At 41.1% G+C, this 266,272-nt stretch overlaps 2 protein-coding genes and 2 pseudogenes across 2 annotated transcripts; 1 reads left to right on the top strand and 3 right to left on the bottom strand.

The window, feature by feature from the left end:
- The first annotated feature begins 16,827 nt into the window (after positions 1-16,827).
- Colec12 (collectin sub-family member 12) lies at positions 16,828-198,057 on the top strand. The gene is given in 10 exon segments (NM_001025721.1): positions 16,828-16,921; positions 29,624-29,674; positions 163,717-163,839; positions 170,071-170,169; positions 172,257-173,303; positions 178,845-179,333; positions 180,120-180,256; positions 181,334-181,443; positions 195,306-195,451; positions 197,465-198,057. Coding segments are annotated over 10 exon segments (2,229 nt in total). The 5' UTR covers positions 16,828-16,914; the 3' UTR covers positions 197,485-198,057.
- Rbms2-ps1 (RNA binding motif, single stranded interacting protein 2, pseudogene 1) lies at positions 74,251-75,339 on the bottom strand (annotated as a pseudogene).
- A 46,978-nt stretch (positions 198,058-245,035) lies between the features above and the next one.
- On the bottom strand, positions 245,036-246,105 carry Sec13-ps2 (SEC13 homolog, nuclear pore and COPII coat complex component, pseudogene 2; annotated as a pseudogene).
- A 4,675-nt stretch (positions 246,106-250,780) lies between these two features.
- LOC147999640 (uncharacterized) lies at positions 250,781-255,145 on the bottom strand. Its single transcript, XM_087593652.1, has 4 exons — positions 254,685-255,145; positions 253,934-254,026; positions 252,851-253,111; positions 250,781-251,720 (listed from the first exon to the last, which is right to left on the bottom strand). The coding sequence occupies exons 1-4, from the start codon at positions 255,025-255,027 to the stop codon at positions 251,710-251,712; spliced, it is 708 nt and encodes a 235-aa protein (XP_087449778.1). The 5' UTR covers positions 255,028-255,145; the 3' UTR covers positions 250,781-251,709.
- Positions 255,146-266,272: the final 11,127 nt, after the last annotated feature.

The following is a 266,272-nucleotide window of genomic DNA, read 5'->3' on the forward strand; positions in this document are numbered from 1 at the left end:
TTCTCAATCATCATCTGGAAAGAAAACATTCTGAGCAACATCATTAAAAACAGCTCTGATAAAGCACGGTCACTACTACGTATCATAAAGCAGGTACAAGCTATTTTACATCCACAGAGGTATGATACAGTACTGTCCTACATCTATAATACTAGAGGATACAATTTAAAAGGCATTATTTGAGACTTGATTCTACTTTTCCAGCAGAGGGCCCAAAGGATGGTGTGACACAGCTTTGTAAAGAAACATACTCTAGACAGGATTTCCTTTCACTAGTGGCACAGTTCTAAGGATTCATTCTCTCCATGAATGTCAGCTAAAACCGTTATTAAAAAAATGAAAAATCCCTAGAACAAAACCGTATAACCACCAGATTCACATGAAGATGATCTAGTGGAGACAAGCTGGACCTCACCTTACCAACAAGCTATCAAATCTGTTATGTTTAAACAGTGAGACCTCCAAGGAAGGAGATGCCAAGTAGTGCTTCAAAGCTTCGGACCACAATCAAACACAGCGTCCTTTTCAACAGAAGCAGAAGCTCATCTGAATATGCTCATGGATGCTGACATCAACATTTAATCATCTCCTCACTCATCCAGGAAGAGGGGGAGATCAGTTACTACTGTACTTTATTGTGTTCAACCAAATCACCATGTTACAAAAATAGCAAGCTGCCATAATAAAAAATAAGGCTCCTCTATCCAGCACCAGATAGCATCATTTTACTTTCAAGCCTAGAAATTGCACACTTGTATATAAACCAATCGAAGATGAGGATTGAGAGTTCATCTTGGTGGATTTTTCCTTTGATGAATATGAAGTGTCCTTCCTTATCTTTTTTGATGACTTTTAATTGAAAATTGATTTTATTTGATATTAGAATGGCTACTCCAGCTTGCTTCTTCTGACCATTTGCTTGGAAAGTTGTTTTCCAGCCTTTCACTCTGAGGTAGTGTCTGTCTTTGTCTCTGAGGTGTGTTTCCTGTAGGCAGCAGAATGCAGGGTCCTCATTGCGTATCCAGTTTGTTAATCTGTGTCTTTTTATTGGGGAGTTGAGGCCATTGATGTTGAGAGATATTAAGAAATAGTGATTATTGCTTCCTGTTATATTCATATTTGGATGTGAGGTTATGTTTGTGTGCTTTCATTCTCTTTGTTTTGTTGCCAAGACGATTAGTTTCTTGCTTCTTCTAGGGTATAGCTTGCCTCCTTATGTTGGGCTTTACCCTTTATTATCCTTTGTAGTGCTGGATTTGTAGAAAGATATTGTGTAAATTTGGTTTTGGCACATGTCCACATACACAGATGTCTCTCACACACAATAATACATAAAAAGTTTTTTAAGTACTTAAAACAAGAAAATTGTGGGCCAGATGTGATGGTGCACACTTTTAAATCCAGCACCTGGAAGGCAGAAAGCATATGCATGTCTAAGAGGTAGAAGCCTGCCTGGTCTACATAGATCCAGGCCAAGAGTTTCATAATAGAGAGAAACTTTGTCTCAAAACAACCAAACCAAAAATCAAACAGAAAAACAACAACAACAAAAACAGAAAGAAGATAAGGGAAGGAAGAAAGAGAAAACTTTAAGCTTAAAGTACAATGGATTGTTTCAATAGATATTATAAATAAAGTGGAAAGAATTACTTGATCTTGACCTCAAATTTTTAAAAATATGACATTATGTTACTTATGAACTCCAGTGAAAATACCCCATTATTTATAAGAAGTATGTAGTAAAGTAAAATCCCACCAATCTTCCAACAATAACTGCCAATAGATAACTCCGCATCAGAATGAAACCACTCTGTGGCCTCGACAGTCCTGAGAGACTTATTTGAGATTTGAGATAATTTTGACCAAAGCTTAGTAAAAGTTTACCTTTTCACTACAGTTAATCAATTAATAGTATGAGCTATATCCATGAAGTTACTGTTTAAATTACTTTGAAGAATAAATTATCTTCTAATGTCCAGAGCACATCATACTTAAAAACAATTTATATATGAATCAAAAATACCTTAATTTTAAAAATTCTTGAGAACAGCAACCAGGAGTGGGCTATGGGATCATGGGCTTCTGACCATTCTGAAGAAGATGAAACAGAAAGAGTGAGAGCTGTGGCTGTTCATGCTTGGCTTGGAAAATGCTGGCAAAACAACCATCCTCAAGAAGTTCAGTGAAGAAGATGTGGACACCATCTCCTCAACACTGGGCTTCAGCATCAAGACCCTGGAGCATGAAGGTTTCAAGTTGAATATCCGGGATATGGGTGGCCAGAAGTCTGCACTCCCACTGGAGGAACTACTTTGAGAGCACCGATGGCCTCATGTGGGTGGTAGACAGCACTTAAATTTCTGATTCTCTTTTGGAAAACCACCACCACCACCACCACCACCACCACCACCACCACCACCACCACCACCTGTTCTACCTTTGATCCTTTTGCTTCTACCTCTGGGTTTTGAGGATCTATGTGGGTGTGTGTATCACAGGAGAATATATCTGGTTTATGTAGTGCTAAGGATCTAACCCATGGCTATTTTCAGAATGTTTAGCAACAAGCACTACCAACTAGACTATATCCTTACACAGCCTTGCTTTTGTTTATTTTGTGGTTGTTGTTGTTGTTGTTGTTGTTGTTGTTGTTGTTGAGACAGGACCTGTAACCAAGGCTGACTGACCTTAAACTCATAGCAATCTTCCAATTTTATTTTTTTTTCAACTGAAACCCAGGGTCCTCATAGGCCAGGTAGTTCTACCACTGATCAACAGTTGCCAGTACTGATTAACAGTTTTCAAAAAATGAAAAGTGTTGAAGAGATGGCTCGGTGTAACGTCAGTATAAATGCCCACTGAGCATCTGTTGTTCTTGCAGAGGACCTAGGTTTGATTTCTAGCACCCACATGGTGGCTTACAACCATCCACAACTCCAGTTCTAGGGGATTTGTCACCTTCTTCTGACCTCTAAGGGCACCAGGAATGCATACAGGGCACAGACATACATGCAAGCAAAGCACTCATACAGACATAAAGTAAAAATAAATCAATTTTAAAAAAATAAAATAAATTTAAAAAGGAAAAGCAAACATCTATGGCTGTATTGAATATTACAGTCCATTTCTCAGCTTTCCAAACAATATAGCATAATAACTATTTACATACCTTTTACATTAGGTGTTTATAAGAGAGGATTTAAAGTATAACAGAGAATGTTTGTAGGTTAAATCAAATATCAAGGAGTTCTCTATAAAGGGCATTAATCATCTGATCCAATCATTTCTGTCCAATCATCTGATATGTGTTAGGGGAGGTTCTGAAACTTAGGTCTTGTTCCCCTATTGATTTGTCAGTAAAGAAAGCTGGAGGCCAATTCCGGTTGGAAGGTACAGGTGAGATTTCTGGATCCCAGGAGAAAAAGGAATTGAAAGGAAGAGGGGTATAGGGGGTGGCTTTCTGCCATGCTTTGGAGGAAGAAGAACATAGCAATTATGTGAGGTCTTGGGGAGAGCTAGGGCTGGCAGCCTCTGCTACAGGTGGTGACCAAAGGATGTTTGGCAGGAGCTAGGTGGGACTAGCCACTATGTTTTGGGCAGGTGAAGAGACAGAGATAACACATTGATTAGGGCATAATTATTCAGGTGGGAGATATCTGCACTCAGCAATTGTGCCAAGAAGGCAAATTATAAAGGTATTAACTATGTGTGTGTTTGATCCATTGATTCAAGGGTCTCAGGAGGGGGCTGGTGGAGCAGTCAACTCCCAGAGCTTAAGGCAGATAGAAAGGGAAGCTGGGAGGGGTTGGTAACACAGTCCTTCCCAAGAAAAGGCTGTAGTATTTTAACACTACACACAACAGATATGAAATAACAGGTTGGGTGCATAAGAAAGAGCCTAGTAAAATTAATTTAAATTTTGAATGATAGAATATCTTAAGGAGTCAGTTTTACTTTAAAATCAAGCAACAACAAAAATAGAGCTGCTAGAGAACTTTGAGAATTTTTTTTTTTTTTCTGAGTGAGGAGTGCTTCATTCTCACTGCATGACAGATAAGGTGACACCCAGGACCTTGGTAGCAGCAGATAGTCCCTCCCAGTCCAGTCTTTCCTTTTGGCATGGCAGCTGCAGGCCACTTTGGGAGACAGGGTGATAGCTGTCCCCTGAGGGAGCAACAGTGGGCAGCAGTAGCAGTAGCAGGTCACTGTGGGTGGGGTGGGGAGTGTTAGTCTGGCTAGCTGATGTCTAGTGAGGACAGGGACCTGGACAGTGAGCTGGGACACTGAAGAAGCTCAGTCAGCAGTAAAGACACGACGGGGAAAAGTCATCGAGGAACCAGTCGATGCCAGGGAGCAGGTCCTCCCCTGTGACAGCATTGCAATCCTGGATGTGCCAGTGGTGGCTGCAAATGGAGTCCAGCTCGAGGTCCTCCTGAATAGTGTTACAGGACAGTGCTCCAGGCAGCTCTTGCTCATTAGCAGAGATGAGTTTGGGGTCACCTCAGTCTGGAGTACCTGAGATCATATCTTAGGGGAAAAAAGAAGAAACGAAAAATTTTGATTCTAGGTAGGTGAATTCTTCCGAGGTAGCATCCTCAGATACAAAGGACAACTGACTACATAGTCCAAAATATGTCTAGATTTCCAAGGAACATATTTTCTGTGTGTTTATTCTATATTCATACGGTGCTTATCTGGTTTTCATGTTGGAGTTTTTGATCTACAAAAGGTCTTGAAAGGTCACTCAAAAGTGGAGTTGCAGGTGGGAATACTTATGCCTTGAGAGGCCTGCCCTAAAGGGGAGAGATACTTCAGAGGGCAGGGCCTAGAGACAAATTCCACTGAATACCAGATTGTGACTTTGTTTTAGTTGACCTGCTTCATCTCCACAGGACAAATGAATAACAAAACCCAATGGAAATGGAAATCAAACATCCATATTAGTGCAAAAGACATACATTAAAAGCAAAGCCAAACTCTCTAAGACTGGTGTGTGTCTGTCATTAGTCTGCAGTGACTGAGTATGATACAACTGAGGCCTCACAGGAAAACAATAATGAATATTTTGAGGTTAGAACAACCTTTCTTACTATCTACCCTGTGAATCCCCTGTCATAGGACAAAATTGTGGCCAAAGATAGCAAAGGTGAAGCCTACATTTGCAACCTAATAACCTTAAGGTTCTATGTCTATTTTTACTGGTTCATGCCTTCCCAATGAACTTAAGAAAAAGCTCTCACACCAGTCCTAAAAGCTGGAAGTTGTCCAGCAGTGGGCTATAAAAGTTATGAGTTTGCCATGAAAAGTACTGAATTTGTAGGAATGAAGTAATATACTGGAATGATAAATTTGGCAGACTTTAAAACAGAGGAGGGGTTGGGATATAGTTTAGGTGCTAGAAAGTTGCCTAGCTTATATGCACAAAACCCTGGGTCTGAACTCCAGAAAATACATAAATCTATTAGTCACAGCAGTGCACACTTGCCGTGCCAGCTTTCTTTCTCAAATTTGTTTTAAAACCAAAAAATTGAAGTGTTAATTGATCCAGAAATAAAAGAGAAGAGAAAAGAAAAAAATTATCAGCTTCCAAAGACCCAGAAATAATCTCTTTCTTTATCCAAAAAGTCTTTTTACAAAGTTCCCAAGCATAATCACATCTCAAAGTTTGAAGACAGCACCTGGTATCCATGTCAACCCTTTTAGTACCTTTGCAAGAGCTGTCACATTTTAGTGAGTTTGCTTAACTATACATTGGCCATAACTATACATTATGACAATTTTCATCTTTGAAACATATGAAAGAGAATGCCAAATGACTTGCATGGACAAATTTCAGAAAGTAATATTCAATCCAGAAAACTTTGTATTCCTGACATCCCCAAAGGTTTGATCTTTAGATAGGAAAACATTTTCTAGTTAAGATCAAAATAGACCATCTAAGTGAGTCACAATGAAATCTCTCAAGGTACATTCCATACATTTGGCTTTCTTGGTAATGCAGAATCTGGCATTTTTCTCTGGTGCTTAACCCTCCTTCCTGTTGCATAGTTTTTCATTGAATGCTAATTTCTAGAAGCTATTATCAGGAAGATAAAGGCAGGGACCTGGGTGTGGTAGGTAGCATTTATCTGTAATCTCAAATAGAGGTCAACAAGAGATGCTAGGAGGTCAAGGCTACCTTGGGCTACATAGTAAAAACCAGGACAGCCAGGGTTACATAGGAATATCTTGTCTTCATAAATCAAGACTAAACATAAATTTTTTTTTAAAAAAATGAAAGGACAGGATCCTTCCAGACACCAAACTTCTCAACAGAGATTATGAAAGCTAGAAGATCCTGGGCAGATGTCCCAAGAAAGAAGCTGTAGCAGCTATTCTAATGTCAAATAAAAATCAACTTTCAATGAAAAGTTATCAAAAAAGGTAAGGTAAGACACTTCATACTCATCAAAAGAACAATCTGGAATATGAACTCTCAATTCTGAACATCTATGTTCCAAATGTAAGGGCACCCACATTCATAAAATAAACTTTACTAAAGCTCAAAGCATACATTGCACCACACACAATAATAGTGGGAGATTTCAACATCCCACTCTCATCAATGGACAGATCATGGAAACAGAAACTAAACAGAGACACAGTGAAACTAACAGAAATTATTACACAAATGGATTTAGCATATATCATAGAACATTTCATCCTAAAGCAAAAGAATATAACTTCTTCTCAGCACCTCATGGTACCTTCTCCAATATTGACCATATAATCAGTCACAAAACAGGCCTCAACAGATACAAGAAGATTGAAATAATCCCATGCATCCTATCAGATCACCACAGACTAAAACTGGTCTTCAATAACAACAAAAATGACAGAAAGTCCACATATTGGTCAAGGAAGAAATAAAGAAAGAAATTAAGGACTTTTTAGAATTTAATGAGAATGAAGGCACAACATACCCAAACTTATGGGACACAATGAAAGCAGTGCTAGGAGGAAAACTCATAGCTCTGAGTGCCTTCAAAAAGAAACTGGAGAGAGCATACACTAGCAGCTTCCCAGCATGCCTAAAAGCTCTAGAACAAAAAAAAGAAGCAAATTCCCCCAAGAGGAGGGCAGGAAATAATCAAACTCAGAGCTGAAATCAACCAAGTAGAAACAGAAAGAACTATAACAAGAGTCAACAAAACCAGGAGCAGGCTCTTTGAGAAAATCAACAAGATAAACCCTTAGCCAGCCTAACCAGAGGGCACAGAGAGTGTATCCAAATTAGCAAAATCAGAAATGAAAAGGGATACATAACAACAGAATCTGAGGAAATTCAAAAAATTATCACATCCTACTACAAAAGCCTATACTCAACAAAACTAGAAATCTGAATGAAATGGATAATTTTCTAGACAGATATCAGGTGCCATCAGGATCAGATAAACAATTTAAACAGTCCCATAGCCACTAAAGAAATGGAAGCAGTCATTACAAGTCTCAACCAAAAAGAGCCCAGGACCAGGCGGGTTTACTGCAGAATTCTACCAGAGCTTCATAGAAGACCTAATAGCTACTCCACAAAATAGACCCAAACTATTCCACAAAATAGAAACAGAAGGAACACTACTTAATTTGTTTTTGAAACCACAATTATACCTAAACCACATAAAGGCCCTGCAAAGAAAGAGAACTTCAGATCAATTTCCCTTATGAATAATGATGCAAAAATGCTCAACAAAATTCTCAGAAACAAAAACCAAAAACACATCAAAATGATCATCTATCATGATCAAGTAGGCTTTATCACAGAGATGCAGGGATGGTTCAATATGTGGACATCCATCAATATAATCCACTATATAAATAAACTCAAAGAAAAAATACATTATCATCTCATTAGATGTTGAGAATGCACTTGACAAAATTCAACACCTCTTCATGATAAAAGTCTTGGAAAGATCAGGAATTCACAGCCCATATCTAAACATAGTAAAAGCAATATACAGCAAACAAGTAACAAACATTGAACTAAATGGAGAGAAACTTGCAGCAATCCCACTAAAATCAGGGACTAGACAAGGCTGCCTCTACCTATTCAATATTGTACTTGTAGTCCTAGCCAAAGCTATTAGACAACAAAAAGAGGTTAAAGGGATACAATATGGAAAAGAAGTCAAAATATCATTATTTGCAGATGACAGGATGGTATACTTAAGTGAAGCAAAAAATTCCAGCAGAGAACTCCTAAACGTGATAAATAACTTCAGCAAAGTAGCTTGATATAAAACTAACTCAAACAAATCAGTACCCTTCCTCTACTCAAAGGATAAACAGGTTGAGAAAGTAATCAGGGAAAGGATACCCTCCCCTATAGTCACAAATAATATAAAATACCTTGGATCTTGATATATCACTAACCAAGCAAGTGAAAGATCTGTATAACAAGAACTTCAAGTCTCTGAAGAAAGAAATCGAGGAAAATCTCAGAAGATGGAAAGATTGCCCATGCTCATAGATTAGCAGGATTAATATAGTAAAAATGGCCATCTTGCTGGAAGCAATGCAATACCCATCAAAATTCAAATTCAATCTTTTGTAGAGTTAGAAAGAGGAACTTGCAAATTCATTTGAAATAACAAAAAACCCAGGATAGCAAAAGCTATTCTCAACAATAAAAGAACTTCTGGGGGAATCACCATCCCTGACCTCAAGCTGTATTACAGAGCAATAATGATAAAAATTTCATTGTATTGGTACAGAGACAGGCAGGTAGATCAATAGAATATAATTGAAGACCCAGAAATGAACCCACTCAATTATGCTCACTTGATGTTTGACAAAGAAGCTAAAACCATCCAGTGGGGGGCGGGGGGACAGCATTTTCAACAAGTGGCGCTGGTGCAACTGGTGGTCAGCATGCAGAAAAAAGCAAATCGACCCATTCTTATCTCCTTGTACAAAGCTCAAGTCCAAAGGGATCAAGGACCTCCACACAAAACCAGATACTCTGAAACGCATAAAAGAGAAAATGGGGAAGAGTCTCAAACACATAGGTACAGAGTAAATTTCCTGAACACAACACCAATGGCTTATGTTCTAAGATCAAGAATCAACAAATGGGACCTCATAAAATTACAAAACTTCTGTAAGGCAAATGACACTGTCAATAGGATAAAATGGCAATCAACAGATTGGGAAAGTATCTTTACCCTACATCTGATACAGGGCTAATATCCAATATGCACAAAGAACTCAAGAAGTTAGATGTCAGAGAATCAAATAACCCTATTAAAAAGTGGAGTACAGAGCTAAACAAAGAATTCTCAATTGAGGAATATGAAATGGCTAAGAAGCAACTAAAGAAATGTTCAACATCCTTAATCATCAGGGAAATGCAAATCAAAACAACCCTGAGATTCCATCTCATATACCTCAGAATGGCTAAGATTAAAAACTCAGGTGACAGCAGATGTTGGCAAGGATGTGGAGAAAGAGAAACACTCTTCCATTGTTGGTGGAATTGCAAGCTGGTTCAACTGCTCTGGAAATCAGTCAGGAGGTTCCTCAGAAAATTGGACATTGTACTACTTGAGGACCCAGCTACACCCTTCTGGGCATCCCAAATGATGCTCCAACATACAACAAGGATACATGCTCCACTATGTTCACAGCAGCCTTATTTATAATAGCCAGAAGCTGTAAAGAACCCAGGTGCCCTTCAACAGAGGAATGGATATAGAAAATATGGTATATCTACACAATAGAGTATTACTCAGCTATCAAAAACAATGACTTCATGAAATTTATAACAAATGGATGGAACTAGAAAATATCATCCTGTGTGGGGTAACACAATCACAAAAAGCATGCATGGTGTGGCTCCTGCTTGGGCACCAGTGGGAGGAGAAGCCCTTGGTCCAGCCCAGGCTGAACCCCCCCACCCCCAGTGTAAGGGAAAGTCAGGGTGGGGAGGTGGGAAGCAGGGGTGGTTGGGAGGGGGAACACCCATATAGAAGAAGGAGGTGGGGAATGAGATAGGGGGTTTATGAACTGGAAACCGGGGAAGGGGATAACATTTGAAATGTAAATAAAAAATATTAAAAAAAACTGTTAAAAAAAGAAAAGGAAATATCATCCTTAGTCAGGTAACCCAAACACAACAAAAACACATAAGGTATGCATTCACTGATAAGTAGATATTAGCCCAAAAGCTTGGAATACCCAAGATACAATTCACGGTCCATATGAAGCTCAAGAAGAAGGCAGACCAAAATGTGGATGCATCAGTCCTTCTTAGAAGGGGGAACAGAATACTCATGGGAGGGAATACAGGGACTTAGAGTGAAGCAGAGACTAAAGGAAAGACCATCCAAAGACTGCCCCACCTGGGGATCTATCCCATGTGCAGCCACCAAACCCAGTCACTATTGCCTTAGGCCAAGAAGTGCTTGCTGACAGGAGCCTGATATGGATGTCTCCTGAGAGAATCTGCCAGAGCCTTACTGATTCAGATGAGGATGCTTGCAGCCAACCATCGGACTTAGCATGGGGACTCCAATGGAGGAGTTAGAGAAAGAACTGAAGGAGCTGAACAGGTTTGCAACCCCATAGGAAGAACAACAATAACAACTAATCAACACCCTGTGCCCCATAGCTCCCAAGAACTAAACCAGCAACTAAAGAGTAAGTACAGTGGGAGGAAAGAGGGACCCATGGCTCCACCTGCAAAGGTAGCAGAGGATGGTATTGTTTGGTATCAATAGGAGGAGAAGTTCTTGGTCCTGTGAAAGCTAGGTTCCCAGTGTAGGGAAATAAGGCAGTGAGGTGGGAGTGGGTGGTGGGGAGGGGCAGCATCCTCATAGAAGCAGGGGGAGGGGAGGTGGGAGAGAAGGGAACCAGTAAAGGGGATAACATTTGAAATGCAAATACATAAACTATCCAATAAAAAAAAAAGACAGAGGCTGGCCCTTAGAAAAATCTTGTAATGCTTCAAAACTACAGTGAGCATGGGGCATATCTGGGGAGTGACACAAAGCACAGCACATGATTTTCCTGAGAAGTTAGAGACTGAATGTAAGACATGGGCATCTGAATTTCATTTCCTGAGTACTGGGCTTCAAGCACAGGACTTTGGGCACACAAGATCCTTCACCGCTGAGCCATATTCCTGGCTTTACAAGGCCAGACTGAGGGAGGTTTCGTGAGCCCATTTCTCAGCCCAGCAATCTCAAGAGAAAGCAACCACTTCTTATATGTGTTTCCCCATCCTCGTGTGTGTGTGAGTGTGTGTGTGTGTGTGTGTGTGTGTGTGTGTGTGTGTGTGTGTGTGTATTATGTATATGTGCACCTGTATATTGGTGTCCTTGCCTGTGTGTGTGCTTGTGCAAGTCACAGCTGAACATCAAATATTCTTTATCTTTCTTCACCTATTTTTTAAGATAAGGTGACCTGCTGAACTTAAACCTTGTTATTTCAGGTAACCATGTTAGCTTACAGGCGATTCCACTAGGCTCCTTTCAGGGACCTAGCAATAGCTTACATCATCACGTGCCACCACCATGTGTAGGCTACCTATAAAAGGACTGCCAGTTACCCCAGCTATCTCTCTCTGTTCCCATGTTTTCTCTCTTTCTTTTTTCCAGCATTTTCTCTCTTCCCCTTTCTGTCTTTTCTCAGTGCCTGCCCCTCCTTCTCTGCCCTCATGGCTCTCCACCAGCACCATCCCCCCATCTGTCTGTCTGTCTGCATGTCTACTGTCTGCTTCTACCCCCTTTCCAGGTCCTCAATCTTCTCTTTCCCCCAGTAAGCCCCCTTTATACCAGATCTCTTACATGGTATAATTTATACCTTGGCATAGACCCACCATATTTCATAACAGACTTGCTGGTCAGTGAGTCTCCCCTAAGATCTACCTGTTTCTACTCTACCCCATTGATGGTTTGAATATGCTTGGCCCAGGGAGTGGCACTATTAGAATGTGTAGCCTTGTTGGAATAGGTGTGTCATTGTGGACATGGATGTGGGCTTTAATACCCTCATCCTAGCTGCCTGGAAGCCAGTATTCTGCTAGCAGTCTTCAGATGAAGATGTAGAACTCTCAGCTCCTCCTGCACCATGCCTGCCTGGATGCTGCCATGATCCTGTAAGCCAGCTCAATTAAATGTTGTCCTTATAAGAGTTGCCTTGGTCATGGTGTCTGTTCACAGCAGTAAAACCCTAATTAAGACAACAAAGCATCTTCCTCACCTGACCTTTATGTGGGTAATGGGGATCTGAACCCAGGTCCTCTTTCTTCTGCAGCAATCATTTCACCCACTTGAACCATCTTACAAGCCCCTCTCGTGTTCCTTTGAATCTTAGCCATCCTGTAAGACCTAGTCCCAAGGATGCTTTCCACTTTGCCTCAGATGATGGATGTTATTTAACATTCTGTTAAAAAACAAAACAAAACAGGTAAACCATTACTCACTTTACATTATTCTCCAGCACTCAGCACTCTATTTTTGCCTCTCTCAGCACAGCAACCACCTTCTATATGAGTCTTGTCCTATGGATTCTTTCTAGAATGTCCTATCTAATCTTCAAGATTTCTAGATGTTGCTACTCTATCTAGCCCAACTTGGGCTTTCTACAGCATGTAACTATGTACCTTGAGTATATTAGTAGTAATCATATAGGCTATGTTTGCTGAACAAAGGGGTCCTTTAAAAAATTTTAAGCACAGATAAACGTACTAACATGATGGAGAAAAAAGGCTGTTCTGGGAGGTGGAATGCTAGGCTCAAAACACCATATATGGGAATGTGTGGGGAGACCTAAACAGCTTGGCTGAAGTAGTGGGAGAAATAAGGAAAGAAGAGAAATGAGTGGTGAACGGAAGGTGATGGGAACCATAACAGTTGCTGGACTGCCAGCTGGAAAGGAAGTGCAGACTGTCAGAGTTGGAGAGATGGCTGTGATCCCTGCAGCATTCTCTCCTCCAGCATTCTATTCTGCTCCCTGGGCCTGGGCTCTTAGCTTCTCTCCTACAGATATTCCACCAGCGGGCTCCTCTTCATCAGGATCTGCAGGCTCAGCCCCACAGTAAGTGGGGAGATGCAATATTTAGTTTTCTGGCTTTTTATCTGCCCTTTGTGGAGCCTGGGTCCAGGTGGGCATAAGGAGACCATTTGTAGGGTTATTGCTGCAATGCACATGTGCTGTGGTGGTCTTTGTGGGTGGTAGAAGGGCTAAGAAGGAGAGAAGTAAAGGTTGAGAAGACTGTATTTAAGCACAGGCTCTTGCTATACAGGCTAATCTCATATTCACTCCTGGAGCCTGGGCTGCCTTGAACTTTAAAACTTTCTGCTGAGATTATAGGTGTGAACCATCACCCACAGGAACTTGAGATTCACTTTCAAGGCAGAAGCAGAGTCATGTGGAGATTTAAAGCCTGAATAAAATGGAGGAATCAAGGATGACTGGGCTTTTTCAGCTGTAAAAAAGGAAACAGCAGCAAAGGGTAGGGTGAGAGCTAATGATTGCAGAGATTGTCTGCTTTTTCTGGAGAGGAAGCTTGTGAATATCTATCCTAGAGACCCTGCTGCCCACCCTCTCTGAGGACTTCACTCCACCTTCAGCTGCTTGTTCCAGTCCTTTCCAACCGCACTGTTCTTTTCCACCCTTTCCCTTCTCTTCCTGAGTGACAACTCCATTCTCAACTTCTCCTTGCTCTAGAACTCTTGACAAGAGAAATCTTGGTCAGCTGACATCCTGTGGCAGGGATGGGGGATGGGGAGTGGAGGGGTTGTTTGCAATTTTTTAGTCTTTGTGATCAAAGAAGAAACAATGGGGAAGAAATTAGATTCAGAGATCTTTTCCCCTTCCTCTCTCCCCTCTATCTTTTTTTTCCCTCTGCTATCTAGTGTTAGGGGTTTTAAAGGGTGGAGAAGGAAAGAAGAAAGAAGAACCCACCAAGTAGCAAAAACAAGTTACAACATCCTCTCGATGCTTTTCAAAATGTGGGTAGACATCATATTGGGCTATATATTACTGAAGTTTTTGTTTATATTTCTCTAAGAATTAGTGATGGTGAGCATTCTTTCTGGTGTCAGTTTTGTGTGGGGATGGGTGTATATGTGCCAAGGCACTCATGCGGAAGTCCGGAAACAACTTGCAGGCGTTCGTCCTAGTCTTTCCACCCTGTCTTTGAGGCAAGAGTCTCTTGTTGTTTGTGTGGCTGTTTATGTCAGGATAGTTGGCTGAGAAGCTTCCAGCAATTGTTTTCCATAGGAATGCTGGGATCACAGATTTTCACTATGGCATCCAGCTTTTACATGGGGTTTGGGTAAAACTCAGATTTTCAGGCACTGTTAGCAAATGCTTTTACCTGCTGTGCCACATACCCAACTCTCGAATACCCAACTCTGCCTACCTTCTATGGAGGCATCCATTCTTCTCACTCTCTTTCCTAGTATGAAGTATTGTGAAGTATTGAACACAGTGCTCACACATGCTGGGGGTAAGCCTAGTAGCTTACATCTGCAACCTCCCAGTTTCACATCTTTAACAATGTGTGTGTGTGTGTGTGTGTGTGTGTGTGTGTGTGTGTGTGTGTGTGTGTGTGTGTGATATTATGTGCCTGTAGTGCCTAAAGAAGGACTTGGATACCCTGGAACTGGAGTTTCAGGGAGTTGTAAGCCTACTCTAGGTTCTCTGCAACACCAGCCAGGTCTCTTAACGACTGGATCTCCCCATCTCCCCAACCTCCTTTCTTATTAGGAAACGAGTCTCATTCTGTACTCAGGTTGGTCTTGAACTTATAGTAACCTCCTCCCTCAGTTCCCTAATTTCTCTCTCTCTCTCTCTCTCTCTCTCTCTCTCTCTCTCTCTCTCTCTCTCTCTAGCTTTTAGTTTGAGATAGTATTTTACTATATTGGACAGACTGAACTTGAACTTTCGAATTTGCAGTCCTCCTGCCTTTGACCCAGCTTCTGAAGTAAATGGGATTGCAGGCCTGTGCCACTGGGCCTAGCAAGAAGTCTTTGTTTTGTTCACTTTTGTCTTCTTTAAAGATTTAGTTCATTTTTAATTATTCTTGTTTCTTTATGTGGGTATGTTCATTAATGTATTCATGTTTCTTTATGTGCGTATGTACACTGGAGTGTGGTTATCTACTAAAGCCAGAAGAGCTGAATCTTGTGGAGCTCAATAGTGGTGCTGTGAACAAAATTCTGGTCCTCTGCGAAAGCATCATTTGCTCTTAACCACTGAGCCATCTAAAAGTTCTTCATATATTCTGGATATTAATCCCTTCAAATATGTGGGTGACACATATTTTTTTTGGGGGGAAGGGGGGTCTCAGACATCCTTAAACTGTTTTTATAGCTGAGATAGATGACCACGAAGTCCTGAGACTCCTGCCTCCACCTCTGTGAGTGCTGGTGTTTCGATGAGCAAATACTCTACTGACTAAGTTACATCATCTGGTCACCTCTGAACTATTAGAAACATCCTTTGGGGCACACAAGTTAACTTTTAAGTACAATTTACCAAATTTTCTCTTGTGTTATGAAGTAGCAAGGAAAATAATATTATATCTGGTGGTTACTACAACCTGAGGAACTGCATTAAAGGATCACAGTATTAGGAAAGTTTGGAATAACTCTCTTCTAGATCCTCTCCAGCCCTGAAGTAGAAAAGGGTGGTGAGATGTGGAGTGGCTGCAAGAATAGCCTTCAAAGTACATGAGCATTTCTCTTTGCTAGAAATGTCTAGGTTTTTCCCTTATGTTAAATAAAAGATTTTAGAATGAAGAGTGAGTATGAGTTGTTTTTCTTTTCTTTTTTCTTTTCTTTCTTTCTTTCTTTTTTCTTTTTTTCTTTTTTGCATGTATTTCATTTCTGGGTATTGCCTTTTGCTAGAGCAAGGTCGCCCCTATTTATAATGAACTAGCTGGTTGCTACCAGGTCTAAACAATCTAAATACCTTCAGTCCCTACCTGGTAGTGTTTTGGAGTTTTTTAGTAAGCTAGTGAATGGCTGAGGAGAGTTCCCCTATCTTCCCACACACCAGTTTTTATTGTTAGGCAATAAAGCAGCCCCGACTTTCCTTAATAAATAGACTCCTAAGATGGCATGATTGGTGACTGTTAAAGGAACTTAGGAAGTCTCTTATCAAGGCCTCCTTTCGTGGTGTTAAAACAAAAGTCAACCTGATGGGGGTTGGGACGTGGTGGAACAAATTTTCCAGGAGTTGATGTTTTTGGAAAAATTAAAGCAAGCAAACGAACAAACAACAAAAAGCCATCTCTGGAATATCCTAAAGTTTTAAGGTTGTAATCTTGTCTGCGTTCTGTAGGGACTGTGTCTGTCTGGTGGTGATCCAGGGTTCTTAGAGCGCTCTGCCATGCTTTTCAGCCAACACCAACTTTCACAGGCGATTACCAACTTGAACGTCCTCTATGCCCCCAGAGTTATTTGACAAAAGGATGGCTTTACTGTGGCCTCACTGCTCCCCAACTTTCTGCCCAACACTCTACAGATGGCCTGCGTTCTAGAAACAACCCTAGCAAGCAGCGCCTTCCGCGCACGCTGGGGGTGAAGCGCAGGCTTCCCAGGAGAGGAGTTCCACGTATTTCTCTAGAATGCAGATCAGGATGGAGGAAGAGGGACCCACGAGGGTGCGGGGCAGCCGCGGAGGGAGGGGAGAGCGGCCGAGGGCGGAGCGAAGGTTGCGGAGGGGCGTGGGCGCGGCTGGCCAGGCGGCCGGGGGGAGGGGCGCAAGGGGGAGCGGCGCCTCCCGCCCGGGGTGAGCAGCGCTCGGCGGCTCCGCGGCGGCAGAGTCCGGAGCGGGGTGCTAGGGTTGGAACTCAGAAGGCTGCCATGGGCGTGCAGTGAGTAACACTGGTGCGACTTCTCCGGGCGGAGCGTGTCCTCGGTCACCATGAAAGGTAAGGCGGCTGCCGGTTTGGGGACTCATGGAAGGTCGGCGGAGGTGCAGCTCGGGCGCCCACGTCGCGGGCGGACTCGAGGGTCGCTGCGCCGCACAGCCAGAGCCCTGGAGTCTGGAGTTTGGAAGTGCTCAGGCGCTCTTCTTTTCATCGGTCTCCTCAGTCCTTTAGAAATACCAAGTCGTTGTTTAAGGATTTCAGTTTCCAACTTTGTAATTGAAAAAATATGCGGAGGAGAGTTAGGCATCATCATTCTTCCGAGTGGGTTGGTCGCTCTTGCCACTCTCCCGGGTCCTCTGCCCTCGCCCGATGACCCTTCTGTGGTCCCAGACGTCACACTGCCACAGGCCGACTGTTTTCCCGGGACTCGGGATGTCCTCGATGCGCGCGCGGCACATCTGGCAACGATTAGGTGCCCGCGGAGTTCAGCTGGCTAGGAAAGTGCGTTTGGCAACTCTCTCCATCGGATCCACTGACTGGAAAATAACTGCTCCCCGTTCCGCGTCCTTTCCCTGCGCCCGCCCAGGGCATAGTTGTCCCCACGTGTGCCCAGGGGGTGCCACAAATCTTGCTGATATTGGTCCCCTGGGTAGTGTCCTCCGCAGCCGGGTTTATTGAAGTGTCAGATTTTATCTTGCTTTTTAAAAGAATCTGGAGACAACGGCCGGGGTTGGGGGTAGGCGCAAACTTCAGTGCAGTGGAAACACGCGGATTTGTCAGCAGAACCTTGATTTATGTGGGAGATAAATAATTACAGTCGGACCATGGTGGTGATGGTGGGGCGGGGGGGAGGTCATTAAAGAATAGGCGGGAGTAGTGTTTACGCAAGGTTTGGGGCTGGGGAAAAACGTTTCATTCCCAGCGCGGTCCTGGGCTGAATGCGAAATGACTTCCGAGTTTCCAGCCGCTCCAGACTAGGCGATGCGATCACTAAGACTGAGGGGGGCGCCCTGGGAGTCCCAGAAACTTGGAAAGTAACTTCGCTGGTGAAGGATCGTGCTGAACTACGTGGAGATCCCGGTCCTGTGGAAGCAATCGCCTTCCAAAGGCGCTGCTGTGTCTACACTGGAGGGAACTCCGGGAACACGACTGTAAGCCAGGTGCTAAGAGGCTTGTCCCAAGGAAAGGATACTCAGATAGAGCAGGCCACGTCTTTCTGATTTTTAAAACGCTGTGACGTGCTTTCTCGCTCTGTCCCTTATTTACAACTTAGAAAACATGCTTGTTTCTTAGCTAGGGTTTCCCTAACTCCCAAAGCGGGATTTGAAATTAGGCCCTCTCCCACTAAACTACATCCGTCACTTCTCTCTGCCTTTTAGTTTAAAATAGAAAGATAGGGCTTCACTAAGTCATTCAAGTTGATCTAGAGCCTGCAAGCGCAGGCTGTGAACCTGAGAACCACCTGACTCAGCCTCCCGAGTAGCTGGAGCTTATGACTTATTGCCAGTGGTTAAGTCTAGCAGTTTCTCAATTCTTGGCAAGACAATTCCGCCCCCAACCCCACCTCAGGCGTCCCTGGGCTCCCATCAATTCCAGCTCTGGAATGCAAAACCCAACTATAGGTTTTAGACGCGTTTTGGGTGAGACTGGGTAGCAAAATAGAAATTAATGATTTATCTTTTGTGCGCTGAGCCCATTAACCCTCATCATTTTCACCCTCTGTCAGGGAGACTGGATCCAGGAACTGGTGAATCTATATGTAGGCAAACTGAAGGCCTGTTTTGTTTTATTTAATTAGTTAATTAGAGAGGTTTTACTCTATAACCTAAGCTGGCTCCTAATCCTTTTAGCTCAACCTCTCTAGTGTTAAGATAACAGGTGTGTCACAAAACCCCCCTTGAAGACCTCATTTAATTAATAGCAACAGGGTCTCATGTAGGGTAGCCCAGGCTGCTGAACCTTTCAATCTGCCTAGCTTCACCTCCTGAATTCTGGGATTACTACAGGTGCTGTGTCTGAAACACTAAGTCCAGCTAAAATTTGACGTTTTACTTACTGTGTTGTTTTTAAGCAGTGCTGCCCAGTGTAATTATTCTGATAACTAGCCATAGGTAGTAATTAACCCAACAACAGGATCCCTGGGAAACTGATTATGCCATATGGTTCTTAATTCATTTAACTTCAATGGAATTTGACTTTTCTACTCTGGAGGTTCAGGCAGGAGAATTGGTAGGAATTGCAATGAATACTTTGCTGGTCAGGACTACACTTTTGTTTTTCATTTTAAAATTTCCTAAGTGAGGAGTGTAATATGATTATTAAATGTGGTCAGTCTTCTGTAGTCACTGCCTCTACAACTGAAGACTCAACTGAGGGTTGAAAATAATTGGAAAAAAAATGTTTGTGTTGAACAGATACAGACTTATCTTTTTTATTCCCTAAATGGCAGTGTAGCAACTATATATGCAATATTGATTTAGTATTAGACATTGTTAAGTCATTTAAAGCTGGTTTAAAGCATATGGAGGAAGTTATAGAAAGTACTATACCTAGCTTGTTTGCTTGTTTGTCCTCCCACATTCTAAATATGTTCTCTGTCATTGAGCCACAGTCATAGCCGGGAACCATTTTGTATGAGGAACATGAACACCCTGTAATTTGATGCTGTTTGGGGTTTGATTATTTGGAAACAATGCTGGCTGCTGAAGAAATCATCTTTAGCATTCTTTAATTAAACAAATTCTGGTGACTGTCAAAATCAGAACGTCTCTTGATGAAGCAATCATTTTTAGGATATTCAGTTTTCTAATTCTGATGCTTAAACCTTGATCATAGCCTCTTCAGTAACTGCATTCTGTACTGTCCTGTCTGCTATGACTCAACTCCTATCTGTTGCGTTTAGTAAACATCTGTCTCTGCTCTTTTGCTTTCATTCCAGTTGTCTCAAGTGTCAAAAATAAAGAAACCATTCTATATTTCCAGAAGAAAATCTCTTATTCCATGTTCAGCCAATCTCCCAAACTGAATAAAATACAGGGTTTTTGTTTTTGTTTTAAGTTTGTTTCTAATTTCATTTTCAATAATCTCATGATTCCATAAATCTCATGATTTTGGTCACATTCTTCAAGGAAGGATTCTGACTACTTTGGAGTTAGATGTGTCTTTACTAAATCATATTCCTGGTTCTGAATGTTGAGAATATTGAAGTTTCAAAGCCAGCACCACATGAGATTACAGAGGTCATGATTCTCATCTGTCCCAAAGAAGTTGTATAGTCAGTCGAGTATTCAGGGGCTGGGGTGTAGCCTACCAGCAGAACCCTTGCTTAGAATGCCCTTTTAATCTCCTGCAAACAGACTTGGTATGTGATGGTTCCCAAGGTAGAAGTAGAAGGATTGGAGGTTCTGTCCACCCTGTGCTATGCAGGCAGTTTGAGGCCAGCTTGGGCTATTGAAAGCTTTTCACCAAAAGAGTAAAAAAACAGAAAGCAGCACAGTTTAGCTGCTGACTTCTGCATATAAACATTTGTGAGACACTGCTTGGCAATAATACTTTACCTGTGCACTGCTCATTGGTCTATTTCTGCCACTATCAGTTTTCTTCCACATTCAGTCAGCTTGCTTTCTTATTGAATCTCAAAGATTCTTGTGCTGAGTGGGATGAGCAAACCAGCCTATAAAGGTAAATTTCTTGTAATACAAGGCCTATGGACCCTGTTTTCTGCAGGAAAGTAGAAATGCAGTGAGACCTTTGCTAGTTGGGTATCCAAGCTGCCCTTCTTTTGCAGAGCTAATTTACAACATAATTATGCTTTTTGACTTTTCATTAATTTAGGGATACTTTGCATTCTTAAGCCAGGCTTTAATTATTGTTAAGTATAGATGTTCCCTGTGGTCTACCATACAATTTCCCATGATTTCCATGTTTTCCTTTGCCTCAGGCCCCCAGCACTTTGCCATGGTGGCTCATCACCAAGACGGTGTGGCAGGAAAAGCAGGCAAATGGTAACTCTCCAGCTGGGCTACAACCAGGTGTCTAATTTTCTAATAAATGCCTATTCGCATTATAATATTATTTCTAAACTTCTGATGCCAGAGTACTTACACAGCCTTTAAAGAATTAGTTTTCAGGTGGGAAAACAGATCTTCAAGTTTAGTGACAGAAAAAGTGTATTTGGCCTTGGGTAAACCTGGCACTGCAGATCATCCCTCTTGGAGGCAAATCTGACACAAGACTTGGAGGAAGGGGTAAGGTCCCTGGAAGCTCAGAGTGGTGACAAACCAGCTTTCCTGACAGGCATTGTGTGCATCACAAGGTACAGGCTATCTTAGCTTTCAGAGACTTGGCTGTGGCTACAATGTCCGAGGACAGGGAACAGTTAGATTGGAAAATAAATGCTAAGATATTTCTGGTGTACCAAGTAATATCTCCCAGTTGTCTGTCTGCTCCCCTCCCTCCCTCCTTTCCTCCCTCCCTCCCTCCCTTCCTCCCTCCCTCCTTCCTTTCCTCCCTCCCTTCTTCCCTTCCTTCCTGCCTTCCTTCCTTCCTTCCTTCCTTCTATCCTTCTTTCTTTTGGTTGGTTTTTTGGGGACAGGGTTTCTCTGTGTAGCATTAACTATCCTGGAACTTGCTCTGTAGACCAGACTGGGCTTGAGCCCAAGTGCTCAAAAGGACAAAGGCATGTGACACCACCACCTGGCTTTTATTTTTCCTGTTAGTAATATCTATTGTTTCTTGGGCTCCAACCATGGCATCCATTGTTACTGATTGCAGGTTAATAACTATTCTCATTATTATTTGCAGACAGGCTTGGAGAGATTGCCCTTTCAGTTCAAGGGCCCCAAGTGGTCAGTGGGAATCAGTATTCAAGCTTACAGTCTGAATGCAATCAGCAGTTTTCAAGATATGTTGGTCAGTTCTTTGTTTGTACTTTATGGATCTCAAGCATTGAACTCAGGTTGACAGGCTCGGTGGCCTTTACCCACTGAGCTATCTCAATGGCCCCTGAAAGGACAGATTTTAAAAGATGCTCAGGAGCAGTAGACATTCTGTTTAGAAATGGTTTCATTGGTTACTGCTGACCAAACAGTTTCTAATCACACCATCAACACAACACTTTCAGTAAAGCATGGTTTCATTTCTACTTAAACAGGTGTCATTTGAAGAGCCAAAACCAATACAGTATATTGAAAAAATTCTGATTGCTTAAGGGACATTTTTAATTACATAGCAATGAAAGCCAAAGTAAGCAGAAATTTGTAATTCCATGTTTAAGATCTCAAGGGTACTGGGGACTCTTAACCCCAGAATTTATCATAAAAATATTTAATCACTACTCTTAAAAATAGAATTGTGGTATTCAACATGGAGAGAGGTTTTAATTAAGCACACTTATTAGACTTGGTATTTTAAAATGGCTCCTATGTTTCCTAAATGGCTTGATTGTAATTAACTCAGTGTCTCAAGAAACAATGTTCATCTCAGAGTCTGGCCCTTTGGCATGCTGTGTAAAAAATAGTTAGCATTTGGCTCTTTTGCAGTATGAACATTTCTTTGACCTTTTCTTAGGATGGTGCTGTTAGGAAACTGGCTGATGTTAATAAGCGATTTATTATTTGAAGGTTAAGACAACCAACTTGAAAGTAGATGATCCATGCTTTAAAAGGTTACCAACTCATGAAATATAATTACATTAAGCAGGCCAAATAATTGAACCTGGCAGTTTCTGCAGGGCCACAAGAGTGTGGACTAAGAAATAAGAGTGCCTGGTGAACACAAGAAAAGATATTTAACCATCTAGGGCCTTGGATTCTTTGTGAAATGAGAGCAGTAATTGCTGTCTATCCAAAAGAGTGTTTTTGAGGATGAAGCACATCAGTTGTTTAGAATAAAGTCTAGTGTTCAGAACTCACTATTACAGTCACTGTGATAGAAGACTGTTTATTGTAATTTTCAGAGAGTAATTCCTGGTTATGAAACCTTTATATTAACTTAATCAAGTGATACAGTTAGGACCTTGAAGGCAAGTCCTCAAAGTAATTTTTAAATTATGGATGTGTTGAAAGTGCCCTAGGGCAGGAGTGAGCTGTCTGTGGGAATCTGTGTTAATACTGTGCCTTGTTCAGATAGATGCTGTAGCTTTTTCCACTATCATTTTGTGATGGTATCAGAATCAGACCTACTCAAAATACAGAGTCACACAGGGAACTTGTCATTGGAGTAATGGTACAATTTTCCTCTTGATAAAATAGTGGTAGAAAATATATTAAATTTGCCCAAGAACGGGGGCTGGGGATTTAGCTCAGTGGTAGAGCGCTTACCTAGGAAGCGCAGGGCCCTGGGTTCGGTCCCCAGCTCCGGAAAAAAAAGAACCCCCCCAAAAAAAAATTGCCCAAGAACAAAAATTTCCCATGGGTCTGATAATAATGACAGAATATATTTTTTAAAAGTTTAAACAAGCTTTCTTTTCTCTCTCTTTCTCTCTTTCTCTCTTTCTTTCTCTCTTTCGTTCATTCTTCCTTCCTTCCTTCCTTCCTTTCTTCCTTCCTTCCTTCCTTCCTTTCTTTCTTTCTTTCTTTCTTTTCTTTCCATGTGAGCATGCATGTGTACGTGCATGCATATAACACACAGGGCACACATGTCAAAAATCAGAGGGTGAAATGTAGGATTCAGTTCTCTCCTTCTACAATATGTGCAGAACTTAGTGAACCCAACAGTTGAACCTGACAATTTTAGGACTCAGGTTGTAATGCTCAGTGACAGGTGTCTTTATCCACTTAGTAGTTCCATCGTTCTGATGTCAGAATGTTTTTAATGGCATGTGTCTTAAATTCAGTGTCCAATTTTTTTCTGTTTCAGGTTTTTTGGTTTGATTTGGTTTTAGTTTTTTGAGAAGGTTTCTCTGTGTATCTCTGGCTATCCTGGAACTAGCTCTGTATACCAGCCTGACCTGGAATTCACAGAGATTTGCTTGCCACTGTCTCCTGAATGCAGGGATTAAATGTACCACCACCCAACTCTAGTGTCCAATTTTATTCCATCTGTCCTTGTTACTTTTATACTGCTGTATCAAAGCACCATGACCAAGGCAAGTGATGAAAGAAAGCTTTTACTTGAGGGGCAAAGTCTAGTAGATCATCTCTGGGTTCAAGGCCAGCCTAGTCTACAGACTGAGTTCCAAGACAGCCAGAACTACACAGAGACCGACTACCTGACTGAGTCAGCTACCCTGACTGAGAGGATGAGGAGTGGGAGGAGAAAGCAAGCAAAAAGTATTATATTGGGCTTATGGTTTCAGAGGGCTACAGTGCATGACCATCATGACCAAGCAAAAGCGTGGTAACAGGAACAGCTGAGAGCTGAGAGCTCCCATTTTGATTCACAAGTAGGAGGCAGAGAGAACACCAGGAATGGTAATAGGCTTTTGAAACCTCCCCAAGAGATACACCTCCTCCAATAAAGTCAAACCTCCTAATCCTTTCAAAACAGTTCAATAGCTAGAGACCAACTATTTAAATATATGAAGTTATGGGGGCCATTTTCATTCAAACTACCATACCTTCCCCAAATTGCTTCTGTTGGGTATTTTGTTACAGCAATAAAGATATGACCTCCAAGAAATCATAATCTCATCATGTATCAAAATAGATATAACTATGTCTAATAAGTTTGTAACCATACGACGTGTCTGTTTCATTAGCAGTGTCAATTATCCATTAAGATATCGTATTTCTATTTATTATTTATAATTGGGCTACCAAATCCTAACTGGTTTCCAATTTTTTTGTTTTTACTGGTGGTACTTGGGATCATGCTGAGGAGCCTGAACTTGCTAGGCAAATGGTCTGCCATTGAGCTACACTGCTAGCTCCAATTGGGTTGTTTTGGGGTTGTTCGTTTTTTGGGGGGTTTTGTTTTTTCGTTTTGTTTTCTTTTTTTGCCTGAACAAATATTCATATGTATTTTCAATGCAAGTCAATGTAGAAAAGTCATATAACATGAATGAAGCTTATCCCCAAAGAATTTGCAGGCAGGTGGGCAAGATTAAGACAGTGCATAAGCAACTACAATTATGTGTAGCAGGTGGAGCATGCCCTAGGTGAGGATTTGGTAATCAGGTTAGGGACGGGGATTTGGAGGAGAGATTTGAACTGATTGATAAAATACATTTAATTTACCCAAGAACAAAAGTTTCTCATGGGTCCAATGATGATGACAGAATGTATTTTTTTAAAAAACGTAAGCAAACTTTCTTTGTTCCCTTCCTTCCTTCCTTTCCTTCTTTCTATGTGAGTGTGCATCCATACATAGGTATAATACACAGGCTATGGTATGCATGTCAAAGTCTGAGGACAACTTTCCCCATGGCAGGGGACCTGAAAGGAAAAAAAAGCTGGGCATGGTAGCACACTTTTAATGCCAGCAGCTCTCTGTTAATTCAAGGCCATCTTGGTCTATCTATTGAGTTCCAGGATAGCTAGGATGACTTAGAAAGACCTTGCCTCAAAAAAAGAAGAGAAAGCACACTGTTGAGGGTCAGCTTCCATCTCTTGGTGTCTCCTGGCTAGTAACTGCTGAGTGACCATGCTTTCCCAACATGGCCGATGGTATCCTCAAACTATGACTCAAATAGACCCTTATGTAAACCTTTGACGAGAAAAGTGGCTAATACAATGTCATTGAGGAAAATATCTTCGAAGAAACACAGAAGATGAAATTGGGCTACTGTGATATCAAGTGTGATATTCTAGTCATAAGCAGATCAAATCCAAAGTTCTCCCAGGTCCTGGTGGTATGAGCATCTATCCCAACTACTAGGCTAAGGGAGGAGGATCACAAGTTCAAGGCCACCCTAGGCAACTTAGTGAAAGGGGGTCTGCCATCCCACTTGTAAAGTGCTTATCAAGCACATATATGCTCATAAGAGGAATTATGAGCACTTCCCCCCAAAAGTTTCACCAACCTTGGTAATTATTTCGAATATTGCTTTAAAGTAACTTAAAATAATATAAACTTTAATTTCAAAACAATAATAAATACTTTGGGCAAGAAGTACTCTTTACAAATAATTTTTGGGGAATTTCATGCATGAGCATTTATATAATTTCCATCTGCCCTCTCCCCTCTCCAACTTCTCCTACTTCCTCCTACTCTTTCTCAAATTCATAGCACTTTTTAAAATTATTGTTACACACAAACACACCATACACAATACTCCATTTAGTGTTGTTCATATTTCCATATGTGTTTAGGGCTGGCCACTGGGATTCAATAACTCATCCCTGGGGAAAATTGATTTTCCATTCTCAATAGCCATTGATTGCCTATAGCTCTTTAACTAGAGGTGAGGCCTTGTGAAATTTTTTCACATCTACATTGGCATGTCAGCTGATGGAGTCATTGTTCAGGTCTTGTTTAAGCAGCCATATTGATGAGATTTCATGGGTTCCACTTTCCTGTTGCATCTAGAAGAAACTGTCTCACAGCAGGCATCTTGGTCCCCTCCTCTTGTATTATGTTCCTAGATCTTTAGATGTAGAGCTGTACTATAAGGTAATAACTAGGGTTGGGCATCCCAGAGTCACTTATTTTCTGCATTTTGACCAATCATGGATCGCTATAATCGTCCCCATCACCACAAAAAGAAGCTTCTTCAAGGGAGCTGCAATTATAGTAGGTATAAGGAATATACATAGAACAGTTAGAAATTATATTGGTTTAGGAAAATGGTAGTAGTAAATTCTCTCCTTCAGGGTCTTTGAAATTTTCATTCAGGTGTATTTGGTTATATTTATAGGACGAAGTATGAATTTCCTCCTATTGAAAGGACACTGAGTGGCTATTGGTTACCCACAAAAGTGCCACTATTGCACCATTGCAGATATCTTGCTGGACCAGTCTTTGTTGTTGTTTGTAGGCTGAACAGGGGCTGGGGCAACTGATTGCTTTTCTCTCTTGGTTGCTTATATAGCACTGTCAGATGCCATAGAAATCAGGAATCTCTAGAGGAACAGAACTTCTAGAATGAATTTTCACTCATACACACACACACACACACACACACACACACACACACACACACATTATACACAGGCATATATGAGACTTATTAGAATAGCTTACAGGCTGTGGTCCAGCTAGTCCAACAATAGCTGTCTATCAATGAAAGGTTCAAAACTCGAGTAGTTCAGCCCATGAGGCTGAATGTTTCAGCTGGTCTTCAATATATGTCAGATTTCCAAAGAAGTTGGCTCTACCGGTGTAGAAATGGACTTTCCAGCAAGAGCTAGAATAAGCAGGCAAAGAGAATTAGCTTCCTTCTTTATGTCCATAATATATAAACTACAGAAGGTATGATCCATATTAAAGGTATATCTTCCCATCTCAAAAGATCCATATTAAAAGTGGGTCTTACACATCAAATAATTTAAGAGAAACAAAATTCCTCATAGGTATACCCAGCTGCTTGTGTTTTAGTTAATTCCAGGTGTAGTCACTTGACAACCAAGAATAGCCATCATGGATACTATGTGAGCTAGTCCTCAGAGAAGAGGCTTCCAGGTTAGTTCTAGCTTTGTGTCTGAAGTGTGAAGTATCTTCAGCAATAGGGTCTTATCTTCAAATTCTTGGACACAGCCAAAGTCAGGAACAGTAGCCTATATCATTTGGGGAGTCTCCTGAACTCATTTGACCAACATGCAATAAGATACTTGGGAGCTAGTAGTCTATGGCCCCTGAGGAAGAGTATCATCCCCCATATAGTATGACTCCATGTATATATGTATGGGTGGGTGGATGTAGATACTCATATACATACATAGTACACATATACATATGATCACATACAGGCAAATGCATATATGTATTTTTAAACACATCCATGTATTTCAAACACGTATATGTATTTCTAAGCAGAGGATATATAGCTCAGAGGTAGAGTGCTTGTTCTAGGCTGAATCTTCAGTCCTGGGGAAAAGACAGAAGGAAAATCTCCTGAAATAATAATATAGCTTTTCAGCTTGTTTTGGGGGCTGAGAATCAAATCCAAGGCCTTATACATACTAAGCCTGTATTCTATTGCTGAGCCACACTCTCATCCCATATACCTTTGATTATTGCCAACTATCTCTTTTGTTGGTGGGCTTTTTAGTTGTGGATGGTTGGTTGGTTAGTTGGTTGGTTAGTTGGTTGGTTGGTTTTTGGAGGCAGGGTCTCCTGTCACTAAGAGTGGATATTAGAGATATGATATTATCACTATCTTTTATTTTCTCACTTTTTGCCCCTGAAAGGAGCAGCATTGCTTTCTCACAGCTCATAGTATGTAACTATGATGTGTGCCTGCTACTCAGGGCCAATTGCAGACAGTCTAGAACCTCTGAAACCCTAGACCTCTGCAGCTTGGAACTCTTACATAGACCAGGCTGGCCTTGAATTTACAGGGCTTTTCCTCCTTTGCTTTCTGAATATTGGGTATAAGTATATGTTACTCTCCTCTTCCTTCTCCTCCTCCTTTTTATCCTTCTTTATGTGTTTTAAGTTATGTGTTTGTATGTCCATGTGTGGGTTCGTGGTCATGAATGCAGTTCCTAGAGAGTCCAAAAGAAGGCATAAGATCCCCCATGCTGGAGTTACAGTCAGTTGTGACTCTTCTACTGTGAGTGCTGGAAAACAAATGCTTAGCTGAAAGGAGGATTCCACAGTCAACTTTTAAAAACACAGAGGGAGACAAAGTGAAACAGTCCTCTGTGTCCCACCTTTAGGCTTTCGGATCTACCAGGAGTCATTTTCCAAACTCCTTTCCCTCACAAAGAAAACATGGAAAACGACTGGTTTAAGACATTTCTGTACAAAGACTTGACTTAATAATTCTTATCAGAAGTTATTACGGAACTTTATGGGAATCTTCTCATCTTATAGAATTCTTTTGATGATCAGAGTTGGATGCAATAAACAAATGTTGGAAGAATGGTGAGTCTTTCCTCTAGTACCTCACTGCATCCTCTAGCCCCTCACTGCTCCTTCAGCTCCTTACCACATCCTTCAGTCCCTCCCTGTGTCCTTTAGTCCCTCAACGATTCCTTCAGCTCCTCACTATTTCCTTCACAGTTCTGGGTGTTAAATTCAGATCTTCATGCTTGTAGGGCAAACACTTGGCCAACTGAGCTATCTCTTCAGCCTTGGAAACTGTACTCTAATTTTAACTTTGGGTTTTTCCCTAAGCTAACGAAATGCAGTACAGCCCATTGGGCAATGCTGGGCAGCAGCAGAAGCCCTATCATCACAAGGAAAATAATCAATATAGTGTACTGTAAGCTACTCATAGGTGCTGGGAATTAAACTCGGTCTTTCATATGAATACTAAGTGCTCTTAACTGCTGAACTATTTCTTAGCTGCCTACTATATTTTTGAGCTATGATTTTGGATTGCTTTCTTCTGACTATATCTAAAATAGGATATATTAAACCTATAATATGTTTAACACATGATAAGCTTATTAGGATATATCCCTATTTGTACTAAATAGAGGAATGTGTATGTGATCAGGGCCTTTGGTAATGGCATGGCCTGACACTATCTTTATAGTCCCTCCTCTCTCTAGACCCTTCTCTGGTAGAAACACAACAAGCAGCACATAGACCCTGGGTGAGGCATCTTGTCATGTCTGAGTTTAGGTGACTTGATGGCTCTTGGTAGGAAGAGCTGCCCCCATTCCGTGTTCCTGTGACCCTGCCAGGGCTAACACTGTGTGTTTTCTTCTGCAGACGACTTTGCAGAGGAAGAGGAGGTGCAGTCCTTCGGTTACAAGAGGTTTGGTGAGTCCTGACAAAGTTTGGTTCCTTCCCCTCACTCAGTCTAGGATGCAGTAACAGACTTTTACTGTGGTAACATAATGAGACTGACGCAAGTGAACATTTGGGACTTTAAAGTCCAATTGTAGTTCAAAATTGAGCTCCTATGTGACAGGTGGATGATTGTACAACTTTGAGGGTTTGTGTGGAACAAGACCCCATCCAAGCAAAGGGAAGTGATGTGATGTTTATGTGGCTGCTGAATACAGATTACAGATAGCTCAGCTGCCAAATACATTGGGAATAGGAAATCTGTGACCAGGAGGAGCAGAATACTAAGAAAGTCCCTCTGCTGGTATTCACAAACCAGCTTTTCCTGTGTCTTGTCTATTCCTAGGCCTTCCACTCATAAATTAGTATTAGATGCATGAGAGGGAAACTTCTTCCAGGAACCCAACTGAATAAGAGCACTATGGGAGTCTAGGTAATGCCCCCCCTAAAGGTATCAGCATCTGTATCCCTGGAAACTGCGGTTACATAGCAAAACAGATAAGCCATGATTAAACTGAAGAGTTTGGGATGAAAAGGTTAGGGCTGGAGAGATGGCTTAGCGGTTGAGAGCACTGACTGCTCTTCCAGAGGTCCTGAGTTCAATTCCCAGCAACCACATGGTGGCTCACAACCATCTGTAAAGAGATCTGATGCCCTCTTTTGGTGTGTCTGAAGACAAGTACAGTAGTACTTATATATAATAAATGAATAAATCTTAAAAAAAAAAAGAAAAGGTTATTCTGGGTTACCCACTGGACCCTTAATTGCCACAAAGTATCCTTACAAAAAGGAGGCACAGGGATACTTGATACCAGACAGGTGTTTCCAACTGACTGATGCAAAAGTCAAGGAATTCTGGTATGCTTAAGAAGATAAGGGTGGATTCTTCCTCTAGAGCTTCCAGAGGGAGAACAGTCTATATGACCTCTTTATTTGAGCCAACTGAAACTGTCTTCAGACTTTAAGAGGAGAAAAGTGTCATGTTCGAGCTTCCCTGTTTGTAGGAACCTGTTGTAGCAGTCACAGAGAATTAGTACTTACTCTCTGTCTTCCCATTACTGTACTTTCAATCTCTGCTCTTGTATAATAAATAGAATGCAAGGTCAGAACATATTTAGTTAGTGCCAAATATCCATGCATAAGAAACAATTTTTATTTATTTCTTTATTAATCTTTATTAACTTCAGTATTTCTTATTTACATTTCGATTGTTATTCCCCTTCCCGGTTTCCAGGCCAACATCCCCCTAACCCCTCCCCCTCCCCTTCTATCTTGGCTTCCCCCTCCCCATCCTCCCCCCATTACTACCCTCCCCCCAACAATCATGTTCACTGGAGGTTCAGTCTTGGCAGGGGCCAAGAGCTTCCCCTTCCACTGGTGCTCTTACTAGGCTATTCATTGCTACCTATGAGGTTGGAGCCCAGGGTCAGTCCATGTATAATCTTTGGGTACTGGCTTAGTCCCTGGAAAAAATGCTATCTTTTTCCCATTGGATGGTTTTGGCTCCTTTGTCAAAAATCAAGTGACCATAGGTGTGTGGGTTCATTTCTGGATCTTCAATTCTATTCCACTGGTCTATCTGTCTGTCTCTGTACCAATACCATGCAGTTTTTATCACTATTGCTCTGTAATACTGCTTGAGTTCAGGGATAGTGATTCCTCCTGAAGTCCTTTTATTGTTGAGGATAGTTTTAGCTATCCTGGGTTTTTTGTTAATCCAGATGAATTTGCAAATTGTTCTGTCTAACTCTCTGAAGAATTGGATTGGTATTTTGATGGGGATTGCATTGAATCTGCAGGTCGCTTTTGGTAAAATGGCCATTTTTACTATGTTAATCCTGCCAATCCATGAGCATGGGAGATCTTTCCATCTTCTGAGGTCTTCTTCAATTTCTTTCTTCAGAGGCTTGAAGTTCTTATCATACAGATCTTTTACTTGCTTGGTTAAAGTCACACCGAGGTATTTTATATTATTTGGGACTATTATGAAGGGTGTCGTTTCCCTAATTTCTTTCTCGGCTTGTTTCTCTTTTGTATAGAGGAAGGCAACTGATTTATTTGAGTTAATTTTATACCCAGCCACTTTGCTGAAGTTGTTTATCAGCTTTAGTAGTTCTCTGGTGGAACTTTTGGGATCACTTAAATATACTATCATGTCATCTGCAAATAGTGATATTTTGACCTCTTCTTTTCCGATCTGTATCCCTTTGATCTCCTTTTGTTGTCTGATTGCTCTGGCTAGAACTTCAAGAACTATATTGAATAAGTAGGGAGAGAGTGGGCAGCCTTGTCTAGTCCCTGATTTTAGTGGGATTGCTTCAAGTTTCTCTCCATTTAGTTTAATGTTAGCAACTGGTTTGCTGTATATGGCTTTTACTATGTTTAGGTATGGGCCTTGAATTCCTATTCTTTCCAGGACTTTTATCATGAAGGGGTGTTGAATTTTGTCAAATGCTTTCTCAGCATCTAATGAAATGATCATGTGGTTCTGTTCTTTCAGTTTGTTTATATAATGGATCACGTTGATGGTTTTCCGTATATTAAACAATCCCTGCATGCCTGGGATGAAGCCTACTTGATCATGGTGGATGATTGTTTTGATGTGCTCTTGAATTCGGTTTGCCAGAATTTTATTGAGTATTTTTGCGTCGATATTCATAAGGGAAATTGGTCTGAAGTTCTCTTTCTTTGTTGTGTCTTTGTGTGGTTTAGGTATAAGAGTAATTGTGGCTTCATAGAAGGAATTCGGTAGGGCTCCATCTGTTTCAATTTTGTGGAATAGTTTGGATAATATTGGTATGAGGTCTTCTATGAAGGTTTGATAGAATTCTGCACTAAACCCATCTGGACCTGGGCTCTTTTTGGTTGGGAGACCTTTAATGACTGCTTCTATTTCCTTAGGAGTTATGGGGTTGTTTAACTGGTTTATTTGTTCCTGATTTAACTTCGATACCTGGTATCTGTCTAGGAAATTGTCCATTTCCTGAAGATTTTCAAATTTTGTTGAATATAGGTTTTTATAGTAAGATCTGATGATTTTTTGAATTTCCTCTGAATCTGTAGTTATGTCTCCCTTTTCATTTCTGATTTTGTTAATTTGGACGCACTCTCTGTGTCCTCTCGTTAGTCTGGCTAAGGGTTTATCTATCTTGTTGATTTTCTCAAAGAACCAACTTTTGGTTCTGTTGATTCTTTCTATGGTCCTTTTTGTTTCTACTTGGTTGATTTCAGCTCTGAGTTTGATTATTTCCTGCCTTCTACTCCTCCTGGGTGTATTTGCTTCTTTTTGTTCTAGAGCTTTTAGGTGTGCTGTCAAGCTGCCAATGTATGCTCTCTCCTGTTTCTTTCTGCAGGCACTCAGAGCTATGAGTTTTCCTCTTAGCACAGCTTTCATTGTGTCCCATAAGTTTGGGTATGTTTTACCTTCATTTTCATTAAATTCTAAGAAGTCTTTAATTCCTTTCTTTATTTCTTTTTTGACCAGGTTATCATTGAGTAGAGCACTGTTTAACTTCCATGTATATGTGGGCGTTCTTCCCTATTGTTATTGAAGACCAACTTTAGCCCGTGGTGGTCTGATAGGACACATGGGATTATTTCTATCTTTCTGTATCTGTTGAGGCCTGTTTTATGACCAATTCTATGGTCAGTTTTTGAGAAAGTACCATGAAATGGTGAGAAGAAGGTTATATCCTTTTGTTTTAGGATAGAATGAAGAAACAATTTTTACGAACTCTTGGCTTCTAGTTTCTTTGGGGAGGGCTGACACAGGTCACTCCATCTTGTTGGTATCATACATGGTTTTGCCATGGAGGATAGACTGCCTTCAAACTTATAATTCTCATGCTTCTGTATCCCAAGTGCTGAGTTTACACACAAATGCTACTATGCCCAGCTTGACTTAGTTTAGATTTGCCAGAACCTCAAGGGAAGAAATCTATGGTGTGTATAGTAACCTGTTCCAGCAGCCACAGGAAACTCTTACCCCTCCACTTACCCAGCGATGGTACTTGATCTCCAGTGTGACCCAGCTTTTCAGGTTCTCCAGTGTGACTGAGAATCATCAGTAAAGCATTGCTGCTCCACCCACACAGTCCACGAGGATGAGGAAACAGCTTGTTTTTCTGCCTTGGTCATAAGAAATAAAGAAGGATGAGTAGGGTGGCGGGGGTTATAAAGAAATTCTAAATCTACTTCCTATTCCTTGAAACATCCTGACTGAACCTTGATTAAAGTTAACAGCCCCCAGCTGCTCTGGCTCCAGAATTGTTGTAGAATTTTTTTTCCATCTGAAGCCAACATATTTCTGTGTTTCTTTCAGAGAAAAGAATGGGGCTTTAATATTCCCATATTAGCAGTCATACAAGGGGTAGCAGAGCAGCCTGGACCCTGACCCTCCCCACCTCCTCCAACCAGCAACAGGTTTCTGGCCCATACCATGTGTTCTTCTGATTTCCCTTAGGGTGAGTCATTAAGAAGGATGGTTAGAAGAACTGAAGAGGGAACCAAGAATTGCAAAAGAACACAAAACACATGTCCTAGAAAATATTGGAAAATAAATATTGGGATGAGTGTATGTTTTGCAATCAGTAGATATGTGAAGAACTAAAAGAGGTTTTGAGAAGGTCTCTTGTAGTCCAGGCTGGCCTCAAACTTGCTATATAGCATAATGCATACATACTTGAGGCACTCCCCAAGTGCTGGGATTACAGGTATGTGCCAGCCTGCCTGGCTGGGAAAACATTTCTTTAAAAAGAGTGACCAAGTTTGGTGTAGTTGCAAGTGCCTACAATTCTAAAAATCCTAACGGTGAGGCAGGAGGATCACAAGTTCACCTTTGTGAGACCTTGACTCTGAGTATAAAATCTTAAAAGTTATAGGGATACCTTTTAAAGGTGCTTGAGCCCTACCAGCTTGCAGTACGAAGACCTGGGTTCATTCCCTAGTACTACAGAATAAAAATATTAAGCATACAAAAATTAAGGTTACAGTATAAAAAAGATGACACAGAAAACATTCAGTTAATTTTATGACCACATTACTAGTTAGGAGGGTGAGGGAACTGGTGCAAAAATAAAAATTAGCACATTTTGAAAAGAATTTTAGTTTATGGGGTTAAATTACACACTGGAATTGCCAAGTGGTGACTCAGAGTCTCCTCATGTAATGAACTGAGAAATGTCCAGAGAACATAAACAGAAAGGAGGAAGAGAGTGAATGGTACCAGACAGTATAGACAGAAAATTGGGCACAAGTTGAGCTGAGAAACCTTGAGGTTCCTGGGCCTGGCATGGTGGCACATATCCCAACACTTGGAAGATGGAAACAGGAGGACCAGGAGTTCAAGGTCATCCTCAGCTCCATACTGAATTGCAGAAGACCCTATCTCAAAACAAACAAGCAAGCCAACCAACAAAAGGAAAAGAAAGATAATCCCGCTGACAAGTTTTGGGGTTGTGTTTCTAAGAAAAGTGAAGCCCTCCACAAGGTGGGAGTAGAAATCTACCTTTAATTCCACAGGTGTAGAAGGTGAGATGTGGGTACATTGAGTCCTTAGTCAAGTGAATGAACTGGATCTGAGGTTAGGAAAGTCTGAGTTTTCTATCATGCTAGTGTCTGGGGTAAGATCTTACATTAGTTTAAGGGATGTCTCATCTTCTGTGCCTGGGAAGGACATCCTACAGCTTAGGAACCCTAACATGCGTCTAGCATTCCCTATCCAGGCCTCCCACTGGGAAGGCCTGAGCATTTTTACAGGTTCTAGAACTCGGACCAAATTCTTAGAAAGGTAAATAGGTTATCTTTGTAGTCCCTGAATGCAACAGAGCCAAAGAGCCTATTTCCTTAGGTGTCTGTAGGATTAGTTTCTTTACAGTCAGTTGATGGAGTATAAAAGATGGAAAGTGTGTGTCTACATATGGAGCAACCTGATGGACCTTTTCCATGGTGACACTCATTGAGGGAAAATACTTGTTGATGCTTGTGAGCTTCAACATCCTACCCTTGTCCCATAAGCTGTTGACACCATTGAGGTAAAGTAAGTGTACTACGTAGGGTTTGGTGCAGAGGGGTCCTGGTACAAAGGTGCTGGGTTGGCACTGTGCTATATTCCAATTTTGTGAGGTTTGGGACTATTAGCACTCTTGGCATTTTTGTACACCACTTCAGAATATCCAAGTGTGAAGCCGTATTCTTAAGGAGTTGGGAGTGGTATGTCTTTGCCTCCAAATATGGCTGTTGGGTTGGCTTTCTTTTTTGCAAAAAGAAATTGGATACCATGAAGGCGTATATTATTGTCTTATTCTAGAGATGTCTTATTTATACAAATACAATAAAAATAATTTGAATGACATACAGATGTGCCAGGGGTTAATTATTCTCAGATAATTACCAAGTGAGCTTTTTAAAAGTTATTCATTCATAGTTACTCAGAAACATTTACTGTACAATGTCAAGGTTATTAATATCAAAATATTGGTAATTTTCCAGATTCAGCACAGATCACAGTAAGGAAGAAAATGTTTTATCTTTGATAATCTAGAATATATTGTATCAACTCTTTGTTCATTTAGAGACTCATTATTACATTATTACATCTCAACTAGGTCTATTTTCATTTAGACTGCATGTCAAAATTGTTCTATTCTGAAAGTTCTGAAAGATGTCTAAAAATGACAACAGAATGAAGCCTGACAACTTTGCCACTATTTGTTACACAACAAAAGCCTCAACAAGAAAAAACAACATTCTCAGGTTTTAATCAGGCTTGTGGGTCAGCATCTCTTGGCTCACTCTGCAGAGCTAATTTGTGTAACTATGGTTATAGCTTGACAAAAGGCCTTTTCTGAGCCATGAGACAGGCCCGTGTGTGTGTGTGTGTGTGTGTGTGTGTGTGTGTGTGTGTGTGTGTGTGTGTGTGTGTGTTTGTGTGTATGAGTAGAGTCTCACTTTGTAGCCCAAGCTGACCTCAAGTTTGTGGATCTTTCTGTGTTAGTCTGTTGTTTGATGGGATTACAGAAATACATTGTTACAGAAGTCCTCTCTGTTTTTATTTTCTATGCATAATGTGTACTCTATTGATACTTTTTATTTACTTTACCAGTCTCTACTCTCTTTCTTTTGTTTGTTTTGTTTTTCTAGTCAGAGTATTTTGTTATAGCCTTGGCTATCTTAGAACTAGCTCTATAGACGAGACTGGTCTTGAACTCAGAGATTGGTCTGCCTCCCAATCTACTATCTATTTAAAAAAAAAAAAAAAAGTCAAGCTTCCCCTCAGAAAGAGCTAGAGATACAGCTCAGTGGCAGAGAACTTGACTAATCATTGTTTGCTATGTCCTAGGGTTCAGTTTCTAGCACCACCAAATAGTGATTACAGAAACAAAATAAACCTCTCCATAGCTCCGGAATCTCTTATTATCCCACTTAGTATGTCTTAGATGCTCTCTGCCCCCCACAACCCACTTAGCATCTATCTGTGTTGGGAGATCAGTAGACCAACTTGGTCTCATTAATTGCTTGCAGTTGTTTTTGGAGGGTGGCCTGGTTTAGTAATCCTTGCCCACATTGGAATGATGAAGGGGCAAGAGCTACATGGTTCAGCTTTTGAAGAGTAATGTTGCGTGCAGCTTTTGCTACCCTGCTAATTCTAAGCTCCAGCCCCAGAGAGTATTGGATCTGTGAATAAACAAACAATCAAACAAACAAACCAAAAACAAACAAAAAACCCAGACATACACATTGCTCAATTTCAGCCTGCCTTCTTGGCGCCTCCAGTCTACCCTAGCTGTGAGCCCTTCCCATTAGTCTTAGCTAATCACCTCTCAATCCTAGCTTCAGTTGCTCAGCCACCTTCAGTTCCAGCTCAACAACGCAAGTCTCACATGGCTGGTTGGCTTTCTTCCCTCCAAAGCATGTCGAAAACTCCTTTCCTCTTGCTCCTGCATCTGCTAACTTGCCTGCTGGGACTCCCACTTATTCCATCCAGCTCATTGGCCGCTAGCATCTTTATTGATGGATCGAGAACCAATTGGGGAACAGGACCTTAGCATCAGAACCAACCTCTACAGAGCAAGGGCAAACTTAAGGGTTATAGTCTGTAATGGTGAGCAGCTGGAAATATTTGCTGTTTGTGTTTAAAAAACTAAACTTGGACAAAATTGCTTGTGGGGAGTGGCTTGGGATTAATGACTATGAGAAATATCTAAAAAAAATCACAAACTGAAATAATAGCAGAATTAAAATGAAAGGTAGCTTACTATGAAGAACAAGAGGGTTGGTGAAAAATGAGTGAAAATAGTCCAAAGGAACCACTGAAAAATACTCAGGAGTTACAGGCTCATAGTCTAGAGGAGGGATTCAACTGAAGGCAGCACGAAGAATGTCATTGAATCATTTTATCTGCCCACCACTTCACGGGTATCTTACAATTATGGTTTCAAATAGGCCTGGCTTTTCCTTCCCATTGAAAAATAATTATGTGCCAGGTGGTGGTGGCATACACCTTTAATCCCAGCACTCAGGAGGCAGAGACAGGCAGATCTCAGTGAGTTCAAGGCCATGCTGGTTATCTACAGAGCTAGTTCCAGGACAGCCAGGGCCACACAGAGAAACCCATCCCAAAAAGCAAAGAAACAAAATTTAAAAGAAAAAATTATGGGTCGAACTATTATTAATACTATTAATTTTATTTTAAGAGCTGAGGTCCTTGCTATATTGCCCAGACTAACTTTTGAACTCCTGGGATTTGAACTTCCAGACTCAGGCTTTAAGTGTAGCCAGGACTATAGTTGTATGTCATCCATCACACACCTCTCAGCAAGATCCTTTAACAGGTTACCTCACACAATACATAGCAGTCGAAGCTGCCTGAGAAGTAGGTGCTCCCCTCCTTTGAGGCCATCCTCTAAAGGGATAAACTTCAACTTTGAGCTACTTTTAGATAAAAGGCTTACAGAAAGAAAGTATCTGGTTTGTTTCATCTCTTTATCTGGGAATAGAGTCTTGCTATGGGCCTCAAACTTGTGATCCTCTTATCCCAGACTCCACAGTGCTGGAATTAGAAGTGTGTGTCTTCTACCACATCTGGCTTCAGATACTGAGAAAGCATAAAGCAGGGGTTGGAAACATGGCTCAACAGTTAAGAGTACTTGTTCCTCTTGCAGAGGATCAGGGTTTGGATCCTAGCACCCAAATAGTTGCTCTCAACCGGGGATCAATCATCCTCTTCTGGCCTTTCTGGGCATTGCATGCATATGGTACACAGACATGCAAAACCCTGTTACAAAAAAGAAAATAAACAACTCTTTAAAACTAAGTATAGAGGACCACTTAGACCTCTGGAAGATCACCACAAATATATGCTGTAGAGAAATATTAATTGTGAGCCCTTGGTAAATTTCCACTTTCACTGCAGAAAACCCATGGTCCCTCTCTTCCTCTGTGTGTGCACACATGTGTATGGATATCTCTGTATGTGTCTGGGTGTCTCGGTGTGTGTCCTGGAGTGTGTGTATGTGAATATTGGGGTGTCTGTGTATATATGCGTCTGGAAGGAGGGTATGTGTGTCCGTGTGTCTCGATATGTGTGTCTAGGAGGGGTTTATGTATGTCTGTGCATATGTCTGAGTATGTGTCTGGGGATTGAATCTAAGCCATCTCTTGTACTAAGCCCTGCTTGCCATCAGCCACACTCCCAATCCAATGCAGAGAGCTCTTCCAGATTTTGCCAAGAGGACTCTGAGCTGTTTTTGTAAAGTTGCTCAAAATGAACACTTGGGTGTCTCCTCCTTGGCTGTTTGTGCTGATTTTCCTCATCTGGGATTCTTCCTAGAAGCTTGGATTCATTTTTGAATTTGTAAAGGGTGTTATGTGTCATGCGCTCCCTTGCCCTACCCCACCCCCCCTCCTTGGGAAGACTGACACCTGGAATATTTAGCTGAGCAGTAATGGGAATGTCAGGAATCCAGGAATGTCCTCATTTCCTGTGGGGAGCATCTAATTGAGCCCAGCATGGGGCTGTCCTTTAAGCTGCACCTTTCACAAACATCTCTGAGTAGAGACAGCACAGGAAAAAAGGCTAAGCCTGTGGGAGACAAGGGCAGGGTAACAGGGTTTGACTTGGTGCCCTTTGAAGGGCTGCTTTGAAATGTTCAAAGCCTTTTGCAACACTTAGTGGGAGGGGTTATTGATTCATATTCCTGATTTTATAAGAATTTGGTGTTAGATGGCATGCGGAGAGGTGGACACCAAATAGGTTCTCAGGCAAAGGGGATGGCTCATCTGGCCCATTTTGCTCCCTAGCAGGCAGGTGGGGTTCCTAAAACTAAACGGGAGTTTCCTGCCTGTTGTCTTTTTTCAGATAATTTAGGGGAGATTTCATATGTTTTGTACCATTAATGGAATTCGCAGCCTCATTTGCCAACAGTATTTCCCCCACACCCCCCTCCCACACACCCTGCAGAGGATTCATTGGTAGGGCTAACTCCCTGCCTAGCCTTTTCTTTTACAAGTAAATGCTAGTCAATGCTTTTCCATGTGAAAGACATGTTAAGACATAGATTTTCTTTTTCTTATCTCTGTCTTTTTAAAAAAAATGTTTTTATATTAAAGAGAGGGTTATATAGCCTTTCTTGAATATCTTTTGTGTGCTTGGCAATTTCAACTTTTTCATTCATTTAGTTTTCTCCAGTATTATCCAAGAGAGAGTTACCCAGGGGTTTATAAATGAGGAACTGAAGCTCATGGGTTAAGTGATTCTGAGGGGCCCAGGTTGTAGCTCAGTGCTGAAGCATGGGAACTTAGCAGGAGAGAGGGCTCAGGCTCAATTTCTAGTACAAAGAGTCCCAAATGAAGAGGGAACATCTGACTTCAGAACCCCGTGTCCCTTCATAGAGCACCCCAAGATTCTGGGAGTGACTTACTAATGATATGCGCAGGCGGACTCTGCCACCCTTTACACCTAGCTTTACAAGTGGCAGTGTCTGTCATTGTATGTGGAGAAACGGGTCCTGAGATTTCCAACCATTTTCAGGCCTCACACCCCACGCCCTATTTATGTTCACTGATGAATCCCAGGGAAGTGTGGAAGAAGAGAAGGAATAATTGTTTCCCAACAATTAAGTTGAAGTCAAACATGCTTGTTTTTATTTTGGGAAGTATTAGAGGGAAAATTGTTTTTCTACCAAGAAAGCATGAAGATATTAGGTTGTTTCCAGCAACTGATTGTGGAGTGTAGAGTGGGGAAAAGTTATTCAGTAGGTAGTGACTCTAAGCAAATGGAAACAGACGAGCCCTGGAACTTTCTTTAAGGATTTGAACTGATTGTTTGCAGGTCTCCTAAGGAGAGAACTGCCTTAGGCTGTAGACCATATAGCCTTCAGTGAAGTTATAAACTAGAGTGACTCTCTTTCTCTGTCACTTTGCCTCTGGTGTCTTGGGGGTCACGAGGCCAGACTTACCTGCAAGTCATCATCATCTGCTCTCAGCCTGACTTTGTTCATCTGTGAAATAGAAAGAACATGAGTACCTTATGCGGCCAATATGACGGTGAGAAAACCTAGTCATGATACATGTGACAGATCTGCAGTAAACTGTGGCTGTACATAAAGCTGTTACTGCTCTGCCTGCCGCTTTAATCCCTGCTTCACATATTTTCTTTTTTTTTTTCCTTCCATCAAAACCTCATTGTTGTAACTCTGCATTCTCTACCCTGCACTATGACTATGGCTTGTTCATAGAGTATTAAAGATGTTTGTTTCACAGCAGGGTCTTTTTAATTTAATTTAATTTTTTTTTAACTTAAAGACTTGGTGGAGACATAAAATACTGTGAAACTGATCTCTTGTCCTGAGTCATCACTGCAGTGCTTTTGAAGGAAAGGAGTGTACTAACATATCTGAGCAGCTTCCGTGGAACCTTGAAATAGCATCTTGGCTAAGACTTAACACAGAAGATGAAGCCCAACTGCCTGCAGTTTCTAGCTTACCAGGAAGCAGCAGGCTAGCCTTGGATGAGTTAGCCCATCTGTGGTGATGCTTAGAGCAGTGTTTTGTGTTAGAAAGAGCTATGGCAATGGTCATAAGGTCACTGCAGCAGTTCTGGTGGATGAGGAGAAATCACTGTCTTTGTGCCACCTTGTGGAGAGCAGAGGAGTTCTCCTGGAAAAGACTGAGAATGCATAGAACAGTGAAACAGCTAAGGGGAAATGTAATGGCTTTCTTGTGCTTAGCTTGACTCTTAGTGACTAATTGTCGTGGAGGGATTAAAGTCCTCTGGCCACTATTAGTTATAACTGTAACATATAATACGATCATCATATTTAGAATTTAATACCACACCATGCAATGATCATTATAGAACAATTTCATTAAAAGTAGGTACTTTATAATTTTTTATACTTGTAAAATTATCTTGCTTTTGAGACTGGGTTTCATGTAGTGTAAGGTAGCCCAGGCTAGCTTCTAGCTCAAGGTAGCTGAAAATGGCCCTGAATTCCTGATTCTCCTGCCTCTATCTCCTTAGTACTGAGGTCACAGAGGTGTACCACCACACCCAGCAAAAAAAATCTTGTTTTATATAGTACACTTAAAAATTCACTTTATTCACAAAATAATTATAAATTGACTTGGAAATTGTAATTTTTCTAGAAATGTTGCTAAAAGGGGTAAACTCTCAAAACAGAAGTGTTGTATTATTATTTAAACTCTCAGAACACAAGTGCTGTATTAGTATGTAAACTCTCAGAACACAAGTGCTGTATTAGTAAGAATAGAAAGCTTAAAACAAGGACCAGGTGATGGAGGAGTAAATCAATCAGTGTTATTTTGTTTTCAGGAACTTAATATTGTCTGCTCTTTTAAGCAGATTTTTAAAGGAGTGTGTGTGTGTGTGTGTGTGTGTGTGTGTGTATGTGTGTGTGTGTGTGTGTGTGTGTGTGTGTGTGTGTTTTGTAAAGAGGAACTAAAAAAGAAATGTATCAGTGGCTACAGTTCTTGCCACATGGACTATTGTGAAATGCCCTCCTATTCTGCGCCATCACTTTCTGCTCCTGCCAACACTTCATTTCTATTTTCATTTTTATCCTTTTATAGTTTTGCATGCTGGCATTTGGCCCTAGTTGGTACAAACTTCTCTTTTTCAGTTGAATAGTTATTTTTCATGAGTCACTTTTGGTGGGAAGATCAATTCTTTCATGTGCTGTAGTGGGTAAAAGATTGTGGACTTGCCAGGAAAGTGAGAAAGATTCAGAAATCTGTAAAAGTTCTGACAGAAGCTCTGGCTACTTTGGTGCATGCAGAGGTTGGGGATGTTTTATAGTCTCTAATATTTGAGACAATTGTTCTAAGTTGTCCTCTTTGTTCAAAACATGTTATATTTGTATTGGCTTTTACTTCTTCAAGTACAGAAGCTAGGATCTGGTCCCTGTGCACATTAGTAAGTATGTCCTCTGCCTCTGAGCCCAGATGCCCATTGCTGTTATTTTACATTTTCAATCTAACTAGTGATGGAAGTGAGGGATCACCACATTCTTCCTCAATGTTAAAAACATCTGTGTATCTTATTTTGTGCTTTTTACTCTCTTTTACTTAGCTGTTTTGTCTTTGTGAGCATTGGTATGTGTTTGCATGTCTATAGTATGCAGTTGCATATGTGTTAGTGGGTGAATGTGTGTGCGCTTGGCTATTAGAAAACCTCTATCTTACTATTTTTTTTTTCTTTTTTCTTTTTTTCGGAGCTGGGTACCGAACCCAGGGCCTTGCGCTTGCTAGGCAAGCACTCTGCCACTGAGCTAAATTCCCAACCCCCTATCTTACTATTTTTAATATCTTTTATTTAACTTTGTGTATGTGTCTGAGTACAGATATGTGCACATACATGCAGGAACCTGTGAAGGCCAGAGGCTTCTGATGCTCATGGAGTTAGGATTACAGCCAGATGTGAGATGCCCAGCATGGGTGCCTGAAGAACGGTCTTCTGTTAGAGTACTGTGTGGTTTTAACCACTGAGCCATTCCTCCAGTTTCTCCCTCCTTCCCGTTGTTTTTCAAGTCTTTCTCTGGCTTGGGGTTCATTGAGTGGGCTAGGCTTGGTGGCCAGAGAGCCCCAGGGATCTGTTTTGTTTGTCTCACTTATAATGGGACTCCACACATCTGTCACTATGCCTGGCTTTTTTAGGGGTTCTGGAAATTGAACTCAGGTCCTCTGTTTTTGTGGCATACATTTTACAAACTGAGCCATCTTTTCAGCTGCCAATATCTCTCATTTGGTACTTTACCCATCTGATAAGGAATAGATGGGATGATTATTATACCTGTGTTTAATAAACAAGTTATTTTGTTAAATTGCTTTTGCAAGGGAAGCATAAACAGAATTCTTGTATATATTCCCCGAGTACTTTCCATTTGCCATGAGTCAGGGTGCAAAATACAAAAAACAAAGTTCTGACCCTTTAACTGTTCAACACTTAGAGTCTCCCCTACCTACCTGGAGAGATGAATCTGTAATTAAGAGTTCTGGCTGTTCTTCCAGAAGACCCAGGTTCAATTCCCAGCACCCACTTGGTAGTTCACACCTATCTATGACTCCAGTTCCATGGAATCCAATGTCTTCTGACTTCTAAGGGTGCCAGGTAGCATGTACTATACAAACATACGCCCAAGCAAAATACTCATACATAAAAATAAAAACATAAATAAAAGAATTCCCCTTGCCTCTATTTCTCAGTAAACAAAAGTTAGAAGAAGGAGGAAGAGGAGAGTGAAGGAGGAAGAGGAAGAGGAAGAAGATTCTCATAGAAACAAAACCTTCTCTTTCTTTCTTTTAGAGACAGGGTCTCACTAAGTGGCACTAGCCAGGCTGGAGCTTTCCGTCAATTCTGCCTTCCTTTGCCTCCCTGGTGCTGTTGTTAAAGGCATGCTCCTCAGGGACAAAGCTTTTTGTTTTAATGTATATCCTCAGCTGAATGCTCTGTGCCTGTAATCCTAGTATCTAGGAAGCAGAGATGGGAGGATTGTGAATTTCCATGTTAGCCTGGGCTGCATAGTGAGTTTCTGTCTTGTCTTAGTCAGGGTTTCTATTTCTGCACAAAACATCATGACCAAGAAGCAAGTTGGGGAAGAAAGGGTTTATTCAGCTCACACTTCCACATTGCTGTTCATCACCAAAGGAAGTCAGGACTAGAACTCACACAGGGCAGGAAACAGGAGCTGATGCAGAAGCCATGGAGGGATATTACTTGCTGGCTTGCTTCTCCTGCCTTGCTCAGCTTGCTTTCTTATGGAACCTAGGATCACCAGACCAAGGATGGCACCACCCACAATGTACTGGGCCCTCCCTCCTTGATCACTAGTTGAGAAAATGTCTCATGGAGGCATTTCCTCAACTGAGGCTAGTTTCTCTGTGACAATTCCAGCTTGTGTCAAGTTGACACACAAAACCAGCCAATACATCTCAAAAAATAAAACAAGGAAAATAGCTGCAACAATGGGTCGCCAAAGTATTCCCCAGTTGAAATCTAATTTTGTGGAGAGATGTGGGCTTCCATTTCATGTTGGAAGTGATAGAAAACAGGAATCGGAGTTTCATATACACATCCCAGATGTGGGGCAGGGGCAGGTGAATCTCTGTGAATTTGAGGCCAGTCTGGTCTACATAGTGCATTCCAGGACAACCAGGGCTATTTTGAGAAACCCTACCTAAAAATAGATAGATAGTTTAGATAGGTAGATGATAGATGGATGGACAGATGGACGGACAGACTGACTGACTGACTGACTGACTGACTGACTGACCAACCCACCCTTAAGAAACCAACTTAGAGAAAACCCTGGAGATATGCGTCAGTTAATAAGAGTGCTTGCCTACTGGGCACCAAAGACCTGAGTCCTATTCATTGCACAGCATAAGCTTAGGGTTTATGAAATAAGAATATGACCATACACAGGATGAAGAACTAAACACACAGTTTTTCTGCAGGCTTTTTAAAGTCTCTTTCTCTTTCCTCTCTTGATCAATAAAGAGCATCTATGGAATCCCTTTTAAGGACCAGGTATTGAGCTAAATCCTTCATTAGCATTAATTAATTATCAACAACGCCCCTGCTATTTGGACCTATAAGTATAAAAACTGGATTATCATTTGCATAAGTTTTTGGCCTGATGTCAGATTGTGTTATGTACCTGTGTACCTAGTTCTCATGAGGGATCCTAGACTGAATTTCTAACGCATAAGACCATTCATTTTAATGAACTGGTAAGTGATAAAGGCACTTATTTGACAGCTAGCCTGGTGATCTGAGTTTTATCCCCAGGACCTAACATGGTAGAAAGAGGAAGAATTCAAAAGCTGGGTACTGATCTGCACATGGATGCCATGTCATGCCCTCCTCACAAACACAAAGAAAGGTTTAATTTTTTAAATTAAAAATTAATCACTTTTGAGAGGGACTGAAGTGAGGAATTTGGGCACACCAAGCACACTCTACTGCTGGGCTACACAGGCAGCTTCCATAGCAGCAGGGTCAACATAACTACCGTGGTTTGATTGACAATTCAGATTCTGAAGTGAAGAGGTAGAGAGAACGCAAGAAAGAGGAAGGACAGTCTCAGGGAGGAGGCGTTAATAGTTAGGCCAGAGGGAGAAAGATTGAAACTATGGGAGCAGCATCAGTAACCAATAAGTACACTGGGCCTCATATCTGTGAGTTCTGGACCCCAGTTCAAACAGTATGGATAGAAAAATGTTGGGAAGAAATAACATCTGTTCTGATCTCATCCAGATGTTCTCCTAAACTGTATGAGCACTCATCATATTAGGTATCACAGATGATCCTAGGGATAGTTCATACTGTGAGAAAGGGTTGTAACGTAAAGCTTTCCAGTTTTATTTGAGTGACTTGAGCATCTGTAGACTTTGCATCTTCAAGGTGCCATTGAGCATATCTCCTAACCCACTCCCCAACCTGCCTTCAAGGGGAAATAGACAGGGGTCTGTACATGGAAGGGAAACACACACACACCATTCTTCTGGCCAACATTATATGATAACATGGAATGTTGCATTTATTAGGGATCAGTTGTATACAAGGTGCTGTGCAGAGTTCAGAAGAGTAAATAGTGAATTCTGAAAAATAATCCAACCAAGTTCAGAGAACCCAGGTTGCTCACATGAAACAAGTTGTCAGTAGAGTTCTGGAGTGAAGATGAATTCAGACAAGAGAAAATCAGAAAAGGAAAAGGAGAGGCTACAGTAGCCCAGCTGTTGGTTAAGCCCACTACGGAGGCAGGAGGTTGCTTGGGCAGCATGCAGGGGTGGAGTCAAAGACTCTAGATAGGGGCCAGTGTGGGAACCCAGAATATGGATGAAAAGATTTTGATTCCATTACATCCAATAAGATATCAGATCTCTGAAAAGATTTTTAGGGAATGGTCTGTGGCAGCAGATGTGGGAGTAGCAATCAATGGGTAGAAATGGGAGCTGTTGGGCAGAGAGCACTGTGAATGAGTGAGTGAGCTGATGATGGGCACAAAGACAGGACTGAAAGGAGAGAGATGAAAGCAGTCAGTATAGGTATAGGTAGGAGGAGATTGAGAGGGAGTTGCATTCCCTTGCTTTGCTTTGCCTTCTACTATCAAACAAGGATACAAGGATTCAAGATCCAAATCGTCATCTGTCACATGGCCAGCCTCATGGTACCAGAAGCCTGAGCATATAAAATATGTAGAGGCTCAGCCTGCCCCACATGTGGCCCACACATATACAGCCACCCAATTAGATAAGATGGATGAAGCAAAGAAGTGCAGGCTGACAGGAACCGGATGTAGATCTCTCCTAAGAGACACAGCCAGAATACAGCAAATACAGAGGCGAATGCCAGCAGCAATCCACTGACCTGAGAACGGGACCCCCATTGAAGGAATCAGAGAAAGGTCTGGAAGAGCTTGAAGGGACTTAAGACCCCATATGTACAACAATGCCAAGCAACCAGAGCTTCCAGGGACTAAGCCACTACCTAAAGACTATACATGGACTGACCCTGGGCTCTAACCTCATAGGTAGCAATGAATAGCCTAGTAAGGGCACCAGTGGAAGGGGAAGCCCTTGGCCCTGCCAAGACTGAACCCCCAGTGAACGTGATTGTTGGGGGGAGGGTGATAATAGGGGGAGGATGGGGAGGGGAACAGACATATAGAAGGGGAGGGGGAGGGGCTAGGGGATGTTGGCCAGGAAACCAGGAAGGGGAATAACAATCGAAATGTAAATAAGAAATACTCAAGTTAATAAAGATAAAAAAACAAAAAAGGAAAAATAGCTGGGCATAAAGGTATTAATCCAGTGATTAAGGCAGATTCATCATTGATGGAATTTAAACTCAGAATAATTAAGAAAAACATTAACGATGAATTATAGGTATATTTCTCTAATGTATATATGCTATTTGCAGCACAATCCAAGTTTTACTAAAGAGAAATGAGAAGTGTTTAAGTAAAAAAAAATATGTAGAGGCTCAGATGAGACTGTGAGTCTTTGTCATTTTAGAACCTTGCCATTCAGTGTCTTCCTTCTGGTCTATTCAGATTTATGCAGCCACTGCCATAAGCAATTCAGAGTATTTTTATGACTCTAGCATACTTCCAGCCCCAATTTCCCTTCAGTTCCTTTAATCTTCATTCTTTGGAACCACTGAACTGATTTCTTACTGAATAAATCTGCCTATCTGGGCATTCCATAGACCTGCAAGCACAGAATTTGTTGTTTTTGTGTCCAGTTAACTTCACTTAGTTCATTATCTTTAAGGTTTATTAGTATGACAACTTCATTCTTTTTTTCATTACTAAATAATATTCTACTGTGTGGTTATACCATGTTTCACTAATTATCATCTGAGAACCATGTGGATTTTGTTCCTCTTGACTGTTATGAATAATACAGACATTTGCATATATGTTTTTTGTGAACACGTTTTCATATCTCTTAGGGTGGAGTTTCTGTGTTGTGTAATTGTATTTACACTTGGGGAAATTCTAAAATATTTCTGATAGGACACAATACTTTGTTTTTAAATTATGTGACCCCTTCTCTTTATGCCAAAAGGGGCAGGAATGGGTCTAGCTCATTGTTTTGTTACACTACATAAATAATGTAAGTTAACTAAAACAGAACTACAATGGGCGCTTATATCTGGTGTGTGTGTGTGTGTGTGTGTGTGTGTGTGTGTGTGTGTGTGTGTGTGTAGATATCCACAAAAGCCAAAAGAGGCTATTTGGAGCCGTTGGAGTTAGGAGTTATAAGCAGTTGTGAGCCGCCCAACATAGGAATTGAACTCTGGTCCTCCAGAAAAGTAGTAAGTGCCTGTAACTACTTGAGCCATCTCTCTAACCCCAACACCTCTATTTGAACTACTGGAAGAGGGGAAAAAAATCAGTTAATGTAAATATCTTTGGTCAACCTCAAGATAACTGTTAGGGTTTTTGTTAGTTTTGTTTTGTTGTTTGTTTGTTATCATTGAAGAAAGGCCGAGGATCTCTTTGCTCCCTGAGTGAGAATCAAAGTAATGCTAGTACTTGGGGGGTCTAGAGAGATGGTTTAGCAGTTGGTAGGTTAAGATCATTATCTGCTCTTCTAGAGATCATGAGTTCAACTCCTAGCACCTAATATGGTGGCTCACCACTGCCTATAATGGGATCTGATGCCCTCTTCTGGTGTACAGACACATATGCAGACAAAGTACTGTGTGTATATAAAATAAAAAATAAAAGTTATTTTTGGTGGGGAACCTAACCTTAAAAAAAAAAAAGAAAGAAATGCTAATTGGCCTCAGAGTGGTGTCTTGGTGTACTCTGAACCCTTCATGAAGTCCACTCATTACCTGGGGTCCTAGCCAGGGTCTCTTTTGCTGTGAAAAACACAATGACTGTAAACAACTTAGGGAGGAAAGGGTTTATCCTACAGTAACTTTCTATCACCATCATCATAAAGGGAAGCCAGGACAGGAACTCAAGGCAGGAACCAGGAGGCAGGAACTGATGCTGAGGTCATGAGAGGATGCTGCTTACTAGCTTACTCCTTGTGCCTTGCAGTCTGCTTTCTTATAGCAACCAGTACAAGGGTGGCACTGCCACAGTGAGCAGATTCTTCCCACATCAATTAGGAAAATGTACCACAGTTTGCCTACAAGCCAGTCTTACAATGTCGTTTTCTCAATTTGGTTCCTTCTCCCAAAATTACTCTAGCTTTTGTCAAGAAGACATAAAACTAGCTAGTATACATGCCAAGCAGGATAAGAAGTTTTTCCAAATAGAAATATGCCTATCAAGATGCCAAGGCAAGGCCCTGTGATGGTTGAATACAGTGTTCATGGGTTTTCTTCCCCTAGTACCCTATATTTCTATTACTGTGAAGCTGTCTGAGGTTCTATCCCCTCTCTGTGGCACAATTCAGGAAGTGACAATGGACCCCACAGAATGTGAGCGGGAGCATGTATGGGCAAGTACTGAGATTGCAGGGGCCTTGTTCTGCATGCCATTATTCAGCCAGTGTGTGAAGACTGCTTGATTCCAGGTGGGTTTGACGGTGGCTAGATTACCATGCTTACTGTGGAGGGTCTGTATTTGGGCTGTGATTGGCAGTGGTCCATTGTAGGACCATGTTATGAATCGCTGTATTTAATCCTAAGTAGCCTAATAGGATTTCACTCAGAAAGTCTGCTTCATTCAAAACACAGGAGATCCATTCTTTGGCAACATTCATTCCTGTCTTAGTTAGGGTCTTATTACTGTGAACAGACACCATGACCAATGTAAGTTTTATAAAGGACATTTAATTGGGGCTGGCTTACAGGTTCAGAGGTTCAGTCCATTATCATCAAGGCGGGAGCATGACAGCATCTAGGCAGGCATGGTGCAGGAAGAGCTGAGTTCTACATCTTCACTTGAAAGAAGTCAGGAACAGACTGAGCATCCCCAGGCAAGGTCTCCAAGCCCACCCCCACAGTGACACACCTCCTCCAACAAGGCCACACCTTCTAATAGTGCCACTCCCTGGACCAAGCATATGCAAACCACCACATCCCCAAGTAACATAGTTTAGCTTGACTCTCAATCTTATGATGGATACATTCCTGAATACTGTTTAGTTGGGAAGACAACCTCTTCCTCTTGGCTGGGTCTTCATCACTGATGCATAAATTGAAACCTGGGGTTGGACATAAGGGTGATTCTCAAGGTGAAATGGAGGCCACGAAACCCTAAGCATATAGTAAATGAAGGTCTCTCTTGTGGCTTTTCCAAGTGACCACAACAGAAGAAACCAAAAGTAGAAATGAGGCAGTCAAGATTTTTACTCATGGGTGAGGGCAAAGGGACTTCATGTACATGTAAACGACATCTCCTGTGAAAAGCATCTTCCTGACCCAGTCCTAATTGCAGAGTCTTTCCCTTTTCTATTTGGGTTCTTAAGAATTTAGCAAGCTCACTGGTATTTTATGTCATTTGCTCATTTTAAAGGGGGAGCATGGAAGCCCCCCTGCAGAATCCCTAGAGGTCATTGTGTACTAGAAATGAAAGTGTGTTACTGAATTCTCCAGGCTGACCCCAGGACACCATTAGGAGCAATGGTGCACCTTTAAGAAGATGGAATTTCTGTTTCTTCCTCTACTCTACTCAGACCTTCAGAGTTAGACACATGGGAAAGGCAGGAAATCCTATCTACCCTTGACTCTCTATCCATAATAGAAGCTTCTGCAAGATATAAATGGATTAGATAATAGCATTCTAGCATGCAGAGGATTTATTTGCTGTCTTATATGTGCTGAGGTTTGACATAAACTAGGCCTTAATGGAGTTTTGAGAAAAATGGCCCTGTGTAGTCTCAGAGTCTGTCTCTCTCTCTCTCTCTCTCTCTCTCTCTCTCTCTCTCGTATAGTAAAAGACTTGAGGATGGGTGTTTATACAGAAAAGAGATTAATGTTATATATAGTTCTGTAAATCTGAGGTTGCTAGCTTTCTTGCTTGTAGAGTCTAGAGGTGGCATAGGGTTTCTATTATACAGGCAGAACATGCATGCATAAGCCTACCCCTTCTGGTCTTTTTTAAATTTCCAAGTTTCAATTCTACCCTGACCTGCTCTTGCCCCCTGCCACGAGATTAACTACCTCTAATTAGTTCCTAGGACACTAATCATCAGTCAGAGTCTGTTTCTATATAGGAATTTTAAGAGAGATACTTTGACCATATATAAACATCTTGCAAATTGCATTTCACCTGTACTTTCCAGGCATACCACCCCTTCCCTCCTTCAAGCTCTCCTAGTGAGGAAAAATGTCTGGTTTGACATCTAAATCTATCCTGAGAGTGTGCCAGGTTCTGTGCATGCTAATTCTCATAAGTGGGCATTTGTGCACGTGGAGGATTTGCAATGGGGCAGTATTTAACTTCAAAGGATAAAGGACAAATGCCTTGTCACCTTTATAGCAGGTTGACTGACCTACTATACTGTTGGCTATACTGAAAGCCTGTTGGCACCCTTCAGAAGGTTTTTGTTTGTTTGGTTTTGATATATAGGGTCTTACATAGTACAAGCAGGCTTCAATCTTGCTGTGGAGCTCAATCTGGGATCACAGGCTTATGCCACTGTTCAACAGCTTGGTAGTGTTCACACACTAAGACATGAAGAGGATTTTCTACCCATACAGAAGAGCTACTCTGTCTGAATCAGTCAGAATACCTCCTGAGAGTGTAGGAAGTCACCAGGTATAGTGGTGAACTGAGATTACTTCATCTTGGGGTGTAATTACAGGGACAAAAATTGTGAAACAAAGGGGGTCATACAGATGAAAGGCTTTCAGTGGGTAGACCTGCCCAGCAAAGGTAAACCCTGTCTGTATGTCATCATTGGCTCTTAGGGCCTGCAGTAGTGCTAATTCACCCCAGTGAAAGCCCGTCTCGGGAAAGTGTGTATACTGCTAGGAATAGTGGGATTCCATGCCTGTGGGAGGAGAAGAAAAGACTTGCCCACCATTCCTGGCAGTCATCTCCTCTGCCTCCTAGCCCACCCAAGCTCATTGGAGAAAAAATTTTCACAATTACCAGTAGCAGAAGACAATATCATAGCTTGATTAACAGGAGACATGGAATATCCAAAATTAGTTGTTCAGGGTAAACTGAAAAATTGGTGATAAAATTCTTGGTTAGATCTTCCCAGAACATTCTTAAATTAAAATTACTCAATTGATACAGAAAATAGTAAAATTACTGCAGATGGGGACAAAAACAGATCATCAACAAGCCTAATGGATTTCTCTTTCCAAGGTTTGGGCTTGAGTTATTCTAAAACTTAGGGCCTTCCATGTGCCTGATTTTTCTATGGCAGGGCCTACTGATCCCTCAGCCACAAAGAAAACATGATGCCTCTAGCAAACCACAGCTTTATGTAGAGCTAGACATATTTATATAACTCAGTCAGAAGAATTTAAAAACATACATCTCCAATTTTGTGAATTTACCATAACCAGAGAAAAAAGATCCATGTCCTGCCAATGAGATATGCCATCCCCTATATCAGGAACAGTCAAGGATGCAGTCTTTATTAGCAGTGATGTTCAGCAGTGCTCACTAAAGAAGGCTTGGTCCCGTTCTTCGTCAAAGAGAATACTTTGGCTATCATGAAGTAGGAGCCAGCTGAGCATCTCCTTAGTGGCGAGTCTAAGACATGCCATTCATACCTCATTTTTAAGTTAGCAAGAATGGGGCTTGGTAGACATGTTTCTAGCCCTTTCCTTATAAGATAGGGAACTCTTTAAAAAATTTTTTGTATTTCTCCCAAATCGTGATCATGTGTGTGTGTGTGTGCGCGTGCGCTCGAGTGCACGAGAGAGAGAGAGAGAGAGAGAGAGAGGGAGAGAGGGAGAGAGAGAGAGAGAGAGAGTCAGAGTCTATACATATAAATACATGTGCACAGGAGACCCTTCTGGAGGCCAGAAGAGGGCAACATATTACTTAATTCTTTGGAGCTAGAGTGAGAGGTAGTTAAACTAATGTGGGTGCTAGGAACTGAACTCAGATCTCTTCAAGTATAGCATTTGCTCTCAACCACCCAGCCATCTCTTCTGCCCTCTCTATCCCTTTTCTTATAGAGGACTCTAATTTACACAATTGTGGTTCATTTTCTACATAAGTTCGCCTTGCTTAGATACTGTACTCTTCTTTATCTGCCCCAAAATGTGACAGAGACATTCTTCAAGGCAGGGTTACAAACATCTGCAGCCTTGGAATCAGCGAGTTCCCCAGGGAGGGTGTTACATCTAGAGTCTGCTGATCTGTTTCCTGTCTTTGTTATGGTTTCTTCACCGTAACTGGATATCCTTCCGCACTCCAAGCTGGTACTGTGTGCAGCTGTGTCAGCAGGCCAAGGACTGCTGGCTTTGGAGGCCACATTCCCATTTGCACAGCCAGCTTCCAGAACTCCAGTATGCCTATTCCTTTACAGGGTAAGCTGCTCCCTGTCTGCAATTTGTAGGCCTCTCCATGTCATTCACAAGGCTCTGTGTAATCTAATTAAGATGAATTAAGAGGGAGAGTGGTTACCTGGCTTTACAGGGCTCTGCCAAGACAAAATCTCACAGGAATGCAAACAAATCACCATCCTATCAAATGGCTATGAAAACACTTCAAGAAAGCAGCAAAATCTCTAAGACTTTGAAGCTGGAAAGCCCTTGATCAGGGCAGGGAATGTGGGTATGTGGCAGTGCCTGACTAGTTCTGTCCTACCACTTGTATAGTATTTTTGCTCTGAGGACAGATAGCTCATTGCCCTCCAGACAGCTTTTGATCCACATGTGCTATCTCCCCAGATGCAGAGCAGCAAGGAGACCCTGTTGCCTGAGATCCACAACTTAGCACACTGCTCTTTTGGAGTAGAAAATGCACTTTTTAGAAATTTTGCAAATGACATTGACTATTCACAGAAAGTACAGCATCAGCTGCCAGTGGGTTTCCAGTAAGTTTTTAGAGTTTTGGATTTGTGAACTTCTTGCATAGAGGTGTTGAGGAGGCTTTATAGAGGGTAAAGATTAAACTGTTGATAACTCTGAAGTCACTCTGTTGACCTGGCACAGAAGAGAGAGACTGCCAAATGTGTGCTTCTCTTGAGGATGGTACAGTGCTTTTCTTTCCCTACATCAAGCGGTTAGTCTGTATAGCCCTGATTTATGACCTCAGGTCCTTCTTATGGCTGGTCCCAACTCCTTGGTGCTTTCTGGCACCCAGCCCTTTAAGAGATTTGGATTCTGTATGAAGGTAGAAGAACTGAGAAGTGTGCAGAATGGAAAATAACAGCATGTTGTATCGTTTAGACTCCTAAGGACAGCATAGTGCCAAAAACAGTTTCCAGTCTTCATTGAGAACTCCAGCTTGGTGGGGAAGTGCATGCCTGTGAACCTAGCACTTGGGAGGTGGAAGATAGAGGAATGGGAGTTCAAGGCTAGTTCGGACTGTAAGACCTTATCAAAAAACAACAAAAAACAAAACAAAAACAAAAAAATAAACAAAAACAGAGAGAGGAGGATCTCAAAGCAGGCACTGCTACAGTGCCCAGTCAGACTTTAATGCTGTCATTTATACCTCTCTGAGAAATGAGATTGTTTTCTCAATTTAGTTCCTAAGTTCAGTGCAGAAATGTAGTAAAATGTTCCACATAATGAACTGCAAGGCAGTTCTAAGCCAGCCAGGCTCCAGCCACATGCTGTGTAGTACCAATATATGGTCTGATTTCACATTCTGCCTGAACTGTGCCTGATATGCTTAAGTGTTACACCAAAGTACACTGTACTGCCTCATGGAACTTTCTCCAAAATTGACCGTATATACAAGTTTCAACAGATACAAGAAAATTCAAATAATCAGATCACCTCAGATTAAAGATGGATTTCAACAACAGAAACAACAAAAAGCCTACAAATTCATGGAAACTAAACAACCCTCTACAGGATGAAAACTGGGTCAAAGTAGAAATAAGAAAGAAATTAAAGACTTCCTGTTCCTAGAGTTCAGTGAATACACAGCATACCCAAACTAATGGAACACAATGAAAGCGCTGCTGAGAGAAGTTCATAGCACTAGATGCTTTCATAAAGAAATTGTAGAGAGATCTCATACTAGGAACTTAGCAGCACACCTAAAAGCTCTAGAACAAAAAGAAGCAAACACACCCAAGAGGAGTAGACATTAAGAAGTAATCAAACTCAGGGCTAAAATCAATAAATTAGAAACAAAACGAAAAATTCAAAGAATCAAGGAAAAGAAAAGAATTGTTTTTTTTTCTAGAAAATCAGTAACATGGAAAACTTTTATACAAACTAAAAGACAAAGAGAAAATATCCAAATTAACAAAATCAGAAATGAAAAGGGGATATAGCAACAAACACCTAGGAACTCCAAAGAGTCATTAGGTCACACTTCAAAAACCTGTATTCCACAAAATTGAAAAATCTACACTAAATGGGCAATGTTCTTGGTAGTACCACTTACCAAAGTTAAATCAAGATCAGATTAACAATTTGAGCAGACCAATAATTCTCAAGGAAATAGAAGCAGTCACTAAAAGTCTTCTAACAACAACAACAAAAAAAAGGCCCAGGGACAGACCGTTTTAGCACAGAATTCTACCAGACTTTCAAAGAAGAGCTAATAGCAAAAATTATCCTATAAAACAAAAACAGAAGGAACCTTGCCAAATTTATTTTATTAGGCCAGTCACTCTGATACCCAAGCCATACAAAGATTCAAGAAATAAATAGAATTATAGACTATTTCCCTCATCAACATTGATACAAACATGCTCAATAAAATACAAACTGAATCAAAGAAAAAATAAAAAAGGTCATTCGTCATCAAGTAGGCTCCATCTCAGAGATACAGTAATGGTTCAACTTATGAAAATCTGTCAATGTAATCCACTATGTAAATAAAAAAAATGATATGAACATCTTATGAGATGATAAAAAACACCTTTGATAGAAGGCTGACCCCATTTCACAGCTCTTGGTACCCAGATCCCACCAAGAGAGAGCTGGTCTCCAAGGAGTGATGTCACAACTGAGAGAACAGGTAGAACTACCACTTCTGCTCTGAGGTACCCACATAGAGCCCTCAAGACTCAGGAACCAAGGAGCAGTCTGGGACAGTATCCCTTGCGTTTCTGTCTGCACCCTGGAGTTGACCCTGTGCCACAGCTCTCTATGCCCAGAAGCCTCTAAGAGAGAACTGGACTCCCAGATATGCTGACACAAAGACTTATAGGAGGGTCAAGCCACTGTTAGAGACAGCAAGACCAGCTAACACCAGAGATAACCAGATGGTGAGAGGCAAGTGCAAAAACATAAGCAACAGAAACCAAGACTACTTGGCATCTTCACAACCTAGTTCTCCCACCACATCAAGTCCTGGATACCCCCAACACACTGGAAAAGCAAGATTTGGATTTAAAAATCACATCTCATGATGATACTAGAGGATGTTAAGAAGGACATAAATAACTCCCTTAAAGAAATACAGGACAATACAGGTAAATAGGTAAAAGCCCTTAAAGAGGAAACACAAAAATCCCTTAAAGAATTACAGGAAAACACAACCAAATAAGTGAAGGAATTGAACAAAACTATCCAGGATCTAAAAAATGGGAATAGAAACAATAAAGGAATCACAAAGGGAGATAGAAAACTGAGGAAAGAGATCAGGAGATATAGATGCAAGCATCACCAACAGAATACAAGACATAGAAGAGAGAATTTCAGGTACAGAAGATACCACAGAAAACATTGACACAACAGTCAAAGAAAATGCAAAATGCAAAAGAATCCTAACACAAAACATCCAGGAAATCCACAACACAATGAGAAGATCAAATCTAAGGAAAATGGATATAGAAGATAGCAAAGAGCCAGTAAATATCTTCAACAAAATTATAAAAGCAAACTTCCCTAACCTAAAAAAAGCAATGCCCATAATCATACGAGAAGCCTACAGAACTCCAAATAGATTGGACCAGAAGAGAAATTCCTCATGTCACATAATAGTCACAACACCAAATGTACAAAACAAACAATATTAAAAGCATTAAGGGAAAAGGGTCAAGTAACACATAAAGGCAGACCTATCAGAATTATACCAGACTATCAAAAGAGACTATGAAACTAGAAAATCCTGGGCAGATGTCATACAGACCCTAAGAGAACACAAAGGCCAGCCAAGGGTACTATACCCAGCAAAGCTCTCGTTTACCATAGATGGGGAAACCAAGTTATTCCATGAAAAAAATTCACACAATATATTTCCATAAATCCAGTGCTACAAAGGAAAGAGATGGAAAACTCCAACACAAGGAAAAAACCTTCACCATAGAAAAAGCCAGAAAGTAATCTTCTTTCAACTAACCCAAAAGAAGATAGCCGCAGAAACATAATTCCAGCTCTAACAGCAAAAATAATAGGAAACAATAATCATTGGTCCATAATCTCTCATAACATCAATGGATTCAATCCCCCAATAAAAAGACATAGACTAACCGGACCCAGCATTTTACTGCATACAGGAAAAATACCTCAGTGACATTGATAGACACTTCCTCAGAGTAAAAGGCTGGGAACTAATTTTCCAAGCGAATGGTCTCAAGAAAAAAGCTGGAGTAGCCATTCTAATATTAAATAAAATCGACTTTCAACCAAAAGTTATCAAAAAAGACAAGGAAGGATACTTCATACTTGTCAAAGGAAAAATCCACCAACATAAACTCTCAATTCTGAATATCTATGCTCCAAATGCAAGGGTACCCATATTCATAAAATAAACTTTACTAAAGCTCAAAGCACACATTGCACCACACACAATAATAGTGGGTGACTTCAATAACCCACTCTCATCAGTGTACAGATCATGGAAACAGAAACTAAACAGAGACACAGAGAAACTAACAGAAGTTATGAACCAAGTGGATTTAACATACATGTATAGAACATTTCATACTAAAACAAAAGAATATACCTTCCTTGTAGCACCTCATGGTACCTTCTCCAAGTTGTTAAAACAGGGCTCAACAGATATAAGAAGACAGAAATAATCCCATGCATCCTATCAAATCACCAGGGACTAAGACTGGTCTTCAATAACAACAAAAATGACAGAAAGCCCACATATACATGGAAGCTGAACAGCACTCTACTCACTCATAACTTGGTCAAAGAAGAAATAAAGAAAGATTTAAAGACTTTTTTAGAATTTAATGACAGTGAAGGCACAGCATATCCAAACTTCTGGGACACAATGAAAGCAGTGCTAAGAGGAAAACTCATAGCTCTGAGTGCCTCCAAAATGAAACAGGAGAGAGCATACACTAACAGCTTGACAGCACACCTGAAAGCTCTAGAACAAAAAGAAGCAAATTCATCCAAGAGGAGTAGAGGGCAGGAAGTAATCAAACCCAGGGCTGAAATCAACCAAGTAGAAACAAAAAGGAACTATACAAAGAATCAACAAACAAAGAGCTGATTCTTTGAGAAAACCAACAGGATAGATAGGCCTATACTCAACAAAACTGGAAAATCTGGATGAAATGGACCGTTTTCTAGACAGCTAGCTGGTACCCAAGTTAAATCAGGGTCATATAAACCATCTAAACAGTCCCATAATTCCTAAAGAAATGGAAGCAGTCATTAAAAGTCTCCCAACCAAAGAAAGCTCAGGACTAGATGGGTTTAGTGCAGAATTTTGACACCTTCATAGAAGACCTAATACCAATGCTCTCCAAACTATTGCACAAAATAGAAACTGAAGGAATACTACCCAATTTGTTCGATGAAGCCATAATTATGCTTATACCTAAACCACACAAAGAAAAAGAACTTCAGATCAATTTCCTCTATGAAATTGATGCAAAAATATTCACTAAGATTCTGGCAAACCAAATCCAAGCACATATCAAAACGATCATCCATCATGATCAAGTAGGCTTCATCCTAGGGATGCAGGGATGGCTCAATATATAGAAATCCATCAGCATATCACCCTATATAAACAAACTCAAAGGATAAAACCACATGATTATTAGATGCTGAGAAAGCATTTGACAAAATTTAATACCACTTCATACTAAAAGTATTGGAGAGATCAGGAATTCAAGGCCCATACCTAAACACAGTAAAAGTCATATACAGCAAACTAGTACCTAACACTAAACTAAATGGACAGAAACTTGAAGTAATCCCACTAAAATCAGGGACTAGACAAGGCTGACCACTCTCTTTCTACTTATTCAGTATAGTACTCAAAGTCCTAACCAAAGCAATCAGACAACAAAAGGAGATCAAATTGGGAAGTAAGAAGTCAAAATATCACTATTTGCAGATGATATGATAGTAAATTTAAGTGAACCCAAAAGTTCCACCAGAGAACTACTAAGCCTGATAAACAACTTCAGCAAAGTGGCTGGGTATAAAATTAACTCAAACAAATCAGTAGCCTTCCTCTACTCAAAGGATAAACAGGTGGAGAAAGAAATTATGGAAATGACACCCTTCACAATAGTCATAGATAACATAAAAAACCTCGGTGTGATTCTAACCAAACAAGTGAAAGATCTGTATGACAAGAACTTCAAGCCTCTGAAGAAAGGAATTGAAAATCTCAGAAGATGGAAAGATCACCCATGCTTATGGATTAGCAGGATTAATATAGTAAAAATGGCCATCTTGCCAAAAACATTTTACAGATTCAATGCAATCCCCGTCAAAATTTCGAGTCAATTCTTAACAGAATTAGAAAGAGCAATTTTCAAATTCATTTGGAATCACAAAAAAACTCAGGATGGCTAAAACTACTCAACAATAAAAGAACTTCTAAGGGAGTCACCATTCCTGACCTCAAGCTAGATTACCAAGTAATTGTGATAAATACTGTATGGTATTGGTACAGAGACAGGCAGGTAGATCAGTGGAATAGAATTGAAGACCCAGAAATGAACCCACACACCTATGGTCACTTGATCTTTGACAAAGGAGCTAAAACCATCCAGTGGGGAAAAAAAGACAGAATTTTCAACAAATGTTGCTGGTACAACTGGAGGTCAGCATGTAGAAGAATACAAATCAACCCATTCGTATTTCCTTGTACACAACTCAAGTCCAAGTGGATCAAAGACCTCCACATAAAAAATACACTGAAACTTATAGAAGAGCCTGGAACATATGGGCACAGGGGAAAATTTCCTGAACAGAACACTAGTGGCTTATGCTCTAAGATCAAGAGTTGACAAATGGGACCTCATAAAATTGCAAAGCTTCTGTAAGGCAAAGGACACTGTCAATAGGACAAAACTACAACCAACAGACTGGGAAGAGATCTTTACCAATCTACATCTGGTAGAGGGCTAATATCAAATATATACAAAGAACTCAAGACGTTATGCTCCAGAGAATCTAATAACCCTTTAAAAAATGGGGTACAGAGCCAAACAAAGAATTCTCAGCTGAGAAATATTGAATGAAGCACCTATAGAAATGTTCAACATCCTTGGTTATCAGGGAAAAGCGAATCAAAACAACTCTGAAATTCTACCTCACACCAGTCAGAATGACTAAGATCAAAAACTCAGGTGACAGCAGATGCTGGCGAGGATGTGGAGAAAGAGGAACACTCCTCCATTGTTGGTATGATTGCAAGCTGGTACAACCACTCTGGAAATCAGTCTGGCTGTTCCTCTGAAAATTGGACATAGTACTACTTGAGGACCCAGCTTTACCACTCCTGGGCATATACCTGAAAGATGGTCCAACATATAATAAGGACACGTGCTCCACTATGTTCATAGCAGCCTTATTTATAACTATTTATGACTATTATAAAAATAGTCAGAAGCTGGAAGGAACCCAGATGCCCATCAACAGAGAAATGGATACAGAAAATATGTTTTTTACACAATTTACTCCATTTACACAACGGAGTACTAAGCAATTAAAAACAATGACTTCATGAGATTCATAGGCAAATGGATGAAACCAGAAAATATTATCCTGAGTGAGGTAACCCAGTCATAAAAGAACACACTGATAAGCGGACATTAGCCCAAAAGCTTTAAATATCCAAGATACAATTCACAAACCACATGAAGCTCAAGAAGAAGGAAGACAAAAGTGTGGATGCTTCAGACCTTCTTAGAAGAGGGAACAAAAGTACTCATGGGAGGAAATATAGAGATAATATGTGGAGCAGAGACTGAAGGAAAGGCAATCCAGAGACTGCCCCACCTGGGGGATCCACCCCACGTACAGATTCCAAACCCAGACAATATTGTGGCTGCCCCAAAGTAAATGTCAACAGGGCCCTGATATACCTGTCTCCTGAGAGGCTCTTCCAGAGATTTACCAATACAGAGACGGATGTTTGCAGCCAACCATTGAACTGAGAACAGGGTCCCTAATGGAAGAGTTAGAGAAAGGACTGACATACCTGAAGGGGTTTGCAACCTCATAAGATGAACAGTATCAACCAACCCGACTCCCCAGATCTCTCAGGCATTCCATCACCATCCCATGAGTACAGAGATGGATCTTTTGCTTTATCAACATATGTAGCAGAGAATGTTCTTTTTGGGCATCAATGGGAGGAGAGGCCCTTTGTCCTGTCAAGGCTCAATACCCCAGTGTACTGCAATGTCAGGGTGGGGAGCTGGGAGGGAGTGGGTGTGTCAGTGAGAGAGTACTCTCATAGAAGCAGAGGTAGGGGAATTGGATAGTGGGTTTCTGGAGGGGTAACCAGGAAAGGGAATAACATTTAAAATGTAAATAAAAATAGCCTATAAAAACAAATAAAATAAAAAGGAAAAATATCCTTTGACAAAATCCAACACCCCTTTATGATGAATGTCTTAGATCAGAGATATAATGGACATTCATAAACATCATAAGGCAATGTATAACAAGCCTATACCGACATCAAATTAAGTGGAGAGAAACTCAAAGTAATTCCAGTAAAATCAGGGACATGACAAGGCTACCCTGTCTTTCTGTATCTATTCAATATAGTACTTGAAGTTCTAACTAGAGCAATAAAACAACTGAAGGAGATCAAGGGACTACGAATTGTCAAGGAAGAAGTCAAAGTATCATTATTTGAGGATGATATAATATACATAAGTGATCCCCAAAATTCTATCAGGGAACTCCTACAGTTGATAAACACCTTCAGTGAAATGCCTGCATACAAGAATAGGAATCTTGTATCCTATTCTTTTTAAAGTTAAAAAAATCAATAGCCTTCCTATATACAAATTACTAAGAAAAATCAGAGAAACAATATACCTCACAGTAGCCACAAATTATCTAAAATATCTTGAGGTAACTAACCAAGCTAGTCAAAGACCTGTATGTCAGTAAACTTCAAGTCTTTGAATACAGGAAATTGAATAAGATATCAGAAGATAGAAAGATCTTTCATAGTCATGGATTTGTAGTATTAGCATAGTAAAAATGCCTATCCTACCAAAGACAATCTACAGATTGAACACAATCCACACCAAAAGTTCCACACAATTCTTTACACACCTTGAAAGAACAATACCCAATTTCATATGAGAGAGGGGGGAGATAGCTAAAACAATCCTATAAAATAAAAGAACTTCCAGAGGTAGCATCATCCCTAATTTCAAGCACTATTGTACTACAGAGCTGTAGTAATGAAAGCTATATGACATTGGCTTAAAAACCAACAGGTTGATCAATGAAATTGAATCAAAATCCAGCTGTTAATCTATACATCTATGGACACCTGATTTTTGACAAAGAAGCCAGAGATATTCAGTAATAAAAAGAAAGCATCTTCAACAAATGGTGCTTGTTTAACTGGATGTCTGCATGGAGAAAAATGCAAATGGATCCAAATGTGTCACCCTACATAAAACTCAATCCAAATGTACCAAAGACCTCAACATAAAGCCAGATACTCTGAACCTGACAGAAGAGAAAGAGGGGAATAGTCTTACACACATTGGCACAGGAGACAATTTCCTGAACAGAACAATAGTGCAGGTACTAAGATCTACAGACAATTAATGGAACCCTCATGAAACCAAAAGGCTTCTATAAGGCAAAAGATACCATCAGTAGAACAAAACAGCCGTCTACAGAATGGGAATCTGACAGAGATCTAATATGCAAAATATATAAAGAATACAAGAAACACACACAAAACAAATAATCCAATTTAAAAACCAAAACAAAACAAACCAGGATACAGACTTAAACAGAATCTTCAACAGAGGAATCTCAAAAGGCTGAGAAATGTTCAATATCCTTAGCCATCTGGGTGATGCAAAGCAAAATGACTCTGAGATCCATCTTATACCTGTCAGTATGTGTAAGACCAAAAACATTAAGTGACTGCCCATGCTGAAGAGGATGTGGAGCAAGGAGAACATTCTTCCATTGCTACTGGGAGTGCAACTTGTACAGCCACTATTGAAATCAGGTGGTTCCTTAGAAAAGTGGGAATCTATCTACCTCAAGACCCAGCTATACCACTGTTGAGCACATACCTGAAGGACATCCTTTTTACAAGAACACTTGCTCAACTATGTTCACAGCAGCTTTATTCATAATAACCAGAAACTGAAAACAACATAGATGTCCCTGACCTGAAGAATGACTAAAGAAAATGTGGCACATATACATAATGGAGTATTACTCAGCTGTTAAAAAAAATAACATCATGAAATTTGCAGGCAAATGGGTTAACTAGGAAAAAAAATCATCCAGAATGAGGCAGCCTAGACTCAGAAAGAGAAATGCAGTATGTAATCACTTACAAGTGGATATTAACTGTGATGTAGAGGACATCCATGCTGAAGTCCACAGACCCCGAGAAGTTAAGTAACAAGAACAACCTAAGGGGGAACTTATGAATTTCCCTGGGAAGAAATAGAATAGATATCAAGGGTGGACTGGGATCAGGTAGACAGGAATAGGAGCAGAGGGATCAGGTCAGGGGAAGATGGAGGGAGAGAACACTGGGAAAGACAAAGAAAATTGTGAGTTTCCGGGGGCGAGGGATAAACCTAATGCAGTGGAAACTCCCAGGAATTTATGAGGGTGACCCTAGCAAAGACTTCTAGTAATGGGGGAAACAGAGCCTGAACTGGCCATCTTCTGTAATCAGGCAAGGCTTCCTCCAGTAGAGGGCTTGGGACACCATCTCAGCCACAAAGCCTTTGACCTACAATTTATCCTGCCTGCAAGATGTGGTGAGGTAAAGATACCACAGAACTTGTGGGAGTGGCCAACCAATGATTGGTCCAGCTTGAGACCCAAGCCAGGAGAGGAAGCCCCAACCCTGATATTGCCTGAAGGGCCAGGAACCAGAAGCTGGATTGCCCAGAGACCTAGGATAGAACCAAACATGTGCTGGGGGCCTTGGCATGAGACCCTATCTTAAGCAAACAAACAATAACAAAAGGAGCTGAGGACATGGGTCAGTCAGAAACGCACTTACTACATAAATATAAGGACCAGAATTCAGTCCCCCAGCACACACATAGAAAGCAGAGTGCTATAATGCATGCCTATAACCCAGTAAGTGCTACACAATCAGAAATAGGAAAACCCCTCCCTGGAACCTGCTGTCCAGCTCATTTATATGAACCAAAGGGCTCCAGAATCTGTGTAAAACTATTCCCGAGAAAACTGAGGCAAAGAGCAATACAGACAGATAGCTGATGTTGACTATATCTTTTACATATATATCATTTTATACACATCACACATACATGCATGCACACATGATAGTGATGACAATAGCCATTTGTTAGTGCAAGTTTAGACATTTTGTGCTATGCGATCTGTCATCTCAATTTTTACTATAGTCTTACAAAAGATGCTCTAATAGGGGAAGTGTTCACTTGATTGATGAAGAAACTGAGGTATAAAGACCTCGATAAATTGTCTACAGGCCAATAGGGAGCAGAAAATAGAAACCAAGTCTGTCTGATTTTACAACATAAGATCTTATCTACTCCAAATCATAAACATTAAACAGAACAGTAATAATTCAAAGTTCCTTCTAACATTTCATAAGTAACCACTGATGCTAACAGTTTACTCAACACCTATTCTGCTTAATGCTTGATCATGCAAACTCAGGACATTAAAGAGACTTTGACTTTTTTTTTCTCAAGCAATTTATAATCTAGGTTGGAGATAATATCATTTTTAAAGGAGATGAGAATAAGTTAATATATAGTGAATAATTGGGTGTAGTAAAAAATTATAAATTCTTAGGTGAGAAAAAGTCAATGTGGGTCACAGGATCAAGATGATACCTTCCCTCTATGATGTAATTGTTCCTTAACTAAAAGTATATAAAACAAAGTAACTCTTAGGTTGTACCTTGTACCCAAAAGGCACATTTGATGCTAATATTGTAACGTTTGTTTTTGGAAGTCTCCTCAAAAATCTACTCCATGTGGCATAGTTTTGCTTTTTTTTTTTATGTGTTAATTTTGATTCTCAAGTTGAGTAGGTCTAGAATCACCTAAGAGACACAGCTCTGGGCATGTCAGTGGTGGAAAGATGCAGCACACAAACTGCTATGCCCCCTTCACTACTATGGACTGAATTCCCTCAAGTTGTGAGCAAATATATTCTCCTTTAAGTTGCTTTTTGGTAGGTATTTTGTCACAGCAGGAAAAAAAAGTGTGCTTAATGTATATAAAATAATTCAATTCTGTGAACATTGACTACCTTCTATGTGATAAGTATTGTTTAAGATTCCAAGATGAATGAGACGTAGTCTATGCTCTTGGAGCTCAGGTGAAGGTAGGAAGGCACATGAGAAGGATAAGATGGGCAGGTGTGTGAAAGACCAGTTAACAGTCAATGGCAATAGCCCAGACTATAAGGATCTGTATTCTTTGGAGAGATGGGGAAATGCTGCTATAGCTAGGAGGAAGAGGGGAAATAAGCAGAATGGGAGCACAGTGCAGATAAAAGCTAGGTACTAGACCTACCAAGGCCTGGACCAGTGGGAGCAGAGCTTTCTCCTCACTTGTAGAAGAGAAGGAAAACAGCATGCTTTTAAAAGGCGGTAAGTGCTTTGTGCTTATTAAATTTAGAATTATGGTGTTGGACTAACTGCTCTTCTGGAGGTCCTGAGTTCAATTCCCAGCAACCACATGGTGGCTCACAACCATCTGTAATAGGATCTGATTCCCTCTTCTGGTGTTTCGGAAGAAAGCAACAGTGTACTCACATACATAAAATAAATAAATATTAAATAAGAAAAGAAAGAAATTTAGAGTTATAACTGAATTATTTCTCCTAAGAGTTGTTAGAGTTCTAACCACTAGTACCAATGGATATGGTGACATCATTTGGAGCAGAAGGGGAAGTAGGTGTGTAGCTTTATTCGTGTGGAAGTCAGGGAATAATCTTATCTGTCATTTCATAGGTGCCATCCATCTTTTTCTAAAAGGTCTCTTACTGGCTTGGAAATCAACTAGTAGATTAGACCACATTGCCATTGCTGGGTTCTGCCTCCCTACAATGGATTGTAAGCCTGGCTTTTTGTTTGGGGTCAGACTTAGGTCCTCATGTTTGCAAAGGAAGTACTTTATTGACTGTCCTGTCACTCCAAATATGGAAAGAGAATCTTTACAGGTGATGAGATTGGAATGAAGTCATGGGCATGATCATGGATTCATATTGTAATCATACACATGTAGGAAGATCAAAGCAAAGAACTGGGTGAGGTAAGAGAAACCACTGTGCCAAAGATTGCCACAAACCACCACGGTTCGCAGGCTCAGAAGTTCTCAATCCTGCCATTACCTTTACCTTTTCAGTTATAGCTACCATGACTGCTGAGGGGTGGTAGCTTTCTGTTGTTTGTGGTGCTTTCACACTGCTAAGGATGTGAGTGTTACATTATACTCTTTTATTATGGCTTTTGTTACAAATTCACCATAAGCTCAGTAGTATATACACAGTTGTGGAAGCCAGAAGTACAGCCTCGGTTTCATTGGGCCAAATTTGAGAGTCAGCAGGGCTGATCCTTCCGGAAGCCTCAAGAAGAATCCATGCATTGCCTCTTTGAGCACCTGGTATCTGCTAGCATCCTCGGCTTCTGGCTTCTCACTGCACTAGCTGCCCCTGGAGACCTACTATCCTTCCTTCTGTGTTTGCCAGATGCCCCCCTCTCCTCTTCTCTCATAAGAACACTAGTTTGTCTGCGTAGGGCCCACCAGATAACCCAGGATGATCCTCCATTTCACAATCCTTAGTTTTTTGATGTTTGCAGAGACACTGTCTCCAAAAACATTCCCAGTTTCAGGGGTTAGAGCTAATATCTCTTCTAGATTGTTACCCACCTATCTCAGATGTTTTGACACGTAAATTGGGCTGGCCAGTGGTCAGTAAGATGATTCTCCGGTTAGTAGGAACAGAAAACAGAGTGTGAGAGTGAAAACTGAGGGGAGAATATGACTATCTTTTGGGAATAGGCAAGAGAGAAGATGGAGTCGACAGCCACCTGAAAGAGGCAGATGCAGGAAGACAGTTGAAATGACTGAAAAGACATTCTTATGCCAGTTTTCTGATACTATAACAAAATCCCTAGGGCTAGGAAGCTTTATAAGAAAAGTTCATTTTGACTCACAATTATCCAGGCACAGAGACAAGGGGCTGCATCTGATGATGGTCTTCTTGTCAGGGCCTAAATTAGCCCAGGGTATCACTTGGCTACAAGCAGAACATCTGTACTGTGTGTGTCATCTGGTCCTTTCCCTAGGAAGTTGCCAGTATTTAATCTTGGCAGCTCTACCAATATGGCCTTGTTTAACCCTAATCACCCCAGTAAGCCTCCACTCTAAACACCCCAGCCCTTACTACCTCATTGTGGGCTTTGAACTCCCAGGGGAGCTTTGGCTAGGGACAAACCATATTAAAACCATTTGGTGCACCTCTACATGAAGGAAGAGAATCAGGAGAGAGTGTCATCAAAAAGCCAAGAGAGGAGTTTTAAAAAAGAAAGTCATTCTTTTAAAGGAACATGTTCTATTTAGTCTTCTGACAGTTTCATACATGTATGCAATATATATACAATGTTTCTTTTTTGTTTTGTGCTTTAATCTATTTACTTTTATTTTATGTGTATTGGTGTTTTGCCTACATGTATAAGATTGTCATATGAGAATGTCAGACCTCAGAGTTACAGACAGTTGAGTTGCCATGTGGGTACTAGGCTTTGAACTTGGGTCCTGTGGAAGAGTAGTTGTGCCCTTAACCTCTGAGCCATCTCTCGAGCCCCATATCCAATGTTTCTTGATCCTTTACCTAGGGTCACCAACAGTTTCCCTTCCACCATCACATTCTTTCTTTTTTTATTATTATTTTTGTAACCTCCTGAGTCTGGTTGCCTGCTGGAATGTTAATTGATCTTGTTGGCTTTAGGGCAGTGTGCTCATACTGTCTTATCTTAAGGGGCCTCTTTTGCACACAGTTCACCCATGTAAGTCATGTTACAGTTGTGTGCCACCATCATAGCAATTAAGGTACCAGACCTGTGCATCTCTTTGCTCCCACCTCCCTGGCTTTCAGTTGGAAAATTCGAAATTCCATTTATTCCATAATATGTTGTCGAAGTGGTTAGAGAAGATTGCTACACACATACACACACACACACACACACACACACACACATATATATATATATATATATATATATATATATATATATAGAGAGAGAGAGAGAGAGAGAGAGAGAGAAATAAAACACAGGAGAAAAAGCAGTCTTTTAAAAAGAGACACAGAAACTCTGACCCTGACTAACTTGAGAGAAGGACAAACTTTGTGGCTGCTATTATTTGGGAATTGGAAAGCATCAGAATTGCAGTCTCAGGACCTTTGCACTTCTCCACAGGCACTTTGGATACATATTTTCATGCCACTGTTCCCAGAATCTGACCCCCTCAGCAATCAAATCAAATCACACTTAATGTTTACTTTGATGGTTGACTGCTTTTGAAAAAGGCTTTAAAAAAAGACAACAACAAAAAGAAACAGTCTGACCTGTACAAAACTGACCATTGTATCTTTTCTTTTCATGCAATTACATTCTTGGTGCATTTTCCAAAGTAGAAAAAAAAATCCCATAGCTTTATATTTAGTAGAATAAGAGAAGACAGGACCTTTAGCTTAGTTTTACCTTTACATATGCTGTGTATTTCTAAAGAGATCCAAACACCAAAGCAGGTTCTCCATGTGATAATGTCAAGTGTATATGAAGGAGAAAGGGGCATTTTACATTCCATTTTTTTTTTTACAGTGGCTCGCTAAGAGCAGTCTAGGTTCTCAGCACACAGGGGCATAAACTGCTGTTTTTCTTGCAGCATCTCTGGTGGATCTGTTTTCTTGGTCTGGCAAAGAAGTCAGATTCTATTCAAGACACCCATATGGGTGGCCTCTGCTCAGCATTTCCAGAAGGCCAGCTCATACTGTTTTCTCTCCAGCCCCTGAGGACCACAATGGTGGGGGTAGTGGTGGTAGAAGGGATGCCTAATTGGCTCTGATGAGCTCATACCCACAGCAATGTCACTTCAACACAAGCAATTCTTTGATGGTACAACCGTTGACTTTTAGTTACATATAGAAAAGGGAAATTGTATACTTGTTGATAACAAAGGCCAGGGAAAGCGCGGGTGATTATGCCATCTGTACAGCATGATCTTTCATTGGAGGAGATTCAACTAATGAAATAGTTACAGAGTAAGTCACAATGGATTTAAAAAGTAATTCAGTAAGTGACTGTCTCATTTAATGGCCTTATAGAGTGAAATCTCTAATTGCTCAAACCAAAAGGAGCCCATCGGCAGAGAGGAAAAGCAGTATAAATTGCCAGGAACAATCATTAAGATGTTACTAAACACCCAAAGTCATGTAAGTCAGCTTTCCAGTAGTTTAACAAAATAAACTACAACAACCACCTTACAAAGAAGAAAGGTTCATTGTGGGTTACAGTTCCATAGATTTCACCTCATGGTCAGTTGGCCCTGCTGTCCAGGGCCTGTGGTGAGACAATGGTGGAGCTCTGTACTCACCTCATGCTAGTCTAAGGGCAGAGAGATGTAGGGAAAGGGGAGAAAGGAGAATGTGGAGTGGAGGGAGGAGTGGGAGAGAGAAAGGGAGGAAGTAAGAGGGGAGATGGGGAGAGAAACAGTGATTCCCCACCCCACCCCCACAGACTGCCTCCTTAAGTTTCCACCACTTTGGTTAGTGCTGTTGGCTGGGGATAAAACTTTTACTGCATAGACCTTTGGAGATACTGCAGATCTAAATTATAGTCCAGGTAAACTATCAAGAGTCAAGTACATATGGTTGTCAAAAGCTTATTGATAGATCTGTGTGCCTTAGGACACCTAATTCCAAGGATAAATGGGAAAATGGGCCAATAAGGGAGAAGTCAGATGGGAAATGTGGAGGAAACATACCATTCTGTTTGTTTTCAGTAATGTGCAGCATGTAACTGATTGGCTGACACAAAGTACCTCATCTCCTCTAATGAGACAGAACCATGTGGGAGTTTCAAAGTATTTCATACAAATAGTGATAGAACTTACAGAGAATTGGAGTTGCTGTAGAGAACATCAGAATCTTCTTATTTATTTTTGTTTACTTCAGTCACACAAGAGAGAAATAACAACTTATATTCATATAAAAATGTGCACATTATTCATTCATAATAGCCCAAAGTATCAACCTAAATATATCCACCAGCTATAATGTATAAGTGATAAACTCAATGTGTTATAGCCATATGGTGGAATTCTCCTTGGGGAGGGGGGGGAGAGATATGCTGGCACATGCTGTAGTATGATCAAGCCTTAAAGATATTATGCCAGCCCAGTGGTGGAATATTTGCCTGCAATGGGAAAGACCCCAGAATCAATCCTCAGTGTCAGAAAAGACAAAGTATTAGGCTAAATTAAAAAAAAGAAACCAGACACAAAAGACCACATGTCATGTGGTTCCATTTCTATGAAGTGCCTTGGGCAGGCAGATCTCTAGAAAGTAGATTTGTGGTCTTCTTGTAGGTAAGAGTGTTCAAAATTGATGATGGTATTACCTGTACTACTCTGAATATAACTAAACTATTGATTTTATATTGGTAGTAATTGATTGTATGGTGTGTGGATTAGATATGAATTAAACCATTAAGTCAAAAGAAGATAAAATTTAGGTTTACTACATGACTTTCATAATTCTGAATAATTGGGCTAAAAATGAATGATCTTAAATTATAATGTAGATGGCATCCTCAGTAGATGGCTTCTGGGAGAGCAGTGCACCCCCCTGGGGGTGGGGAGCACTCTGAGACCTACAGTGCACAGAATCTGCTGACATGTATGTTGTGCCACATTAGGAGAACAAGTGCATGTTACTACACTCTATGGCATACACTTTGTTCTGCCCCGGTCAGGTTTGATCATTTTATTCTGTGTCTGCTGGAGAGTGCTACATGCCATGCAGGAAAGCCATGTTCAGGGAGTAAGTAATGAGCTGTGAATGTTGTAGGCCCTGAAATTAGATTTGCACTTCACTTAAAAATAATACAGAAAAAACTTTGCTCAATAAACAGAAGTAGCTTAAGCTGACACAATAAATGCAAAATTTAAAAGAAAAAAACAACACAAAGTTCACTCCATTCCCCCTCAGAAAAGCGATTTATACACATGACTCCTTTGGCCTGTCATACACCCTAAGAAGGACAAGCATGAGCTTCCCCCCACACTGTGACTTGTTACATATCCTTCATATCACAGGTGTGTAGGGAAACTCATGCAGAAGGGAACAGTTAAAGTCAGCCATGTTTAAAGGTCCCTCCTGACTTTTGAATGGCCAGGGAGCTGTGAGAATTGCCTTTTTTCTATCCATAACCCTGTTGTCCTTCTACAAGAAGGAAAATGATTTCCGGTGTTCTGGTTCCCTGAGGAATGGGTCCAAACACACCAGGGCTGGGCTGGACACTGCATAGAGAGCTTAGTCCATTCTCAAGCATGCACAGTACACATTACAGTTCTTGCTGTCATTCCTTCAAATGGTGTGCAGTTGGCATGTACATACAACCAAGGGTGAGTCCGCTAAGATGGCTCCTGCTGAACTAAGTGATTCAGTAGAGTACCATTGAGTACAGCCACGTGCAGCTGGAATGAGAGGCTCTGAGAACCAGGCAGAAAAGATCCTCCAGGAGGCAGGATGGGCAGAATTCAAAGGCACTGCTGGTCAATGACATGAACATAACAGGTTCCATGTCCTGGACTGGGCTGCGCTGGGCTGAGCTGGGCTGGGCCAGGTAGGGGTTTAGTCTACACCAGATAACTGCCAGGGAGTAAGGAAGGGGTGGAGAAGTGAGGTCAGGTTCTGTATTGTCAGGTTTCAGGACCATCCTTGGTCTGTATCAACTAGTTGCCAAGCTCATGTGATAATCCCCAGGCTTGGCAATGAAGGATGATGGATAAGACCGCAGCCTCTTGGGACAAAACAACCTCCAGGTAAAGTGGAGGGCATAACTTCCTCAGCAGGGGCAGGGGCTATGAGACCTGGGGCAGGATGAAGACCCTCTAGGAGTCAGAATAGGTGTCCCAGAATGCTGAAGCTGGATGATACTTCTCAGTGGCACTTGCCACCAGATTTGGTTGAAGGTGGCTTCCAAAGGCTGCATGGTTGTCATGTCTCCTGAAGTCAAAATATAGTCTCTCCTAGGACAGGAGGGCAGAGGGGAAGCCACCTTCACTGCCCACACTTCTCTACCTGTGTGCTGCTCTCCCTTTCCCCCAATTCCACATGGAATTTAAATCAAATTCATAAAGTTGAAAATTGTAAAAAGGCAAAGTAGGCAGACTCAGCTAAATGGAAATGAGAAAAAGAACAATGTGGACAAGAAATTAAAAAAAAAAACTAGGCATGTTGGTGCACTCAGAGTGGGAAGGATCTCTGTGAGTTCAAAGCCAGCCTGGACTGCACTGAGACCCTGCCTTAAACTGTGTGTGTGTGTGTGTGTGTGTGTGTGTGTGTGTGTGTGTGTGTGTGTGTGTGTGTGTGTGTGTGTTGGGGGTAGGGGGGTGCTGAGAGCTTTGCGAAACAAAAATTTTAAGCCTGCATATTTAAAACACATTGAAAATAGTCCATAACTAAACTTGGCAGGCAGGGCTCCTTCATTGACTTTCCTTCCAGCACTGCTATTATGTCTTCTTTTTTAAAGAAATCATTTTAAAGCCTCCCTAGGCAATCCCAACATACCCAAACCTCTTGAAAATGAGAAGCAGCTCAACTGGTGTCTTTGGAGTAGGAGAAAGGTTCACTGCAATTAAATACAAAGCAAGAAACTTCTTTTGCAAAAGAAAAAAGTCTTTTTGATCTTGAATGTAGCACATCTGAAAAACAACATGGTTCCTCAGATTCCATCAGCAATGGGAAAACAGCCCAAGAAGAAGTGCATAGGCTTCTTTCCCCAGGTCGGGACCTCATTACTTGCTGAACTGGAAAGGATAGAACCCATGGTCTGAAGGGGACTCCACTGCCAGTTGACTCTACTGACTATTGCTCTCCTCAACAGAAATACTTGAAGAAGGGACAGCTGGGTACTGGGTACATGTAAGCCCCTTGCATAGCAGCAGCTGCTGGCATGAATGTGCCCAGACTGTTGAGTGACAGGTGACCCAGTTGCTGGGTAGGAGGTCCCATCATGGAGGCAGGCTGGAGAGAGAGGGGATAGTCCATCCCTGGTGTCAGAACTGAGCCCTAATAGGAAGACACAGGAGATGGGAGATATGGGGCTAGCACAGACGGAGCAAGCACCCTACCAATTCTAAAGAGCTGTGGTGGGGTCATAGGTCAAGGCCATACCACCCATGACTCCGTTCCTTGGCCAGGCCCATCCATTTTGCACAAACTTTCCTTGGTTCTGTCCTCTCTTTGGCCCAGCATCAGCAAATTTGCAAAGCAAGAGGCAGAAGGTGCTGCTACTCCAGGGGCCGTCTTTAATATACTTTCCATTAAAGTGGGTGATGATGGCTTCACACTTCTCTGTGGACTCCATCCTTGCAAAGCCGACCCCTCTTCTGGCCCCAGTGGTGTCTCGAAGGATTCCAGTGGCGATAACCTGGCCAAAGGGCTTCAGCATCCCCTTGCTCATCCATTGACAGTGGGAGGTTTGAGATGTATAAATTTGCAGGGTCTTGTTCCTGTTGCTTTGCCATTTGTGCCTGCATACCACTGGCTTTCAGTGCAGTTACAGCCTTATGTGCTGATGATGGACTGTCAAAGTCCACAAAGCCATAGCCTTTGCACTTGTTTGTGGTCTTGTCCAGGATGGCCTTAGTGGAGACAATCTTGCCATATGGCTGACAGAGCTTGACAAGGTCCTGGTCAGTAATGCTTGGCTGTAGTCCTCGGATATACAGGTTGGTTTTGCTCATCTGGTCGTTCCCGCTGCTCCTGCTGCTGTTAGGGGCACCGTTCCTAGGACTCGGAGGTGTCATTTGCTGAGCCACATATAGCTCCTTGTTATAACTAAAAGTCAAAATGCTAGGCCTAGAAGTCACTGATAGCAGCATCTTTTTCTTTACTGGGAGAGAGAAAGGAGGGAGTGAAGGAAAGGGAGGCCATTTGACTTTTCAAGACAGGATTTCTCTGTGTAACACTATCATGGGATTCACTCTGTAGAACAGGTTTGTCCTGAACTCAGACTTGCCTGCCTCTGCTTCCCAATTAAAGTATTAAGACTAGGATTAAAGCCATGTGCCACTATGCCCAGCTCCAAATTTGTTTTTTACATTGGAGGAAAATAGTTTTGTTTTCCAGTCTTTGTCTTTCCCTGCCCCCTTCCCTGTATCCTGTAACTCCCTCAAACATTTTGCTTTAGAAAAAGTTAGGGCATATTCTTAGAAATCATCTCTGGAAATGTCACAATTAATTTCACAAATACTTCTTAAAAGATTTTATTTTTATCTATGTATATGTGTCTATAAAATTACAGGCAGCACCAACATGCATGCTGGGAATTAAACTCTGGTCTCAAGAGCAGAAAGCATTCTTTTTTTTTTTTTTTGTTCTTTTTTTTTTCTGAGCTGGGGACCGAACCCAGGGCCTTGCGCTTCCTAGGTAAGCGCTCTACCCCTGAGCTAAATCCCCAGCCCCGCAGGAAGCATTCTTAACTGCTGAGCCATCTCTCTAGCCCCTCATGAAGACTTCTTGTATTTTCCATTGTCATTGTCATTTAGACTTGAAAACTTTATGTGTATAGCTTCATTGATTACAAAGATGGCACATTAGTTTTAGGTTTAACTTCAACTTCATCAACATTTTCATCTCTCTGTAATTGGGCCAGCCTCTCTCTATGGATTGCAGTCTGTGAGCCAGTGATCTCCAAAGTATAGTATAATGTGTTTATCATCATCTCAGAGACACTTGGGTCTCAATGCTGTATACTGCACTGAGCAACACAGTGTTTGTGTACAGCTTATAAAAATTAATACCTACATTCTGAAGAATGTCTAGTCATTAGTTTGGTTCTGGAAAGAATGTTTGATCAAAGTTTGTAGAGCACTTTCCTTTGTTTCTTGGGCTTCTCTTTCCCACCATAGCCTTTGTTTCTACAGCAGCCACTATGTGGACCACTGGTCCTCCCTCCCTTTACCCTGTACCATGAGACAGAGGGAATGCAGGCATGCAACTGAAACCAAGAGTACCTCAGATCTCTTGAGCAAAAACACATATTTCCCTAAAACCAAAGTACAACTACACATTCAGAGCCCTCTTTTAACCATAATATAAATAAGAGACCCAAGAGAGTATTTAAATAGCAACAACAAAAAGTCAGAGTGGTTTCACTTTACTAACTAAAAGATGGGGGCACGAGTTTGCTTTCTCTCATATTAGACCTTTGGAGTTTTTGTTGTGTTTTATTTTTATTTTTTCCCAGCTGTCAACAAATGAGTATGTCCATCTTTCCAAATTTGAAGACTTTAAACAACTGAACTCCAATAATGAAAGTCAGTTAAATAATCAAGCATACACTGTTTTCACAGTCAGGTAAATCTCTACTTCAAAGACTTTCGATGTAGAGGGAAGAGACCAAGCACAGTGGTCATGTTGTATATACATGTACACATGCAGATATGAGCCAACTTTGTCTTGCTAGGAAAAGGTGTGTACTATCAATCTCTAGACTAAATAATCCCCTTGCGGGATGTGTTCCTTTGAGGTCTATCTCTTCAGGATTGTACAAAGAAGTAGTTCTGGGTTACAATCCTTTTGAGGGCTAAACTATCCCTTCACAGGGGTCACATGTTAGATATACTGCATATCAGATATTTACAGTTCACAATAGTGGAAAAATTACAATTATGAAGTAGCAACAAAAATAATTTTATGGTTGGGGTCACCACAACATGAGGAACTGTATTAAAGGGCCACAGAATTAGGAAGGTTGAGAACCCCTGTAGAGAAACATCTCATAAATAAGTACCAGTCCATGAGTTTGGAGAAAGCAGAAGTCACTCTGGGCTGGAGTGCCGCAAATTTCACAAGCAAAATGAAACTTGAACTCTAATAGGATCAAGTTGTATGCAGAGAGGAAAAGACAGAAATACACAAGCTTAATAGCTCAGCTTCCCTTGCTGAGGGGCAACTATTCAAGTGCATGATAAACATGGGTTTGCCTATTCGCTTCCCCAGCAGCTTCGTTAGGCCAGGTTTAAGTATTTGTTCAAGTAGGCAGACTATCTGCTTTGTTTAGTCTCTAATGTTGGGATAGCTAGAAGGGTCACTGGAGATGTAAAAGATTGGTCATTGATCCATCCTGTCACCCAACATAGGCAAAGCATCTCTAATATAAAAACCTGAAATGCAAGAGTCTTCAAAAATTGGAAAATTCTTGAACACTGACATGATATCACACATTAAAGACTCCATAGATGACCTCAAATGAGGGGTTACTATCAAACCATGGTGACCCCTAAGCTCCCATGTAACATTGCTTTTTAGGCTCTGTGTATAAGTGCATCTGAAGCATGAATAAACTGTTTGAACATAGATCCCATCCTTAAGATAACTTAAGTATCTGTAAGTATTCTAAAATTCTAAAAATAAATCTATCCCAAACACTCATCCCAAGCATGTTAGATTTGGAGTTTTCAAACTGTGTAGCCTTTGTCTGAGGAGCACTGGAGCTATTGCACTATGAAAGCAAGAAAGGAAGGCTAGAAACAGATGTCCTTGTGACACAGCCCTCCTGCCTTATGTGAAGGGAGCTGGTCAGACCTGGGAGGCTGCACAGGCCCCATCAGAAAATGGGATGAAAGTCACCATGCAAACTGACTGAAAATGAGGGAAAGAGGACAGAGAAAACTCTAGAAATGTTTGCTTTGGAACACTTTATTGGAGACAACAATGGTACATTTTGAAAACCAGAAGTCACAGAAAGAAGCATGCATTGGGCAAATGATGGACATTGAAATTGAAGTCTTGAATTGATGACCTGTCTCATAAGCAAATATTGAAAAGATGAAAAAAAAAAGCCACAGTAGACAATTGAAGAAAGAAATTGTGAACCTTTCACTCCTTTGTAACGTTCTCTGGCATTTTATAGGGACTCATTTCCTTACTATAAAGGAATATAATACTACATTCTGACTCAGAAATCTGTCTAAAGTAGAATTCTTCTCAGTCCTCAGTAATGGTCATCATTTTGAGACAGTATCTTTCTATTTAGCCCAGGCACTGTCCTCCTGCCTCCTTCTCTTAAGTACTTTGGTAACGAGTATGTCTGGCAGAATTGCTAGTATATGTTTCTACACGTGCATGTGTACATGCTTGCATGTGTACATGCTCCACATTTTCTATTCTTTGCACATTCACCCATCTGATGAGTATCAAGAGCTGAAGATAATGGATGAGTTGGTATACCTAATTGGTAATAACATGAAGGAAACAAAGAAAAGCTTAAAGCATTCACAGTTTTTTAGGAAACACATGAGGACCTCCATATTTAACCCAGGCTGGCCTCAAACTCATGGTCCTGCTGTGCCAGCCTCCTGAGGTCTGGGATACAGGTTCTCCACCCCTGTTGGTAACACATGGCAGGGAAGACAGTACCACTGTGGAAGTTTAGGCAGAGAATTCTGCACTGTTCTGTGAATGTGATAGCTCACCAACAGGAAAGGAGAGGCAGAATCTCTTCTGGAAGAGGCAGAAAATAGCAGCCACTTCCTGCTCAGAGTTAACCCTTCCCAACTCCTTTATGATTCCCTGTACTTGCAGCCTTATAGTCCCACCATTAAGGGCCTCATCACCTAACTTCAGGATGGCTTATGTTCAGATCGTGGCTTCAAAATTATGCAATGAACATAAGTAGAATGGGGTCCTCGGGAATTCTGGAGTGAGGATCTGGGATCCTCTTGTAGCTCCTTGGTCTTCATTTTATGAAATAAGCTAAATACATCTGTGAGGCATTGAATGTAAAATACAAATGTTCACTTCGGATTTGGATATTTAAAAGTCATAAATAATTGGCAGAAATACAGACTGTATTAAAATTTGGAATGAGTTGTAGTTCCATGATATAGTAGCACTTACGTTTGAGTTGTGCTCCAAACTCAGAAGAGGAGAATTCAGAAAAGTGAATTATTAATTCATATATCAGCCTGAGCATTAATGGCGTGAGTTTGTGCTGGCAGTCTTACAACATCTGAAATCACTCAGGGCTGTTCTTTAAATAGCCAATAGTCTTATCTCTACAATCAAATTTTTTTTAAATTTTTTAAATGTGGATTTTTACATGACAACCTAGCACATGTATCATCTGACCCCTTTTATAATTTTTTTTAAAAAAAATCTCAGAATGTGACATGTAATTCAGAGGAGAATTGTAATTGATGATATACATGTAACATGTGTGTATATACTGTAACTTTTAAGGTGCATTTCTTCAGAAATAAGTGTACTATGTGTTGACCAGTCAGAGCTTTAAGCTCTGTTTCTTGAGTCTATTTTATTCGTTGAATAATGAGAGAACATTTCCATCCTTGATCTTGGAGCTCACAGAATCTATTAAGTAAACTGATAGATACACTATGAACTTTGAACTTTAAAAGTGTATGCTGCTGCTGTTACCATTACTTCTCCAAAGTCTATTCTTTTAACTCAAATGCTTCTGCATGGAGTTGATTCAGGCCACACCAGAATACAACTGTTTACTACTGGGTTCACTTCCTCTCCTTTTTAATCTACTTGGAATAGTAGACATAGTAAAGGGAGTTACCTCAACCAGCTTTCTACAGAGCAGATAACTATACTCACCTCATTTTCATCACCCCCACAGTAAAAATCAGCCTTCAAGTGAAGAGAGAAAAGAGAGTACAGGAACAGACTTGAACAAAACAAACTAGATTAAGTCAAGAGTTGTGGGACAGATCAAACTGGGCAGAAGGCTTTCAGAGAATTGGAGATGATGTGCAGGTGGTCACCCTGAAGCTATTTTATCTTGGGTCATCTGTGATCTCTTCTAGCTGTGAACATGTCTGCTGTGGTTCAGATGGAAGGTCTTTATGCTTCATAGTTCATACAGTGAATGCAGGACTGGAACTCAAATCTGGTCTTTTTGCTGTCTTAGCATCAACATTTAATGGAGCTGTTTCCTAAAATAGAGAGTTCTAGAAGAGAGACCCTGATGTGGGCCAAGATATAACTGCTCTGTCCCATGGTTTCTCCTCAGTATCTATCGCCCCTCTCCCTCCTTTAGCTATCACTTCCTCCTGAGTTTTTCTTTTTGTCAGTTGCCTCTCCCCTTAAACTCTAGCATTTTGTTTTGAGTTTTATCCCAAATAATGAACTAGGAATGTGTAAAAGCCATAGATCTGGTACTGTTTTTCTTTTTTATGGCAAAGTCAACTAATTGACAGATACCTATTGCATTTGTGTTACATATTTCAGTTGGTGACTGCCATGTAAGACACTCAAAAGAAGTAGAAAGAATAAGCCTTCATCTCAACACACTTCACCTGGATATGGATGAGTGGAGAACATATGCCCTATCATCACAGAGCAACACAGTTCCTTTCATGGCTGTCTAAAGGAAGATAGCATGTAATCTTGGATATTCTTAAGAGTGACTTTTGGTTCAAATGACTCCTGGGAAGGCTGGGCATACAGCCTACAAATACCAATTCAACAGAGATACAATATCTAGACAAAATCTGTATTTATGGATTTGGTTTTCAGAAAGCTACTCTTTTCCTTTATTACCTATTAAATTATCAGATAACTACCTAAGAAGACCCCCTATCTAGTCCCCAGAAAGAGGAGACTGTATTTGGGCATATGTTTTCAAGATTTTAAAGTGCATCTGTTGATTGGAAGTATACATATTATAATCCTTCCCTCATATATATATATATAGTAAACAGTAACGTTCCAATCAAAATAATTTGCTGACAACTTCTAATATTAAACATATAATAATTCTAATACCAATAATCACCCAAACTGCTGTTTACCTGGAATGACTTAAATTTAGGCAATTTCCCAATTTGTAGATATGAATAATCCAGTTTAAAATACCTTTCTCATTGTAGAAGTTTATTCTGTCAGTAATTTGGCCCTTCCTGTTGCCTCTGATGTTCCTTAGGACAGGACTTTGAACTGTCTACATACTACACTCCAAACAATGTTCTGGAGTCAGCCTAACAATCGCAGCTTTGTGCCTACACCCTAAGTGTACTTATCAAAGTACACTTCTTGCAGTTTCCCCAAAATTTCATAATCTCCCACATCAGGGTATCCTGTTCTGCTAGTCCCAAATCTGCTTTATTTTCCCTACAGTTCAACAGATAACATGGGTGACACAGAACAGAATTTTAACCACTAAGCAGGGCTCTTTAATGGAGCCAAATAACTTGACCAAAAAGTAGTGTTATGATCAAGAGTTGATAACCATGATGTTACTTGTTTCTAGTTGTCATATCATGTATATAAGTTACAGATTCTGACTTAAAGTCTGTGCAGAGACAACACAGACATGGAAAAGGGAAGGGATGGGGTGAATAGTTATTAAGAATATCTGCTGCCAGAAACTCATTATGGACATTTGCTTCATACAAGAGTCTAGATGTTGTTCTAAATTTTTGTCATGTGTTTTCAGGACATTCTTTAGGCTGACCCATCAAAAAGAGTATTCATTATCTTTCAACACTTTTTGTGTCTGGACAAGGTGTAAATTCAATATAATGTTGGGATCCAGATGTTGAAGGTACTGAGATTTTCTTTAGAAGTGGACAAAATTTGGAATGCTTCCCTTACTTATCTCTTGATATTCAGAAAAAGTCAATGTATAAAAAGTCTCGTGTGTGTGTACCTCAGTGGGACAAACACACACACACACACACACACACACACACACACACACAGAGAGAGAGAGAGAGAGAGAGAGAGAGAGAGAGAGAGAGAGAGAGAGAATTTTGTTTCTCATCTTTTTCTAAGTTCAACAGAATTTTATTTTAGTGGCCTTAACAGAACATGCATTATAAGCAAGAGAGTAGACTTTTATAAAATTTATATCTTTATGCATGTGTGTGTACCCATTGAGGCTAGAAGGACACATTGGATCTCTTAGAGCTAGAATCACAAATGTTTGTGAACTGCCCAGTATGAGTTGCTATCACCTGAATCCTCCTCTGACAGAGCAATAAACACTCCTAAACCTCTCCAGCTTCAAATGGGCTTGCTGATAAAACTCAGAATCTAGAGCTCAGTCAGTAAATTGCTTGCCTCAAAAATACAATAACTTGTTTAATCTCTAGAAGCCTTATAGAAACACACACACACACACACACACACACACACACACACACACACACACACACACACACGATGCTTGATAGCCCTCTTTTGTAATTGAAGATCTGTGGGGATGGAAACAGGAGAATCCCTAGGATTTGCTGGATAAATAATCAGATAAACAATATAGCCTAATCTGGAAGTTATAGGCCAATGAGAGATCTTGTCTCAAATGAATAGATGTTTAGGACTGGGCAGATGGCTTAGTGTTTAAGAACAGTGGCTACTCTTTCAGAGGTTCTGAGTTCAATTCCCAGCAACCACATGGCAGCTTACAACCATCTATAATGAGATTCGATGTCCTATTCTGATATGTTCCTCTGCTGGTGTACAGATATATACATGCAGACAAAGCACCCATACACATAAAACATAGAAACAAATCTTTTTTTAAAGAGTAGATGATCTTGTCTAGAGGATGACTAAGTTAAGCTCTAGCCTCTATGTATATATGTTCACACATACATGCACACATATGCACCTGCATACATATTAAATTAACACCCATGTACATAAGAGATCCAACAAGAGAAGTGAAGAGAATTGTAACATCAAAAATAAATACAAAATAAACACCCCAGTGCTGCTAGTCAAAATTGGAGAAGTTAAGACAGCAGATGAGGGTGAGAGGCTTGGCATCCAAGAGGAGTAAATGGTAAGAGTATTGGTTGGCCTGGAGTGGGGTCAGGTAGGTGACTCATGGAGTTGGCAAGCGAATATGTGAATAGTGACAGGGAAATAACAGGGGGGAAAATACCTTACACAGTCATTGGGTTGAAGTTGATATAGTGTAAGATCAGGGTAACTGGTGTGTGTTTAGTTGGTGAGAATGAGCTTCAAATATATGCTTTCAGTGTCTGTTGTGATGGCATTATGGTCATGAAAATAAATGGAAATGGATATTGTCTTAGTTAGGGTTTCTATTGCTATGAAGAGACAGAATGACCACAGCAAGTTTTATAAAAGAAAGCATTTGATTGTGCTGGCTTACAGTTCAGATGCATTGTCATCATGGGAGAAAGCATAGCTGAATGCAAGCAAATATGGTGCTTGCGAATTAGTTCTATATCTAGAGCTGAAGGCAGCAGGGAGAGCAAGTGGGCCTGGCTTGAACATCTGAAATCTCAAATCCCACCCCCAGTGACACACTTCCTCCAACAAGGCCACACCTACTCCAACAAGACCATACCTAACAGTGCCACTCCCTATGGGCCTATGGGGACCATTTTCATTCAAACCACCACAGGTATATAGAAGGATTTGGCATCAACTATTATGTCATACCAGGCAGGGACTGCAACAGGCAAAGCTGATAGGGATATTAATGAAGGTCTCTCTTGAGGAAGTGGCCTAAAGAGAAAGAATGGTCTAGATGTGGCTGCTAAGAAGGTATATGCAGGTGCAGTAAACATGGACTCTAGGCTGAGTCCTAAGTCATAGTTAATTATGAAAACAAATCATTAGCCCTTGTTGTGGAGTTGTCATAAAAAAGGTGTGAGCTGCATTCATCTTTGGGATAATTATCAGTCAATATTAAAAAGCCTTGTAATTTTAGACAATATGTAGCGGTGTTTGCTTTTTGTGTCTTCAAATGATTCCTTGAAACACTTATGAACCATTGGCTGATTCTCTTACCATCTCTTGTTATCAATAGAAAGTCTACATTTTAACAATCCCTTTTCCCTTTTCTCAGTGATAGTGACTTTGAGGAGGCATTTTAGTAGTGATATATTATTAGCAACAGGAAGATTGGGCTTACATATTTAATTTTTAGTTGATTCATTTAAAAAATTCTCTTTATTCTTTTACATCATTGCTGTCATTCCCTCTCCCCTTGCAATTCCTCCTATGTCCACCCAAGCCCTTAAAATTCATGAATTTTACCTCTTACTTTTAAATTTTTGTTACATATGTCTGTCTCTTTGCTTGTCTATCAATTCGTCTATATCATTAGTTATCATCTATCTATCATCTATCTACTCTCACAGGTATATGCAAATTCAGCCTACTAAATCCATTTATCATTGCTCATATACATATTTGTTTAGAGCTGACCTCTGGGTATTAGTTATCCTAACTGGGTGTCGTCATAGCTTGTCCTTGAAAATCAACTCTTTGTCTCTCAGCAGCCATTTTGCCTGAAGTTCTTTATTTGGGGAAGACCCCTGTAAGATTTGCTCCCTCAACATCCATCCATACTGTCATGTCAAATGGTGGCATTATTGTGCAGGTCTTGTATATACTTTTGAGTCCTCAAGGCTATAGCTTTCCCGTCATATATGAAAGAGACTTATTATCTCACAGCATGTATCATGATCCTCTGGCTCTTATAGTCTTCTACCTCCTTCTATGACATTCCCTGAGCCTTAGGTTACTGCAAGTTGTAAATCATATGGAAAAGTCTTTAACCTGGTGATTTATGGCCCCACTGCTAGTCCTGAAGTTCATCTTCACTACTAACCCACATGTCCTGATAGCTCCAGAGAGGCATGGGAATGTTACTGACTAGAGGGGCCATATGTCCCTAGTTAAACCTGTATAGACTGTATTTCACTCTCTATAACCTTTCTTAGCAAAGCTGTCTTCCTGGTGTCAACTGCTTGTCTTAAAGAAGGAGGTTCAAGAATTCCTAAGAATTGGGAAGGAAAAATCTTTAGATCACATACTCCTTTTGAAGTTCAATTATGGACTTCATCACTGAGACAGGATAAGGAGAGTTTGGCTGATTCTAGAATACAACTTTGAGTATACAAAAAGGAGAGGGGAGTGGGAAGAAGGAGAATATGAATGGGAGAATGAGAGAGGGAGAATGAATGAGGACATAAACTCTAGGTAGAGAGAGCTTGTATTGTGGTTGGAAAGAAGGCAGCCCTGCATCAGACACAGTGCTTCTCCAGTTCCCACCAAGGCCTACATCAAGGAACAGAATATCTGCCACAGTTGAAGATTTTGGGCTATGGGAACAGTAGCACTTTCTGGATTGCACTGTACTCTACACATTTAAAGCTCTGCAAAAGTCTTTGGAGACGTTGAAAAACAAGGGCAGGTCTCTCTCTTCAGGTAAACAAGGGTAAACCTGAGTAAACAAGGGTAGGTCTCTTTTCACCTGAGAGATACTGACCATGCCTCTCTTGAGGCAAAGGCTTACTCAGACTCAAAAAAAGAAATCCATACTTTGACTATTTTTTATGCGTAGAAATATCAGGTAGTGGAGCGGAATGAGATGGCTGGAGCTTGGCTGCCTACCCATCTTCTCACACCTGTGAGGTGATTCCAGCATACCTTGCTCATATGTGATATAATATTTCCTACACAGCCCTCTGGTTGTTGGTGGGCCTATTGCCACTGAATCTCAGTTTTTGTTCGTCCCCTGTGCCCTTGGCACAGACCTGATAGTTCAGCAGTAATTTTCTGATTGAGCATATTGAGGAGTTACTCCTTGGCTGGTCAACAGAAATCTCAATGCCCAAGACATTAGGAGAAACCCCAGTCACAACAGTTTAGTAGGCCAACCCTGGGGCCTGACTCCCATCAAACTGTTCATTTTTAAATAGGGAAGCTTGAGCCCAAATTTTAGTGTTCATAGTGAGACTATTTTCAGCTTTCTCAGATACAACATCTGTAAATAATCAATCAGAAGCCTTTTATAAAACAATGTAAGAAAAACCTCAAATCCATTCTAAGGCTGCAACATTTAAACAAGATTTTTAACCCATAGGGTCGCCAAAATCAATATGGAGCTTCCTGCACATAAAAGCCCAGAATTTCATAGCAGTGTGGGGACAAGAGCTATGATCAAATTTTCCCCTTCCTAAATTATATACTGCTTAGTATTAATGTAAACAGAAGGCTGGATGGAGATGGCTGTGGCTGACGTAAGTTCCCACTACAAACCCTTGGTGTCTGTGGTAGTAGGGGTTGGGAGAGCTGTCAGGCTGGCTGGGCTGTATATTGCAAAAAGGTCACTTGTAGGTCATTCCACCATTTAAGTCTTCCATGAGATTTAGCATGGGACTTTTCATTGTGCATAGGAAACTAATCAGGGACATTAGATAATAAGTTTTCATGAGATGATGGTGTTCTGCATGTTGGCTTAGTGATAGCTAGTAATACCATTCCAAAGTCCCTTACTTTTTCATCCCTGTTGGATGGAGGGGGAGGTAGTCTTCTGTAAGAGATGGTGTTAAACTTGACTTTGAATAAACTCTCAATGCAGCTACTCACAAGTTTCTGGGTTCTACCCATGTACATGTACATACCACTGACAGAAACCAACAGCAACAACAACGAAGCCTTTTCATCTCTCTCAGCTGCATAATTTCTCCCAAGGAAGAGAGTCTGTATATGTTCAGAAGACTCTGCAATACTCTGTCTACCCTGAACCAGTAAGTTGTAAATAAGTGGCAAAGAAATGGCCAAAAGCCAGCTTTCCCATTAGACCCACCCTGGCCAAGGTGAAGCAGCCATGAGTTCAGTCCCCTAAGATCTCATCTGCAGGCTTCTCAAATTACTGGGGATCTGTATTAAGAAGAGTAACTTCTAAAGTTCTCCTGGTAAGACACTCAGGTGGTGAAGGGTAGTGCCTAAACAACAATCATGACACTGAGCTGTTTTTAACTGGAATTTATTTTTGAGGGTATTTTGTAAAAGAGAAAGAGAATGGAGGTGGGATGGCTCAGTGGTGACACTCTTGCTGTGCAAGGGTAAAGATTGGAGTTTTAGTCCCTAGAAAGGCTTGCAAATGCCAGGCGAGTGTGATGGCTCCTATACTTTTAGTTTCAGATTGTGGAGTTCCCATTTCCAGAGCAAAGTAGCTAAAGAAAACAGAACAAAACAAAAAACCTAGCCATGTTGGCAGGCTCTGGGTTTGAGAGATTCTGCCCTGATGAAGAATGTGGGCAGAGCTATTAGAGAATTGAGTTTCCACATGTATTTATTTGCACACATGTAAACACTCACAAACATGTACCACACACATGCAAAAACATGCATGCACACATACACATGCATACCATACACATGGAGAAAGAAAAGGAAGATGGAGATGGACACACGTGTCAGTTTTAATCGTATATATTTGGGATTTGGAGGGGAAGGCACATCATCATGGTTGTATTTATAGGTAGTTCTGTGTCTGCCATGTGTTCTAGGCTCTATAAATACTGTTTCAGCAACTAAGCAACAAGAGTAATTACAGGGCAAAACTTTCAGGCTAGTTGGCTGTAGAGCCAGTAGTGTTGTCTTTCTGCAAATTCCAAAAAATGTATATGGATTAAACTCTCTGCATGAGAATTTAAAAGGAATATTTAACCTAATTTTCAGTAATTTGTACCTTTTGTCTTATGGGTGAACGAAAATGAGAATATGACCACTCCTAGGTATGACTAAAGACAAGGGTTTTTATTGTAGATATGAAGGAGAGAGCAGCCAGAGGCATTTGGAAGGATTCAGATGAATATGGCTGGCAGAACAGTCCAGGCCATGAGGAGGGAGGAAGAGAAGAGGGAGGGGCAGGAGAGAGAGAAAGAGAGAAGCAAGAGCAGAACCAAGAGAGGACCAAAGGCCAAGAAAGAATCAGGAGGACAGAAAGAGATCCACCAGAGCACGGAGCCTAAATGACTAGGTTATCACAGGGAAAAGAAAAGCTGGGGAAAGGAAGGGAAGCTTATGGTTTGAAGAGGTTTGGGGTAGGGGTCAGGGGTGAGTAGTGAAGTGCTGAGAAGAACACAGGTACTTGTGAGAGAGTCTGGTGGCCAGAAATCTCTTTGATAGGCTAATAGGCACTTCACTCAGCCATTTGTCCCAGGTTTCCTTGGGACCTAGCAATTGGGTCCTAAAAATGTGCACGCCTTACCCAACATTTCCATGTATAGAATATAATAAAGAGAGTCTTTATGTGCACAGATATATTTTGAATAGCTATAGAAAATAGACTTATTTTTGAGACAGGGTCTCAATATGCAGCTCCATCTGGCCAGGAATTCGAAGAGATCAGCCTGCCTTGGCTTCCCAAATGCTAGGTTTAAAGTCATATACTGTGACACTCAGTAAGAATATAGATTTTTAACAGCAGTTATTTACCAAGAAGAGAATAAAATTGGAAAAAAAAGAGTTTTTGGGTTTTGTTGTTGCTGTTTTGGTTTGGTTTGGTTTTTTTTTTTTTTTTTTTTTTTTGTACTTTCATCACTTCCCACTGTTTGGATTCCTCATAAAGAACACGCAGTTAGTTGGACATGCTGGTGCACACCTTTAATCACAGCACTCAGCTGAGACAGGCAGATCTCTGCAAGTTTCAGGCCAGCCAGCTCTACATAGTGAGTTCTAGTACAGCCAAGGCTGTTTACAGAGAAACTCTGTCTCAAAAAAACCCAAAAAGATTAAAAAGAATAAAAAAGAATATGCAATTGTTTATCTCTGGTTCTTGGCACACGGCCTGGCAACTAATAAAACATTCAGTGATAAATTAAGTGACTGTGCTCATAGAGGATGCGGAAAATTAAATCACACACGTAACTTTGGGAGGGTTAAGAGATAGATGAGGAGGAGGAAAATGAACTGAGGGCTTACTTAGGAAAGAGAGTAGGAACTGAGTCTGGGGCTGGAAGAGAGCCTCAGAAGTCAAGGAAGAGATCTGGGCTGCAGCTGTTAAGTTGAATGTTTTAAATTAAAAAAACAATCCGGTGTCAGAGAGATGACTCTATGGTAATGGCTGACAAACCTGATTGCTCAGTTAGTATAGTGAGTGCTTCCAAGCCTACCCCTCTGAAAGCTCAATCCCCAGGACCCCCACATGATGAAAGGAGATAATTAACTGTACATACATACTATGCCACACAATGAATTATCAATTAAAAACATAATGAAAAATTTTGATGACAAGAACCTGTTCCAAGGTGCTAGGAACATGGCTGAATCAGTAAAGTGCTTCTCACCCACATCCCTACCACTTTAACCATGAGAACATGAGTTTGAATCTCTAAGACCCATGTAAAAATAAGTTGCAGAGACAGGACATGCATCTATAATCTTATCACTGGAAGTGAAGACAGGGAGATCCCTGAGCTCATTGCCAGCCAGCTTAGTCAAATTGACGAGCCCAGGATCAGAGAGGCCTTGTCTTAAAATATACGGTAGAAAGTGATGGAGGGAGACAGCAGCACCAGTCTTTGGCTTCTGCACATGCCCATCATGCTCATATACCCACATGCACATGTGCACACACTGACACCAATGCATGCCTCCTGTCCTATGCACAAAACAAAACAACACCTGCCCTAAATTATCTACCAAGGTGTTGTTGACAAAGAACATATTCCAAGCAATAGTCATCTCTATCCCTATGGATTTATCTGTAGTCTGAACAAAGGCCAACAACCTGACACAAAGGCCACTGACATGTTGACCTGTTCCCCTGGTAGGGCTAGACTAACCCATGTGTATCAGAAAGGTCTTGTGGGGCTGAAAAGATCTTGGTGGTTAAAAGCATTAACTGTTCTTCCAGAGGACCCAGGTTTGAGTCTCAACACCTACAAAGATCTGCGTGTACTTCTAGCCACAAGAGATCTGACATTCTCTTCTGGCCTCCAAGGGCACTAAATACATATAGTGCATAGACATACAAACAGGCAAAACGCCCACACATATAAAAATAAGTAATTAAAAAATAATAACAGTTAAAAAGAGGAAAGAAAGAAAGAAAGGAAAAGAAAAGAAAGAAAAGTCTTGAGTTCACAAGTCAAATACAGGGAGCTGAAGGTTTGAAGAGTCGATGACAGTGCAGAGACTGTATCACCTATAGTTTACCTAGGATAGCCAGCTCACTCTGTCCTATAGGTCACCTGCTGGAGTGCTGAGAACTCTTAGCCTCCACCCAGTTGACAAAACCCAAACACGGAACTCTCCTGGCTCCTCATATTAGCAAGGAGTTGGAGATATTTAGAGATGCTTCAACGGCAGCCTGAAGTTGATTTGTAGAGTGGTAGACATGTTTATTTTTTTAATTTTATTTTTCTTGGATATTTTATGTATTTACATTTCAAATGTTATCCCCTTACCCCCATCTCCAATACCCCATCCCCTGTCCCCCGCTTCTATGAGGATGCTCCCAATCCCACCGACCCACTCCAACCTCAACACCCTGGTGTTACCCTTCATTGGGGAAACCAGTTTTCACGGGATCAAGGGCTTTTCCTCCTACTGATGCTGGACAATGCCAACCTCTGCTACATATACAGCTGGAGCCAAGGGTCCCTCCATGTGTATTCATTTGTTGGTGATTTACTCCCTGAGAGCTCAGGTTGGTTGATACTGTTGTTCTTCCGATGGGGTTGAAAACACCTTCAGCTCCATCAGTCTTTTCTTAACTCCTCCATTGGAGTCCCCTTGTTCCGTTTTCTTCTATAATTTTGTTGAAGATATTTACTGGCCCTTTAAGTTGGGAATCTACGTTCCATTCTATACCTATTATTCTTAGATTTGGTCATTTTCATTTTGTCCTGGGTTTCCTGGATCTTTTAGGTTAGGAGCTTTTTGCTTTTTGCTTCTTGCATCTTATTTGACTATTGTATCAATGTTTTCTACGGTACCTTCTGGCCCTAAGATTCTCTCTTCAATGTCTTGTGTTCTGTTGGTGATGCTTGCAACTATGACTCCTGATCCCTTTCCTAGGTTTTCTATCTCCAGGGTTGTCTCCCTTTGTGATTTCTTTATTATGTCTATTTACATTTTTAGATCCTGGATGGTTTTGTTCAATTCCTTTACCACCTGTTTGGTTGTGTTTTCCTGTAATTCTTTAAGGGATTGTTGTGTTTCCTCTTTAAGGGCTTCTACTTGTTTACTTGTGGTGTCCTGTATTTCTTTCAGGGAGTTATTTATGTCCTTCTTAAAGTCCTCTATCATCATCATGATATGTGATTTTAAATCCAAATCTTGCTTTTCCGGTGTGGTGGGGGTAACAGCTTTTTTGCTGTGTTGGAGGAACTGGGTTGTGAAGATGCCAAGTAGTCTTGGTTTCTGCTGCTTAGGTTCCTGTGCTTGCCTCTCGCCATCTGGTTATCTCTGATGTTAGCTGATCTTGCTGTCTCTGACTGGAACTTGTCCCTCCTATAGGCCTGTGAACCTGTGATCTTAGGAGGGAGAGTACTCCTGGCAGAACAGCTTTCTACCTGCAGGTTTTGTGTCTGAGGGCTGTGGAACAGCCCCAGCTCTGGGTGCAGAAGGAAACCAGAAGAGTCCTTTTTTTAGGCCACTCTCCAGCTCCTGCACTCTGTATATTCGTGGTCTGTCTCTCCTTGGATAGTCAATGGGGAGAAAGTGGGGTCCCACCTGTGGGCTGTCCACTTAGAAAGAAGAATGCTCCTTGCAGACCAGCTCTCTGTGGGCAGGTTTTGTGTCTGAGGGCTTTGGAATAGCCCCAGCTGTGGTCGCAGATGGAGACTGGGAGGGGGTAGACATGTTTAGATGAGACTTAAGTCAGCAGCCAGACTTTGGAGTCACTTCAGCCTCTGATCAAATGAAGAACTTGCTACTCAGCTTCAATCTGGGTGGCAGAGTTCTTTGAAACGTGTCCACGAGGAGCAGATGCAGTATGTCACTGCCTTCCTAAATTAAAGGCATGGAGGCAGCTATGTAATTCTACTAATTACACATCCCTCTTTCTCCTGGGCTGCTTTCCTTCACATTCTCTTCTGTCTCATCAACTACAAGACTGTGCTGAAAGCAAGCTGTAGAGGAAGATCTAGAAAGGGCCCCCTGGCCTCAAAGAAAGAAGTACCTTGTTTAAAGGTTCAAAAGTTTCATTATCTAATTTCTGACAGTTGTAGGAAATAATAAAGCATTTCAGGAGAGCAGTGAATACCTTTGTTATGTTTCCCGTCTGCCTTCTACTAAGATAGGCTATTAATAAAATAGCCTTGTTTTTTATTACTAGACAGAAAGATTCCAGTTCACCTTGTTTTGCATTAAAGTCTATGCTCACGACCTTATTGTGCAGTTTTCATAATTCAGCTATAGAGACTACTTCATTTCCACAATACACAGTCTTACACAACTCAGTTGTGGTTTTCACAGAAAGGCAGAGATGCAGGACAGGGCAAGCAGTGGTGAATTAGCTAGTCTGAGTGATTGCTACAAATGCCAAGTGTGGGTCTGGTGTGTAGTTGCCTGGTACCTGACAGTTGTATGAGAAAAGGCAGAGAGATTATTGCTTCCTGGGTCACAGGGGCCAGATGGAGAAGGTCTGGCTCTTTGGTGTTTAGTTTGCATATCAAAGGCATCCTGCCAAGGGTGACCTTTGCTATCTTTAAGAATTAGTTATCCCTAGAGAAAAGGGTTAAAAATGGCAAAACATGCATAAGATAAGAATTGTATGCTGTGCAAATGAGCAGGGGCTGCTCCTCTTTTCTGTGTCACTTCTGAGGGAGTAGCCATTTGCTAGATTATACAATCTGTAGAGAATTATCTAATGCATTTCACTTCTGGAGGCAATGCCAGTGAACTACTGCTACTTTGCTGTCTGCTCTCTGGTTACAAAGTTCCAACCCCCACTCCTCACCCACCTCCAACCTAAACCCATCCCCCATCCCCAGGGACAGCTTCTTACTCTCTGTCTTAGGTGGCTTGGAAGCCATAACATAGCCTGGCTGTGAAACTCCAGGCAGTCTGCTTCTGCACCATGCCTTGCCCCCTTTTCCTTAAAGACTTTCATTGGACTTTTGGGGATGAACTTTTTATAGTAGGGTTTTGGATTTTTCCTCTCCATTCTGTGATTGATGTTTACCCTACATGTATTCTGTTGATTTATATAACATAGTGAGGCTTTTTTCCTTTGACCTTGGCAGTACTGGGGAATGCTATATAGTCTGGTCTTCTTGGCTTATATAATTACAAGGTCTTCTCACGCCTTACATCTCTTTTGTTCTACATGCTGTGTGAGATAGTTATAACACTGTTTTTCCAGTGAGAAAATAGGTACAGAGAAGAAGTTAAGTAAACCAAAGTCCTGCGTCTGACAGAGACCTGGGACCACATCAGAACTTTAACTCTGAATTCTGTCATTTTTTACTCTGATCTCCACCACTCAGTACCCTGGTGCCATCATGGCTTTCAAAGGCTTTGAATAGCACAAACAAGGTGCACTACAAGACCATCCTCCTCTGGGACAAAAATGGCATACCTCATTCAGAGCTGTTAGAGAAAACTGAAAGGATACATCATTGGAGGGATTTCTCTCCAGGGAGCTCTAACACTGCTAGGTTTTCTCCTGAAACCTGAAGAATCAGTTGCTACAACAATGACCAGTGTTTCTTGGTTCTGGCTGATAGCAGCAGTTGTTGTGTTTTATTAAAAAAACAAAGAAAGATTTGAGCTAAGATCTGTTTGATAGAGATAATCGAGGTATAGTGAGGTAGAAGGGAATGCCTATGTGGGCTGAGGCATCCTTTCCCCCTGAGGTATCAGCCATATAGTATGGAAATAGTATGGAATAGAGTTTATTTAGGGCATGGGGAGGGGAGTTTAGGAGGGAGGAGAGGCGGGGGGGGGGCTGGCCAGAAACAAGTAGAGAGAGAGGGCATAGGGGCAGTGAGTAAGAGGGTAAGAGAGTGAGGAAGGGGCAAGCAGCCCCTTTAGAGTGCCTCAGGCATATCTGGCTGTCACCAGGTAGCTGTGGGGTGGAGCCTAGAAAAAAATTCTAACAGAAGACCCTGTGCTGCCCACCCCCACTCAGCATCTCTGCTTTATCTATTTCCCACTCAAGTCATTAAGTAACCTAGTGATGTGCTAGAATAGGAGTGACTCCTGGTATGCTGCACAGGTGTGGTCCATGAGGTCAGAAACCTTTTCATGGAGTATCAGTATAACTTTTAAATAACGCCCGACTCAAGCTAGCAGGCATTATTTTCTCATTTGGTCTTTACTGTTTTCATTTTGCTTTTGTATGGTGAAATAATCCCTACAATGAAGCACTTAGGGGAGGAAAGGCAACTGTAGGAGTTTTTCATTTCTCTGAGTAAAGAAAATAGGAACAAGAGAACCGAGAGAGGGGGGGAGGGGGGGGGCGGGAGGGAGGGAGGGAGGGAGGGAGAGAGAGAGAGAGAGAGAGAGAGAGAGAGAGAGAGAGAGAGAGAGAGAGAATGAGTTCTTTAGTTCTGGCATGCTTCTCTGCACAGCCTTTTTGTAAGCTAGACTCTGCCTGGAATGCCTTCCTTTTCTTCTCTTTTTCTACCTTCTTTTGCTAAACTTGTCTTGTACTGTTTAGAGTGTAAAGCCCATGGATTATTGATTAACGTTTAAACGTTAAAGTACACAATCCTATTAGACCTCAGTCTTCTCTAGAGTTAGGCCAATGCTTTATGTCCAGGAATCCACAGAACCACAGAAAGCTGTCAGATTCTCAATGTGGACAAAAACTCCAAGTTACATCCCTGTACCTAACAAGAAATTTCTCAGTGAGAAAAGGGCTGCTGGTGGCATTTCTAGAGAACCATGGATTTCTTTTAAGATATGGGAACAAGACATTTAATTAAAATGTAAAGGCAGGTAGAGATTCCTCCATGCCCCCATATATATGTGATTTGATATGTATGTGTATGTCAGTGAGGGGGGGGGTTGTGCAACTGCTCAAGTGGCAGTCAGAGAACAAGTGTCAGGAGCTGGTTCTCACCTGCTGCCACCTTGTTCAGGCAGGGTCTTTCTTGTTTCTGCTTCTCTCTGTGTTCCTTAGGCTAGCTGGCCTGAGAGTTTCCAGGTGAATCTTCTGCCTCTCCACAGGAATGCTGGAGTTACAGATACACACCAGTGCATTCCAAGGGTCAGATTGTCAGGCTCTCATGGTGTTTGACCAGCTGGGCTCATGTAGCCAGCCTGAGAACCCCTGACTTACAGACAGTGATCCATTATGTCTCTGGTCACCTCTGTCTTGCTTCATATGCTTTTCTTTCAGTCTTTATATCCCATAATCTCATAAAACCCCCTTCTGTTTAATGTTTGAATCTAGCATCCACTTCAGGTGACTCATAAACACCCGCAAACTCTACAACTCTATTTCCAAGAAAAGTCAACAACTCTGGCCCTTGTGGGCACCTGCACATAGACAGTCACACACACACACACACACACACACACACACACACACACACACACACACACAAATATACATAATCAAAAATACTGTAAATAAAAAAACACCTAATGTTGCAAAGAGAGTACTTTGATTTTCAGAGGCTGAACTATAAACTAGTCTAACTTGAAGGAAACCTTTGTTTATCCAGTCCCCAGGATTGTGCACATGATAGAGCCACAGTGATGAGAAATGTGTGAAGAAGCTTTCTTTACTCTTCACTTAGGAACAATTCCATGTGATGCATTTTACAGGTCTAGCTACTATGGCACAGTGATCTCAGTGACAACAGAAGATGGAAACCAGCAAACACAAGCTCTTTCCTAGGTTTCCTACATCAGACACTACTGCTGGTTCTTCATATTGTTGGGGAGTCTGTTCTCCCAGGACTAGGGGTGAGGTGACAATTGATTTCTGCAAAGCTGTGCCAGACATGAATTCCTAGCTTGTGGGTGATAAAGACTTCACTCAGCACTCCTGGCTGCTCTTCACCATTTTCAGTTTACTTTTACATTTCGATAAGATAATGCCCAAGGGGGATTTTTGGAGGTTGACATGTGTAATATGTCAGGTTTGAACTCTATCTGTTTTGTGCACCTTTGGATTTAAGAAAAGAAAATGGAAAATGGGAGATAAAGGGAAAGATTTAAAAGTCATCTTTCTACCCCATAAATATTCTACCTGCATCTATGCTTGATAATTCATGAGGGTGAAAATGTAGGTTGGCCAGGTGCCAGGACTATTGAGGATTATTTCTTGTTACTTTTCTCCAGTGTATTTGAAGCCCAACATATTCAATGGCAGAGAATCAAGTAGTTGAAAGAAGATAGTTGTGAATTACAATGTAATTAGGTTCATGTGCTACTGTGATGGGCAACTGAATAAACTTCTGTGACTACACAGTTATCCACAAAAGCAGGAGAGCTATATATTCCATGTCTCTTAAACCCTAAAGAGCCACCCCATCCCCCAATCCTTACCCCTACCCCCTTCCCCCTACCACCCCAAAAAAATACCATAAGGATTTCTAGAGGTCTAAATGCAAAGTCTTTGGATTATCAAGAGAAATCAACAGTCAAGGCCGGCCTCAGACTTATGGTGTAGCCCAAGCTGGCCTCCAGTTTGTGATCCTTCTGTTGCAACCTCTAGAGCGCTGGAATTACAGATGTGTATCACCACACCCAGCCAGTGTTATGTATTTAGAAGACCATTGAGACAACTTTGCAAATCAATAGGCATTTATTATAAAAGATAGACATGTTAAAAAGTGACAAATCAAACAAACAAAATGTAAGCTTGCCTCTGGAGCTGAAGAGGAGACTCAATGAGTCAAAAACATTTGTTGTTCTCACAGAGGACTTGGGTTCTATCCCTAGCGTGCTCATGGCAACTCACAACCATCTGTTATTCTAGTTCCAGGGAATTTGATATGTCCAAACCCCAAGGACATCAGGTACATATATGGTACACAGACAAAACACTCATACACATAAATTTGGAGTTGTTCCTAAGTAAACAGTAAAGCTTCCTCACACATTTCTCATCACTGTGGCTCTATAATGTGTACAATCCTGGGAACTCGATAGGTTTCCTTCAAGTTAGGCTAGTTTACAGTTCAACCTCCAAAGTACTCTCTTAATTTACGGTATTTTTGATTATGTATATATGTGTGTGTGTGTGTGTGACTGTCTATGTACAGGTGCCTGCAGAGGCCAAAGATGTTGACTCTCCCCGGAGTTGGAGTTGCAGGTGTCTGAGCCACCTGACATGGGTCCTAGGAGCCAAACTTGGGTCCTCTGGAAGCAGCTGATAACTGCTGAGCCAGCTCGCTAGCCCCTGTTACATATAGAGAAGTAATGGAATATTCCGTATCACTCCAAAAGTAACTCTTAAAATCCCTGCTAGGTATACAGCCAGCCCTTTAGCTAAAATTATCTCATTATGGCTATCTCATGCTGGTATCATGGAGCCCTATAGCCTTACTCAGCAGTTGTAAAGAAACAGCACCTGATGGCTATGGCCTGCACCCTGCAAATCTAGGAACCAACCAGTTTGGGGGCAGCAGTATCCCACCTTGGACATACCTATTTTTATTTTATGTATATGAGTGTTTTGCTTGCATGTTTGTCTGCATACTACATGTATGCAGGGTTAGCCTAGGCTGAAAAGGGGCATCAGATCCCCTGGAACTGGAGTTAAAAATGGTTGTTAGCTGCTAGGTGGGTACTGGGAACTGAACTCAGATTGACTGGACCAGGAACCAAGCAACCTAATATTAATAATGTATTTTTCTCATTTCATATTGAGCAGCTGTGGTAGTTGTCTTTTGAGAAATCTATTAATTTCATTTAGGATTTCAAAACTCTTTATATAAAATTATTCTTACTGTTTACTTTCTCCCTCCCTGCCCTCCTTCCTGTACTGCTGGGTATAGAACTCAGTCCTCACAAATTAAAGGCCATCACTCTGCCCCTGAAACAGCCCCTCTAACTTGTACTAATTTTTTATGTAAGTTGGTGTCTATTGGATATGTAGTGATACTTTGTTCCTGATATTAGTAACTTGAATTTTTTAAAAGAAAAGTAAGTGTGTGTGTGTGTGTGTGTGAGAGAGAGAGAGAGAGAGAGAGAGAGAGAGAGAGAGAGAGATATCAGTGCTCACTTTGACCCTGCTAAGGCAGGATCTTTCGTTTCTGTCACTGTGTAGAACACTGGCCCATGAGGTTCCAGCTTACTGTCCTGTATGGTATTTTCTATTATTTGGAACCATTGTTAAGGGTGTCATTTCCCTAATTTCTTTCTCAGCATTTTTATCCTGTAAGTAGAGGAAGGCCACTGGTTTGTTTGAGTTAATTTTATGCCCAGCCACTTTGCTGACATTGTTTTTCAGGCTTAGTAGTTCTCTGGTGGAATTAAGTATACTATCATATTATGTGCAAATAGCGATATTATGACTTCTTATCCCTTTGACCTCCTTTTGTTGTCTGGCTACTCTGGCTAGGACTTCGAGTACTATATTGAATAAGTAGAGAAAGAGTGGGCAGCCTTGTCTGCTCCCTGATTTTAGTGGGACTGCTTCAAGTTTCTCTCCGTTTAGTTTAATGTTAGCTACTGGTTTGCTATATATTGCTTTTACTATGTTTAGGTATGGGCCTTGAATTCCTGATCTTCCCAGGACTTTTATCATGAAGGGGTGTTGAATTTTGTCAAATGCTTTCTCAGCATCTAATGAAATGATTATGTTGTTTATTTCTTTGAATTCATTTATATAGTGGATTACGTTGATAGATTTCTGTATACTGAACAATCCCTGTATCCTCGGGATGAAGCCTACTTGATCATGATAGATGATCGTTTTGATCTCTTCTTGGATTCAGTTTGCAAGAATTTTATTGAGTATTTTTGTATCGATATTCATAAGGGAAATTGGTCTGAAGTTCTCTTTCTTTGTTGGGCCTTTGTGTGGTTTTGGTATAAGAGTAATTGTGGCTTCATAGAAGGAATTTGTTAGTGCTCTGTCTGTTTCTATTTTGTGGAATAGTTTGGACAGTATTGGTATGATGTCTTCTATGAAGTTGTGATAGAATTCTGCACTGAACCCATCTGGTCCTGGGCTCTTTTTGGTTGGGAGACTTTTAATGATTGCTTCTATTTCTTTAGGAGTTATGCGGTTGTTTAGATGGTTTATCTGTTCCTGATTTAACTTTGGTACCTGGTATCTGTCTAGGAAATTGTCCATTTCCTGCAGATTTTCAAGTTTTGTTGAATATAGGCTTTTGTAGTAAGATCTGATGATTCTTTGAATTTCCTCAGACTCTGTTGTTATGTCTCCCTTTTCATTTCTGATTTTCTTAATTTGGATACACTCCATGTGCCCTCTGGTTAGTCTGGTTAAGGGTTTATCTGTCTTATTGATTTTCTCAAAGAACCAGCTCCTAGTTTGTTGATTCTTTGTATGGTCCTTTTTGTTTCTACTCAGTTGATTTCAACCCCTGAGTTTGATTATTTCCTGCCTTCTACCCTTCTACTCCTCTTGGGAGCATTTACTTTTTTTGTTTTTTGTTTTTTTTTTTGTTGTTGTAGAGCTTTTAGTTGTGCTGTCAAGGTGCTAGGTATGCTCTCTCCTATTTCTTTATTTCTTTTTGCAGGCACTCAGAGCTTTGAGTTTTCCTCTTAGCACTGCTTTCATTGTGTCCCATACATTTGTATATACTATGCCTTCATTGTTACTGAATTCTAAAAAGTTTTTTTTAATTTCTTCTTTGACCAAGTTATTATTGAGTAGAGCATTGTTCAACTTCCATGTATATGTGAGTTTTCTGTCGTTTTTGTTGTTATTGAGGACCAGCCTTAGTCCATGGTGATCTGATAGGATGCATGGGATTATTTCTATCTTCCTGTATCTGTTAAGGCCTGTTTTGTGACAGATTATGTGGCCAATTTTGGAGAAGGTACCATGAGGTGCTGACAAGAAGTTATATTCTTTTGTTTTAGGATGAAATGTTCTATAAACATCTGTTAAATTCATTTGGTTCATAACTTCTGTTAGTTTCTCTATGTCTCTGTTTAATTTCTGTTTCCATGATCTGTCCATTGATGAGAGTGGGATGTTGAAATCTCCTACTATTATTGTATGAGATGCAATGTGTGCTTTGAGCTTTAATAAGGTATCTTTTATGAATGTAGGTGCCCTTGTATTTGGAGCACAGATCTTTAGGATTGAGAGTTCATCTTAGTGGATTTTTCCTTTGATGAATATGAAGTGTCCTTCCTTACCTTTTTTATTGACTTTTGGTTGAAAGTCAGTTTTATTTCATATTAGAATGGCAACTCCAGCTTGTTTCTTCGGGCCATTTGCTTGGAAAGTTGTTTTCCAGCCATTTACTCTGAGGTAGTGTCTCTCTTTGTCTCTTTGGTGTGTTTCCTGCATCCAGTGAAATGCGGGGTCCTCTTTACATATCCAGTCTGTTAGTCTGTGTCTTTCGTCAGGTAAAACATGATATGATGTGTGCTTATGTGTATTCATGTAGGAATAACTGCATAGTTAGTAAGGTAAAACGTGATAGGATATATGCTTATGTGTATACATGCAGGTATAACCACATAGTCACTAAGGAGTCTTAGTAGGAAACTAATCAATATATATGTACCAAATGTCAAACACTCTACAATACTAACATATTAGTACTAACATATAACTAGTATTGCTGTGTATGCTGTGCTCATGGTATAGTTGACTAATTCTATAAATGAATAAATACATATAAAATTCTGAGCTGAGTCATTGGTGTACTTTATAAAAAGTATTTCTTTTAGAGCCTGAAGTATTTCATATACATTAGGCAGTTAATTTTCTCTTAGTTGTGAAAACCATTGATCATTTGAGACAAATAAGCTGATGATAAATGTATAATCATTCTTTTCCCCTTTCCTAGTACTGATAGGTTTCAAACTCACAGCCAGGCACCCAACTCTACTTCTCAAGTGCTGGGACTGGAGGCATGAGCTGCCACCCTCAGCCACAATCATTTCTACATTTTTAATTTTGACACCTGTTTCCATGTGAAGTATCTTGTGCAATACAATTATTTGCTCAAAGGCTTTCTACATATTAGTGAGTTTAGACCTATTTCCTTCCACTAAAATTTGACTTAAAAAGTAGTCTTACATCTCTTTTTTTCTTCTCTTCCCCCACCCCTATCCATTTTTTCTTTTCTCAATATTTGGCAACACTTGAATTTCTTGGGCTATATAAGGTTTAAGACAACTATGAATTAACTCAAGCTTAATCTTTCCAAGTTTAAAATATGACATCTGTGTGTGTGTGTGTGTGTGTGTGTGTGTGTGTGTGTGTGTATTTAGAACCATAGCAGCATAGCCCTTTTCATTATAAACTAGCAACCACAAAGAATGCTAAAGGAAATGCAAAAGACAGTATATAAGTTGCTGAAATGTTAGGTAGAATTCAAAGTGTGCTAAATGTTTCTGGAATTCCGATTTTACCCATGCCTGGCTGCTGAGTTAGAGAGAAAGGCAGACATTGCCAGTGTCTTATCAGGAACTTATAAGGAAGTATTATGATAAAGCTGAAACTGAGCTTAAAACCAAGTCCTCCCCAGATACTTCCTCACATCTTGTCAGAGGTCAAAAAACATTGATTTAATGGCTGGCATCTACACAACAGTCATTAAAACTTCATTTCTGGTCTCATTTCCATCTGAATTTCTTCTGTTCATGAGGCACAGTCTTCATTTATCCAGGTCTTTGCTATGTTCCTTAAGTCCAGAGTTTTGCAGTTCTGACTGAATATGAGAGTAACCCAGAGCCTTCAAAAAATACAGAGGGTACTGTCAGGTCTCAGCCCTAAAGATTTGATTATAGTCGTTAGGTAGGGCTTGAGTAGCTATTTTTAGAGTTCTCATGTGATCCTGAAATGTAGCCAGGCTTGACAACCTGAAATCACTGATCCCCTGAATCTCTTACATTGCTTCCCAGATGTTTAATTTTGTGTCAACTTGCCTGGGTTATGGGATACCCAGATAATTTAGTCAAACATTATTCAGGGATTTTGATAAAGCATTTCTATATGAGATCTGAGTTTGAGGTAGCAGAGATAGCAAAGCAGACTGCCTTCCCTATTATGGACGAGCCTCTTGCAATTCGTTGAAGACATTCTCTGCTTGCTGAATAAGAAGGACTCTACGTGGATCTTCCCCCACCCCAAGCCCCCTTCTCCAGACTCACACTGAGCACTGGCTCTTCTTCAGTCTTGAGTCCATTGGCTTTCCGGCTGGAACTCAAACCAGCGACTATCCCAGTCTTCAGCTTATCAAGTGGATATCTCAGGACTCTGTAACTACAAGAGCCAACCCCAATAGTGAGTCATTTTCTGTAGATGTATATTCTATTGATTCTCTTTTATCACAGATCCCTGACCAATATACATCCAGGACATCTTTGCTGTTCTTGAGAGTTTTCATACATTATATCCTCAAGTATATCATCAAATAAAGATCCTTTAAAACAGAGTTTGGATGGGCATCTCACTCGTGCTCCCTAAGAGAGAAGGTATAGCTCAGCCTCAAGAAGTTCAAGTCCCCACCCATGCTTCCCTTCGTAGTTTGAGTTTGACTGGGACAATATGTGTGAAATCAAAGGACATATTATCTTACTAACAAGTCACAGCCTTACTGCAATCCCATCCCATGAGTATCAGCACAACTGGTGCTCACTTACCGTGTCTAGTCATCCCTCACAGTGCCTGGAGTTTATTCAGTATGCAAGCCAGAAACGTTGGGGTCTGGGGTCCAGTAATGAGTAAGGAGATAATTATATAAGACACAAGAGAAAGACCAAACGGATTGGGAGGGGTATGTGTGCAAGTACATTACTGTTTACAGTTTAGAAGCAAACATGCAACAAGAAAGGTGACAAAGTCAATGGTTAGAAGCCTCGTGGATGTTTCCAGAAGAGAACAGGACAAACTGAGGTGAGAAGGAGCTGGGGAGGCCAATGTACACTGCGTATTTATAACTCAGTCTATGGCTGCCAGCCTGTGATCATAATAGGGCATCCTAGTTGGCAAGCCGTGCACTAAAATGACTAATTTTTCTTTCAGCATAGGTCTGATTTTTGTCCCATTAAAAATGTATGTGTAGCTCCATTTTTTTCTTTCGAATATTTACATGGTAATACAGGCAAAAAAATACTTTGTGAAAATAGCCTTGCTTTTTGACCTCCTGAAGTAGTTTGCCCTAAATTGCTACCGTGTTGATAATATCTTAATCAAATGCAACAGCCCTTTGGAACTTTGTACTGCTGATCTCCACTGCTCTGCTGTCTTGTATGTAGACACAGGAACGATGACTTTGCATCACCATTTTATCTGTGCTTCATCTTTATAAAAGTGGTTTCTCCTAAACAAAGAAAGCCACAGGACCTGGTTCAGTTGAAGAGAATAAACAGATTTCAAGGGATCAAAAGCCATTCTGGAAGTTCATGGAGAAATCCTTTCATCATTAGATCATACTCACATGTTGACTGTGTCTTGGTCGAAGATGAAGGTATTAGGGATGCTGTTTCATGCTTCATTTTCTGATGATTTTAGTGATCTTAATTTTGCCTTAAAAATTAAACAACCCAGGAATACAAAAGAAAGATGTCATGTCTTGGATGTTGTCCAGTTCCCAAGCAGCCAAAGAAAACCTCTCCCAACCTCTTTCCTAATACCCCTGGTACAGAGAACAAACAGGCAGCCCCCATCCATAGTTACTTGGCCACAGGAGCTGCAGAGGGTGCCTAATGACCTGACAAACTTGGCTGTGGATACAGTTTTGACTTTTCACAGTCAATACTATAAATAATTTTGGGGAAGGATAATTTTTCTTTTACTTTTTCCCAAATTAAATCATTTCCCCACTTTGACTAGGTAATGGACTCATAACTTTAATACTATTTTAATAATGTTCAGCTCCATTTATTTATTAATTTTCATGTGGAAATCCACACAACTATGGTTTTAAAATTTTCTGTTCCTAGATTCTGCAGAAAAAGGGTATGGAAGGTAAGCAAGCCATGCTTAATGTGGATTCATCAGTGTCATCCATCAAGATGAGCTTTTCAGCATATATTCCCTTTAAAGTACTTTTTATAGCGTACTTAAGGGGTAAATCTAAAGTGCTTCTGGCAGACTTTTCTATAATACTGAGCACTGGATAATAGGAAGGAAATAAAAAGTCTTTGATTAATTAATTTTATATCCTAAATCCTAAGGAGGTTGTAGTATGCCCCTGAAGACAGATAAAATGAAAAAGAGTCTATGATATTCTGAGGTAAAAATTAGCAGATCCTAGCTGGACAGTGGTGGTACATGCCTTTAATCCCAGTACTCAGAAGACTGAGGCAGGCAGATATCTGTGATTTTGATGCCAGCCTGGTCTACAGAGCAAATAGCAGAACACCAAGGCTACACAGAGAAACCACATCCTAATGTCCTAAAATATAAATACATACATACATACATACATACATACATACATACATACATACATACCAGATCCTGATGAGGAGATACTCAGAGGGCAAAGTCTACCTGTGGCTTTTGTCTTCAGTGATGTAATTAGATTCCACTAATGACATGCGTAGGTGACAGTGGTATTTTGTGGAGATATGGCTAAACGTTTGGGAAAAATAGACTGTCATTAATTAGCCTGAACTTGTTTTCACTAGAAATAATGAATGCATTCTAACAAAATAAGAACAGACAGTTCACTCTTCAGGAAGCTGGACCATTTGTTTCCAGATGTTGCTTTCCCCAAACCAAGAGAAGAAGAGGTTAGGCTACTTCTTTTTTTTTTTTTAAAGGAAAACCAAAATATACACTCAAATTATTATTTCTTACAACAGAAAAACCAAACCTCAAAAATAGTAAATGTTACCACCAGCAGTAATAAATAATGGCAGACATGCCCATCTTAAAAACAGGCGTATTTTAACATTGCATAACCCATGTGCTCAGGCTCTACAGCTGTGTTCTCAGGCCCCTCTAAAGACACATTCCAGCTGTCATGAGCATGCATCACAGATTCAAGCCAACTTTGCAGGGTTCCAGCACCACAAGCAACACTTTGGTAAAACACCAGGTGTTCATGAGAACTCTCTATGTCCCCCAGGTTCAAAAGATGCACCTGAAATTGTGCATTGGCTTAGAAACTACCTGGGGTGAAACAACCCTTCAGAAAACCTAATTATTTAAATGTGAAAATGCCATTTAATGTTGAAATGGTTTTCCTGAAGCATAGTGAAATCATACATGAACTATAACAGCCTTTCCACGCCAGAGGAGTAATAGCTCATTTCCCCTATATACCTGGGGCCCTCTTGCCTTTTAGTTTTATTACATGTTTAAGTATATGTTGTTGGTTATTCATAGTGCATGAACTTCTGACAGCCTAAAGGGCCCATTCACACTGTGCACTGCTGGCCATGCCACTGGCAACAATTGGGCTAACTTGCTTCATTTTTTAGAATTCACTAGTGCTTTGTTACACAGTCCCAGAGGTTATCCATGTCAGAATTAACTAGTCCCTCACTCTTCTAGATACCTATTAATCCCTGGTATCCTGCTTCATATGTCCCTTGCTGACTGCCACACTGAGTGGCACTGGGGATAGATGGAGAACAATTGATTGTTTATATACTACATATTCTGAATGCCTCCAGTCACCACCCACACCCTAGCTCTATTCTCTGGCTCAGGATAACCTGAACCCTGAGCCAAATACTAGGGCTGCTGTAGGTTGGGCTTTTACCAAGCACTGTACAAGCAGAACAAATAGATTTCCCAAGTGTTCCATCATAGTCTTCATCCTACATCTGTCCCAAGACCCACTCTTTGCTGATGGTCAAGGGGGGAGCATGAACCTATTTTCCCTAAGCATTCAACATTGACTCAGTTTACAGCCCTGCTATGTTAACAGCAGGTAACACCACAAAGTACATTCATCCCTCCAAATACTTATATTTTAGCTCAAATTAAAAATCTTGCAAACAACCTCCTAAGGAGAGTTGGATAGAGAAAGCTTCAAGAAATGGTGGAGACTATGTGTGTTCTATTTTCCAGTGTCTAAGACTTCAAAGGAGGTCAATAAATATTTGCTAAATGGGTAAGTTAGTGAATGACATGATGTGGAGAAGTAGAGTATAGCCTCATTAGATTGGTTTAACAAGCAAAAATGCCCGTTAGCTGGAACAGCATGTGTAGTGGGACTGCTTATTGGGGGTGTAAAGACTAGATTATCTGGTCTTCATGCAACAGGCCTGCCCTCCAGCTTCAGAAGCGACTGTGCTTTTTCTGGATAGTGCTTTAGGCTTGGGATTTTCCGTGTTATCTTCTGGTTGGTTTTGCTTTTTAAACAGTGCTGTTAGTTGCTGACAGAGTAGCCTGGTGTGCTTGGGTGGCCCAAAAATGCTTTGGGCCTATGCTACTGTGTGAGATGGGTCGCAAGATCAGAGGAATTTGCATGTGTTTACATTAGGATTTGTGTCTAAATTATGACATATAGACCAGCTTTTAATTATTTCTTTCTTTTTACTGCTGCTCAAGCCCATGCATTTTTATAGTCTGGAGAATATAAACATCTCCAGTAAGCTAAGTCCCCACACTGACCTTTCTCTTGCTTTTGAAAACTATTTTAAGTTCAGAATAGTGGTGACACTCACCTTTAATTCCAGCTCAGGAGGCAGAGAAAAGTGGACCTCTGTGAGTTCAAAGCCATCCTGTTCTACACAAAAAATAGACCAGCCAGGGCTACATAGTGAGATTCCCATGACTCTACTGCCAGCAAAATAGTTCCAAAGTAGAAAAGATATGAATATATACTTGACCATGACACTATTGTTTCCTGAAAGCCCTCAAACATACTCTATTACCATTTGTTGTTTGAATGAACAAATCTTCACTCTTTCACTTCCAACTTCTAAAGTTGCAGGGCATGAAATATACTATCTGGTTAAATGAACTGACCTGATGTATTTGACCATAACCTAAGGGGAAAAAAGGGTATGTGGCTTTTAAAGACCTCTATGAAGTCAGTATAGTGGCATATGCCAATATATGGAAGGTGGAGGCAGGAGGATCATAGTTTGAGGACAGTTTACCCTACTTAGTGAGTAGCAGGCCAACCTGGGCCACATGATAAGATCTTGTTTTACCTCACCCTAACCCTCGGGGGGAGGGAACAAAAACAAAATAAAAAACAAACAAATGAGAAGAAGAGGAGGAGGAGGAAGAAGAAGAAGAAGCTATTGATTAAACATGACCCTAAGTAGTGCACCCTAGAAAGTCACAGACAAAATGGCAGAAAAGGTAGTCTACTATCCCTTCCAAACTCTGTACCAGCTATTATGACAAACATTTTAATTTGTTGAACAGTTGGCAAAATAAAAATAATATAACCTTCGAAACACTTAAAAATTATAGTTGAAAAGAAGGATGAAATTTTACATCTAAAATTAGTTAATAATATTTACTCAAAAGTGTATTTTGTACAGTGGCATCAACTATACAGCTAATTTATAAGATGATAAAGATTTGGGGATATGCAGTCAGCCCTCCATAAAACTTTCATATTTTCACTTAAAAGAGGCACATTGTTGCTTGCTGCTCTAGTTTATCTGAATTGCCAGCTGTTCTTATTTGTTTACTTTCTATTGCCCAGATAAACAGTCATGTGGAGAACCCCTTACAGCTTACAGTCCATCATGAAGGGAAGTCGTCAGAGCAGGAGCTCAAGGAGATCAAAATTTAAACAGAAACATGGAGGAATCAGCTTACTCATTCACTCCCAGTGCTTTCTTCTCATTGCTTTCCTTTTTTTAAAGATTTATTTATTTTATGTATATGAGTACACTGTAGCTGTGTTCAGACACACTAGAAGAGGGCATTGGTTCCCATTACAGATGGTTGTGAGCCACCGTGTGGTTGCTGAGAATGGATCTCAGAACCTCTGAAAGAGCAGTCAGTGCCATCTCTCCAGTCCCTCACATTGCTTTCTTATACAACTCAGTACCACCTCCCTGGGGCACTGCTCACCCTACACCAATTATGAATCAAGAAAATGCTCTTCAGACTTGTCTACAGGCCAATCTTGTGGACGTATATTGTTAATTGAGATTCCCTCTTCCCATATGACTTGAACTTCTGTCAAGTTGACAAAAATAAATAAATAAATAAATAAATAAATGACACACCACTAGCCTCTATCCTTGTACTTTGAAGCCATTCTAAACATCAAGGACAGTGTTCCCACAATACAACAGATGACCTAGTAGCTAGGTGTCTACTAAATGGAGGGTGGGAGGCAGCATGTACAGTGTGGATACAGAGAACAAAGGGGTAACCAGGTCTTAGGCACAATTGAGTAGACGATGCAATGTCTCACTGCTTAAAATAGGACGTAATTTGAAATAATTTATTTCTGCAATTTCCATGTCATAATTTTAGACTGAAAGAAACTGAAATTGCAGAATAGGCAATCTTGACCTAGGGGTCACCTGTGTTACTAGTGTGGCAGAAGAATTCATGTGGTGTAAGTCAATCATCTATTCTCTGTCACCCAACATTCTGAGAACACAAAGACATAAATTGGGATTTGATCCAAACCTTTAGCCTTAATCACCTAAGTGTGGCCTTGTCCAGTGAAGGCAAACTTCAGTATTTCTATCCCTCTGAAAGGTTACAGAAAAGAAAGAACCTGTGAGTTCTGGCCACAATGGATACTTTCATTTGTGCATTCGATTTGCCCTGTGTAAAGGCTCTGTGATGGGCTGATATGTCAGCCCATACACTCACAGTCATCTACCTTGACTGGCCTTGGCACTATGAACTTGCCATGAATTGAGGTGGTATAGAGTCAAAGCAAACAAAATAGAATGCTACGATTTATGACTTTTCTCCTCCCAACCTGGAACATAGCTATTTAGGCCTTAATAAACCCAGTTTGCACCCTTAAAGCAACCATCTGGATCAGTAAGTCATGTAGACCTGTTGCAGTTAAACCTGGTTCTTGCTCCCAGAAATAAGACTCAGACTCAAAATATATTTACAAGTATATTGGCCATATAGCTAAACTCTATTCTGACTAGATTATAACTAAAATAGCCCAAGTTATTTTAACCTACATTTTGCCACATGGCTGTTACCTGTGCTCAGGCACCATGCGTTTGTCTCATCAGTTCTTTCCAGCAAACCTCCTGCCTTTTCTCTCTCTCTCTCTCTCTCTCTCTCTCTCTCTCTCTCTCTCTCTCTCTCTCTCTCTCTCTCAGAATTCTTTCTCTTCCCGGATGTCCCACCTATTTCTACAACATAAGCCCATGTTGGCAGAAGTCATATTGGATTATGGAGAGAAGCCCAGAAAGAGAAAAGAAAATATCAAATCAAACCCATACCTGAGTTCACAGGGATTGGTATTGTAACCAATTGAGTTGGTTGAGTTGTTACCCAGGTGCCATTTGTTTCCCAAGGGCAGTAAATTGAGGTTCTTACCCCACACTTGTTGCCTTCCACCTCCCAAACACATGGGCTTGGGGCTTCTCACTCTCCCAGACCTAGGTGAGGAGAAGATTGGTTGTGATTTGAGTGGGAAGTGACAAGAGACATCATTGGAAGCTCAAGGAGATGCTTTCTCCTTTTACAAAACTGATATAAAAGTAATCCAACCCAGTTTAACTGCCACAAACCCTCCTCAGCAGCTCTCTGCAGTCATACCATGAGCTCTAGGGGCACAGGGGGCCTGTAAATTGCATAGTAATGGCTGGTTCCTCAGTGGGAATAAACATGTGCTTTGAGTTTTCTAAGTGAGTCAGACTCAGTGCTGCAAGATAAATGCTGATAGCAAGCAGATGTGACATGTGCTTTTCAAGAGTGACAGGTGGGGCATGAGTCAGGGACAACTGGAGGATTGGCATCTTTCTCATGCTTTGAGGAGATGGGCTGACACTTAATGGGGACTTCTGCTTTAACAAGAAACACTGGGTAGCTGGTGAGTCCCTCCCCCCTCTTCTTTCTTTCCATAAGTGGAATCTACATTTTAAGCCTTAAATGTAAACGTGTTCTGGCTCCAATTTGTCGGCCAACTCTAATCGCCTTGAAACTTTATATAAACTCTAGGTGAGTAATTTCTCCAAGTACTGTACCCTTTTGGAATGCATGTGCCATGAACTCAGATTAAACTTTTAACCTCACATTTTTCTGGGAAAGATTATTATCTATGTTTTTTATTGTTTAAAAAGCAACCATAAACCCAAGAACATTAAGTGCTCTTCAGTGGCTGAGCCTGGTACACTGTCTCCTTTTGTTGTGCGTGTTTGGGGACCATGTATATATTTGACTTCCTAAAAAATAAATAATAACAATAATAATAAATAATGATAATAATAATGAATGCTCAGTCCCAGTGTTTCTGAACTAAAACCATGGGGCACTGACACTCTTGACTTCCTTATGACGTTTCCATCTAGTGAACTATTGGGAGGGCCTTGTGCCTTCCCCAGTCAACTACAAAATTATGAGTGTCTCCCATCCAAGTACTAATCACCCATAGACAAGAAAATATGAATGTCTATTTGCTGATGTACACCACATACCCATTGCTAAGTGATGTGTACATTTGTGTGTGTGTGTGTGTGTGTGTGAGAGAGAGAGAGAGAGAGAGAGAGAGAGAGAGAGAGAGAGAGAGAGAGAGTGTATGCACACACACATGCAACTTCCTCAGCAGAACCTGAGCTCTGGCTCCAGAATTGCTTCTGCCTCGTTCTAGGCTTTCACTCCACCTTCTTCCTCTAAGCACAGGAAAAAGAGGAGTTAGGATCTCCTATCACATTGGGCAGAGCAAATATCAGATGCTAAGCTTTAAGTTGAAGGTTCTCTTTGCAAGCCTGATGCTTCTTTCCCTGTACTCATCACTCACCTGCTTGGACCTTTGTGAAATTAATTAGGTTTTTAGTATGAGGCATGTTTATTTGTTTTGCTGTTTATTTGTTTAAATCTGAATTCATAGCACCAACTTGGAAGCAAGTAGACTGGCTTATTCTTCCAGAAGTTTTCCATTATTTGTAGTATATTTTGTTTGATTATAACCAAGATTCATTTGGCATGGCACTGAGGGAAGAAAGATGGCCAGGGACCATACATTAGTCCTGCTGCCAACTCTCTGTATGGCCTTTGGCAAGTCAAGGTATCTGCCCATGCCATAGCTCATCCATTTGGAAGTGGGAAGAGCTGGATTTTGTCTCCCTCCTAAAACAGTGACAGTCCCATTAATTTTGCTGTGACATTTCTAGGGAAAAAAAATAACACCAAAACAAGAAACACAAATGATCAAAATCTAGTACAAAGAGCTCCGCTGGCTGTGTGAGCATCCTCTGCAGTTGTCCTTGTCTGTTTTTATACAATGCTCTGCAGATGCTTTTTTTCATGTTCTGTTATATCATCCAGCAGAAGATTCATATTCGTTCTCTATTTCTCTCTCTCTCTCTCTCTCTCTCTCTCTCTCTCTCTCTCTCTCTCTCTACATGTGCATGTGCATGTGCGTGTGTGTACTTATGTACATGCATGTATAGAAGTCAGGGATCAACTTCAGGTCCTCATTCCTCAGAAACTGTCTAGCTTGGGTTATTGTTGTTTGTTATTGTTGCCATTGCTTTCTTTTCAGATTTTGAAGTTCTTGAAACATTCTGCCAATGCCTTTTCCAACTATCTGGGCCAAAAGCATCTGATTTTCTTCATTTACTTGTTTTAATTCTTCATAGTATTTGTTAAAACGTACACATCTGTGATAGTGCTGTAATTTTGAACATCTGTGCAAATGGATGCATATCAGAGAAGAAGGACCAACCTTAGTTAGCATCAGGCACATCAGGCTTCTGCAGGAGTCCAGTAGGACAGGAGAACCCTGGTATTATGGAAAGAACCAGCCAGAAAATAAGACTGGCCCCTTTGCCCTGGACAATGGCTGAGGCCAAAACACAGTTCATATTAACAAAAGAAGAATACTAGGTTTGGCCACATCTGCACAGTTGTAGACAACATATACTTGGGAGCAAGATCCATACCCTGCAATAGTTAAATGGAGCACTGAAGCAAAGACAAGAACTACAGGGAACTAAGGAGAGAACAAATGGTCAGGGAAGACAATGGCAATGCCAGAGGCAGTACAGTAGCACCAGGAATGGAAATGGGTGGGAACAGGAACCTCCCCTCAAGAAGGAAGCTACTCCATTCTAGTAGTTACCCTTTTGTTTTCATCCCAGACCAAGCATTGTTTCATCTCATCAAGAAAAAGCCTGTAATTAAGTTAGGATGGAACTAGCCATCTATATACATAGCATCAGCCACTTCTCAGAATCCCAGAAAAGAGGCTGGTTAGGAATTCCACTTCCATGACATTCTTGTAGAATCATTTCTCATTGACAGCATATGAGAACCCTCTGTAAAATAAACTTGGAAAGCCTGAAGCTCTTACTGTTCACAATTTTAGGGAAAGGTTCTGGGCAGCTAGCTCTTTGAGCACCCGTGAGGCTGCAAACTTGCCATCTCACACACCAGCAGCCACAGATGTTCTGTGAGCTGGCTATTTCTGACGTCTGAGGACTAGTGCCTTGCCAGGGCCATGTACAGCAGCAGTAACAGTTGATCTACTATGACAAACTGCTTGGAAGGGCTCTGACTCCATTCATCTCTGCCAGAGGTTTGGAGGACGCGTATGTCCTTGGCAGCCTGTGCTGACCTGGGGCCTGCATTTTGCTTTTAAAGACAGAGTCTCTCATTGGGACCTGGGACATAACATTTAGGCTAATCTGGCTAGCCAGTGAGCCCCAAGGATCTGCCTGTCTCTGTCTCCTCTCCATGAGCTACAGTTTTTAGATGAGTCCTGAGAATTGAACTCAGGTCCTCAGTAGCAGTTCAATGACTGAGCCATTTTCCCACTCCTAATTTTAGACTCTTCCTAGCACTGGAAGAACAAGGGAGTCTGTAGTAGAATCATTTCCACCCTTAGGGTCTGGAAAATCAATAAACTAATTGGCATCTACTGTTATTTTCCCTTTGAATACCTTCCATGTCCTCAGGACCAGGTTACACCATCCCTTTCTGAGCTCTTCTCTCCTTTGCCCTGTAAAATCAACAAAATGTGTTTCTATTTCTTTGATTATCATCCTGGTCTTAGCCTCTTTGGTGAGCAAACAGCTGGAATTTGGCCAAGTGTACAAACCATAAGGAAAATGGTTTGTTTGTTTGTTTGTTCATTTACATGCCCTGCGATTCCTGTCTCTCAAAAACAGAAGGTTGGAATCAGGAAGGAGTGATTTTGACCCTGGTTTAGCCAGCCACTACACCTGCATCCTGTACCTTCAGTAGCCCTTGTCACAAAGCCTGTGTGATACTGGCATACATTTAGCTATCAAGGTTAGCTGAAGATGAAATTCTAGGGGTCCCTCATGTTGGTGCTGGTACAGGATTATCGACTTGTTAATGTAAAGACAGTTATCGGGTACTTACCATGGACCTGGAACTAAGGATTTAAAAAGTAAGTATTACTGGTGTTTCCCAGAAGGAGTTTATTATCTAGCAAAGAACATAGGCATTCATGTAGTCTATAGGATGTAGGAATGCATGTAATCTACAGAACAGGACACAGGAGTGCCTAGTCTATAAACTGGGACATGGGCATGGATATAGTCTATATAATATGGGACACAGGTGTGCATATAATGTACAGGACACAGGTGTGCATATAGTCTATAAACTGGGACACAGGCATGGATATAGTCTATGTAATATGGGACACAGGTGTGCATATAGTCTATAAACTGGGACACAGGCATGGATATAGTCTATGTAATATGGGACACAGGTGTGCATATAGTCTATAAACTGGGACACAGGCATGGATATAGTCTATATAATATGGAACACAGGTGTGCATATAATCTACAGAACATGACACAGGTATACATATAATCTATAGAAGAGGATGGGTATACACGTTGTCTATAGAGTAGACACAGGTACATGTTATCTATAGAATAGGATACAGGTGTGCATATAATCTATAGAAGAGGGGACAGGCAGGTATTTAATCTATAAACCTGGTCACAAGTGTACATGTAACATATAGACTGGCACATAGGCATGCATATAGTCTATAGACTAGGACACAGGAGTGCATGTAGTCTATAGATGATAATACAAGTATGCATACAGTCCCTATAACAGGACACAAGCATGCATGTCATCTATAAACTAGCTTGCACATAGTCTAGAGACTAGGACAGGGGTGTGCATGTAGTCTAGATATTTAGACTGGGTCACAGGTGGGTATGTAGTCTATATACACTAGCATACAGGCATGCATGTAGTCTATATAATAGAACCCAGTCACACATATAGACTATAGCATATAGAAAGTTACGTTACAATAGTAGTACAGATGCAAAGTGAGACATAGACTCAGGCACTGAATTATGTCAGAATTTTCCTTGGTTAAGAGGCAGGTAACCAATTTTCCAAGGAAAGAACATTTCATGTACACACACAGAACAATGTAAAAGTATATGATAGACCCTTTGATCTAGTTTAGGGATTGTGGGGGTCACTATGATGTAGTCACAGATACATGAAAGACAGTGGCAGAGACAGGGCTGGAAAAGCATACTGAGAGCCCTCTGCAAGATCAACAATTAAATAAAAATGCTCAAGCCCACGCAGCTCAGCCCACACCTGCCACTTGGAGCTGATGTGGCCTGATGTGGGGATACAATTGAAGCATGGAGAGGAATAGATGTCCTTCCCATCTTTTAGGCAATCATCCGGGAGTACTGCTCCTCACAACAGGACTCTTAAAATGTATTAGCAAGAACTGAATGGGAGTCCTCATTTCATTGGAAGAGATCTCAGGAACAAAGGCGTTTGAACCTTGGGTTATGTAACAGAGTATGTTTTCCAAAGATGTTTAATCTTGAAAGGGAAGTAATTGATCAAGTTGAGCTAACAGAGCAACCCCTGGGCTGAGTGTACACTGGCCTGGCATCAGGGCCCTGATGTCACTGAAAACTGACCTGCCAGACTGCATCTTGCTGTGAACTGTAGGATGATGCTGGGCACACAAAAACCCTCTAACTGTTTTTAATAATTCAACATTTATTTATTTTTTGGCTTGTTTTAATTTATTTATTTACTCACTTTACATACCCAATTGTAGCCAAATACCCGCAAGCTTTCTAATTTTTAAAAGAAAAGCAGTGGGCCGATTATACTTTGAAATTTGATCTTTTTGTTAATGAGGCAAAGAATTGCGTGAGTATGAACCTAAGTGCATATGTGTGTGTGTGTGTGTGTGTGTGTGTGTGTCTGTGTGTATAGTGTTTTGCCCTGTTTTGATTCAAAATCTATAGCAGTCACGAAAAAGATGAGTACATTTAGTCAGGTACAAATGACAGATCCTACACATCATATCTTATTATACCATATACAGTTTATAAACTACACTCTGGTCATTCCCATCTGGTGTGTGTGTGTGTGTGTGTGTGTGTGTGTGTGTGTGTGTGTGTGTGTAGTGTTTTGCCCTGTTTTGATTCAAAATCTATAGCAGTCACGAAAAAGATGAGTACATTTAGTCAGGTACAAATGACAGATCCTACACATCATATCTTATTATACCATATACAGTTTATAAACTACACTGTGGTCATTCCCATCTGGTGTGTGTGTGTGTGTGTGTGTGTGTGTGTGTGTGTGTGTGTGTGTGTGTGTGTGTGTGGTGTGTAAGAGAGAGAAAGAGAGAGAGAGAGAGAGAGAGAGAGAGAGAGAGGGAGGGAGGGGGGAGGGAAGGAAGAGGGGGCAGGAGACAGACATGCACTTGGTCATGGGGTGTAGTTTTACTTTGAGGTCAGAGGACAACTTTTGAGTGTTAGTTCCTTCTACTGTGGATTCTAGGAATTGAACTCTGGTAAGCAGTCTTCAGCAAGCATTTTTATCCTCTGAGCTTTCACTGGTACATCAGTATAACATGCAGATGAAAAACTATAGCTTTATTTAGTTGTCGTGGATATTGAAAAACTAGGATTGTCACATTCTGATTGTAATACAGCCCAATACAGAGACAGTGATTTTTAAAAATCTTTACAGACAAGCTTGAAGGGGCTCGAGACCCCATATGAACAACAATGCCAAGCAACCAGAGCTTCCAGGGACTAAGCCACTACCTAAAGACTATACATGGACTGAACCTGGACTCTGACCTCATAGGTAGCATTGAATATCCTAGTAAGATCACCAGTGTAAGGGGAAGCCCTGGGTCCTGCTAAGACTGAACCCCCAGTGAACGGATTGTTGGTGGGAGGGCGGCAATGGGGGGAGGATGGGGAGGGGAACACCCATAAAGAAGGGGAGGGGGAGGGGTTAGGGGGATGTTGGCCCATAAACCGGGAAAGGGAATAACACTTGAAATGTAAATAAGAAATACTCAAGTTAATAAAATATATATATATATATATATATATATATATATAAATCTTTACAGACATGCTTAGCAGCTGCCAGATTGTTGAAAAATTCTAGCATTGTAGGTAAGGAAAGCTTTCTGTGGTTGACTTAGATGGAAACATCTGCACCAGAGGCAGGAATACTCCAATGGTACACTGCTGTGGAGAAGTTGAGTACTTTCTGGTTCCTAGACCCCATGAAAGGCACCACGAGTATTCTGACCAGAGATGGCCCTTGGCTTTATTCTTTCCACCTTCTATTTGCCAAATACAGTAAGTTGACTTTCCTATATGTGTATGTATGTGGTCTCCTGATGACACAAGGCTAGCTTACTGGCATTGTAGAAATGATCCTATCTGTATACAGAGTTGCAGAATACACCCCACAAAGGACTTACTTGTTACAGACAAGAGTTGAATCCTATATGTTGAGACAGAAAATAGCCCTGGCCATCTCCTACCTACGTTTTCATTAAACTTGGAAAGATCTAAAACCTGCATCTCCCTACTTTCCTGGTGGGGAATTGGGGGGGGGCGTGCAAAGATAGGGGTTAAACACAGGCATCGTTGCCTCTGATTTACAATGCGTTGAATTATAAATGTCCCCAAAGACAGGATACTTCTTCCAGTCAACAAGCACATGTCACTAGGGAGCCCTCCCCATACTCCAGTATGGTACAACCAACCCATAATTTATATCTGGGAAAGGGATTCAAAGTCCCTATCCATACAGTAGGCACATGAAGCAAGGAAACATTGTGGGTTGGAGAGGTGGCTTCTTGCTCTTCTAGAGGATCTTCATTCAGTTCTCAGCACCCACATGGCAGCTCACAACCATCTGCAACTCCAGTTCTAGGGGATCCAGTGTCCTCTTCTGGTCTCCACAAATACCAGGCACACATGTGGCACACATAAATACATGCAAGCAAGAACTCTTACACATAAATAAATCTAATAAAAACAGAATACATGTTATAGCTTCACTGAAGAAGTGGTCCCAGCTACTTGGGAAGTCGAGGCAGGAAGATGGTAGTGTGTAGTGGGTGAGAACCTGTCTTTAAGATAAAACAAGCAGAGCTATTTCCACTGGACACACAGCTGCCCACAGCCCTGCATGGGTATTTCCTGACAGACAGCCATTTGTTGCCTTTGGAATGTTGCCCACTGGTGTGCCCCAGTGTCCTCTCTGACCTGCAACTATATCTATGAGAACGGCACTAGAAAACAGGGCAGTCAAAAAAGGAGTTATTTCTACTATTACTAGTTTGCTCAATGATCATTGTACATTGCCCCAAAGATTAGTTTCCACTTGGAAAGAAACTAATTTAGGTTCAGCACTGTCCCACTTTCATTAGGAGGAGAGGCCCAGGCCATGCTGCAGTGAAGCATGGGGCAGAAGGTCGTAGGAGTCCTCTAGTAAGGACGTGACGTCCCGAGAAATACTTGGGATTTCTGAAAATTGGCATAATTTCTGACATGTGATTTTTTAATACTAATTTTTTTAAAACCACACAAAGATCATTTAGGCCCTGGATTGGTACAGAAATGATAACAAACTCCAGTTATTTGAAAGCTGCACAAGAGGTTTCAAGATTGATATTTGTAGAGCAGATCTGGGAATATTCATGGACCTTCCTTTTTTTAATTTTTAAAATTAATTTATTATTACATATTTGTATTTAATTGCAAATGTTATTCCCTTTCCTGGTTTCTCATCCATAAGCCCCCTATCCCATCCCTTCTTTCCCTTCTTCTATGAGGGTGTTCCCCATCCCCATCAACCACCCCTTCCCGCCCTGAAATTCTCCTACACTAGGGGGTCCATCCTTGGCAGGACCAAAAGTTTCTCCTCCCATTGGTGCCCAACAAGGCCATCCTCTGCTCCATATGCAGCTGGAGACATAGGTCTGTCCATGTATATTCTTTGGGGAGTGGCTTAGTCCATGGGAGCTTTGGTTAGTTGGCATTGTTGTTCTTATGGGGTTGCAAGCCCCTTCAGCTCCTTCAAATCCTTCTCTAACTTCTCTAATGAGGACCCCATTCTCAGTTCAGTGGTTTGCTGCTAGCATTTGCCTCTGTATTTGTCATGCTCTATCTGAGCCTTTCAGGTCACAGCTATATCAGGCTCCTGTCAGAATGCGCTCCTTGGCTTCATCATATTGTCAAGGTTTGGTGGCTATATATATGTATGGGCGGGATCCCCAGGTGAAGCAGGCTCTGATTGATATTCCTTCAGTTGCTGCTCCAAACACTGTCTCCATATCTCCTCCTACGGATATTTTTACTCTTCCCTTTAAGGAGTGGAAGTATCTGCACTTTGGTCTTCCTTTTTCTGGAGCTTCGTGTGGTCTCTGAATTGTATCTTGGATAATTCAAGCTTTTGTGCTAATATCCACTTATCAGTTAGTGCATACCATGTGTTTTTTTTATGCTTGGGTTACCTCATTCTCCAGTTGAACCAGCACCATTTCCTGAAAATGATATCTTTTTTCCATTGTATGGTTTGGCTCCTTTGTCAAAAATCAAGTAACCGTACGTGTGTGGGTTCATTTCTGGGTCTTCAATTCTATTCCATTGGTCTATCTGTCTGTCTCTGTACCAATACCATGCAGTTTTTATCACTATTGCTCTGTTATACTGCTTGAGTTCAGGGATAGTGATTCCCCCAGAAGTCCTTTTATTGTTGAGGATAGCTTTAGCTATCCTGGGTTTTTTGTTATTCCAGATGAATTTGCAAATTGTTCTGTCTAACTCTCTGAAGAATTGGATTGGTATTTTGATGGGGATTGCAATGATTCTATAGATCGCTTTTGATAAAATGGCCATTTTTACTATATTAATCCTGCCAATCCATGAGCATGGGAGATCTTTCCATCTTCTGAGGTCTTCTTCAATTTCTTTCTTCAGAGGCTTGAAGTTCTTATCATACAAATATTTTACTTGCTTGGTTAAATTCACACCGAGGTATTTTATATTATTTGGGACTATTATGAAGGGTGTCGTTTCCCTAATTTCTTTCTCTGCTTGATTCTCTTTTGTGTAGAGGAAGGCTACTGATTTATTTGAGTTAATTTTATACCCAGTCACTTTGCTGAAGGGGTTTATCAGGTTTAGTAGTTCTCTGGTGGAACTCTTGGGATCACTTAAATATACTATCATATCATCTGCAAATAGTGATATTTTGACTTCTTCTTTTCCAATCTGTATCCCTTTGATCTCCTTTTGTTGTCTGATTGCTCTGGCTAGAACTTCAAGAACTATATTGAATAAGTAGGGAGAGAGTGGCCAGCCTTGTCTAGTCCCTGATTTTAGTGGGATTGCTTCAAGTTTCTCTCCATTTAGTTTAAAGTTAGCTACTGGTTTGCTGTATATGGCTTTTACTATGTTTAGGTTTGGGCCTTGAATTCCTATTCTTTCCAGGACTTTTATCATGAAAGGGTGTTGAATTTTGTAAAATGCTTTCTCAGCATCTAATGAAAACATCTTGCGGCTTTGCTCTTTCAGTTTGTTTATATAATGGATTACATTGATGGTTTTCCAAATATTAAACCATCCCTGCATGCCTGGGACGAAGCCTACTTGATCATGGTGGATGATTGTCTTGATGTGCTCTTGGATTCCATTTGCCAGAATTTTATTGAATATATTTGCATCGATATTCATAAGGGAAAATGGTCTGAAGTTCTCTTTCTTTGTTGGGTCTTTGTGTGGTTAGGTATAAGAGTAATTGTGGCTTCATAGAAGGAATTCAGTAGCACTCCGAATATTTCAATTTTGTGGAATAGTGTCGATAGTATTGGTATGAGGTCTTCTATGAAGGTCTGATAGAATTCTGCACTGAACCTGTCTGGACCTGGGCTCTTTTTGGTTGGGAGACCTTTAATGACTGCTTCTATTTCTTTAGGAGTCATGGGGTTGTTGAAATGGTTTATCTGTTCCTGATTTACCCTTGGTACCTGGTATCTGTCTAGGAAATTGTCCATTTCCTGCACATTTTCAAGTTTTGTTGAATATAGGCTTTTGTAGTAGGATCTCATGATTTTTTGAATTTCCTCTGATTCCGTAGTTATGTCTCCCTTTTTCATTTCTGATTTTGTTAATTTGGACGCACTCTCTGTGTCCTCTCATTATTACTCTGGCTAAGGGTTTATCTATCTTGTTGATTTTCTCAAAGAACCAACTTTTGGTTCTGTTGATTCTTTCTATGGTCCTTTTTGTTTCTACTTGGTTGATTTCAGCTCTGAGTTTGATTATTTCCTGCCTTCTACTCCTTCTGGGTGTATTTGCTTCTTTTTGTTCTAGAGCTTTTAGGTGTGCTGTCAAGCTTCTGATATATGTTCTCTCCTGTTTCTTTCTGCAGGCACTCAGAGTTATGAGCTTTCCTCTTAGCACAGCTTTCATTGTCTCCCATAAGTTTGGGTATGTTGTACCTTCATTTTCATTAAATTCTAAGAAGTCTTTAATTTCTTTCTTTATTTCTTCCTTTACCAGGTTATCATTGAGTAGATCATTGTTCAACTTCCATGTATATGTGGGTGTTCTTCCCTTATTGTTATTGAAGACCAGCTTTAGCCCGTGGTGGTCTGACAGGACGCATGGGATTATTTCTATCTTTATGTATCTGTTGAGGCCTGTTTTATGACCAATTATATGGTCAATATTGGAGAAAGTACCATGAGATGGTGAGAAGAAGGTATATCCTTTTGTTTTAGGATAGAATGTCCTATAAATATCTGTTAAGTCCATTTGGTTCATGACTTCTCTTAGTCTGTCTATGTCTCTGTTTAATTTCTGTTTCCATGATCTGTCCATTGATGAGAGTGGGGTGTTGAAATCTCCTACTATTATTGTGTGATGTGCAATGTGTGCTTTGAGCTTTAGTAAGGTTTCTTTTATGTATGTAGGTGCCCTTGTATTTGGAGCATAGATATTTAGGATTGAGAGTTCATCTTGGTGGATTTTTCCTTTAGTGAATATGAAGTGTCCTTCCTTATCTTTTTTGATGACTTTTACTTGAAAATCAAATTTATTTGATATTAGAATGGCTACTCCAGCTTGCTTCTTCTGACCATTTGCTTGGAAAGTTGTTTTCCAGCCTTTTACGCTGAGGTAGTGTCTGTCTTTGTCTCTGAGGTGTGTTTCCTGTAGGCAGCAGAATGCAGGGTCCTCATTGCGTATCCAGTTTGTTAATCTATGTCTTTTTATTGGGGAGTTGAAACCATTGATGTTGAGAGATATTAAGGAATAGTGATTATTGTTTCCTGTTATATTCATATTTGGATATGAGATTATGTTTGTGGGCTTTTCTTCTCTTTGTTTTGTTGCCAAGATGATTAGTTTCTTGCTTTTTCTAGGGTGTAGCTTGCTTCCTTATGTTGGGCTTTACCATTTATTATCCTTTGTAGGGCTGGATTTGGAGAAAGATATTGTGTAAATTTGGTTTTGTCATGGAATGTTTTGGTTTCTCCATCTATGTTAATTGAGGGTTTTGCTGGATACAGTAACCTGGGCTGGCATTTGTGTTCTCTTCGGGTCTGTATGACATCTGTCCACGATCTTCTGGCTTTCATAGTCTCTGGTGAGAAATCTGGTGTGATTCTGATAGGTCTGCCTTTATATGTTACTTGACCTTTTTCCCTTACTGCTTTTAATATTCTTTATTTTGTGCATTTGGTGTTTTGACCAATATGTGACGGGAGGAGTTTCTTTTCCTATCCAATCTATTTGGAGTTCTGTAAACTTCTTGTATGTTCATGGGCATCTCTTTCTTTAGGTTAGGGAAGTTTTCTTCTATGCTTTTGTTGAAGATATTTACTGGTCCTTTGAGCTGGGAGTCTTCACTCTCTTTTATACCTATTATCCTTAGGTTTGATCTTCTCATTGAGTTCTGGATTTCCTGTATGTTTTGGACCAGTAGCTTTTTCCGCTTTACATTATCTTTGACAGTTGAGTCAATGATTTCTATGGAATCTTCTGCTCCTGAGATTCTCTCTTCCATCTCTTGTATTCTGTTGGTGAAGCTTGTATCTACAGCTCCTTGTCTCTTCTTTTGGTTTTCTATATCCAGGGTTGTTTCCATGTGTTCTTTCTTGACTGCTTCTATTTCCATTTTTAATTCCTTCACCTGTTTGATTGTGTTTTCCTGGAATTCTTTCAGGGATTTTTGTGTCTCCTCTCTATGGGCTTCTACTTGTTTATTTATGTTTTCCTCCATTTCTCTAAGGGGGTTCTTTATGTCTTTCTTGAAGGCCTCCATCATTATGATCAAATGTAATTTTAAATCTAAATCTTGCTTTTCTGGTGTGTTTGGATATTCAGTGTTTGCTTTGGTGGGAGAATTGGGCTCCGATGATGCCATGTAGTCTTGGTTTCTGTTGCATGGATTTGTGCACTTGCCTCTTGCCATCAGGTTGTCTCTGGTGTTACCTTGTTCTGCTATTTCTGACAGTGGCTAGACTGTCCTATAGGCCCGTGTGTCAGGAGTGCTGTAGACCTGTTTTTCTGTTTTCTTTCAGCCAGTTATGGTAACAGAGTGTTCTGCTTTTGGGCATGTAGTCTTTCCTGTCTACAGGTCTTCAATTGTTCCTGTGGGCCTGTGTCCTGAGTCCACTAGGCAGGTCGGTTGGAGCACAAAAGTCTTACCTGTGGTCCTGTGGCTCAAGTTGCTCGTGGGGGGCTGCTTTTGAGCTCTGCATGAGGGCAGCAACCAGGAGGGCCTGGCCGCCTTTTCTCTGGGGCCCTGTGCACCGGGGTCCCAGATGGCATTAGGTGTTTTCCTCTGGAGTCAGAAATGTAGGCAGAGTGTAGTCTCTTCTGGCTTCCCAGGCATGTCTGCCCCTCTGAAGGTTTAGCTCTCCCTCCCACAGGATTTGGGTGCAGAAAACTGTTGACCAGTTCCCTTCAGGTCCGGGTGGTGTCTGGACCGCAGGGGACCTACCACTCAAGTGCCAAGATGTGATTTTAAGTCAGAACCTTGCTTTTCCTGTATGTTGTAATACCCAGGACTTGCTGTGGTGGGAGAAGTAGGTTCTGATGATGCCAAGTAGTCTTGGTTTCTTTTCCTTAGATTCTTGCACTTGCCTGTCACCATCTGGTTATCTCTCGTGTTAGCTGTCCTTGCTCTCTCTGACTGTAGCTTTTCCCCCCCTATAAGCCTGTGTGTCAGCACTCCTGGGAGACCAGCTCTCTCTGGGCAGAATTTGGGTATTAAGAGCTGTGGCACAGGTTCAACTCCAGGGCGCAGTCAGAGAAAGGAAGGATCCTATCCCCAGCTGTCTTGGTTCCTGTGTTCTGAAGGCTAAGGCCATGTATTTGAACAGAAGTGGTGGTCTTACCTGTGCTCTCAGGTGTGTCAGCACTCTTGGGAGACCAGCTCTCTCCTGGTGGGACTTGTGTATGGAGGACTGTGGCACAGGGTCTCCTCCAGGCACAGATCTTGTTTGCATTTTTGGGAGGCTTTAATTTTGGGTTTTTTGGGGGTTTTGTTTGTTTGGTTGGTTGGTTTTGTTTTTTGTTTTTTGACAAGACCTCATTCTGTAGCCCCTGCTTGCTTCAAATTCTGGGCAGTCCTCAGCCTGTTATATGCTGTGATAACAGGTATGAAGCACTGCACCTAGTTCAATTACATATGAAGCACACCATTACTGTAACTCATACCAGCTAAAGTGTTGAAAATTTTTAATCTCAATCCAGGGCTTCTAGCCCACTTTGATCATTCAGTTCCCAGATAAAAGAATCACAACTTTTATTATGTGTAATAAGCCTTTATCAGCAATAAAGCTGGGCAGATATCTACCCTCTATGTTATTAAAATCTATCTTCTTTTGATAGCCCCAAAATATTACTATGTTTCATTGGGTTGCTCTTAAGTCCAATTGGCCAGCCTTCATGTCCGTGCTTTCTTGATTCCTAACCCATGGTGTCTTCCTTCTCCCCTGCCTTCCTCCTCCTGATAATCTCCTCCTACTCCTAAACTAAAGCCTGGGAACACTGCCTATCTCAATTCTGCCCAGCAAAGGCTGCAAGCATCTTTATCCACCAATCAGAAATAACTTGGGGCCAAGGTCACACGTGTCACTTGGGTTAGGGTCTCATCTCTAGAACAACCACACCTTAGGGCCCACACTTAGCATTATAATCCATAGCAACAGACCAAACCTCAACACTGTAGTATGACTCTGTGATGGTTTACATATGCTTGGCCAGGGAGTGGAACCTATTAGAAGGTGTGGCCTTGTTGGAGGAAATCTGTCACTGTGGGGGTGGACTTGGAGACCCTCCTCCTAGCTGTCTGAGGATGCTCAGTCTGTTCCTGGGTTCCTTTGGATGAAAATGTAGAACTCTCAGCTCCTCCTGCACCATGCGTGCCTGGATGCTGCCATGTTCCCACCTTGATGATAATAGACTGAACATCTGAACCTGTAAGCCAGTCCCAATTAAATTTTGCCCTTTATAAAAGTTACGTTGGTCGTAGTGTCTGTTCACAGCAATAAAACCCTAACTAAGACAGAAGTTGGTACCAGGAGTGGGGTATTGCTCTGATAGACCTGACCATGCTTTTGTTTGGAAGAATGTGGATTTTGGGAATCCACAATTGGAAAACAATGGAGTGCTTTAAATGGGGCTTAATGGTCTATCTTAGTAGTGGAAGACTTTGTTACTGAGAGTAATTTGAACTGTTCAGACTTGGCCCAAGATAATTCAGTGAAGAAGAATTTCAGTATTTGACCTAGAAACTGTTTTGTGGTATTTGGGGGGGAAATGTGGCTGCTTTTTGCCATTGTCCAAAGGGTGTGCCTGAGGTTAAGGTGAAGAGATTTAGGTTAATTGCTTTGAAAAAGGAAGTCTCAAAACAACCTGGTGTAAATTCTGTTGTGTGGTTACTGAAGTTCACTCTTATAAAGATCATTTTAATGGGAAAAAAAGGATATTGAAAAAGGAAAAATACAAAATATATGGTTTGAGTATTAAAGGGACACCAGGAAGTGAAATAGAGCTGAATCCTGTGTTCAAGGACAGGAAGCAAAAACAAGCAGATCTCTGAGTTCAAGGCCAGACTAGGACAGAGCAAGTTCTAGGTAAAGAAAAACTTAAATCCAGGTGTGGTGGTAAACACCTTTAATCCCAGGAGACAGGCATACAGATCTCTAAATTCAAGGTAAATCTACAGTGCAAGATCCAAGACAGCCAAGCTTAGGCAATGAAGGAGTTAGAAAAGAGGAAAGTAGTGATAATGTAATAGAATGAAGGGGTCATGTTCCAGCTCTTGCAAGCAGCAGAACTCAGCAACTTTGGCCATGTGTCTCTGCCTTTATATTCAAGAGGAGAAGGAGACTACTGGGACGATTGATGCTGGTCAGCTGGAGCTAAACTATTAGTGGTGATTTAGAAAGAGACCAGCATCACTGAGGTAAAAATCTTCTGGGAATTGTTTTCTGAGAGCACAAAAAAGCTGTGTTCCAGAGATAGTCAAGGTTATACCTCATGCTACAGTTGAACTTGGTAAGGTGTAAGAATCACAGGTGGTACTACCGATTTTGAAGACATGAAAGGATCATGAAGAACAGCTGAGGCTTGACATTCTGAGAAGCCATTGAAGGCCATTGGTGAGAAGTACAGCCTCAGTTGTAGTTAACAATCCAGGACTGAAGGGGTCACGCAAAGGAGTTGAGGCTTGGCACCATGAAGAGAGCCTATGAGAGGCTATTAATGAAGCCTAGTTACAACGGAAGACCCCCGTGTATTTGAGATGCCAGTACCATGGGATGATCACCAAGAACAGCAGCAGCAGCGGAGTGAGCTTAGAGTGCTACAGAGGGCAGAGCTGGAGAAGTGAAGCCAGCCCTTTGAAAGACCAAGTGTAGATCCCAGACATTGAAACAAGCTGTAACATTGAAGCTGCCTTAGAGACCCAAAGATGTTATTGATGCCAGAGCTGCAGGCTATCTGCTGAGGAAAGCTGCTAACAGGGAGTGGAACCAGCTCAGGAGAAAAAAGTTTGCTACAGTCAACAAAGATGAAAAAGGAGTTGAAGATCTATCAGAAGACCACTTTGACATCAGACATGGAGATCGAAGAGTTTGAAGTTTGCCCAGCTGGTTGCCTGTCTTAATTCAGGGCTTACAGTTAAGTGATTAGATAGATCTCAGGAGAAACTTTGAACTTTGGACTTTTAACATTGTTGATACTGCTATAGACTCCTTTCTCAATAACACTGCTCCAATTATCCCATCTTATATTGCAGCAACTGCTTATTTATGTAGAAATTAACTTTTAATACTGATTAAAAGTCAGGCTAACAGTTTATGTGTGCTGCAACGATGAACTTCTCAATTCTGATTTCAGAACTAAACAGACATATGCACATGGGCCAGGTTATAACCACAGTATCTATGTGTAAGGACTGTTTCATGAAACAGAATTGAGAGACAGATCAGAATATATGCTCTCTGTTTGCAGTCACCCTCCCCACTAACAAGGAAAAGAGAGCAAACTATTCTCTACTGGGCCAACTCATGGCCCCTTGGGTCAGTCTGTCTCACCTAACTGATAACATTCTCACAGGACTGTAACAGCTCTTGTATCACAAGCAAAGAGATTAGGGCTCAAAGGAGGTGAAATGTTGGGTTGGAAACTGAAGCCATATTCTTTCTACCATGTCGTATTGCTTGTGTAAGGAAGGGCCTCACCTCTGTTGGATCTCATTATGTACAGTTACTGTAGAGTTACTTCAGAGTTCCAGCCTTTGCTTTTTCCAATCTTTCATCTGCGTGTTTTCATGCCTTATATTTACTAAATTAGAGAAACTTTCTCTCTGTGATGAAATGCAGAACGCTTAGAATACAGTCACCCTGCCTTGGAACAATTTACTATATGAAGTAGCAGATCAGACCACATACATGATGCCAGTTGATCCTGTGCTCATGGCTTTGTGCAGGAGGTGTGAGGAAAGGGGGCTTTAGGTAAGGCCAACTTTGGTCATTTAATGACACATTTTACAGTATAAACGCTATTTTTACCTGACGACCAGATCTTCTGGGTTTTCTGTAATGCCAGTCTTACCCACGGATCCATAGTCTGTGATAATCATAATAGTACTCTAACTTGATCCTAGGCATTTCACAACTGAACCTAGGTTCCTAGGTACCTGTTCCCCTTAGTGGAAGGAATGGTTTTTTTTAGTTTCCAGGCAGTCATAGACATATATGCTGGTCTAATTCTCCTGAATATGAGTTCTTGGCATTTGTAAACCGAGCAATTATTTTCTTATGCAAAGTGAAACAACTCAGTTCAACACAGCCTGTGCAAACTGTTCAGAGTCACAAAACACTTGACATTTTGTTATCCCTCTCCTCTTGGCCATTTTACTCTAGACTTACTGGAAACTGGGGTTTGGGGAATTACATCTTGGTAAAACGGAAATGAATACTTCCTCTCCCTCTTTCTGTATCTGCTATGCAAGGGAGCCCTTCATACACTCACTTAGGCCTTATTCTGTTTGCTTTGTTCCACTTGTTATGCCTGCAGCATTCTATAAGATACACAGAGCCAGCTGGCAGAGCAAGGAACTGACAAGGGCATGGTGGATCCCTGTGCAGGAGGCCCTCTGCCCTTCTCTTTCTACAGCCATTCACAGCTATCTCCTACATTCTCTTGTGCCAACATGGATTGCTGCCAGAGTTGAAAGCTGATGCAGACACACATGAGGTCTGAAAGTACTTCAAGCCATTTCTGAATTTCAAAACTTAACTCTGAGCTAAAGACCTCTCCATTTTTATCATTGCATTTACTTTGATCCTGTTCAGAAACTTTGTGGCAAAGGACTAGTTAGAACTTACAGCAAGATGCAAGTGTTGGTCATGATGGTGATAGTTGTAATGGTGGTGGTGGTGGTAGTGGTGGTGGTGGTGGTGGTGGTGATGGTGATGGTGATGGTAATACTGGCGGTGCTGATAGTGGAGATTGTGGTAGTCGTGATGGTGGTGGTGGTGGTGGTGGTAGTGGTGGTGGTGGTGGTGGTGGTGGTGGTGATGGTAATACTGGTGGTGCTGATAGTGGAGATTGTGGTAGTCGAGATGGTGGTGGTGGTGGTGGTGGGGTGTGTGTGTGTGTGTGTGTGTTGTTGTTGTTGTTGTTGTTATGTACATAACATTTTAATGACATTGCACAAATTGCATGATGCACAAATTTTATGTGCATTGATGTTTTACCTGCCTGTACCTCTATGTGACAGTGTTAGATCCCCTACAACTGGAGTTATAGATAGTTGTAAGCTGCTATGTGGGTGTGAGAATTGGTCCTTTGGAAGAACAGCCAGTGTTCTTAACAGTAAAGCCCCAAGTTTTAATGAGAGCTTATGAACAGCCAGCACACATTTGGGTCAATTCCTCTGTTAGAACCAGTGGCAGATGTTTTTCACCTTTCTCTCCAGCCCCAAGTTTTAATGAGAGCTTATGAACAGCCAGCACACATTTGGGTCAATTCCTCTGTTAGAACCAGTAGCAGATGTATTTTCACCTTTCAAGTCTCTGTTACCATGAGAGATAAGTGGCTGGATGAGGAGTCTGTATGGGTGCATGGAGTGTAAGAGAGGGAACCCTTTAGAAGGTAGACCTCACAGAAGAGTCAGGATTTTGAGATGAACTCTAGAGGATGGCTAAGCAAGCAGGCATTAGGGAGTCTCCTGGCAGCCAGGAGTACTGTAAAGTTGATCTGAGGCACATAAGAGGGTGAAGGTGCACAGGTAGGATAGTTCTGTGCCACACTCTTGTCCTACCATAAACAACCAGAAATGATCAGAATTATTCAGGCTGGGGAAGGACATGGTGAGATATATCAGACATCAATGTTGAGCATGTGTGCTAAAAACAAATAACACAGACAAAGGAAAATAGGATTCTTTCTTCATCATTTTTTTAAATGAGGCTAAAGCTCTTGCCTCAGTATTAGGGAGGAATCTCAGCTTTTGCCTATGGAAATGCAGCTCTGTCTTCACCTTGGTGGTTTTATGCAAGAGCCTTCTTAAGCTGGCATTGAAAGAGAAGCAACCAGCTGGCTCTTGTCCTGTGCACTGCCTAGGCATGCTCACATGTCAGGCTGACTAATGACCTCCTCATTGCCCGACTAACCTTTGCATCACCCCCTTCCAGACTGAGTACTAACCCCTAGCTCTCTGGATTAAACCATCATGCACAGTGACCCGTGGGCCCCCTCAGGAGCAGAGCACTTTGCTCTAAATCACTTGTCAGAAGCACCAAGGGGCCGCCACTTAGTGGAACATTAGAAACAGTTTTAGTTTTTTGAGCTTTGACCTGAATCCATGGTGATCTCTCAAAAGTCAAGTCTTTTTGCTTTTGCCCTTTGTTCTTTTAATTCTCTTTTCCTCCGGTGGGTTTTGTCTAATTTGTTTGTTTTTGTTTTGTTTTGTTTTAGGAAACTTGGGTTGTCCTGTTTCTAAAGAGTGACTATTTCTGCCTATTTGGACTTTTTGTCCTAATACATCTCCAGTGTTCAGGAGGGCTGGATAGTCCATCCAGCCCTAGACTAAAATCCAGTAACCCTGTGTCAAGACAGGAATTCTCCACACATCCATGAAGCCTGCTCCATTATCTACTAATAAGGACCATCATGATGATCCATCATCATAAGGGCCATCATGATGATTTCTGGCAATTTGCTATAAGGTTCTCAGGGCATGAGTAGAAAGAACAAGCCAGAAGGAAGAAATACAGCTGCAGAGAATGGGGAGACTGGGACTACATAGGGAGTAAAGAAAGGCAACGAGAGTCAGAGTAAGAAGGTCAGGACTAAGTAGATGATGTCATACTAAAAGCACAAGGCAGCAGAGATTTCTTTTTCCTTTTATTGAAAATAGATTTTTTTCATATATTATATCCTGATACAGTTTTTCTTCCCTCTTCTCCTCCCAGTTCCTTTCCACATCTCCTCCCCTCCAGATCCATTCCTTCTCTGTCTCTCATTAGAAAAGAGCCTGCTTCTAAGAGATAACAACCAAAGATGACAAAGTAAAATACAATAAGATACAACAGAACCATTACATTGAAGTTGGATAAGAAAATCAATAGGAGGAAAAGAGTCCCAGTAGCAAACACAAGAATCAGAGACCGACTCGTTCTTATACTCAGGAAACTATAACTATAGGAACTCAGGAAGCTAAAAACTATACTATGTTCGCAGAGGACCTGGGGCAGACCCCTGAAGGCCTGTGCTTGCTGCTTCAGTCTGTGAGCTCATGTTTGCCTTCTTTAGATGATCCAAAGGTCCGTGTTCTCCTGCTGTCCTCCATCCCCTCTTCAACTCCTCTTTTGCAGGATTCCCTGAGCTCTGAGGGAAAAGATTTCATGGAGACATCCGATTTAACTCTGTCTCCACATAGCATCTGGCTATGGTTGTCTGCACCTGTTCCCAACTTCTGATGACTAACTAAGGCACTGATCTATGAGGATAGCAGAATATCATTAGGAGTCTTTTTTTTTTTTTTTTGATACTTTCTTTTTAAGACTAGTCGTATTTGGTTTTACTGTGGGTCTCTGAACTATCTACTCTCTGGTTCTTGGTTACCCAAGCAGTGTTGGATATGGGTTATGTCTCATGGAGTGGTCTTTAAGTTAGACATTTGTTGATCACTCCACAAGTTCTGTGCCACCATTGTCCCAGAATGGGACAGATTGTAGATCAAAGGTTTTATGTCTGGGTTGATGTTTATGTTTCTCTTTTGGTAGTCTATAGAGTATCTTTCCACAACAAAGACACTAGAAACATAAGGGGTGAGTGAGGCTTCCATGTAAGCATCAGCTCAACTTCTTGTTCAATGAATTATATGGGCGTTGTCTTCAAAAATAGGACTCTGCTATGTGTGCAAAAAGTAACCCATTGTCTTAGACATAGCCTAGGTTGTTTGGGGATTTCCATAGCTCCCCCCCCCCATTGACCAACAACTCAGTTGAGTACAACCCAGTCCCACTACTAGAAGCCTTGTTGGGTGACAAGAGATGGCTAGTTGAGATTTCATATTCCCGATTAGACATCATTAGATTCACCTTTATGTATTTTAGGAAATGTCCACTGAAATAGGTTTTCACATCATAAATGGAGTTTTGATAAAGGATCTTCTTTTATATCCAGGTGGATGTGGAACTCATAATCTTCCTGCCCTAGCCCTTTAGTTGATAGAGTAATTAGTATATACCCATTCCAGACAGAAGTAGATTTTCTTAGCTACTTTTCCCCTTCCCATGCTGTGGCTCAAATTCAGGGCCTTGAGCATGTTAGGCAAAGCGTTCCACCATTGAGCTGAACCTCTAACCCCCAGTAAACCATTTTTTAAAAGATTTACTTTTCTTTACATATTGTATGTGAGAGAGAGAGGATGTTGCTTGGGAGAGACAGAGATACAGACAGACAGACTTATGTGCAGGTACCCAAAGAGGCCATCATATTATCCTGGAGCTGGCTGGAGTTACTGGCAATTTGTGAGCTGTCTGACATGGTTGCTAGAAACTGAACCCTCAGGTCCTCTGTATGCATAGCAAGTACTCCTACCTGTTTACTCATCTCCCCAACTCCTTTTCCCAAGGAACTCCTTTTGACACTCACTTTTTTTCTCTAGAAAGCAATGTAGACTGCATAAGATTTGACTTTAGCCTTTAATGATTGCCATGAAATCAGTCACAAAGACCTTATCAGCTGCCTGGTGGATAGGAGCTGGTGTGGCTTTGCTTTCTTCATTTTCTCCTGCTCTGTGCCCTGTACAACTTTGATCAGTTGTCTATAAAATCAGAGGTTTACCAAGTAAGATGCTTGGGCATTTTCAAGGCCGCTAAGCCTTGGCATCTGTTCTGGCAGATAGTACTTTCCCTAAACAGTGGAATAACTTAAAATGACTATCCATCCTTCATTTATAACTTTGTTTTTGTTTTCAATGCATAATTTGGCTTAAAGGCTGTATTCTGATTGGTGCATCCCGGTCCATATAGAGCAGGGTGCCTCCTGGGGAAATCACCATCAATAAAAGCTCTGAGTCACCAGTGCACAGTTGGCTGGTCCAGGATATCCCACTAACTGACAGCTGTGCTGTGTGTTTACTGTCTATTAGGGCACACAAGGCCAATATTCAGCTAGGGAGTGCTATGGAGTATCCCGTTATATTAGTCAGTGTTGTACAAGGTCATTTTAGATTTTAGGGATAGTACCCCTAGACCCAGAGCCGAAGATGTGCACAATTCTACATTCTCCCTTTAGCTAAGTTGGCCTTTAGAATCTGGGTTGTGTTGGCTTCTGAATTAAACCACAGTCCTCCAAATGGGGAAGTAGTACAGGCCTGTTTCCTTCTCACCCAGCTTTGCCCCTCCACAGACTTATCCCAGAAATGTTGCTATTTACCAGCTGGCTGTTGACTGCCTTTGAATCATGTCCTGGCTTTCTTAGGCTACTCACCAGCTTCTTTGTCTCTGGTTGTTAAAGGCAAGTGCTCCAGTCTCCAACTCTAAAGAAACAGAGAATGGAAAGCTTTCCAGATTTAAAAAAAAGAAAAGAAAAAAATAGGTCTTCAAAGCTGCCAGCAGCAGCCTGGGATTTCCTCTACTTGGGTCCAAAACCCCAGCAGTGCTCTGGGAGGTTCCTCTCTTTGATGCCCTGGGCCCCTACTTAGCTCAGGCCTGGATACTGAGAAGCAAGAATAGCTGGAGGGGCAGAGAGCAACTGCTGGGACTCACATTTCTGCCGTAACCCAGCTCCTGCTGTTAGTGCAGGTGTTCATCCCCATTCACAGGGACTGAGTTGGCATAGCAGCCTGGCTGAAGAGCACCAGCCTCTTGGGCTCACACATGTCAGTTGCATCCTACACATCCTTCACGGGTTGCTATTCTACCATCTGGAAACGATTAGCAGTGAAATGGTTTCAGGCGCTTGCTGAGTCCTGGTTTTCCAGGAGGCTCAACCCGGCACTGCCAGGTCTAAGCAGCCAAGGGCCTTCAGTTCTTGGGGGATTTCCATTTAAGGCCTAGCATATCTCTGCCCTCCCAGACTACCACGGTGGCCTCTTCTCCTGCTGGACCCCAGGAACAGTGACACTGACACTTGTCCTTGATCCATGCCTTATCTCCTTTACGGGTTTGATGGGAAATGACAACTTTAAAGCTCCTCAGGAAAGGGGGTACCCTTTATGTCTCTGCTGTATGCATTATAAGACCAGGAATTAGCTTAGGAGAGCTTGTGTAAGGGGGACAGTACTGCTGCTTTTGGATCTCTAAGTTCATTGCAATGACCATGTTATCACATTGCTCTACCCTTTGCTGAGTGTCTTCCCCTGGTCCTTATGAGAAATGGTCCTGCAGATGTAGGCACTGTGGTTTAGAGGCCCAAGCAGCTACTAAAGGAGATTCTGGGTTCTAACTGAGGTGTTTGTAATTCCAAAGTTCTTTCTGTTTCTCCTATGTCCCTGTTGAAACCTGGGTAGGGTAGACAACCAGAACAGAGGAGCAGCCAAGGAACGACCATTTGCATGCTAGATTTTTTTTAAATGAAGCAAAATGATCTTTTGAAAGGAAACTCACACAGTTTGTCAGCTTCTTGCCAACTTTTACTGCAGTGGGACTAGCCAAAAACAGCCAAACCCTGTTTGGGGTATGAAAGCAGCTGTTATAATAAACCTCACTCTGCTTCTTTCCTGTTATGATGGAATGGCTGTTTCAAGTAAATGTCTCCAATCCACAGATTTTCTGGGGTCAAGAAAACATTTGTTTTTAATTGGCAGGCTGGATTACATTTTTTGGACAAGTTAGGAAGTAAATAGAATGGCACCCATCATTTGAGAGTCATGCAAGTCTGTAAGTAAGTGCCAGATACATTCTGGGCACCTGAATCCCCACCTCCCACTTTTTTGTTCTATACCAGGACTTCCAAAACAGATTCTGGAGAATCATGGAATCAAACCTGGATTGGAATCCTGGCACTTCAAACTTTAAATGTGGACTCTCAAATAATTTACTCTGGGCCTCAGTCTCCTAATCTACCAAATGGATGTAATAATAACTAACCATTGAGCTTATCACAAAGTTTAAAACAAAATCAAACTGAAAAGAAACATTGTAAGTTGGAAAGATGGATCAGTAGTTGAGAGAGCTTGCTGCTCTTCTTAAGGACAACACTGGTTCCCAGCACCATTTCAGGCTGATCACAACTGCCTGTATCTTCAGCTCCAGAGAATCTGAAACCCCACACAGCATACACACACACATAGATATATAAATAAGTAAATGAAAAGGAAGCCTGCCACGGCACATAGCATGTACTCTGTGGGTCTTTGAGAAGGAGTATATAAACTCATTTAATCTTCTCAACAAGATGGGAACTTACTAACCACACACTAACCTCTCTCTAGGTCTACATAAGTGAGCACAAACCCAGCACTTCTGCTGTCAGGGAGACTAATAGATAAAATAGCATGTTAGGTGGAGGAAAGAGCTATGGAGAAAACAAACATGGAAGATGGAAACAGGCAATAAATAGTATAGCTGCCTTCAAAAGAGTAACCAGGGAATGCCTGTCTGAGAAGGTATCATCAGAATAAAAACCTGAAGAAAAACATCTGAAGTAGGAACTGTATATAGTTCCTATATAGAAAGTGTATAGGAACTAAAGGAGCCTATAGCTGCAACTGTCCCATGGTCAGTGGCCTGGTATGTTCAAGATGCAGCAAGGAAGATTCAATGGTTGGAATGAGGTCAGCATTGGGACAGACAGTTCGGAGCCTTCTGGACTTCAACATTTTCTCTCTGAGATGAGAAGGTCCTGGAAAGAGGGATACAATCCAGATGATACCAGATGTAAGTAGAAATACTACACATTTGGTCCCTACAGTGGTTTGTCCTGCTGATGGTTCCCACAGGATGGTTGCCAACTTTTCGAGACCATTTAAGTAGGACATTTCTTAAGGGACTATCTCAGCATCCACTAGCAAATTGTACTTTCTAGTTCTCACAACAAACGAACTTCCCCCAATTTTCCCTATGTCTGCATCTAGGCTTCTCCCTTTCTTTGGCTAGCTCTGTCCTTGGCTGCAGCCCCAGGATGGATGGTTTCTATAGTGCTCTTTACTGGCATTGGGGGTAACGTGGTAAGCACCTGCCTGCCATCCTAAGATACTATTGTTTTGAACTAGTTAGTAGTAATGGAAAGTCTCAGATATACATTATTCGGGCCTGGCAACTAAAGGAAAGAGGTTGGGGGGGGCGGGGAGATGCTTGTAAATGAATTCCCTTGACTGTGGAGTGTCAAGAGTCTCTATGCAGCCAGCAAACCTCCTAGGACCCATAAATACTGAAGAAAAATAATTCGGATATCCCCTCAACTCCCATGAGAAATTGGTTCTGACCCTTCAGTCTTAGGTGGCTTTTGGTACCTAGAATTTCCTGAAATAAAGTGTAAATGTATATCTGTAGGTATTTTTCTAAGATGAGGTTCTTGCTCCCACATGATTAGTGTTCTGAATAACTAGTCACAGTCACAGCCATACTTGCAAGTTCAAATATGCTAGCATTTTAGCCTTTGTTCAAAGCTAGGGGAATCTGCCAGTTTGAAAATGGGAGCTTAGGGACTGGAGAGATGGCTCAGCAGTTAAGAGCACTGACTGTTCTTCTAGAAGACCTGTTTTCAATTCCCAGCAACCACATCGTGGCTCACAACTGGTTTATAGCTCCAGCTATAAGGATCCAGCACCTTCACAGACATACATACAGACAAAACAGCAATGCACATAAAATAAAAAGTAAATAATTTTTAAAAAGAAAGAAAGTGGAGTTTAAAGAGATCATTCAGTTGCCTAACATTGAGCCCAAGATAGATAACATTATCTCCTAAAAATCATATAATATATGTTTTAAGATACCAGTGTGTTACTGTCATGCAAAGTCTGTTTAGCCTCTCTGAGCAGTGGCTATAACTCACTAAGAATCCACTCTCTGTATTACCTTTAACACACACACACACACACACACATACACACACACACACACACACCAGTTCCTGTGATTCACACAAACACACATGAGCCAAGTGGTTTCAGACAACGTAGGCCTTAAGTATTTGGTTATCCCCAATCCTTCATATCCTCGTCTAACCTCATGCATTGGGCCCAACTGCAGACATGCTAAAAATATTGTATGAAATAAGTATATAAATGAATTTCTTGTTAGAGTTGAGTCCTGACCCTAAGATATTTCATTAAGTATTTGCCGATATTCCAAAATCTGAAAAGAAAAATTGAAGTACTTTTAGTTTCAAGCATTTCAGATAAGGGATAACCAACCTTTATCTGATTGTTGGTATTTCCTGGTACTGGACATTGAATGTCTGCCAGTCATCTACAGATATGCTATGGAGCACAAGAGGCAGGGTTCTATGGGGCTGCTACACACCTTATGCTTGGAATAGGGATCACAATAACCCGTTCTACTGAGGTTCAGATAATCCTCCAAGGAACTTCATAGCTGGAACTTACAGACACCAACAGAAGGATTTGCTAAGAACGACTGATCCCGTGCCCTGGAATGCAAACCACCCACGGTTACAGTGCGTAATGATACGCCATAAAGGACACACAGTGGGCCTTAATATCAGGTTCCCCATTAAAGAACTGCTAGAAACCCATCATCACTGTAGCCAGGAACTAACTCTGTTCCCATCCAGTCAGGTTCCTAGTTAGCGCCTACACTATTCTGCTCTTCACATCAGGGGAACAAAGATCAGCCTCCTGACACAGCATGTCCCTGACACTCAGAATTTGTCACTGAGCATGGGTGAAGAGTATGCAAATCAGAAACATTAAGTACAGCTTGCATTTGATAAGTAACATGGGCTCGAAGAACTAGAATGGCATAGCAATGCAAATGCACAGAGATTTCTTATTTTTCATCAAGCTGGAACTTTAAAATGAGGGAAAATATAAATATTCTCCCAACAGTCAATCTTCACTCAAATTCATGGAGCAGCATGACACTGCAGTGTCCCAGTACTAATTATCCCCATGGCATAAAATTCTAGGTATGTTCTTGAATCACCAAATGCTCTGTTTTGAATCCTTACTACAAGAGCACCCTCCAACATGTTGCCTGCATTTCACCGATTTAAAAGGTTTAGATGATCCATTCCCAGTTTTGGCTAAGTGTATTCCAGACTGTGGTGATTGACTTAATAGAAACAAATGCAATTAAGGTTGTTACACAATACAGTATACTACAATAGTAATTAAGGGACTCAGGGCTTGGGGTATGGCTTATGGTTGCATATTTGCCTAATATATCTAAAGCCCTGGTGGGGGTTGGGAGATGATCCCCTTCACTGACAATAAGTAAATGAATGAATTGGTTCATAGCATCTGTTTAGTTTCTTCATTCATTATATTTTCTGGGTGTTTGTTTTTTGAAGGCAGGTGGAGGGAGAGGAGTTGAAATTGTATATGACTAGAGACAGGCCTTTTCCATAGCTGTATACTGTTGTGTCCAAAACCAGCTCCTCTGAATAGAAAGACAAACAGAAGTGCACTGTGTAAGGATTCTAATGGATAGTACCTGAGTGAGAAACTAGTAAGAGAGGAAATCTATCCTGGTTAACAACTAGGTGTAATAGATAACAAGGGGCTTCTTCTCATTAGTACAACGCTTGTCCAACATGCACAATACAATTGTGTTCAAGTTTCAGCAGATGTATGCGCACGCGCGTGTATGCACACGCGCATATGCACACACACACACACACACACACACACACACACACACACACACACACACACACAAATACAGGAACAACCTTACAATAGAGACTCCGTGGGATACTAAATCGATGCTCATCTCTACACCTGACTTCTTTGATTAACTCTGCCTTGCATGTCCAAGGATTTTTACATGTCTCTGGGCTCATTTCTTTCCTCTTTACTCTAAAAAAGACTCGGAAATAGTAGGCATCATTTCTAGGTGCCACTGAGCAAACCTAGTTCTCTGACGTGTTAGAATAAAAGTTCCTGTCAGAGGCTGGGCAAACAACTCAGTTGGTAAAGTGCTTGCCACACAAGATGAGGGTCTGAGTACAATCGTTAGAAACCAAGTAAAAGCTACAAGTCATGTCTGTACTAAAGGGGCAGTAGTGAGGGAGACAGGGCAATCTCTGGGGCTTGCTGGCCAAGCAGTGTAACCAAAGTGATAAGCGCCAACTGAGAAATCTGTCACAAAAACTAAAAGAGGTGCCAGGCAGTAGTGGTGCACTCAGGAGGCAGAGGCAGGCAGATCTCTGTGATTTTGAGGGCAGCCTGGTATACAGAGTGAGTTTCAGTTCAGCCAGGGTTACATAGATTAACCTTGTCTTGAAGAACCAAAATTAAATAAATAAATAAATAAATAAATAAATAAATAAATAAATAAATAAATTTTTGAAAAATAAAATACAACAGAAGTTAAGAGTACCTACTGAGCCTGGAGTTGAGTTCCTAGCATCCATGTTAATTGGCTCATACCTGTAACTGTCTCAGGTTTATCCAATACCCCCTTCTGGGCTCTGTGGACACAGACAAATAGGCACATACATAAATTAACATTTTAAACTTATTAAAACTGAAGAATGACAGGGAAACACACAACAGTGACCTCTGGCCTCTGCATGTCCACACAGGCATGTGCACTGATACCTTCATGTGCACATACAAAAAGTGAGTGGATGGATGGATGGATGGATGGATGGATGGATGGATGGATGGATGGATGGATGGACAGATGGATGGACAGATGGACGGATGGATGAATGGACACATGATAGATTGCCAGCAGCTGGGGGAAATATGCCAGTGTTTCTCTGATCCTGTTTCTCTTTCTCAGTCTCTCTCCTTTCCTCCAATTGGGTCTAGATAATTACAACACTGCTCTTTTCCCAAAGAAAAACCATTTCAGTCTCTACTCTGTAACCCCTTTCATCCTGCTCTGGGCCAAATAGCAGAAGAAACCCTCCCTACACAAAAGGCCCCCTAGAGCCCTGGCTTTCCCAGCAGTGCCTGGATAAACACTTCTCTTACACAGTTTGTGCCCAGCTGTGCTGCACTCCTGGGAAGTAAGCAAGAGTGAAAGCTCACAACCACAAAGTTCAACTTGCGTGCATTACTCTTACAGATAAAATGCAAGAAACGTGAGTTCACACAGTCACTTAGGTCCAATGGATCATAGAATATTAGCACTTGTATTTTATAAGCACTGTCATAATAACAGTGGTAAGTGTGGTTTTACCTCCAACTATAATGTATGGTCTTTATTAGGTGTTGTTATTGGCTGCTGTTTTTCTCCAGTGCTGTTGGAGGTGATAGACTGCTATAGGACAGCAACAGTTGCATTTCTACATGCTGCTTGTCTTGACCAGCTTTGCCACTTTAACACAACTGCCTTCCGTTAGGAAGGAACATTTCATAGAAGCAAGAGCTGAAAAGTCCAGGCTTAATGTTAGCCCTTACTTAGGAATGGAAGTGTTGGGAATCACTGAGCCCTTCTCTTCCATTTCCTCTTCAGGGCTGGGCACAGTGTGTTAAGGCAAGAGGTTGAAATGTTCTTTGTATTTGTAAAAGGGACACCACTGGCCCAACATCAGTAGGACTTAAGTTTGAGTCACTATTCTAGTTGTAGAAGTGGGTGACTGGGCATCCCCAGACAGGAGGTAGTCCAGCCAAGTCACATTTTAGTCCTATCCATGTCAACCCAAGCCCACCCAGGAATCCTTTTGTCAGTAACCCCTCAGAGCAAGTACTTCTTTAGAGACAGAGAAAGACAGAAAGAGATAGAGACACAGAGACAGTGTTTGTGCCCCCTCTGTCTGTCTTTGTCTCTGTCCCTGTCTCTCACTGTCTCTCTCGATCTGGGGGGCAGGTTTGGAGCGGTATACGTGCATGTAGTTCTTTTTTTTTTTTTTGATATATTTCTTTACTTACATTTCAAATGTTATTCCCCTTCCCGGTTTCCTGTCCATAAGTCCCCATCCCCTCCCTAACCCTCCCCCATATGGGTATTCCCCCCATACAGCCCCCTTACTTCCCACCCATATTCCCCTGCACTGGGGGTCCAACCTTGGCAGGACCAAGGGCTTCCCCTTCCACTGGTGCCCCAACAAGGCTATTCTTTGCTACATATGCAGTTGGAGCCCTGGGTCAATCCATGTATAGACTTTCGGTAGTGGTTTAGTCCCTGGAAGCTCTGGTTGGTTGGCATTGTTGTTTTTATGGTGTTGCAAGCTCCTTCAACTCTATCAATACTCCCTCTAATTCCCCCCAAGGGGGTTCTGTTCTCGGTTCAGTGGTTTGCTGCTAGCACTGACCTCTTTATTGGACATGCTCTGGGTGTGTCTCTCAGGAGAGATCTACATCCGGTCCTTTTCAGCATGCACTTTTTTAGCTTCATCAATCTTATCTAGTTTTGGTGGCTGTATATATATGGGCCACATATGGGGCAGGCTCTGAATGGTCGTTTCTTGAGTCACTGCTCTAAACTTTGCTTCCATATCCCCTCCTATGGATATGTTTTTCCCCTTTTAAGAAGGAGTGGGAGCATCCGCATTTTTGTCATCCTTCTTCTTCTTTAACTTCCTGTGGTTTGTGGATTGGATCTTGGGTAATTCGAGCTTTTTGGCTAATATCCATTTATCAGTGAGCGCATATGAAGTGTGTTTTTCTGTGATTGAGTTACTTCACTCAGGGAGATATTTTCTAGTTCATTCCATTTGCCTATGAATTTCATGAAGTCATTGTTTTTGATAGCTGAGTAGTATTCCATTGTGTAGATGTACCACATTTTTTTAATCCATTCCTCTGTTGGAGGGCATCTGAGTTCTTTTCAGCTTCTGCTATTATAAATAAGACTGCTATGAACACAGTTGAGCATGTGTCTTTGTTGTGTGTTGGAGCATCTTTTGGGTATATGCCCAGGAGAGGTATAGCTGGGTCTTCAGGTACTGGAATGACCAATTTTCTGAGGAACCTCCAGACTGATTTCCAGAGTGGTTGTACCAGTCTGCAATCCCACCAACAATGGAGGAGTGTTCCTCTTTCTCCGCATCCTCGCCAGCATTTGCTGTCACGTGAATAAAAATTTTATCTTAGCCATTCTGACTGGTGTGAGGTAGAATCTCAGGGTTGTTTTGATTTGCATTTCCCTTATGACTAAGGATGTTGAACATTTCTTTAGGTGCTTTTTTGGCCATTCAATAATCCTCAGCTGAGAATGTTTTGTTTAGCTCTGTATCTCATTTTTAATAGGATTATTTGGCTGTCTGGAGTCTAATTTCTTGAGTTCTTTGTATATTTTTTATATTAGCCCTCTATCAGATGTAGGGTTGGTAAAGATCTTTCCCTAATCTGTTGGTTGCCCTTTTGTCCTAATGTCAGTGTCTTTTGCCTTACAGAAGCTTTGCAGTTTTATGAGGTCCCATTTGTCGATTCTTGATCTTAGAGCATAAGCCATTGGTGTTTTGTTCAGGAAAATTTCCCCAGGGGCCAAATGTTAGAGACTCTTCCCCACTTTTTCTTCTATTAGTTTGAGTGTATCTGGTTTGATGTGGAGGTCCTTGATCCACTTGGACTTAAGCTTTGTACATGGTGATAAGAATGGATCGATTTGCATTTTTCTACATGCTGACCCCCAGTTGAACCAGCACCATTTGTTGAAAATGCTATCTTTCTTCCATTGGATGATTCTAGCTGCTTTGTCAAAGATCAAGTGACCATAGGTATGTGGGTTCATTTCTGGGTCTTCAATTCTGTTCCACTGATCTATCTGCCTGTCTCTGTACCAATACCATAAAGTTTTTATGACTATTGCTCTGTAATACTGTTTGAAGTCAGGGATGGTGATTCCCCCAGAAGTTCGTTTATTGTTGAGTATAGTTTTCGCTATCGTTTGTTTTTTTGTTATTCCAAATGAATTTGCAAATTCCTCTATCTCTATAAAGAATTGAGTAGGGCAAGAGATGGCTCAGTGGTTTAAAGCACTGACTATTCTTCCAGAGGTCCTGAGTTCAATTCCCAGCAATGATATGGTGGCTCACAACCATCTGTAATGGGATCTGATGCCCTCTTCTGGTGTATCTGAATGTTGGAAGACACGCACAGTGTACACACATAAATAAAATAAATAATTTTTTAAAAAAAAATAGAGTAGGAATTTTGATGGGGATTGTATTGAATCTATAGATTGCTTTTGGCAAAATGGCCATCTTTACTATATTAATCCTGCCAATCCATGAGCATGGAAGATCTTTCAATCTTCTAAGATCTTCCTCAATTTCTTTCTTCAGAGACTTGAAGTTCTTGTCATATAGGTCTTTCACTTGCTCGGTTGAAGTCACACCAAGATATTTTATATTATTTGGGACTATTGTGAAGGGTGTCATTTCCTTAATTTCTTTCTCAGCCTGTTTATCCTCTGAGTCGAGGAAGACTACTGATTGGTTTAAGTTAATTTTATACCCCAACACTTTGCCAAAGTTGTTTATCAGGTTAAGTATTTCTCTGGTGGAACTTTTGGGGTCACTTAAGTATCCTATCATATCATCTGCAAATAGTGATATTTTGATTGCTTCCCTTCCAATTTGTATCCCTTTGACCTGCTTTCATTGTCTGATTGCTCTGGCTAGGACTTCGAGTACTATATTGAATAAGTAGGGAGAGAGTGGGCAGCCTTGTCTAGATCCTAATTTTAGAGGGATTGCTTCAAGTTTCTCTCCATTTAATTTAATGTTAGATACTGGTTTGCTGTATATGGATTTTACTATGTTTAGATATGGGCCTTGAATTCCTGATCTTTCCAGGACTTTTATCATGAAGGGATGTTGAATTTTGTCAAATGCTTTCTCAGATTCTAATGAAATGATCATGTGGTTCTTCTCTTTGAGTTTGTTTATATAGTGGAGTATCTTTTTTTTTTTTATTAACTTGAGTATTTCTTATACTCCCTTTCCCGGTTTCCGGGCAAACATCCCCCTAATCCCTCCCCCTCCCCTTCTTGATGGGTGTTCCCCTCCCCATCCTCCCCCCCTTGCCGCCCTCCTCCCAACAATCTAGTTCACTGGGGGTTCAGTCTTAGCAGTACCAAGGGCTTCCCCTTCCACTGGTGATCTTACTAGGATATTCATTGCTACCTATGAGGTCAGAGTCCAGGGTCAGTCCATGTATAGTCTTTAGGTAGTGGCTTAGTCCCTGGAAGCTCTGGTTGCTTGGCATTGTTGTACATATGGGGTCTCGAGCCCCTTCAAGCTCTTCCAGTTCTTTCTCTGATTCCTTCAACGGGGGTCCTATTCTCAATTCAGTGGTTTGCTGCTGGCATACGCCTCTGTGTTTGCTGTATTCTGGCTGTGTCTCTCGGGAGAGATCTACATCCGGCTCCTGTCGGTCTGCACTTCTTTGCTTCATCCATCTTGTCTAATTGGGTGGCTATATATGTATGGGCCACATGTGGGGCAGACTCTGAATGGGTGTTCCTTCAGTCTCTGTTTTAATCTTTGCCTCTCTCTTCCCTGCCAAGGGTATTCTTGTTCCCCTTTTAAAGAAGGAGTGAAGCATTCACATTTTGATCATCCGTCTTGAGTTTCATTTGTTCTAGGCATCTAGGGTAATTCAAGCATTTGGGCTAATAGCCACTTATCAATGAGTGCATACCATGTATGTCTTTCTGTGATTGGGTTAGCTCACTCAGGATGATGTTTTCCAGTTCCAACCATTTGCCTACGAATTTCATAAAGTCGTTGTTTTTGATAGCTGAGTAATATTCCATTGTGTAGATGTACCACATTTTCTGTATCCATTCCTCTGTTGAAGGGCATCTGGGTTCTTTCCAGCTTCTGGCTATTATAAATAAGGCTGCAATGAACATAGTGGAGCACGTGTCTTTTTTATATGTTGGGGCATCTTTTGGGTATATGCCCAAGAGAGGTATAGCTGGATCCTCAGGCAGTTCAATGTCCAATTTTCTGAGGAACCTCCAGACTGATTTCCAGAATGGTTGTACCAATCTGCAATCATAGTGGAGTATCTTAAACCATCCCTGCATCCCTGGGATGAAGCCTACTTGATCATGTTTTGATGTGTTCTTGAATTTTGTTTGCAAGAATTTTATTGAATATTTTTGCATCGATATTCATAAGGGAAATTGGTCTGAAGTTCTCTCTCTTTGTTGGGTCTTTGTGTGGTTTCAGTATAAGAGTAATTGTGGCTTCATAGAAGGAATTTGGTAGTGTTCCGTCTGTTTCTATTTTGTGGAATAGCTTGGACAGTATTGGTATGAGGTCTTCTATGAAGGTCTGATAGAATTTTGCACTGAAACCATCTGGACCTGAGCTCTTTTTGGTTGGGAGACTTAATAACTGCTTCTATTTCTTTAGGAGTTATGGGGTTCTTTAGATGGTTTATTTGTTCCTGATTTAACTTTGGTGCCTGGTATCTGTCTAGAAAATTGTCCATTTCCTGCAGATTTTCAAGTTTTGTTGAATATAGGTTTTTGTAGTAGGATCTGATGATTTTTTTTAATTTCTTCAGATTCTGTTGTTATTCTCCCTTTGCATTTCTGATTTTCTTAGTTAGGATACACTCTCTGTGACCTCTGGTTAGTCTGGCTAAGGGTTTATCTATCTTGTTAATTTTCTCAAAAAACCAGCTCCTGGTTTTGTTGATTCTTTGTATAGTCCTTTTCTTTTCTACTTGGTTGATATCAGCCCTGAATTTGATTATTTGCTACCTTCTACTATTCTTGGGCTTATTTATTTCTTTTTGTTCTAGAGCTTTTATGTGTGCTGTCAAGCTACTGACATATGCTCTCTCCTGTTTCATTTTGCAGGCACTCAGAGCTATGAGTTTTCCTCTTAGCACAGCTTTCATCTTGTCCCATTATTTTGGGAATGTTGTATCTTCATTTTCATTAAATTCTATGGTGTCTTTAATTTCTTTCTTTATTTCTTCCTTGACCAAGGTATCATTGAGTAGAGCATTGTTCAACTTCCATGTGTACATGGGCTTTCTGTCATTATTGTTGTTAATAAAGACCAGTCTTAGTGTGCGTGGTGATCTGATAGGGTGCATGGGATTCTTTCAATCTTCCTGTATCTGTTGAGGCCTGTTTTGTGACTGATGTATATGCTCAGTTTTGGAGAAGGTTCCATGAGGTGCTGAGAATAAGGTATATCCTTTTGATTTAGGATGGAATGTTCTATAAATATCTGTTAAATCCATTTGGTTCATAACTTCTGTTAGTTTCTCTATGTCTCTGTTTAATTTCTGTTTCCATGATCTGTCCATTGATGAAAGTGGGGTGTTGAAATCTCCTACTATTATCGTGTGCAGTGCAATGTGTGCTTTGAGCTTTAGTAAGGTATCTTTTATGAATGTAGTTGCCCTTGCATTTAGAGCATAGATATTTAGGATTGAGAGTTCATTTTGGTGGATTTTTCCTTTGATGAATATGAAGTGTCCTTCCTTACCGTTTTGTTGACTTTTGGTTGAAAGTCAGTTTTATTTGATATTAGAATGGCAACTCCAGCTTGTTTATTTGGGCCATTTGCTTAGAAAGTTGTTTTCCAGCCATTTAGTCTGAGGTAGTGTCTGTCTTTGTCTCTGGGGTGTGTTTCTTGCATCCATCAAAATGCTGTGTCCTCTTTACATATCCAGTCTGTTAGTCTATGTCTTTTTATTGGGAAATTGAGTCCATTGATGTTGAGAGATATTAAGAAATAGTGATTGTCGCTTCCTGTTATTTTTGTTGTTAGAGATGGAATTATGTTTGTCTCTCTATTGGTTTCATTGTAAGAAAATTATATTCTTGCTTCCTGTCTGGTGTAGTTTCTCTCCTTGTGTTGGAGTTTTCCTTCTATTATCCTTTGTAGGGCTGGATTTGTAGAAAGATATTGTTTAAATTTGGTTTTGTCATGGAATATCTTGGTTTCTCCATATAGATTATAGTTAATTGAGAGTTTTGCTGGATACAGTAACTTGGGCTGGCATTTGTGTTCTCTTAGGGTCTGTATGACATCTGTCCAGGATCTTCTGGCTTTCATAATCTCTGGTGAGAAGTCTGATGTAATTTTTATAGGTCTGCCTTTATATGTCACTTGACCTTTTCCCTTACTGCTTTTAATATTCTTTGTTCTGTGCATTTGGTGTTTTAACTATTATGTGACAGGAAGAATTTCTCTTCTGGTCCAATCTATTTGGAGCTCTGTAGGCTTCTTGTATGTTTATGGGCGGCTCTTTCTTTAGGATAGGGAAGTTTTCTTCTATAATGTTGTTGAATATATTTACTGGCCCTTTAAGTTGGGAGTCTTCACTTTCTTCTATACCTATTATCCTTAGGTTTGATCTTCTCATTGTGTCCTGGACTTCCTGTATGTTTTGGGCTAGGAGCTTTTTGCATTTTACATTATCTATGACAGTTGTGTCAATGATTTCTATGGTATCTTCTGCCCCTGAGATTCTCTCTATCTCTTGTATTCTGTTGGCGATGTTTGTATCTACGGCTCCTTGTCTTTTCCTTAGGTTTTCTATAGCCAGGGTTGTCTCACTTTATGCTTTCTCTATTGTTTCTATTTCCATTTTCAATTCGTTCACCTGTTTGGTTGTGTTTTCCTGTAATTCTTTCAGGGATTTTTTTTTCTCTAAGGGCTTCTACTTGTTTATTTGTGTTTTCCTACATTTCTTTAAGGTTCTTTGTGTCTTTCTTAAAGTCCTCCATCATCATGATCAAATGTGATTTTAAATCTAAATCTTGCTTTTCTGGTGCATTTGGATATCCAGTATTTTCTTTGGTGGGAGAACTGGGCTCTGATGATGACAAGTAGTCTTGGTTTCTGTTGCTTAGGTTCCTGCACTTGCCTCTAGCCATTGGGTTGTCTCTGGTGTTTGCTTGTCTTGCTGTTTTTGAGAGTGACTTGATCCCGCTGTAGGCATCTGTGTCAGCACTCCTATAGAACTGTTTTCCTGTTTTCTTTCAGTCTTTCCTGAGAACAGGTACTCTGATTTCAGGTGTGTTGGTGCTCCTGGAGACTGTCTTCCGGCTCTAGGCATGGGCAGGAATCAAAGGGTCCTTGCACCCAGCAGGCACAGTTGGCACAATGCAATTCCCTCTTGGGTCTGGACTGTGGGCAAAGGGTAGTCATAGGAGACTTCCTCTGTCTTCTCAGGAGTGTCCACACTTCTGAGGGTCCAGCTCTCTCCCCCACAGGATTTTGGTGCAGGGAGCTATTTGGTCAGTTCAGTTTGGTCCTGGGCTCAGACCAGAACCATGGGTACCAGCGGCTGTCTGTTCCTATATCCCTGTGTCCAGAGGCACTGTGAAGTTTCCCCTTGGACCGGGGATGTGGGCAGAGTTGTGCAGAGGTGGCAGTCTGTTCTGTGGTCTCAGGATGTCTGCACTCCTGGGTGGTCAGCTCTCCCATGTGGACCTCATGCTCATGTGACAAGCACTTCACCACTTGAGTGGCCTCCCCAGCCCCATTGCAGGGATTCTCCACCCCAGCTTAGCTTGCCTTAGTCTGAGTAGTATGCTGGCAAATGGTTAGCCAGCTCTTCAGAAAGTAAACTCCCTCTGTGACTTGTATGTTCATTTACAAGGTAGAAACGGGTTCAGTGTGGCCAGTGTCAAGGTATATATGTAAAGTTCTGGACCAGTAGATCTGTACAGATAGACAAACAGTAGGTTTTTACCAGTCAGTAGCATGTACCTCCAGCCACACTCCTGAGAAATCTATGGGAAACTGTACATTTGAATTGTGCATCTATCTGAAGGGAGTCACGTGTCTGTATACAAAAGTGTGTTTTTTAGTTATTTCATTTTTCAACACATTCTAAATGTTAACTGTGCTAGGAAGGAACTCTTTGGTATAGAAAATTTAGTAAGTCAAGATGTTCTACTTTACTTGTCCTTCAGTTATAATTGACTGTGTGCCTTCTAATGTTTCTGTTGAGTGGCTTTTTGTTTAATTTCCAGTTTCATTCTTTTGTCTTGAAAATCATAGCTGTCTATCTCAAAAAGCTTCTTTCTCCCTCTGCCCTTTGTTCAGCTTTAATAACAAGTATGTGGCTGAAGAACTAGATGGCCCCATACTCTGGGAAGCAAAGCTATACTTTCCCCGTTGTTAATTAGCCAACCTTCCCTCACTTGGGTCACTGTGAGTTGGCCGACTTGTTTCCCATTAAAGTTCTAGACCAAGAAAGATAGAATGGACACCAGCTGTAGAGCCTGTCACTGTCTAGGCTTCTTTCTTCCCAATTCTAAGTGTCCCTTCTCTTGAAGAAAGGAATGAATATTTATAGAGGAATGAAAAATGTCTATCAGGCTTGTTACTTTCATTCATATTGAAACCTCTTCTCCTTTCATCAAAATACTAGTTTTCCTGATCTGTGAAGAAAGCAAATATGGGACCAGAGAAATGGCTTAGTGGGTAAGAGCACTTGTTGTGCAAGCAGACAGGCATGTCTGACTACATTCATAACACCAGCACTATGGGGTGAAGACAGATGGATTACAGCAGCTCACTGGCCAACTGAAACTGTGACCTCAAGGGTCAGTGTGAGACCTTGTCTTGCACTGTAGACCTTGCAGGGGGAGATAAATTAAGGAAGATACTGAATGTCTTCCTAGCTTCCAAGTGCACATACCTTCATACTTCGAACACACACACACACACACACACACACACACACACACACACACACATACACGGAGGGAGGGGAGGGAGGGAGAAAGGGAGAGAGAGAGAGAGAAGAGAAGAGAAGAGAAGAGAAGAGAAGAGAAGAGAAGAGAAGAGAAGAGAGCAAGAGTGCATATGGAGGAAGAACAGATTCCAGCTTTGATGTTACCCATTACCTGTGTTACCCATATACTTCCTACACAACACTGTTTCTACTATCAATGGCAGAGAACCTGTCATTAACTAAGGTTAATCCTGCTCAGTTGTGTGCCCTATCATCATTTTGTTAGTCCTTAAGCTGCCTCAAAGTGACACTGTCTAAAGCAGCAACACTAGAGGCAAGTGGGGAGCCATGGGTTTTCATGTTGCCCTCTGACTTGTCCAGTTGAGCCTGCGAGTACTAAATGTGGAGAACAAATTGGTGGTGGATAGTTGACATTGACAGTGTCTGAAAGGTCTCAAGAGGTGTGTTTCACATTCCTTCCCCAGCCCTATCACCAGTCCTACCACTACCAGAGAGCCAGCTTCTGGTGGAGCATCCCAGCTGAGCTGGAGGCTGGTGCACACTGAGGATCTGATTGTTGACATTCATGCACCTGTCCCAGGATGCCTACATCCTGGCCTCTAGGCCAAGGAGAGGGTGTCATTCTGTCACTCCTCACCTGCAAGGACAGGCACAAAGGTAGGATAGGAGACTTTGAAATCTCTGACCTGAAAGCTATTTCCAGTCAATGTGAAGGAGATTGACAGGAAACCATCTTTCTTTCCCTAGTACCCTGACTCTTGTAGGGGAAAAAATTGTTTTATAATGTACTCCAACTAGGTTTTTCAGAACATTAAAAGGTTAGACGCAATTTGTCTTTTTATCACCATTAGTAACTCCCCACCCCTTTACCTTTCAGCTATGTGTGCTTGGTTCCTGCAAGCTTGAACCACCAGCATTTGTTCAGGACTTTGGAGGCTGGTCTTTCAGAGTCTTGTCTCAGCATACTTGATTTTAGAAAGAAAACCTTCTAGAGGCAACTGACTTGATCAATTTTCCAGGCTAACTTTCTGGAGGCCTCATAGTTTGCCTTGAAATCACAGTTACCTTCTCATCCCATTCCATCCTTTTCTCCCCCTCTTGGGGGAGGGGACATGGTCATCCTACATGAAGGGTCAACAAGCCTTCTTGACCATAGACCTTCATAGCTGATCTTGATCTTTCATTGAACAATGGACATACATTTAGGATGGAATCATCTTGCTTGCTGCTCAAGTATGTCAACACAGCAAGAAAGAATTACAGCCAGCAAAAGCCCCTGTGTCATAGTTAATGGGGACTAGGTTGTATTGTTCATATCTGAGAAAGCTTCTCTCTCGACACATAAAATGTTCTGTGCTGCTTTATTCTGACAGGATGCTTGTCATGCATGTTTAGCCCACCAGATCTTTGTAATTTAGATAGTTAGGCATTTTTTTTCTAGAAGTAAATAAGCTTGAAGAATGTATGACAGAGCTGTGCCCAAGTCCCAGTTCTGTGACATGATTTGGAAAACTCAACTTGTTTGACTGTCCAATTTTCTGAAGTCTGAAAAGTGAGGGTGGGACTCCTGTTCTCTGGGGTTATTAGAGGAATTGCAAGCAGCAAGGAGGGAGAGTTTGACCCACATTGGGTCCCCAGAAATAGCAAACATTCTTAGCAATTCCTGTTTGTGTTTACAAGAAAATGTCTGTCAGCCTCTCTCCAAGTATGTGCATGGTGTGTATCTGTCTTAAATGTGTAGCAGGCTCTCATGGCCCAAGCTGGAGCGTGATCACCAGAATTCTTTCCTTGCAAAGATTCAGAGCTTAATCACAGAAGGACACTGCATAGCAGTGCCAAATAATGAAGCTGTCAGGGCTGCTGGAACCCATCGTCCATTCACTCTGTGCTGAAGAGTAAAACAGTCAGGAATGTAGCCAGGAGGGAGGGGACCAACTAGGACAGCGTGTGGAGGAAATGATCTCTGCAGCCAACAGAATCTTCTGCTCAGAATTGAAAGCATTTGTGGACAGCTCATCTGATAAAGAATTCTTATTATATAAAAACCACAAAGAGGAAAATAATGGTGTTGTTTTGAGACACTGTACATTCTGGCAGACACTCTATATTCTGAGTGGGACCATTACATCTGGTTTTGCCTATGGTAATTCTTTATGAAAATAAATAAAGGCAGGGTATAAATTATAAATCTTAAACAAATAATACTTACTCTTAAAAATATTAAAGCCAAACCAGAGTCATGCTCTTCTTTTTTATGTGTATGAAAAAAATAAATAAAAATAAACTATTCTATTGGTAAATACATAGAAAATTCAAAATAAATGTGGAAGAATTTACTCATAAAGCTATCTTCTAGCTAATCATTTTTTCTGGCTCGGATACATATTCATGAATAGAATTGCTGAGAGAAGTGCTGCATGTTTGTATAGAAAGTGACTTTATTGTCACTTCTTGTCCTGCGTCCATTTTTGTGATTCCTCATGTCATAGGGAAACTTGGCATGTTAAAATGTCCAGCACTGGAATTAGTATTTAGGAAACAAAATCACTTAATAATAAAAATAATTATACTAACAAAGTCTATATTGTGTCACATAAGAGCCTGTGTAATGAGGACAGGCCAACTGTGGGATAGAAGGTTCGGGCATGTAACCTTTTGTGATTTCATAACACTTGAGCAGCTAACCAGGATGTTAACTCTTATTTTGTTGTGTGGAGGACAATTATAATTATGTGTAGGTATTTATTTGGCTCATCAGTTTTTACTGTTAGAACCAAGTCATTCTCCTAGGCTTATGGGAATATATGCCACCAGGCAATAGATTAGTAACTATGGAAAAGCCACATGAAAAGTTCACTTCAAATCTCAGATCAAAACTGTGGTCTTTGGGATTTTGCAGTCTACCAACTTTGTGATGCTTCTTTTTGGCCACATGGTCTTGATAACACCCAACAAAAAACACTTGAGGTAGCTAAAATGACCTAGATTGTTCCACTGAGCCCACAGTACAACCTCTACCTACTGAGGAAGATGCCCTATCAGTGTGGATCCCTATTAATGAACAAGCTCATCTTTGGTAATACACATGTCAGGTAAACACAGTAGGGAAGAGCATGTTATTGGATTGGTTTTGGGTTTTTTAGTTTTGGTTTTGGTTGTTTTGTTTTGTTTTGTTTGGACTTCTCAAAAAGATTGGAAAAACACACTGAATTGGAGCCTGGACCATAACACTTGGGTTCTCTTTATGGAGAACCACAGCCAAAAGGAATTCTCTTACTGATAAATTCCTCTGGCCCTCCGTACTGGCATTCTTGAGGCATGTCAGTTATTCCCACAACCAGCTAACCACCCCCTGGTTGGTTGCCCCATCCCATCCCATTCTTACTTGAAATGTGTTATTGGAAACAAGGACAACAGAGAGAACTTTTGAGTATAGACACTGGAGACCAAATTGACAGTTTTTTTTTCTTAACTTCAGTAGGCTATTCAACTTCACTAGGCTGACAGACTGATTGTGGCTTCATGGGGCCCCCAAAAGTTTCTGAGTAATAAAGACTTGAACACTGCAAGATGCATTGGAACCATGAGTCAAAAAAGTGCTGGAGTGGAGGGTATTTCTAGCCAGTGGGAAAGCATAGACCCTAAAAGGCCCTTTCTGCCTGTAGCCAGCTGCATTACAAATGTGCTGTTTGAGGCAGGCTAGATCTCTTGGTGGTAAGGGACAATGTTGCTTCACTTTGAACTGAAACCTCTGAAGCACAGCATTCTGCAGATTGGTCCCGCTGCTCTTTCTCCACTTCCCCCAGCCCCCATGGGAACAAAGTCCCTAGTCTCTGGAAAGTAATGCTAAGTAAACAAACACTACAAAGGATGGTAACTGGGACATCTCTCTCAAATGCTTGGGTTTTTGTGACTATCTCAGTTCAAGGAAGAAGAGGCCCCAGCTCCAGGACCTTCGTAGAAGGTATCCATATGTTTAGCCAGATGTCAGCCCAGGGGAGGGCAGAGAAGGAAAGATAAAACAAAGTTCTTATTAAAAATAAGTCTCCTGAGGGAGAAGAAAACAAGCCAGAGAAAGTGTGTCAAGTAGAAAGGGAGGCCAGGCAGTGCCATCTGATACTGATCAATGCTGATGGTCAGCAGTGAGAAATGCACAGTGCCAGGAAATGCCCCTGTTCTTTGGAATGTAGGCCTGTGGCATGCTGTCTGGGAGCAGGCCTTCATGCATCCCACATGTAAAGACACCCTGTTAACCCAGTGCTATCACACAGAGGACAAGAAGGACAGATATATGTGATATAGTCAGGGTACTTGTCCTCTAGTCTCAGTTCCCTCCCTAGGCCTCGTTTTTCCATCAGTAACATGGTGACACTTGACTAGGTGACCTCTGCACTACCCTGAAGCTCCCAGACTCTGTTGTTTATCATAACCTCTCTAACCAAATCTTCCAAGAGCCTTCTTGTAGAGAATAAGAAGTCACCCTGAAGCCTCAAAACCCAAGAGAATCACACCCTCCAAAGCCTCAGCAGCATCTAATCTTTCTACAGGAGACTGGCCCAACATCTGCTTGTCTATTCTCCTATCTTGCATTTGCCACCAAAACCAATGTGTTCTCTCTGAACATGGAATGTGTCATGTTTGCAGGTCTACTTAAAATTCTTTCTCTCCAAGTTTTAATAGTGCTTTCACATCCTCTGAATATAAGAGGCTTGGTTTTTAATTAAATTTTATGTCTTTATTTATGCGCATGTGTATGCTCATGCTTGTGTACAAGTGGAGGTCAGAGGACAACTTGTGGGAGTCACAGTTGGCTCTCTCCTACCATGTGGCCCATGGGGATCAAAGTCAGGCCCATCTTCAGTTGGATTTAACTGCTGAGCCATCTTGATATCCCAGCTTTATCTTTTTTTTTTTTTCTTTTTTTTCTTTTTTCTTTTTTTCGGAGCTGGGGAACGAACCCAGGGCCTTGTGCTCGCTAAACAAGCGCTCTACCGCTGAGCTAAACCCCCAACCCCAATCCCAGTTTTATCTTAAGCCACTAGATTACAGACACTTTTAGCTGGGAGTTTATGTGTGTTTGGGTTCATTTCCTTGTTCATCTTTTAATTAAGGGTGAGGCATTTAAAGTTGTTTTTGTCTTTTCCTTCTTGACAAAGGTCATGAGGACAGCAATATTTTTAACAGGGTGTGAGGCTGGGTTCCAGTGGGAATGGAAAAGAGAGTTTCCACTGGGGGTAAAGATCTCACACTAGGACAGTGGCAGTGGTAATGGAGAGGATGAACAGAGCAGAGATCATGGTGTAGTACAGAGATGGAGACTGACTCATGTCGGAACCCTGGCTGTGGTGTGTGTAAGGTAGCACCTAAGCTCTCTCCACTACACTTCCCTGCACCTTGTTCTATGGATTCCAGATGCTCCCCATAAAAACTCAGCCCAGAACTTGGTATTGTGTTGGAATCCATCAAACACCAGGAAAGTAGGTGATAATGATGGTGATGAAAATGCCCTATAGGAATACAGTGGGGACTTGTCAATTGAAAAATAAGTTGAAGAGACACATACATGATATTTTTTAGTTTAGCAACCTGTATGTACAGTTTGGATAATAATGCATAGGTTGGCTGGAAGTTGGAGGTGTGTTTTGCAGATGTAGTCACCAGGGCAACAAAGGACAAGAGACAGCACTGAGACACAGAAGTGGGTATTAAATAAGTAAGCTAGACACTGGGAACATGACTCTGTGAATAAGAGTGCTTGTTCTGGTTGGGGATTTAGCTCAGCGGTAGAGCGCTTGCCTAGCAAGCGCAAGGCCCTGGGTTCGGCCCCCAGCTCCGAAAAAAAGAGAAAAGAAAAAAAAAAAAGAGTTCTTGTTCTGCAGGAATGAGGACTCAAGTTTGAAGCCCTAGCACCCATGTAAGCTGGACATGGTTGTATGCCATGAAAACCTAGTAAGCCTTAATGCTTACTAGCCAGCCAGCCTGACTAAATGGTGAGTTTTGGTTTAGTGAAAGACTGTGTCTCTAGGCAATACCATTTCCCACCCAATGGCAAATTAATGAGAAAAAACTGATTTATTGTACATGTGTTTGATGAAGGAATTGATTTTACAGCTTTATCCTAAAAGTCATCAACGAATCAATAGCTCATGATCAGCTTCTGAATCAAAGTCCTCATCTCTTAGATTGTGGTTCTCGGGTGACATCACCTACACCTTGCTAAATGTGGTTCCTCTCCCAGCTTTACTGGATTGGATTCTGCACTTTAAAAATATGATATGTGAAGCCCTTTTAATTTTGAGAAATTGATCTCCTGGGATGTCAGACATTCACATTCTCAGATGCCTTTCTCAGACCCTCTTAGTTAGAAAGCCTGTGGTAATGAAACCTTCAAATAATTCTGGTGCCTGCCAAAGCTTGAGAACCCTGAATAAGACAGGAAAACGATGGATAGGGCTCCCTCTTGCCTGTGGCACAGAACACTGAAGGTGTTTCTGTTCAGAGCCATTGTTCAGCCATTGTTACCACACACATTGTGCTTATCCTCATATTGCAGTAAACACAGCTGAAGAGCTCGTCACTGGAGAGATATAAATGGACAAACCTAAAGAGAGGCTTTGATGACAGCTTTGTGATGGCCATCAGAAGTTATGAACATAGTTCTAGATTAGTACTACATGTTCTGTCCCTCCTGTGAAATGCTGTGAGTGCAACAGGCAGGGAAACAGCTTAAACAATTGAGGACTGTCCCTATGCCACGACCCTTGGTGCAATGTGAGCTTCACATTAAAATACCCACAGCCTTTGTCTTCTGCATTTCTAATCAGAAATGTGGAAATATAGCTCTTCCTGGGTTAGATTCTAGATTCTCTTACATCATGAGTGCTGATTTGTCCATGTAAAATGTTTTTCCCCCAGAGTTGAACTATAATCAATTAAAATGTATCTCATAGGTACTCCAACATGTAACAAGGACACATGCTCCACTATGTTCATAGCAGCCTTGTTTATGATAGCAAGAAGCTGGAAAGAACCCAGATGTCCCTCAACAGAGGAATGGATACAGAAAATGTGTATATCTACACAATGATCGTACTTTGGTCATCCTTCTTCTTGAGCCTCATGTGGTCTGTGGATTGTATCTTGGGTAATCAGAGATTTGGGGCTAATATCCACTTTTCAATGAGTTTTTCTGTGATTGAGTTACCTCACTCAAGATGATATTTTCTAGTTCATTCCATTTGCCTATGAATTTCATGAAGTCATTGTTTTTCATAGCTGAGTAGTACTCCATTGTGTAGATGTACCATATTTTCTGTATCCATTCCTCTGTTGAAGGGCATCTGGGTTCTTTCCAGCTTCTGGCTATTATAAATAAGGCTGCTATAAACATAGTGGGACATGTGTCTTTGTTGTATGTTGGAGTATCATTTGTGTATATCCCTCGGAGTAGTATAGATGGGTCCTTAGGTAGTACAATGTCCAACTTTCTGAGGAATATCCAGACTTGATTTCCAGAGTAGTTGTACCAGTTTGCAATCCCACCAACAATGGAGGAGTGTTCCTCTTTCTTCACATCCTCACCAGCATTTGTTGTCACCTGAGTTTTTGATCTTAACCATTCTGATGGGTCTGAGGGGGAAATCTTAGGGTTATTTTAGTATGCATTTCTCTAATGACTAAGGATGTTGAACATTTCTTTAGGTGCTTCGCGGCCATTCAATATTCCTCAGCTGAGAATTCTTTGTTTATCTCTGTACCCCATTTTTTAATATGGTTCTTTGACTCTCTGGAGTTGAACTTCTTGTGTTCTATGTATATATTGGATACTGGCCCTCTATCAGATAGAGGATTGGAAAGATCTTTTCCTGATCTGTTGGTTGCTGTTTTATCCTAATGACAGTGTCCTTTGCCTTACAGAGGCTTTGCAATTTTCTCAAAGCTCATTTGTCGATTCTTGATCTTAGAGCATAAACCATTGGTGTTTTGTTCAGGAAATTTTCCCCAGTGCCTATGTGTTCAAGACTCTTCCCCACTCTTTCTTCTATTAGTTTGAGTGTATCTGGTTTTATTTGGAGGTCCTAGATTCACTTGGACTTAAGCTTTGTACAGGGTGATAAGAATGGATCGATTTGCATTCTTCTACATGCTGGCCTCCAGTTGAACCAGCACCATTTGTTGAAAATGCTGTCCTTTTTCCATTGGGATGGTTTTAGCTCCTTTGTCAAAGATCAAGTGACCACAGGTGTGTGGGTTCCTTTCTGGGTCTTCAATTCTATTCCATTGATCTACCTGCCTGTCTCTGTAACAATACCATATAGTTTTTATCACAATGGCTTCATAATACTGCTTAGGGTCAGGGATGGTGATTCCCCCAGAAGTTCTTTCATTGTTGAGTATAGTTTTCGCTATCCTGAGTTTTTTTGTTATTCCAAATGAATTTGCAAATTGCTCTTTCTATCTCTATAAAGAATTTAGTAGGAATTTTAATAGGGATTGCATTGAATCTATAGATTGCTTTTGGCAAAATGGCCATTTTTACTATATTAATCCTGCCAATCCATGAGCATGAAAGGTCTTTCCATCTTCTGAGATCTTCAATTTCTTTCTTCAGAGACTTGAAGTTCTTGTCATACAGATCTTTCACTTCCTTAGTTAAAGTCACACTGAGGTATTTTATATTATTTGGCACTATTGTGAAGGGTGTCATTCCCTGATTTCTCTCTGCCCTATTTATCCTTTGAATAGAGGAAGACTACTGATTTGTTTGAGTTAATTTTATATCCAGTTACTTTGCTGAAGTTGTTTATCAGGCTAAGTAGTTCTCTGGTGTGATTTTTGGGGTCACTTAAGTTTATTATCATATCCTCTGCAAATAGTGATATTTTGATTTTTTCCTTTCCAATTTATATCCCTTTGACCTCCTTTTGTTGTCTGATTGCTCTAACTAGAACTTTGAGTACTATATTGAATAAATAGAGAGAGTGGGCAACCTTGTCTAGACCCTGATTTTAGTGGGACTGTTACAAGTTTCTCTCCATTTAGTTTGATGTTGGCTACTGGTTTGCTGTAAATTGTTTTTACTATGTTTAGGTATGGGCTTGGAATTCCTGACCTGTCCATGACATTTATCATGAAGGGGTGTTGAATTTTGTTAAATGATTTCTCAGCATCTAATGAGATAAGCATGTGGGTTTTTTTTTCTTTGAGTTTGTTTATATAGTGGATTACATTGATGGATTTCCATATGCTGAACCATCCCTGCATCTCTGGGATGAAGCCTACTTGATCATGATGGATGATCGTTATGATGTATTCTTGGATTTGCTTTGCGAAAATTTTATTGAGTATATTTGCATCAATAAGGGAAATTGGTCTGAAGTTCTCTTTCTTTGTTGGGTCTTTGTGTGGTTTAGGAATAAGCCTAATTGTGGATTCATAGAAGGAATTAGGTAGTGCTCCTTCTGTTTCTATTTTGTGGAATAATTTGGACAGTATTGGTATGAAGCCTTCTATGAATGTCTGATAGAATTCTGCACTATACCCATCTGATTCTGGGCTTTTTTTTTTTTTTTGGTTAGGAGACTTTTAATAACTGCTTCTGTTTCTTTAGGAGTTATAGGACTATTTAGATGGTTTAACTGATCCTGATTTAACTTCGGAACCTGGTGTCTGTCTAGAAAATTGTCCATTTCATCCAGATTTTCCAGTTTTGTTGAATATAGGGTTTTGTAGTAGGATCTGGTGATTATTTTAATTTCCTCAGATTTTGTTATGTCTCCCTTTTCATTTCTGATCTTGTTAATTTGAATACACTCTCTGTGCCCTCTGGTTAGTCTGGCTAAGGGTTTATCTATCTTGTTGATTTTCTCAAAGAACCAGCTCCTGGTTTTATTGATTCTTTGTATAGTTCTTTTTGTTTCTACTTGGTTGATTTCAGCTCTGAGTTTGATTATTTTCTGCCCTTTACTCCTCTTTTGTGTATTTGCTTCTTTTTGTTCTAGAGCTTTCAGACATGCTGTTAAGCTTTTAGTGTATGCTCTCTCCAATTTCTTTTCGGAGGCACTCAGAGCTATAAGTTTTCCTCTTACCACTCTTTGCTTTCATTGTGTCCCACAAGTTTGGGTATGTTGTGCCTTCATTGTCATTAAATTCTAAAAAAGTCTTTAATTTCTTTCTTTATTTCTTCCTTGACCAAGTTATCATTGCTTTCTGTCATTTTTGTTGTTATTGAAGACCAGCCTTAGTCCGTGTGATCTGATAGGATGCATAGGATTATTTCAACCTTCTTGTATCTGTAGAGGCCTGTTTTGTGACCAATTATATGGTCAGTTTTGGAGAAGGTACCATGAGGTACTGAGAAGAAGGTATATTCTTTTGTTTTAGGATGAAATTTTCTATAAATATCTGTTAAGTCCATTTGGTTCATAACTTCTGTTAGTTTCTCTATGTCTCTGTTTAGTTTCTATTTCCATGATCTGTCCATGGATAAGAGTAGGGTGTTCAATGTGGCCCATACATATACAGCCATCCAATTAGACAAGATGGATGAAGCAAAGAAGTGCAGACCAACAGGAGCCGGATGTAGATCGCTCCCAAGAGACACAGCCAGAATACAGCAAATACAGAGGCGAATGCCAGCAGCAAACCACTGAACTGGGAATAGGACCCCCATTGAAGGAATCAGAGAAAGAACTGGAAGAGCTTGAAGGGGCTCGAGACCCCATATGTACAACAATGCCAAGCAACCAGAGCTTCCAGGGACTAAGCCACTACCTAAAGACTATACATGGACTGACCCTGGACTCTGACCTCATAGGTAGCAATGAATATCCTAGTAAGAGCACCAGTGGAAGGGGAAGCCCTGGGTCCTGCTAAGACTGAACCCCCAGTGAACTAGATTGTTGGGGGGAGGGTGGCAATGGGGGGAGGGTGGGGAGGGGAACACCCATAAAGAAGGGGAGGGGGAGGGATTAGGGGGATGTTTGCCCGGAAACCGGGAAAGGGAATAACACTCGAAATGTATATAAGAAATACTCAAGTTAATTAAAAAAAAAAAAAGAAAGAAAGAAAGAAAGAAATACAAAAAAAAAAGAAAGAAAGAAAAAAAAAGAGCAGGATGTTCAAATCTCCCACTATTATTGTATGAGGTGCAATGTGTGCTTTGCACTTTAGAAAGGTTACTTTTATGATTGTAGGTGCCCTTGTATTTGGAGCACAGATCTTTAGGATTGAGAGTTCATCTTGGTGGGTTTTTCCTTTGATGAATATGAAGTGTCCTTCCTTATCTTTTTGATAACTTTTTTATTTAAAGCCGATTTTTATTTGACATTGGAATAGCTACTCCAGTTTGTTTCTTGGGACCATTTGCTTGGAAAATTATTTTCCTCTGAGATAGTGTCTGCCTTTGTCACTGAAGTGTGTGTCCTGTATGCAGCAAATGCTGGGTCCTCTTTATCTAGTCTGTTAGTCTATGCCTTTTTTTTTTTTTTTTGGTTCTTTTTTTTTTTTTTTTCCCGGAGCTGGGGACCGAACCCAGGGCCTTGCGCTTACTAGGCAAGTGCTCTACCACTGAGCTAAGTCCCCAACCCCAGTCTATGCCTTTTTTATTGGGGAATTGAGTCCATCGATGTTAAGAGATATTAAGGAATAGTGATTGTTGCTTCCTGTTATTTTTGTTATTAGAGGTGGAATTGTGTTTTTGTGTCTCTCGTCTTTTGGTTTTGTTGCAGGAGATTACTTTCTTCCCTTTTCTAAGGTGTGGTTTCCCTCCTTGTGTTGGAGTTTCCATCTATTATCCTTTGTAGGGCTGAATTTGTAGAAAGATATTGTGTAAATTTGGTCTTGTCATGAATATCTTGGTTTCTCCATCTATGTTAATTGAGAGTTTTGCTGGATATAATAGCCTAGGCAGGCATTTGTGTTCTCTTAGGGTCTGTATGACATCTGCCTAGGATCTTCTGACTTTCACAGTCTCTGTTGAGAAGTGTGATGTAATTCTGATAGGTATGCCTTTATATGTCACTTGACCTTTTTCCCTTACTGCTTTTCTTTCTTTGTTTTTTGCATTTGGTGTTAACTATTATGTGACGAGAGGAATTTCTTTTCTGGTCCAATCTATTTGGAGTTCTGTAGGCTTCTTGTATATTTATGGGCATCTCTTTCTTTAAGTTAGGGAAGTTTTCTTCTTTAATTTTTTGAGGATATTTATTGGCCCTTTAAGTCGCTTTCTTCTATATCTATTATCCTTAGGTTTGATCATCTCATTGTGTCCTGGATTTCCTGGATGTTTCGGGTTAGGCGTTTTTTGCATTTTGCATTATCTTTGACAGTTGTGTCAATGTTTTCTGAAATTTCATTTTCATAAAAATGTTTCCATTTTTCCTATAGTGGCTATTCAGAATACTGTGGTAACTCTACTGAGACTTTCTGCCTGTTTTGTATACCTGTGATGCAGAAAATATTTTTATATTGAACATTTAGTGATAAAACCATGTTTTTCCCTATAGATTCTAGTATTACATTCTACATTATAGATTCTAGTATTACATATATAGTATTCTATATATTACAATCAATGGCAAAAAACAGAAGTTTTTGTAGGGCATGGTAAAAAGGACTACTTTGTAGAATGCTTGCTCGTTTCTAGGGTATAAATATTCCCTTTCATTCTGATATTATATTATGTCACTGTCAGTTTTTAACAGCCAAGATTTAACTTCTGCAAAATAAAAAGAATAATTTAACACACTTCCACAATAAGCATTAAGGCCTGAATCTGTTGTTTGAAATAATGTAGAAACAAGAAGACATGGTTGTTTTAAGTATTTTTGTACAACAGAAATGAGCCAGCTAAGTGGCTCAGCAAGTAAAGGCACTCAGTGCCTAGCCTGGTTACCTAAGTGCGGTCCCCAGGACCCACATGGCACACAGACAAAACCATATCCTACAGACCTCCATACACACAAAGTACCATATGCATGACCATGCACAGACGAATAAATAAATAATATGTAATTGTAAAAATGGTTGATTATCTGTCATCAGAGAGGCTTCCTCCTACAGCTGGTGTGATAAGATGCAGAGACCCATACCCAAACATTAGGGGAGCGTCAGGAATCCTGCAGAAGTCGGGGAGGAAGGATTGTAGGAGCCAGAGGAGTCAAGTACACCAACAGCAAGAGAACACAGCCCACAGAATCAACTTAGCATAGGTCATAGGAGCTCACAAAAACTGAAGGGACAATCATGGAGCTGTGTAGGTCTACATTAGGTCCTCTGCACACATGTTGTGGTTGTTTAGTGTAAGGTGTTTATGGGACTCCTAACAGTAAGAGTGGGAATATCTCTGACTCTTGCTAGCTCTTGGGACCCTTTTTCTCCTACTAGATTGATTCATCCAGCTTTAATATGAGGATTTGTGCCTAGTTTTACTGCATCTTGTTTTACCATGTTTGGTTGCTATCCCTAGGAAGCCTGCTCTTTTCTGAAGGGAAATAAAGGAAGGCAAGAAGAGGGGAGATGGGAGGAGTGAATTGGGAGGAGTAGAGAGAGGAGAGCTTGTGTTTGGGATGTACGGTATGAAAGAAGAGTAAGGAAAAAAGAAAAAAATGCTTGATTATCACAGTGTACTGTGTCGAAGTTGTAACTATGATAACATGATGTAATATTGATGAGCTGAGGTGCTATAGTGGTGCTTTTAATTTCAAAATATTTTCAGGGTATAGGAAGGCATATGGTAAAACTCTTGTTACTTACGGCATTTAAATCCAAATTATTGTCATTGCTAGTGTTAATTTTCAACCTGGAATCATCCAGGAGACAAGCTTCCAGGAACATCTTATAATCACTTAACCTCCAGGCATGCCTGTGAGAGTCTCTACTGATTAAGTTCACTGAAATGGGAAGACCCATCCCCAAAGCAGATGATGGTTGCCTAGGTAGGGATCCTGGAGTGTAAACAGAAAAAAATGAGCTGAGTGTGAGCATCTGTGTCTGACTGGAACCAGCTGCTTCTGTAACTTGGTACCGTGATGGAGGCATCCTGAGCTGCAAGCCACACTAAACCTTTCCTTACTTACCTCTCTTTTTTTGTCAGGGTATGCTCTACCACTATCAAGAAGAACAGTTAAGATAATGCTTTAGCAAAGATACTGTTTGAAATGATGTTTTTTTATTTAATAGTATTAAATTCTGACTTTTCTTACAGGTATTCAGGAGGGGACACAATGTACCAAATGTAAAAATAACTGGGCACTGAAGTTTTCGATTATATTATTATATGTTTTGTGTGCCTTACTGACCATCACAGTAGCCATTTTGGGATATAAAGGTAAGCACTTTTTTGACTCCAAATAGCAAGGGGATGTGAAATTTAAACACAGAAAAGTCATCTTTGGAAGTATGCTGTACAGTTGACCCTGATATCTATAGAGAATTAGTTTTAAGTCTCTTGGCCCCTCCAAGGACCTCAGAATATTTGGATGCTGTCATTCCTTAATGCAGGTCTTATACATGTAACCTATATACATCCTCCCACATATTATAAGTCACTTCTAGATGACTTACAATATAATGTAATTATAATATAAGAATTATATTTGATTATATTTAAATGCCATAATAATAATTATAATATAATATAAGGAAATGCTATGTAGACAGTTGCTATACTACATTATTTAGAAAATAATGCCAAAAATAATGGGTGTTTGACACCCATTCAATGCAAATACATTTATTTGTGATATTCTTTTTTATTTTGTTTTTTATTTTACTATTATATTTTTGTGACTCTTTTCTGTTTGTTTGTCTGTTTGTTTCTTTCTTTTATTATTATTATTCACTTTACATCCCAATTGCTGTCCTCCTTCCTGGTCCCCCTCCCATAACCACTCTCCCATCCCCTCTCTCCTCCTCTGAGAAAGTGGAGACCCTTTGGGTATCCCCTGAGCCTGGCACATCAAGTTTCTGCAGGGCTAGGTATTCCTTCTATTATATAATATAAAATTCATGAACAAACTCCATCTTTGTGTCCTGAGATCTTAGCTGTGGATGGGACAGTTTTGATTCACTTCATAATCATGACAGCCCTTTATGTAGTCAAAATATTTTCCTTCTTTGTTGCTTTCTCCCACTTTTTCCCAGCCATTCCCTCATCCTCTATTTGTTTTTTGTCTTGATCTGTCTCTAAAAGGTTCTGAGGAAACCTACAGTCATCACTGAGAAATACACTCCTGACAGAAGAAAGTACTCAGGCTCTCCACCCACCCAGGGATTGACCCGTATGCTTTTTTCTACAGCATGTTCTGTCACTTTTGTTTATGAACATCCATTAAAAACACTGCCCTATAGAGATTAAACTTAACAGGCAGCAGCATCACTTCCATTTGCTTAATAAAATGGCAGGCCTACCATGTCTGATTAAGGTTGAGGTGATTTTATTCCAAAGCTTCCAGACTTGCTGCCTTCTCACCCTACCTCCCCACCATATTGGAATAGCTGTACCATATTCATGTGCTGGATCACTGACCTGTGGACTCTGTTCTGTATTGTACCTAAATGGCTTCTCCTTACCTCTCATGTCTCTGATACATGTCTCACTAGAAGGCCCTGAGTGGAGCCTCCTATTTGTTTCCCTGGTGAGCTTCTTCACTTTAGGCCCTGTTAAAGCATATCATCATGGATAGTGTGTCTGGCTTGTTTGGTTTAACACCAAAACTACAGGATTTTACAAGCACTGTCTTTTATTTATGAAATTTCCAAATAGTACATACAACTCAGGGTTTATTTATTAGGAAAGTTAGCCACATGAGTGGGTCGATAGATGAATGGATGAACAGACAGAAGATTGGAGCTGGTTTCTATGGAGATAAAGAACAGATACCTAGGCATCTCTGAGACAATCTATATAGGGGATGGCTGTTCTTCAAAGCACTACCCAGACACCAAACATTCTGGAGATCAGCTTGGCCTGCTGTGTAGGTGTAATCTTACCAGAGTGAAGGGAGAAGAAATGTAGGGAGCAGATGACATCTTGACACCCTTTCCCTCTATTCCTCTGGCTTCTGCTGATAAAAAAAAGAGAAGATAATGTAATATATGCTTGTAGTCACCAACACTAGCCTTAGTTAACTCAAAGTTGACATTCTCCAGATGCACTTTCCCTTTATGTACTGTGATGCCTTTTCTTGCTGATAAGACTCTGGTGACCCCAGTGTTGTAGGAGGCAGAAAGATAAGCCCCAATCCTCCCTTCACAGACCCCCACTTTGATGGCTGGAAAAGCCTTCTCCATTAAATGAAAGAAGAAAAATATGCAGTAAAAGTCATCCAAGAAGGTGTCTCTCTGAAGAGGATGAAAGGAAACAAAACTCCCTTAATCAAGCTTGGCAAAGGCTGTTTCTGCAGTTTCCCTCAAAACCATTCTTTGCTCCTCCTTTCATGTGACTTTCATAGCTATATGTCAGGGTCTAATGAAGTTTCATCTAGAGAATTTGTCAAGCAAGCTAGAGGGTCTCTTAGTCACTCAGATGTGGTCTGTACATCGGGTGTGACCAGGAGCCTCGGAAGTTTTGGAAACATGGTTTTAGACAGTTGCAATTTGATCCATCCTCCACCCTAGACTCATTAGTCAGTGAGCCTACATGAAGGGCATCATGTTGTCACACTCCTCCAGAACAGTTCTCAACATATAGAACATGTAGTTCCTAACATAATAGAATTTTTCTATTTCATTACCCTGCCCAGTAGGCCCTTCTTAAGATTCTTAGAACAAGGAAAGGCACAAATCTCCATCAGCATGTTTCCATTGCCTCAGAGTTCCTGACCATTGTCTGTCTGACACCTCACTGCTAAACTTTACTGGCATAGTGAGGGCAAGAGGGAGGCACAGACACATCAAAGATGCCAGAGGGCCCTTGAGAACTTGGGATGATGCCCTCCACACTCTGTTTCTCAGTAACGAATCCTGAGATAGTATTAATGGTAGAAATGTCTTTGATGAGTTCCAAGGTTATGTAACTTCTGATACTAGAATTCCTAGGAACTGTTGAAAGAGAGCCTTTCTCTCCCTGCACCTTGATTTGTAGTATGGCATAAGCATTTTGAAGGAGCGTGTGGAAGTTCTGCTCTGATCTTGTTCCCAGACTCAAGGAGGAGCCATGTCTTATCTCTCTATCTTTAATACTTAGCACCATGCCAGATGCGTAGTAAACATCTCTTGATAACTTTAAAGAAAACAGAATGAAACCATGATTGCTTCCCCCTCTAGGGATTCTCCTATATTAAGGGAAATCAGATTTAGGAAAGAAATATTAAAGAAAAATCTGTGTAGAGTCGAAGAAGATGTGGATTTTAGAGGTTCATCTCCTAGCCTGATGTCTATTTTCGACTCTTATGAGTGTGTGATTCTGGGGTGTTCTTGACTCTCTGAAGCTCAGTTTTCCTCTGTAAAACAGGAGTAGTAGGAGCAAACTGCAGGCATGGTACAGCACACATAGTGCAAACTAGGGATGCCACTTGCTATCTCATATCATAAAAGCAAAGAGGCTACTGTTACCATCATTCCAAGATTCAGTTGGTGTGTTCCAGACTCGAAAGAGACAAAACTTAATGCCATGGGATAGACCTTAAGAAAGGAGTGTAAAGAAAACGGGTAAGGAGGAGGTTAGTGTCCAGGCCGAGGGGCAGCAGCAAGTGTAAAGGAATTCCCATGCAGCTGTTAGGGGAATATGCAGTGAGAATGTAAAGAGGACATTCCTGGACTTCAGGAATACTAACTGAAATGCCACTGATGTTTTCCACACCAGAAAACAGTTTTCAATTGAGGGGCCCCATGGACAGCCAGAATACTGGTACCTCTTCTGTGCTGCCTCTTTGTTTTTGTTATCAGAATATGATCTAGAAACACGTCTTTATAGAATTAGAATTTCTAGAATGAGACAAGACCCACATTATGCACTTGCACCCTGCCAGCATCACAGCCCTACAGTTACAGCTTTATATCGGGGAGGGGGGGACTATTTTTAAACACACACACACACACACACACACACACACACACACACACACACGGCTGCTTTATTAACACTTATAAGCAGGACACATCATTTCCTTTCCTCACGGAAAGTAAAATTAACAGTTTCTTTGTTCTTCGTTTTTGTAAGGAGTATTATTCCCTTGAATTATCTGTCCACAACAGTTATGTGCTTTTATAAACTAAAATGGAAGAAAAATTAGAGAGGGTGGAAAGCGACTTACTGTCAGCATATTTTAGATTTCTTTGGCTTCCAGGAAAGAGGCGGCTCTTGAAATTCTGTGTGTGGTTTGAGGACAGAATGAGGCATGTGTTTTTATCTGAGGGTCAAAACTGAGTTTAAGCTTGTAAACATTTTATTTTATTTAGCTTTGATAAATGCATAAAATTATTTTGTTCTACAAAATTTCCAAGGATTCAGGAACCTGTGTGCCTATCACACAGCCCCAAGATCCAAGTTGAAACTGGACCTCTGTGTCCATGTAGTAATTTTTTGTCTTAAAATATGAGTATATAGATGGGGATGGGAGGATATGTACATGTGTGTGTGATGCCAATGGAGACCAGAAGAGGGCGTCAGATGCCTGGATGTGGAGTTAGAAGCAGTTGTGAGCCACTTAATATGGGTGCTGAGATCTGAATTCTGGTCCTCTGCAGGAGCAGTATTCAATCCTCACCGCTGACCTCCAGCTCCTGTGTGGCAATTTTAGAAACAATAATAATAATTCAACAAAGTGTCATACCAAGTCAATGCTGAAGCCTCCCTGGTTAGTTGATTTATATGTTGACCTCTATAACCTATAGCTCAGTTAGGTTTCCTATACCTCAACATCTCTCACTTTTTAAAGTAAGTGGCATAATAACTGTATATTTTAAGTACTGCACAATGAGCTAAGAGCTAGAGATTTCTCATCTTTCCCTACGTTTTCAACTCATAATAGTGTGAGGCAGGACATACTCAATAAAAACCGTGGTTTGAATTTTGTTTTTGTTTTCCCCTGTTAGTGATGTGTATTACGTTCCTCCATGACTTAAATCAATTAAAAAAAAAACAAAAACAAAAACAGGAATGAGGTCTGTAAGCTGCAAAGACCACATGGAAAAGCTCAGATGTGGAAGAGCCTTTAGAGCACTTCATGGGTTTCACTGCAGCCAGACTAAACACTTGATGGAAGACAGCATGACCTTCTACAGGGTCTGCTTCACGAGAGGAACCAGGAGAATCTCCCCATATGGATGGATAAAACACACAGTAGATAGTAAATCCTGGGCCATTGAGCTTACAAGTACTATACAAAGCATCCATGATTCTAAAAATTCTTCTTATAAAATCATTATTCAAAAGAACCTTGTTGATAACAAAGACTCTACTCACCTGAGAGTCTGCACATGGCTCTGCTGCTACAGCTGAGGCAGGAAGTAATTGCATTGCTTACTCGGGACACTTTTGATTGAAAGTTGGCTTATCAAACATAATTCCACCATAAGTTAAGGATCTCTAAACAATCTTAGTAAACAAGCCATGACAGTAGGTTCTGGAATAAGGAACAGGGTCCTATTATAGGGAATTCTGCAAGGTGCAACTTAGTTGGTGATCCATCTGGGCAACTTACATCACACACACACACACACACACACACACACACACACACGGATGCATAACAGGCAGGCCACTGTTGGATGCCAATCTGCTGGAAGATAGGTGTCATGGAAGTCACTCCTAGAGAAAGAGCCTATTAATAGTTTAGAAACAAACATGAATTAATCATTTAGAGAACAATTCAGAGGTGACGCCTTGTTTTGCTTCATCACTATCCTGCTATAGAATCAAGAAAAAGAATTTTTAAAAAATGTTTTAAATCATTGAATCATCGTTTAGACATGGGAATTAACAAGTTATAAATTTAATTGTTATTGGTTATTGAAAATAGATTTTAAGGCTAGGGGTACAATTCATAATAGCAAAGAGTGATTGATAGTCTTAACTTCCAGTCCCTTCTCAGACATCTTTGTGTATACATTTGAGCCAAATTATTTGACTGGCCTTCAACTTGCAGATACCCACCCATCTCTGACTTCTAAGTGCTGGGTTGGAAGAATGTGCCACCATAACTAGCTAAGCCAGTTCATTACCAGTAGAGTTCCCCACCTGCAAGGAGTGGTGAGGAGCTGAAAAGTCTAGAACTTTGTGAATGTGACACAGTTGTATGTCTCCACATGGAGGAATTGACAGAGGAGTTGACACATGTCAGGACTCCAGCACATCAAAAGTTAATCCAAACACTTTCTAAAACTTCATCATACTATAAAGTCAAAAGAACAGTTACAGATATGTGATTTTCTGATAAGTGAGTTGTATCACTGGGCTTTTCACCAGTTGTTTTTCTAAAGGAAAGCTTCCTCCATACTTGATCTCAGCTTTGTATTTCAAATATACTTTCTTCTATAATGAAATTATCTCGTCTTGGAACTGAGAAACCAATGTGAGCAGGTAAGTCAACTAATGTTTCCTTTTCCCAAATCTTAGTTGTAGAGAAAATGGACACTGTCACAGATGGCATGGAGACATCTCGCCAGACTTACGACAACAAGCTCATTGCTGTGGAAAGTGATCTGAAGAAATTAGGTAAACTAAAGCAAGAGTGAACCATTGAGTGGAGGGAGTCCCCTGTATGAGTGCTGACACCTTTTCAGAATGGTGATGCACTCAGGGCTTCTGTTGTGTTTTTCAACTTTCCTTGCCTTTTCATTGAAATACTTCCATTTTAAAGAATAAGAATTTCCACCTTAAAATTTTACGAACCATATAAGATCTGCTCCCTACTCTTGACTGAACAGGACCATTAAGTCTTGCCTCTAGAAAGCTGGGATAAACCTATACCCAGCAGAGTTGACTTTTAATATAAAAGATTGTGGCCTGTGTGGTTTCTTTCTTTTCTTTTTAATGATTCGTTTATCTTATTATATGTGCATTGGTGTTTTTGCATGTATGTCTGTGAAAGTGTTTGGATCCTCTGGAATTGGAGTTACAGATAGTTGTGAGCTGCCATGTGGGTGCTGGGAATTGAACCCGAATCTTCTGGAAGAGCAGCTAGTGCTCTTATCTACTGAGCTATGTCTTCAGCCCCTGCCTGTTTGGTTTCTTGATGTTTGTTTTCAATTATTAAAAGAATAAACTTTGGTTCAAATGATGTATAAAGCTTTATGAGTATGATTCTCCTCTTGAAAATTGCTAGAAATTTCTAGCATTCAAATTATTTTTTCTTTTCTCAATCTTTAGTTCCTATTTAGAAACACGTAAATTTTTTATTACAGTAAGTCTGTATGTGACAAATAAGAGTTCATTTGGTGGCGCATGCCTTTAGTCCCAGCACTCAGAGGCAGAGGAAGGCGGATCTCTGAGTTCAAGGCCAGCATGGTCTACAGAGTGAGTTCCGGGACAGTGCTAAGACAGATCTTATAGCTGCAGACTATTTTCCATCTCCATTTTAAAAAATCAAGTCAGTTAAGAACCACTTTATTGTTAAAAATACATTAATTTAGCCAGGTAGTGGTAGTGCAGGTCTTTAATCTTAGCACTGGAGAGGCAGAGGCAAGTGAATCTCTGTTAAGTTTGAGACCAGCCTGGTCTACTGAGCAAGTTTCAGGACAATCAGGGCTACACAGAGAAATCCTCTCTTATAAAAATTATTCTTCACTCCATTGTTTATTCCTTGTGTAATCCTCACATTCCTGAACCAAATGACTTAAAATTACAAAACAACGGATCATTTTATATAGTTTGCTTATAGTAAAAGTCACCAGAAAACTTTTTGTTATTGTCGTTTTAGTGTACAAAGACTCAGGGGCACTGAGAAGTGTTTCTTCCAGGAGTAAATATGAGGAAGAGATCAGGTACACACACACACACACACACACACACACACACACACACACACACACACACACAAGCATATTGAACAAATGAAGTCCTCAGTCTCCACAAGGATGTTTCCTCAAACACCGGAGTGAAAACACAGATGTCTTGGAGTACCAGTTCAAGGCAGGCTGTGGCCTGCTCTCAACTATGAGATTTTAACAGTAGCATTCAAATTATTAAATATCCACTGAGTCAAAGAATTTTGTATTGCAAAATCTTTTAGGATAAACTTGATTCATTTTAATCCCAGGATAGTTCATCATTTTTATTGACAGTAAAAAAAAAAATTGAATTTCGGTAAATTTGGAAGGTTGGTTTCTTGGAAGTACACCCTGCCTGGTATCATAGCATCTGGAAAATCCCCCTTCTGTCTTTGAAAAAAAGTGTCCACCCAAGTTTGTAAGTCCTATGCTGGACACTACAGACCCAATTTTAAATAGATACAGATTCTTAGTAATAAAGCCTAGCCTGCATGTACCACAAACTTTACATCTAAAATACAGTACTCCTAGCAAAGTATATGGGATATTTACTTAAAATTACATTTATTTGTTTAGCTGGTTAAGGAGGTATACACATGCCACTGCATGCATATAGAGGTCAGAGAGCAAATGAGTTATGAGAGTCTGTTCTCTTCATCCACTATGTAGGTTCAGGAATTGAACTCATGTTGTTAGATCTGACAGGAAATGTCTTTATCCACTCAGCCATCTCTCTGGCCCATATCTTGGTGTCTGGCCTTACCTGGGCATCTCTGTACCACCAGTCTAAGTAACAAGCATCTCTTCTTCCAGGGGACCAAACTGGGAAGAAAGCTCTAAGCACCAACTCTGAGCTTTCTACCTTCAGATCAGATATTCTGGATCTCCGTCAGCAACTTCAGGAGATCACAGAAAAAACCAGTAAGAACAAAGATATGCTAGAGAAGTTGCAAGCAAATGGGGACTCATTGGTTGATAGACAAAGTCAACTGAAGGAAACTCTGCAGAATAATTCTTTCCTCATCACCACAGTCAACAAAACTCTCCAGGCATATAATGGCTATGTCACGAATCTGCAACAAGATACTAGTGTGCTCCAGGGCAATCTGCAGAGCCAGATGTATTCTCAGAATGTGGTTATCATGAACCTCAACAACCTGAACCTGACCCAGGTTCAGCAGAGGAACCTTATCACAAATCTGCAGCGATCTGTGGATGACACGAGCCTGGCTATCCAGCAAATTAAGAATGACTTCCAAAATCTGCAACAGGTTTTCCTTCAAGCCAAGAAGGACACCGATTGGCTAAAGGAGAAAGTACAGAGTTTGCAGACATTGGCTGCCAACAACTCTGCCCTGGCCAAAGCCAATAATGACACCCTGGAGGATATGAATAACCAGCTCAGCTCTTTCACAGGTCAGATGGACAACATTACCACTATCTCACAGGCTAACGAGCAGAGCATGAAAGACCTTCAGGACTTACACAAGGATACAGAAAATAGGACAGCTGTCAAGTTCAGCCAACTTGAGGAACGCTTCCAGGTCTTTGAGACAGATATTGTGAACATCATTAACAACATCAGCTACACAGCCCATCACCTGAGGACGCTGACCAGCAATCTGAATGATGTTAGGACCACTTGCACAGACACCTTGACCAGACACACGGATGACCTGACCTCCTTGAATAACACACTAGTCAACATCCGCTTGGATTCTATTTCTCTCAGGATGCAGCAAGACATGATGAGGTCAAGGTTAGACACTGAAGTAGCCAACTTATCAGTGGTTATGGAAGAGATGAAGCTGGTTGACTCCAAGCATGGTCAGCTCATCAAGAACTTTACCATTCTACAGGGTAAGTGTAAAATCTGTATTTGGATTTTTATCTATTGCTTGTATAACAAATTGTTCTAAAATATGACAATTTAAAACAAATATAATTATAAAATAGGTTTACGGATTGGGATTTTAAAACCCATGTGCATGTGTGCATGTGTCTATGTATGTGTGTGCCTATGTCTGTGTATGTCCATGTGTGTCTAGGTGGGTGTTTGTCTGTGTTGCATATGTCCACATGTGTGTATCTGTGTCTGTGTCTGTGTGTGTCTATGACTGTGTACATCGGTGACTGTGTGAGTCGGTGTGTCTGTCTGTGTGTCTGTCTGTGTACATCTGTGTATGTCTGTGTGAGTCTGTGTGTCTGTCTGTGTACATCTGTGTGTGTGTGTGTGTGTCTATGTGTGTGTCTGTGAGGGTGTTTGTGTGTATCCATGTGTGTTTATGTTTGTGTGGTTGCAGTGAAGATGTTAGCTGGGGCTACCATTATCTGAAGGCTTGATAGGTGTGGAACATGGATCTAACATGACTTATTTACATGGCCCTCAGCAGAAACAAGTGAGTTTTCTTAGTGTTGTCACTAAGCTACTGTCACTACTATCTTTGAGGGAAGCTAGCTACCTCAAAATAATTGATCCAAAAGGAAAGAAAAATGTAATTTCACCTCAGTAGGCACACTCTTAGTACTACTGATCACCCATAATCTCAATATTTGGGAGACTCAGGAAGGAGGATTCTTAAATTCAAAGTCAGTCTGTGCTACAAAACAAGACCCTTCTCAAGGAAAAAATAAGTACTCAGATGCTTGTAATCCCGGCAGTAAAAAGCAAAGACAGGAAGATCGGGAATTCAATGTGAGTTCACAGAAGATGGAAACAGAGTGACTGGCATAGAAAATGAGTTTGGCTGTCATCCAGGGTATCTGTGGCTTGGATTTAAATTTAATCCCAACAATAAACTGCCATCATAGGTTTGAAGGTATAAGAACAACTGGATGCTCTGCCCCTCTATCCAAGGCATACAAAGATGGTGAGGTAGATGTTCAACTTTTGGTAGCTCAACCTAAAAGAATTTTAAAGCCTCTGAAGTTGGGGGATAAGAAATCATTCTTAACTTTCAAAAAGGGAATAAAAGGTGGACTTTACATACTGTATTTAGTGGAGGATTTGATTTCAAACCTGAAAAAGTTTAAGAAGGAGTTAGAGAAAGATGTGAGCTTTTAAGGAAGTTACTGTCACAAAAAGTTCACTAGGCATATGACCTCATCTTATTTCCTTACACTGACCAAATTCTTAGAGTAGTCAAACTTGGAAAATCAAAACATGCCTGCATTTCACCAAGACATTGAGCATTGTTGAGCCTGTTAGGAACAATGTAGAAAATAGGTGAATTGTAACACAGTTGAGCAAATACATTGATGGTAGTGGGTTGGTTGGTTGGTTGATTGGTTGATTGGTTGGTTGGTTGGTTGGTTGGTTGGTTGGTTGGTTGGTTGGTTGATTGGTTGGTTTTAAATACATACCTATATAAGGTCAAATCAAACACAGTTTCTGCCAGTCACAGTCTTGATGCAATGCAGTTGGGTCATCTGTTTAAGAACTTCCCATGCTGCCGGTTCCCCAAGGAGTTTTGGGTTCATCAGAAACTGCTCTGGGAAAATGTGTATTTCCATGTTTCTATGTTGCTTCAGACTCTTGACACAACTCATTGTCTTGAACCTAAGGGTCATCATCTCAGGAATACCCTCAATTCTTGGAAGCTATCCAATTCTTGGTCAGGCAACCATATCACAGAATCTCAGTTTCTGCAAAGCCAGCAAAAAGCCTGTCTGTCTAGTTTGCTAAGGTGGAGCCTGAATGGCATGACCTAGTAAGAAAATTATTTTCTGGGGTGGAGAGATGGCTCAGTGGTTAAGAGCACTGACTGCTCTTCTAGAGATCTTGAGTTCAAATCCCAGCAACCACATGGTGGCTCACAACCATCTGTAATAAGATCTGATGCCTTCTGGTGTACCTGAAGACAGCTACAGTATACTTATATATAATAAATAAAAATCTTAAAAAAAAAAGAAAGAAAATTACTTTCAACACCTTTACCATATACTGTTGGTTAGAAGTAAGTCCCAGGTTTCAGACTTAAAAGAAAGTCACGTGGGGTCGGGGATTTAGCTCAGTGGTAGAGCGCTCACCTAGCAAGCACAAGGCCCTGGGTTCGGTCCTCAGCTCCGAAAACAAACAAACAAACAAAAAAAACAAAAACAAAAAAAAGAAAGTCACGCATGCATCACTGGAGGTCACTTTAAGGAGTGTTTGCCACATTAGCTGAATGTTCAACTATAAAAAGCACCTGTGGACATGAAGGACAAATTCAGGTAGCAGTTGGCAGAATCATTTTTAACAGTTTTGTCAGTAGCACAAAACATATAGTAAGTAAAGATGATAGAATCACCCAAAACCTGAGAGCCAGGAATCATAGCAAGATGTTAACCCAATAGAACAGATCTCTGCTTCAGCCTCTCTTCAAAGTTCTCTAAAACCTTGAAAGTCAGACAAAATTTAGGCCATTTCTCTACCTTATGTCACACAGAAGTTTTATTGTTAAACTTGTTTAAAACTGTCTCAAGTAGGATGGAAAGCATTTCTCAAAGTCTACGGTTCATATGACAAAGCCAAAAAGAGACAGTGACGAAAAGTCTAACATCTGAAAATTCAGCATCTTAAGCTTCCCTACATTTCTGACATCTGGGAGCCACACCATGACAGTGCAAATGTGGGGCTACCCAGCATCCTACTTTGGTTCTCTGGGTACATTTTGGGAGCCTGTAACAGCTTTTTGAGCCACATGGAAACCCTGGGAATTCAGAATCTCAGGTTAGAGAAGTACCTACCCAGCCTTGACATTTAATGACATTTCAGTCAGTCTAAAAGCAAATCTTAGTTGCACTTCTGCAATGAACATCCATGTGCCCCCACAAAAATACACACTTGATTCTAAATTCAAGTTGTTGAACACATACACATAATACTTTCCCATTTTATGTGTAGGGGGTAGGAATTTTAACTTATTTATTTGTTCATTCATCTGTGCCTGTGTGTGTGTGTGTGTGTGTGTGTGTGTGTGTGTGTGTGTGTGTGTGTGTGTGTTTTCCCTTGTTTCTGCTGCTGCACCACACTTGACTAGCATGTGAGTGAGTCTTTGGGTGATGTGCCTACCTCTCTGCCACTGACCTCTCTGCATGAAAGCTGTGACTGTAGTGCAAGCTCCTGCAATTGCTTTTTTAGATGAGTTCAGGGGTCGAGCTTGGGTTGTCAGGCTTGTACAACTAGCACCTTTACCCAGTGCGCCATCTCCCCAGCCTCCTCATTTCATTTTACTTTAACTTCAACAGCCATCCAATAAAAGACTACTCAAGTAAGACCAGAAGCCCTGAGATAATTCAGAGGCTAACCAATAACACTAGCATCTTGGGTCCTATAGGAAAACATTCTGTGTTCGATGCTGGCTTTAAAATAGCTTTGGCTCTTTTCATCAATTTCTCTAACAAGAAAAGTAAACATCCAAATTCAGTGAGCAAAGTATATCATGTGAATCCTATTATTATCCCTGGAGCACAGCATCAGCATCTTACTGGAGTCCCTGCTTTTAGGTGGTTTTTGCAAGGTGAAAGCAGCTGTGAGTGACCAGCAATATGATGGACCTGCCAACCGGTTTATGCATAGTTACAGATGGTAAACCTAATTTTACTGTGAAACTGGGTACAGTGGATAAGTGCAATACTCTACCTGAAAAGACTTGGTTTTATACTAACCTAGCTGGGAATCCATTGAAAGTTAGATTTTTATTAAAGACATAAACTTGAACCACACTTCTATGCCTATTCCTTTCCATTGTGTGATTTAGAAACTAGCATATGCTGGTGTTTTGTGCTGACTCTGGAACCCATGTTTAATGCCCTCCTTCAAACAGTGTCTATATGTACACTTGCTGAAGATATTCAGCTATTTCCAGTTGGGGGGTAGGGATCATCTAGACCCAGTCAGAAATAATAAACAGTAAAAAAGCTTCACCCCAAATGACAGAGATGGATTTGGGTCTGAGATGGGAAGCTGTGTGCATTTGGAGCCTGGGGAGGGTTGCAGAAAGAAGTCTAACTGAGCTGAGAAGCAATCCCTGAAAAGCACTGTCCCAGAAGCTTTCAGGGAAACATCAACCCCTAGTGTGAGGAGCTGAGAAACTAATTATTGGCTGAAAGTTTAGAAAGTAAGGATCAAGAATGACTAAAGTGATTGGATTTCCTAACAGATCTTCACTCGGTGGATTTTCCGAGGTCTAATATATACTCTGAGTGAAACACACAATTAAGAAGTTATGATTTTTATGTGCCTGTTTCAGAGACACACCCATCAAAGCTACCTTCCCCACTCTAAGCCTCTAGGGCACCATTTTGCAGTGACACAGGCACCAATTTACTTTAAAGAGATTACATATAGGAGGAGGAGGTTCTTCCCATGTGTCTCTCAATGACATGGATTGGCTAATGCGCTCACTCAGATTAAAGAGAAAACTCAATTAAGACCAATGGACTGGTTCTTAAATGCCATTTAAGAGTCAGGAAAGACAGGTCTCTCCACAGCCATGCCATAGCTGGATTCAGGATCCACCTAACACGTAGGTTGGGAAGAGTTACCTCTTGGAATAAGGTAACAAATACAAGGTAGGTCGCCATTACCTGGAAACCTCTTCCTTCCGATGTTTCCTGGTGCAAACTGTTGACATATTAAGGTGCTGGGCTTTCGACAATGAGGCTTATGCATTTGATAAATGATCCTAAATAAAGCTGCCATATCGTGATGTCTACCTGATCTCAGCAAGCCAGACAAAGACTAAATACATAGAAACAGAAGGGGAACTGCACAGCTTTTCTGTTGGTGACAAACACTGGTATCTGTTTCAGCACGGATCCCATCTGTGAACACTGTTGAGCTTCATCCTAAACACTGTGCATAGGAAGGGTAGGATTATTAAAAAGAAAAATAAACCAACACATCATTGTATTGTTTTGCATAGATTTAAACTGGCTGAAACAACAGAATTTCTTTCCTTATAGTTCTCAAGCCTAGAAGCCCAGGTCTTGACAAGGTTGGTTTCTTCCAAGATCTCTCTCCTTAGATTGCAGATGGTCATCTCCTTCTCATATCTCCATCTGGGTCTCCCTCTGTGTCTAGATCTTTTTGTTTTTATGGGCATGTGGGTGGTACATGTGTATGGTGTATTCGCATGTGTAGAGAGTAATGTGCATAGCCATGCACACACATGGAGGCCAGAGGAAGATATTGGGTAAGCTGCTTTTCAATCTGTCTTAATCCTTGAAGCCAACAATGCATCAAAGATATTAAATACTCTTTAATGCCTATGTTTGTGTGCTGGGTTTGTTTGTTTGTTTGTTTTTATTGTAGGCTATATAAGCAGATACACACTCACAACTGACTTCATATGTATATATGTGTTTACTCAAATATATATGTGTGTATGTGTGTATGTGTGTTTTTTTATGTTTTAGGTCCTCCTGGCCCCAGAGGTCCAAAAGGTGACAGAGGATCTCAGGGACCGCCTGGTCCAACTGGCAACAAGGGACAGAAAGGAGAGAAGGGAGAGCCTGGTCCACCTGGCCCTGCGGGTGAGCGAGGCACAATTGGACCAGTAGGCCCTCCTGGAGAGCGTGGCAGCAAAGGATCCAAAGGCTCACAGGGTCCCAAAGGATCACGTGGGTCCCCAGGAAAGCCTGGCCCTCAAGGGCCTAGTGGAGACCCTGGACCACCAGGTCCACCAGGCAAGGATGGACTCCCTGGCCCTCAGGGCCCTCCTGGCTTCCAGGGACTACAGGGCACTGTGGGTGAACCTGGAGTACCTGGACCTCGGGGGCTACCAGGCTTACCAGGGGTGCCAGGCATGCCTGGGCCCAAGGGACCACCTGGCCCCCCAGGTCCCTCAGGAGCAATGGAGCCGTTGGCTCTGCAGAATGAACCAACCCCAGCATCAGAGGTCAACGGTAAGTCCAAATCATCCTTTTCAGCCAGAAATAAGGCAGTGTGTAGGCTTGGCTAAACCAGACCTCAGGAGTCCCCTAATTACACTTAATATCAGGGACCCTATGTGTTCCTCTGGATGCCTCGGTGCTGTCACTCAGGACCCTGTGTTCCTGCTTAAACATTATCAGGACTCTACTCATTTAGATGAGCCAGGCCCTCAGAAGATACCTATACCCCAAGTACTTATTTCAAGCTATCCTGCACCGGCTGCTCCCTGACCATCCTTCCTTGTCTTTCTTCTTTCTCCTAGAAACAGACCATTCCATCAATTAACTCCATCAGTATGCAGATGGGGTTTCTGTGATAGACCACACTCTGGTTTTGCTTAAGAAGCTGCTGTGGTGTCTGTCTTTTTGACCATTAAGTCTTCACAAAACTCTGTTCTAGTTAGGAAACAAGCCATGTGGGTCACTCATGCTGGTCCATGAACTTTGGTTCTGAAGTACACTTGTTTACAAGCTCCAGCTGATCCAAGACTGACAATGAGTATCAGGGCCCACCCCACTTTCTTCTTTCTGTCATTATAAAGCCTAACCCAACCCAATCACAGCCTTTCCACACTGTGTGGTGTTCACTATTGTGTACTGTAAAATCCACAACTGTGAACATCTGTCCATGTTCTGTACAGGGACACTCCATTGGCATGCAAGCAGTGTGAGGCTGTCACTTTGGTATCTTAAACATAGCTGAGGAAATGCAGAGTGCCTTTTTTTTTAGATCAACATTTAAAAACGTTACATTCCTAGGATGTCCGCCTCACTGGAAGAACTTCACAGATAAATGTTACTATTTTTCGGTGGAGAAAGAAATTTTTGAAGATGCTAAGCTTTTCTGTGAAGACAAATCTTCCCATCTCGTTTTCATAAACTCAAGAGAGGAACAGGTATGTCAGCTGCATACTTGGTTGGAGAAAACTATAATTTAGAGATAAGTTATACTTGAAAATTGCATGCCTTTGAGGGAGTCAAAGAGATCAAAAATTCATGATCTCATAAACAAGGAAAGCTGCAGTTTGCATGGGCTTTATCCAGGCATGCGAATATGTGAATTGTCATGCTTCTTAGGCCCACAGATATATAGCTCCACCTGGTGTCTTTCTGGAGAATTGCAGCACAGCAGACGTTGGGGGTAAGAGAGGTGCCACCAGACACTTGTAGAGACAGAGAAGCATGGTTTGGGATGGAGCACCGCAAACCAGACTTGGTTCAAAAAGGGTTGTTAGGGGTTGGTAACGACCCATGTATAAGAATGATAGAGGCCCTTTATTAAGCCCCTGTCGTGTGCAAGGCCCCTTTTTAAACCTCACAGCAATCCTGCAATATAAACCTTATAATTGCCATCCATTTGCTTTGTTTTGTTTTGTTTTTAACAAATCCTAGCTGTGTAATCCTACCCTGCCTGGAATTTGCTGTGTAAACCAGGCTTTCCTAGAGCCTTTGGTGATTTCCCACTCTTTGGTGATTTCTCCCACTCCTCAGGGACTGGGAGAACAGCCATGTCCCACTGCTTTCGGTTCTCCCCATTTCACAGATAAGTTACTCTGAGGCCCCACAAGATCTAAATTACTTCTTCTCACAGGGCAAAGGGTAAAAGCAAATCTGAAACCTGAATGACAACAATGTTCATTTCCTTCCACTCACTAACCGTCTCTACCAGACACAACCCTGAAATCTGGTTTATAATAACATGCAGGAAACATAGGAAAAACAGTAGTTAGGGGCATCAACAAATACATCAGTGAGGCTCACAGATGGGTGGCTGCTGGGAAACAGGGCCCACACTAGTCCTGAAGAAGAACCTTACTATTCAACATAGTCATAGTGAAGCAGTGCCCACAACACAAATGCAGGACAAAGTGGACAGCTAGGACCCTTAAAAACAGTAAGAAATGTCTTTTGTCAGTTTTATTAAACAATAGCTCTTTTGTGTGGGCTAAGAACACCTCCTGCTTCCTTTGCAGCAATGGATAAAAAAGCAGACCATGGGGAGAGAGAGCCACTGGATCGGCCTCACAGACTCAGAGCAAGAAAGCGAGTGGAAGTGGCTAGATGGGACACCTGTTGATTACAAGTGAGTGTGGGACTTTGTTTTCACGCTGGCCTGACTTCCTACGACTTTCTCTTAATGACCTTACGTCTATCCCGCATCATCCTCTTGACAGCCCAGGTTCCTCATACCAGGTGCCTATTCCCAATAGAGAAGCAGTGGTAGACAGTCACTGTGCTGTCAAGTAGAGCACTTCGGACCAAGGTACTAACTTCAGATACTAAGAGGAAGGATAACATCACCCAGAGCCTCTTCAAATGGTCAGTGTTCAATTGGACATATTTCTGAGGACTAGGGCAGTCCTAGCCTTGATCAGGCTTCTGACCCGATTATGATTTGGGTCCAAGGTTATAGATCTCTCATACACAGGAAGTCCAAGTGTGCTGCACAGAGGATCCCAGAATGTCTATCTTCTACAGGGTAAAAGAGGATTAAATTCTACCAACCCTTTCCACAAATCTTGCCTTACTTCTTCTGGAAGAAAAAGTAAATATCCACCTGTGAGGGACCTTCAGTTTGCTAGGGACAAAGAAGCCAAACACATCAGCAGCACATCACAGAGAGCTGCTATATCATGGGGGAAGTTCTGGTCTGAGGTAGTCTCCAGGCATTGAAGTAAGACTCCGGTAGATGAAGAGTTGCCCAGAGGCCGAGGTGATGGACAGAGGCCAGATAGTCTCAACTAGGCATAGGAACAGCCAGATCTGAGTGGAATCTCACTACGCATGTGACCTACACTGGCCTGGAATGCAGTCTCCTGCCCTAAACACCCAAGTGCTGCATCAGGCCTGCATAGCTGCACCTTGCCCTTCTATACTTTTAAACCCTCCCCGTGAAGACTGTGAGGGAGACAGTAGATAGAATCGAAAGGCCATCTCTGAGGGGAATAAACAAATGTGGACAAACATGGAAATGGATCTTAGGTCTGCCCCAAAGCTGAGTAGGTACACCTGAGCTTACCCACCAGCCTGTCGGGCACTCCATGTGCTCTTTTGTGCCTACCTCTGGGAGGCACTGGGGCTCAGGCCAGCACCTAGAATAAATGGCAGGATGTGCTTTGCAAGATCCCACACAGCTGTGGGCATTGGTATGCAAAGCAGAAGCTGGCTTCTGGCAGGAATGGGAGGCAGAAGTTAGTGCTCTTTCTCTGATAGTCAAGAGAGCCAGGATATCTTTTTTAAGGGAGTGGAGAAAAGCTAAGAAGAAAAATTCATCTCCCCATTTTTCTCACTGCTGTAAGTGGAAAGATAAGGGTTTGATGCAGAATTCAATCTTAAACTTTATTGGCTTGGGTGGGTTTGATGGAGCTGGAATATTACTAAATGCTCCAGCTTTTAAAGGTTGATCCCTGGGATACAGAAAGGATTCTGTAGCTGGGAAGAGAGCACTAGAATTGGTCCCTGGACCCCAAGAAGGATGACATCGCACACCTTACTGGGAGTTTTGCCACCAGCTACAGGCACCCTGGAGCCCACCATCCCCAGCCCAGAAGCTTAGACCCCTGCACCCCAACCACCACATACACTGTGTATCTCATTTTCTACCCAAAGGGGTGTGTGTGTGTGTGTGTGTGTGTGTGTGTGTGTGTGTGTGTGTGTGTGTATGGGAAATTCCCCAGGCTAAAATAAAGCAAGAATAAATCAGACAGATGTTGTATGAGGTCTCAAAGACTTAGTTTGACATATAATAATAAACACTGCACAACCTAGAGAAAGATCCAAGCCCATCCAGAGAATGGAATACAAACTTGAATGAGAACTGGGCTTACACTAGACCTGACACCCATGACACCTCAGTCACATGAAATCACCATGTCCCCATGTGGTAAAATGAACTTGACAGAAGGAATATGTTAATACTTCTACAGAGAGAGAGAGAGAGAGAGAGAGAGAGAGAGAGAGAGAGAGAGAGAGAGAGAGAGAATATGTATGTATGTATGTATATGTCTCCTGGGAAGCACTAGAGAAAGCCTGTGGGTGTCACGGAAATATTACTCCCCAGAATTTGTAGTGTCCATGACCTTAATGAGAGACACCACACACAGCATCTTACAGTAGGTTTACGAAGAATCCAAAAATAATCCCTATCATGGCTTAGGAAAGGAAAAGGCTTCCGCATCCCAGGCCTCCCAAATAAATGTCCTGAAACACTTTCCCAGACTCTCCTTTGCCCTCCTCTTGTGATTCTGAGCCTCCAAGCCTCCATCTACCTGCCTTCCCTTCCTTCTCCCAGCAGCAGTGATTTCTATAATCATCAGAGATCATTATAAACCGTTACTATATGAACTACTATACACTAACAATCAAACAGCCTAGATGAACACACACATTTCAAGAAACAAAATGGCTTAGTAAAGTCATGTCAAAAAGAAATGGGAAAGCAGAGCCAACTTTCACAAATCAGATTCGCACAGCAGAAAATAATAGGCCAGGACCAGAGGCTTCATGGCTGAGTTCTACCAAACATTCAAGAAAGGACTCCAGCCAGGCGTCTTAAATGTTTCCAAAACCAGAAGCCAATGGCTCTGGAACCATCCCAGGCCTAGCCCAGCCACAGAGGAATTAAGTACACAGCTTTCCTTTTACCCTTTTTCTCCAAAACACATGCATCCGCCCCTTTGAAATTATTTAAGGATTTTGTGGTTACTGTAAAAGAGGAGCCAGTTTTCAGGGACATACCTCTCCTTCATTGCCTCTGCTCTTCTGTTATTTACAATAATACATGGTTTATGTGGTTCAGAAAGGCAGGACTGAAACACACAAAAAGCCATGGTGACAGAGAAGAGATTCCAGCCGCTTCAGGCACATTCAGACCTGACTCAGGTCTATTATCCTCAGACACAGACTTGCAGAGCCTCTCGCTTCACTGTCCTAAAGGAGGTAAGGACCCTCTAGAGAAAGGGAGTATGTCAGATGCCCTAGAATGGGACCATAAGCCTACATACCAATGTGATTTCAGCACAAATACTGGAAGACAATGTAGATTGTTGGACATACCAAAGTAGATATTTTTTAAATAACAATAACATAATCCTGTCAGAGAAAAGACAACTTCCTACTTTACACACTCCATTGTTTCTCTCATGTCACCACAGCCCTGTGACTTTATATCCAGTATCGACACCATGACTAGAGATTAGGATCCATCCACAGTCACTACATTGTCCTAAGATGTCCACAGGAAAGTGGCAGCTGAGGCAGGAGGAGTATAAATGAGAGATGTTATCCTTGTGTGAAAGATAAATGACACAGTGAGCCACAAAGCACACCTCAGTAAATTCAAGAGAACCAGGATTGTAGAGACTATGTTCTGTAGCCCCAAACAAGTAGATAACTAAAGACCTATAAAATATTTGGAAGATAAATGACATAGGCCAAAGAAGAGGCTATCGCCATACCACACTAGTGAGGCTTGATCTTTTCCATAGATCAAAGAGGAAATTACAGTGAAAGTCTAAGAATGTCTTTAAACGATGAGGACATGTCAAAATTTATGAGCTGCAGTTAAAAATAGTGCCTAGGGAGACATTTACAGCTCTGAAACATTGTGTTTGGGCTTTTTGTTGTTGTTTTGTTTTGAGATAGTGTCCCTCTATTTAGCTGTGGCTGTCTCAAAACTTGATATGCAGACCAAGCTGGCCCCAAATTCACAGAGATCTATCTGCCTCTGCCTCCCAAGTGCTGGGATTAAAACTACATGTCACCATGCTTGGCCCTACATTTTCTTAAAGGTTAGAAAGGAATGGCCTAAGCTTCCACTTTATGAGGGTAGAAGAAAAAAAAAGGAATTAATCTCAAAATAAGCAGAGGGGCATGTACAAAGCCCTGGGTGGGATCTCCAGCTCCACAAATGACTAAGTAGAGGGAAAGGAATAAAAAAATCAGGAAAGCAGCAATGTGGGGATTGCAGAAGTGTTGGTAAAACCAGGGGCACAGTGATTCTTTTCACTATTTTTTTATTATTGACTTTACATTCAGATTGCAGCTCCTCCTCTGCTCCCAGTCCCACCCTTGCAAATCCTCCCCCATTACCCTTCTCTAAGGAGAAGGAGAACCCCGTTGGGTTCCTCCCCTCTCTGGGATATCTAGTCCCAGCAGGACTATGCATGTCCTCTCCCACTGAGGCATAATAATTCTTTTTTTTTTCATTAATGCTATTTTTTTTCATCTTTATTAACTTGGGTATTTCTTATTTACATTTCGATTGTTATTCCCCTTCCCAGTTTCCAGGCCAACATCCCCCTAACCCCTCCCCCTCCCCTTCTGTATGGGTGTTCCCCTCCCCATCCTCCCCCCATTACTGCCCTCCCCCCAATAATCACATTCACTGGGGGTTCAGGCTTGGCAGGACCAAGGGCTTACCCTTCCACTGGTGCCCTTACTAGGCTATTCATTGCTACCTATGAGGTTGGAGCCCAGGGTCAGTCCATGTATAGTCTTTGGATAGTGGCTTAGTCCTGCAAAGCTTCTGTAAGGCAAAGGACACTGTTGTTAGGACAAAACAGCAACCAAAAGATTGGGAAAAGATCTTTACCAATCCTACAACAGATAGAGGGCTTACACCTAAAATATACAAAGAACTCAAGAAGTTAGACCGCAGGGAGACAAATAGCCCTATTAAAAAATGGGTTTCAGAGCTAAACAAAGAATTCACAGCTGAGGAATGCCGAATGGCTGAGAAACACCTAAAGAAATGTTCAACATCTTTAGTCATAAGGGAAATGCAAATCAAAACAGCCCTGAGATTTCACCTCACACCAGTGAGAGTGGCTAAGATCAAAAACTCAGGGGACAGCAGATGCTGGCGAGGATGTGGAGAAAGAGGAATAATAATTCTTAATGGAATAACTGCAGGTGGCTAGTTGTTTCTGTTACCAAGCCAAGGCTGCCTTCCCCAGGGTAAATCAGATTCATATGGAAAAGACCAAGATTCTGTCCACCTTAAAGCAGTAAGACCTCTACCTACTCTACTGAAAACCCCTATACATTTTCTTTTCCCCTCTCTCCTATTAGATACCATTTGGTAGAAATGTGATAACATAATTCACATGATTGCTTTTATTTTTGTTTAAAAGATAAAATGGGCTACTTCCTACCCAGTTAGGTAACTCGTGTTATACTTTTATAGTACTGAGCTATAGAGCAGTGGGGGCCAGAAGAGACTCTTCAGTTTCTTCTACTTCAACAACAGCCCATGCTAGTCAACACTTTGTGTTCCGGCTGGGGTGGTACTGGCCCAGGCCACAAGAGAGGAATCTTCCACAACAGGGGCCCTTGTAGTGTGAGAACATCTTGCTTCAAGAGACATTTCTCGCCAGTAACATTTTCCTGTTTGGAAGCCAGACCATTAGCAGCAGAAGCTTCTTGGCTGTAGTCTTGGTTACTCTTGTGGTTGATGGAAAAAAATATTAAGTTGTGAAGTTGGAGGGATCTATTCCAAGATAGAAAGTATATGCTCTGCTAACATTAAAATGCAAATCCTGGGGTGCTGCACTCCCCATAGCTCATGTTTATGTGTTTGCAAATCACTACAGCCTTCTGTTCAAGAGTTCCCAAGGTTCCTGGGGTGCTCGGAAGCGTTCATGTTGCTGTGGCATATATGTTGTAATATGGCCAAAGCCCATGCTATCCTTTGCAGAGCCTACCTGTAAATGCAGTCAAGGCACTGTTTAGGCTAGCATTCCAAAGTATTACACACACATGCTGCTTATCCACAGTACACAGACATAACAAACAGGCAAAACATTCACACACATAAAGTGAATCCTAGCTCCCCCACCCCTTAACTTGTTAGCATACTGGTAGGAGAGGTTTAGGTTTCTTTGCTTGAGGACAATCATTTATAAAAATGTTACCCTTTCCTAAGTAGTTGGGTTACAATGAACTCTTTAAAGAATTAAGAATTTGCTGCAGTTGAACTTTTTGGTCATTTTCACTGGTTCCTCTTTTTGTATGCATACAAGCTAAGAGTTTTGCCAGAAGTCGCTCCGTGGAATTTTAGCTTTTCTAGAGATGCTCTGAGACCCCAGCTTCTCACTCTCCAGGTGCCACCCCATGCGTTATCTAAGTTGCCTCTGTTTCACAGAATTTATGTTGCCTTTAGTCATAAGGAAATCTTTGAGCACTCTCCATAAAGAATTCTAATGATTTGAGGTACCCAATTGGGAAAGGTTCCCTTTCTGTTTAATCAGTAAGTCCTTCTTACCTATATGATCTTAAATGACATAAAGTAAAATGCAAGAGAATCATACTAAGCAGATCCTCTGAATAAACCATGTGTGTGTGTGTGTGTGTGTGTGTGTGTGTACATACATCCATTTTTTATAATTAACTGAGAAATCGGGAATATCAAATACATCATTGTGTATCTGGGGACCAAAGGTATGAAGAGATGTAAAGTTAATATATTACAATTAATAATATAATATAAAATTATAGAAATAATTACTATTACTATTAAACATGAACAAAATGTATGTTACTAAAAACAAACTACTTGGGCACTACCTCTGCAGAGGCAACCTACAAGGAAGCTCCTTTTCATCCCAATCCATCTGTCTTGGTACCACTGACAGTATGAGTCTTAACTTCATACTCAAGTCTGTTATGTTAGTTCCCTGTGAAATAGAACTTTGTTCTGTGCTCCTGTATTACCAGTGACTTAATTAAACTCAGCTCATAGTGCATTCTCTCTGAGGATCAGTGCAGTGAGTAAATATTTTCTAATTCTTCCTTAAAGTGTCCTCTCATTGGTAAATGGCTCCTTCTGAAACACCTTTGTATCATTAGGTTTACCTGGGGTCACTGTTTTTATCAAATCCCTAGATAGGTTTAGAATTAGGTGAGCATGACTTCTATTATGCTGCCCCACTGTTTAACTATAATCGTCTCTTCTTTCTCACTGCCTTCTGACTCTAATGATCTCATTGTCAAAAATGGAGGGAAATATGAGTTCTCACTTCTGGTGGCTCTCAGGTACCCTGTGGCTAGTGGGGGAATGAGTCATTGCTGGAAATACCTTTATTATAGATGTTTTAGGGTACCCTTTAAGAAGTCAGAAACCACAACCATGAACTTGCCTCTATAAAAGGAAGTTCCAGAAAAGAATCTGGAGTCACACTTAATTTACTGCATGAAACCAGAATCCAGAACTATAAAATCACAAGAAGTCCTGATTTGAGTAGCAGCATCCAAGTAAATGAGACTCAAGTAAACTCATCCTAAAGAAAACTTGCTCAGCCCTACTAAAAAATGGGATACAAAGCTAAACAAAGACCTCTCAGCTGAGGAATATTAAATGTCTGAGAAGTACCTAAAGAAATGTCCAACATCCTTAGTGATCAGGGAAATGCAAATCAAAACAACCCTGAGATTTCACCTCACACCAGTGAGAATGGCTAAGATCAAAAACTCAGGTGACAGCAAATGCTGGCGAGGATGCGGAGAAAGAGGAACACTCCTCCATTGTTGGTGGGATTGCAGACTGGTACAACCTCTCTGAAAATCAGTATGGAGGTTCCTCAGAAAATTGGACATTGCACTACCTGAGGACACAGCTATACCTCTCCTGGGCATATACCCAAAAGATACTCCAACATACAACAAAGACACATGCTCCATTATGTTCATAGCAGCCTTATTTATAATAGCCAGAAGTTGGAAAGAACCCAGATGCCCTTCAACAGAGGAATGGATACAGAAAATGTGGTACATCTACACAATGGAATATTACTCAGCTATCAAAAACAATGACTTCATGAAATTCATAGGCAAATGGATGGAACTGGAAAATATCATCCTGAGTGAGGTAACCCAATCCCAGAAAAACACACATGGTATGCACTCATTGATAAGTGGCTATTAGCCCAAATGCTCGAATTACCCTAGATGCACAGAACACATGAAACTCAAGAAGGATAACCAAAATGTGAATGCTTCACTCCTTCTTTAAAAGGGGAACAAGAATACCCTTGGGAGGGAATAGGGAGGCAAAGTGTAGAACAGAGACTGAAGGAACACCCATTCAGAGCCTGCCCCACATGTGGCCCATACATGTATACATACATGTATACACCAAACTAGATAAGATGGATGAAGCAAAGAAGTGCAGGCTGACAGGAACTGGATGTAGATCTCTCCTGAGAGACACAGCCAGAATATGGCAAATACAGAAGCGAATGCCAGCAGCAAACCACTGAACTGAGAACAGGACGCCCGTTGAAGGAATCAGAGAAAGAACTGGAAGAGCTTGAAGGGGCTTGAGACCCCGTATGAACAACAATGCCAACCAACCAGAGCTTCCAGGGACTAAGCCACTACCCAAAGACTATACATGGACTGACACTGGGCTCCAACTGCATAGGTAGCAATGAATAGCCTAGTAAGGGCACCAGTGGAAGGGGAAGCCCTTGGTCCTGCCAAAACTGAACCCCCAGTGAACGTGATTGTTGGGGGAGGGCGGTAATGGGGGGAGGATGGGGAGGGGAACACCCATATAGAAGAAGAAGGGGAGGGGTTGGGGGATGTTAGCCTGGAAACCAGAAAAGGTAATAACAATTGAAATGTAAATAAGAAATACCCAATTTAATTTAAAAAAAAAAAACAATGACTTCATGAAATTCGTAGGCAAATGGATTGAGCTAGAAAATATCATTCTGAGTGAGGTAATTCAATCACAGAAAAACACACATGGTATGCACTCACTGATAAGTTGATATTAGTCCAAAAGCTTAAATTACCCAAGATGCAATCCACAGACCACAGGAAGCTCAAGAAGAAAGATGACCAAAGTGCAGATGCTTCCACTCTTTCTTAAAAGGGGAAACAAAAATATCCATAGGAGGGGATATAGAGGCAAAGTTTAGAGCAGAGACTGAAGGAACAGCCCCACATGTGGCCCATATATATATACAGTCACCAAATCTAGATAAGATTAATGAAGCTAAGAGGTGCATGCTGACAGGAACCAGATATAAATGTCTCCTGAGAGACACAGTCACAGCATGTCAAATACAGAGTCAAATGCTAGCAGAAAACCATTGAACTGAGAACAGGACCCTGTTGGAGGAATTAGAGAAAGGATTCAAAGAGCTGAAGGGGCTTGCAACCCCATAGGAACAATAATGCAACCAACCAAAGCTCCCAGGGCCTAAACCAAAGACTATACATGGACTGAGCCATGGCTCCAGCTGCATATGTAGCAGAGGATGGCCTTGTTGGGCACCAAAGAAAAGAGAAGCCCTTGGTCTTGCCAACGTTGGAGCCCCAGTGTAAGGGAATGGGGGGGAGGATGGGAAGGGGAACACCCTTATAGAAAAGGGGAAGGGAGAGAGTATAGGGGGTTTATGGACAGGAAACGGGGAAAGGGAATAGCATTTGAAATGTGGATAAAGAAATATCCAATAAAAAAAAGAAAAGAAAACATTACCTCTGATGTCATATAGATTTAAAGTCAACCCAACAGAGGTATATAAGAACTATCTTAGATAAATGCTACTAATTTATATATAAATGAAAGTTTGCCTGCTCCAGATGCTGTCTTTATAGTTATCTTTTTATAACCTGCAAAAGGAAGGATGTGAAATGCGTAGCCTTCATTGACAATGTAATTTTATGAACTTGACCCTCAACTATAACAATTACATAATCCCATTAACATTATCCTCATAGAGGATGTCTTAATGAATCAAGTTTTATAAGGAGAGATTATTATAGCCAGTCATTTTTGTTTCTTAATTTTATCATTGTTATTATTTGTGGTGTTAGTGTACATCAAATGCAGGGCCTTATAAATGCTATGCAAAAAGTAAACCACTGAACTGAACCTCCAGGTCCCACTTCCTTGTTTTAAACTTATTTTAACTGATATATAAAAATGTAGACTTATACATAGTAATAGGATATTACATCATATTTCAGTACACTGTTAACTGAGTAGTGTTTAAGTGAGGCTAGATATATCTACCCCCTCAAATATATATCAATTTTTTTGTTGAAGTCTTTTAAAACTTTTCCATGTAGTTCTTGGAATGCATAATATTGCATTGCCTGAAGCTCTCTCACTATGCTTTAACATAGGTAAAATTACAAATCATGAGATTTGTAACCATTGTTAAAATATTATAAAATTATGATGTGACTGAAAGTAAAAATACTAATAAAATTTAATAACATGTTTTAAAAAAGAAGAAAAGAAAACTTGATCAGGCTTGGAATTCAAAGCTACTCAGGAGGCTGAGGCAGCATGATCACAAGTTTTGAAAAGTACAGCATAGAGTACAGAATGAACCCAAGGCCAGCCTAGGCAAACTAGTGAGACCTTATCTCAAAATAAAAAGTAAAAAGAGAGTTTAGCATGGGCATAGGCAGTGGTGGAAGACTCAACCTAGCATGCACAAAATGTCTTAATTCTTTCTCAGGGATGCCTAATCCTCCCCTCCAACCCCCTGAAAAAAACTCATAAAACTTGTTTTTCAGAACCCTCTTTCTGGGGCTGGGGATTTAGCTCAGTGGTAGAGCGCTTACCTAGGAAGCGCAAGGCCCTGGGTTCGGTCCCCAGCTCCGAAAAAAAGAACCCTCTTTCTGGATCTCCCATGCTCATGGATTGGCAGGATTAATATAGTAAAAATGGCCATTTTACCAAAAGCGATCTACAGATTCAATGCAATCCCCATCAAAATACCAATCCAATTCTTCAAAGAGTTAGACAGAACAATTTGCAAATTCATCTGGAATAACAAAAAACCCAGGATAGCGAAAACTATCCTCAACAATAAAAGGACGTCAGGGGGAATCACTATCCCTGAATTCAAGCAGTATTACAGAGCAATAGTGATAAAAACTGTATGGTATTGGTACAGAGACAGACAGATAGACCAATGGAATAAAATTGAAGACCCAGAAATGAACCCACACACCTATGGTCACTTGATTTTTGACAAAGGAGCCAAAACCATCCAATGGAAAAAAGATAGCATTTTCAGCAAATGGTGCTGGTTCAACTGGAGGGCAACATGTAGAAGAATGCATATCGATCCATGCTTATCACCCTGTACAAAGCTTAAGTCCAAGTGGATCAAGGACCTCCACATCAAACCAGATACACTCAAACTAATAGAAGAAAATCTAGGGAAGCATCTGGAACACATGGGCACTGGAAAAAAATTCCTGAACAAAACACCAATGGCTTATGCTCTAAGATCAAGAGTCGACAAATGGGATCTCATAAAACTGCAAAGCTTCTGTAAGGCAAAGGATACTGAGGTTAGGACAAAACGGCAACCAACAGATTGGGAAAAGATCTTTACCAATCCTACAACAAATAGAGGCCTTATATCCAAAATATACAAAGAACTCAAGAAGTTAGACCGCAGGGAGACAAATAACCCTATTAAAAAATGGGGTTCAGAGCTGAACAAAGAATTCACAGCTGAGGAATGCCGAATGGCTGAGAAACACCTAAAGAAGTGTTCAACATCTTTAGTCATAAGGGAAATGCAAATCAAAACAAACCTGAGATTTCACCTCACACCAGTGAGAATGGCTAAGATCAAAAACTCAGGTGACAGCAGATGCTGGCGAGGATGCGGAGAAAGAGGAACACTCCTCCATTGTTGGTGGGATTGCAGACTGGTAAAACCATTCTGGAAATCAGTCTGGAGGTTCCTCAGAAAATTGGACATTGAACTGCCTGAGGATCCAGCTATACCTCTTTTGGGCATATACCCAAAAGATGCCCCAACATATAAAAAAGTCACGTGCTCCACTATGTTCATCGCAGCCTTATTTATAATAGCCAGAAGCTGGAAAGAACCCAGATGCCCTTCAACAGAGGAATGGATACAGAAAATGTGGTACATCTACACAATGGAATATTACTCAGCTATCAAAAACAATGACTTTATGAAATTCGTAGGCAAATGGTTGGAACTGGAAAATATCATCCTGAGTGAGCTAACCCAATCACAGAAAGACATACATGGTATGCACTCATTGATAAGTGGCTATTAGCCCAAATGCTTGAGTTACCCTAGATGCCTAGAACAAATGAAACTCAAGACGGATGATCAAAATGTGAATGCTTCACTCCTTCTTTAAAAGGGGAACAAGAATACCCTTGGCAGGGAATAGAGAGGCAAAGATTAAAACAGAGACTGAAGGAACACCCATTCAGAGCCTGCCCCACAGGTGGCCCATACATATACAGCCACCCAATTAGACAAGATGGATGAAGCAAAGAAGTGCAGACCGACAGGAGCTGGATGTAGATCGCTCCCGAGAGACACAGCCAGAATACAGCAAATACAGAGGCGAATGCCAGCAGCAAACCAGTGAACTGAGAATAGGACCCCCGTTGAAGGAATCAGAGAAAGAACTGGAAGAGCTTGAAGGGGCTCGAGACCCCATATGTACAACAATGCCAAGCAACCAGAGCTTCCAGGGACTAAGCCACTACCTAAAGACTATACATGGACTGACCCTGGACTCTGACCTCATAAGTAGCAATGAATATCCTAGTAAGAGCACCAGTGGAAGGGGAAGCCCTGGGTCCTGCTAAGACTGAACCCCCAGTGAACTAGACTGTTGGGGGGAGGGCGGCAATGGGGGGAGGGTGGGGAGGGGAACACCCATAAGGAAGGGGAGGGGGGAGGGGGATGTTTGCCCGGAAACCGGGAAAGGGAATAACACTCGAAATGTATATAAGAAATACTCAAGTTAATAAAAAAAAAAAAAAAAAAAGAACCCTCTTTCTGGCCAGGCATAGTGACACTTGTAAAAGCAGGAAGATCTCTGTGTGTTTGAAACCAGCTCAATCTACATAGTGAACTCCTAGACAGCCAGGACTATATAGAGAGAGTCTGTCTTAAAAAAGAAGGAGGAAGGGAAAGGAGAAGAAAGAAGAAGAAGAGGAGAAGGAAGAAGAGGAGGAGGAGAAGGGGAGGAATCCTCTTCTAGTGAGGCATAGTGGTACACACCTTTAATACCAACATTTCAGATGACTTGCTCTGAGTTCAAAGCCAGCTAGGAATATTCGCTGTCAATCAGTCATTCAATAAATAAATAAAAATGAAAATCTTCTCTCCTGGGCTAGAGAAACTGCTCAGTGGGTAGAGGCGTCAGCCACCAAGGCTGATGGCCTAGGACCCACATGGTAGAAGGAAAGAGTTGATTCCCTCAAGTTGTCCTCTAACACACACTGTAGTCCTCTCTCCCTCTCTCCCTCTCTCCCTCCTCCCCCCCACTCATTTTCTTTATGAAAATAAAAGCTCTTTCCAAAAGAGGTAGTAAAATATTTGAGTTGTTTTCAGTAAGATTAAATTATTATTTTCTGAAGCCATCAGCCATGTACAGCTTGGCCAGAGCCACAACACCACCACTAGTTGTTGGTGGTTGTGGGTTTTTGTAACTGTGGATCAAGGTGCACTCACTTTTTCTTCCTGACCTGACATTAGAGACAAGACAGATCGATGTCTACAGATCCCTGTGTTCTCACAAGAGCATGCATGCATGCATATTTGTGTAAGATATCCCAAGAGTGCATACTACCTACGCACAACTATATACACATGCTCAGAAGTCCACATTGCAGGACACAAATGAAAGTCATTCACTCAGCTATGTCAAAGGATTTGTCTCCTCCACAATGTAATAATGAGGCTCACTGGGTTGATCTCACTATGGCAGAGATAACAAGCCTGCAAGAACAGGCTGCTCTTCAGCCTCTCTATAAACAGCTAAATGAAAGTGAGCACTGTTTTCTAAATGGTGCATTTCCATTTCACAGTGAATGGCATCCTTTGGCTTTGTGTTCACACCTTCAACTATTCTTGAGCAAAGAAAACCTCTGCATACTGTGCAGATAACACTCATCTTCTGTTTTGTTAAAAGAAACTGGAAAGCTGGACAACCCGACAACTGGGGCAGTGGCCATGGGCCTGGAGAAGACTGTGCTGGATTGATTTATGCCGGGCAGTGGAATGACTTCCAGTGTGATGAAATCAATAACTTCATTTGCGAAAAAGAAAGGGAGGCAGGTAAGCAGCCTCACAGTTTACTACAGAGCTGCAGGGCTTGGGTCTTATTGAAGAGGAGAGCTATTGAGAAGGGCTCTGAATGCAGTCTCTCAAGTCTGCACTTCCAACCCACTTCTTAGTAGCAAGGTAAGTTATCAACCTCAGGGGAATAACAGTAACTCGTCAATTTATCATATTGTCAGTTAATTGTTCTTTAATATATGGCACCATTGTGATATCTTTGGAGTGGTGTGGACATTCACGTGCAGCCAATTCAGTGAAACCACATGTCCTTAACTGAGCATTTAGTATAGGCCAGGTTTTGTGCTAGTATAGTGGAGAGTTATAGTCTGCATAACTTAAAAATGCTTACATCAAAAAATCTTATAGAGATTCTTCTTGGCTTCTTAAGAAGTTTATCTAACGCTTCATTTACGATATGACCCTCTTTAGAACAGGGTGTCTTCTTTTTCACTAGAATTAAGTTTGTAGTGGCGGGTGGGAGACACAGGGAAGAAACGTTAGAGTATGGGCTTTCTTTTGGAAGTGAAAGCAATCTTTAGACCTGTGGCACAACTTTGAAAATCTACTAAGGGGATTGTAGAGATGTCTCAGCAGTTTAGAGCACTTGCTCCTCTTACACAGGACCCTGATTTGATTCCCAGAATCCACACAGCAGCTCATAACCATCTGTAACTCCAGTTCCAGTGGATATGATGCTCTCTATGGTGGTATCTTCTGCAGACACCAGGCCAGTGGTGCACAGACATATGTGCAGGCAAAACACCCATACACATTATATAAGTAAAATTACAATTAAAAAATATACTAAGACTCACCAAATTAAAAAAATTTTTTACATGGATGATATGCATTATCTGTGAATTAGAGTTCAATTAATCTATTTTTGTTAATTAGTAATTTAAAAAACTAACTATACTCTGTTCATATTATTTTTGGAAGAAACTGGGGCATAAATTACATATACATTCAAGATGTTTACAGAGTACTTTTGATGTAACAAATAGTGTGAATGCTATAGATCTCAAAACAAATAAGGAACACGCAGTGTAGTCAGCTAAGGGGCAGAAGCATGGATCACTAAACATGGGGTTACAGTTGGTGATGACAATCAGGCATGATGTGTTTGCCTTGTTTGCTCAAAAGAGTGTTAAGTAGGAAACAGAATTCTCTAGAATTGACCCCACCGGCAAGCCACACCTGTGATAGGGGTCCCAGCCTGTGTTTTTCCTGGTGAGATCTGGGATGGATGCTGTGGTTCTCAAGCTCCTATGTACCCAGACACCACTGGGAATGCAAGGAGTTGAGAATGGGGGTTGTGAGGCTGCACCTACACACCAGGCATGAGGGTGATGGTTGAGCCCAGGTCAGGAAAGAATCCATTTTGGTTCCAAGTGAGTCCCAGAGTACACAGAAGCTGAAAAAGAGAAAGCCTTCTCTGGGAGATTTAGGTGAGGCTCTTTAGGATGAAGCCCCCACCACCAGCAGGTGGTCCTAGATGAAGGAGACAGTCCTTGTTTGTCCAAACTACCTTATTTTATGGTAGATATAAATGCACATGTCTTACTCAGGGTGAACCAAGGATTAAATACCTTTTGCAGGAAGGAAAGCTCAGGAAGGGAAGCTCATTGACTAAACACTTGGGGCCTCTCTAGATACCTCATTAGCATGGAGAACTCCAGGTTTTTATGCTATGTGACTAGTTGTCATCATCCTCTCAGTGGAGTGTCATGGTTGCATCTTCCAGAACAGGTAGAGCTTAGCAGGGAGCTGGTTCCACATCTACTGTTCTCAATTCTGAGATTGCCCCGGGTTTTGAACCTACTTCAGCCTTACCAGTTTTTCTGTCTGGTGGTACAGTCTGCTTGCCCATTACTTAATCTGAAGAAGAACTTCCCAACAGTCTTCTTTGAATTCATTTGTACTCTTTCCAAAAGATTCCTCCTGTTTTAAATTGTAAATAATTTTATTCCTCAAGCAAAACTAATGCCCATCCTTATTTTTCTCTTTCAGTACCATCATCCATATTATAACTGTGATATAATAGCAGGAACGTATTTTCTGATGCCTCTCAAAGGTGAAGAATACTCGTTTCTGATGCCATCACTTCTCACCAGATTGAATGGAAAAAGACCTGAAAAGTAGTTATTCAAAGTAAATGGATACCTACTGCACCATAACCGAAGGACTAGAGAGCTAAAATGCTCCCCAAGTTGATACTGATTTCCAATGTGCAAATGGACTGAATCACATAGATTTTTCTCAGCCATTAACCATACAATTTATGCAAATTATATCTTTCCAAATATGGAATGCTCCAATCAGAAAAAGACTATCATTGGTTGTTGAGTTACAGGCTCTGTGTAAACAGTGTGTTTCTAAAATCCCAAATATAGAAAGAATATGCAGACATACACATATATAGGCCATCTTTTAGTAATAATATGAAATATACTTAAAGAGCTTTTAAACTTCATATTTTTGTACAAAATATTTGCCTTTTACAATCATTTTACTTTTTTAAATTTTACCTATATAACACATAAAGCCAAAGAAAACAATAATTGTACTAATAAAATTTCAATGGAGTTTCTCTTCAGATTTAATCTGTCCAGCTGAAGTGAATTTTTGTTTTATGTATCTGTGTATGTGTGATGTCTTCAGAACAGTGAATCACATGAAGCATCTGGAAATACCCTGTGCATTTTGGTGATAGTGGAGCTCTAGCCTGAGATCATGATAGTTCATTCAAGAAGGCTGTGCCATGAGCCCAGCACCAGCCACTTTTATAAGAGGAAGTGTTGACTTGGGATGTGCTTTTGTTCTACTTTGTGAAATGGGAATGCTGGAGAAGCATCTGTGAGGAAGGATAGAACACCTGAATCTGAATGTCTGTAAGGCCCTGGTGTAAGGCTGATCCATGAACAGGCTTAGTGTCATATTCATACCAGAACAGACAAGAGATTATAATGTCACATCAGTTGAAGTCAGCCAAGTGATGCTTGCAAGTTAGAAGAAACATGCTATTTGGAAAGTAGGGTTCCCAAAACATAACTCAAGACCTGGGCTAAATGAAATGCAAAAATAAACTTTAGGTAATTTGTTGAATCAGCAAAGAATCTTCACTTGTGAGCCCAAAACGTCCATGCCCTCCTGTCTTTGCATCTGTTTCATAGCTGAGGCAGAGGACGAGGGTTGTCCAAGTAGCTGCCCCATCCACCTGTAGTCTTTCTTCCCTTGTGGAGTGTAAGCTTCCACAGAATTGATCATATCTAAACATTTCGGATGAGCTTGAAACTCCAGGATTTAGCCAAAAGAAAAGGAAACTAAAATTTTAAGACCTACCTAACCTCTTCAGTTATTAATTTCTAGGCTAGACAAAGTACGTATGTCATCTGAAATCAAAGTCATACTTAACAACAACAGCAAACCATAATGGATAAATTGAACATGTGTGCCACCTCAACAGAGACTTTAAGCCTTTAGATATTACACATGAAAATGAACTGTTTCATTCACATTTAGTTGATCTTTAATCTGAACTGGAATCAAACCTCAAACAGTTCACTGCTCTTACAGAGGATCGGAGATCAGTTCTCAGCACCTATGTTGGAGAATTTTCAACCTCCTATAACTCCAGATCCAGGGGACTCAAAACCTCCCTGACATACCTGTCATATACCTATGGGTACGCAGATACACATGTATACATAAGTAAAAAATTTTTAAAGGGTTTGTTCCTAGACTTGTTTGCTCTATTCAGTGGATATTTGTGAGAGGCCTGCTCTCTTCTGAAGTGAAACAGAGAAAGAGTGGATCTGGGGCAGTGGGGGAGGGAAGAATGGGAGAAACAGAGGGAAGGGAAATTTCAGTCAAGATGTATTGAAAAAAAACAAATTTTAAAAAAACAGAAAAAGGCAAGTATATTAACTGTGATATTTGATTTCAAATGTACATTGAATATACTTATACCTGTCTCACAAAGTCATTGCAAATTTTAATGAGGTAATATCCAGAAATCACCTATTACAGTGTCTGGCTCCAAAGACACGTGTCATGATCTTATATCCTTTTTTTGTTTAGAAATCTTTCAAGTGCCTGGTTCAGCTAAGGAAATAACAGGTTTTAAGTCATCCCAGACACCTAATGACATGGCCCAGGTAAGTAAGGGAGCAGTTTTTTATACAGTGCTAGCTCCCATTAAAGCAGGTTTGGTCCCATGTCAAGAAAAGATGGGACCTTGGGTAGAAAGCAAGGAAGTCGTTTTGCTTTGTCAGAGACAGGCTAACAAGGATGTCTTGAACCCCCCCTAGGGACTTTCTGCATATAAGAGAAAGACTGTAGTAAGTTCTTTATATTGTACATGCTCACACTAGACTAGGAATCAGCAAATATGGCCAATGGTCTGTTTTTATAAACAAACTTATTAAAACATGGGCTTATGAGTTTATTTACTTTCTACCACACACAAAATGTTTGGTCATCAGCCTATGGCACCACTGGGAGACATTGTGAGAGGGAATTGCGTCACTGGGAAAATGTCTATCTCTTTACTTCATGGCCACAATAAGGTAGATAAGGCCTTTGCTACCACATTGTTCCCACTATGAGGTTTGTGCTTCTATAAGTCCAAGGCAATAGGAGCAAGAGACGCTCTGGACCTTCTAGAAGTATGAACCGAAAAAAAAAATCTTTTTCTTCTTATACCTTGATTATGTTGAGTATATAGTGATGGAAAACTAAAGCAGTGCCTGTGGTGACTGCTTTTGAGCTGTAACAGCAGAGTTGAGCAGTTACAAATGACCATGACCTACAAAACTAACAATAGTCATAATCTGTCCTTTTACAAAAGCTTGCAAATTTCAATATCAACTTATAACCTAGAAAAATATACCTAATTTCATTCATTTTATACTATGCATTTCCATATAGATGAAAATATTAGTATTTATTATCAGAATTATTGGTAGGTAATTCCTCAAGGCACCCAGAACATCTAAAGGAACTTTAAAATCAAAATAGTCCTCTCTACAACTACTCTTGTGAGATCACTGGCCACAACATTGGTCATTACTATCTCCTTGGCACTGTTAGAAGCCCTCACCAAGCCCAAGGTCCATACAAAGGTCCATGCCTATTGGAGAGGTACATGGTGGTAATAAAATCTTGAGGTCAAGACACATGTACATTGAACCACAAAAGGAGTCTTTATATCATCCCAGAGCCATTTCATAAAAAGTGTGTCAATGAATAATAACACATGGTTTTAGAACAGGGCTGATGATATAACTCAGCAGTACCAGGCTTGCCTAGCATGCAGAAGACCCTAGATTCAGTCCTCCCATTCTGGAAAAAAAAATACTAAAAATGTAATGCTCATACAAATCTGTAATGGGTATGTATTGTATAGGAGCACAGGACATAGATATCTATGCCTTACACGCTCAAAGCATGTAAGTAGGAAAAGCATCACTGCTATGGATGTGAGCTTTGTCTATTGTCTTGCCAGGCATAGTGACTGGGATGAGGATCACTTAAGTCAAGGCCAACCTAGCCAACATCAGGAAACTGTCTCAAGAAAATCCCAAAACTAAAAATACACAAATGCTTATAATGCTCCCAAGTAGAAGCAATCTAGCTGTCCTTCAATGACTTAGTAGGAAAATAAACAGTGATAAAAGAATGTTAATCAACAGCAAAAAGAAGTGAGCTGCCAAGGCACAGGAAGATTTAGAAGAGACCTAACTGGCCACTGCTAAGCAAAAACAGCCGTGTATATATGGAGAAAGGCAGAGCGGAGCAGAGGATGAGTAAGCGGAACATACTCATTTTTAGGGAACTTTTAGAAAATGAAACAATGCAAATACAATGGTAGATAAATGACATATTTGACAAAACCCCCAGAACTTTGTGACACAAAGAGTATCCCACAATGCACACAACTTAATACACAATCTCTACATCAAAGAATCTCCTGAAGAAATGCAGATAATGACAATGACTTAACTTGCAATTTTTTGACTTTGAGGCAAAGTATACTCATTCAAATATTCTGGTTTTCACCTTCAGTTCAGAATTCAAACAATTACATGAGGCAGTCAAGACTTCATTATAAAATAGGTTTCATATTATATGATTTTGCCCAACTGTAGGTAAATGTTAAGTATCCTAAGCACATTTAAGATGAGCTAGATAAACAAAGTTTAGGATTTTGGTGTATTAAACTTACTTTTTACTTACACTATTTTGCACTTCTGATGGTTTTATGAAAAGGTAATAAATACCACTTGAAGTTAAAAAGATGTATCTGTTACAAATATATGAAGCAATGTTGTTCAAAAGTATGTATGGGGTGTGATACTAAAGAAGAAAAAGACCTATGTCTAGCACTGCCCTTTATTTGAGAAAATGGTTTCTTATGGGGAATAGGTTATCAGTTCTGATAATGTTAGACATGTGCATGGGACTGAATCATTATGTACAATATGGCAATGGTTGGAGCTGGGTTTCTTATCCTTCCCCCAGTGGGATTTTACAGATAAGGGAGGTAGGAAGACAGAGTAATCTATGTGATAGTTGGTTAGCATTAGAAACAGCAGTATGAACTCATGGTTGTCTTAATATACAAATAGCTGCATGTAGAAATATCAATAAAGCAACACATAGCTGAATGTAGTGATGCAAACCTTTAATCCCAGAACTTGGAAGGCAAAGGCAGGCCAATTTCTGAGTTCTAGGCTTGGTCTATATAGTGAGTTCCAAGACAGCAGACAAGACTATATAGAAGGACCCTGTCTCAAATAAATATGGATGGATGGATTGGTGGATGGATGGACGGACAGATGGATGGACAAACAGACCAAAAATTTTTTCAGGCCAGTCTCTGAGCTTTAGGCAAGGTTGGTCTACATAGTGAGTTCCAGGACAGCCAGGACTCCATAGAGACCCTGTCTCAAATAAGTAAGTAAGTAAATAAATAAATAAATAAATAAATAAATCCAAAAATTAAAGCACACACACTAAGACAGATTTTTTTTCTGTATTGTATCAGCTGAGAACCTAAGAGAAACACCACAGGACCAAGTAAATCCAGTATCCAGAAACCACGAACCTATGTTGTTAAATATAAATGGAAAAATAAGGGAAGAAAAATAATTTCTCATAGTCTATTCTTGACTCCCCACTCAATAATTCTCTTCCAAGAAGAACACAACAAAATGAGGAAAAGGAAACTTTATCATGGAAAAATACCTCAGCCAGGTGATCAAGGGTGGCAATGATGTAAAGCTTATTGACAATATGCACCCTTGATAGAATGGACTTGGCCTCTGTGCTTTTTCTTCCCATTAGCTATCTAATCACAAGATAGTAAGGAAATTCCATATAGGGATATCCTACAAATTTCTGACCAATACTCTTCAAAAGTGTCAAATTGTCAAAAAAACAAAAATGAAGCCTGAGAAACTGTGATAGCCAAAGAGAAACCTAACAAAATAAATAGAACAATTGGATGTAAATGTGGTAGCCTGGATGGAATCCAGACTCAGGAAGGGATATTGGGCCAAAGCTAAGGAAACCTGAATAAAGTGGAAACCTCAGTTAATGACTTGACAATACTATTTCACTAAGAAATAGATGTTGAGAACATGGGGAATTAGTTGGGTGTAATCTAGCATGTACTCTTGGAAGGGTCAGTCAGGAACATTACTATGAGGTTGAGGTTAGCCTGAGATATATAATGAATTCCATACCAGCTTGGTCTACAAAGACTGTATCTCCAAAAACAAAACAAAACAGGTGGGAATTGGGGGGGACCAAATGCAGCATATAGGGAACTTTCTATACTATCTAAAAACTGAAGTTGTTTTTTTAAATACTTATTTAAGGAAATAGGTTAACTAGAAAAAAACTAACTTAAATAGATACAGAATCATTCTAAATGGCAATAAAGCCACAGTCTTTGGAGTATTAGCAAAATGGATATTAGCCATGCCCCTTGTTTTACTTGTTAACTGCTGCTAATTATTAATAATTATTATTAATAAAGAAATATCTACTTTGCTGAACGGCAAAATAATTTGCAATTATCTCAAGCTTGGTGCAGTGGTACTGGGATATAATCCCAGCTCTTGAGATGGGGAGACAGGAGGATCGGGAATTCAAGATCATCTTCGGCCACAGACCAGCCTAGGTTATATCTCAAAAAAAAAAAAAAAAAAAAAAAAAGCAAAGCAAAACCAAAACAGAATTCTCTTTATTAACATCTAACTTTCCAGTTTGAGCCATAATCAATACAGTATCAAAGTGAGCCAAGGTCACAAGGCCCTAAGATGTGTTGTAGTAAATTATTTAAATCCCATCCCAAGGCTTCTATCCCGCCTTTGGATATTGAGCTCCCAAATAAAAAACATGCACAGCCTTTATATTTACAATAAGTCTTAAGCAACACAAGAGCTGAGCAGCTACCTACCCTCCATGCCATTAAAATCTACTTTCCTATCAATAACCCTGAATTATTACTATGTTTCACCTGGTCTCTCTCTCTCTCTCTCTCTCTCTCTCTCTCTCTCTCTCTCTCTCTCTCTCTCTCTCTCTCTTTTCTTTATTACACTGTACACTGTAGCTGTCTTCAGACACACCAGAAGAGGGCATCAGATCCCATTACAGATGGTTGTGAGCCACCATGTGGTTGCTGGGAATTGAACTCAGGACCTCTGGAAGAGCAGTCAGTGCTTTTAACCGCTGAGTCATCTCTCCAGCCCAGGGCCACACTCTCTTGACTCTTAACCCACAGCTGCTTCTCCTCCCTCCTCCTACACGTTCTTCCTCTTTTTCTGACCCCAAGCCCAGGAAACCTAAACCCCACATATGTCTCTTCTGCTCAGCTATTGGCTGTTGGCATCTTCACTTACCAATCAGAATTAACTTGGGGGCAGGGTCACAGAGGTTACCAGACTCCAGGTCAAGCCCCCATTCCTGCAATTTAGCATTATAGTACACTGTTAGACAAAAACCTCAACCAAGGTGAATAAAATGCTTGCATGAATGGATCAGCATTCTTTACCCACATTCTGGTGTCATCTCACAGTCATTCTACCTATTTCACAGACACCACAATGAGCAGATATTCTAGTTCTTTGACGGTAGGCACATACTCTTCTATGGCATATCATACAGGTAGCACCAACATGCTGTCAAGTGTCAACAGAAGAGTAAAGTTTGCCTTGGTACTGATAGAATTCTTGCTACTAAAGACATTCAGATATGGAACACGAGTGAGACATCTGCAAAAGGTGATAAAGGTCTATGAATAACTTTCTATAATTAAGGGATTTAAAAAAATGTGCATTCTCAGGCTAGAGAGATGGCTCAGTGGTTAAGAGCACTTGCTGACTGCTCTTCCAGAGGTCCTGAGTTCAATTCCCAGAAACCACATGATGGCTCACAACCATCTATAATGAGATCTGGTGCCCTCTTCTGGTATGTCTGAAGACAGCTACAGTGTACTCATATGCCAAAAATAAATAAATCTTTAAAAAAAATAAAAATGTGCATTCTCTTTTACATCAAAGGCGAATTTTGTGCTCATTTAAGCAGGTAAATGACGTAAAAGGCAGCAGAAGTTTCTTCTCAAATAACATGGGTCTAAAAACTACAAAACACACTAGCAAGTGGCTAGAGAGAGACTCAGCAGTCAGGAGCATTTACAGCTCTTACAAAACAATAGAGTTTGGTTTCCAGCACCTACATGGTATAGCTCACTATTGCCTGGAATGCCAGAGGACCTAATGATCTCTTCTGAGCTTTGTACTCTCCTGCATGTCCATGATGTACAAACATACATGCAGGCAAATAACCCATGCACATAAAATATTTTTAAAAGAAAAATAATCCACCAAGTGAAAGAGAATGTCAGTCACCATGAGAAAGCATTACACCACCATTAAGTCTACATGGTAATTACTGCTACTGTGGTTTGAGTATTTTTCTCTCTTCAAGAATCTACCCAAACTAATACCATTCATGAACAAGCTAGAGGGCCGGGCATGGTGGTATGTTTCTATAATTCCCAGCACTTGGGAAGAAGAAGCAGGTAGATCAAGAGTTCAAGGCCAGACCAAGGAAGAAAAAACAAAGGCTATCTTGAAAGGCTGAAATGGCCATCTCTACCTGCAAAGCTTCTGCTTCCACAATTCTACACTAGGCTAAAGCACTTCCAAGCCCATTCAGTCCCATGACTCCATGTGAACAGCTTATGTGCTGTTTCTCTCCATCTCGGGAGAAAAATGCAGGGTGGAGGGAAAACAAATTTTCATCTTGATGAACATTAGACCACTAATTGCCAACACTATAATTATATGATGTTTGCTGCTTTAATCTGGTAAAAGTCAGAATAAAGTAAATTGGGGTGATTTTTAAAAGAAGTTTATTCAGTCACTTTACAAATCATTCAATTGGCTTGTGTTTGGCACGATGAGATATAAAAGTAACATTTGGCGTGCATGTAACTTTTGGGATCAAGAAAATGATTAAGTATTTAAGGATTATATTTCTGTCACTCCACTTGAAGACATAATGAGTCTCTGCTAGTGGCACAGTGGCTTGTGGAGGAGAAAGGGAGGTAGCTCAGTGACCTTCCAAAATTGTACGTGAGTTCTGGTTCTGTGGGAAGGACATGTGGAAAACCTTACTGAATCAAGGATTAGAAGTGCCATGTAACTTCTAATAGTAAGTAAAGACAAAGCAGTTAGTTTCAAGTTTGGTTTCCCCTGCAGAAATCAGTACTATATATGTCAGAACCTAAAGTCACAAGGTGTAGAAGCCATGATTATAGAGGTCCAACTCTATTTCTACCTCTTGGCACCCTTGCCTATGTATGGTTTGAATATGAAATGCCCCCCACAGGTTCATGTGTTGAACGCTTGTCAGTGTAGCGGATGGTGCTACTTTGGGAATTTGGGGAAACTTTAGGAGGAAATCTGTCAGTGGTCCTGGTCCCTGTCTCACTCTGCTTCCTGTCTGCCATGAGATGAACAGCCTCTTCCTCACATAGCTACCACATCTACCTCTGTGGTATTCTCTCTCACTGTGACCCCAAAACAATGTAGTCAAGGACTATTGGTTGAAATTTCTGAGACCAAGAGCTAAGATAACCTTTTTCCTTAAGCTCTGTCATGTACTTGGTCATAGAAGAAACCGTAGTTAATATAAACTTCAGAGCCGCAAACCTACCTCTCTAGCTTTCAACAGTCTTTCTGCCAGTAGATCAGCTACTTCTGGCTAATGAGATAACTGAGAAATGTGTGGGTCTCATGGTAATATGCTCATTGTCACATACTAGTCAGGACCACATGGCAACTGATGAATTCTCCTATGAGCTGGATGGTGGGGTTAACAGAGACATATAATAGGATGATATCTAGCCTAGAAAAGAAAAACTGAAATCAATCTGCTACCACTGGGTAGCCTAGTCTCCTTAAGGAAGTATCATCATCTTAAATGTTCAGCATTCTCTGTCCACATCCACAGAGTGAAATGTCCTACAGCTCTCACAGTTGATATGTCCTCTGTGAGGGTGTTCTCTAGTGAATAATTGAAAACTCAAAGATGCCAACAACTGAGAGCTCCTCCTCATCCCTCCTCCCATAGACTCCCTACACATAGGCCTTCCAATCTGGTGTCTTGAAACTGAATAAATAGTTATGCCATTCACCCCTTGTCATGGGTCCAGGTTCGACACAGGATTTGAGTTTTCAACTGGAAGCAGGGATATCTGGAAGGTGCATAGTAACTATACACAGACTACTTTTTGGATACAAACTGACAGGCAATTTTTCAAGGCTTAAAGTTTCTCTCTCTCTTTCTCTCTCTCTCTCTCTCTCTCTCTCTCTCTCTCTCTCTCTCTCACACACACACACACACACACACACACACACACACACACAATCTCATGTACACCTCACTCTCCACTCACTCTTCACTTTTTCTTTACATGCTCACACTCCCAAGCCTTTCTCTTGCTCCAGTCTTTTATTGATAATCCAAAAGCAGGTAGAAGAAGAGACATTGTATAATCATTGCAAAATCAAATTCAAAAGAATAACCACATCCCACAAATAATTAAGAATTACAATTGTTCCCCCAATGTTTCAAGGTTCCCCTATCCCCAGGCCTGTGACCAAAATAATAATAATTGCAAGCTTATCATTATTTAAACTTTAACTTTTGACTTACTATATTTCACAGCTCAAAGCTCCAAGGTCAGCTACTTGCATTTTCCTGTGAAGCTCTAATGATAAATGACATGAGCAAAGCTGCCAGACAGTGGCCAGAAAAAATCAAATTAACCCTTAACTCAGTAGTTCCACTAGCTTTCTGTACCTTTACATTGCACACAATAACTCTCCTAAGAATTACAGTATTTTGACTTAGTTTTACTAGTATATAACTTTATATATTCTATACTTCCTTATCCAGGAACCACTCTCAAATGTTACACAAAACCTATTTCCTAACATCGGCAATTTTTCTTTTCTTGGGTCCCAGTGTTGGCTCTAATTAATTTTCTAACAATTTTTTCAAACTTTCTTTGCAAGTCAAGCATTAATCTGGAACTACCATTGTGTAGTTATTACACTGTTTCCAAGATGAGAACACACAGCATGCACCTAGGCCATTAGGACTGTGCTATACTGTGCCCCTATGTCTCAATTTCCAATAGTTCAAGGATCATAACATCAAGGAACATCTAGTTTCACAGAATTCTCCAGAGCAGAAGGAGAAAGAAGTAGGAAAGTCAGATATAGTAGAATAATTATGCACACCAAGGCCAACTGAAAAGCAGTCATGCACAAATGAAATCTATACAGCCGTAGTCCAGGGCTAAGGTTAGGAGAAATGGGAACAACCAGTTTTTACAAAGAGCTGCTGCAGGCTACTGAGCTGTCTGCATCCCAGCCTACTGCAGCCCTTATTTCAGATGGCGGGTCCCCTGGAGGAATGTGTCTCCTGCTTCTCAGGGTCCCAGACTCCACCCTTCTTTACAAGGAGCTGACATGAACTTCTGAGATGTCGCCATCCTGGCCTACTGCTGGCAGTCCCTAAATGGTATTCTGTCCCCAGCAACCCCTAGTCTAAAATCTGTGCCATCTGGACTCAGGCTGTCTCTATAAAGTGAGCTGCATACATATCTGCTCCTTAGTAGAGTTATCCCTCAATACTTCCCTTAAGGTAACCCTGACCAGGGCCAATGATGCCAGTCCATTTTTCACCAACAGCAAGCCCCTATGCTCTTTCTCTCATGCTGATAAATGGTAGGCGACAGGTTAATCCTCCTGTCATAGTAGATGTCTGTATGAGTTAAGCCCTTTGGTACTTGAGTCTGGGTTTTCCCTAGCTGCCTGCCTTGAGAGTAACTCTATGCAAGGATACCTGCTATAAACTGCTTGAGCTCATTAGATGGCCTCACTCCTCACGCGACCGACAAAACATGACACTCTCTACAGGGCAGAGCAGAGAGGCCTACAGTGCCCATCTTCTTCCACCTGCATTTGAGGAACGAACACTCTTTGGGCTGTAGCCGTTACTGACTACTTCATTGGCACTGCCATAAATATTTTTTTTAATTGCGTTTTAGTTTAGACCAATCCTGACTCATAAATTGTATTTCTCCCCACTGAGAGATTAATGTTCTTAGGAGAATAGAAAAGTCAAGAAATCAGCAAGAGGTCTGCCCCCATACTGATTTTCCTAGGAAAAATAGAAGTTACAAACGCTTCAAAGTACTGACTAATTTCTCTAAAATTAATTTTCTAAAGTTTTTCATAGTAAATATTTGTTTCCTGAAAACCTGCTAAAAGAGGTAATTTTTTCAGAAGTAAATATTAATAATAATATTATTATTCCCAGGGTTTGGGAGTTTACAAAGAAAAGATGTGGAGGAGGGATGTAGTTCCAAATGCTTATTTTTCTGGAGATTTTGGCTTGCTTATTGGATGAGAACAGTCAACCCAGGACAGATAGCAACTCCAGCTAAAAAATGTGCCCATGATTTGTTTGAGTTGTGTTATTAAATCTCTTAGGCCAAGACCACATGCTGGCAGTACCTAGGAAAGAAATGGACACCAGCCAAACATCCCTCCAGGGACACTGGAGCAGATCCACAGTGGACAGCCCCAAGCTAGGATGCACCACCCAAGCAAGCACTTCTCTCAAAAGCCCTGTCCTGCCGAGTAGCTCAGGTCCCCTCAGTGCACATGCACACATGCATGTGCATGTCTGAAGATGTGTCTTGGTGAAATCTATAATGGTAGCTGGAGATAGGTGATAAAACATTGTAGGAGCCACTCCTCCTTGCCACTGAGTGGGCTTAAACACCTGACATTCCAGAAAAACCCTGATTCAAAGTAAGGTATTTTATTTCAGAAAACAGATGTTGCAATTAATCTGAAATTTTAAAACATTTCCCAAGACCAGCAATAAACCTCACTTTTAAAGAAGTAGCTTGCATGCCTGATGTTTTATGAAGTCCCTTTAATAAGTCACTGTGATGGATTATATATGCTCGGCCCAGGAAGTGGCACTATTAGAAGGTGTGGCCTTGTTGGAGTATGTGTGTTACTGCAGGTGTGTGCTTTAAAACCTTCATCCTAGGTGCCTGGAAGCCAGTATTCTGCTAGCAGCCTTAAGATGAAGATACAGAACTCTCAGCTCTGCCTGCACCATGTATGCCTGGATGCCATCATGTCCTACCTTTTACCTTGTTGATAATGGACTGAACTTCTGAATCTGTAAGCCAGTCTCAATAAAATGTTGTCCTTAAAATAGTTTTGTTGGTCATTGTGCCTGTTCATAGCAATTAAACCCTAAGACAGAGAAGTTGGTACCAAGAGTGGGGTGTTGCTATGATAGGCCTGACCATGATTTTGTTTGGAAGAATGTGGATTTGGGGACTTTGGATTTGGAAAGCAGTGGAATGTTTTAAATGGGGTTTAATGGGCCATCTTAGTAGGAATATGGAAGACTTCGTTGCTGAGAGTGTTGCTAAGAGTAATTTGAACTGTGCAAACATGGCCCAAGAGGCTTTAGAGGAGAAGAATTTCAGTATGTGGCATAAAGACTGTTTTGTGGTATTTTGGTGAAGAATATGGCAGTTTTAATAAAGGAAATCTCAGAACCCCCCATCATAGACTTTGTTCTCTGGTTAAGTCTCATGAAGAGCATCTTAAACAAGCATAGCAAGCTGAGAAAGGAAAAATATAAAATATATGGCTCAAGTATTAAAGGGGCACCAGAAAGTGAAATGGAACTGAATCTTGTGTTCAAGGAGATAACAAACTAAGGGAGTGGGATTTTTGGGGCAAGAGTCTACCCAGCTAAGTTTACATCCAGGCATGGTGGTACCCACCTTTAATCCCAGGAGATAAATAAAACCAAGCAGATCTGAGTTTAAGGCCAACCTGAGACAGGGAAAGTTTGAGAAGCTTAAATCTAGCCATGGTGGTACATACCTTTAATCTCAAGAGACAGCATGCAGATTTCTAAGTTCAAGATCAATCTACAAAACAAGAGCTCAGGACAGCTGAGCTCAGGCAGTGAAAGCTTCTGATAATGTAATAGAACAAGGGGGTAATGTTCCAGTGCCTGCAAGCAGCAGGATTTGTCAGCTTTGGCCTTGTATCTCTGACTTTATAGTCAAGAGAAGAAGGAGACTACTGGGACAATTGATGCTAGTTAGCTGGAACTAAGAAATTAGTGGTGATTAAGAAGAGACCAACATCATTAAAGTAAAATCTGGGAAATGTTTACTGGGAGCACAAAGAAGCTGTGTTCCAGAGATATCTGAGGTTGTACCTTGTGCTGCAACTGTACTTGGTAATGTTTAAGAGTCACCCAGGTGGTGCTGGTTTTGAAGACATGAAAAGGTCATGAAGAACAGCTGAGACTTGGCACTGTGAGAGGCCATGGAAGGCCATTGGTGAAGGTATAACCTCAGTTGTAGTTGATGGCCAAGGACTGATGGGGTCATGCAAAGGAGATATGGCTTGGCACCATGAGGAGAGCCTATGATAAGCTATTGGTGACACCCAGCCAGTACCATGGGATAATCACCAAGAAAAGCAGCAGCAGTGGAGTGGATCAACCTGAGCTTAGAATGCTACAGAGGGCAGGGCTGGAGAAGTGATAGCAGCCCTTTGGAGGAGCCCAGATCATGTGTGGATCCCAGATATTGAAACAAGAAGCTGTAACATTGAAGTTGCCTTGGAGAGCCCAAGATGTTCGAGATGTCAGAACCATAGGATATCTCCTGAGGAAAGCTGCTAACAGGGAGAGGAACCAGCCCAGGGCAGAGAACTTTATTGCAGTCAACAAAGATGAAAAAGGAGTTGGAGATCTGAAGACCACTTTAAACCAGATATAGAGATGCAGAGTTTGGAGTTTGCCAAGCTGGTTTCCTGTCTTGCTTTTGGAATTATAGTTAAGTGACTGGATAAATCTCAGAAGAGACCTTGAACTTTGAACTTTTAACATTGTCGAGACTACTATAGACTATGGAGACTTTGGAAGAATGTTAAATGTATTTTGCATTATGCTATGTTTAGGTATGGCCCCTACAGACTCATGTTTGAACAAGCCTATGTGATGGTTTATATATGCTCAGTCCAGGGAGTAACACTATTAAAAGATGTGACCCTGTTGGAGTAGGTGTGGCCTTGTTGGAGTAGGTGTGTCACTGTGGGTGTGGGCTTAAGACCCTCATCCTACTAGCCTATAAGCCAGTATTCTGCTAGCAGCCTTCAGATGAAGATATAGAACTCTACTGCACCATGCCTGCCTGGATGCTGCCATGCTCCCACCTTGATGATAATGGACTGAACCTCTGAACCTGTAAGCCAGCCCCAAATAAATGTTGTCCTTAAAGGAGCTGCCTTAGTCATGGTATCTGTTCACAGCAATATAACCCTAGACAGTCACTTTATTTATGAACTGTTGGAAGGGTCAAATTTTGTTGATGAATTGCAAAATGATCATTTGGGAAGGCAACAGAATGTCTATAAAGGTGAAGAATCACATCACTGTAGAAAGATACACAAGGCACTCCAGATACTAAAGAGGAATTGACCTTGTTGTGGATGCCATCCATGCTGGAGCTGAGGATGCTGCTGCCTGGGAGTCTGGGCAGTGAAGAAATGATAATGGGTGGACTGTGAAGCACTGGTCAAGACAAGATACTACAGTGAGACCAACAGCCCCTGAGTAGGGTCTGGCTCTGTGGGTAGAGATTCCTTTTCTAGCTTGTTTCTGTAATTTGATCCCCAAATTTTAACTACAAAGCATGTTTTAAAAAAAAAAAAAACTTGGGCTGAGGCTGCAGAGCGGAAGAGACCACCAACACTGCCCACCCCTGCCCACATCCCTGGCCCAAGAGGAAACTGTATAACGCCTCTGGGTTCCCGTGGGGGAGGGCCCAGGAGCAGCAGGACCACTGCGTCTGAGACACCTCCGGAACCTGAAGGAAACAGACCGGATAAACAGTTCTCTGCACCCAAATCCCGTGGGAGGGAGAGCTAAACCTTCAGAGAGGCAGACACGCCTGGGAAACCAGAAGAGACTGCACTCTGCATACACATCTCGGACACCAGAGGAAAACACCAAACGCCATCTGGAACCCTGGTGCACTGAAGCTCCCGGAAGGGGCGGCACAGATCTTCCTGGTTGCTGCTGCCACGGAGAGCTCTTGGGCAGCACCCCGCGAGCAAACTTGAGCCTCGGGACCACAGGTAAGACCAACTTTTCTGCTGCAAGTGACCTGTCTGGTGAACTCAAGACACAGGCCCACAGGAACAGCTGAAGACCTGTAGAGAGGGAAAACTACACGCCCGAAAGCAGAACACTCTGTCGCCATAACAGGCTGAAAGAAAACAGGAAAACAGGTCTACAGCACTCCTGACACACAGGCTTATAGGGCAGTCTAGCCACTGTCAGAAATAGCAGAACAAAGTAACACTAGAGATAATCTGATGGCGAGAGGCAAGCGCAGGAACCCAAGCAACAGAAACCAAGACTACATGGCACCATCGGAGCCCAATTCTCCCACCAAAACAAACATGGAATATCCAAACACACCAGAAAAGCAAGATCTAGTTTCAAAATCATATTTGATCATAATGCTGGAGGACTTCAAGAAAGACGTGAAGAACTCCCTTAGAGAACAAGTAGAAGACTACAGAGAGGAACCGCAAAAATGCCTGAAAGAATTCCAGGAAAACATAATTAAACAAGTAGAAGCCCATAGAGAGGAGTCACAAAAATCCCTGAAAGAATTCCAGGAAATCATAAATAAACAAGTAGAACCCCATAGAGAGGAGTCACAAAAATCCCTGAAAGAATTCCAGGAAAACACAATCAAACAGTTGAAGGAATTAAAAATGGAAATAGAAGCGATCAAGAAAGAACACATGGAAACAACCCTGGATATAGAAAACCAAAAGAAGAGACAAGGAGCTGTAGATACAAGCTTCACCAACAGAATACAGGAGATGGAAGAGAGAATCTCAGGAGCAGAAGATTCCATAGAAATCATTGACTCAACTGTCAAAGATAATGTAAAGCGGAAAAAGCTACTGGTCCAAAACATACAGGAAATCCAGGACTCAATGAGAAGATCAAACCTAAGGATAATAGGTATAGAAGAGAGTGAAGACTCCCAGCTCAAAGGACCAGTAAATATCTTCAACAAAATCATAGAAGAAAACTTCCCTAACCTAAAAAAAAGAGATACCCATAGGCATACAAGAAGCCTACAGAACTCCAAATAGATTGGACCAGAAAAGAAACACCTCCCGTCACATAATAGTCAAAACACCAAACGCACAAAATAAAGAAAGAATATTAAAAGCAGTAAGGGAAAAAGGTCAAGTAACATATAAAGGCAGACCTGTAAGAATCACACCAGACTTTTCGCCAGAAACTATGAAGGCCAGAAGATCCTGGACAGATGTCATACAGACCCTAAGAGAACACAAATGCCAGCCCAGGTTACTGTATCCTGCAAAACTCTCAATTAACATAGATGGAGAAACCAAGATATTCCACGACAAAAACAAATTAACACAATATCTTTCTACAAATCCAGCACTACAAAGGATAATAAATGGTAAAGCCCAACATAAGGAGGCAAGCTATACCCTAGAAGAAGCAAGAAACTAATCGTCTTGGCAACAAAACAAAGAGAAGAAAAGCACACAAACATAACCTCACATCCAAATATGAATATAACGGGAAGCAATAATCACTATTCCTTAATATCTCTCAACATCAATGGCCTCAACTCCCCAATAAAGAGACATAGATTAACAAACTGGATACGCAACGAGGACCCTGCATTCTGCTGCCTACAGGAAACACACCTCAGAGACAAAGACAGACACTACCTCAGAGTGAAAGGCTGGAAAACAACTTTCCAAGCAAATGGTCAGAAGAAGCAAGCTGGAGTAGCCATTCTAATATCAAATAAAATCAATTTCCAACTAAAAGTCATCAAAAAAGATAAGGAAGGACACTTCATATTCACCAAAGGAAAAATCAACCAAGATGAACTCTCAATCCTAAATATCTATGCCCCAAATACAAGGGCACCTACATACGTAAAAGAAACCTTACTAAAGCTCAAAACACACATTGCACCTCATACAATAATAGTAGGAGATTTCAAAACCCCACTCTCATCAATGGACAGATCATGGAAACAGAAATTAAACAGAGACGTAGACAGACTAAGAGAAGTCATGAGCCAAATGGACTTAACGGATATTTATAGAACGTTCTATCCTAAAGCAAAAGGATATACCTTCTTCTCAGCTCCTCATGGTACTTTCTCCAAAATTGACCATATAATTGGTCAAAAAACGGGCCTCAACAGGTACAGAAAGATAGAAATAATCCCATGCGTGCTATCGGACCACCACGGCCAAAAACTGGTCTTCAATAACAATAAGGGAAGAATGCCCACATATACGTGGAAATTGAACAATGCTCTACTCAATGATAACCTGGTCAAGGAAGAAATAAAGAAAGAAATTAAAGACTTTTTGGAATTTAATGAAAATGAAGGTACAACATACCCAAACTTATGGGACACAATGAAAGCTGTGCTAAGAGGAAAATTCATAGCCCTGAGTGCCTGCAGAAAGAAACAGGAAAGAGCATATGTCAGCAGCTTGACAGCACACCTAAAAGCTCTAGAACAAAAAGAAGCAAATACACCCAGGAGGAGTAGAAGGCAGGAAATAATCAAACTCAGAGCTGAAATCAACCAAGTAGAAACAAAAAGGACCATAGAAAGAATCAACAGAACCAAAAGTTGGTTCTTTGAGAAAATCAACAAGATAGATAAACCCTTAGCCAGACTAACGAGAGGACACAGAGAGTGTGTCCAAATTAACAAAATCAGAAATGAAAAGGGAGACCTAACTACAGATTCAGAGGAAATTCAAAAAATCATCAGATCTTACTATAAAAGCCTATATTCAACAAAACTTGAAAATCTGCAGGAAATGGACAATTTCCTAGACAGATACCAGATATCGAGGTTAAATCAGGAACAGATAAACCAGTTAAACAACCCCATAACTCCTAAGGAAATAGAAGCAGTCATTAAAGGTCTCCCAACCAAAAAGAGCCCAGGTCCAGATGGGTTTAGTGCAGAATTCTATCAGACCTTCATATAAGACCTCATACCAATATTATCCAAACTATTCCACAAAATTGAAACAGATGGAGCACTACCGAATTCCTTCTACAAAGCCACAATTACTCTTATACCTAAACTACACAAAGACACAACAAAGAAAGAGAACTTCAGACCAATTTCCCTTATGAATATCGACGCGAAAATACTCAATAAAATTCTGGCAAACCGAATTCAAGAGCACATCAAAACAATCATCCACCATGATCAAGTAGGCTTCATCCCAGGCATGCAGGGATGGTTTAATATACGGAAAACTATCAATGTGATCCATTATATAAACAAACTGAAAGAACAAAACCACATGATCATTTCATTAGATGCTGAGAAAGCATTTGACAAAATTCAACACCCCTTCATGATAAAAGTCCTGGAAAGAATAGGAATTCAAGCTCTCTGCTCCCAAACCCCGTGGGAGAGAGACCTCACCGCCTGATCAGGTGGGCACTCCTGAGGCTGCAGAGCGGAGGAGACCACCAACACTGCCCACCCCTGCCCACATCCCTGGCCAAAGAGGCAACTGTATAAGGCCTCTGGGTTCCCGTAGGGGAGGGCCCAGGAGCGGCAGGATCCCTGCGCCTGAGACACCGCCAGAACCTGAAGGAAACAGACCGGATAAACAGTTCTCTGCACCCAAATCCCGTGGGAGGGAGAGCTAAACCTTCAGAGAGGCGGACACGCCTGGGAAACCAGAAGAGACTGCACTCTGTGCACATCCAGACGCCAGAGGAAAACACCAAACGCCATCTGGAACCCTGGTGCACGGAGGCTCCCGGAAAGAGCGGCGCAGATCTTCCCGGTTGCTGCCTCCGCGGAGAGGACTTAGGCAGTACCCCACGAGCAAACTTGAGCCTTGGAACCACAGGTAGGACCAACTTTTCCCCTGCAAGAAACCTGCCTGGTGAACTCAAGACACAGGCCCACAGGAACAGCTGAAGACCTGTAGAGAGGAAAAACTACACGCCCGAAAGCAGAACACTCTGTCCCCATAACTGGCTGAAAGAAAACAGGAAAACAGGTCTACAGCACTCCTGACACACAGGCTTATAGGACAGTCTAGCCACGGTCAGAAATAGCAGAACAAAGTAACACTAGAGATAATCTGATGGCGAGAGGCAAGCACAGGAACCCAAGCAACAGAAACCAAGACTACATGGCATCATCGGAGCCCAATTCTCCCACCAAAGCAAACACTGAATATCCAAACACACCAGAAAAGCAAGATCTAGTTTCAAAATCATATTTGATCATGATGCTGGAGGACTTCAAGAAAGACATAAAGAACTCCCTTAGAGAACAAGTAGAAGCCGACAGAGAGGAATCGCAAAAATCCCTGAAAGAATTCCAGGAAAACACAATCAAACAGTTGAAGGAATTAAAAATGGAAATAGAAGCAATCAAGAAAGAACACATGGAAACAACCCTGGACATAGAAAATCAAAAGAAAAGACAAGGAGCTGTAGATACAAGCTTCACCAACAGAATACAAGAGATGGAAGAGAGAATCTCGGGAGCAGAGGATTCCATAGAAATCATTGACTCAACTGTCAAAGATAATGTAAAGCAGAAAAAGCTACTGGTCCAAAACATACAGGAAATCCAGGACTCAATGAGAAGATCAAACCTAAGGATAATAGGTATAGAAGAGAGTGAAGACTCCCAGCTCAAAGGACCAGTAAATATCTTCAACAAAATCATAGAAGAAAACTTCCCTAACCTAAAAAAAGAGATACCCATAGGCATACAAGAAGCCTACAGAACTCCAAATAGATTGGACCAGAAAAGAAACACCTCCCGTCACATAATTGTCAAAACACCAAACGCACAAAATAAAGAAAGAATATTAAAAGCAGTAAGGGAAAAAGGTCAAGTAACATATAAAGGCAGACCTATCAGAATCACACCAGACTTTTCGCCAGAAACTATGAAGGCCAGAAGATCCTGGACAGATGTCATACAGACCCTAAGAGAACACAAATGCCAGCCCAGGTTACTGTATCCTGCAAAACTCTCAATTAACATAGATGGAGAAACCAAGATATTCCATGACAAAACCAAATTTACACAATATCTTTCTACAAATCCAGCACTACAAAGGATAATAAAGGGTAAAGCCCAACATAAGGAGGCAAGCTATACCCTAGAAGAAGCAAGAAACTAATCGTCTTGGCAACAAAACAAGGAGAATGAAAGCACACAAACATAACCTCACATCCAAATATGAATATAACGGGAAGCAATAATCACTATTCCTTAATATCTCTCAATATCAATGGCCTCAACTCCCCAATAAAAAGACATAGATTAACAAACTGGATACGCAATGAGGACCCTGCATTCTGCTGCCTACAGGAAACACACCTCAGAGACAAAGACAGACACTACCTCAGAGTGAAAGGCTGGAAAACAACTTTCCAAGCAAATGGTCAGAAGAAGCAAGCTGGAGTAGCCATTCTAATATCAAATAGAATCAATTTTCAATTAAAAGTCATCAAAAAAGATAAGGAAGGACACTTCATATTCATCAAAGGAAAAATCCACCAAGATGAACTCTCAATCCTCATCTTCGGTTGGTTTATATACAAGTGTGCAATTTCTAGGCTTGAAAGTAAAATGATGCTATCTGGTGCTGGATAGAGGAGCCTTATTTTTTATTATGGCAGCTTGCTATTTTTGTAATATGGTGATTTGGTTGAACACATTAAAGTACAGTAGTAACTGATCTCCCCCTCTTCCTGGATGAGTGAGGAGATGATTAAATGTTGATGTCAGCATCCATGAGCATATTCAGATGAGCTTCTGCTTCTGTTGAAAAGGATGCTGTGTTTGATTGTGGTCCGAAGCTTTGAAGCACTACTTGGCATCTCCTTCCTTGGAGGTCTCACTGTTTAAACATAACAGATTTGATAGCTTGTTGGTAAGGTGAGGTCCAGCTTGTCTCCACTAGGTCATCTTCATGTGAATCCGGTGGTTATACGGTTTTGTTCTAGGGATATTTCATTTTTTTAATAACGGTTTTAGCTGACATTCATGGAGAGAATGAATCCTTAGAAGTGTGCCACTAGTGAAAGGAAATCCTGTCTAGAGTATGTTTCTTTACAAAGCTGTGTCACACCATCCTTTGGGCCCTCTGCTGGAAAAGTAGAATCAAGTCTCAAATAATGCCTTTTAAATTGTATCCTCTAGTATTATAGATGTAGGACAGTACTGTATCATACCTCTGTGGATGTAAAATAGCTTGTACATGCTTTATGATACGTAGTAGTGACCGTGCTTTATCAGAGCTGTTTTTAATGATGTTGCTCAGAATGTTTTCTTTCCAGATGATGATTGAGAAGCTAATTTAAAAAAAAATGGTGCCAGGTACCACAAGAGTAACAGAACTGTGCTGTTTTCTCGGGTTTTGTTTTTTTACTTTTTTTTTTTAATGGAGTGTGCTGGATGTCTCTACAGTTTTGTTCAGATGACTGCAGAACCTGGAAAAGCTGTTGCTGCTGTTGATGCATAACACACTGCTATTATTGGTCTTTTTATATAAATATAAATATATATATACAGATATATAATTTGAATTTTTTGAAACTTTACCTGTGCTGTCAACTTTCGAAAAAAGTATCCCCGTTTACTGTGTTGAGTTGGCACTGTACAGAAATTAACAGCCATATTGGTCTAGAAATGTTGAACTTAAGTTTTTTCCATTTGTGCAGGGGTAACACACTGTATTAAATATGTAAGGTCTTATATACGTGGGTTTGATTACAAAAACTAATAAAGTATTCTCTAAATAAAAAAAAAGAAAAAAAAGAATAGGAATTCAAGGCCCATACCTAAACATAGTAAAAGCCATATACAGCAAACCAGTTGCTAACATTAAACTAAATGGAGAGAAACTTGAAGCAATCCCACTAAAATCAGGGACTAGACAAGGCTGCCCACTCTCTCCCTACTTATTCAATATAGTTCTTGAAGTTCTAGCCAGAGCAATCAGACAACAAAAGGAGATCAAAGGGATACAGATCGGAAAAGAAGAGGTCAAAATATCACTATTTGCAGATGACATGATAGTATATTTAAGTGATCCCAAAAGTTACACCAGAGAACTACTAAAGCTGATAAACAACTTCAGCAAAGTGGCTGGGTATAATAAAATTAACTCAAATAAATCAGTTGCCTTCCTCTATACAAAAGAGAAACAAGCCGAGAAAGAAATTAGGGAAACGACACCCTTCATAATAGACCCAAATAATATAAAGTACCTCAGTGTGACTTTAACCAAGCAAGTAAAAGATCTGTACAATAAGAACTTCAAGACACTGAGGAAAGAATTGAAGAAGACCTCAGAAGATGGAAAGATCTCCCATGCTCATGGATTGCCAGGATTAATATAGTAAAAATGGCCATTTTACCAAAAGCAATCTACAGATTCGATGCAATCCCCATCAAAATACCAATCCAATTCTTCAAAGAGTTAGACAGAACAATTTGCAAATTCATCTGGAATAACAAAAAACCCAGGATAGCTAAAGCTATCCTCAACAATAAAAGGACTTCAGGGGGAATCACTATCCCTGAACTCAAGCAGTATTACAGAGCAATACTGATAAAAACTGCATGGTATTGGTACAGAGACAGACTGATAGACCAATGGAATAGAATTGAAGATCCAGAAATGAACCCACACACCTATGGTCACTTGATTTTTGACAAAGGAGCCAAAACCATCCAATGGAAAAAAGATAGCATTTTCAGCAAATGGTGCTGGTTCAACTGGAGGGCAACATGTAGAAGAATGCAGATCGATCCATGCTTATCACCCTGTACAAAGCTTAAGTCCAAGTGGATCAAGGACCTCCACATCAAACCAGACACACTCAAACTAATAGAAGAAAAACTAGGGAAGCATCTGGAACACATAGGCACTGGAAAAAATTTCCTGAACAAAACACCAATGGCTTACGCTCTAAGATCAAGAATCGACAAATGGGATCTCATAAAACTGCAAAGCTTCTGTAAGGCAAAGGACACTGTGGTTAGGACAAAACGGCAACCAACAGATTGGGAAAAGATCTTTACCAATCCTACAACAGATAGAGGCCTTATATCCAAAATATACAAAGAACTCAAGAAGTTAGACCGCAGGGAAACAAATAACCCTATTAAAAAATGGGGTTCAGCTCTGCTCCCAGACCCGGTGAGAGAGAGACCCAACCGCCTGGTCAGGTGGGCACTCCTGAGGCTGCAGAGCGGAAGAGACCACCAACACTGCTCATCCCTGCCCACATCCCTGGCCCAAGAGGAAACTGTATAAGGCCTCTGGGCTCCCGTGGGGGAGGGCCCAGGAGCAGCAGGACACCTGCCAGAGACACCTCCGGACCCTGAAGGAAACAGACCGGATAAACAGTTCTCTGCACCCAAATCCCGTGGGAGGGAGAGCTAAACCTTCAGAGAGGCAGACAAGCCTGGGAAACCAGAAGAGACTGCTCCCTGCACACACATCTCGGACACCAGAGGAAAAAGCCAAAGACCATCTGGAACCCTGGTGCACTGAAGCTCCCGGAAGGGGCGGCACAGGTCTTCCTAGTTGCTGCCGCTGCAGAGAGCCCCTGGGCAGCACCCCACGAGCGAACCTGAGCCTCGGGACCACAGGTAAGACCAAATTTTCTGCTACAAGAAAGCTGCCTGGTGAACTCAAGACACAGGCCCACAGGAACAGCTGAAGACCTGTAGAGAGGAAAAACTACACGCCCGAAAGCAGAACACTCTGTCCCCATAACTGACTGAAAGAGAGGAAAACAGGTCTACAGCACTCCTGACACACAGGCTTATAGGACAGTCTAGCCACTGTCAGAAATAGCAGAACAAAGTAACACTAGAGATAATCTGATGGCGAGAGGCAAGCGCAGGAACCCAAGCAACAGAAACCAAGACTACATGCCATCATCGGAGCCCAATTCTCCCACCAAAACAGACATGGAATATCCAAACACACCAGAAAAGCAAGATCTAGTTTCAAAATCATATTTGATCATGATGCTGGAGGACTTCAAGAAAGACATGAACACACTTAGGGAAGCACAGGAAAACATTAATAAACAAGTAAAAGCCTACAGAGAGGAATCGCAAAAATCCCTGAAAGAATTCCAGGAAAACACAATCAAACAGTTGAAGGAATTAAAAATGGAAATAGAAGCAATCAAGAAAGAACACATGGAAACAACCCTGGATATAGAAAACCAAAAGAAGAGACAAGGAGCTGTAGATACAAGCTTCACCAACAGAATACAAGAGATGGAAGAGAGAATCTCAGGAGCAGAAGATTCCATAGAAATCATTGACTCAACTGTCAAAGATAATGTAAAGCGGAAAAAGCTACTGGTCCAAAACATACAAGAAATCCAGGACTCAATGAGAAGATCAAACCTAAGGACAATAGGTATAGAAGAGAGTGAAGACTCCCAGCTCAAAGGACCAGTAAATATCTTCAACAAAATCATAGAAGAAAACTTCCCTAACCTAAAAAAAGAGATACCCATAGGCATACAAGAAGCCTACAGAACTCCAAACAGATTGGACCAGAAAAGAAACACCTCCCGTCACATAATTGTCAAAACACCAAACGCACAAAATAAAGAAAGAATATTAAAAGCAGTAAGGGAAAAAGGTCAAGTAACATATAAAGGGAGACCTATCAGAATTACACCAGACTTCTCGCCAGAAACTATGAAGGCCAGAAGATCCTGGACTGATGTTATACAGACCCTAAGAGAACACAAATGCCAGCCCAGGTTACTGTATCCAGCAAAACTCTCAATTAACATTGATGGAGAAACCAAGATATTCCATGACAAAACCAAATTTACACAATATCTTTCTACAAATCCAGCACTACAAAGGATAATGGTAAAGCCCAACATAAGGAGGCAAGCTATACCCTAGAAGAAGCAAGAAACTAATCGTCTTGGCAACAAAACAAAGAGAATGAAAGCACACAAACATAACCTCACATCCAAATATGAATATAACGGGAAGCAATAATCACTATTCCTTAATATCTCTCAACATCAATGGCCTCAACTCCCCAATAAAAAGACATAGATTAACAAACAGGATCTGCAACGAGGACCCTGCATTCTGCTGCCTACAGGAAACACACCTCAGAGACAAAGACAGACACTACCTCAGAGTGAAAGGCTGGAAAACAACTTTCCAAGCAAATGGTCAGAAGAAGCAAGCTGGAGTAGCCATTCTAATATCAAATAAAATCAATTTCCAACTAAAAGTCATCAAAAAAGATAAGGAAGGACACTTCATATTCACCAAAGGAAAAATCAACCAAGATGAACTCTCAATCCTAAATATCTATGCCCCAAATACAAGGGCACCTACATACGTAAAAGAAACCTTACTAAAGCTCAAAACACACATTGCACCTCACACAATAATAGTGGGAGATTTCAACACCCCACTCTCATCAATGGACAGATCATGGAAACAGAAGTTAAACAGTGATGTCGACAGACTAAGAGAAGTCATGAGCCAAATGGACTTAACGGATATTTATAGAACATTCTATCCTAAAGCAAAAGGTTATACCTTCTTCTCAGCTCCTCATGGTACTTTCTCCAAAATTGACCATATAATTGGTCAAAAATCGGGCCTCAACAGGTACAGAAAGATAGAAATAATCCCATGCGTGCTATCGGACCACCACGGCCTAAAACTGGTCTTCAATAACAATAAGGGAAGAATGCCCACATATACGTGGAAATTGAACAATGCTCTACTCGATGATAACCTGGTCAAGGAAGAAATAAAGAAAGAAATTAAAAACTTTTTAGAATTTAATGAAAATGAAGATACAACATACTCAAACTTATGGGACAAAATGAAAGCTGTGCTAAGAGGAAAACTCATAGCGCTGAGTGCCTGCAGAAAGAAACAGGAAAGAGCATATGTCAGCAGCTTGACAGCACACCTAAAAGCTCTAGAACAAAAAGAAGCAAATACACCCAGGAGGAGTAGAAGGCAGGAAATAATCAAACTCAGAGCTGAAATCAACCAAGTAGAAACAAAAAGGACCATAGAAAGAATCAACAGAACCAAAAGTTGGTTCTTTGAGAAAATCAACAAGATAGATAAACCCTTAGCCAGACTAACGAGAGGACACAGAGAGTGTGTCCAAATTAACAAAATCAGAAATGAAAAGGGAGACCTAACTACAGATTCAGAGGAAATTCAAAAAATCATCAGATCTTACTATAAAAACCTATATTCAACAAAATTTGAAAATCTTCAGGAAATGGACAATTTCCTAGACAGATACCAGATATCGAGGTTAAATCAGGAACAGATAAACCAGTTAAACAACCCCATAACTCCTAAGGAAATAGAAGCAGTCATTAAAGGTCTCCCAACCAAAAAGAGCCCAGGTCCAGACGGGTTTAGTGCAGAATTCTATCAAACCTTCATAGAAGACCTCATACCAATATTATCCAAACTATTCCACAAAATTGAAACAGATGGAGCCCTACCGAATTCCTTCTACGAAGCCACAATTACTCTTATACCTAAACCACACAAAGACACAACAAAGAAAGAGAACTTCAGACCAATTTCCCTTATGAATATCGACGCAAAAATACTCAATAAAATTCTGGCAAACCGAATTCAAGAGCACATCAAAACAATCATCCACCATGATCAAGTAGGCTTCATCCCAGGCATGCAGGGATGGTTTAATATACGGAAAACCATCAACGTGATCCATCATATAAACAAACTGAAAGAACAGAACCACAGGATCATTTCATTAGATGCTGAGAAAGCATTTGACAAAATTCAACACCCCTTCATGATAAAAGTCCTGGAAAGAATAGGAATTCGAGGCCCATACCTAAACATAGTAAAAGCCATATACAGCAAACCAGTTGCTAACATTAAACTAAATGGAGAGAAACTTGAAGCAATCCCACTAAAATCAGGTACTAGACAAGGCTGCCCACTCTCTCCCTACTTATTCAATATAGTTCTTGAAGTTCTAGCCAGAGCAATCAGACAACAAAAGGAGATCAAAGGGATACAGATCGGAAAAGAAGAGGTCAAAATATCACTATTTGCAGATGACATGATAATATATTTAAGTGATCCCAAAAGTTCCACCAGAGAACTACTAAAGCTGATAAACAACTTCAGCAAAGTGGCTGGGTATAAAATTAACTCAAATAAATCAGTTGCCTTCCTCTATACAAAAGAGAAACAAGCCGAGAAAGAAATTAGGGAAACGACACCCTTCATAATAGACCCAAATAATATAAAGTACCTCGGTGTGACTTTAACCAAGCAAGTAAAAGATCTGTACAATAAGAACTTCAAGACACTGAGGAAAGAAATTGAAGAAGACCTCAGAAGATGGAAAGATCTCCCATGCTCATGGATTGCCAGGATTAATATAGTAAAAATGGCCATTTTACCAAAAGCAATCTACAGATTCAATGCAATCCCCATCAAAATACCAATCCAATTCTTCAAAGAGTTAGACAGAACAATTTGCAAATTCATCTGGAATAACAAAAAACCCAGGATAGCTAAAGCTATCCTCAACAATAAAAGGACTTCAGGGGGAATCACTATCCCTGAACTCAAGCAGTATTACAGAGCAATAGTGATAAAAACTGCATGGTATTGGTACAGAGACAGACAGATAGACCAATGGAATAGAATTGAAGACCCAGAAATGAACCCACACACCTATGGTCACTTGATTTTTGACAAAGGAGCCAAAACCATCCAATGGAAAAAAGATAGCATTTTCAGCAAATGGTGCTGGTTCAACTGGAGGGCAACATGTAGAAGAATGCAGATCGATCCATGCTTATCACCCTGTACAAAGCTTAAGTCCAAGTGGATCAAGGACCTCCACATCAAACCAGACACACTCAAACTAATAGAAGAAAAACTAGGGAAGCATCTGGAACACATGGGCACTGGAAAAAATTTCCTGAACAAAACACCAATGGCTCATGCTCTAAGATCAAGAATCGACAAATGGGATCTCATAAAACTGCAAAGCTTCTGTAAGGCAAAGGACACTGTGGTTAGGACAAAACGGCAACCAACAGATTGGGAAAAGATCTTTACCAAGCCTACAACAGATAGAGGCCTTATATCCAAAATATACAAAGAACTCAAGAAGTTAGACCGCAGGGAAACAAATAACCCTATTAAAAAATGGGGTTCAGAGCTAAACAAAGAATTCACAGCTGAGGAATGCCGAATGGCTGAGAAACACCTAAAGAAATGTTCAACATCTTTAGTCATAAGGGAAATGCAAATCAAAACAACCCTGAGATTTCACCTCACACCAGTGCGATTGGCTAAGATCAAAAACTCAGGTGACAGCAGATGCTGGCGAGGATGTGGAGAAAGAGGAACACTCCTCCATTGTTGGTGGGATTGCAGACTGGTAAAACCATTCTGGAAATCAGTCTGGAGGTTCCTCAGAAAATTGGACATTGAACTGCCTGAGGATCCAGCTATACCTCTCTTGGGCATATACCCAAAAGATGCCTCAACATATAAAAGAGACACGTGCTCCACTATGTTCATCGCAGCCTTATTTATAATAGCCAGAAAATGGAAAGAACCCAGATGCCCTTCAACAGAGGAATGGATACAGAAAATGTGGTACATCTACACAATGGAATATTACTCAGCTATCAAAAACAACGACTTTATGAAATTCGTAGGCAAATGGTTGGAACTGGAAAATATCATCCTGAGTGAGCTAACCCAATCACAGAAAGACATACATGGTATGCACTCATTGATAAGTGGCTATTAGCCCAAATGCTTGAATTACCCTAGATCCCTAGAACAAACGAAACTCAAGACTGATGATCAAAATGTGAATGCTTCACTCCTTCTTTAAATGAGGAAAAAGAATACCCTTGGCAGGGAAGGGAGAGGCAAAGATTAAAACAGAGACTGAAGGAACACCCATTCAGAGCCTGCCCCACATGTGGCCCATACATATACAGCCACCCAATTAGACAAGATGGATGAAGCAAAGAAGTGCAGACCGACAGGAGCCGGATGTAGATCGCTCCTGAGAGACACAGCCAGAATACAGCAAATATAGAGGCGAATGCCAGCAGCAAACCACTGAACTGAGAATAGGTCCCCTATTGAAGGAATCAGAGAAAGAACTGGAAGAGCTTGAAGGGGCTCGAGACCCCAAAATTACAACAATGCCAAGCAACCAGAGCTTCCAGGGACTAAGCCACTACCTAAAGACTATACATGGACTGACCCTGGACTCTGACCCCATAGGTAGCAATGAATATCCTAGTAAGAGCACCAGTGGAAGGGGAAGCCCTGGGTCCTGCTAAGACTGAACCCCCAGTGAACTAGTCTATGGGGGGAGGTCGGCAATGGGGGGAGGGTTGGGAGGGGAACACCCATAAGGAAGGGGAGGGGGGAGGGGGGTGTTTGCCCGGAAACCGGGAAAGGGAATAACACTCGAAATGTATATAAGAAATACTCAAGTTAATAAAAAAAAAATAAAAAAAAAATTTGTCCTTAAAAAAAAAATGGGGTTCAGAGCTAAACAAAGAATTCACAGCTGAGGAATGCCGAATGGCTGAGAAACACCTAAAGAAATGTTCAACATCTTTAGTCATAAGGGAAATGCAAATCAAAACAACCCTGAGATTTCACCTCACACCAGTGAGAATGGCTAAGATCAAAAACTCAGGTGACAGCAGATGCTGGCGAGGATGTGGAGAAAGAGGAACACTCCTCCATTGTTGGTGGGATTGCAGACTGGTAAAACCATTCTGGAAATCAGTCTGGAGGTGCCTCAGAAAATTGGACATTGAACTGCCTGAGGATCCAGCTATACCTCTCTTGGGCATATACCCAAAAGATGCCCCAACATATAAAAAAGACACGTGCTCCACTATGTTCCTTGCAGCCTTATTTATAACAGCCAGAAGCTGGAAAGAACCCAGATGCCCTTCAACAGAGGAATGGATACAGAAAATGTGGTACATCTACACAATGGAATATTACTCAGCTATCAAAAACAACGACTTTATGAAATTCGTAGGCAAATGGTTGGAACTGGAAAATATCATCCTGAGTGAGCTAACCCAATCACAGAAAGACATACATGGTATGCACTCATTGATAAGTGGCTTTTAGCCCAAATGCTTGAATTACCCTAGATCCCTAGAACAAACGAAACTCAAGACGGATGATCAAAATGTGAATGCTTCACTCCTTCTTTAAATGAGGAAAAAGAATACCCTTGGCAGGGAAGGGAGAGGCAAAGATTAAAACAGAGACTGAAGGAACACCCATTCAGAGCCTGCCCCACTTGTGGCCCATACATATATAGCCACCCAATTAGACAAGATGGATGAAGCAAAGAAGTGCAGACCGACAGGAGCCGGATGTAGATCGCTCCTGAGAGACACAGCCAGAATACAGCAAATACAGAGGCGATTGCCAGCAGCAAACCACTGAACTGAGAATAGGTCCCCTGTTGAAGGAATCAGAGAAAGAACTGGAAGAGCTTGAAGGGGCTCGAGACCCCAAAAGTACAACAATACCAAGCAACCAGAGCTTCCAGGGACTAAGCCACTACCTAAAGACTATACATGGACTGACCCTGGACTCTGACCGCATAGGTAGCAATGAATATCCTAGTAAGAGCACCAGTGGAAGGGGAAGCCCTGGGTCCTGCTAAGACTGAACCCCCAGTGAACTAGTCTATGGGGGGAGGTCGGCAATGGGGGGAGGGTTGGGAGGGGAACACCCATAAGGAAGGGGAGGGGGGAGGGGGATGTTTGCCTGGAAACCGGGAAAGGGAATAACACTCGAAATGTATATAAGAAATACTCAAGTTAATAAAAAAAAAAAAAAAAGAAATGCCTTTGGAGCTCAAACTATTGGTACAAGTAGCCACTAAAAGATCATCTTCTTCATCCTATGACAAGAAAGATAACATGGATAATCAGATTTTTAAATATCCTTTAAATTTTAATTAATTTAAAAGTAATATGAGCATTCTTTTGTCTATTGAATTTAGTCATAAAAAGCTAATAAATGAAAATGAAAGTTGACTTTTTTCACAGTTAACTATATTTAAGTAAAATATGCTAATAAAAATATATTCCAAGGGGGGAAAAAAAAAAGAATCGACAAATGGGATCTCATAAAACTGCAAAGCTTCTGTAAGGCAAAGGACACTGTGGTTAGGACAAAACGGCAACCAACAGATTGGGAAAAGATCTTTACCAAGCCTACAACAGATAGAGGCCTTATATCCAAAATATACAAAGAACTCAAGAAGTTAGACCGCAGGGAAACAAATAACCCTATTAAAAAATGGGGTTCAGAGCTAAACAAAGAATTCACAGCTGAGGAATGCCGAATGGCTGAGAAACACCTAAAGAAATGTTCAACATCTTTAGTCATAAGGGAAATGCAAATCAAAACAACCCTGAGATTTCACCTCACACCAGTGAGAATGGCTAAGATCAAAAATTCAGGGGACAACAGATGCTGGCGAGGATGTGGAGGAAGAGGAACACTCCTCCATTGTTGGTGGGATTGCAAACTGGTACAACTATTCTGGAAATCAGTCTGGAGAATCCTCAGAAAATTGGACATTGAACTGCCTGAGGATCCAGCTATACCTCTCTTGGGCATATACCCAAAAGATGCCCCAACATATAAAAAAGACACGTGCTCCACTATGTTCATTGCAGCCTTATTTATAATAGCCAGAAGCTGGAAAGAACCCAGATGCCCTTCAACAGAGGAATGGATACAGAAAATGTGGTACATCTACACAATGGAATATTACTCAGCTATCAAAAACAACGACTTTATGAAATTCGTAGGCAAATGGTTGGAACTGGAAAACATCATCCTGAGTGAGCTAACCCAATCACAGAAAGACATACATGGTATGCACTCATTGATAAGTGGCTATTAGCCCAAATGCTTGAAATACCCTAGATGCCTAGAACAAATGAAACTCAAGATGGATGATCAAAATGTGAATGCTTCACTCCTTCTTTAAAAGGGGAACAAGAATACCCTTGGCAGGGAAGAGAGAGGCAAAGATTAAAACAGAGACTGAAGGAACACCCATTCAGAGTCTGCCCCACATGTGGCCCATACATATATAGCCACCCAATTAGACAAGATGGATGAAGCAAAGAAGTGCAGACCGACAGGAGCCGGATGTAGATCGCTCCTGAGAGACACAGCCAGAATACAGCAAATACAGAGGCGAATGCCAGCAGCAAACCACTGAACTGAGAATAGGTCCCCCGTTGAAGGAATCAGAGAAAGAACTGGAAGAGCTTGAAGGGGCTCGAGTCCCCATATGTACAACAATGCCAAGCAACCAGAGCTTCCAGGGACTAAGCCCCTACCCAAAGACTATACATGGACTGACCCTGGACTCTGACCTCATAGGTAGCAATGCATATCCTAGTAAGAGCACCAGTGGAAGGGGAAGCCCTGGGTCCTGCTAAGACTGAACCCCCAGTGAACTAGACTGGTGGGGGGAGGGCGGCAATGGGTGGAGGGTTGGGAGTGGAACACCCATAAGGAAGGGGAGGGGGGAGGGGGATGTTTGCCCGGATACCGGGAAAGGGAATAACACTCGAAATATATATAAGAAATACTCAAGTTAATAAAAAAAAAAAAAAAGAATGAGGAGCAGACAGGAGTCAGACTGGGAGGCGTATGAAGACTAGACTGTAAAAGAAGATTAAAGAATTTTAAAAAAGTCAAATGAAAACCTCAGAGATAAGCCTTAACAATAGAATACAAGAGATAAAAGACATTGAAGGCAGGCATTGAAGACAATATAGAAGAAACGGATATCTAAGTTAAAAAAAATGCTAAATCTAAAATTTCAGGCCCAAAGCATCTAGAAAATCTGGGTCACTATAAAAAGACAAAATCTACAAATAATAGTAATCGAGGAAGGAGAAGAAACCCAGGACAAAGGTATAGAAAATATTTTCAATAAAGTCCTGGAAGAAAATTTTTCTAATCTAAACAAAGAGGTGTCTATCAAGGTATATGAAACATACAGAAAACCAAGTAGACTGGACCAGAAAAGAAACTCCCATGACACATAATAATCAAAACATTAAATGCAATAACTAAGAAAGAATATTAAAAGCTGCAAAGGAAAAAGACCAAGTAACATATAAAGACAGACCATTCAGAATAACACCTAACTTTTTTCTTGATATACACCACCTAAAAGTTAAATCAATATCAGATAAGCAATTTAAACAAACCTATAGCCCCTAGTGAAATAGAAGTAATTACGTCTTCCAACCAAAAAGCCCGGGGCCAGATGGTTTTAGTGCAGAATTATGTCAAACTATCAAAGAATAATTCATATCAATACTCCTCAAATTATTACACAAAATAGAAATAGAAGAAACATTGCCCAATTCTTTTTATGATACCACAATTACTAACACCTAAGTCACATAAAGACCCAACAAGAAAGTCAATCTCACTTATGAACACAAATGCAAAAATCCTCAATAAAATACATGTGGACCTGTTGCAGTAATTTCCAACTCCAATAAGCCCACATAAAAAAAGAATGCAACCAAGTTACTATATTTATAAGCCATATGCCTAGATTGGGCAGATCAATCACTATCCTAACTTATTCCCCAGCTATGAGACTCTCTGCTATTTGCGGTTTTTCCTGCTCCATGTTAGCTTCTACCTCTTCTTCCTCCGTCCTCTCTCCCTTCTCCTCTCCTTCTCCCACCCTCTGAGAACTCCATCCCACCTTTCCCTTCCACTGCCCAATCACAGGCTTTAGCCTTTATTTGACCACTTAGAATGGGGAGAAGGTTCACATGAGATCACCTGAGTACGTTATCTACTCCTCATTGGGGGCAGCCCCTCTTGAGGAAGCAGAATTAACATCAGAATCCAAACAACACGGGGCAAACCACAACATTTCCCTCCTTTTGTCCAATTAAAAGACTCTTTTCTCTCAGATTGAGCACAGCCATCCCAATTATGCAAATTGTAAAGTATAATATACACTTAACAATCAGTCCATCACATTTGCCAATTTAGATAAAGCACTCTACCATCTATCCTAGCTTAGAACTTACAATTCTATATTTGAATTATGTTCTGATTTTAGCTTCCATTACCATCTGAAAACCATCCTTTTTAATCTATATCATCTCCCTCAATGCTAAACAACTTAAGTTTAATTATGAGACCATAACTAGTCTTCAATCCCATCAGAAATCCAAGAATAAACTAAATATAACTACTCTTAACTATTTCTATTTGAAAGTTGTTGAAAACATTTTATTATAATTAAATCAGAATCTAATATAACCATGAGTTCACTATCTGGCCCTGAACTTGTGCTACTTAATTATTCTAAACAGTCTGTAATAGCAGCAATTAGAAGGACTGAGTCTTAGCCTTGTGTTCTTAAATGAGTTGTATAGGCACAATGCCTATCTAAGAGTAGTAATATTAACTTCAAATTTTGTATCGATATAAAAATTCATAACAATGAAAACCTTAAATCTGTATCAATATAAATTCTGTATGAATGTTAGATAGTATAACTTCAATTTTGCATCAGATATAAAGGTTTCTACCAATGTAAAGATTATAGCTAATACAATGCTTTGTTTACAAGTAAATTTGATAACCTGTATAGGAAACACAAACATAGCTTCCAAATGATACCAATTTGCAGAGCTGACTACCCAGACAGTTCCTCACTCCTCAAAACATTGGAACATCAGTCTTCAGCCCTCTGTTGTCATTTTAAGGGATAATTTGCAAATGTTGTAGCTTTAGACAGGGAGAAAACTAGAGAGCTTAGACTTAGGGATTTCTACCTTACTTTCTTCTTCTCTATACTTTTTTAAGTAAAGGAAAGTGGGGTTGAAGAGAAAAGGGGGGATATAGTGATATTATAGACAACAGAGGATCATCTGACAGATCTCAAATGAGGCAGGAACTTTGAAGGACTGACTTACTATGTCTTGGCAAACTTATCAAAATAATGATTAAAATAACTCCGCCTGGAAGTAATGATGCTCAGTTTCTTCTTTGAATAGTGAAGGAGGTACTGTGAGGAGCAGACATGTCTACTAGTCAAATGTTCTATTAATAATGAAATAACTTTACATGCCATATTCTGTGGATTTCTGATACCTTTGAACACTATATAAAGTATATCTGAACTGTTAACCTTGACTACTCTTAGCTATTTCTATTTGAAAATTGTTGAAAACATTTTATTATAATTAAATCAGAATCTAACATAACCATAAGTTTACTACCTGACCCTGAATTTGTACTACTTAATCATCTTAAACAATTTTTAACAGCAGCAATTAGAAGAACCGAGCCTTAGCCTTCTATTTTTAAATGAGTTGTATAGGCACAATGTCTATCTAAAAGTAAAACTATTAATTTCAAATTTTGTATTGATATAAAATTAATACCAATGAAAACTTTAAATGTGTATCACTATAAATTCTGTACCAATGTTAAAAATTATAACTTCAATTTTACATCAAATATAAAAGTTTCTACCAATGTAAAGATTATGGCTAATACAATGCTTTGTTTATGAGTAAATTTGATAACCTATCCTTATTTATCTATTTCTCTAATTTCTATCTTATTACTATATCCCCCATTTTCTCTATAGAATTTGCCTCAATCTTTTTATCTGATCTCACAACATCTGTTTTCAGAGCAGTGATATCTAATTGTCCTAAGGAAGAGAACTCTCCCTGCAGGTTGGGACCTGCAAGAGGCCCCCTGGGAGTTTTTTGGTAAAGCATTGCCTTGTCTGTCTGTTGTTGCTCTACACTCCCTAGTCCAATGTTGGCCTTTGTTGCAATAAATCTCCAAACCCAGTAATCCCATACAAACAACACACAGCTCAGTTATAATATTTATAAGCTGCACGCCTAGATTGGGCACTTGCCACTACACTACTCTATTTCCCAGATATGAAATTCCTTGCTATTTGCGGTTCCTCCAGGCCAAGTGCTTCTGCTCTCTCTCCCTTCCACCTCTTCTTCCTCCATTTTCCTCTCTCCCCTCCATCTCCTAGTTATCCTGGCATGACAGATTAGGAAAAAGGCCTGAGAATAGGTTTATATAGTAAGCAAAGATTTCTAAGGATAGTAGGTAGATTGTATGAAAACAGAATTGTTTTAGGGAAGCCTTAAAGTCTTCCAGGATAACTCATATTCTTCAAACATGGACTCCATGAAAATTCTGGGTTAATGTCCTGGCATGACTGATTAGAAAAACCCTAAGAACAGGCTAGATGATATTTGTTTTGAATTGTTTTGATTATCAAAATGGGTCTGATTTTGAGTTTTGTGGTTATTTTATTATTCCTCTGGGACAGAGGACATGCTAAGTTTTTCTAGTTACTGGCTAAAGGACATGTTAATTTGGGAGAAAGGCTTTATATTTGTGTTTGTAGAAGTAGGGTTTGGAGATTTAGCTCAGTGGTAGAGCCTAGCAAGCGCTAGGCCCTGGGTTTGGTCCTCAGCTCAAAAGAGAGAGAGAGAGAGAGAGAGAGAGAGAGAGAGAGAGAGAGAGAGAGAGAGAGAGAGAGAGAGAAGAAAAAAGAAAAAAAGATGATTAGGCTCTAGACCCCTGCCAGAGTTATATGAATCAGATATGACAGAGGGAAACCCCCTGAAGAACTAGAAAAATTCAAGAGAATCAAACAGGAAAAGTAAAGATTATTTGTGCCATCCCTCACACGGCATGAATGAAGACTTATAATTGGTTATTATTAAAATTAGCTCATAAAAACATTGTCTTTCCCATGCTCAAACAAGAAGTAGAATTTCATTCTCTATCTGTGCATCCTACTTAGACTAACACGATCCATGAAGATATCTTGATGGTACTTAAATTCTGTTTTGAGATTTGTATACTTCAGGGTATACAGCTTTGGTGAGATTTATCCTCAGACATGTAGAACTGACCTGCTTGGACTCGCAGTGTCATGGATTCCAGGTCATCTTGCCTCATTCAATCTTTCAGACAGAGCCAGTCAGAACTTAGGCATCAGAGACTGAATAGTAATTGTTGGCTTGGCTTTCTTTTTTTTTTTTTTTTTTTTTCCCTTTGGTTCTTTTTTTTTTTTTTTTTTTTCGGAGCTGGGGACCAAACCCAGGACCTTGCGCTTCCTAGGCAAGCGCTCTACCACTGAGCTAAATCCCCAACCCTGGCTTGGCTTTCTTAAGGCCTAACCAACTCTCCTATTTTCCCTACCTTTCCGCTCCCCTTTAAATATATTTCATCACCCCTGTTCAGTAAGAAGAAGCCATGGAGAGTCATCAGCCCAATTCGCTGGGCTTGAGGGGCTGGAATTGGTTATTCTTAAGATCGTCATTCTAGGGAATTTGGGAATGGTCATAAATTTGAACAGGGAGGAAATAGGTGGAATTGATTGTGTAGCCATAATCTTAACTGGTAGAAATCTTTATAAATTATGTAAAATTGAAGTTAAATCTTCTTATGTTATTCCAGAAGCTATTTTAACACAGAACTAAGATTTTTATTGGTATAAATCTGTATATTGATACAAAAATTGAGATTAGTATTGTTACTCTTAGACAAGCATTGTGCCTATACAACTCTTTCAAGAATATGAGTCTAGGGCCAGATAGCAAACTCATGGTTCTGAATTAATTATAAAAGGGTGTTTTGAAGGTATTTCAATTAGAAAAAGCTGAGACTAGTTAAAAGGCAACAGTTCAGATATACTTGACATAGATAGATCATCTTCAAAAGTGCCAGAAGTCCACAGAATATGACATTTAAGACCATTTAATCATTTGTCTAGAGACATGTCTATGCCTGACAGTACCCCCTCCCTCACAGTTTGGAGAGGATGTTGAGCATCGCCCTCCAGGAGGTTGCTTCTGTGGCAGGGCAGCCACTGGGCAGAAGTTGCCCTAATTAATCTACAGACAAAAAAATACTGTCCATGAAAGGACACAAGGTGCAGAATAGTTGACATCTTAGCTCTGCCAAGACAGAATAAGCTAGTCCTTAATAATAATAATTTCTGTTTCACTTAAGGTCTGTCAGATGGTTCTGGACCAGAAGACTGAAGACATTATTCCAACATATTGAGGAATAGGGGACTGTGAAAGTAGACAGCTGTCTCTACAGTTTGTTTTAGTTTTAGAAGCTATGTTTAGTGCTTCCTATATTTTTCAGGTAATATTTAAGTCATTCTCAGATTTCTGAAAGGGTTGAAGACTGGTTGTAGTCTCATAGCCAACCCAAACTGCTTAGCAGTGAAAGAGATGATATAGATTTGAGAGCATGGTTTTCATATAGTATACAAGCTAAAACCAGGACATAATTCAGATGTAGAATTGTTAAGTCTTTTAAGTTAGGATAGAGTACTTTATCAAAATTGACGACTTGATGGACTGAATGTCATTTGTACCTCATACTATGTAATTTACTTGTCATGACTTTTTCTCCAATTATAATACCTGGGAGAAGAGGTTTTATTATTTTTTTTGGACAGAAAAGATGAGATATAGGGGGAGGAGCTGATAAGTCAGTAAAGACAAGCAGAAGCCAATCACCAGGCGAAGATATAGAGGCAGAATTTCCAGGTTCTAGGAGAAAGAGGAGGAGAAGAGATAGAGAAAGGGTGTTTTAGGCCAGGCTTTAAAGAGAGGAGCTCAAACACCATTTAGGCCTGGGGGCTATAAGGTAGCTGAGGAGTTTAGACAATAGATTCCATGCCCAGGGGTTATAACTCAGGTAAGCAGGAGAAAGCGTACAACCAAGGAGTGAGTGGTTGTTGGTGGTTGGCAGAGCCAGCCAGGGCAGTTAGCCCAGCAGCTTCCAGCATTTTCAGGAAGGGCAGTTGTTGGCAGCTTAGCAAAGTCAGCCAGAGGAATGGGCAGCACTCTCAGGAAAATACCAGTTGGCAACATGATGATGGCTGTTCTAGGAGTGTGAGGTCTGAATTGAACCTCTTCCAGGACCTCCTGAAATGAGGCTCATAGAGGTTGTGATCAATGCAAAAACAAGAGGAGGTTAATCATTCCAACATGTTGGGGCTATTCCACTTCAAGGAAGAGACTACAACAAGCAGATTCTAACAAGGGATTATATACTTTGCAAACAATTGAGGCAAAATTCAAACAACTGGGACAGAATTTGCACAATGGTAACTAGGCAGGGTACTATGCGCATTTGGTGGAATGAAAGAACTTTCAGATTGACTCAGTATACCATTCAGGGCTTTACAAGGTAGGTTGGTTTGGAGTCACAGGTAGCTTTGTGTGATAGTTTGGCTTGCAGTTGTTCAGGAACTAAACCAGAGTTTTTTTCTTCCTGGAAGGAAGGGGTCCTTGTGCTTGGAGGTTTGTGGTGGAATTTTCTCACTGGCCTTAGATTAACCCCAACTCTGTCTGTTTCAGGAGCATAACTGGGAACTTGGGGAGAGATCCCAAGAAAGAGTAAACATGTTTTTAAAACTACTCAACAGGCCTTTGCCACATCTTTTACATATTCCAGAAGGTATAGGATTAATCCTTTTGGGATTAGTTTGGTTTCCATTGCAGTTTATTCTAAAATGACCCTGCTCACTATAATTAAGACATTTGAAATTTTGTGTTGTCTCAAGACCTCTAGTGGCAGCTTCTCCTATTAAGGTCATATCAGGTGAACACGTCTAACATCAGCTGTATATCTAATCCACTCATCTACTGATGCTAACCTTGCCCTCAGTGTTCTGATTATTCAGACCTTGCATTCAGTATTTGCATTTTCAAAGGCTAAGGACTCCTGCAGTGCCTTTCTTCTGATAGCTCTGATATACTCCTTTCTACATCGGAAGTCAACCTTTTCAAAAAGTCAGGGAAGGTTTCCTTTGGGCCTTGTTTGACTTGAGAAAATGGTTCAAATTTTTTCCCTGTTTCTGCAACAGTGTCCCAGGCCTTTAAGGCTGCTAAGCAAAATAGTGCCAAGGTTTCTTTGTCATACACAGCCTGCACCTCTAGCTCAGCAAAACAACTTTCACCAAGCAGCTGATCTTTAGAAATATCTCTACCCCTGGCTCTATTTTGTCATGCTATCTCATTAGCCTCTTCTCTCTACCATAAGAACCACTGTAAATATGACACAGGTTCCAATGTTGTTCTTGCCATATCCTTCCAGTCTTGGAGGATTATTCTATTTTTAATAGCCCAGGAAGTCAGGATTTGTTTTACAAATGGAAAATGCATTCCAAAATTAGTGTCATTCTCCTTAAATTTCTTCAGTTCTAACATATCCATGGGTTGCCATTTGAATTCCTGATAACCTTGTAGATAATAATCATCTAGAGGTCTTTGTTGTATACTAACTGGATAAATTAGAGTTTGTTTTCTAGCAATTTTTCATTGGATTTCTCTAATTTTATCTTTTGTCTCTACTTGAGTATTTTCCCTGATTGAAATGTTAACTTCCTCCCTTAAGGTCTGTGCCCATGTTTCTTATCTCTCCTTTTGTTGCTCCTCCTGTTCCATAAGTTTCTTTTTTCTTTGTTCAAGGTTCTGCCTCCACATTTTGTTTTTTCTTTATATTGTAATTCTTATATTCTGCTGTCTATTTTATTCTCGTTGATTAATTTTAAAAGGCTGTCCTCCAAGCCTTGCTTCCAATCATTATTTTCTCTCTGCCTCTCAGTCTGTTCTGTGAGCTGTTGCATCCTTTGTTCTAGCATCCTTTCCAGCTCCCGTCTCCAACCTTCATTTTCCACTCTCTGTCACTTATCATGATCTAGAAATTCCTGTGCGTTTAGTTCTAATGTTTCCTCTATGCTATGTTGCCAAGTCTTAGACTTCCCTTTTGTTCATGAAGCTCTATAAATTCCTGTATCTTCTGTTGTAGGCCCTGCTTCCATCATTTTAACTTCTCTTTATATTGTAATTCTGATATTCAGCATCTGCCTTATTTTGATTTACTAGCTTTAGTAAATTATCCTCTAGACCCTGCTTCCAAATTTTATCGATATCTCTTTGCTGTTCAGTCTGCTCTGTGAATTTCCAGATAACCTCAGAGGATAGGCATAGAGTATGGGACAAGTGGCATATCTCCCTATGAAGGGGAAATAGAATAGATAATTATTGACGGGTGTGGATGGTGTACAGAACAGAAGAATCAGATGGGGAGGGAGAGGAAGGGAAAGAAGGGAACATATGGAGGGACACCTAAAACTAAGGGTCATTTCAGGGGTTATAGGAAAACTCAATTCAGTAAAATCTTAAAATATATATATAAGAAAAATCTAAGTGGAAATCACAAAGTAATGTGGGAGACAAAGCCTCAGCTAGACAGCTCTTGTTACCAAATGAAACTTCTAGTTTTGGGAATGGGTTACATCCAATCAAGGGATGCTTTGCTGGCAAAGGATCCCCATTTACAACCCCCAAACTATTACCCAGGCTATTAGTATCTCTCTACAAACTTATGCCAAGGCCTTATTGCTGAAGATAACACCTACAGAAAACAATGAACACAAAGAAGTTGAACTGGTACCTACCTAGAACCTTAGCCCCTCCTAATTAGTATTCATAGTACTAGAACACTGCATACTACCAGAGAAGAAAGGTAAACACCAACCCACCATAAAACCTTTGATCTACAATGGTGACTGTCCGCAAATTCAATAGTAGTATACCCAACATCCACATATTAGAAGTAACCACCCAATATCTGATTGGACTTAAGGTCCAATCTATGAGATGGAACCCATTCCTGACGATGTTTGGGCACCCAAGGACCTGAGACTGGATAGGTCAGGGACCTAAGGAACATAGAAATAAAGTCATAGATCACTGACTTGTATGGGTATCATCAGGGAAGCTTCTCTGTAGCAGATGGGAAAAAATACAGAGACCCATAGCAGAGAGTGAGAGACCCTGGAATATTCAGCCTAAAAAGGAGTGCCCCCATCAAATCCTCCCCTCAGGGCTCAGAGAGCTATACAGAAGAGGCTGTGGAAATTTTGTAAGAGTTAGAGGGGATGAAGGACATCTATCCAGACAAATGACTCCTAAAGTATGGCTCCTCAATCTCAAGCCAGTGCCTCCCACTGTCCAAAGTTGTGCAGAAGCCAGAAAACAAAAGAGCCCGTCACACAATTTATAAAGATAGGGGTGGAAAAGAAGGGAGAGTAGATGTGGATGCAGAAGTAGATAATCGTCAATGAACTAAAGAAGAGTGTACTCTCAAGTAACTGCCAACTGCAGACTGAGAAAACCCAAATGAAGGAAATTAGTGAGCAGTTTCTGACAGCAACAGAAATGTAAATAATAGAGTCAATAAGTTATTTTTTACAATATTAAGTTCGAGATTGGATAGAAAGAGTCAGGAAGATGTACAATCAAAATATATTGCATGACATACTCAAAGAATACAAATAATATGAAAGTTTATACCTCAAAAGTGTATATATCAGAAGATTTGGAAAACCTTGAGATAATAGAATTGGACTTGATATCATTCAGCAGTCATCTTCCCTATTTGCCACTCGGTTATTCTGTCCCTACAAGGCTGCTCTCTTTGTAAAACATGAGGCAGACTTGGCACAACACAGACATGAGAATGGGGTATCACTTGTGAAAAGAGGCATCTGGCATTGAGCTTGTACTCAGCACATCCCACCTTCCCTGCTCATTTTGAAGTTAGTCCTAAAAGAAAATATTTGAAATGGGAAATAAAAGCTGTCTCTTCTTTTAAAAAAAAGACTTCTTTAGAACCATTCCTTCTTAGGAAAGCAGAACTATAATTTAGCCTGGAAGTTTCTAGTCTCAGCAATGGGAAAACTGATCAACAAGCAATTATAGAAAAGGAGAGGAAGGAGATGCTGTCACAGCTAAACATGAAAGGTTCACGCCACAGATGCAAAGGAAAACCTGGACCACTTATAAGAGAAATAAAATGGAGATGCAGGCAAAACTTCTCTTTTTTAAAAAAAAATATTTATTATGTATATATTATACTGTTTTTTGCCTGCATGTATGCCTGCAGGCCAGAAGAGGGCTATAGATCTGATTACAGATGGTTGTGAGCCACTATGTGGTTGCTGGGAATTGAACTCAGGACCTCTGAAAGAGCAGACAGTGTTCTTAACCTCTGAGCCATCTCTCCAGCCCCAAAACTTCTCTTATTAAACAGAAATATCCTGTTTAAAAAGGGAATTCTGAGAAAATGTTACTTGTCTGGTTTTGCTCATTCTAAGAATGCACTCTTCTTAAAGATTTAAACTGTGATGGCTGCCCTTACTTCAATCATTTTTATGTTTTCAAAGGCTTCAAGTTCAAGCCTAACTTTTAAGAATATCCTATCTAACTTGTCCACCCAGATAATGTGTTTATGTGTTTTCCAACTCCTCTCTAGGCCCTCTAAATTTTAGGTGTCTTTCAGTAGTTACTGCCTCAGTCCATACCTTCTCTGCTAGTGACTCTATTCTGGGGTTAAAGGACACGCTTGTTTTGTTCCTTTTGAGCAAAAGAATCACTTTCTTCATTGAGGTTGTTATGGTTTGTATAGATACAACCCAGGGAGTGGCACTATTTGAAGGTGTGGCCCTGTTGGAGCAGATGTGACCTTGCTGGAATAAGTGTGTCACTGTGAGCATGGGCTTTAAGACCCTTATCCTAGCTGCCTGGGAGCCAGTATTCTGCTAGCAACCTTCAGATGAAAATATAGAACTCCCAAGCTCCTCCTAAACCACGCCCCTATTGCCATGCTCCCACCTTGATGATAATGGACTGAACCTCTGAACTTGTAAGTCAGCCCCAATTAAATGTTGTCCTTATAAGAGTTGTATTGGTCATGGTGTCTGTCAAAGGAGTAAAACCCTAACTAAGAAAGAGGCTCAAACTAAAATGTATTTCTGGGCAGGGAAGATGGCTCAACTGCTAAAGGCACTTTCGGCCTACCCTAACCATCTGAGTTTCATCTCCAAGACCCACATGTCGGGAAGGGAAACAACTCCTGCAAGTTGTCCTCTAACTTCCATAGTTGTGCCACATAGAGACACGTGTACAAATAAAAATGTAAAAATGCAGCTCTGAATTGCACAGAACAATCATTTCTCCCCTATAATAGCACATAGCTTCTCAATCCCCTGCCTCCATGCCTATACCCTTCCCCACTCCACACTGGTAAACTACTCAGGTTTATGACTAATTTAGAGAAGGGAACATGAACATTATGGTGTAGTGAATATGTTGTGCCTTGGATTTTTAGAATGAGAAGGGTATAATATGTATGTATTATAAGTATGTATACATACATATATATGCATGCACATATATACACATGTATTTGTAGTATGGAAAATAATTATAGCTATGATTGTACTTAGCATATAGTAATTAACATGAATATATTAATATTTAAGTCTAAAAGGCCATATAGGCCCAGATTATGAACAATTTTGAATACAGAGTCAGTTGCTCAGGCTGGCCTGGAACTACATAACCTAGGCTGGCCTTGAAGTTGTGATTATCCTGACTCAGCTTCCCATGCATTGGAATTACAGGTGTGTGCCTGGTTCAGGAGTTAACTTATTTTTAGGAAAGGGTGGTGCACACCTTTTATCCTAGCACTCAGAAGGTAGAGGCAGTGGATCTCTTTGAGTTCCAGGCTAATTTGGTCTACATAATGAATTTGAATATAGCTAGGGCTAGGGCTATGTAGACAGACCTTGTCTCAAAAAAAAAAAAGGTGTGTGTGTGTGTCTGTGTGTGTGTGTGTGTGTGTGTGTGTGTGTGTGTGTGTATGTGTAGGCATCCATGAAGAATGCTAGATTCCTCTGAAACTAGAATCACAGACAGTTGTAAGCCACCTACCTATATGGGTGTTGAGAACTGAATTCTGGTCTTTTGTAACTCTTACCACTGAGGCATCTCTCCAGTCTTTTAACTCTTGAAAACTACTGGAGCCAATACAGGACCTTTAGCTGGCAAATGTATTAAGCTTATTTTCATCATGGAAGACATTCAAGTATCAGGTCATATGCAAAGCAATGTAGGGAGGACACTTGAATCAAAATTGTACCTTAGGTTGCCACTGGTAATTTGTTGCCATCAAACCTGATATTTAGTATGGGTCCTAACTTCAAAACAGGAAACTGTTTTCCACTTTTTTCATGTCCAAAGTGAGGAGAAGCTGGAGTTAGGTCAAAAAATGTCATGTAGTGAAAGCTAGTCAGAACATAGTAGCAAGGATCTCTTTCTTCCTGGATATCAGGGTACTTCATTTTCCTTAAAGAAAGTAATAACCATTAAAGGGTGCAGTGGGAAAGCCCCATGAAATAATCAGAACATAGCAATTTCTCTGTTATAGATGAGTCCTGCTTACTTTTAAAAGTGACATAATAATCCACTAATGAAGCTGCATGAAAGAAAAACAGTATCAAAGGCAAAAGGAGTCCCCATAACTGTCACTAAGTGGCTAAGTTCTCAAAACTGATCAAATATTCCAGCACAATAGTCCAGAAACTATTTTCTTCCTTTTCAGAGCATGACTTTCTCTTTTAAAGGTATTTTAAAATTATATTTAGTGTGTGCACATGTATGTCACACTAAATGTATGTCACACTAAAAGGGGGTAGCTTGCAACAGTCAGTTTACTCCTTCTACCACATGGGTTCCAAGGATTCAACTCAGGTCATCAGATCTGGCAAGCAAGTATCCTTATCCTTATCCTCACAGTCCCAAGATACTATTTTCTGTACAACTTATTTAAAAATTGTGTTCATGGTAGCTGGAGAGATGGCTCAGAGGTTAAGAGTATTTATTGCTCTTGTAGAGAACTGGAGTTCAGTTTCTAGCATCCACATGATAGCTCACAATACACTTTAACTCCAGTCCCAGGGAATCCTAGGCCTCTTTTGACTTCCGTAAACTCATTCGTGCACATATCTATACATATATACACTCAGGTACACACATTCAATTAAATAAACATTTAAAATTTTAAAATATAAAATAAAATTGTATTTACTGAGGTAGTTAAGATTTGCAAGGGCTGGAGATATGACTCCGCGATTAAGAGCACTGACTGCTCTTCCAAAGGTCCTGAGTTCAAATCCCAGAAAGCACATGGTAGCTCACAGTCATCTGTAATGAGCTCTCATGTCCTCTTCTGGTGTGTCTGAAGAAAGCTACAATGTACTTAAATATAATAAATAAATACATCTTTTAAAAACAGATTTAAGATTTGTAGGCTTGGTGGTGGTGGTGCACACCTTTAATCCCAGAAGAAGGAGGAAGAGGCAGGTCTATCTCTGAGTTTGAGATCAGGACAAGTTCTAGGACAACCAGAACTACAGAGAAATCCTATCTCAACAAGCCAAAAAGGTCGGTAGGAAGGAAGGAAAAGGAAGGAAGGAGGGAGGGAGGGAGAGAGGGAGACAGGGAGGGAGGGAGAGAGAAATTAGGACAGAATCCACACTACATAGGAATATCTTGAAATACAAACTTGTGTGTGTGTGTGTGTGTGTGTGTGTGTGTGTGTGTGTGTGTGTGTGTTGTGCTTGCTTATTTTTTTTCTATGCAATATGATTTTTATTAGCTTGGAAACAGCCTGAACCAAAAGATAGTTAAAAATGGCCAAAAATATTTAAAAATAATAGTCATTTGTTCCTTACATGAATACTTTCAGATGGACATTAAATTACTGAACACATGGAATCCCAGTAAGGCAGGTGAACACCCAGTGCTGCATGTGTGAGCACTCCTTGGTAGCAATGGGATGACTCTTCCCAGTTGTTTGGAGGTTGTTCCAGAATAGGTAACAGGAAGACCAGGCTGCCTGTGTTGTCATTGCTCATTCTGTTGGCCCTCTGTGATGGAGGCTGACACAGAACCCTGGCCCTTGTTGACATCACTGATGCACACCCACTGTCCATCCACCGTCTCTTTCCACAGGGTCACCTTATTGTCTCCACCTGACACAGCCAGGATATTTGCTGTGATGGACCAGTTCATGTGCCACATTGAACTTGTGTAGGAGTTTAGGTGACCACATATTGCCTGAGGCATCATCACAAGTCCAAATAAACACTTGACCATCCTGAGAGCAACTGGCAATGGTGCTGGTGGGCAAGCCAATGGAGGGGCCCCAGGCAACATCTAGAACCCAGTCACTGTGTGCCTCTAGCTTTTGCTCCTCCTTCCACTGGCCATCCTCCTCTTCCCTCCACAACTTGATGAGGTTGACACAGCCACCTGATGCAAACTTCTTGATTTAATTGGGTTTCTGTCCCGATGGTTGGTCTATAAGGCTTCCAGGCACAACAGCTGGAGCCCAACTGACACTATTACAGCCAATCGTGTGAGCATTGTTAATCTTCTTCACTTCCCACTGGCCTTCCCCTGTATAAGTCAGCATCGAGATGGCACCATCTGAACTCCCACAGGCCAGGATCAGGCCATAGTCATGAGGGGCCCAGCAAACAGAGTTCACTGAGGAGTCATGTCCTGAGTGCTCATGGGTCTTTCCCCAAGTACCGTTTTCCTCCTTCCAGATAATGACTTTCTGGTCATAGGAACAGGAAGACAGGATATTGCCATACATGGGGTGAGCCCAGGCCACCTGACACACTGGCCCCTCATGACCTCCGAGGTCTGCGATGAGGATCTGCCCTCCATTTCGCACATCAAAAATTTTGACAGACCTTTCTGAGGAGCAGGTTGCTAGGCGGGTGCCATAATAGTCCATCTGTGCATCATGAATCATGTCCTCATGAGAGGTATCCACAGTGTTAATTACTGACACCATAACTGCAGCAGTGGCGACTCACAGCCTCAGACGTGGCAGCTCAGAACGCTTCCGTGCTTGCTTATTTTTTTCAGCATTACTGAACATACTTCCAGGAAGATATTTCCATGCCAATGATGACCTGTAGTAGTAAGAACAAGTTACTTCAAAGAAAACACCATTCCAGAGGAAGAGGCAAGCTAAACGATTGAACGACAGTTTAATATATTTTTTAAAAACAAACCACAAAAAACTGCTTATCCACAAAATGCTTTTTCTCCATACTTCTACTTTTCATCTGTGGCTTTCTCATTAAAATATGTTTTTTGATGGGCATTTTGGTGCATGCCTTTAATTCCAGCACTTGGAAAGCAGAGGCAGGTCTGGTCTACAGAGTGAGTGATAGGACAGCCATGGCTAAGCAGAGAAACCCTGTCTCAAAAAACAAACAACAAAACCAACAACAACAAAAAAGACTTATGCCTTTAATTCCAGCAGAGAGAGGCAGAGGCTTTGAGGGCAAGACCAGCCTGATCTACAAACCTACAGGGTGAATTCCAGGACAGCCAGACTCACACAGAAGAACCCTGTCTCAAAAAAACCCGAACAAACAAACAAAAAAAAATGTTTCTCATTGTCCATTCAAATACTATCATGTGATTGTGGAAATTCTGATGCATCCTAGGGTTCTACTTTTCCTTTTTTTTTAAAATAATTTCTGTGTGGTGTATGTGTGCCTACTTGTCCATATGTATACCACATGTATGCCTAAGAAGAGAGCATAAGTTCTCCTGAATCTGGAGTTACAAGCAGTTGTGAGCTGGGAACTGAAACTGAACATCTGCAAGAGTAGCCAGTGCTCTAAACCACTGAGTAATGTCTATATCCACCCAAATCAAACATAAAAATACTAAAATAAAACAAAATGAAAAGTCCACAAACAAGCAAGCAAACATGAGATCCTATGCTGTCCACCTACTCCTGATAATGGGATCTTGCCCTGAAATGTTGTTGATACACACAGTGAAATTCCATTGTAGAATACTAGTTTTCAACTTCTCAGCAGGCATCAACTGCAAATAGCTTCTTGGTTAGGATGGGGCTTTGTGTTCACTTCCCTTCCTTGGTGCTGAAGTTTGTCTGGTTTGAACCTGTGGTAGTCTTGTGCCTGCTGTCACAGTCTCATGGGGTTCTTCTGTGTTCACATCTTCCTTGGAGTCATACATCGCTTATGACTCTTACAGTCTCTCTGCATCCTCTTCCGCACTGACACAAGCCCTGAGGAGGTGTTTGAAGAAGACATTCCATTTAGGAATGAGTGCTTCAAAGTCTCTCACTCTCTGTACACTGTCCATTTCTGGGTCTCTTTGTTAATTCACATGTATTGCAAGAAGATTCGTTGATAAGGTTGAGTGAAGTACTGATCTATGGATTTAGCAGTATGTCATTAGGAGTCATTTTATTGCTGTGTTTCTTTAGCAGAACAGTATTAGTAGGTTTTCCACTAGGCCCACAATCTGTCTAGTCTCAGGTTCTTAGCCACTTTAACAGTGTCAGGTGTGGATGTCATCTCATGGAGCAGGCCTTAAAACCAACCCAAAAGTGATTGGTTCCTCCCATAACACTCATGCCACTTTTATGTCCATATATCATTCAGGTAGATCACTGTTAATAGGTTTCAGGGTTTGTGGCTAGGTTATATAGATGATTGCTTTTCTCCTTTGGAAACATGCAGAGTACCTCCCAACACCATGAACACTTGTCAGTGGGAAGTTAAGCTTTTTGTTGGGCACAAGCTCTATCTCTCTGTGTTCAGTAATATAAAAGTGGAGTTACAAATGTTCTTAGTGACACACAGAAATGTGAATCCTCCCACTTATACATGGAAGTTGAACAATGATCTACTCAATGATACCTTGGTCAAGGAAGAAATAAAGAAAGAAATTAAAGACTTCTTAGAATTTAAAGAAAATGAAGGTACAACATACCCAAACTTATGGGACACAATGAGAGCTGTGCTAAGAGGAAAACTCATAGCTCTGAGTGCCTGCAGAAAGAAACCGGATAGAGCATATATCAGCAACTTGACAGCACACCTAAAAGCTCTAGAACAAAAAGAGGCAAATATACCCAAAAGGAGTAGAAAGCAGGAAATAATCAAACTCAGTGCTGAAATCAACCAAGTGAAAACATAAAGGACTATACAAAAAATCAACAGAACCAAAAGCTGGTTTGTTGAGAAAATCAACAAGATAGATAAACCTTTAGCTAGACTAACCAAAGGGCACAGAAAGTGTATCCAAATTATTAAAATCAGAAATGAAAAGGGAGACATAGCAACAGAATCAGAGGAAATTCAAAACTCATCAGATCCTACTACAAAGGCCTATATTGAACAAACTCAAAAATCTGGAGGAAATGGACAATTTTCTAGACAAACAGCAGCTATCAAAGTTAAATCAGGACCAGATAAAATATTTAAACCACCCCATAACTCCTAAAGAAATAGAAACAGTCATTAAAAGTCTCCCAACCAAAAAAGAGCCCAGGACAAGATGGGTTTAGTGCAGATTTCTATCAGACCTTTATAGAAGATCTCATACAAATACTGTCCAAACTATTCCACAAAATTGAAACAGATAGAGGACTACCAAATATTTCTTCTATGAAGCCTCAATTACTCTTATAACGAAACCACACAAAGACCCCACAAAGAAAGAGAATTTCAGACCAATTGCCCTTATGAATATCAACACAGAAATACTCAATAAAATTCTTGCAAACTGAATCCAAGAACACATCAAAACGATCATCCATCATGATCAAGTAGACTTCATCCCAGGGATGCAGGGATGGTTCAATATATGGAAAACAATCAATGTAATCTACTATATAAACAAACTGAAAGATAAAAACCACGTGATCATTTCATTAGCTGCTGAGAAAGCATTTGACAAAATTCAACACCCCTTCATGATAAAAGTCCTAGAAAGAACAGGAATTCAAGGCCCATACCTAAACATAATAAAATCCATATACAGCAAACCAGTAGCTAACATTAAAATAAATGGAGAGGAACTTGAAGGAATCCCTCTAAAATCAGGGACTAGACAAGGCTGCCCACTCTCTCCCTACTTATTCAATATAGTTCTCAAAGTCCTAGCCAGAGCAATCAAACAACAAAAGGAGGTCAAAGGGATACAGATTGGAAAGGAAGAAGTCAAAATATCACTATTTGCAGAGGATATGATAATAAACTTAAATTACCCCAAAAGTTCCACCCGAGAACTACGAAGCCTGGTAAACAACTTCAGGAAGGTGGCTGGGTATAAAACTAACTCAAATAAATCGGTAGCCTTCCTCTACACAAAAGAGAAACAAGCTGAGAAATTATGGAAACAACACCCTTCATAATAGTCCCAAATAATATAAAATACCTCGGTGTGACTTTAACCAAGCAAGTGAAAGATCTGTATGATAAGAATTTCAAGTCTCTGAAGAAAGAAATTGAAGAAGATCACAGAAGATGGAGAGATCTCCCATGCTCATGGATTGGCCGAATTAATATAGTAAAAATGGCCAATCTACAGATTTGATGCAATCCCCATCAAAATTCCAATTCATTTCTTCATAGGGTTAGAAAGAGTAATTTGCAAATTCATCTGGAATAACAAAAAGCCCAGAATAGCTAAAACTATCCTCAACAATAAAAGGACTTCTAGGGGAATCACCATCCCTGACCTCAAGCAGTATTACAAAGCAATAGTGATAAAAACTGTAAGGTATTGGTACAGAGACAGGCAGATAGACCAGTGGAATAGAATTGAAGACCCAAAAATGAGCCCACACACCTATGTTCACTTGATTTTTGACAAAGGAGCCAAAACCATCCAATGGAAAAAAGATAGCATTTTCAGCAAATGGTGCTGGTTCAACTGGAGGTTAGCATGTAGAAGAATGAAGATTGATCCATGCTTATCACCCTGTACAAAGCTTAAGTCCAAGTGGATCAAGGACCTCCACATCAAACCAGATACACTCAAACTAATACAAGAAAAATTGGGGAAGCATCTTGAACACATGGGCACTGGAGAAAATTTCCTGAACAAAACACCAATGGCTTATGCTGTAAGATCAAGAATCCACAAATGGGATCTTGTAAAACTGCAAAGCTTCTGTAAGGCAAAGGGCACTGTTGGGAAAAGATCTTTACCAATCCTACAACAGGTAGAGGGCTTATATCCAAAATATACAAAGAACTCAAGAAGTTAGACTGGAGGGAGACAAATAACGCTATTAAAAAATGGGGTTCAGAGCTAAACAAAGAATTCACAGCTGCCGCTGGCGAGATGGCTTCTTAGTGGTTAAGAGCACTGACTGCTCTTCCGGAGGTCCTGAGTTCAAATCCCAGCAACCACATGGTGGCTCACAACCATCTGTAATGAGATCTGATGCCCTCTTCTGGTGTGTCTGAAGACAGCTACAGTGTAATCATATACATCAAATAAATAATATTTAAAAGAAAATTCACAGCTGAGGAATGCTGAATGGCTGAGAAATACCTAAAGAGAAATGTTCAACATCTTTAGTCATCAGGGAAATGCAAATCAAAACAACCCTGAGATTTCACCTCACACCAGTTGAAAAGCTCTCAGAGAGAACTTTCCCTCGGGATGGAGACCCTCCAACTCCAAAGACCAGACCGAGACACCACAGGATGCAATCAGCAAGAGGATTTGGTTTATTGTCGGGATACACAGGCACAGGCACCTGCGGGCACTTCAGTCACTCGGGGGACTGGCGCGCCCCACGGAACCAAGGATGGGCTTTTATAGGATTTTGGGGAGCAGAAGCAAGCATACAGAAGCAGATGCATGGTTACAGGGATATAATTGGTGGATTCTAATATGGCAAGGGTTCAGCCCGGGGGCAAGTTTCTTAGCTACCTTCTTGGAACATAACGACTGACTCGGCCCCCCACCAGGGTGTGGGACCTCTCCCGGGGCTTTTTTTCATTGTCAGGTGTTCAACCGAAGTCGTCCTGTTGCCAGGCCTTCAACCAAACATATCTTGCTTGGCAGCCGCTGTGTACTCAGTGTTCTAACCTTTCCCTGAACCAGTCATCTTAAGTACAGCCTTGTAAAATGGCGTTACTGCTGCTAAGCTGGGGTCTTTCATTCCCCCATTTTTTTTTTGTTAACTTTGAGTGAAATCTTTCACTCGACTTGGTCAAGAAATTTCTGTCTGGTGGGGGCTTATTCCCCCACTGACTCTAGGCCACAAAAGGGCTAGGAGGAGCCACGTAGGAGTTTTAACTTTAAGGGGTTTGGAGTGCGCTGAACTCTCCATGTCTGGGGTGTAGTGTTGTGATTAGTCAATTCCTCAGACCGGACTGTCTTGACGTGTGGTGCGTGGATCTAAGCCGAGACTCTGTCTACCTTTAGGGCGGTCGGGGTAGTCAGGAGGACGGTGTAGGGTCCTTTCCACCGTGGCTCGAGATTCTTGGTCTAGTGTCTGTGCACCCACATGGTGTCTCTAATCTGGAACGGGTGTGGCACCACCGGATGCTCAAGCTTGTCCTGGTAAGCAGCGGCCAAAGGTCTCCAGACGTCTCTCTGTACAATCTGTAGGGCCTGTAAATGGGCCCTCAGAGAAGGGCTGTCAGCAAAATCAGCAATGTTTGAATCAAAGAAATGGACAAATGGGGGTGGTGTTCTATATATTATTTTAAAAGGAGTTAGACCATGGGGGCCCGGGGTATTCTGGGCCCGATATAGAACTAGGGGAAGGAGGGCCACCCAATCCTTTGAGCCAGTTGTAAGCGTAAGTTTGGATAAAGTCTCCTTAATTGTTTTATTTATGTGTTTTACCTGACCTGAACTCTGGGGTCTATAGGCACAATGTAATTTCTAATCAATCTCTAGCAATTTGGCCACCAACTGACTTACTTGGGAGACGAAAGCGGGCCCGTTGTCCGACCCCAACGCTTGAGGCATGTCATACTTGGGAAAGATTTCCTCGAGGAGCTTCTTAGTGACCATTTTTGTAGTCTCGTGTTTTGTGGGGAAGGCTTTGACCCATCCTGAGAAGGTGTCTACAAACACTAGGAGATACTTGTATCCATATATATCTGGTTTAATTTTAGTAAAATCAATTTCTCAATGGATGTCGGGACGGTGTCCCCTAGGACGAACTCCTTGTCCAATCATGGTCCTTCTTGGGTTAACCTGAGTGCACGCTTTGTAACTCTCAGTCACCTTTTGTATCGCTTTGTCCCAATTTAAAAAAAAAAAACACAGATTTATCTCTTCCCGATCTAGTAAGGTTTTCATCTTTTTAAACCCCAAATGGGTTAATTTATGTAAAAAGGAGATCAATTCAAAAGTCCTTTGTAGACCCACTGTTTTAGTTGAGGGTGGTAGATGGCCCCCATTTTTTTAGGAGCTCTATGTCCTCATGGGCATAAACCCAACTGGTTTGTCCCACTGGTGGGGGCGTGGGTTGGTCTGGGCTATTTAAGGGCAAGATTTGTTTGTTCATGGCCGCTTCTCGCGCCGTGGCATCGGCCAGCCGGTTTCTTTGTGTCTCTGGGTTGTGCCCTTTTTGGTGTCCTGGACAATGTATAATACTCAGTCTTTTGGGCAAGAATAGGGCTTCTAAGAGGGCCAGAATTTTAGCCATATCTTTACCCTCAGATGTGAGCAGCCCCCGCCTCCGGTAGATCACCCTGTGGATGTGTGCCGTGGCAAAGGCATAACGGCTGTCTGTATATATATTTAGCCTCTTACCTTTTGTCATCTTGAGCGCCTGAGTCAAGGCGATGAGTTCAGCCCGTTGTGCGGAGGTACCAGCAGGCAGGGCTTTCGCCCAAATCACTTTGTCCTCTGTAGTGACCGCAGCTCCAGCCTTTCGCTCTCCCTCTGTCAAGAAGCTGTTGCCATCCGTGTACCATGTGTGGTCAGCATTCTGAAGAGGCTGGTCTGATAGGTCCGGCCTGGTTCCATGTACTTCTGTGAGGACTTGTAGGCAGTCATGCTGTTCTGCCTCTTCTGGTAGAGGAAGCAAGGTGGCAGGATTGAGGGTGACTACGGGCCCAAACTGAACCCGTTCTGCATCCAGTAACAAGGCTTGGTGTGAGAATTAGAGAGCCAGCGGTCTGGGGGCTGCTTTACCAAGGCCTCCACTGCGTGGGGTGCTAGGATGGTGAGTGGCTGTCCCAAAGTCAATTTTCCTTGATCAGGACAGCAATAGCAGCCACCATCTTTAGGCACAGGGGCCAGCCGGAGGCCACAGGGTCTAATTTTTTAGACAGGTAGGCCACAGGGCGTTTCTAGGGTCCCAACCTTTGTGTTAGGACCCCTTTAGCATATCCCTGTTTCTCATCGATGAACAGTTACTGAGCAAATTGTAAGGGTTTGGAACAGTCGGATGAATATCTTCTATCCTCTTGTTGACCTTTCTCAAGTCTTGTATTGGCCTATAAGCTCCAGTGCCGGGTTTCTTAACAGGCAGAAGAGGCGTATTCCAAGGCGACCGGCAGGGGACTAGGATGCCTTGATCTAGAAGCCTCGTAATGTGAAGCCTTATACCTTGATAAGCTTTATGTGACAGGGGGTATTGTTTTATGGAGACTGGAGTTGTAATTAAGGGGGGGCTGTTGGAGCGCCAACCCCATCCCACCAGTCTCTGCCCAAGCCAATGTCCTGTCCCGGTTCATAGGGTTAGAACTTGAAGGGGAGTTTCGTGGGGGCCAGTTATTTGGGCCCCTCCTTCCTCAAAATGAATTTGTGCTTTTAGTTTGGTGAGCAGGTCACGGCCCAGCAGAGGGTACGGGCAGTCCGGAACATGTAAGAAGGAATGGGTCACCTTACCGGTAGCCAGCTGAACCCGGCGGTCCGTAGTCCATCGGTATTGTTTCTCACCAGTAGCTCTTTGTACCCAGGCCGTCCGGTCGCTGAGTTGTCCTGAAGTTTGGGTGAGGACTGAATGCTGGGCTCCTGTGTCTACCAGGAAAGTAACCGGCTGCCCCCCAACTTTAAGCGTTACCCTGGGCTCGGGGGGGGGGGGGGGCTCCTGGCCCTGACCTCCCTAATCTTTATCTAGAGCCAAGAGGGAGGTTCGTGGTCGAGGCTTTTGGGGTCCGCCAGGCTTCTTGGGGCACTCTCTGGCCCAGTGTCCTTTCTCTTTGTAATAGGCACATTGATCTTTATCCAGCTTCAGCCCCTTTCGAGCTCCCCCCTATCTCCCTTCCTTTTTTGGCCCTGAACTACGGCGGCCAAGATTCGACTCAATTCTCTCTCTTATTAAAAATCTTTTCAGCTTCTTTAAGTAAATCCTGTAATGTATAGCCCTGCAAATTTTCTAACCTCTGTAACTTAGTCCTGATATCTGGAGCAGCCTGCCAGATGAAGGACATAAAGACACTCGTCATTTGTCCTGGGTCATCTGGGTCATAGGGAGTGTACATACGGTAGGCCTCCTTAAGTCTCTCTAGAAAGGCGGAGGGAGTTTCCCCTGTTTCCTGTAATACCTGTTTTACCTGAGCCAAATTAGTAGGGCGTCGTATAGCCCCTGGGAGACCCGCTAGAAGCAACTGGCGATAAAGGCGTAGGTGTCCCTTACCTTCAGCTGTATTAAAATCCCAGTTTGGTCTCTTAAGTGGGAATGTAGCATCAATTTTTTCAGGCAGCTGGGTGGGACACCCATCATCTCCCAGAACATGCTTTCTGGCCTCTAGGAACACTCTTTGTTTTTTTTCTGAGATTAAGAGGGCCTGTAAGAGCTGTTGGCAGTCATCCCAAGTAGGCTGGTGGGTAAGTAAAACAGATTCTATTAGGTCGGTGAGTGCCACCGGATCTTTGGAGAAAGAAGGGTTGTTTTGTTTCCAATTGTAAATGTCAGCTGCTGAAAATGGCCAGTATTGGGTCTGGCCACCGGTTAAAGCCTGGGAGGTTGAATCTGGCATCACCTCGCGCTTATTGTGCAATCTCCCTGCGACAGGGGAGAAACCCTTATCAGACTGTGGCCCGGCAACTGATCTGGCCGGCAGCTCTGCCTCCTCCGTTTTAGCCGGGCCTGTCAGAGAGAAGATCTATGAGAGGGGAGTTTGGGTCTGCCAGGAGGACAGGTTTCTTAGAAGGCTCTGATTTCACAAAGGTAGAGAGAGGAAGACGTGGCCGGCAGACCGGGCGGGGCCGAGGGGACAGGCTGGGGGTTGAGGGGAGGCCAATTCGGGTCCACGAAGGGTTCCGCCCGGGGGGGGGGGGTTAAGGCGAGACTCTCTCAAGTGATAATATAAGAAACCTGGTCAGGATGTCCGTGGACGACCCGATCTTTAACCTGTAAAATAATGATCTTATTAAATGTGTCATTCACTGGCCATCCCGCTCCGAAAGTGGGCCACTCAGATGTGCAGAGAGTCTGTCATTTTCCTTTTTTAACCTCGACGGACTGGTTGTGTGCCCGGTCATGGACGTCTTTCTAATGATCAAGAGTGAGACTTAGGGGCATTGTTAGGGACTGTCCCATGTTAGTTCTAAGGAAGATTAGGACACAGAGAAAACAAACAACACCAACAGTCAAACAAACAACAGACAGGCGTGCTGCACGGCTTTGGTACCAAACTGAAAGCAAAAAGTCAGATGGAGGTGGCAAAGGTCCGGGGTCCTCTGAAAGCCAAAAATACAGACAGAGGTGCCGTTAGTCCGGATCCTTCTCCTCTAACCAGAGTCCCAGATTGGGCCCCGAAAAGTCGGGCCCTAACACCCTTGGAACGTCTTCCAGGGCTGCGGGGCGAGAAATCCGAGCTCGTCAGCTCCTTCTTCGTCCCGCCCAAATTCCAAACAACCTGGCTGAGCGCTCACAGAACAGACCTGGCTGAGCACTCACAGAACAGACCTGGCTGAGCGCTCACAGAACAGACCTGGCTGAGCGCTCACAGAACCTGGCTGAGCGCTCACAGAACAGACCTGGCTGAGCGCTCACAGAACAGACAGAATAAGGCAGAACGAGACAGAATCAGACAGACGCTGGCCGGCTTACCTCCCAGTGGGTGGTCGGTGGTCCCTGGGTGGAGGATCTCCTTTCCCGGCCAACACACCAAATGAAAAGCTCTCAGAGAGAACTTTCCCTCGGGATGGAGACCCTCCAACTCCAAAGACCAGACCGAGACACCACGGATGCAATCAGCAAGAGGATTTGGTTTATTGTCGGGATACACAGGCACAGGCACCTGCGGGCACTTCAGTCACTCGGGGGACTGGCGCGCCCCACGGAACCAAGGATGGGCTTTTATAGGATTTTGGGGAGCAGAAGCAAGCATACAGAAGCAGATGCATGGTTACAGGGATATAATTGGTGGATTCTAATATGGCAAGGGTTTAGCCCGGGGGCAAGTTTCCTAGCTACCTTCCTGAAACATAACGGCTGACTCGGCCCCCCAAGGGTTCAGCCCGGGGGCAAGTTTCTTAGCTACCTTCTTGGAACATAACGACTGACTCGGCCCCCCACCAGGGTGTGGGACCTCTCCCGGGGCTTTTTTTCATTGTCAGGTGTTCAACCGAAGTCGTCCTGTTGCCAGGCCTTCAACCAAACATATCTTGCTTGGCAGCCGCTGTGTACTCAGTGTTCTAACCTTTCCCTGAACCAGTCATCTTAAGTACAGCCTTGTAAAATGGCGTTACTGCTGCTAAGCTGGGGTCTTTCACAGTCAGAATGGCTAAGATCAAAAACTCAGGTGACAGCAGATGCTGGCGAGGATGCGGAGAAAGAGGAACACTCCTCCATTGTTGGTGGGATTGCAGACTGGTACAACCATTCTGGAAATCAGTCTGGAGGTTCCTCAGAAAATGGGACAGTGAACTACCTGAGGACCCAGCTATACCTCTCTTGGGCATGTACCCAAAAGATGTCCCAACATATAACAAAGACACATGCTCCACTATGTTCATCGCAGCCTTATTTATAATAGCCAGAAGCTGGAAAGAACCTAGATGCCCTTCAACAGAGGAATGGATACAGAAAATGTGGTACATCTACACAATGGAATATTACTCAGCTATCAAAAACAATGACTTTATGAAATTCGTAGGCAAATGGATGGAACTGGAAAATATCATCCTGAGTGAGGTAACCCAATCACAGAAAAACACACATGGTATGCACTCATTGATAAGTGGATATTAGCTCAAATGCTTGAATTACCCTAGATGCACAGAACACATGAAACTCAAGAAGGATAACCAGAATGTGAATGCTTCACTCCTTCTTTAAAAGGGGAACAAGAATACCCTTGGCAGGGAATAGGGAGGCAAAGTTTAGAACAGAGACAGAAGGAACACCCATTCAGAGCCTGCCCCACATGTGGCCCATACATATACAGCCACCCAATTAGATAAGATGGATGAAGCAAAGAAGAGCAGGCTGACAGGAACTGGATGTAGATCTCTCCTGAGAGACACACCCAGAATACAGCAAATACATAGGCGAATGCCAGCAGCAAATCACTGACCTGAGAATGGGACCCCCGTTGAAGGAATCAGAGAAAGAACTGAAAGAGCTTGAAAGGGCTCGAGACCCCATATGAACAACAATGCCAACCAACCAGAGCTTCCAGGGACTAAGCCACTACCCAAAGACTATACATAGACTGACCCTGGGCTCCAACCTCATAGGTAGCAATGAATAGCCTAGTAAGAGCACCAGTGGAAGGGGAAGCCCTTGGTCCTGCCAAGACTGAACCCCCAGTGATCGTGATTGTTTGGGGGAGCGCGATAATGGGGGGAGGATGGGGAGGGGAACACCTATAGAAAAGGGGAGAGGTAGGGGTTAGGGGGATGTTGGCCCGGAAACCGGGAAGGGGAATAACAATCGAAATGTAAATAAGAAATACTCAAGTTAATAAAGATGGAGAAAAAAACAGAATGTAAATTTTTAAAATGGGCTGGAAAAAATCAGAAAATGATATAATATTTTAACTAAAAATAAAAAAAATTAAAAATTTAAAAAAAAAGAAATACCCAAGTTAATAAAGATGGGGAAAAGAAAGAGATGTAAACAAGAAATATCCAATTTAATAAAAATGGAAGAAGAAAAAATATGAAACCTTTTCATAATATTTTCACTTTTCTTTGCCAAGATACATGAGGAATCAGCATGTACAGCAAATAAGTCTTTCCAACATGCTCATCTGTGGGACAGTAAACCATGCCAGGAAGTTTGGTGGGTAGAGAACGGATCTGAGACTCCAAAAACACCTGAGGAAGGTGTCTCCCTGCTCCATGGCAAATTCCTCTCCTGGAACATACACCACACTTTCCACGACTGGCCCACAACATGCAGCACACCCAGATGAAGCATATCCCAGCAGGTGACACACTCAGATCCACATCCAAACTCCACGTAAAACAAGCTCCACTCCTGGCTCCCCGCCCCTCGGACTCTTAGCTACAATCTACAGGTCTAATTTTGGACTTAATTCACTCGGCTACCATAGTGACTCGCCTCCCCTTCCACTTTCTGCCCTTCCCCCAACCCTACAGCAAGGACTGCTACACACACAGCTTGTGCCCTGAGCTCTCTGTCTTACCCCACCAGCCCTAGCCCAACCCCAGAGCTTCATGGTGCACCGAAAAGCTGACACACTTACTCTTTCCCACTACCCACCTAAGCTACTGCTGCTGCTGCTGCTGCTGCTGCAACTACGGGTGCCTCTTACTCTCTCTAGCCCTGCTAATATGGTGTCACCAAGTTCTTATGCTTCCTCTCTTTCTCCTTTACTTTTAGGGTATATCAACCAAGAAAAAAACAAGTGGGGATGGGGGGAGGACCTGATGGCTAGGGTACACAGCTGTAGCATAGCAGAGCAGGCCTCTCCTTCCTGCACCTAGGCGAAAAGAGCCCACCATGAAAAGACAGTAGATAAGATCTTGCAGCTGAGAATTTGAAAACACACACACACACACACACACACACACACACACACACACAAACACACACCTGTAACCCTTAACCCAAAACTTTTCAGCCTTCTTTGTTTAAATGCTTGTTGTTCTCCCTAACAGGTACACCTAAAACAATGTCTTTTAACCCAAAGTTTCCATACTTCTTTATTTAAATGTTTTTCTCCCTAGCATTTGTGCCTTCTAACCTAAAATTGTCCTTAAAATTTTCAATTTGGTTAAAATTTCTTTTAAGGTTCGAAATTATATTTAATCTCCTCCCACAGTTCAAACAACCATTTTTTGTTTTGCTGATAACCATTATTTAATCCTTAATTAACAACCAGTTTCCTTTCAGACAAGCAGTTACTGTCTAGCCCAGATATATAATGAACATGGAATTTTCTTCCTTTGCCATCCAAAGCAGATAAATTCTCCACTCTTCCCTCTTTTTTCCTTAATACAACAAAGGTAACTCCCCACTTAAAGGATGCCTTCCAGAACTAAATTCCTCAAATGCCCTTGCTTTATCTAAGACCATAACAACAAGCCATAATGTGCTCCCAAGCAAACTACGACAGGTGTAACACACACTACCCACCCTGTGCAGACATCCTCTGCTGGGATTCTGCTCCTCTGTTATGATTACTCTACAGGTTTATCTCTACAAAAGAAAAGAAAACACTGCCACCACAGGCCAGATGCTGCCTTCATCCAGACATCATATCTGACTGATGACAGCTTAGACCCACGGATGACAGACTTGGGACCTCCCAGTGACAGCTGAACTCTCTTGCCAAAGCCAAATGGCTATCGAACTTGGGGAATTTTATATGATAGTAAGGAAAACATGATGTCTATGTAGATTAGTTAGAGGTTTAAAACAAATGTTAATGTCCTGATAAATTGTACAATCTACTGAACAATTAATTAGTTTAATAACCCCTTGTCCACCTAGCCTCCACCCCACATTACCCCTCTGGTTTATGTTGTGCTACATCTCTAGCCTGTGTTGTGGGATGCTTCCACCCCCACCCAAAATTTTCACGACAAATTAGAGACAGTCATGCCAATGACACCTCTCCTTTATAAAAGCAAAAGGGAGGAGCTATGGAACAGTAAACCATGCCAAGAAGCTTGGTGGGTAGAGCAGGTCTGAGACCCTGGAAACTTAGTGGGTACACACCTGAGACGGTAGGCACCACCATACTCCCTGCCAAATTCCTGGCCTAGAACACATGCCATACTTTCCACAAAAGGAACTGTGACCCGTAGTCATGTGGGCCCATACCAGAATTCTACATGCTAATGAGGTACCTAGAGGCCCTGAGGGTTTAGCCAATAAACCCTTCCAGTACATTCCTCCCTGCAAAGGGCATTTAGTCTCTGGTCCACCCTCAGAGGTTGGTTCGAATCCATTTTCCTCGATGAACAACCAATAAACAGTTTGGAAGTAAAGGCTGTCTCTTACATCTACCAGTGCCATGGGGAACATGGAGGTCTTCGCCTACAGAGCTGCAGCTTAATCTCCCATAGGCCTCTCTGTTCTCCCAGCCATAGCTAACGACAATCACTGCAGCACTAAGACAAAGCTCCCTCTTTCCCCCAGGCCCAGGCTCGTCCTCAGCTTGCATCCCCCTCTTCTGTTCTTGGCTCTTCTGTGACTCTCAGAGGCACCTAGATGTCCTAGGGTCTAAGAACCACCGTGGCCCCAGCCTCATCACAGGCCTGGGGACCCCCAACACTTCGTTCCCAACTCCTCTGTGAGACATCCTATGCATAACTGGGTGCCCGGGGATCTAATAACCCCAGCTTCAGTTTTCCCACATCTCAGACTGGGTTTTCCCACCCCATGAGCTGTGTCTTGGCACTTCCCTGAAACCCAGCACCCAACGACTACAACATCGGATTCGCACAGTCAAGCTCCCTGCATTTCGCCTTCCAAGCAGCCATGCCCTGAGGCAGAATGCAGACCCCCAACTCATCTTTAATAATGTTACTTGAAAGTTGAAATTGGGTGTCACTGTGGAGACCCTCCTCCTAGCTGCATGGAGATATTCACTCTGTTCCTGGCTTCCCTTGGGTGAATGTGTTAAGATTGGTTGCCTGTCTTAACTATGGCAGTACAGTTAAGTGATTTGATGGATGTTGCAAGAGACTTTGAACTTCGGTCTTTTAACGTTGTTGATACTGCTATGGACGGGGGAGACTTTGGAAGTTGAAGTAAACGTACTTTTTTATTATGCTAAGTTTAGGTGTGGCCTCCATAGACTCATGTGTTTAAACAAGCCTATAGAAGCCAGGCAGTGGAATGTGATGGTTTGCATATACTTGGCTCAGGGAGTGGCACTATTAAAAGGTGTGGCCTTGTTGGAAGAAGTGTGTCACTGTGGAGACCCTCCTCCTAGCTGCCTGGGGATATTCAGTCTGTTCCTGGCTTCCTTTGGGTGAAGGTATAGGACTCACCTCCTCCATCACCATGCCTACCTGGATGCTGCAATGCTGCCACACTTCTGCCTTGATAATAATAGACTGAAACTCTGAGCCTGTAAGCCAGCCCCAATTAAATGTTTATAAAACTTAAAGAAAAAAAGAAAGTTGAAATTGTTTCTTCATCTGTAGGCTACAAAATGGCTGCTGTTAACAGATATGAAAATATCAACTTCATTGTACAGCATCATCAAAGCTCTTGACTGAGAAGGTCATTTATAGGCAAGAACAGGAATTTTTTGCTGAGAAGTAGAAACTGGGGTGGAGCTCAGTGGTAGGATGTCAGCTTATTACACATAGGGCTCTGAGTTCAGTCCCCAGCAAATATGTGTGTGTGTGTGTGTGTGTGTGTGTGTGTGTGTGTGTGTGTGTGTGTGTGAGAGAGAGAGACAGACAGAGACAGACAGAGAGAGACAGAGAGGGGGGGCGGGGGGAACAGAGACAGGAAGAGAGAATCATATTATAGACAGGTGTACTGTTATCCTGAATTATTTATTTATTTATTTATTTATTTATTTATTTATTTATTTATTTATTTTGAGAATGGTGGCATTGGAGAGATGGCTTAAAGGTTAAGAGCACTGGCTGCTCTTCCAGAGGTCCTGAGTTCAATTCCCAACAACCAAATGGTGGCTCACAACCACCTATAATGAGATCTGGTGCCCTCTTCTGGCCTTCAGGCATATATGCAGGCAGAACACTGGATACATAATAAATAAATCTTTAAAAAAGAGAGAGAGAATGGTAAATGAGCAATTAGAAGGCATCAGCTATGTTAGCCACTAACAGGAAAGTCTCCCTTTCCTTTATGGTCAAGAATTGCTGTATCTCTACTGAGGAAAGCGCCCTGGATATGATTTTCTGCCACTGAAAATTATTGTGGAGTGCAGCCACCTTATCATCTTAATCAAATTACCGGGGTAACTTGCTGTAGCTTCTATGTAAGTACTTGCTATTTTGCCTTTCACCATTAAATCAAATGACTAGCTAGCCTCTTTCCTTAAACCTCCATAACTGATCTCTGCTAACTTCAATCTCTTCTTTCCCTTTCAGAACTCACAGAATTGAAGATTTAGGTAATTTTGTGATTACCCTCCGAGATGAAGTATTGTGCAGATATGAAATTCTTTATAGACCCTTCCACTTTATCAATAATAAATAAACCTATCTCAATTCTATTTGTATGTTTACTGGAATAACAATTTCCTTCAACAAATTTTAATTTGGATTTACAACTTGCCTAGCTGGACCATAGCCCCACTTTGGGTCAATCTCCGTTTTTTAGTAAACTTTCCTTACTAAGCTTAGTCACTCCATGTAAGCCTTAATGCTATTCTCTATTGACTTGAACATTTAAGCATTCATTGCTTATTTAATTTCAATATTGTGTTAAAGAATATATGATTTGTGGGGCAATAACACACATTTATGGATTAAAACTAAACATTTATTAAAAATCATTAAAAACAAAGTCATTCCGGATTACCATGGCAGAAAATAATGTAAAAATTTATGAAAATCAATATGACAGAGATGTGCCTCAGCAGGTAAGACTGTATACCACACAAGCCTGGCCGTGAGTTCAATCCCTAGGATCCATGTGAAAATGAAAGGAGAGATCAGACCAGAGGCACACTCCCATGTGTGTTCCTCCCCAGGAAGACAATAAACAGTGTCAGACATATAAAGTGAAAACAAACTGCAGGGGGAAATCATTCCGAGAGCTGTTCAAGTTAGGGCTACCACAAATATTCCATCTGTAAAACAAAACAAAAAACAAAACCCTGATCACCTTACAAAGTACAATAAATCAAGAATAACATAATGAATGTTTATCTGGTAGTACGGTGTTTCTCATGAGTGAAACTTGCTTGAGTATTTTTCTGTCCTTTTACACTGTAACTATTCCTTTATATTTTTTTAAACCTTATTTTTAGACAGGGTTGCTTTATTATGTAGCTCTCGTTGGCCTGGAACTCTTTACGTAAACCAAGCTGGCTGTGAACTCCCAGGGATCTGCCTGCTTCTGCCACACCCAGTCAAGAATGATACTAAGTGATCTTTATGACATGAAATCCATTCATTTTTTAAAGAAACATTTATTTATTTATTTTTCTTGGATATTTTATGTATTTCCATTTCAAATGTTATCCCCTTTCCCCCCCTCCCATTCCTCCACCCCTGCTTCTATGAGGATGCTCCCACTCCCACCTACCCACTCCTACCTCACTGCCCTGGCATTATCCTACACTGGGGAAATGAGTCTTCACAGGGCCAAGGGTTTTTCCTTCTATTGATGCTGGACAATATGAGGCTGGAGTCATGGATCTGTCCATGTGTACTCATTGGTTGTTAGTCCCTGGGAGCTCTGGTGGGGTTCGGTTGGTTGATATTATTGTTTTCCAATGGGGCTACAAATGTGTCTAGCTGGGCCAGCTCTGGCTGTAGATGTCAGGTGCTAATAATACTAGAAGATACCAAATGGCTGCAGTCCTTGGACCAAGAAACACTACTAAAACCAAAAGCTGCAGATAAGTCATGGATGAATCACAAATCTTTCTAGCCTTGATAAAATAGTACAAAACCATTTTTGCATGGATAAAGGAATACACAGCTAAAATATGGAAATGCTTACAGAAGGATATCAAACAGTCTGGATTTTATGTTTATGATAGCTGTAATACTGTCATCTAACTTTCCTAAAATTATATGTATTCATTTTACCTTTTTGAAAACAAGGGGGTCTTTCTATATATCCCAGACTGGTGTCAAGTTCATAACTTTCCTGCTTTACTTATCTAAGTACCTGGAATTATAGGCACACATCATCACATCCTGCATATTCTTGAATTACTGTTCTTAAATACTCAACTTCCCAAGTCATATAAATATTAAGCTAGATCTATCCATGTTTTGACATCTGATTTAATCAGCATAATTTATTTTTACTACTTTGTTTTCTGAAATAGGGTCTCTCGTGGCCCAGACTGGCCTAGAACTCACTATATAGCCAATCAAACCCAGGGCTTCACCACTGATAAGCAAACACTCTACCAACACGAGTTGCATCCTCAAACCCATCTCCCATCATAATTTATACTTAAAGGGGCTGCCCATTCCCATTGGACAAATCATATAATGGTGTACTAAATACAGCCTCTCAAAAGGTCTCAGTAAAATTGTACAGGAATTTTAATCCAGCAACACGACTTCTCTGATCACATTCAAAGACGTTTTAGATCTGTGTGATCTAGCTAGAATATAGTCATGCCCTTTAATCCCAAATATTTACATCTAATTGATGGATAAAGTGACCAATCAGAGAAAGATTTGACAAAATGAGTCAGAGATAGGATATGCTCACTCTCATGGAAGCTATTTAAGAGCAGCACAGGGAGTCAGTCAGTCAGTTGAGTGAGTGAGGAGTTCAGTCAACTGGGAATCAGTGCAGGGTAGTGGAGTTGAGTTTATTCGTGAGTTCGGCACAAGTCAGCAGAGGCAGTTGAGCCCAGAGAATAAGGAGCCAGAAGATTAGGACAAATTGCCAGCATTAGTTTGAGGCCAAGCAGAACAATTCACTAAGAAGCTGAGGGAAGCCAGATTGAATTAGTCAGCTTGGAGAATTTGAGCCAGAGCAGCTAAGTTGAACTAGCTAGCCAGAGTTCAGAAAGAACAAGAAAGGGTGAGCTTATTCAACAGTAAGTCTCAGAGATGACAATCACATCAGGTAAATAAAAGTTACTTTTACAAAAATTGAATCCCAGTCACCCAAACAGTGCTATGGTTTGAATTCAGATGTCCCCCACAGGCTCATGTGTTTGCACACCAGGTCCTCAAATGGTAGCACTATTTTGATGGACTGTGGAACCTTAGATTTTGGATTTAGGCCACTAAGTACAGACCACTAAGGGTTACAACCTGGCCCTACTTGCTTTGTGCTCTATGCTTCCTGATCTGTGACAATATCAACCAGCTGTGCTGTAGTTCCTACTTCCATGAACCATTCCATTCCAGCCACATGGCAGATGATATCCTCTGCACCATGAGACAAAATAACTTTCTCTTCCCATATGTTATTCCTGTCAGGCATTTTTGTCACAGCTATAGAAAAAACCTAACACAATTGACCAATCCTAAAAATATACCTTATACATTGGCTTTTCTGTTTCATTGTTCCCAGTTCCACTGCCCTTCTTCCTTGGAAAACCTTCAGAGTAAATTACCTGGACAGAAGAACTCAGTGTTCAGTGATAACTCAGACTAAAATAATAATCTTTTTTTTTTCTCTCTACAACTGCTCGGCTGACATTAGAGCCACTAGTAATGTAACACTAGAAAAGACTCTCACTGTATCTCTCCAGTCAGTGTGGGGATAAGATTCATATTCTCATCCACGTCCACTGAATTCAGCTTTCACCCTATGTATAGATTCACAAAGTACTGCTTAGAGGCAAATCCAGCTACTAACTTCATTAGGCTCATGGGGACCCTGGATCATCAGTTGATCCCATTCAGGACGTCTGTGGCCCAAATTCATTTTGAGTTTGAAAAATGAAAAGGAAATTTAAGTAATTGCAAATGAATTGCCCCTCAGTTCTTGCATTAATCAGATGAGACTGATAAGAGATCAAGTCTAACTTTTAATAGCATTAGGCTATTATAGAAAGGATTTACTGGGTTCATGCAACTTAGACGGATGGGTAGAGCTATACTTGAACATGAAATAATTCAGAGCTCAAGCTGCTACAATCCATATCTCCATCCCATTTAAGATCCTACTCC

This window comes from Rattus norvegicus, chromosome 18 (assembly GCF_021556685.1).
Source record: "Rattus norvegicus strain SHRSP/BbbUtx chromosome 18, alternate assembly SHRSP_T2T, whole genome shotgun sequence".
Taxonomy (NCBI): Eukaryota; Metazoa; Chordata; class Mammalia; order Rodentia; family Muridae; genus Rattus; species Rattus norvegicus.

Coding starts and splice junctions, on each gene's coding strand:
- LOC147999640 (XM_087593652.1), bottom strand. CDS start 255,027: ATGCCAGATTCAACCTCCCAGGCTTTAACCGGTGGCCAGACCCAATAC. Junction 254,027..254,684: donor GGATTTTAATACAGCTGAAG/GTAAGGGACACC, acceptor CCCAAACTTCAG/GACAACTCAGCGACCGGACG. Junction 253,112..253,933: donor CCGGGTTCAGCTGGCTACCG/GTAAGGTGACCC, acceptor TTCCTCTACCAG/AAGAGGCAGAACAGCATGAC.